General features: G+C 33.5%; 26 protein-coding genes and 1 non-coding gene across 65 annotated transcripts; 13 read left to right on the forward strand and 14 right to left on the reverse strand.

Annotated features, from left to right (window-relative positions):
- Positions 1-8074: 8074 nt before the first annotated feature.
- On the forward strand, positions 8075-12162 carry LOC105213004 (T-box protein 2). The gene is made up of 5 exons (XM_011185477.3): positions 8075-8406; positions 8522-8678; positions 10258-10525; positions 10591-10728; positions 11211-12162. Exons 1-5 carry the CDS (start codon positions 8316-8318, stop codon positions 11940-11942), a joined length of 1386 nt encoding a protein of 461 aa, XP_011183779.1. The 5' UTR covers positions 8075-8315; the 3' UTR covers positions 11943-12162.
- Positions 12163-13628: 1466 nt separating this feature from the next.
- Positions 13629-15397, reverse strand: LOC105213005 (ankyrin repeat and MYND domain-containing protein 2). Its single transcript, XM_011185479.3, has 4 exons — positions 15242-15397; positions 14941-15168; positions 14115-14882; positions 13629-14044 (listed from the first exon to the last, which is right to left on the reverse strand). The coding sequence occupies exons 2-4, from the start codon at positions 15145-15147 to the stop codon at positions 13808-13810; spliced, it is 1212 nt and encodes a 403-aa protein (XP_011183781.1). The 5' UTR covers positions 15148-15168; positions 15242-15397; the 3' UTR covers positions 13629-13807.
- A 192-nt stretch (positions 15398-15589) lies between these two features.
- Positions 15590-20270, forward strand: LOC105213006 (CYFIP-related Rac1 interactor B). Of its 8 annotated transcripts, none has more exons than XM_011185480.3 (5): positions 15590-15697; positions 16970-17306; positions 18734-18997; positions 19421-19683; positions 19756-20270. In XM_011185480.3, exons 2-5 carry the CDS (start codon positions 17124-17126, stop codon positions 20018-20020), a joined length of 975 nt encoding a protein of 324 aa, XP_011183782.1. In that variant the 5' UTR covers positions 15590-15697; positions 16970-17123; the 3' UTR covers positions 20021-20270. The 8 variants fall into 8 exon arrangements, with proteins under 8 accessions (XP_011183782.1, XP_011183784.1, XP_011183785.1 ...); XM_011185482.3 differs by having other exon boundaries at positions 15609-15724; XM_011185483.3 differs by having other exon boundaries at positions 15611-15706.
- A 1117-nt stretch (positions 20271-21387) lies between these two features.
- On the reverse strand, positions 21388-22520 carry LOC105213007 (nuclear envelope phosphatase-regulatory subunit 1 homolog). Of its 2 annotated transcripts, none has more exons than XM_054229722.1 (4): positions 22275-22520; positions 22056-22127; positions 21859-21990; positions 21388-21801 (listed from the first exon to the last, which is right to left on the reverse strand). In XM_054229722.1, the coding sequence occupies exons 1-4, from the start codon at positions 22294-22296 to the stop codon at positions 21638-21640; spliced, it is 390 nt and encodes a 129-aa protein (XP_054085697.1). In that variant the 5' UTR covers positions 22297-22520; the 3' UTR covers positions 21388-21637. The 2 variants fall into 2 exon arrangements, with proteins under 2 accessions (XP_054085697.1, XP_011183787.1); XM_011185485.3 differs by having other exon boundaries at positions 21859-21993; positions 22275-22517.
- A 99-nt stretch (positions 22521-22619) lies between these two features.
- Positions 22620-26280, forward strand: LOC105213010 (histone-lysine N-methyltransferase E(z)). Of its 2 annotated transcripts, XM_011185489.3 has the most exons (9): positions 22620-22881; positions 22943-23605; positions 23664-23824; positions 24076-24090; positions 24691-24791; positions 24844-25033; positions 25104-25240; positions 25312-25741; positions 25802-26280. In XM_011185489.3, the coding sequence occupies exons 1-9, from the start codon at positions 22766-22768 to the stop codon at positions 26209-26211; spliced, it is 2223 nt and encodes a 740-aa protein (XP_011183791.1). In that variant the 5' UTR covers positions 22620-22765; the 3' UTR covers positions 26212-26280. The 2 variants fall into 2 exon arrangements, with proteins under 2 accessions (XP_011183791.1, XP_011183792.1); XM_011185490.3 differs by lacking the exon at positions 24076-24090.
- LOC105213009 (chromosome transmission fidelity protein 8 homolog) lies at positions 26237-27078 on the reverse strand. Its single transcript, XM_011185488.3, has 3 exons — positions 26938-27078; positions 26669-26795; positions 26237-26598 (listed from the first exon to the last, which is right to left on the reverse strand). Exons 1-3 carry the CDS (start codon positions 26955-26957, stop codon positions 26296-26298), a joined length of 450 nt encoding a protein of 149 aa, XP_011183790.1. The 5' UTR covers positions 26958-27078; the 3' UTR covers positions 26237-26295.
- Positions 27079-27097: 19 nt separating this feature from the next.
- LOC105213015 (ubiquinol-cytochrome-c reductase complex assembly factor 1) lies at positions 27098-28354 on the forward strand. The gene is made up of 4 exons (XM_011185512.3): positions 27098-27239; positions 27366-27548; positions 27612-27863; positions 27937-28354. Exons 1-4 carry the CDS (start codon positions 27183-27185, stop codon positions 28216-28218), a joined length of 774 nt encoding a protein of 257 aa, XP_011183814.1. The 5' UTR covers positions 27098-27182; the 3' UTR covers positions 28219-28354.
- On the reverse strand, positions 28202-29250 carry LOC105213014 (uncharacterized). Its single transcript, XM_054229721.1, has 3 exons — positions 28959-29250; positions 28400-28897; positions 28202-28334 (listed from the first exon to the last, which is right to left on the reverse strand). Exons 1-3 carry the CDS (start codon positions 29128-29130, stop codon positions 28309-28311), a joined length of 696 nt encoding a protein of 231 aa, XP_054085696.1. The 5' UTR covers positions 29131-29250; the 3' UTR covers positions 28202-28308.
- Positions 29251-31895: 2645 nt separating this feature from the next.
- LOC105213012 (ice-structuring glycoprotein) lies at positions 31896-104901 on the reverse strand (the record flags this gene model as incomplete). Its single annotated transcript, XM_054229940.1, has 17 exons — positions 31896-35786; positions 35865-35931; positions 36872-37026; positions 37898-37969; positions 40235-40288; positions 40452-40515; positions 41755-42241; positions 47630-47650; positions 49082-49123; positions 50009-50063; positions 54749-54841; positions 56004-56057; positions 56248-57036; positions 61676-62086; positions 64119-64346; positions 87088-87113; positions 104763-104901. Coding segments are annotated over 17 exons (2802 nt in total), but the record flags the coding sequence as incomplete, so codon positions are not given.
- A 5159-nt stretch (positions 104902-110060) lies between these two features.
- LOC105213016 (uncharacterized) lies at positions 110061-115977 on the reverse strand. The gene is made up of 4 exons (XM_011185514.3): positions 115605-115977; positions 115381-115548; positions 113653-115319; positions 110061-110252 (listed from the first exon to the last, which is right to left on the reverse strand). Exons 1-3 carry the CDS (start codon positions 115833-115835, stop codon positions 115167-115169), a joined length of 552 nt encoding a protein of 183 aa, XP_011183816.1. The 5' UTR covers positions 115836-115977; the 3' UTR covers positions 110061-110252; positions 113653-115166.
- Positions 115978-116310: 333 nt separating this feature from the next.
- On the reverse strand, positions 116311-117211 carry LOC105213018 (protein OPI10 homolog). The gene is made up of 3 exons (XM_011185515.3): positions 117050-117211; positions 116615-116974; positions 116311-116536 (listed from the first exon to the last, which is right to left on the reverse strand). The coding sequence occupies exons 1-3, from the start codon at positions 117080-117082 to the stop codon at positions 116339-116341; spliced, it is 591 nt and encodes a 196-aa protein (XP_011183817.1). The 5' UTR covers positions 117083-117211; the 3' UTR covers positions 116311-116338.
- A 1079-nt stretch (positions 117212-118290) lies between these two features.
- On the reverse strand, positions 118291-149852 carry LOC105213019 (2-oxoglutarate dehydrogenase complex component E1). 7 transcript variants are annotated; one of them, XM_011185516.3, is made up of 14 exons: positions 149696-149852; positions 143764-143880; positions 143566-143706; positions 143332-143508; positions 141755-141884; positions 140116-140194; positions 139876-140052; positions 139568-139802; positions 138198-138911; positions 137951-138105; positions 136984-137878; positions 136765-136919; positions 135125-135370; positions 132401-133367 (listed from the first exon to the last, which is right to left on the reverse strand). In XM_011185516.3, exons 2-14 carry the CDS (start codon positions 143854-143856, stop codon positions 133268-133270), a joined length of 3297 nt encoding a protein of 1098 aa, XP_011183818.1. In that variant the 5' UTR covers positions 143857-143880; positions 149696-149852; the 3' UTR covers positions 132401-133267. The 7 variants fall into 7 exon arrangements, with proteins under 7 accessions (XP_028896605.1, XP_011183818.1, XP_011183823.1 ...); XM_011185521.3 differs by lacking the exon at positions 141755-141884 and adding an exon at positions 140877-140979 and having other exon boundaries at positions 149696-149851; XM_011185518.3 differs by lacking the exon at positions 149696-149852 and adding an exon at positions 149544-149664.
- LOC105213020 (uncharacterized) lies at positions 122547-125957 on the forward strand. Its single transcript, XM_011185524.3, has one exon. The coding sequence runs from the start codon at positions 122821-122823 to the stop codon at positions 125809-125811; it is 2991 nt and encodes a 996-aa protein (XP_011183826.2). The 5' UTR covers positions 122547-122820; the 3' UTR covers positions 125812-125957.
- Positions 149853-151768: 1916 nt separating the features above from the next.
- Positions 151769-153443, reverse strand: LOC105213021 (general odorant-binding protein 70). Of its 6 annotated transcripts, none has more exons than XM_011185527.3 (4): positions 153159-153443; positions 152965-153050; positions 152618-152913; positions 151769-152050 (listed from the first exon to the last, which is right to left on the reverse strand). In XM_011185527.3, exons 1-4 carry the CDS (start codon positions 153176-153178, stop codon positions 151769-151771), a joined length of 684 nt encoding a protein of 227 aa, XP_011183829.1. In that variant the 5' UTR covers positions 153179-153443. The 6 variants fall into 6 exon arrangements, with proteins under 6 accessions (XP_011183829.1, XP_011183828.1, XP_011183827.1 ...); XM_011185526.3 differs by having other exon boundaries at positions 152965-153055; positions 153159-153343; XM_011185525.3 differs by having other exon boundaries at positions 152965-153055; positions 153135-153343.
- LOC105213022 (uncharacterized) lies at positions 152044-161298 on the forward strand. 3 transcript variants are annotated; one of them, XM_029040786.2, is made up of 4 exons: positions 152044-152372; positions 159190-159327; positions 159778-159959; positions 160025-161298. In XM_029040786.2, exons 1-4 carry the CDS (start codon positions 152368-152370, stop codon positions 161197-161199), a joined length of 1500 nt encoding a protein of 499 aa, XP_028896619.1. In that variant the 5' UTR covers positions 152044-152367; the 3' UTR covers positions 161200-161298. The 3 variants fall into 3 exon arrangements, with proteins under 3 accessions (XP_028896619.1, XP_011183830.1, XP_054086283.1); XM_011185528.3 differs by lacking the exon at positions 152044-152372 and adding an exon at positions 157849-158539; XM_054230308.1 differs by lacking the exon at positions 152044-152372 and adding an exon at positions 158836-159025.
- A 3213-nt stretch (positions 161299-164511) lies between these two features.
- Positions 164512-172651, forward strand: LOC105213023 (uncharacterized). The gene is made up of 6 exons (XM_054229941.1): positions 164512-164782; positions 167275-167351; positions 167701-169464; positions 169974-170894; positions 171164-171825; positions 171906-172651. Exons 1-6 carry the CDS (start codon positions 164768-164770, stop codon positions 172409-172411), a joined length of 3945 nt encoding a protein of 1314 aa, XP_054085916.1. The 5' UTR covers positions 164512-164767; the 3' UTR covers positions 172412-172651.
- A 1393-nt stretch (positions 172652-174044) lies between these two features.
- On the forward strand, positions 174045-176747 carry LOC105213024 (hypothetical protein). 2 transcript variants are annotated; one of them, XM_011185532.3, is made up of 3 exons: positions 174045-174202; positions 175356-176190; positions 176413-176747. In XM_011185532.3, exons 2-3 carry the CDS (start codon positions 175356-175358, stop codon positions 176574-176576), a joined length of 999 nt encoding a protein of 332 aa, XP_011183834.1. In that variant the 5' UTR covers positions 174045-174202; the 3' UTR covers positions 176577-176747. The 2 variants fall into 2 exon arrangements, with proteins under 2 accessions (XP_011183834.1, XP_011183835.1); XM_011185533.2 differs by having other exon boundaries at positions 174046-174139.
- A 4594-nt stretch (positions 176748-181341) lies between these two features.
- Positions 181342-183400, forward strand: LOC105213026 (uncharacterized). Its single transcript, XM_029040764.2, has 2 exons — positions 181342-181503; positions 182376-183400. The coding sequence occupies exons 1-2, from the start codon at positions 181471-181473 to the stop codon at positions 183123-183125; spliced, it is 783 nt and encodes a 260-aa protein (XP_028896597.1). The 5' UTR covers positions 181342-181470; the 3' UTR covers positions 183126-183400.
- Positions 183401-184825: 1425 nt separating this feature from the next.
- Positions 184826-194063, reverse strand: LOC105213027 (uncharacterized). Of its 7 annotated transcripts, none has more exons than XM_054230316.1 (4): positions 193679-194063; positions 192353-192938; positions 192118-192287; positions 184826-189938 (listed from the first exon to the last, which is right to left on the reverse strand). In XM_054230316.1, exons 2-4 carry the CDS (start codon positions 192827-192829, stop codon positions 188864-188866), a joined length of 1722 nt encoding a protein of 573 aa, XP_054086291.1. In that variant the 5' UTR covers positions 192830-192938; positions 193679-194063; the 3' UTR covers positions 184826-188863. The 7 variants fall into 7 exon arrangements, with proteins under 7 accessions (XP_054086291.1, XP_054086290.1, XP_011183839.1 ...); XM_054230315.1 differs by having other exon boundaries at positions 192353-192971; XM_011185537.3 differs by having other exon boundaries at positions 193604-194063.
- A 2042-nt stretch (positions 194064-196105) lies between these two features.
- On the forward strand, positions 196106-207673 carry Cad96ca_2 (Tyrosine kinase receptor Cad96Ca). Of its 3 annotated transcripts, XM_054230310.1 has the most exons (7): positions 196467-196483; positions 196648-197238; positions 199757-200385; positions 200705-202984; positions 203256-203449; positions 203535-203955; positions 204029-207673. In XM_054230310.1, exons 3-7 carry the CDS (start codon positions 200022-200024, stop codon positions 204337-204339), a joined length of 3570 nt encoding a protein of 1189 aa, XP_054086285.1. In that variant the 5' UTR covers positions 196467-196483; positions 196648-197238; positions 199757-200021; the 3' UTR covers positions 204340-207673. The 3 variants fall into 3 exon arrangements, with proteins under 3 accessions (XP_054086286.1, XP_011183854.1, XP_054086285.1); XM_054230311.1 differs by lacking the exons at positions 196467-196483; positions 196648-197238 and adding an exon at positions 196106-196123; XM_011185552.3 differs by lacking the exon at positions 196648-197238 and having other exon boundaries at positions 196372-196483.
- Positions 196424-219695, forward strand: Spz_1 (Protein spaetzle). Of its 7 annotated transcripts, none has more exons than XM_054230313.1 (8): positions 196424-196647; positions 209434-209890; positions 209954-210927; positions 211232-211354; positions 211409-211555; positions 211629-214834; positions 214920-219269; positions 219463-219695. In XM_054230313.1, exons 2-6 carry the CDS (start codon positions 209465-209467, stop codon positions 213172-213174), a joined length of 3216 nt encoding a protein of 1071 aa, XP_054086288.1. In that variant the 5' UTR covers positions 196424-196647; positions 209434-209464; the 3' UTR covers positions 213175-214834; positions 214920-219269; positions 219463-219695. The 7 variants fall into 7 exon arrangements, with proteins under 7 accessions (XP_054086288.1, XP_011183848.1, XP_011183849.1 ...); XM_011185546.3 differs by lacking the exon at positions 196424-196647 and adding an exon at positions 207546-207687; XM_011185547.3 differs by lacking the exon at positions 196424-196647 and adding an exon at positions 207552-207693.
- An 8798-nt stretch (positions 219696-228493) lies between these two features.
- LOC105213044 (mucin-2) lies at positions 228494-232950 on the forward strand. Its single transcript, XM_029040760.2, has 2 exons — positions 228494-228757; positions 230607-232950. The coding sequence occupies exons 1-2, from the start codon at positions 228755-228757 to the stop codon at positions 232338-232340; spliced, it is 1737 nt and encodes a 578-aa protein (XP_028896593.1). The 5' UTR covers positions 228494-228754; the 3' UTR covers positions 232341-232950.
- A 4918-nt stretch (positions 232951-237868) lies between these two features.
- On the reverse strand, positions 237869-238714 carry LOC105213034 (uncharacterized). Its single transcript, XM_011185556.2, has 2 exons — positions 238572-238714; positions 237869-238455 (listed from the first exon to the last, which is right to left on the reverse strand). Exons 1-2 carry the CDS (start codon positions 238572-238574, stop codon positions 237937-237939), a joined length of 522 nt encoding a protein of 173 aa, XP_011183858.1. The 5' UTR covers positions 238575-238714; the 3' UTR covers positions 237869-237936.
- A 1862-nt stretch (positions 238715-240576) lies between these two features.
- Positions 240577-241810, reverse strand: LOC105213035 (uncharacterized). The gene is made up of 3 exons (XM_054229942.1): positions 241790-241810; positions 241341-241360; positions 240577-241161 (listed from the first exon to the last, which is right to left on the reverse strand). The coding sequence occupies exons 1-3, from the start codon at positions 241808-241810 to the stop codon at positions 240717-240719; spliced, it is 486 nt and encodes a 161-aa protein (XP_054085917.1). The 3' UTR covers positions 240577-240716.
- Positions 241811-244530: 2720 nt separating this feature from the next.
- On the reverse strand, positions 244531-247617 carry LOC105213037 (uncharacterized). Its single transcript, XR_008470975.1, has 2 exons — positions 247174-247617; positions 244531-247108 (listed from the first exon to the last, which is right to left on the reverse strand). It is a non-coding gene; the product is annotated as an uncharacterized LOC105213037 (transcript).
- A 6195-nt stretch (positions 247618-253812) lies between these two features.
- Positions 253813-255294, forward strand: LOC105213038 (uncharacterized). The gene is made up of 2 exons (XM_029040793.2): positions 253813-253968; positions 254066-255294. The coding sequence occupies exons 1-2, from the start codon at positions 253966-253968 to the stop codon at positions 255146-255148; spliced, it is 1086 nt and encodes a 361-aa protein (XP_028896626.2). The 5' UTR covers positions 253813-253965; the 3' UTR covers positions 255149-255294.
- A 6425-nt stretch (positions 255295-261719) lies between these two features.
- LOC105213039 (uncharacterized) lies at positions 261720-268622 on the reverse strand. 2 transcript variants are annotated; one of them, XM_054229707.1, is made up of 10 exons: positions 268414-268622; positions 265744-265858; positions 263745-264044; positions 263611-263679; positions 263339-263552; positions 263058-263275; positions 262867-263000; positions 262647-262801; positions 262327-262568; positions 261721-262258 (listed from the first exon to the last, which is right to left on the reverse strand). In XM_054229707.1, exons 2-10 carry the CDS (start codon positions 265813-265815, stop codon positions 261809-261811), a joined length of 1854 nt encoding a protein of 617 aa, XP_054085682.1. In that variant the 5' UTR covers positions 265816-265858; positions 268414-268622; the 3' UTR covers positions 261721-261808. The 2 variants fall into 2 exon arrangements, with proteins under 2 accessions (XP_054085683.1, XP_054085682.1); XM_054229708.1 differs by lacking the exons at positions 265744-265858; positions 268414-268622 and adding an exon at positions 264921-265724 and having other exon boundaries at positions 261720-262258.
- Positions 268623-288358: the final 19736 nt, after the last annotated feature.

Raw genomic sequence — 288358 nt, forward strand, 5'->3', positions numbered from 1 at the left:
TTTACAACTGACTCTTATACATGATAACTTGTCCCTACATACGCATACACATACACATACATACACACATATATATCTATATATTGTACATATGGATCTCATACTATATATTCAACTATTTTATAATAATGCTTCAAAAATTCAATTACAATAAGAAACTCTCCATATTTTTATACTTTCGCTAATTGCTAATAGAGTATTACAGTTTTGTTCACAAAACGGTTATATACAGTGGAACTTCCATAACTCAAACTTCTATAACTCGAAGTTCTCCATAACTCGAACTCTTGAAGAGGCAATAGAGTGCAACTTTCATACAAATTTCCTTCCATAAATCGAACTTTTTGGTCAGGGCATAATACAAAATTTAAAATTTTACTATCGATGTAGAATTATAGAAGAGTCCCTCTAAATCTTATGGAGGCGAACAAAAAGTATGATATTACACTTATGAATTGCATAAATCATGTAACAAAGTCATGGAATACAAATGTCAAGAGCCAAACAATTGCAAACTGCAACAAACAAAATTACAGAATCCATTTTTTAATGTATGTACATAAAACTTTTAGCGTAGTAAATAAATAAAACTGTATATAAATCTATATTTTACTGCTTTTTGAAAAAAATATATTTTTTAATGATACAGTATACTCTCGAAAAGTAAATTCTCAGAAAGTAAATAATCGCGGAAAAGTTAATCACCTTTAAGATTACACATGCACCTCGAAAAAGTAAATTTTTTAATTTTTTAATTTACTTTTCAGAGAGTGTGATAAAAAATTCGAAACGAAGCAAGCAGCGTTTTTTACGATGTTGCAAAAACACTTACTCTCTTGTTTATCGCGTCTTTTTAGTAAATCAACTCTCCTATTTGATCCACTGGTTTAAAAATGAAAACGATGCAAATCAGGTGTCAGACTTTTTGAATTGTCGTACAAAAATGGTCAGAAAATATATTGCAAAAGAAAAAAAACAAAAGAATATTCAAGATTTTTTCTCTTCATAGTAAATACATATGTATGTATGTAAATGTAAATATGTTTTTCATGTAAATCCATATGTTTTATTGAAGCAAATAAATGAATGAATTTTTTAAGTTTAAAAATGCTTTTAATATTATAAAAACAGATAATTTATGTATATATTTGGGAAAGTAAATTATTCGAAAAAGTAAATTACCCAAAATACCAATCGATTTACTTTTCGAGAGTATACTGTAATTCTATAACTCGAAGTCTCTCTAACTCGAATTTTTTTTTGTGGATTATGATGATTCGAGTTAGAGAAGTTCAACTGTATATCAAAATTATCAGGATGACGAGACCAGTTGAAATTCGGATGTCTGTCTGCCCGTGCAACGGATAACTTGAGTAAAAATTAAGATATCTTGACGAATATATGCATATATTCCTTGGCACCCTGAGGAGATTGTTATTGAAAATGGGTGAAATCGGACCATTGCCACACAAAATGGTGAAAATCGAAAAAATTTAAAGTGTCACAACTAAGTCATAAATAACGATATAAAAGTAAAATTTGGTATGAAGGATCGCCCTAAAAAGGGACATATCTGGATGTAAGGCTTTTGGAAAAGTGGGCGTATCACCGCCCCAAATAAGATTTTATAGATATCACGCAAACCAATAAACCAAACTATCTGCAGTAGTTTCTCTTACTTACCCCATCACACACCATATTGATATAATCGGATAATAACCACACCCACCTCTGAAAGTGTGTTAGCTCACTAACGGAAAACGCCAGACACAATAATGGCATAGGAGAGCTGCACTCAATTTTTTTAATGGAAAAAAACTACTCGTCCGATTTCAATGAAATTCGGTTTATAATACTTTCTAAACACCACGATGACAAAATAAAATGGGCGAAATCGGTTCACAACCACGACTACTTCCCATATAACTTAATTTTGAATTCCATCTGATTCCTTTACTTTATAATATATACATAAGGAACAAATGAAGATAGCGGTATAAAACTTTGCACAAATACTGTATATGATCTGTTGCATCACTTGTGAATGAATTGTCTATACTATATACTTTTCAATGCCCCGGATATTATGTCTCTGTTCCAAAAAATATTAAAAAGTCTTGGATATAGTATACCTTGTTCGGGAAAATGAGTGAAATCGGTTCAAGAATTACCTCAGAGTTCATATACCATATATGATGATTTACGTTATTCTATTGGATTTTATGCCGACTATATGGGTGAAATTGTATGTTATCTTAATAAAACTATATCAGTAAATTGCGAGAGTATAAAATGTTCGGTTGCACCCGAACTTAGCCCTTCCTTGTTTTGTTTGTTTTTCCAATTTTACCAAGACCAAGTATCCTCAGGGTAGCAAACAGACAACCCTTTTTTATGTGAGTACGCTCCGAGGTCCTACTATCAACTCTCACCACTATCTTGTAGCAGCCAATATTCGCTCCTGTCTCTGTGCAGCAAAGCGCGCACGTCAACAAACATTTGTTAACTAAAGTGATATTTACGTGACCTTAAACCAGAAAACTCTTATGAAAACACATTTGTATAATATTTAAATAAATATTTTTAACTTTTCGTCAACCTAAAAATAAAAAAAAAATAGTGTTTGCGATATTTCATTAAAAGTTTCTTTTATTGCGAAAATGATTATTTCTTTTATTGTACATTAACATTAATTAAGCAATAACCTTGACTTCAACTCTTTGTTTTGGCTTTATTGTTTTGTACCACCGTGCAATTTGACAGTTTTTCTTTCATTGTTTGTTTTGCTCGCGTGTTTGGGGGCTTTATTGCGTCATTTAACAGGAAATTAAAACCCAAAAAAGCTAACTGTAAACGAATGGCGTAATCATGTATTCTATCATTCTTGGTTACAATCGACCAGAACAGGAGCGGGATGGGATAGATACCGAGAGATTCCACAATCTGCGGCAATTACCGTGGGATAAGCCTCCTCAATATCGCCTATAAGGCTCTATCAAGCGTACTGACTGAAACACTAAAGCCCACCGTCAACAAACTGATTCCTTATCAGTGTGGCTTTAGACATGGATAATCAACAACTGACCAGATATTCACCATGCGCAAAATCTTGGAGAAGACTGGTGAAAAGTGGATCGACAAAAACCACCTTTTCGTCGATTTTAAAGCTGCTTTTGTCACCAAAAAAAAGTAGTTGACTTTTTGCCGCTATGACTGGATTAGTATCCGCACAAAACTAAAACGGCAGTGTAAACGGACGTTGAGCAACACCAAAAGCTCCGTCAGGATCGGAGAGGAGCTCTACGGGCCCTTCGATACCAAACGATGTTTCAGACAAGACACTATCGTGTCACTTCTTTAATCTGATGCTGAAAAAAATAATACGAGCAACTAATGGAAGAGGAAGACCTCCACTCCGTTGGAAAGCCCAGGTGGGGAAGGACTTGGTATTTCCAATTGGCGTCAAATTGCCAAAAGGAGGAGCAAATGGCGAATTATTGTAAACTCCGCTATAACCTCGTAAGCGGTTCCTATGTCAATTAAGAAGAAGAACAATGGCTTTATGAGTAAATACGAGTTTTGCTACTGCCAATACATGCCAAGGATTTCGTTTCAGTCCATGTAGAGGTACTACACTACTTAGACTTAACATATGTATGTTAATAATTTCGCCGTATGTCTATCAGGTAACCACATTGACAGTCAAGCAACAGTAACAATTCTCAATGAAGACATGAAAAATGATATAACCCACGTCAATTCTTAACATGAATATTCAAGCTTCCGAAAATATTCTCCACAACACTCCATACACCTAAATTAACCTGCTTAGCATACATGCATACATATGTAAATGCAAGCACACTTCTCTTCAGCGTCCGAAAATCATCGATCATTTTAACCATCAGCCATAGGTATTTAAAAAAAATTATATATATGTATGTATCAGCTAAGCAATGCGTCGCCAGTTTAATTTCAACTGTGTCAGTGTGAAGCTCATCATAAACTTCGTCAACCTCTCATTTTGGTATATGACGGTTTTACTGTACTAAATGAACTTCTTCACACACTGTTCCACCAACTAAACCGACAGAAGCAGTCATGCAACTGATGCTGCGTCCATTCGTTTGCCTCTAGAATCTAGATCTTTATCAATAAATTTAGTCAGAGGCGCCTGCAATTTAACTTATCTCTGTAAATCTTTAAATCTATATAAAAGCCGTTACTTATGTGTCTACATATGAATACAAATTAAAACATTAGAGAAGCTACCCACTAGAGAAAATATTCGGAACTTATTTAGAACTTCTGAGGTAAGTAGATACAGGAAACATCGAATTTGCCCTCACATTGTATTGCCCTTTCTAATGACTGAACTATACCTAATAAAAATCAAATCTACTACTTGTATCTTCAAAGCAATTGTTGTAATTCCTTTTGGGTAGGTACCGGCGTTGCCCTAAGCTATTATATACATACTAAATATATGTTACTTTAGACTTAATTGATCACTCCTTATTATACATATATTCTGAAAGTAAAAGGGGAGCATACTGTTGGCATAGAGTAACTAAATTTGATACGTTATTATGATCTCGTGACATACGTACTGCATGTTGGATATTTGTTATCGAAGAGAAAATACTATTGCATATAAGATAAATATGCTAGTAGTTCATATACATATGTACATATGTACATATTTTCATGACATATATTCATTTCGAAAATTTTTATAAGTTTATTTATTTATTTATAAAAAGGTGGTACTTTAGAAATAAAAACTCATCAAAAGGTAGGAATTGTACAGTAGACAAACACTATATGATGCTGTTAATTCAAAGTAATCTTTATAATGTTTTTTTTTTGTATATTCGTATATATGTATATCGTATCGTATATATGTATATCGTATCGTATAAACATATATACGAAAAACTGGTTTGGTAAATTGATTCCAGAAGGAGTAGCTCATGTTGACTGCTAAGAACTTGCGATTCGTTGCCTTCATTTATCTTATTTGTACTTAAAGTGACCAGTTATGTTATATTTTAATTTCAGGCTTGAGCTCATTTTCAATGATCTGTAAAGCCTCAATAACCAGTGGTTTGGTGAACAAATTATTTTGACGTAAGATTGGGCTTAGGTGGCGTGACATGTGCTCCTTGGCGCCTCTGTTTCAAATTTTAATGTTCTGATTACGTTGTCGTTGAGCATCCGAGAGGATGTTAGGGTAAGTACTTCTTTGAAACTCTACATTTGAATTGTGACGCGTCGTATCGGTTCTTTAGTCCAATTGCCCAATAAAGGGGTGGACGTAATCTGCGAAAACTAAAAAATTATAACAATTATGTCGCCGTCTGGAGAATTAGACGCTGGGCACCACAATTCACACAAAACATCTATAAGTGCATACCTACCTCCATGTATATACTGGTATAACAATAAGAAAATTGCATCATAAAATGGGAACAAGCAAATAGCAGGCTTTAGTTATCCTTAGACATTGGAGAAATATTGAACACACGACAAGTGTCCTTTTGTCCTCATTTGACCCTTTAGTGTTTTTCTCATTTCACTTAGACTCTGAATTGGTGCCTTTGTGTGGCTTATTGCGGTAATGTATTTAAGTGTGAATTTTGTGAAGGCGGTGTCTTTTAATATTTACTTAGCCCATAGCATTAGCAGTGGTCTACCTGTTACAAAGATCCGCACGTACCTATAAGAATGTACATATGAACATGCATTAGAGGTTTGTGTGTGTAAGAGCAAGTGTGTGTCGCCACTAGTAATAAAATTAAGAGAATAAAATCAGGCTGCTCACAGACATCCGCCGATACAAGTGCAAGGCTAACTCGCCTGTACAATGTGTCGTCAAGTGGCATGGATGTTAACCATAGATCTGCCCACAGTCGGCTCGCTATTGTTTGTCGTCGTCTAACCAACTGATATGTTGTACTCGTACGTCAGTGGCGCCACAGCCATGTGTAGCACTATTGCGCAGTCAGAACAAACCCGCAGTACTCGTAAAATACTTCAACCTATGTACATACATGTGTCGAATGTGGCCGACTTATGGCTTGTTTGTCTCTTATATCTGGAATCGGATCTTTCTTTTATGTGGTAAAGTCACTATTGTCGCCTGAGATCCAATGCACAGTAGCTGTGACATGTGTTTTTACGATAAGAATATACCTACACTCAATGTAAAGTAATTTGTTAAGCAGCTTCCGTTTGATCACTTTTTGCACGAGGAGCTACAGGAATTTTTGGGAGTTTCGCATCGTTAATATGAAGAAGCTGGTTTCAGTTGCTTAAACTTTGCTAAAGCTTTGCTGTAACCAAAATTGTTTCTTTTTAATAAAACCACTTTTGGCAAATATATTTTTCTTCATAGTTCTTTCAATTTATGTACACATGTATGTATGTTTGCATATATTTAATATTAAATACTTTAAGGGGTATTCCGTAAAATTTTTATTAAGAACAAACTAAACTGGTACCCAATCCCCCTTGACGTCTAAAAAAAAAAGATATTACTTTTCGAGAAATCGTGCCCACCGGCTTAAATTATTCAATTTTGAGATAAACGCGTTTAAAGTTTCAAATTAAAATCAACGGGGCCTGACGGTCGGAACTTCAAAGAATCTATCTCTTAGAATGTTACAAAATGCAATGGACTCTACTAATGATTTCCAACTTTATGGTTGACGTAGATATAAGTTTGTGAAGAAGAAATCCTATTAGAATTTGATGGGCACTTAAGAATTATTTTTTTTTTTTTTTTTTGTAAAAAAAATTGTTGTCTGTTTACTATTTCCCCTATCCCTCATATGAACATTATAATGAATTTCTTCCCTTTGTTTGGCTTTAAACCGCATATATCGGTGCGTGCGGACTATATATTAATTAAAAAATCATATTCCGCTAAGCATTATTTGAATCAGTACTAAAAATCAGTGATATCGGTATAAATCCTTGTTCAACACTATTGTGATGAATATAGTGATTTCCGATAGTTTATTTATCGTCAACGAAATATTGAACTCAACCCATCTTGTGTGGCTTGTAAGTATCTCAGCTAATAAATTAATTAAATACATATATACATAAGGTCATGTGTAACTTTTAGTTACACATAAAGTCGTATGGCAAATAACCGTGACAACTTATTATTATTGCAACGAACCATATTATACTTTTCAACTACTGTAATACTTAATAACTAATATATTTTTAATGAGTTTATTAAACTATATGATCACCTACCGTCGCACATAGTAAGTACTGTGTATAATTCTGAGTGCTATTCGAAAAAGTGGAACAAACACCCTTCACCTCGAAATACCTATTTAAGGGAATTCTTCATATTTTTTAACAGAAGTACACATGTACATATGTACAAAAACCAATGCGAAATTCGATTATATTCTTGTTAGCACTCGTGTGCACCTATACACGTGTAAAACATATGTCCTATAGGCGAGGAATGATAGAATAGTATCTATCTAACTTTCCAATAACCAATTGCAATAGGCGCTAACATGTTCTATATACATATGTAGGTACGTAGAATATTTTGCATTTTTACCGATGGTAGGCACTGAACGAAGATGCGGATAAAGCCTGCTAAAAGTTGAACCAATAATTTCCGTTACAGCTCTCTAAAATCTCCTAATTACAAAGTCACAACAACTAGCTATTGAAAACCTCACCTCAGATCAATTGGCCTGAATTGTCTACTTATTTACATGTATATACGCAGTATCAAATATAGAAACAAATGAGGTGTTAACACGACAACAACAACAATCTAAAAGGAGGAGTCAAGAAGCGCAAGAGCACAATCCAATTGAGTAAATAAAAGGCAAATACAATTATTATTTCTCACAATTTCCAAAATGGAGAACAGCGCTCGAGTCCAGTGGCCAATCAGGCGTCGTTTTATATTACTTGTATCCAAAAATGCTAGAGAAAGAAGTAAAACAAATGAGAGATCGAAAACGCCGAGCAGCATAGAGAGAAGATCGACAGTCACCAGTTCCTACAAAAGCAGGTTGTAGGCTGCGTGAAATGAGCATGTGTGAATTTTTGTTTCGCAGATCTGAGCCGATGAAGGCAGACTTGATATTAGCAGAAGTTAGTTTCCAAATGAACGTGGTCGCGTTAGCAACAATACGCTTAAACTAAACAGTTGAATTGAAATATATACTTTAAAATATAAACAGTGACTGTGGTGAGTGGCAAGATAACAAAAATAATAAAGCAAAAGTTAAAGTGATAATTAAGAAAATTAAAAAAATAAATCAGTGAACATGCTAAGCATGAATGAGTTCGTTGATATGAGAATGCAGCAACAGATCGCGCATGAATTATATAGGCAGCAAATTATGCAACGTATCCCGGGTAAGTTTTTGATAATTTTCCTCTAATATTTTGCCGTCGGTATTTGTGACATTTTGTGGTAATTCATTGTGATAGCAAAAACTAATTACGGATTTAACTATTTTAAAATTTACAGACCCTTTTCCACCTATGCTCCCTTTCCATATGTCCCATCACATATTAGTTCCCCAACGCCCGTCATTGCCTGGTGTAAAAGCTAAATTGGAGAACAACGAACTATGGAAGCAGTTTCATAGAATCGGTACGGAGATGATCATTACAAAGAGCGGAAGGTAAATTTACACAAATTCATAATCACAAATTGAGAAATGACATATCCTATGTATATACATATATACATTTATGTACATAAATACGAATATAACTGTATTTCATTTAATTGTAAATTTAACGGTCCAAAGTGTATTAATTTCTGCATACGACATATGTATATGGTTTATAATACATACATACATACTACATTAATTCTTAAAATTCTCTATTTTAAAATAGGGTGTTCTTTTTAAGAGTTTTGATTTGTAAAATCCTTTTATTTACAAATTATCTACTTCCCAACTGATTAACACGCGTACAGATCACAACGGGATGTAATGTTTCAAAGCAGAAATCAAACATATCAAATTTTGTTTGGTTTATGAAGGCCACATATTTAACAAAAGTTCCTACATATCATATCAACATACATATGTATGTACATATTAGAAGAAAGAGAGTAGGAGAGCCACCAGTATGGCGCCAGTGCGATCATAAAACTGCATACAACTGTCAGATTTGTCGGCAACTGAATCGGCAGAATCGACGCAAAACTTTTGCTCTTTCGATTGTTTCATGATTATGCGTACCCTTTGTTCGCCCGAATTACACTTGCTCTTAACTTAATTTTTCTTTTGCCTGTGTTTAAAAGACAAAATACGTACCTACATATGTATGTATGTATACCTACAACATAAATTGACAAGATTCTTTATACTGGGATGGATTAGATTACCGATTAATGCTGGGACATACATACATATGTATATTTAGATGGATATATAGTAATTTATATATGTACATATCGATATCGGGTGCTAATTACAGAATGGCGAAGATGACCGTCAAATTCTAAACCAATGTTGATACTCTATACCACGTCATTAATTCAGCGATAAAATATCGAGCACAACACGTTAAAATCAATTAATCATGTTCCGTTTGTTTTGGTAACAAATCATTATGAGTATACTTATACATATGTACATTTTTACATACATACATACCGGGTATCTATGGGTAAACATGTGCTTTCTTGCACATACTCGTACATACATACATATAGTAAATATGTTCATATGGATATGGGATGTGTTAATGTTGTGCTTGTTCTCTACGTCGCCGTTGCTGTTCTTAAAATTGAAATCAATTTTCACGGCGCCAATTCGTTATACCCCCTGTTGTTCTACTTTATGACGGAAGGGCCTTTGCCATCGCTGGATTTAATTTTGATCTTTTATTTTTAATTTCATAGAAGGTTTGTTTTTGTTGTCATGCAGCCTGTCTTCTGCTTTGCCATAATTACACACTTGTTAACCGGCCCGAAACAATCATCTATATTTAGTGCAGTTGTGAGACGTTTGGATATAAAACCACAAATCACATAAGCTACGCCTACATTTTGTGGCCTATTCGAGTGATGATAGTTTCATTTGATATATTGATTTGCCACCTTTTTGAGTACGATATTAACAATGTTTATATATGTAGATAGTATCTACTAGATACATATGTATATTATATAATTTGTTATTGTGTTCTCTTTATTCTATAATTCTAAAAATCTTGAATTTTTTTTAATACTATAATATATTTCAGACGAATGTTTCCATCAATGCGTGTTTCAGTCTCCGGTCTCGAAAAGGAGGCAAATTATTGTGTTTTGCTGGAAATGGTTCCCGTAGGAGATTGTCGGTTTAAGTTTTCTGGTTCCCATTGGATACCAGCTGGCGGAGCCGAGCCTCAGAGCCCCCAACGAATGTTTCTGCATCCGGATAGCCCAGCTACTGGTGCTCATTGGCAATCCCAAGCGATCATTTTCAACAAAGTTAAACTCACCAATAATACATTGGACAACAATGGACACGTAAGCTTTTTGGGATTTATTTCACTTATCAAAAATTCGTGACATTCTTTCATTAACCTCTACAGATTGTACTCGCCAGTATGCACAAATATCAACCTCGTTTGCACATCATCCGTACTTCAGATCTAACCCAGCTACCTTGGTCGCCACAGCAGGCCTTCGTTTTTCCCGAAACAGAATTCGTTGCAGTCACTGCTTATCAGGTTCGTATCTTTGATATTTTAATTCAAGTGTCTAGATACATACATATGTATGTGTTTGTCTATAGATATGTATGATTTAAATAATATGGACTTGCAAAATGTCTGTAAAATCCGTAAGTTCTATTTCCATCCTTAAGAGTTCTTCGAATTTTATGCAAGTAAATCATTGCATTTACAAAAGTAAACCAACCGAAATCGAGCCTTGTCCCAATGTATGAATTGCATTGAAAATAAAACCAATTACTGAGTAAACTATTTACATACCTATACATGTTTGGCTTCTTAAAACCAGTGCACTTAAATAAGTATTAAATTTACATATGTTTATGCTGTCATTGCAATTACTATAATACATATAATTAAAATAATAAGAAATGACTCGATATTTATTATCGTACAGCAGTAGATGTGAACTTACATATGAAGTGCTTATTCGCAAATTTTAATCAATTCACATGTTTTCAATTAATTTACACTTTTAGAATGATCGAATTACGAAGTTAAAGATCGATAACAATCCCTTTGCGAAAGGATTTCGTGAAACGGGCCAGTCACGTTGCAAGCGCAAACTAAACAACTTGAATACCGATGAAGATGATGTAGAAGGAAATCCATCCAGTCTCAGTAAAAATCCGTTGGCGTCCAGCGAAGATGATCGTATCAGCGTTAGCAGTGGTCCAATGGACTCGCCCCCCATAAAACGCTGCCGTTCGCTCGACTCCTACGATGATGATACTTACACAAACTCTATCAGTTCACGTAGCCGTGATAGTATATCACCATATTACGATGAAGCTTTTTACCCGACAATGACAATGTACCATAGGGAACCTCTACAGCACCAAACCTTAAATCCACCAATTGATATTGCTGCTGCTACATATTTAGCAGCTGCAGCCAACATCAATTCACCAATGTCCTCAGCACTGAATGTAATGGAGCCGTTGTTAATGGATCTACCACAAAATTTAAAAACCCAGACACACTTGCCACATTCACATTTGCCAAATCTACATTTTCAATCCGCTAGCAATTTTATGCCGAAAGTTAACGTAATGACAAATCCTACTGCAGTGACGAATACAATTCAAGCACCAACTGCAGAGAACTCAGCAATATTATCCGAAACCACCAGCACCCATAGCGAAGACGAAGAAGAGCCGAAGCAAACGAAACGCAATAATTTTAGCATTTCAGCTATTTTGGCATTTTAAAATTTCATAAATTCTATTCAATTATGTTTTAAATTCATCTAGCATATCTTTAGAACATTTATATATTCATATTGTGTACTTACATACATATGTATTGACAAATTTGTAACACACACATAGGATGTAACTTGATCTAACTAACTATGTATATTTAATATTAAATTAGAATGTAAAAATCAAAATTTCTGTAAATTATCTGCTCATTATATATATATACATATGTATATAATAAATATAAATTATATATAAATATATGTATGCGATCCTCTGTATACAATTTTTTTTCGTTTGTATTTAGTGGGCGTGACAATTGTCTGATTTCAAATATCTCAATTTTTACTAATCGCTTGCACAAATATACGGACAGACAGTCAACCGGATTTAAACTCTACTCGTCACCGTGATCACTTTCATTTATATACATTAGTTTAGTTAGTTACAAACAGCCGTCAATTGTATAAACATATTTCAAATGAATTATTTATTCGACTATATTGTAAATGGCTGCTGTTGTTGTAACGGTTACTCCTCACCAATGTCCTCAATCTGTCTATGACCACTCTTAATATATCCGACTCGTGGAAAACCGGAAGAGAGTCCCACTACTCAGGGAAACCAGCCAACCAAGGGGAGTCCTATCGTCCGATAACTCTCCTTTCCCCCAGTAGTGAAGACACTTGAGGCCTTGTTACTCCCGACCTTCACCCACCACCTATCCAACACGGATTCCGTAAAGTGCATAAAGGTGGATGCAATAGAACCACTAAATCACGCTCACGGAAGTTCTATCAAGTGACCATCAACATGTGTGGCCTGGCGTTGTCCTAATTTAAAGGTAGGTGGGTATCTACCTGACCCAATATGTAATTTTGTTATGTGGGAAGTAGGTGTGGTTGTGAACAGATTTTGCCCATTCCCAAGCTATGATGTCAAGATATTGAAAACATACTATGTACCAATTTTTGTTTGAAATTGTTTGACTAGTTCCTAAGGTATGGTTTTTGATGTCGTTATTGAGTTAATGCACTTTTAATAGTTTATAAAATACTTTTATAAGGGCTATGTGTAGAAGAACACACAATTGAGGAAAGTTCCTGACTGCCATTCACCTGGGAGCGGCCCGGAATGATTATTTCCATATGGTTCAAGTAGCTCACGACTTCCGGTTTTAGACCAAGTATGCTCTAGAAAAAGTAAATTAAAATCAAATTCGCCTTGCTAGTCTTGGAGTTTTCGAGGATATTTTGCGAAAGGTTGTTGGAGTTTTGAACATTGTCATCGGAGATTACCGCACAAGTTGGAACGATGAGCTTTACGAGTTATACGACGTCAGCGGCTGCGCTGTCTAGGTCATGTTGTCCGAATGGATCAAAGAACTCCATCACTATCCGCCGTTGGAAACAGAGAAAGCGGAAGACCTCCACTCCGTTGGAAGAGTTACCTGGTATCAGGTAATATCCAACATGGTATTTTCAATTGGCGCCAAATTGTTAGAAAAAATAGATGAACCTTTATACACTTATACCCGTAATTTCATGTGACAAATTTCAGATTAAAGAACCTTTATATGTGATTTGTGATAACTAAACATCACAGCTAATTTTCAAACTTGATTTCTCCAATGTTTTCAATTTTGCACATTTATGTTTCTAGCAGTAAATATTTATTTTTGAAGCGTTATGGGAGTAAAAAGTTGCAATATTTATTTATTATTTATTTTGGTTTTTTATTTGTCTCTATAAACTGAACTCTTAATTCGTCTCAGAACGGTATGTATGCCAAAGGTATGTATACAGCTAGGGGTGGATACAAACGGGTAAAGGTACCAAACATTTAATAGTCGTACAGATGTATGTACGTCTCGTTTAGCTAGTAGTAATTTTAGAAAGTTCTTCATGTAGTTCAGTTACATCTATTGCCTCCTTAGCGGTTGAAGTGCTGGTCGAAGCCGTGACATTCGAGATAGGCCTAGCGCAAGTCTTTTTGTGCATAAACCAGTGCAAACGTTGACATTCACGATCACAATATTTTACTTGTTTACATTTTGAGCACTTTTTGTCTGGTTTTTCATTGCCACAAGAACTACAATATGATGTATCATCCTAGATGTTATACAATGGAAAATTGTATCATGAATATGCATTTTTATATATGAAAATAAATATACTTTACCGCAAAACCACGATGACCATTAATAGCATTACGAAAAACCATTAGTGCAGGTTGTGGGTCTTTAGCCGCTAGTTGGGAAACAACTTGACGAAACACTGTACAATCCCTGAACGGAAACTCACGCACGCAATCACGTAGAGTAAATTCTATGTAATCCAGCTGTCCAACTTTGTTTTCTTTTAAGACACGCTTTATAAATAACTCAACAAAATCGTGTTTTCCTGCATCCACTTCAGACAACTTCTCCTTACGTTGGGCTTTACACTGTTCCTCGCAGCGCATTAATTCTGACACAATCCAACCGAGGTAGTGGAACTTGAATGCCATGAGTTCATTAACATCATTGGTTTTCTTCATTTCCTTTTCACACATATACTCCAAACACTTCTTCAAACCTTCTAAATGTTTTAACAAACCCAAGGATTGTAAATTAAGGGCGATGCGCACGGGGTGCAAATTAATTTCTATAACAAATTGGTGAAACAAGTCCATCATTCCTGGAGGTATTAGTGGTTCTTTTTGCTGTCCCTGAGCCCGTGTATAGTACTCTAATGTCTTGCGGGGAACATAATTGTTAATCGTTTCCACGCAGGAGTGATTACCAACAAAAGCTGCCATTTGTGATGCTGTCCGTGAAACGCTATTCAAACTATTTGGATTTATGCCTGCATCTAGAATAAGCCGGCACACATCTGTGTTACCTGACAAAGCTGCGAAGTGCAACGGAGTATAGTCAGCGCCATGTTTATTGAAATTAATATCAGCACCCTGAACAAATGTAAATATAATATTAGCACGTGTTAAAATGTCGACCTTATGAGCTTACCATATCTAATAACATTTGTACTGCTTCTTTATTACCCTTGCAACAAGCATGTTGGAGCGGAGTCATCCCATCATCGTCTACGAAGTCGACACCCGCCTTCAGTTGAGTTATCAGCTGCTTGAAGCCATTTACATCGTTTTTGGCAATGCGCTCAAATATCTGTCTTTGCACTTCGTCCAATTGATTTTCACTTTTTGGTTCCATCATTTGCAAAGTTTGACACAAAACCTATTTTTTACAATTATATTACTTAAAAAGTAAGCCTATACAATCATTTATGTATATGTATATTTGAAAGGACCTTAAATAAATTGTACGATGTGAAAAAGGCTCCAGAGTTTATAAGTTGTGATATGTTTCCAGAAAACCGAATAAAAGAATTACAAATTTATCGATTTTTCGATTCTCGATATCTTAGAAAGAATAGTCCCCAATATATAAATGTTCAAAAAACACAGTCTTGTTCATTAATAAATTATTATAATTACTTAATATTTATGAAATGTGCACTACAACTATACTTAAATAAAAATTATTAATCAGTAACATTATAAAAATATTTATTATATTTTTATAGCAACGTAATTATTCGAACAATGAGCTTCAATGATTAACAACCCTGCGAACTCGTTAGTTTGGATTCGGTGAATTTTCATTAGTTAGTTTTTGACAGCGATTTGAGTGGATCGACTGAGTTGAGTTTATTTAATTTGCTTAAAATGTGCGGATCGACATTATTTAGAGAAAATATTTAATTGTAAATATTGTAAATAAAAAAGAGAAGGTTCAAGATATAAATATACATAATTTAAGTACAATTAACTATAGTTAAAAATGAATTTTATAAAGTGTTTGCGAAAGGGGAGAAGGCATTGACAATCTCTAAATGATAAGAGAACACGGAGGGAGTTGTTTACGACCGAGAAAATGCGAAATTTCTGTCACACAATAATGAAAGGTAGAAAGCTAAGTAGCATAATGAAACATTAATCATAATTCTTCGTATTGGTTGTGCATGCTCCCTTCGTCGCGGAAACGTTGAAAAATATGTAAGAAAACGGTGTTGGGGAATTAATACGATAAGTGTGCAAAAAGATAAAATGTGGAATTGATAAGTGGAAATCGAAAATTGCAAAGAAATAGTAACAATTATTTTTATATAATATTGAATGCAAAGCAATTCTACTTTTCTCATATATTATTCTGTGATATTAAAATCTCAGTACCATTCATTGACATATGGACCTTTATAGAGTATATAAATATGAAAGACACTTTACACTGAAGGCACCACTGAATAATTCCTGGTAATTCAATAGGATAAAGTTTACCCCACGCGTTTTTAGTTTTTACTTCATTTTATTCGGTACTCATTTTATAATTTCTTTACTTATCTACATATGTCGATAGATGAAAGGTATTGCCATATGTTCTATATTCTAAATATTTCAGTGTACTACTTACTGTTAAACATTAAATTACACACTACTGCATGTAAACATGTACATACCTACGTATTAGTAGAATCTTTTTTTATATATACCATTTAGGTATATTAATATCCAACTCGAAACAAAAAATTTACGCATTCATACCTGTGTATTCATCATAAATTGGCTCTTTATATTAAAACCAAATAAAGGTTTTTGCGGATAAAAATGCGGATTTAATATGCTTTGTTGAAAATGTTATTGATTGCCAAAAATTATAATACCATTACTGATATTTGGGTTGAATATGCATTTGGAGAATTTTAGAATATAAAATAATTATTTCTATTATAATTATCGAAAACGGTTTGATACTTTACAACAAAAGAAATTTACATTCATATTTGATTATTGTTCTGATGAAACATTAATTGGTAAAAAAAATTAATACAATAAACAGCAAAATATACTGAATAACTCTTTCTTGGTGTATTATGTGTATATGTATATCATGTTGCCATTGGAACAATTTAACATAAAAGCATATGTGAGTTTTATTTATTTTCTTTTTTTATAAAAAAAAAATCGTATGTATGTAGCTCTACGCAGTGCGACAATTATTAGCCATTTCATTAATCCTTTAATTGATGAATATCTAAGCATAAATAATATATGAAGTAAAAAGGAAAAAAATTAAACAGTGAAGCAGTGTCTTAAAAATAATAAATTAGAAGCAATAAATTAAACATAAAAATGGGAAAGCTGTTGAGTTTATTGTCGCGTGATGATTCAAACTGCTGTGCTGCAAAATCCTACGACGTGTTCTTAGATTTTGAGAATGCCGCACCAACAGACACAGAACGCGAGGTTTTCGAAGAAGTTGAACGTGTGCTAAAGGAATCAGAGATCGTGCTACAGGAAATTCATGTATATAAGGTAAGTTATATGTATTTTATACTTATTTGTAATTATTTCTCTCACATAAATATTAGCGAAACCAAACATAAAAACAAGTAAGGAAGTTTTAAATTCTAATGCGGTCGAACATTAGAAAATCAAGATATTTGTATGATTGTTGGGCCTGTGAAACATAAATATAGAAGAAAGTTCATCTAAAAATTCGCGGTGCTACGTCCAAGATATAATAATTATATAAATTAATATCTTTTGGTGGATTCCTTAAATAGTTATCTCATTTTTATATTTATAAACCTTATACAGTAGATTCGAATGTTTTTAAATTTTTTTTGTATTTTCACACATAACATAAAACACACTAACTTTGGCGTTTTGTGGGGGATTTCAATGATGCTATTTAAACTTCGAGATAAAAAATACTTTTAGATGCTATTAACAACTGACTTATTGCTGCAAAACACATTACGTCACTCGCTTATGACCAATTGAAAAAGAATTTTACATACTGATCTTAACAAGGTCGCGTTGAGGTGATTAATATGTGATGCACTATTCATATATCGATGGTATATATAGTTTCCATTGTTTTCTGTATATGATATCTCATAATAAACACTCTTGATTTGAGAAGAAATTAATTAAATAAATTTAAAACTTAAAGCTTACTGAAGACTATAAAATTTGTTAACTAAATACATGTATCCTTAACTTAAATGTAAAAATTAATGTTTTTTGTTATATATAATATTATTTTAGCATAATTTTTTGGAAATGAAAGTCAATAAGTAGTATTGGACCTTATTACAAGCTATTTACATTTTCTCTTATCGGGAACCCTTTCCTAATATGTTCGACAACATCCGCTCATTGTTCAACGTATTATACTTTAATGTATTCACATTACGCCTAACGCCTGACTATCCATAAAAGTAAAATATGCCCAATTAAGCTTCACTCATACTAATGGTTATTTGGAGTAGGGGGAACTACATATATAGGTTAAACGCAGTGGGTTATTTTTGGTTGGGTTTGATTCAAAGTGTTACGTTCCACTTTGTTTAAATATGAAGATAATATCGACTAAGTAAATGGACTTCTTAAAGAATGTACATCTATTGTAATATAACTGGCGCATTGAATAATAATGAACAATTTTTTTTGCAAATTTTGGATTTTTATTCAAAACAGTTAAAATCGATTAAATTAAGCTTTTTTTTTTTTTTGTAATGGAAAACTGACAGAATATTTGATTCCTGATGAAAAGGTATCCGTTAATGTAAAAAAATGTGTTACAGCAAAATGGTCCCAATGCACCAACACAAAAATGTTGGAAAGCCACTTGAGGTAGAAACGTCACAAAACATCCCGAAAATTCGAATATTCTTAAAAATGTGAGCAGGTGTTGTTTGTATTATAAATGATAAAATGTTATTAAATAATTTCAGGGGGCTGGGAAAGAAATACGTGAGGCTATTGCTGACCCTTCGCCCAAATGTCAGGAAAAAGCATGGGATGCTGTTTTGCCTTTGGTGAAGAAGTTGAGACGTTGCTACGAACATTCACTAGAGCTGGAAAAAATAGTTCCAAAATTATTGGGTCAATTGGTTGGGGGCAAACTGAATCCCACTCAACATCTGGAGACACAACAAGCGTTGGTGAAACAGCTTGCTGAAATTTTGGAATTCGTACTAAAATTCGATGAATACAAGGTAATATATGTATGTAAATGATATTAATTTCTTGATCGTACAATTTAAGGCTTATGCTTTAGAATACATGTTTTAAGAAGTTCTGCCGAAAGTGCTATAGTAAATGCTTTCTTTATCACAATAGCTTAAATAAAGTGGGTTTTGGCTTTTGGTGATTCGATCCAAATAAATTCCACAACATTTTAACACAAATTAATCGAAACTCGACTATATATTGTAGTTAAACCGTAATTTACAAATGTTTTACAACAATGCTCCACTTAACACATCAAGTACTACAAATAATTTCAAGTAGGAAGAAATAATTCGAAGGAGTTCAGTTATTTATGATATGATAGAGATAATAGTATATATTGAACTGTATATAAACTGTATTCAACAATAAGTAATATAAATATGTATATCTTTTTTTTACAATGTTAGATGAAGACACCCGCTATACAAAATGATTTCAGTTATTATAGACGCATTGTCACTCGGCAACGTATAGACCAGACGAATTATTCATTAGTGAGTACAGAATTGGCTAACCGTATGTCTTTGTTCTATGCTCACGCTACACCCATGCTGAAAGTGCTTAGTGAGGCAACATCGAAATTTGTTCACGATAACGCCAATGATGTCGAGAATACGACGGAGACTCTCGGAACTATGGCGAAAGTTTGTTTAAGAATGCTTGAAAACCCGTAAGTAAATTGTAATATAAACAAAATTTATGAAAAAGATTTGACGGAATCGTATTTGTTCACTGATTATAGCAAACTGCTGCAGCAAATAGAGCGAGAGGAAACGCATCTACTAGTGCTGCGAGTAATGGTTGGCCTTGTAATTTTGTATGATCATGTTCATCCTGTTGGAGCATTCGCAAGGGGCTCACATGTAGATGTTAAAGGTTGTGTACGACTACTGCAGGCCCAACCGGCCATAAAAGCAGAACCTTTGTTAAACGCTTTGCGTTACACGACAAAACATCTCAATGAGGAAAACACACCGAAGAATATACGTAATTTATTGGCAGCATAATAATAAAAGCAGAGAAGCGCATATGCGCAGCAGCCAACTGCCATACACCCTGCTACTCTTTTCAATCACAGTCACTATCATAACCGACATCCAAAATATTTACCACAAGAAACAATAATTATAATACCATGGCAAATGTTTTTATATATTAGTCTACAAAACAAAATTATAAAAGTATTCCATGCATCTACATACAGTTTTGTAAATTAAATTAAGTATAATCGAAGGATATATCTATAGTACATTTGTGGACTTCGAAGCGAGAGCATTTAATATTAAAAACAAAAACATTAGAAGTTATAATAGGCACATTTTCGCATATGTATGTACATACATTTCGGTTTTAGTCACTTATTGTATATGATTATAACAAGCTCATTCTTGAAGACGCATAGCTCAGTCAGTCCTATTGTTAAAGTTTTATAATTTATAATAAAATATCGAAATAGCGAGGAACACAAGCAACATATCTACTTAGAGAAGCAAACAGGAGATTAAAACGCATAATTGTGGCGTAATCCAAATTTTTACACATATTATGAACTAAATTAAAAAAGGAAACGGCGTCGGAGTTTAGTTAATGTATAAAAATATATTTAGAAAATAATTTAAATATTTAGCAAATAAGATCACGTTTATATATTAGGTAAAAATTTAAGATTCGCATGATTATAAAATATAAGAAGTCAGAAAACCAAACTCAAACGAGTATTTTATAAAGTACCAAAAAGTATATATTTTTAATCCATTTATTAGCCAGTTTATTTTATTTATAATAAATATATCCTACATATAAAGAGCAAACTTCAAATATAGATTTATATTTTGTTGGTGTTCTTTAGTAAAAATCGAAATTGATTTAGATTTACTTAAGTATGTGAACAAATGAATTGGATTTATAATACATTACTTGTACACACAACTATCTTGTAGTGCACGACTACACCTCAGTATGAGTCTATATGTCAGTATGTATATATATGTTGAAGTATAATATAAAATTCATATTTTTTTATAAAATGCATACAACACACAACTAAATTCCGAAGCTTAATAAACACAATTTATAAGAAAAACACATTTTTGTGATGTGTATGTAAGTATAGATAAGCATGAAAGTGAAATGAATGAAATAGATGCAAAATTAAACTTTAACTCTTGTTTTTTTCTTACTTCAATTGGTGTAAGTAGATTTGGCGTATTTTACACAAAGTATATTTATTTATAGTTAGTCAAATCGAAGCAAGTTCCATTTACTATCTTTATGTGGTAAAATAACAAACAATATATCGGGTTAATTCGTAAATGAGAATATGTTTATATCTTGACTATCATATAAATACACGTGTATCAATTCAAAAAGTTAATAAATAAATGCCTTAGCGTTCGCTCATTATATTTTATAATTGGATTACAATTTTAATTAAAACAAGTTACATAAATTCACTATTTTACCAAATTATTATTAAACAAAAAAATCAAAAACGGGAACACTTTGGTAAAGAAATTGTTCAATTTATAAAAGAGGCATAAGGTATCGTTCTTATAATTTTAATTTCATTTTGATATCATCACCGCCAATCTATACTAGATATCCAAAATGTGTATGTATTCCAACTAACGACCACTGCTGTCTAGGTTGTTGTTTGGTCGGGGTTTAAGAATAAGCTTTCCCGTATCATCGCAACTCATATTGAAATCACTAAGCACGGTCCGCATACGAGTCGTGATAATTTTAGGAGCAAATACTAATTTATGTATACCCATAACAAAAAGAATAACTAAAAAATATAGGAACATTAGGAAGATTTAAGTAATATTTAATGTTTTAGTATTACCCAGCATTAAAGTGGCAAATGTAAATATGGGATGCAACAGCAATGATTCTATTAGAGGCACAATTGAAGTGCGGGGATCCTTAAGCCAATAAAATGCTCCTATAGCTGTGCATATGGAAATTGTGGCAAGAACTACTGTAATTATATTAATCTTGACAAATTATTATAAGTCCATATTTCTAAAATTCTGCACATACCACGCCATCGCAATGTAGTCGGTCCATATGACGATACTACTTCTGTGAGTCTGCGCTCAAATGCTTTCAAATCTGTAAATAAACTCACAATTTACATCGAACAATTAACAAAAAAATATGTCAACATAAAAACGTAATAATTTTCATATATTTATATATGTGTGTATATATCATCATACACATTTCATAAAAACCCACTAACAGCAGCACAATAGATACCTTCACATGCCGATGGTTCCATAGTTCGATTTCTTTAGGACGATTTTGTAAAGTCTTCTTGATTTTTCTTATGTTTTAATTTATTTAAATCTACAATCAGTTCCACATTTTTTTGCGACTTGTTTAGACATTCAATTATATCAATTAATTTTCTTAAGTTAATTTTCACTTAAGTTTATTTATTAGCTCAGAGATATTTATTAGTGCCAAAATAATGGGTATGTTTGTTTCCTGACAATCCGTTTAATTGATGTCAATTTGAGAACCTAAATTAAACGTCAAGAAAGTAAAGGTATTCAGAGTTGCAATTTTGTTGACATTTGGCAGATGTCATTGTTGTGATTATAGTTGCATTCATCTTAATTTGCCGCCAGTAATTATTTTGTCATCTTTGATTTCACAAATGGCATTTTAGTGCATATCAACAATTATTTCGCAGCACATACTAAATTTCGTGTCAATAAAATTTCAGTGCTACACAATAAATAAATATGACAAAAGTTCCAATAGAATGGAAGAGACGTGTTAAAACTGAATACATGAAAATTAGACAACAAAAGCGGTATAAAAGAGCAGATGAAATCAAAGAAGCTTGGATCAAAAATTGGTTCGTAAAATAAAAAAAATATGTGTATATCTAAGTATTTAATTAATGTAACTTTGTGTAGGGAAGAACATAACTATAATGTTCAAGACTTGTATTGCGAGCCAAAAGTTTGGCATGCGCAACCATATGATCCTCCGCATTTGGATTGTATAAAAAGAGCAGAGGTATCTGCCTACAATGGTGCAGGACCACAAAGGGTACCTATTTGTATAATAAATGCTGTTACACCAATACCTACAATGTATACTTGGGCGCCAACACAGCAAAACTTCATGGTTGAAGATGAAACTGTGCTACACAACATCCCGTATATGGGGGACGAAGTACTAGATAAAGATGGTAAATTCATTGAGGAGTTGATAAAAAATTATGATGGTAAAGTGCATGGTGATAAAGATCCATCGTTTATGGATGACGCTATCTTCGTTGAATTGGTACATGCTTTAATGCGTAACTATAATAAAGAAGAAGAAATATCTGTTGGCTTTGGTGTTGGCATTACTAAATCGGAAACACCAAAAACTGAAACCCTTCCCAGGGATAACAAATCGAACTATAAAGTCATTGATGGCGGAAATATTCAATTGCTTGAAGAAAGCGAAAATACAAAAACGAGTGAAGAACAGATGCAAAAAGAAAAAATGCCCTTCCCAACTCCTATTATTTTTCAAGCCATCAGTTCAAATTTTCCAGATAAAGGAAATCCCCAAGAATTAAAAGAAAAGTATATTTACCGTGTTTATATGTAATATGTTGATTAAAAATACAATTGAAATAATCAGGTATATTGAACTGACCGAGCACCAGGACCCGGAGAGGCCGCAAGAATGCACTCCTAATATTGATGGTGAAAAAGCTGAAAGTGTGTCACGCGAGCGTACAATGCATTCATTTCACACCCTATTTTGCCGACGTTGTTTTAAATATGACTGTTTTCTACATCGTAAGTATATAATATAAGAGAACTTAATCAAAAGACCAACATTCATTTAGGCGATATAATGCCGATCAGTAGTGAATAGTACAAAGAATAAAACACCAAGCGGTCAAGCTGCATATAGCTCAATATTTTTCCTTCTTCTTTTTTCGTGCAATATACGTTTGCCAATAATTACCAAAATGAATGTTTAAATATGATAATGATACTTAAAAATGCAACCGAAATTTCGAATCTGCAAATGAACTGCAATTTAGGTCACCAAATAAACGGTGAGTTGTAGTTAATAATGCATATGTACTTTTAACTACCATTTTAACTTAATCGAAATCTTTCACATTATTCATATAACCAATCGACATCATTACCACTGCTGATAACTTCTGTTTCAGAAATATCAAATCATCTTATCTTTTGGACAGCTTAAATGTTTCCGTTTTTGAGGAGCACATAAAAACTATTAATAAAAAAGCACATACATATATAACTGAACTAGTTAGAAGAAAGATCATACACTTTTCACGTATTCATTTTTATATTAGCCTCTAAAAGTGCTAATGATCTATGTATATGTGGATATATTGAAAATAGAAGATCAATGTATAATTGTATTTAAGCAATTGATTTGAGTAGATGCGTTAAGTACATTTACGTTCTCATTCTAGTAAATACAATTATAAAAGAGCCTTAGCATCAAACTCATATGCCATTTTAAAGCACTATCCTTCTATTCATCGTTTTTTTATGTCCTTTCTTAATGTTAATATATAATACATTTAAATCGATGTTACTAAAAAAGCTGTTTACTTGATTGTCTTCTATATATTTCTATATATTATTGATTGACCTAAAAATTATATGATTTAAATTAGGCCTTCAGGTGGGACACGCAGGACCAAATTTACAAAAACGGCGTTTTCCTGAGTTGAAACCATTTACCGAACCATGCAGTAATGCATGTTATATGTTATTGGTGAGAAATACAATTTTTTTTCGTTTTGTTATAATTAAGTTTTTTTGGACAGGATGGTATGAAAGAAAAATTAGCTGCTGATAGTAAAACTCCTCCAATTGATTCTTGCAATGAAGCTAGCTCGGAAGACAGCAATGACAGCAACAGTCAATTTAGTAATAAGGACTTCAATGCAGATAATGGAAAAGAAAATAGTATCGCTGTTAACAGTGCTGTTTCTGCAGAAATCAACTCCATAATGGGTATATCTTAGAAATATACATAATTGTTTTGTTTAATGAATATTTTTTAACATGAAATTTAATAAATTAGCTGGAATGATGAATACAACAAACTCAAAATGTGACTGGACTGGCGCAGATCAATCTTTATTTCGAACCTTGCACAAAGTATTTTTGAAGAACTATTGTGCTATTGCCCAAACTATGCTTACAAAAACATGTCAACAGGTAAGAATTGTTTGTAAATCACGATTTAAATTATTAATGAATTGTTTTTGCATAACGAAACATTTGCTCAGGTGTATGAGTTTGCTCAAAAAGAGGAAGCAGAATTTAGCATTGAGGAATTACGTCAAGATTATACTCCACCACGTAAAAAGAAAAAGAAGCAACGTCTTTGGTCATTACATTGTAGAAAAATTCAATTAAAGAAAGATTCTTCCTCAAATCACGTGTATAACTATACACCTTGTGATCATGCTGGCCCTTGCGACATGAATTGCTCATGCATTCAAACTCAGAACTTCTGCGAGAAATTCTGCAACTGCAGTAGTGATTGTCAAAATCGTTTTCCAGGTTGTCGATGTAAAGCACAATGTAATACGAAGCAATGCCCATGTTACTTAGCGGTGCGTGAGTGTGATCCAGATTTATGTCAGGCTTGTGGTGCTGATCAATTCAAACTGACAAAAATAACTTGCAAGAATGTATGTGTGCAACGTGGACTACGTAAGATACATACGAAGATTTTCGACAATTGGACTCCTATAGATATTTCGTTATTTTCAGATAAACATTTATTGATGGCACCTTCTGATATAGCGGGTTGGGGAATATTTCTTAAGGAAGGCGCTCAAAAAAACGAGTTTATTTCAGAGTATTGTGGAGAAATCATATCGCAAGATGAAGCCGATCGAAGAGGCAAAGTTTACGATAAATATATGTGTTCGTTTTTATTCAATCTCAACAATGATTTCGTAGTTGATGCTACGAGAAAAGGAAATAAAATACGTTTTGCCAATCATTCAATTAATCCGAATTGCTATGCCAAGGTAATGATGGTAACGGGAGATCATAGAATTGGAATATTTGCTAAACGCGCAATTCAACCTGGAGAAGAGCTGTTCTTCGATTATAGATATGGTCCTACAGAACAGCTAAAGTTCGTAGGTATAGAAAGAGAAATGGAAATAGTATAATGAAAAAATAAGACATCAAACAATATTTGAATATCTTTTTGATTTATTATTAAAATAAACAAAACTTAATTAGTAGTTTTCATTTCATACAGAAGCAGAAACATTAGCAATAATAGGTTTTGGTCGCGATTTGAATGTGAGTTTTTTTGTGCATAATGCACGAACTATATATTCGGTGTACTGTCGCGATTTATTTTCTAGAACCACTGTGTTATCTAAAATTGTGCAATCGGCTATTTTATTTAGGGTAGCGTTTGGATCACTTGTCATATTTGTGTCGTTCAATGAAGACTTTCCATCTTTGTTTTTTAATTTTTCTAGTACAGCGAATGGTTTCTCCAATTTCTGCTCTCGTCCTTGTAGTATATGATGCCCAATTATAAGTATCTAAAATATATGAAAGAAAATTAATAAACCAAAATCTAACATTAAAAATATAATATTAATAATACTTTACTGGCTGTCCGTATTTATTATAATACAAGTCTCCTATGAATAGATTATGAATATTCTCTCCAGAACGAATTTCAAGATCTCCCTGAAGTTCAACAATTGCATATTCCTCCAGAGCAGTTGGTGAGGACCTGCAAAAAATAAATTATGCATAAAAAATGATATAACAGTAAATAATCAAACAATATGTATATGAATTCAAAAAAAAAACAATGTTTTTTCGAATCCGTATTTTACCTAAACTCAGAAAATCTATACTATTTGAGGTCTTACGTTTTTACTAAAATAGGCATCCTTCCATATAAAGTTAAAACAAAAAATAACTACTATAATAATCACATACACAAATCACAAATTTCGCGCTTTCTGTAATAGCAGCTGATTTTGACATTAGTTACTTCAGTTCCACTGTTGTACCAAAGATGATCTATTTGCTTGTACTGAACGTACCTAGTCAGAGTACCTGTGCAAGTGTGTTTACATTTTTTAATTAATTTACAAATCCTCAAACTTGGAACATGATACGCCTTCGCCAATTAACACGAATTTCTGTAAATAAATGCGTTTGCGCAGAGGTAAAATAAATAAAAATGATGAAGCAAAGTGGTACATTTAATTGTGAAATGTTTAAAATCTTACATAAACTACTCACTTGCCTTTTGAAATGTTGCCATATGTATGTGTATATATTGTTTTTACAGCGTAATATTTTGGTGGGCAACAATGGTACTAGCTCTAAGGATGGACTAAAGGTATGGACGCAAAACCTTAATAAATACAGTACATCTGGAGCAGATGTGGTTAATAACAATCATGAGAGAGCAGACACTAACATATTGAAACGGGTATTAAATAAAGTGGGCTTTGCGCCAAATACCAAAACGGTTAGTATTATATTTAACTAGAAAGATTTTTTTCAAAATAATAATAGAGGTTTTATTGCTTAGCGCTTAAGGGTGGCCAGTCACATGTTATACGAAAGTGTAGCTGATAAAATAAACTATATAAGTTTTTTTAAAGCTTTCGATATGCCCAATACATTCAATTCATGGTTTCTTGTGACCGAATTACATGTATGGATGCTACTTGTGCGTGCTATGGCTGAAGGTTCAGAATCTGGAGAAAACGGTCGTTTTATTCGAAACTGCATAGTGGAAGTTATGTGGGGCGATGTGAATACACGTGCTAAAAAGCTAGGCGCAAGTTTTCTATTACTATAAAACATATATATATATGTGTATGTATTCCGGTTTGAGCAATCTTTATTTGCAGGCACATAATCCATCTAAAACTCGACAACAAATAGAAATTCTCTCGGAACAATTTCAAGCAGCATTAATTGCTTACGACGAAGGCATAATGTCAGATGATCGAGTATTATCCGCTGCATTATGGCGTCGATTTTTCGCAATGAATTGTGATGATGTCGTAAAGATTGAACGTCTAGTAAAATATGTAAGAGAACAGATAGTTTCTCTAGACCAGCTATCACCTGATGAGTTTCTACAAAAACCAAAAATATCGTGGATAGATCTGGACAAAGTATCTGTTTAGCTGCCATTAACATAAGTTTATTTTTTCAAACCTTACTGCTACATAAACATGAATTATTCATTATAAATTTATTGTAATTCATTAATGTATTCAAATGTATTTGAGAATATAAATATCTGCAAGTAAATTAATTATACTAAGATTTTGTATTATTTAGATCAAATTCCTATGTCAGCAATACCTTCACTGGCTATTGCGCGCAGTTGACACTTACATAAGTAAGTCATAATACGTCGTTCGACATGTACTTTCAAATCGCTGGGAATTTTGTTAAATAACTTTGCCATTTGCTCATAGTTTAACATCCGTTCATGAATTATTTCATCTTCATTCTGCAAAGCAGCGCATTCCCTTTTCCCGAAACTCGAATTTGTAAGTTCTTCGTATTCGATATAGGCTTCATTATATGGGTAGTTGTTATATGATGAAGATCCCGATATAGTTTCCTCACTTGCTTCCAAGATCTTAGAATCCAAACGTTTTCTTTCACGTTTGTTATAACATAAACCTTTTATAGGTTTGTTGAAGCGGACAATTCTTTCAAGAAATCGCATACTTTCAAGGTAAGGCCAAGTAGATCCTCGAATTGTACCTTCTTTGGGACATAACTCGTGACAATGGCGCAGCTCTCGCTGGAAATGGTTTCGCAAATTATTCCAACGACTAAGACAGAAATCAGCTTTGAAAACCAAAAATAAAATAAATAATAATCATGCCTTAATAGTTAAAACATATCTTACAGCTTGTTCCCATTTCCGAAGCAATTGCATTCCATATGCGATTTTTCTCCTTCATGCATTCAAATGTTGAAAGGCCACCCCAGTGCCGGTGATATAGTACTGGATGTGGTTGTACCAGTGATATTAACTTAAAATCGAACGGACGGTTTTTCTTGTGGCTGGTTCTAGTCATTCTGCTACAAAATTTTTGTTTATCTCTTAATTTCTTAACATAATTAAAATAAATCGAATGTTAGTAAACACAAATATTGATGTTTCATGCAGTCATGTCAAAATGGATTTATTGATTGTGAATCTACGCAAACAATAATTGTTATCTCGATAATCCTATCCAATGGAGACTGCATATTGCTTGCGATTGTGAATAGTTATCACAATAATTATTCTAACCTTTGCTGGAAACTGTCATTGACCATAAAAAATAAAGGTCACCTCTTGAGGTAGAGTTTTCATCTCAACAAAAAGTGAAACAAACGCAAATACCAAAAACCATTGACATAAAATGAATATGTATGCCGTAAAAAAGCACAGTTGATTTGAATACAAATGTTCTTAAGTTGAAGCGCCATAGCTCAATGCAAATGCAAACGTTTGACAGTTGAGTTGAATATATTCTTAAGCAGAAACTACATAGCTCGAGAATGCGAACATTACGTTGCTTACCATCTTGTTCGTTTTCAATCTCGAATATATAAAGTGTCTATGTGTATTACCTTATATCACAGCTGCTAACGCATTCAAAACCACATTTATGCAGGTGCTCGAGATTTACGCAGTCAAGCGCCTTTCAACGGATTTGCATACGCGAGCTATGGAGGTTCAGCGTTAGTAAAGAGTTCTACTGGTATTTATTGTTGAAGTTTCTATGAGAATTTTCCTTCCAGTTCGGATCGTCAGCTACCGGTAAACACCCCTGGTGGTAACCAGTTTACACCGTTCACTAGTGATCACCTATGCTTCACTAGCTGTTTCACCACATATCACCGTCCATATTTCACTAGTTATCTCACTACTTACATTCTGTTATATTTCACTACTTTTTTCACTACCTACCTTCTAGTGTATATTATATTATTCATAATTAAAAAACAAACGTAATTTCTTTAAATATCAACTAATTTACATATTAATTTTTATTTCTTTACAATTTTAAACTACATGAAACACAGTCTCGGACAATACTGGTCCAAATTTTAATTCATTCCGACTGGTTTTCCAAGAGACTTCGTATACTTTATTTGAAAAAGGTAGAAACCCATTAAAAACAAACCAATAAATTAAAATTGTATAATAAATTACATACCTTATTTATCACTGCATTTACCTACAAAAGTATGTATATCTTCAAGTTGCTTTCTGTATTAGGATGATTCCACCGATCCACAACCACATTTATACGAGTAGGGGTACCACTGTGATTGTGATTATATAAATCACTATAAATATATGTACACTATTCCAGAATGTTATTTACAAGCAAATATTTGCAGACGTTTAAGCTCAAACATGTACATGTGTACATATGTATGTAGGTGCATGCAAATAATTTTAAACACAAAGTTTTAACTCTTACCTCTTTTCTTTGCAATACAATCCTTTTACTGCTTCGTTCTCCTTTTGTTCACTTATTTATTAACTATTTCACTATATTCATTATCTACACTTAAAACACAGATTTATTAAACAATATGTAATCTTAATTAAGACCGAATTGACCCAATTTTGATGAAAGTATTGGAATTTCGGTAGTGGTGACTTCCTGGAGGAATCCAACCTTTTACAATGTAATCATCATCTCGGGGGAAAAATGGTTGTTTGTTTTACATTTTTTTGATGGTTTTCCGCTTTTTCTTTTTTCACACTTAAGCCTAAAAAACATGAGAAATCACCCTTCCTATGGTAAATTTTTTCATATATTTTTCTAACGAGAGATTTCTCGAGGTCTAAGAACAGTCAAATGTTGCTGTTGGTCATATCCGGAAAATACGATGGATGCTAAAACGATGCAATTATCCCACCGTTTGGATTCATTAGTGATACGACCCATCATTTTACTTTTAGATTCGGTTGTTGTTGTTATACATACCTAGACCTTGCTTGCAGATAGAACGTAAGATTAATTGTCATCTAGGTCTACTTTGATTCCAAGCTCTAGACCGAATATAAATCAATTCCGGTGACGTAGGAAAGCTCTTCGTCGGTAAAAATCCCGGTTAATTTAGCTAACGTAAGACCGGCTGTCGTAGAGATTTCGATCAATGCGGATGGTCCACTGGAAGATTGCAGATTTAACTTCGGAATGAAATAATGGAGCCAATTCGCAAACTGGACACCTTTATACTTGTCCTTAACAAGACTCATATCCCTACTGATAAGGTTCTAAAGGAGAGCGCAGACTGAGATAACTCTACTATGTAATATTACGATTTCAAAATAATTCCAGTTGGCTGTACTTGTCGGCTTAAAAGTGTTGATATGATGAGCATAAATCGACTAAAAAGAGTGTACTAAAGCTTTTAATGACCGATATGTTGATTTCGTTATAGAGATTTAAAGCCATACTAAATAAAGTACACAATATATGGATTTTCGTCTTTTTCGATTTTGAATAGGTAGGTTAATTTTGATATAAATAATAAATATAATAAACGCTATTTTAGTCCGTGATCCATATTAATGATACCAAATATGATTGTTATCCACTTACTATTTCATTTAATATAAAACCCTACACCTCTACCTATCTACTATCTACTATAGTCGTTATCTCACCACCGTTATACCACAGACGGGGGACAAGGACATCATGAGTCTATTAATTTTCATTTTTATTTAGAGAAATATTTATTTTTTTACTTTATTTATTTATTTATTTATTCGTGTCTTTGTTTTGAAAATTTTCACAGTTCACAACCTTACAAATTGAAAATTGATGGATGATATAGGACCAATAGCAATTGGGAACAAAATTATTTATTGTGTCATTATACGCAAAAGTTATTTAAAATGTTGTTTAGGCTTTTTTCAGTTGTTCGCAAATTCATTTTGTGAATTCTGTGCCTTATCCTTATTAGCACATGATTACTTACAAAGTCTTCATTATTTTAAATTATTTATAATTTGTATGATTTATTTTAAGGAGTTTGATTCAAATAATTTATGTGTATGATTTTCATATGCTACATATACATATGTTGAAATAAGTTAAACAAGAGTAGATGTGAAAATATAAGGACTTAATTAAGAAAATGTAATACATTTTATAATGCATTTTTAATTGTTGAGTAATTGCAAAGGTAAAATAGCCGAAAAATATATCAGCGTTTTTGCCGATTCATACAGCTATGGGGACACAATAGATATGACGAAGTACAATATAACATTTTTTACAATTTGGCACATTTTACGCTCTAAATTTATTTATTATTCATAATCCATATTTTTAATATGTTTGCAATTGCAATCTACTATTTTAATAAAATGTTGAACAAACATTCTTAATTCAGCACATTTGTATTTTTTATCTAACATTTAAGTAATTTTCACAATTCTATGATACTTTCATTAATATGCTCGTTCACCCTGTTCTTTTAGATGTTTTTCTATTTATTAATTTTACTGCATGATTTTACACACTTTTACTACAAAATATTTCTCTGTGTAATTTAATTATATTCAATTTAAATCACTTGAAATCTACATTTTCTGAATTAACGTCTAATGCTATGTCTACATGAGTATTATATATCTTTTGGTTTGCATTAGTAGCAATTATTTTGAGCCTTTTTTTTAATTTTCACGATTTGTTCACTCATAACTTGAATTTTTTTATATTTTTTTTTTAAGAATATGCATTCCACGCAATACATGTTTAGATATTTCAAAATATTCTTAGAACTAGATACCGATTTCAATTTGCTTGAAGTCTAGAATACATATCTTTAAAATTGTGACGTGCAGCTTTTAACAGAGTTCAGAAATATTATTCACATTTGTTTGGTACTATTCATTCTTGATGAACACTGAATCGATTGCGATGGTGAAAAATCTTACACATATTGACGAGAATGCTCATTAATAAATATTCCAAGTTCCGTTTGAGTTTTAAGTTAAAAGTTTCCATATAAAAATTAATAGTCCAAATAACGAAACATTCAAATCTAAGCTTTCAAGATGTTGAACGGAGCAATAGTTTTTAAAGTCCATTGCGCAAATTTGATTTAACATATATCATTATTAAATTTAATTCTATTTGGGACTTTTTAGATTTATTTTTTTTTCTTTAATTCCTTATTTTCCTTTTTCAATTAAAAGCTATTTATTTGGCAATAAATGGATTTGATTTCACTTTTAATTAGGGTATATATATATATATGTACCAAGTTTTAATATAATTTTTGCCTTTAAATTGCTATTACTGCTTAAATAAAGCTCAAATAAATTCAAAGAATAATTTTTCGAATGCATTACATTCGATGATGTGATTTTGAAAATTCATTATGAAATTGTGAAACATTTAAAACTATAAACTAAAGTAATCATACTACAAACTAAATATTTAGATCGTTTAACTAAATGTTAGGCTTTGGCTTCAAGTAAAGTTATTTATAAAAACAAAATAAAATATTATTAGTAAAAAAATTCAATGAAATTTAGAGTTTTTGGATCTTAGCGTTTTTTTAATTGGCGTTACTTAACAAACGACATTGCAAACTAAGATCGGTTTAAGTAGTTTGTCAATAACATGTGTGTCGCCATTCATAATAATTCATAAACATCATCTTACACTAATAATTTGCGCGAATTTTTGCGTGATGCATAAATACTTTTTGATACTTCTAAATTTTGGTTTTGGTCGTTTAAATTGTTCAACTCTTAAAATGTACTTGTACAAATTGTATTATTATATTGATGTACGTATACTTTTACTTCACAATTAAAATAATTTGTAGAGAAGTTTTGTATGCGTATATTTTGATCCTACTTGTGCTAATCCGTTTGTTTTTGCGTTTTACTTGTATCTTTTAAAAACATTTTGTGTGTCAACAAATTCAATAGCAATCCTACAATATGCTCTTAGCTGAACGACGTCAACGAAAATATTTATAAAAATACCCTAGTTGGACATATAATTATCCCAACTCAGATTCAAGGATACAATATGGTATATCTCAATATTTTATGTATGACAATAATTTGAGCAAAATTTCATCCACTTTGAGTGTCCTTCAACGATGTATCGGAAGAGTTTGGATATTTGTTTAAATTGTGCGAAAGCAAAGCCCAAACACACTTATTAAGATACGTACAATAATTTTGGTTCGGTCTTTTCAGAAATTTACATTTATAAATTTAAAAACAAATTATTATTTGTTTAATTGATTTTTCAAAATTTGTTATATCATAGCTGCACTCGTAAACATTTAAATAACTCTATATAAACTTTTACTTATGTCGTTATTTCATGATCAAATACTTTTTCAAGTAACTCTATATATAGACCATTTCTAATTATTTCAGGAAGGTCTTTGATTGCATATCGGAGTACATACATTGAGTACAGTTGTTTGGAAAATTAAATCATAATGGAAGTGATTTTTCAGTTATTCACTTCTTTGTATTTTTATCACAAGTAAATACAACACTTTTTTGCAATAATATTCAAGTACTTTGAATATTTATATTTAATAGAGAAACTTTTATTTTTTTTTTTAAATATTCAAATCATTATTATTTTTTTAATTAGGATATGTCTAAGTGTCGATTTTTTATCGCATTGATTTTTGCTTCTTTACGAATTCAAATAAATAGATATTTGAATAAAGCCATTGTTGTAAACAAGCTGCCGATGGGAAATCAATAAGTGATGAAGTAAAATATATTCATATTTTAAATGACAATGTGTCATTACGATTTATATTTTTTAGATATTATAGGTCGTCTTGAAATGTTGTTTTTAAGAACTTATGAGGAGTATGGTATAAAAATTATTGAATCAGTAAATTCAAATAAGTAAGTTGAAATAATCTCATGTTTTATACTTCTTATAAGTATACGTGTGATATTAATGACATAATGTATATGCACAAACTAATGCACATCTATATTTTCCCCATAATAATTTGAATACACAAAACACTGTATACACTGCTTATGCACAAATTAAAGAAAGAGGAGACTTTGTTTTTTATGAATATTCTCTATAATATTCATATTTTAACAACTATCAAATTCATATAAATGGTAATCAGCTAAAATATTTAGCCAAACCTGGGCATTCTCTTATTATTTGGATTTGGAAATTAGTTTGTAATATTATTTTGGCTTATGTTTTCTCATTTACTAGTAGATATTTGTATGTACGTATTTATCATATTTTTAAATATTGGTTGGACGACATTCAATTTAACCACTACTCATTTCTTTTATTAAATTTTTAAATTGTTGATATTGTTTTAGCGCAATACCTTTTTCTTAAATATATGTATGTATATGTGATAATCTTTAACTGTTTTTGTTGTATACTTTGAATATTTGATTTAATCTCATTGTTTTTACGCTTAGCATGAGTATTTTTGGTTGCTAATTAAAAATTGCATTATTTCTTGAGCATTTCGACGATTTCATTTTCTTCCTAATATAACATAAAATCTTTTTCCTTATATAATATATTTTCATTTGGTTCCTTATGATGTGCAAAATATTGAGCGAATTTGTAAGAGTTGAGCATAGTTGCGATGACTTCCAGTCAGCAGACACTCGTAACATTGACAATTTCTCTCACTAATATGGTGCAAAACGATTGAATCCACCTCGATACATGGTTGCCTTTAATTAAATTTAAAACAATTAATAGTATTTGTTGACCATATAAGTATATATAGTATATATATATGTAAAACTTACACCATAGCCAGGCACTGGTCCGATTCCATGTCCTAAATAGGGATCCGGGTACTCCCTTGTTGCATATCTGGGTTTTTCAGAATATAAAGGAAACGACGTAAAGTTTGCATAATAAAATGATGATATTAAAAAAACAATTTCTCGAAAAATGTTATTACTTGGGAGGTTGATAGTAGATTTTAAATGGTAATGATTTCATGAACCGATTTCAAATTATTATTTCCTTGCTTATATATACACAGATATTGATTGACTGATTGATTGAGGTAACGATATTGGCATAAATAAGTAACTTAGGATGGCTGTTAGCAAAAATTATTCAGTTCTGTGAGTATTTTGCACGCATTAATTAAGGCAAATTCTAAATTAATCGAGTTTTCGGTTTTTCTTCTTTTCACTTTGCTATAAAAAGAAATAAAAAATGCAGTGTGTGAAACAAAAAGTTGCATGGTAGATTATACGTATATATAAATGAAATCAATATTGCAATAACTAAATTCCGATTAAAATCAATTGGCTTAATTAAGCGATTTGCTTTTTCACACTAAATATTTTTAAAATGCTGTATGTTCATTCACACAAGCCTAAAAGATATTACATAATTATTTTTAATTTTATAATTAGTATTCCAGTTCACAGGTATGAATGTGTTTTGAACTGATACCGTACTGATAAAAATGATATTCTCCCAGCTTCTGTTCATTTAATCATAGAATAAAGGCTTTTACCTTTTGTAGAATTTTTTCCCACTTTAATTAATCTATTCATCATATACATATGTATATATGTATATATATATATATATTCATTTTAGCAAGTTCAACAAGGAGGATAGAGCATTCCCTTAAAGAGGACACTGTTTTTGCAGATGCTAAGATAGATGACTCAATTGGAATTATAGAATCACATAAGATCGAACCAATATAAGTTGGATAGATATGGGTATGAGATTAGTGTAACATTTTGAAATTTTATTTGACAAATTTTTTTACCCAAAGGAGACTTACCCAGCAACAGTAGCGTAACCGGCTAATGCCGGCTGTGCGGCGGCAGCTGCAGCGCCATATGCCGCCCTAGCGGCCACCGCTGTGTAGGTGGTGGCGGCTGTTGCGTACGCCTGTTGTGCTTGTGACAGTGGTGTCTTTAGAAGCGGAGCTGTAGCCTGCAAATGGTCAGATACAAATAAAAATTAAAGTGTCTCATATAAAGAAAACACTCAGAAGGATGAAAAAATATGCGTGAAGGTGGCAAAGCATTTTGCACGTTACTAACGAACAACGAAATTGTAAGTAACTGGATATAATTGAAATAATTGTAGATATAATTAAATTGTTGGGATCGGAACTACTTGCATAAATATGTACATATGTCTATTTTTTTGTTAAAATATACAATTTTATAATGTGGGAAAGGTGATTATATAGGTTATAAAGAGGAAATAATCAAAGTATAGATTATTAAAAATACGTTCACAGATTAAACAGGCCATGCTTAATTCTAAATATAAAATAAAAAATGTGAATATGTGTAACCCAGTGTGGATTTGTTCCATACAGCAACATCTGGAAAATTAAGCCAAGCCAACCAATAACCAATATAAAAGTATGTTTAAAATCATAAATACACGAATATAAATGTACATAAGTAAGAGAATGAAATGTGGGAAACAACGTAATTATAAAAAGAAACAACCATTGTATAGACATGCCTTTGAATACCTATACACATAGATAACAATTTTGCCAAAGTACATACATAATCTCCATACAAATAAGGATTGCTTCAACAACAATTCGCAAACATTGGAACTAACAAAAACCAAACAATTATTAAATAAAAATAATGAATGAATCTATGTATGCAATGACATGGAACATATTTTTGGGTTATTACAAAATATTCAAACAAGCATTTTGAATTAAAAATTATATCAATTTACGCAATGGACTTAGTAGACAACAATAAAAGAGGAAATAAAACAAACAAGATACAACTTGTCACTGTTTTGAACAAATTTTGCTTATTTTGTTTACCAAAACGTTTTGTGGTACCGGAATGCGGTTGATCGTATGTGGGGAACTGTTTAGCGTTGTCACAGTGCGGCGCTGTAAGTTTTCAAGTAGATTATATGATAGAAATCGTTTTTGTTGTATTTATATAACTCAATATTACAGAATGTATTATATATGCATATTACCATCACAACAAATACAACATATGTATGTAAACACAAATACTATGTATGTTTATAACTTAAAATATATATGTATGTACATACAGAGATGCGAAAATGCTAGCAAAAATGTGTTAAAAATGTAGTTTCAAATATAGTTAGAATTGTAAGAAGTTAAAGAGCACTACAAACAAATTAAGTAAATTAAAGTTACAAAAAGAGGCATAGTTTTTCGTACATAAATTTTGGATTCCTTTGAAAGGCATTGTTGGTAAATTTAATACACGTACATGTAGTGAAATGGACTAGTAGCACTAATCATTTGGAAATAGCTTACGGTATTTTCAAAAAATAATATATACATACTAGGGTCCGGGCCACGCATTTCTGTGGATATTAGGATACCCAGATCAAATTATCTCTTGACCAAATGGCCGACCGGACAGACGGATGTTGAGCTGTGACTACGACCATTTACCTAAAATTGTGTAAACCCTAATGTCCTTCCGTGCTGTGAATATCTGTTGCAAACGTCTTATTTTTTTTTAAATTTCTTTTTTATTTTTTGCATTTGTCCGGTTTTGCCTATCTACAATACAATCTAACATTGCTAATTGTAACGTGTACGAAGTTTTATTTTAAGTTGGACCAAACAGCAGACGTGTGCAAAATTTCATTAAAATCGGTTCAATAGTTTAGGTGCCAATCCCGGACAAACAGCGTGACATGACATTTGTATATATGTATAAAGATATACCAAATGTGAACAGTGAAAATGACCGCTTCAATTAAAATAACGACATTTTATTATTATTTCAACACTTATAAAATAATCATTTAATATTAACCTCAATGAAAAAGTTTATTTCTTTAAAAGTGGTTTCTGTAGAAATTGGTGTGGGACATAGAATAAGCACCAATTAGAATCATAATAGCAGTGATTAATGCAAAATTAATGCGCCTTAAGAAATGTTAATGCGTATTGAAATTTTATAGTGACAGATGGCAAATTTGGTGCATTTAGACAGCTGATTGGGAAATCTGCCTATTTATTAATAAAAGTTAACAAATGTATAAGCACATTTTCGTCCCTGGCTGTCGTTGTTGTAGTTGAAACTGGTATTTTCACTAGCGCCATATAACGAAAAGTGCCATATAGCGAAAACCACCATGCGCTAAATACGGATTAAATTGGTCCATTCGTTTGCCTGATCCTCATATACCTCAAAATACGGTTTTATGCTTTTCTGGTCGATTATAATTGATTAACAATTTTACATAACAACGAAAGTTGAATTCCTATACATTAATTTGTATTAAAAGAAATGCGACACCCGGAAATATTTCTGCATAACATATTACTTTTGATTCTTACAAAATGCGATATTATTAATATTCGCCTGCAAAACGAAATTAATAATTCCCTACTTGTTTATAACTTATTTAATTGTTTTTAATTTTGTTGTTTTTGAAATCGATGTAATTGACTTTTTTGAGTTGTGACACTATTCAAGTAAATGACCGGTACGTATATTAGGGGTTTTGAAATAAACATTTGTTTTTTTGCTAACACATTGTAATTTGGTGACTTATGTACATCAAAAAACCAATCTACTCCAAAAAGAAAAATGTTCGTTTCAAATGAAGCAACCTTATGTATATGTGCACAAGTTTTAGGAAGGCCTTAGATGTTTTCGAAATACTAAAATAGTTGATGCTTGTTTGCTTTTTTCAACTAGTGAGATGATATTAATTTTTCTGAGAGAAACCTGCAAAGGGTATCTACGTAAAAAATACAAGTTGCTGGTATGGAAAATACAGTCGGCTGACTAGTTAACTTGTGCATCATACTAATTGTACAGTACTTGGTTTTAGTAGTTAGTTTTTGTATGTATGTATTTGTATATATATATACATATAGTAACTGAAATGTACATGATTGATAGCATCGCTTCTAAACGTACACTGTTCTGTGTGTAATTTATAGTATAAGTAAATGACTTTTGTGTACCGTTAGTAACACACTTACAAATAATAATATAAATAAATTACAAATTTGCAAATACTAAAGGATTATCGTTAGTAAATTAAAAAACTGAGTTGAGAATAAATGCAAACTAAATTTGTTAAAAGTATTGAAAGTCTTAAATGTGGGAAAAATTAATGAATGAGAAAAAATCGAGAAATCTAAAATTACATTTAATATGGCTGCTGGCTGAGCGGCTGGAACTTCTGCGACCGGTTTGGCTGCCTGTAAAATTCGTATTACGATGTCAAGTTGTTACACAGATATTTAACAATTTTCACATGTCGAATTAATTTTAAAATTACACTTGAACGGTAATTATTAGATAACTTATTAACTAATATAATAGTTTTTCTAATGGCATAATATTCTAAAATTTTTAATTTACCTGGAATCGCAGATTCGGATCAGCGGAAGCTGCAGCAGCAGCTAGGAAGGGATCGTAGTAAACTCTGTGGGAAATATATAAAAATATTACATGTAAATTAAAAAGTAGAATGACGTTATATGTAAAATTTGGCAGAATAGGTACTTAAAAGCAAAATTCTGATATTGTTATTCAAAATGATTTATCAATTTTGACCTTGAAACTTATGCAGTAGAACAATATAAATGCTTTGCAATGTATATTCAAGATTCAGACTAAATATATATAATATTTAGAGCTTATTTTCACCAACTTTTTGCTTTCTATAAATTATTGAAATAATTGATAGATGTTGACCTTCTTAAGATTTTCAGAAAGTTACCTATAGTCGACTACTAAATAGACGATGTTTTGATATGTTATATTTGATGTTTTCAAATTGTGTCAAACTCTGTGGCCTAATCGCTATGTCTGCTTAGAAATTTCTGAAGTAACTACATTGTAATATCTTACTTCTAACTCATACTATATGCGTATTAAAGGTTTATGACTTAACGGCGACTCATTAAATAAATGCAAAATGTATTAGAAAGCCATGCGTTTTACTTTCATAAGCTTGCATAAGTTTCATAAGTAGTATATTACTACTACAATTATGGATTCATGGTTATTTTTCAGTAGAACGGCAAGTCATGCAGTCCTCAATATTTTGAGTAATGTATATTTAAAAGAATATATAAATATTAAAACATTTATGAAATTAGTTATGCGTTTTTCACATTTCAATAAAGCTGCCAACTCTAGAAGTTCTAATCACTGAACGAAATAAACATTGCAACTTATTGCATAAATATGTTTGTACATACTTTAACCCTTAGAAGTTACTAATGCTTAATATGCCTACTGTATTCTTCAATATCTATGGATATGTGCATAATATACATAAATATTTATAACTCTGATATAAAGTGCATGCAATTGTATTATATACCAAATCAGACATAATAGTTTTGGGATACTTTGATGCGGTGAATGTATGAATATATGTTTCCAACATGATTTTTGCATACATTTCGAGATAAAACCATTTTCATAACTACATTAAACTATATGTATACTCGTATATAACTTACTGAGCCATTAAGATGTTAATAGCTGTAACTATGCTATTTATACAATAACGTGGAAAGTGTAACATTAAGCAACGAAAAATTATAATGAATCGATCAAATCGTAAAATACGGTTATTTTCATAAATGTACAAATATGAGTAATAAAATAAAAGAATACAAAAGTGTGAAAAAATACCATTACTGATACTTACGGTGTGAATCCGTGTAAAGCGGTGCCAGCCGCACTGGCTGCGGCTGCTGCATTTGCCGCGGCGGCTATGGATGCAGCAGCTGCAGCGGATGGCGATGGAGTAGCTGCGCCTGTGGCGCCTAAACGTGCGGCATAGGCAGCAGCTGCGGCGTTAGCTACCTGAGGCGTGTTGGCTGCAACGGCGGCTGCTGAATGGGCTATTGAGTGCAGTTGTTGTTGAGCGGCACTGGACTGAATCGCAGCAACGGCGTGAGCTTGGTTAGCGGCGCCTGCTGATTGCACCTGCAATGCCTGTTGCAATCCTAATTGGTGGTGTGCGGTTTGTTGTGCATGATGCGGATGATGGTGTGCCTGGTGATGGTGGTGTTGTTGCTGCTGTGCGGCTACAGCAACTGCGGCTAAGGTGGGGTTGAATGGTCCACCTACAACTCCCATATGTCCGCGATGGATTGCGACGCCACGCATGGCGGCAGCGGCTGCTACAGTGGCTATTGGATTGACGATGCCGACAGCGATTGATTAATTTCGGCAAAGTGAATGGCAATCCGTAGCGTGTTTCGTTTTAGTTTAGTTTGTTGTTGAATGTCCCGTGTTGGAGACAGGGATCAAATAACAATTAAATGCAACAATCAAACATTGTGTTAATAATCGTTTTTATCGTAACATTTATACATATATAGGTCAGTTTGTTATAAAAGACAATTTGTTGAGGATGTTGATTGAATGATACACAACACATAGAGTTTTGTTCATCATTAAAGCGGTAGACATTGTATTATACGGATTTTGCAAAAAAATGTTGTTTGTTTGTTTCGTGTGCGATTTACAAAAGAAGAAAAATGAAAAGAAAATAAAATAAATTTCTTATATTTCAACACGTATTCAAAATTTCTTATTTCAGAAAGAATTAGTTTTAAGATTATGTGAAGTGAAATTATTTATAAAAAAATCTCTAGCTAAATATATAGCTTTTATATAACATGTTCACACATTCATATGTATATATTTATACAACAATTATATATCAGTATATAATATCCGGCTTCTGACCCTAGGATACTGAGTGGTCAAATTTGCAATTGTGAAAACTTTCTACCAACATTTGCTTCACTTCGTAATTTGTTTGGTATGTACTGCACTATATATTATATGATTAAATTATACAATGAAATTTTAATAATTTCTCAGATCATCAAATTATTAATATCAATGAACTTGAGTGCATGTTTTCTAGAAATTATTTTAAATCTACTAAATCTTAAGGTTGTGCATTTCAGGTTTTTACAAATGAACTCAATATTTGGTAATAATTTATGCTATGGGTTAAATACTCAGTTTTATTACTACAATGTGATCATTTCCATTCAAAAAGATATTTAATTTTAGATGAGAGGAGTTACAAATTAGTGAGACTATTGTCCGTTTTATTCTGATATCTCCATTGGTGCTTAATATCTATATTATAAAGTGAGAAACTCAGATGGAATTTAAAATTGAGTTATATAGGTGGTAGATGTAGGCGCCCATTTTCATACTGAAACATCAGGAAATATTTTCAAAACTATTATACGACAAATTGACGACACTTTTTTCTACATTTACTGGTTAAAATTGATTCCCCATTTGTCAATACACACTCCACTAGCGGGAGGAGAAGGTTGGAAAAGCCGAAGTGTAAGTTCCCATCAAAAATAATATTTGTCTGTATTACATTCATTATAAATTTAGTCATGAAATACTGCATAAGTATGTACACATCTCCAAATTTTATTTGGAAGTTTTATTTAAAAAAAATTAACTTTTAATTTATAACCGTAAATTTACAGCGATGATGTATGTATGTATGTAATTGGCGTAGGAACCGCTTAGGCGATTATAGCCGAATCGATAATAGCGGACGATGATGAGCTGACTAAATTATGGAACATATGGAAACATTAAATTATGTAGTACATTCCTCGTATTTGTTACCAAAAATATATTACAACTTGTTTAGATAAACATACATATACGTATAGCATGCACAAATGGCCTTTTTACGAGATATACAATAACTCCGTATGCACATCAATTAATATCAAATCATTTACACGTTCATTTGATCAGGTGTAGCTATGCAAATGACACTAACGGGGACAAAAGCTGAAAGTATCGTTGTCGGATTGAACCCAAACACACACCATATTTTGTCAACCACTTCAACTTATGGGGAGTGATTGAGCCCTTTTAAATATATTTACACTTATTTGGGTGGAAAATTGCTGCCCATTATCATTCTAGCCCAATCATGAATGTATAATTCTAGTATTTTGGTACATTAAATAATCTAGAAAGACACATACAAATATATATACATAAATACAGTCTTTTAAGCAGTGAAATTTATCGCTTTGACTGTGTTTCTATTTTGCTTATGGGTATATTGCACTAAAAAAATTAAATTAAAACACGCAGTCTACCAAGTTCAGAAAAAGTGGTTCTAGTATGTTTTCCCAGGAGTCCTTCAATCTATTGAAAATATTGGGATGACAAAAATATCGGTCGAGCTTATCATTTAAATTTTGCTAAAATGCTTAATAAGATTTAAGTCAGAGGTTTGGGCAGACCATAGTAGGATCGTTGTCGATTTTGGATCGAAACATTCTTTCTAACCCAACTTGTATGTTTGGGCTCATTATCCTGCTGGTATATAAAATATCTGTCCGTCCAAGTCCGTTTATTGTGCTGCGGGCCCTAAATTTGTACTCAGCATCACTCCGTAGGACTCTCCCTTCATTGTGGTGTGGTGGATACTGTATATGTATGTTAAGTTAAGGGGTTAGGTAGGTTTCAGAGGTTACAATTTTTTTAAATATATACAATAATATATTTCACTAAAACAATTTAGCTTATCAAAGATACATATTTAAACAGTATTTTGTGAAAGTTTTATTTGGAAATTCTGAAACACCTCCTCACCCATGACGTGCCAAAAAAATGTCATATCTCATGATTGGTTCATTTTAAATCAATAAATCACGATAGTGCATGGATGAATCTAATTAATGGATGAAGGAAAAATTCAAATATTGAAATTGGAATTTTGACATAATTTTAACCAAAAAATTCACTTTTTTTGGTAAAATTTTGGCCATATATTGGCTCGAAAAAAAAAAAAGTTGAGCTTTGAGAAAAACGAGTTTAAAGTTTTATATTTATACTGACGGGTAGAACTTCCAAGGTGTATAGCACTAAGAATATTTCTCGGATTTAATTGATATTTTTGTATAATATTTTAAACATGTTAGTGGTACTCATTTAACGACGCAAACCAACATCGCAAAATTGCAATATCTTAAAAAGCTGTTAATTTTTACTTGCATTTTATTTTACGACAATCTTGCAAATATGTGAGACCATTTTCAGTGAATATTGCCAAAGAGCGCATTACGAAAATACGAAACACAAACAATAAACAATATTTTCATCGTCTACGTAACTTAAAAGTGCCATTTATGCCCCCAAATAACTCACAGCACACGATTTCTATTTACGCCAACTTTGTAGAAAAAATATCTACAAACAATATAATGAAGTTTAGTATGAAGAAGACTAATTACTAGTGAAAACAAACGGAGCAAGAAGCCAAGAGCCATAACAGCTAATATAAACCATTTATCGTTGATATATATGCAATTTTCGGTTATACATAAATAACACAAATAACTTAAGATATGTATGCTAAATCGCAAAACGTGGATCTTGTTTCATCCACTTTTTCGAGTAAGAACTTTAATATAAATTAGTTGAAATCTTGATATAGGTGTAACTTTTAAACACTAAAGTATGTGCTACCTATGCAAAGTAAATAATTAATGATTCAAAAACAAATAAACAAAAATTTATGACAAACATTATTAAAATTTCCAAACATCTAATTTCAAAAAACGATGTGATGACTAACGATCGCAAAGAGTGTCCTATATATAGGACATGTACATTATTTCAAATACTTATGTATATCATTAATAAGAGGGTATGGTGTTTCATTTGAATTCTGCTTTTAAGTACCGAAGTCAAACTTCACAATCACCAAAAAAACCATGTGTCATAAAAACCTTCTTCTTGATGTAGATTGTTGAGCTGCGAGTTCAAAAGGTAACAGTCCAGGGTTTAGAGATGTTGCTGCTGTCGCCACTCCAGGCGGGAAGGGTACTGTCGGAGACGCTCCAATTGGTACACCGGTAAATGGCCAAGTGACTGGCAAACAGTATCCTTTTAACACAATAATTAAATTTCGATTTTGTGTTGCGAATTTTAGATCATTGTCGGATTAAATTATCAATATATATAATTTATATATGTAAATTTCAAAACTATTAAACTTGTGTCTATAACTTTAAGGGGCTAATTCTCATCTAGAGAAAATGTTTTTTTTTATTTAATGACAGAATTACGTGAAACATGAAATGAACAAAATGAGTGACAAATCTACTAAACCTACTACTTTTAATCATAAAACCATGAAAGAATTTATTTGTGTATAAAATAACAAGAGAAACAATTTATTAATAACAACTCACTTATTAGTTTTCACAGTACTTGCTTCTTTAAATAGCTAACAATGTAACAATGTTGAAATATTATAAGCAAGATCTGTTTTTTAAACGTTTGAGACTGATAGCGTATTAGTTATAGCTATTGCGATGAATGCATATAAGACCTACTTGGGCCGTTGTAATATTTCAAGTTGAGTTGCTTCTCAAATCTTTAGATACTCGTGTTTTTCTCATTGCTTTTCATTCAAACGCAATACATACATACAATACAACAACTTAATAATCTTTCCTATAAGCCAACTCATTTGTAAAGGAACCTCTCGCACAAGAGTATTACAGTTATAAGAAATATTACATTGTGTTTATAATTACAATACTGTCATTCCATGTGCTTTTAATTTGGAAACATGTGCAATGCCAGGAATGGCAACAGTTGGAATATCGGATATCTGTCTGTCCTTCCGTGCAAGATAAATTTAATAAAAATTAAGTTATCCAGCTCCATCTGATTCGTTTACTTTGCAATAAATAAATTAAGCAGCACTGAAGATATCGCTACAAAACTTAGTACAAATAGCTAAATGTAATTATAGCATCAAAAAACCGTCAAAATTTAACTATAACTTTTCAAGGCTCCAGTTATAGATCATGAGGACCTTAGAGCTCGAGTCCAATTTTTTACCGAAAATATATAAATATTCTAAGGTAATTCAAAGATTATGTTTTTCTTATAATAGTGTGTCTATGTGCCAAAAATGGTCATAAAAGTGTCAATAGTTCCCATAACCCTTACCCCTTATCCCTTCCTTACTCCTTACTTGCTATAATAATTATAATTAACCTTACGAAAACAAAGCAAAATTAAAAGTTGTTAGTTTCCTTTTTTCAAGACCGTTGAGCGGCTTGAGGACCTCTTAACTGTGATAGTTTAAGAACTGTTGTTAAAAAATAGCAAGTCATTCAAATAGCAAATTAATCAACAATTTTAAACTTGTTTACGGATATCGGACGTTTAGACGTGTGGTTTTCAATGACACAATACTTTTTCGAAGTTGGTCTTTTGACAAGCTGTTTGTTGATTTATACTCAGTTAGGTTTGCCATTTCATAATGAACAGACTTACTCCGGAACAATGTTTGTTGTTGACATACGGCTCCAATTGCTGCAAAATTGGTCGAAAATTGCTAAATTCTTGGCCATATTATTATATTATATATGCGTTATTTCTTTGTGAAAATCACATGTCTAAAAAACACCCAGCAGATATCTGCACATACCATTTGAATTCGAATATAATATGGAATTGATACAACTAATATAAGGATTGAGTTTGCTTACCTTCTGGCCATTGAACACACACTATCGAAGGGAAATTCCGTTTATATTTTATAATTGATGTTGTTGATCGTAGTTTGGTTAGAAGTGAGTTGATGATTACAGCGAATATGGAAAAATATAAAAGGAAAGAAAAAAGACAATATTTAGTTGAAGTGTTTATAACAACCAAGCTACAACTTCAGCTTATATGAAAATGTCTAAAATAATATTTCGTTTATATAATCTAGAACATTCTCTATTTAGATACCTATGTATATAAATGCAAACATATTGTCATGAACGAGCATATGAGCATATCACAAACTACTAATATTTTTCCACTGAGTAAACAAATCATTTGCAAACTTTTACATGAAAGTAATTTGTAGGTTGTAACATGCGATAAGGAAGATGCAAGCACTGTAACGTTACCGCAATATGTGCAACTGGACCTTCACATGAAATTCGATTTCAAATATATGATGTAAAAATAATTTTACGGCATGCTATACCAAGTAAGTTTTTGTTTTGTTTCAGTTGCAACATATGGCATATACATTCATACATATTCTTCATGTAACATATAAGACGTAGAGGAAATTAAAATAGGGAATATAAAAGCGCAGAAAGTGTTTTATTGAGTTCTATAAGATTTTAAAAACATTAAACTATACCCATTATGTTATACATTGGTTGAATCATGCGACTGATAAACGTTCTGAAGTTCTCATTTTGTAAGCAGTTATTTATTTTAAAAACCTATTGAGATAAGTTTCGTTATCATTATTAAATTATCTAAATAAATATTAATCGTTTTTAAAAATTAAGAGTACAAGTAGATAAATACGATACTACGGAATTCTGGATAGTTTTGAATGATATCCTTTCAAAATATCTAAATACAAGTGTTTACTTTGGATTACAAATAGTTGATAATGTATTTAATATTTGTTCGCCAACTAATGAGAATTTACCACATGAAAATAGTTTGTTGAGAAGGTCAAGTTAGTTGTGCATTTGTTACAGTTTCCATGCGAAGTTGCATACTAAACTTTAAGCATTCCGTAATGAATAAGGGATATAACTGTTCCGTTTATTTAATACATTAATTTCAATATTACTCTACATCTGTGTCTTAATAATGAATCAACATTTCCTTAAACGACATTGAAATAAACCGTTTCAAACAAATTAATAACATTTTATTTGAACATGCTTCTTTTGTCAGTTTTATATCATACTAAATGGAAGAACTCTAAGGCAAGAAAACTTTACTAGAAGTGCAGACATATGTACCATACATGCATATGATTATTGTTGAAAATAAATTAGTTGTTTATACAAAACTAAATACAAACATTTTTATATTTTTATTTTTCTATGGTTTTTGCTTGTTATAGTGTTATTTACATTTTTTTTTAAGTAAAAGACAAGTGTTAGGTATTCAAGAAAACTCATAAAAATTCTGCTCACCTAGAGCTGGAGCCGGTACGGCACCGTCTTTTGTCAGTACAACTGCGTATGATTCAAAAACAAGAATATTTAATATAAATTCATTGCAGCATAAAAATGTAGGGTGTAAGTTAGTAAACAAGCGAAAACGTAAATTATCTTAAGACCCTTTTAAACTATATATATGTATATTTAACAATTCTTTAACTGAAGTATGCCTAAATTGTAATGAGCTTTATCGATAAATTAATAATTTACAAAAATAAAACATTAAAGAACAATAACGCAGAGCTTAAGAAATACTACCGAACTTTACGAACCATTGATGAATGTAACATTCACATAGTGCGATTTTACTTAATATTTTAACACATGAACTAATAAGCGGATGCGAGAAAGAGCATTACTGCATTAAACCTCTGGGATACACTATAGACTCAAATATTTTTATACTACTTTCTTTGATTTAGAAAAATAATTCTTACTATGTCTAATCTAAAAACGCTATTATCTCGCATTTAGTAAATAGGATATTTAATCAGACAAAATGAAACGAAATCTAGCGTTTTCGAAGATGTACTATATTTATTCAAACCAACTAACGGAATTATGTGCAGGTAGAAGTGTAAAATGTAGTCAGTTTCAAGAAATATCAATTTTTATATTCTAATTTATTGTGTCACATACAAGTCCTGTAGTCCTGAACTGGTTCAACCGCTTAGCAAAAACAACTTTACTACATCTAAGAGAAAAATCTTTAATTAATTAATTATATAGTAAAGGTTTTTTGACTGTAAAATGTGAGATTTGTTCCCCATTAATAATTTAAATCCTATACCAGGGCTCAATCTTAAGGCGCTCTACATTTTATTGTATACGTATTTCGATAACGGCGTGTTCATTTTTGATAACTGAAAATCAAGATTTTATTTCCTTCATCAAACTTACCATTTGGAACAGCAGTTACTTTTTTGGTTTGTACTCGAGCTGTAGCGTTATTCACCTTATTTGTTGAAGTTGGATGTGTAAGCGGACGATTTCCAAAAACGTTTAAATAAATTGAAATTAAAGAATTGTAGACAAAGTATTAGATTTAAACATATCAATTTATATCAGAAATAAAGGTTAAACATATACATATCTTATTTAATCTAGTGTTATTTTTATTTTTCATTAAGGCTACCTTAAATATAAATTTGCTTACTTTGAGGAACGCATCAATATTCAACAAAGTATACATCGCCCAGTTGGTGGCGTCCGATTTTCAATGATGTTTGCACTCAATAGCAATATTCCTGGTCATAGCTGAAATTTTGTATTATTCCTTTTTTTCAAATGTATACGTTTATAGCGACAGCTGTATAACGGACATGTGGAGCATCCACAGGCAAATATTCAGTTTATGAAAAACAGCAGCAGGACCACACACGCAAGCAAAAAATACGTTTTCACAGTGCATTTACATGTACATACAGATAACAGATATTCAAAAATTCAATTGATAAACGTTCAAATATTATATGTATTTATGTATGTATGTAGATACATTATTTCAGCAAACATGATTATCTATGCATGCACCCATATACATTTAAGTCTCTTACATATATATAAACACGTACATGGCACACATATGCACATTCATATGTATGTATGTATTCGCACGTGTGCACGAGTATTGGAAAGCTTTTTAAATTAATGAATACAATAATCGCGATATTGTGGAAATAAAAAAAGAAATGCCTACCGATATATTTTATTTACTAGATACATGTGGTGTTGCTTTAATATTTGAAATTTTTTGCCAAGAGATCAATCAAATATATCGAATTAATAATTAACAATTAATTCTAGACGTTTACAACTTTAACCGAAAACGCAGCAATGTGTGCTTTGAAATCGTTAGAGCACTTAGCCTAAAAATCTTGTTTGATATTTAAATAACGCTGTCAATAAAATAACTACAATTTTCCTAAACTATTTGGAACTAATCAAATAATAATATGTCATTAATTATCAACGAAAGATTACGAGTTCATATTATATCGTTCATAATTCAGTAAAGCTTTTCTTTACTATATTAATTTAGTCAAACTCGCTGTTTTATTATTGTATCCGATACTGTTGCTATTTTCATATTTATATTCATTGTTTTGATAGGAACACTTGCCCTCACTGACATTTTTACATAGTTGTTACATAGCGTTTTGTACGCTTAAAAGCATAAGTATGCTTCACAACAAAGTAGGTTATGCCGTTGTTGTAAATTGTGAGGCCAATGTATTGCATGTCTTGCGTCCTGTAAATCGTGCATATACCACATTGCCTACAGAAGTGAATTCTCAATTAACATTAACACTAGTTACAAAAATCTTCCTCATACAAGCCTACTCGTTTTTCAGTTCACCATGTGTTGAACTGCTTAAGCGATTGTTTGTGTTTATGGGCCAAAACTAAAAACATACTTTTATTACAAATTTAACATCACAAAAAGTGTAATTCCGAAAAATACAAGAATAATTTCGCAGGAAATATTAAAATGCATGTAAGCATATTATTTATTATTTACATACATATGTGCACATGCACTTGCATATGCGTTAATAGGCAAGATTGAGATAGTTCTGGGCTTGAACCTACATAGTTATATTACGAACAACGAAGGCATTCAAAAATGTGAAGGTTATCATTCGGCTAATAGTGTCAAATACGCATATTAAAAGAAAACTAAAATATTTACAGTTTTAGTTTAATGATTTATGGCTAAAAGTTTTAATTAGAGCATTTATTAGCGAAATTAATTAAATTGTTATAAAGTTAATTCGGTAGCAACAATATTGATAAGGCCAAAAACAAGTGGCAAATCGAATACTAGATTCATAAATAAATCCGATATAACTTTATGCAACTCCGTTAATTCGAAAAATGTAAGAAACCATAACATTCTTCTTTAATTAAAAACACTTCATTAATATATAACATCAAACTGGTGGCTTAAGAACTTAAATTATTGAAAATATATTTGATAATTACAACAAATAACTAGTTAGTAGACATCTAGTCGGTCGATATTCCAAGATCAAGTCTATGACACATTCTAGACAAATTTAAAAGTAAAATGATCTATTCTAAATTACTAAGTGGTACGCTAGAATTTAAGAAATTGTCGCTAGAATTAAAAAATCCAAAGGTCGGATACAATGTTTTCTTTAACTGAAGAATTCTTGAAATCGAATGTAAAACAAAAAAACAAGTAAGGCAAAGGAAAGTTCGTTTGGAACCGAACATTTTATACTTTCGCAATTTATTGATGCATTTTTATTAAATAACACAATTTGACCCATATATTCGGCATAAAGTCCAATAGAATAACGAAAATCATCATAAATAATATATGAGGGCTGAGGTAATTCATGAAACGATTTCACTCATTTTCACCACCAAGATACACTATATCCAAGACCATACACTTACTTAATTTTGTTAAGATATCACACATATTAATCGATATATGCGGAATAAAACCCACCGTATTTTTGAAAAACCTACAATTAGGTATATGGGAGCTAGGACAAGTTATGACCCGATTTTAATAATTTTTGGAACAGAAACACACTATTAGAAGACAAAAAATTCCTCTGAATTACATTAAAATATCTGAGAAATTTACCGATATTTACGGTGAAAAATTACCCTTAGGCACTGAGTTCTTCATGTTCGATTTCGACAATTTTTCCACAAGTGAAGCCACAGATCTTATACAGTATTTGTGTAAAGTTTTATTCAGCTATCATCGTCGGTTTCTTATGTATACATTATAAAGTGAAGGAATTAGATGGAATTCAAAATTGAGTTATATGGGAAGTAGTCGTGTTGTGAACCGATTTCGCCCATTTCCATCCGTGTCATCAGCGTGTCAAGAAAGTATTATGTGCCGTATTTCATTGAAATCGGTCGAGTAGTTTCTGAGATATGGTTTTTGACCCAAAAGTGGGCGACGCCACGCTTATTTTCCATTTTTAAAAAAAGTCCGAGTGGACTTTCTCTTCTGCCATTTCTTCTGAAAAATTAAGTGTTTCTGATGTTTTCCGTCAGTTAGTTAACGCACTTTTAGTAGTTTTCAACATAACTTTTGTATGGGAGGTGGGTGTGGTTTTTATCCGATTTCCTCCATTTTCAGACTGTAAAACGACTCTAGAGAGTTTGTTTTATGGTTTATATAGCTGTAGTAGTTAACGAGATACGTACAAAAGACTTTTTCAAAAAAATTACATTAAAATATGCTCCTTTTTATTTTACAACTTTGTTGCTAAGAAACTTTGTTGCGAGAGAGTGTATATATAAAGTACATAAACATGCATATTGCTTCCATGAACAATATTAATGAATGGCAGTAATGTGCAGGTATAAGCTCTTCATATGCCGGCCTTTCTTCTGAACACTCCAAGAATTTATAATTTCTTTGAGATGTATGGTGAAATGTGGATCCATATTATTTTTTATAAAGTGATAAACCAGATGTTTTAATTTTAAAGAAAGGGAAAGCTATGAAGTTTGGTAAAATTTAAAATAGTTATAATTGTCTTGTGGGCTATTGGTTGTTTATGACAGTCTTCATCAAATTATATTCATAAACTGAATTTAATCCTATGATTAATATATTTACATAACGAAGGACGTAAGGGGGATAAGTGAGATTATTTTTTTTAAATGGATATTCTCGATATGGTCTACTCCGAATATTTTACCTTTTTTAGCTTGATATAATACTTTTCTTGTGTCTAAATAATTTACATTACGCATTATAAGATATATTGCAGTAAGTACCTCAAAGTAAGCAAATGTTTGATTAATTAAATACTATATTAATTGTTAATATTATATTAATTGTTACACAGAATGTGATCAATAATATCCGCATACTGATAAAGTAGTTATATATAGTGAATACGTACAAAAATGCAATAAATTCATTTAAATGCAATACTAATAGTATACATACATACTTAGATATGTATATATATGTAAGTAGTTAGCTATTTATATTTCTGACTTTAGACACTTTTCATGTGCCATCGGATGATCAAAATAGAAAATGTGACATTCGTACATATCAATCTCTATTTATTTAATAGTTTCTATTTTCCTGTGATTTCGATTTGATATAACATGTTAAATTTTGTGTGCGTTTTAATTATTCGCTTACTAAAAACTATTGATTTTGAAAGTTGGAAAGATCGTTCTATCTATCGTTCTATATATCTTTGTGTAGTAAGGGGAATATCAAAAAGGTTTTGTACTATAACCTTATTAAAATGAAGTGTTCTTTACAAAAATGCGTTTATAAAATGTCTAAACAGAGGCTCACATCGATTGCAATGCTGCAAAAGAAGGTATTTACTAAATCCACTTCGTTATGTTTCCTTCAATAACAAATTATGTGGACGATGCAAGAAAAAGCAATATAAAAAAGTTTCGTTTCGACAATACTTCGAAAATTTATTAATCTACAAAACTGATTTCAACTGCACATCTTTCACTGTTCTATTGTTTGTCAAGAAATATAAATAGCAATCTTCGTATACATACATATATGTATATATAAGTTATAAAGGTAGATTAAAAATAAAATTTAAATTCAATCGACTGTTAATGTATCGTTAAATAAATCATACAGCATGCACCCACCTCGATTTTACGTCCCTCTACCACAGTGCCGTGAAGACGTTCGCGAGCCCGTTCAGCGTCGCTGCTATTTGCGAACGTTACAAAGCCAAAGCCCTATTAGATGACACGTGAAACACCATAAATACACATCATAGTGTGCCACATGCCACATAATAGTCGAAAGGCAACATTGTGCATTCAGTATATTGCAGCCATCGTATTATCAACACATCACCAGCAAATTGTAATCGCAATCGCATGCAATCGGACAAGAATTATAGTATATATCGTAAATAAAAAGAGAAATATAAATATATATATATATTTTAAATTACAGTCATTCAAAACGAATAAGGGCAATAAAATCAGATTCCAATAAAACCATATACATAGTATTTCTAAGCTATTTCTAATTCACTGGGGGAATGGATGTGGCATGCAATATACGAGTATGCTACTAAACTTTTTTACTTCACTCAGATATGTATGCATTTATAACATGTATTTTTTTGCGATACCACCTAAATGTTGACTAAATCATTTCCCAGCTCTTCTTGATTTTTCTAACTTAAGGAATAATCTATTTAAATAAAAATACTGAAAATACAACCTTTGCAATCCTTTATTTTTCAAATAATAATATTAATATGACAATAACAACTGAAATTGGGTCATTAATGATTCGGAAACTTTGAATTTAGCAGCGCGGTGATTTTGGTTAGAGTTCCTCTCTCTTTCCGAATATTGTTCCTCCACTCTTCCTATATGTATGTATATAAGTATCAGGCTTTATTAGTTACTGCTGACAAGCAAACAGTTATTTAATACATATGTACATATGTACTCGTAGAAATGGCAAACAGTTTAAAAATGCAAGGTTTTTAATTAACAAAACAGTTTTATTAAACATGTTCAGCCCTGTTATAAATTATTAAGGACAACTTATTCAAATATCGTTCATGTAACAAGACACCTTTAGATGATTCAGTTTAAATTTGTAACTTTATTTTATTATGGTTTAGTAACGCCAGTGTATTCATATCTGTACATCTGTTTTAAATTGAATTTGATACATACAAAAATATAAGTATGCAGGAATGTTAAAATAAAGGCTGTCCTCACATTTTATATCTGCAGACAATATGGTCATACTGAATTATGATTTTGAAACTAATATTCAGCATTTGATGATGAAGAAGAGATAGGCAAGAAGTTTAATCTAATTTATTATGATTACATAATGAATTATATAAGATAATCCAAATCATTTACTCACCTTACTGCCACGTTCATTGAAAATTATTTCCACATCCAATATAGTTCCAAATTGCTGTATTGGAATGCAAGAAGAGGTAGGGATGTAGATTACATTTAAATTGTGGCAATGTTCAGTAGAAGTCCACATTAGAAATAGAAGAAATGGGTATATTAAATAGTGTAAAATAAATACAAATTTCTCCATTAGTTATGGAAGTATAAAAAAATACATTGAATTTAATATACAGGATGAGTTAACTCACCCCAAACATGGCGCGTAAGTCAGGATCTCGGAATCTGAAAGGTATATTCGAAACGTGTAAACGTTTCGGTTGATTTTTGGAATCAATGATAGTTTGCTGTTGCTGTTGTTGATTTAGTGGGACTAGGGCTGAAGTGAGACTGGTGGCAACGGGGGTCGATGGCACGGCAGAAGTCATGATTCCACCACTTGCACCAACACCGCCTGCGTTGAGGCAGGCAATGACTTGGGAAGTGTTCGCTCCGCTTACCAATGGCGATACAACCGAATCAGAGTCAATCGAACCGGGAACCAACTGTGAGGTGGACATGATAGTAGGTAACAAACCACTGTTGGCGACATTGGCAGCAGTGCTTGTTGAGACTAGTGCGCCGGAAGCAGCTGCTGTAGAGGTGGTGGAAGTTGTTGCGGTACCGACAACGACTTGACTGCCTCCCATACTACTCATGAGATGTTGTTGGTGGGTGTTTCCTAGCAATTCTTCTGAGTTTCCAGATGCGATGGTGGGCGAGGATGTGGGGGCGCCATTTGCGGCAGCAGAGATGTCTCCTGACGAGACTACTCCACTAGCTACACTGTTCCCGTTTGTAGGTTGGTTCTGATTACTTATGCAACTATTTGGACTGTTACTAATTGTGGCTGTTACTGTAGATCCCACAGTTCCAGAATTGTTGGCAATCGACGTCATGCTGCTCCCTCCACCACCGGACCCTCCACCAGAGCTGTTTGCACTGCACTGTTGTTGCTGGGTGGCATTGGACTCTGTGTCATTTTTGGTCAATACTGAAGACTGATGGGAAGGAAATATAAAAAATATACAGGTTATTAAAACTGTTATTGAATTATAACAAATTACGCCATCTATGAAGTACAAAATATGTGATAGTTTTTATTTGCATGCATTTTGATATAAAAAAAAAATCACGCTTTAATATGAATTATTAGTGAGTCATAACGTGTACATTAACATTGTAATAAATTTTATATTCTAAAAGTATTTGAAAGAATGGCAATTGAAACAAGCAAGGAAAGGCTAAGTTCGGATGCGACCGAACATTTTATACTATCGCAATTTATTGATGTAATTTTATTAAGACAACACACAATTTGACCCATATACATATTCGGCATAAAGTCAAATAGAATAATGAAAATCATCATATATAATTTTCCCCACCAAGCTACACTATACAAGACTATATGCTCACTTAATTTTGCTAAGATATCTCACATATTAACCGATATATGCGGGATAAAGCCCACACATTATTAGGTATATGGGAGCAAATGGAATTTCTGATCCGATTTAATTTTTAGAACTGAGACAAACAATTAGGAGAAAATAATTTCCTCTGAATTAAATTAAAATATCTGAAAGATTTGCCGATATTTTCGGTGAAAAATTACCCTTAGGCACTGAGTTCTTCATGTTGATATCCAGGGCCTTGAAAAGTTATAGTGTGATTTAAAAAATTTCAAAAGTGTCAAGAAAATATTATATACCGAATTTCATTGAAATCGGTCGAGTAGTTCCTGAGGTATGGTTTTTGACCCATAAGTGGGCGACGCCAGGCCCATTTTCCATTTTGTAAAAAATCTGAGTGCAGCTTCCATCTGGCATTTCTCATGTAATATTTAGTGTTTCTGACGGTTTTCGTTAGAGGGTAAACTCACTTTTAGTAATTTTTAACCTAACCCTTGTATGGGAGGTGGGCGTCGTTATTATCGATTTCTTTCATTTTTTGACTGTATAAGGAAATAGCTAAAAGAAACGACATAGAAAGTTTATATAGGTTAATTTGTTTGCAAGATATATACAAAAAACCTATTTGGGGGCGGGGCCACGTCCACTTGAAAAAAAATTACACCCAAATATGCCCCTCCCTAATGTGATCCTCTGTTCCAAATTTTACTTCCGTAACTTTATTTATGGCTTAGTTATGGCACTGTATGTGTTTTCGGCTTTCGCCATTTTGTGGGCGCGGCAGTGGACCGATTTTGCCCATCTTCGAAAGCAACCTCCTCAAGGAATATGTGTTCCAAGTTTCATTAAGATATCTCAATTTTTTACTTAAGTTATAGTTTGCACGAACAGACGGACGGACAGACAGACATTCGGAATTCAACTTCACTCGTCATCCTGAACATTTATATAAATATAACCCTATATCTAATTCTTTTATTTCTGGGTGATACAAACAACCGTTATGTGAACAAAACTATAATACTCTTGTGCAAGATGTTGCAAGAGTATAAAAAGTACTCATGCTTTTGAAGTTATATGATTTCAGCTGGGGAAGTTTCTTTAGAATCCTAAGCTTAAAAAACTTAAAATTTGTATGAAAAATAATATCTCGTTTTAATATATCCTTTACGTGGCTGAGAGAGGTAATTTAAAATGAAATATTATTTCCAAAAGACGGCAACAAAATCAAAATTTATTTTTGTATTTTTATGAGATAGCAAGACAAAAAATTACGACTCAAATAATATGGGTAATCAAATTAAAGTAAATTGTCTATCAATATATTTCTATTATTCACTTCAACAATCTGTGATTATGTATGAGTATCTCTCTCTTCCTAATATATGTATGTATATGTGCGTTTATATTATGTACTGTCATTACACAAATTCGATCCGTCAATTCAACTCCACTAGAATATATACTTTTACACAGTCTGACACAATTGATGAAAATAATAGTTACATAGTAATATGATAATTTCAACATATCTGTTCAAAAATAATTTAAGTTTTAACTTTTTACAAGCATATCCCCCACCCCATGAGGTTTCCGCTTAGATTCTTCAATGATTCTTTCTGGAAACAGCATTGGGAAACTTTCCTGGGTTTTCCACCGGATAGATCAACTTTTAGTAGCCCATCTCCCTAATAAGTAAAACATATAACGCTCTTTCAGTAATTTAATACAAACTTACTTTCTTTCTGTGCTCAAAGAAAAATGCAACAAAAAAAACTTGTTTCGAATATTTTTTATTGGGGAATAATAAGAAATTTAACTTATGTTGACAAAAGTGATGATGAAATGTTTAGTTATTTTTTTCATTGCGTTTCGAAATAGAAGACTAAAGGCAATTGCACAGTGGTCCCGCCCATAGGGCAAAAAAAAAACACATCTCACGATTTTTTGTCAAAATGTATACAAATGTCTTCTAAATTGTCCAAACTTCCTATTTGCAAACTAGGGTTTCCTAAAAATCTAACGGTACTTTCTCAAATTATTTTTAATGGATTTTGAAGTTAAATGTATTTATTTTAACTTGTGAAATTAATTAAGACTAATGTGATTTGTGTTTTTAGTGAAATAAATGTTTTATATCATCCGATGGGGCTAATTTTTTTAATATATATTTAAAATATTTTTCTAGATTTTTGGAGAAAATTTCATAGCGATATCTCAACGGGAAGTATTTATGACCGTGCCTTCATACAAGCCGAACCTCTGTGAATTGTGACAAAATTACCTTTAGTGGAATTATTTCTGCTTTAGAAAAGCTCGCGCTCGAGAAATTTCGCAGAATTAGCTCCCGGCGAGTTTTCTACTGTCGGAGCCCTTAGACTATAAAATATAGGCAAACTATCCAGGAAGGTTAGATTACTTCGTTTTGTTATGGTTTACCAAATATGAGATCTTATATACATATGTCCATATAATTTCCATTAACGAATAATATAAGAATTATTCTATAATATTGTTCTCACATATATAAATACTTTATTTTCTCAGAGATAATAGTGTCTTCTATGCATGCATACATTCGCATGAATGTATAATAATTCATAAACGAACAAAAATATTTGATGACCAAAACGGAGCACTAATGGCAAAACGATAAAAGTTCGATGAACATGGTGAGAACTATAAAATTTACTGGATACACCACAGAGAGAGGGGTAATGTAATGAACAAAACTCGCGTTATTTAATAAGGAAGAATCTGATATGTTTTTAATTACTTTAAGTTACAAATTACATGCATATCAAAAAGAAAAACTACAAGTATGTACATATACTTAGATGACCGTATGCAGATTCGATGGTTTGAAATAAGTCAGTGTGTGTGTATATGTATATTAGCAATAAAAACTGCATCTATAGCTTAAAGTTTGATTATGTACCAACGTATTCACATAAAAGATATAAAGTTTGAGGTCTAAAACTTGGCATATGCATATACATACATACATATGTAAAATAATAATGTTAATCATAAAGCAAATTTACAAACGATTTGGAGACAACCATGGAGATCAGCAACCCTTTATTTTTATATAACAAGCATTTATGTTTGTAAGTACAGTGGAACTTCTCTAACCCGAATCACCATAATCCACAGAAAAATTTCGAGTTAGAGAGACTTCAAGTTATAGAATCTTCCTTAAAACGTAAAATTTTTCAAACAGATGGAAAATATAGATTTAAATATAGTTTTATTTATTTACTTTGCAAAAAGTTTTATGAGCATGCGTTAAAACATGTATTCTGTAATTTCGTTTGTTGCAATTTGCTATTTTTGGCTCTTGACGTCTGTATCCCATGCCTTTGTTACATTATTTATGCAATCCATAAGTGCAATATTATATCTTTTGTTCCCCTCCGTACAATATAGAGGGACTCTTTTAAAATTCTGCCTCGATAGCAAAATTTTAAATTTCGTATTATGCCCTGGTTGAAAAGTTCGATTTATGGAAGGAGATTTGTATGAAATTTTATTTCTATTGCCAATTCAAGAGTTCGATCTATGGAGAACTTCGAGTTATAGAAGTTCGATTTATGGAAGTTCCACTGTATTTTAATTTTATGTACATTGCCGAGACTACCAATAATAGTAATGGTATTAAATACTCCCTTTTTTCGGAAACACTTTAAATCCTTTTCGAATTGAAAATTCAAATATCAATACAAAAAGGAAAGTAGCATGACAATCATCCTTAAGCTATGCTAAGCTTAATGCGGGTACAACTTGTTTGTGTTATATATAGTATAGTATATGTATATAATACAATCACAGTTATGAACATAAGTACTGGAAAAATTATGAGGGGATGCAATTGTTGTTGTTGCAGTGGCATAAATATTTATATAATCGCAGCGGTAATTTAGGCGCTAGCAAAACGGACACAACACGAATAATTCGATTTCATTCCATTTAATTCAATTTAACTGGATTTTGTATACATATGTATGTAGAGTAGTAGCTAAGTACGAGTACGAATAATTTACATGAGTACGAGCGAGGATGCAAAAAACATTTGCATAATATTTAGTACGTTGATATGTGAGAGGTGGCAGGTCTTGCATATATGGCATGTGGCAAGTGAGGGATCATCAAGTGGCAATCGCTTGACCAACGCACTACCACATCACCCTGTGCAAATTTTCTCTAATATGGCAACAACACTCACTAGAACAATACTTTGCGGTTGCGGCGGTGGTGATGTAATCGTCAATGTTGGTGTTGGCACCGGCGTCGACGTCGGAGTCGGTGTCGACGGTTGTGACTGCGTTAGCAACTTTGGTACTTGTTGCGATGGTTGCTGTAGCATTTGGTGTTTGTGGTGGATATTCGCTCGATGATGTTGTAGCAAATTCAATTGCTGTTGTTGCATCTGTTGATGATTGTGTTCTAAGCTATTAAGGGTGGGCGACAATCCATTGCTGAGCGCAATTCCAAGTCCGCCATTATGCTGTTGCGCCGGAATACCACTTAACAAAGGAGAATTCACAATTAGCTCTCTCGTCGTAGTTACAGCTGTAGGTGATGTGATGGAAACATTGCAGCCGTTGAACTGCGATGTCACCGTTGGCAGATTTGTCTGCGGGAGAATGGTGTTTGAATGTTTATTCACTTCAAGATTTCATCCATTAATTTAGTATTAATAATCTCTTGAGATTTATTCTACTTTTTAGTTTGCATGTTTATTGAAAATTATAACTAATTTGCAAAGTTTAGAATATTACCGAGCTAAACCAACACCAAAAATTCGTTATAAAATAGCTAAATACATAAATACAAAACAAAGTTATTTTTATTATATAAGTCCCATTTAATAATTGTACAATCATTAATAACATGCGTGTCATTTGCTTATCGCTAAACTGCACCCGCAGTAATGACAAACAGCAACGGTTGTAAAAAGAATAGAGATTGAGATTGAAAGCTGCTACCACATACACATCTTTTGAGAAATCGTCTATGCGAGAAATGAGTTGAGAGAAGAATGAATAATCTACTGAAAGCAATTCGAGAACTCTCAATACAGACTATTCCACAGGTTTTTAAATAATAATATCTACATTTCAACTCACCAATAAGAACCGTATACTAAATGTTGTTTAATGAACTTGGTGAACACCAAAAAAAAAATAAAACTACAACTGATGAGAACATTCGAAATCTGATAAATGTTTTTGGATGACCGTAAATTAAGGTTAGTCGAGATAACTGACAATCCTAAGATATCAAATGATCGTGTCGACATATTTTTGCAAATGAAGACTATGTTAAAATTACATGAATCGAATCGGTGTGTACATTGATGTATTACTTTGCGACTTACACTTAATGGATTTATTGAAAAGCGGTTTTATCTCAGAAATTCAAACGTAGCTTTGGAACTTTGGACAAAATTTTTCAAGTATAAACACTTTAATAGTTGGTGTAATTAACAAGTTTTACATTTCAACAACATTGTCGAAATTCTTATGAAATTATGATAAGTGAGAGTGACTAACTATAGAGGTGAATATTGTTTTTGAACTTTAAATTCCAATACGCGCTTTTAAGTGGCTCAACTCTTGATGACGTACGTACATTTATTTACACTTAAGATGTATTTTGCTCTAACCTACACTACAATTATACAGTTCAATCAATATTCAATCTCTACATTATGAAGAGTTAGTCAATGAATTTCTTTTGTTTTTCCATTACATCTAGGATCAATACAGGTTATGACATGTGATAGGGACTTTAAATATTAAGTTTGTATATAATACTTCTATGCACAATGACATATTTGACATTTTTTGTTTTATTTGAAACAATTATTGTTTGACTACTTGTGTTGATTTTAGAGAATCCAAATAAATAAATTAAGGACAGAGCTGAGAAACGAAAAATAGATAATTCACAAAATAATAATAGTAAAATCTGTGAATTACTTTTACTTAAGTTAGACAAAATGTTATCGCATGCATTGTCACAAATTGAATATGTAACTATAAGTAAAGGCTTTAGTGTATTGTGTGATATATTTTCGGTGCATTTACGTAACTCAACACACATTTGTGCATAACTACCTTGCTTATATTAGAGATTAGTATTAGAATTATGTTGATACATACATATATAATGTTTAATTCTTAAAACTGTGAACAATTTTGCTCTCAAAGAGTCCCATCCTATAAGTGTCGAAATAAATAAACGATATCATGCGCATAACAAATTTATAACATACAATTTATTTATTTCTGTTGGCATATCAGTTTACATTGACTTCTTTAAATTAATAGAAACAAGCAAGTTCATGTTTTCATAAAGCTCAAACCTAAACTTTGTTTCCAAGTTATTTTTCTTCCCATTCATAGTGTTGGTTTGTAAATAGACACACACACTTTTACTCACATTAAGTTCACTTGTTTCTGTGCACGGTGAATAGAAATAGTTTACATTAAATGGTTAAATATGCATGCAAACTATCTTAAAAACAAACTTGAATAAAAACGAGTGCATATTTACAGGCGCACAGTAGATTAGCTCTCTGACATCGATTCGCAACCACACATTCAAGCAAACTTTCAGCGCATATATCACATATGTGCAAAAATGAGTTTTTATGCACTTACCTTCTTCTGTTGCATATAAAGCTGCACACCAGCGACCGATGTGGCTACATTTGTACTTCCCGAGACCTGCGTTCCACTCTCAGACTTTATTTGCGAGACCGGATCAGTTTTGATGGCCGCTACTCCCATGGATAGGCTGTCAGGATTGGCAGCGCCTACCTGCGCACCGGTGGACGGATAGCCAGTCGGAGCGCCTGGAAATGGCGCAACACCGGCCTGCACCACGTGCTGTGAAGACAGAGCAAGAAACAAGTCGTTAGACAATATTTAAATTTGTCTGGTAAAGAATAAACAAAGGGAATAAGTAAATTCATTGAATTTCTCTCAAGGAAACAATTTTTCACAAAAAATTACTCCCCGCTGTGCTTACTTCATCCGTCCGTGAAAAAAATTAAGATATCTTGACGAAACTTTGAACTCTGGGAGGGTTGCTATTAAAAATTAGCGAAAACCAATAAAGTGTCATAATTAAGAGGGTCATCTCGAGTGATGGGCTCAAAAAACAATATTTTTATATTCTGGCAACAAAGTTGCTAGAGAGTATTATAGTTTTGTTCACATAACGGTTGTTTGTAACACCCAAAACTTGGCACAAATATTCCTAGGCAACATAAGAAGGTTAAGTTCGAAAATGGGCGGAATCGGACCATTGCCACGCCCACAAAATGGCGAAAACCAAAAACACATAAAGTGTCATAACTAAGCCATAAATGAAGTTATAAAAGTCAAATTTGGAATAAAGGATCGCACTAGGAGGGGGCATATTTGGATGTAATTTTTTTGGGGAAGTGGGCGTGGCCCCGCCCACAAATCGGTTTTTTGTATTTAACTCGCAAACCAATAAAGCTATATAAACCAAACTTTCTGCAGTCGGTTCTCTTACGTACCCCACCACACACCATGAAAATAGTTGAAATCGGATAATAGCCCCGCCCATCTCCCATACAAAGGTTAGGATGAAAATTACTAAAAGTGGGTTAACTAACTAACGAAAAACGTCAGAAACACTAAATTTTGCAGAAGAAATAGCAGAAGGGAGCTGTACTCAGATTTTTTTACAAAATGGAAAATGGGCGTGGCATCGCCCACTTATGGGTCAAAAACCATATCTCAGGATCTACTCGACAGATTTCAATGAAATTCGGTATATAATATTTTCTTGACTCCCTGATAACACAACACAAATGGGCGAAATCGGTTCACAACCACGACTCTTCTTATAACTAAATTTTTAATTCCATCTTATTCCTTCACTTTATAATGTAAACATAAAGTACCAATGAAGATAGCGGAATAAAACTTTACACAAATAGTGCATATCATCTCTGGATTCACTTGCGAAAAAATTGTCGAAAACGGATCATAACTTTTCAATGCCCCAGATATCGAACATGTCGAACATGTTGAAATATGGGTAAATCTCTTAGATAATTTAATGTAATTCAAAAGATCACACTAGGGACTTACTTACTCGGTAAAAGTAGAAGAAAATAGAAATGGCAGAAGAAAGCTGCACCCAGATTATTCTTTTTCGGTATATTGAGTCATAAGTAAAAAAAGTATATCTTCCTTTTTTAAAAGCTTGAATGACAGATGCTATAAGGGGGTCAAAGTTGGATGTTCGAAAAAAATTCGAAAATTACTACACCATTTTTTTTTTTTTTAATTTGGTATTCGTGGTTAAGCGACCTTCCTCTTGTTTATCGTATTTGTCGTAAGAGCGTCTCTTCAGCATTCCTATTTATTTTTAAATTCTTTACATGGTTGCACTTGCGCATATTTTCAATTGAATATTATATGTATATTTGAATTTCAAATTTGAATTTTATAATATATTTTTTGTATTTTATATAATATGTAAATACGTATGTATATAAATATACATAATATAATTAAAAGATTTTTTTTAATGGAGAATAATGATGAAAGATTTGATGTAGTAAAAGGGGTGAAATTGTTTAAAATCTTTCTCTATCTTTTGTGTAGCCATTATAATGATTTTCGTTTCTTTGATTGGTTTTATAATGCAATGATTCTATACTGAAAGCTATAGTGTCAATAAATTACACAGATTGAATTGAAAATACAGTAATCACCGCTTAAGTGCCACTGCTAAAGATGGAACACTTTTGAGGCACCAAAGCGGGATGGCACTTAAATTAATTCCGCTTAAGCGCCTCGAGGTAATTGCCAAGTTTTTCCTCAAATACTTTCAACTACTTTTTTTCTTTTAGAGAATGAAAATCACATTTGTTTTTTATTAATTAATAATACAAAAAATAAATATGTGTATGTTTCCCTGTTGACAATGCTCAGCGCATTCAATGCAAAAAATATTAAAAGGCACTTAAAACAGGAAAATTGCAAACATTTTTTTATTTGTGGCTTAAATGTTACAGGCAAGTGGGAAAGACTCTTAAGGAAAAAGGTTCTATGTAAATTTAGAGAAAAAACAACGATGCCGCAAAATATAATCACATAAGCTGGAAAGGCACTTAAACGGCGATCACTGTACATAAACTGGTATGCGCTTATGGCTAGTCAACCAAAACAATAACGCATATGTAAATCATGTAATCAAACTTAATATAATGCTTTCAGTTATAGCATAAGGTTACGTAATTTTGTGCATTTTTGATATCGCTTTCATTATCAATGAAATAATAACTTTGGTAATCCAGTTTGCCAAACATACAAGTGTCACCTCAATTCGTAATAGCCGAACCATGTCTGTATGCAGAGAGTCTCAATATGTATCAGCCATTTTTAATTAAATATGAACGCACATCGAAATTCAATTGATTAAATCAGTTGTGATTGTGAACGGAATTACAACAATCCGTATTGGCCTAGTAACTCTGAAACAACAAGACTAACCGTAGTATCACCACGCCACGCCGCCTAACTGGAGTCAACTGCAGATATTATTATGCTATAAGCATACCAAAGTGGGTGATGAGTAAACCACGAAATTCAATTCGAAGGAATATTTCCACAAGCTCAATTCACTTTCGATTTGCGTAGGTTACTCGTAGGTTATTAGGCGCATCACGAGCACGTTTAATTATTTATGTATTATTTTTGTTAAGCGTTTCTGCTTGTCAATATAAATAGAGCCATGTTAAGTAATTTTATAATTTTTGGATACTATTTTGTTGCAATTTTATTATTTATTTGTTATTTTTGTTGAGCGTTTCTACTTAACTAAAAAATCAATAGACAAGGCCATAAAAGTCCAGTATTATGCTTATAACAGTTATACGGGTGCACCATCTTTAACATTTATTAACAGAGTTAGTGTATGACATGTTTTGTAATCCTATTCGGTATAGTTCTCAACGTTTCGTTGTCAATAAAACCAGATTGGACCAGTTGAATGGCTGATACTGAACCTAATCATCAGAAGTCATATTCATACTGTGTTATATAAGAAATATAAGTAATAATAAGAAAATTTTTGTATAAGAGAATATAAAACACATTCGAAGACAGGCCTTGGCCATGATTTTTGTGGATTAGATTGTGGAAAAGAAAATAATATCTTCAATATATACAAGTTTTTAATTACATACCGACATTAAAGCGCGGTCTTTGGAAAACATAACGGATATATATCACTATCTCAAGTCCATTGTTTTAGCCCATTTAGTCATAATACAGTTGAACTTCCCTAACACGAATCACCATCATCCACAAAAAACGTTGAGTTATAGAAGTTTTCATTAAAACATAAAATCCTTCAAAAAGATGTAAAATATATTTAGATTTATACACAGCTTTATTTATTTATTTCGAATAAAGTTTTTTTGCTTAAGTACATAAGATAAACATAATTTCTGGATTAGTTAACCCATCTACATAACGGGTCATACTAACTTATGTCGGTAAACTTGTAGAAGATTGGCATGATTTGAATTAAGTGCCACTGCTAAAGATGTAAGGCTTTTGAGACACTAAAGCGGGCAAGGCACTTAAATTAATTCGGCTTAAGTGCCTCGAGGGCGCAAGCACCAAGCTTTTTCTCAAATCGATCTACTATTTTTTTCTTTTAGAATGAAAGTCACATTTATTTCTTATTAATAACAAAATTACTTATTAATAACAATAAATATGAAAAAAAACATTACAAAAATATGTGTATGTTTTTCTTTTGACAATACTCAGCACTTTCAATGCAAAAAATATAAAAGACACTTAAAAGTGGCAAATTGCAAACATTTTTTTATTTGCGGCTTTACACTCATTTAAGCGGGAAAGGCACTTAAACGGAGGCTTTAAGTGGGGAATGCAAATTTAGAGAAAAAACAACGACCGGGGATGCACTTAAGCGGGGATCACTGTAATACTATATGTAAGTTCTTTAAATACTTGACGACATACACATCTACCTAATAACAATTTTCAGTTACGATTAGTTTGTATATATGCAATACTGTGTAATAAAGAACAAGTGTATATGACAGCTGGCATTTAATAATTTTTCAACTTTACCGTTCATCACTTATGATCACAACTTGCCACTTGGCAAGCGTTGCAGGCGTGGCAAATTTTGCCGCCTGGTTAATCGCAATCCTCAGTTCGCTGCCAAAAACCAAAAAACATGAAAGCCATTACCACCTCTGCTACCCAGCAATAAATTTGAATTAGAAAGGCGCATCGTTGCCATTGAGCTCATGATTTGACTGGTGGGGAGGAGAGGCTCATTTATATGAGTTCCACCAAGTACTTTTAAATACGGCAGCAACACAAATCCGAAGCAATTAGCAGCCGCATTTGGGTACCGCAGCGTGAATATTTGCGCCCAAAGTATCTACCCCATGGCGATCGCTCAGGGCTAGCAACTTGGCACCAAATGGAAATTTATTGTGAACGTGTGAATCGATAAAGATGAAATGTTGTATATACTGCAGATGCAGTTTCTGTTGCCAAATAAGACGGTAATATAATTAATAAGTTTCATATATTTTTCCTTCTCATCACTCAGTTATCTATAGTTTAAACTATCTAATGGACGATTGCGATGCAATTCGTTAGTAGACAATTGCCAACTGTTTGGATTGCTGATATTTATGTTTATTTTATAACTCACGTTTAGCTTCAGCATTGATACATACATACATATAGTTATTACGTTCTATTACGTTTACGCATTAATAATTCTAAAGTTTGATAACACTTGCATGTTATGCTGAATTCACCACTATGACCAGAAGTTAAGTGAAACATAGTGATATATCCAATCCTGGTTGTGATAAATAAAAATGTGTTGAATGTAGCGAATTAACACCCCAATTGTGTAAGGCTACTGAAGATTAGTCGCCAGTGTAGTTGATCTGGCTACTGAAGGTAGATTTCAGATTACGATAGGCTATCAGGTTCAGTATCCTAGAATACATTTTTGACAATTATTTTGAAAATACATGGCAGCATTGTTCAAATGCGAGTGACAATTTGTGAAGTAAACAAAAATAAATTCTTTTAATTAAAATGTGAAAAAGAACTACATATATTGAGTGTTATGAATTATTTTTCGTGAGTCGGGAGGAAAGTTTGAATGTCGCATTAATTCAGATTTAACAGATATTTTCATACTTGTTGGCCGCATTTTAAATCCATCAACCGATCAACTACTGTCCATCCAATTCTGAAGATTTGCGCAGCGGTACAATTCTTTGCTGAAGATAGCTATCAGAAATGCCAAGGGAATTTCACAACTAAATACAATGTCAGTGATTCTTACAGATGTGACCACATGCAATAGAAAATATGCCCAAGACATATAAAATTTAACATAAGTGTAGAAGAGCAAAATACTACTAAAATAATAAATAATAACCTGGAAATTCTTGGTGTAATCCGATTACAATTCAACTATATGTATATATATTGCTTTACTCAAAATAAACTTTACTTGAAGAAACTGGTCTTGATCAGTAGCCTATTTTTGACATATTTAGATACTATAATGAGGGGTGATAATAATAGATAATATGCAAAAAATGGCGACTGGCGATATACAAGTAAAAATTAAATTAAATATACAAGTAAAAAAATATATATAAGTATAACATAATTAATTTTTTTATTTTATTTTCATTATTTGTACGTAACAATGACATGAGAAAGTTATTGCGTTTATATTATAAGATCAGATGGAATAATTCTTGTTGATTCACTTGAACTGGGAAAACACATCGATATATGTACATAAATATATAGCGTTGGATAAATGGGACCATTAAAAAAAAAAACAAATAAAGCATGAGTCATTCTTTGGATTTAGCCTACACCAAATTTTTCCTGTCCTCACGCTTCAAGACAATTCCCACTGAAATAATATTATATATAGTCGACGCTTCGCCCCACATTACTCTTATTTTAATGTTATACATATTGAATGTTATGTATTTTTTTAAACGATTTGAACTTTTAAGCCTATTTTCATAAAAATATTCAACAACTGTTACTGTAAGTTGATTTCAAAAGAATTCATAAAAAAAAAATAAAAATTATTTGATAACACGAAATATTATTTTTATACTCTTGCCATTAAGTTGCTAACAGAGTATTATAGTTTTGTTCACATGGCTTACAATGTAAAACCAAACGAGATAGATATAGGGTTATATATGTATATTAAAATGATCAGGATGACGAGACGAGTGGAAATCCGGATGTTTATCTGACCGTCCGTCTGTCCGTGCAACAGATAACGTGAGTGAAAATTAAGATATCTTGACTTTGTACACAAGGTCCTTGGTCCATGGTAGGGTAGCTATTGAAAATGAGAAAATCGGACTAGTGACACTAGTGACTGAAGGTTAAATTAGGGGTGCTATAACATAACGCCATATCCATAACTATTGGCATAACCGTAATATTATTTACTATACTCGATTATTGGTTTTATAGTCATACACAGCATTTGTAGTTTTAAATCGGTCCATTGCCACGCCAACAAACTAGCAAAAACTGAAAACACATAGTGTCATAACTAAGCCATAAATAAAGTTATGAAAGTAAAATTTGGTATCAAGGATCGCACTAGGAAGTGGCATATTTGGATGCATATATTTGGAAAGTGGGCGTGTCGCCGCCCCCTAATACGTTTTTGTGCATATTTCCATAAACCATAAAAATAGGTGAAATCGGATAATAACCACATATAACTTAATTTAGAATACCAGATGATTCCTTCGATAGCGGAATAAAACTTTACACAAATACGGTATTTGAAGTGAGGCATCACTTCTGGACAAATTTTCTAAATCGAACTATAACTTTTCAAGGCTTCAGATATCGAACGTGAAAAACTCAGTCCTTAAGTCCTTAATTCAGAGGGAAACTTTATCTTTTTATAAGTGTGCGTCTGTGCCAAAAATTGTTAAACTCGGGTTATAACTTCCCCTAGCTCTCCTATACCTGATTATAGGTTTTTCAAAAATAAGGTGGGCTTTATAGCTTATAAATCATGTGTGAAAACCTAATATAGGTATATGTAAGCTAGGGGTAGTTATGACCCGCTTTTAACCATTTTTGACACAGAGGCATAATATTAAAAGGAAAGTTCATATAAAATATCTGAGAGATTTACCGATGATTTCGGTAACAAATTAGCTAAAGAGACTGAGGTTTTCATGTTCGATGTCTGAGGTCTTGAATTACTTGAGTTTGAATTATTTTCATTTAATATATTCGTGTATTAAAGTTCGAAAAACGCACAAATTACAACAAATATATGTTTCAAAATAAGTATTAATTATTGTTACGTAACAAAACAAAAGCTACTTCAACTGTTTGCGATTTGCAAACCGATGGAGAGTAGCAAATATTTTGACAAGGTAAACTCACCCTTTGATAAGCACTGGTGACATGTACCCAATATATTTGATTGAGTCATATATTACAATCCGCTTCTGTAAAAAACTGTATTCAATGTAGGAGCTTGTGGACTGTAAGTATATGCCAGCTCAATGATGAATAGTTTGTACAGAGAAATCGAATCGTTAACTGACTTCATGGTCTACCAACTGATACAGTGGAACTTCTATAACTCGAACTGCTATAACTCGAAGATCTCCATGACTTGAACTTTTTAGTTGGCAATAGCGTTTAGAAGACAAATTTCATACAAATTTCCTTCCATAACTCGAACTTCAATAACTCAAAGTTCTCCATAACTCGAACTCTTAAGTGGCAATATAAGGCAAATTTCTTTCCACAAATCGAACTTTTCGACCAGGGCATAATACAAAATTTTAAATTTTACTATTGAGACTGAATTTCAAAAGAGTCTCTCTGTATCGCATGGAGGCGATCGAAAAATTTGATCTAAAACTTATGAGTTGCATAAATCATGTCACAAAGACATGGGATACAGACGTCAAGGGTCAAACAATAGCGAACTGCAACAAAAAAAAATACAGAATACATATTTTAACGCATGGACATAAAACATTATGCCAGTAAATAAATAAAACTGTGTATAAATCTATATTTTACAGCTTTTTTTAATTAAAATTCTATAACTCGAAGTCTCTCTAACTCTACGAAGTTTTCACTTATATTTCTGCATTTAAGAAATATAGGCTTTGGCATGCTGTGAAACTGACAATAACTTAAATCAAATAATACATATGTACATAATAATCTTTTTACAATTGCTCTGAAACCACTTACTTCCTTCAATTATTTTAAGACGACGTATTACCAAATATTTTCATATATACATAGCTACACATGTAAGCAGTTATGTAAATGTGTGATCATACAGTTAATTGATGGGTTCCTATTGGTGGTGGCCTGTTTGTTGGCAAACTTGTATTTTCTCATTTGTTACGCAGTGAATGCAATGAAGCTAAACGTATTGAATCACTTCACCAAAGCCAGTCGAATAGATATGATAAATCCCGGCGACGAAACGCATGATTCGTCACATTACCTCACATAAACTGGACTGGTGGCCCTTTCATTGCTGAATAGCAATTGTATTTTAAAATTTTTTTCTAAATCATTGATCATTAATAGCAAAACAGTTGTTACCTAATGAATAATCACGAATGTAATAACTACGACGAATTGAAAAGAGTAGATGTGAATTTTTTCTAAAAGAAATTGAACGTTCATATAAATTAGAGAGGAGAACACAAACAGACTCGAAAAACAACAATAATATGGTCAGTATGATATGCTAGGGAAGTGTATTGCATGAAGCAAAAGCTTTACCCACTGATTACGCAAATTCAAAGTTGCTAAGAGAAGTGTAATCGTTGTTTCTGTGCGAGGGCTGCCGACGTCAATGGTTCCTATGAGTGTTTTAGTACTCAGAAAGAATGACATTTGTCAAAATGACAAAATACGTTGGCATGGTTTTCTTTACGTCTGTTAACTCATTCAAACATTCTCATTGTCTAATTCTTCTGCATAGAACTTTATGGATGGCTAAAACACACCGTAATACCTCATTCAAAGAAGTATATGTGCATTTCTGCTTTTTTACATATTGGAATTGCTTTTCGGAATTGGGTATTGCATAGTAAATATGTATGTATATGTGCAAAATCAGTCTAGCTGATCTTTCTTACTGAAAGTGTCTCTTTTTAGTTACAATTTGTTCGCAAAATTAATGTAGGTGTATTAACTTAATGAAATATTAAATATTTGATTATATTTATTTAACTTTAAGCCTAAAATACCTCTTAGTACTAGTTTATTAACCGAGGAACAAGGAATAATCATAAGAATGCATGACAGAGGTTCCAAAATGCTTCTAGACCAAAGCGACATCAAAACCGTATATCAAAATTTCTTAAAAACCCCATTAATTATGGGACAGTGCAACGCAGCTGACGAAAAACAAAATTGATGAGCGGTGCAAAAGGATGATTCGACGGCTAGCAGTTGCGGACTCGATAAGTAGCCGCCAAATATGGACCAAGTTAAGATTGCAAATAACAAGAAATATAATTTTTCCAATTATTTCCAAATAATTTTTCTAATTATATTTATTGTTAAATAGCAGCCCAAATGGGCTGCATTTTGCTGCAGTGGAAAGACATCTACATACATGTTTTATATCTATTGAAATGAATGCTAATATTTATTTAGATATTTTAGACAGCGAGTTAATAAAATTTGCTGCAAATATTTATGGAATATAACTGGACATATCAATCCACACGAAAAACGTCTTAAGCGGTCGGAAAATTCCCTTATTACAATGTGCAGCATTGAGTTCGAACCTAAATCCTATTGAGGATCTCTGGGGGATCCATTCTGCTCCTGTTTTTCAAAACGGAAAGCAGTTTGAGACACTGCGTCACCTTCAATTAGCCATAAAGCAAGAATTGGCCAATATTTACATAACTATTCTTCGATAAATAGATAATTCTATGATTAAGTGGCTTAATTTATATATAAGAACAATGAACAAAGAACAATGCTACGCACTATTAAAATAAACATTTCTTTCAGTTAAACTCCAATGTATAGGATTTACTGGTAAAAATAGTAAAATGCACATATAAATATTTACTATTAGCCTGAACTTAAATTCTGTTTTATAGTTTAAAAACATTTTAAATTTATTAATTTTTTGGTTTTTTTATATCGTATATACCCAGAAATATTTTGCATATCACTTTATGTAGTTATCCACGCATATCTAATTTAGTTGACTTAACAGTAATGGCACGCTTTATAGCCTAGACAGACGGAAGAGTTAACCCCGGTTAACTGCGCTTTTGACAGACAGACGGCATCAAAACGAGTTACAAGCTTTGTATATTTACTGCTGGCAGCTACTGGCTTTTTGGGAGAGGAAAATTTCAAAAAATGCAAGTTACTCTCACAGCTAGTAAAAGTTAAGAAACGGAAAAAAATTAGCAGATGGACATCCGAGTGCTGTTTTTGGCAATTACGTCGTATTACATCTTAAAGATTAATCAATATAATATTGAATAAATTGTTATTCAAGATCTTTTAAACTGAAGTAAATGAATGACAGTAAAAATGCAATTGACTAGTATAACAAAAAACAATCAATTAATTAATATATGCACATATGACCGTATATTATCGTTTATATCAAATTATAATTAGTTTAAACATTTACAATTTGTGTTTTCATCGTTATTTATTGAATATTTAATTTAATTTTAATAAACAAAAATCATTCAAAAGAACTAAATCATAGCAAATACTCAAAGCAGCCCTGATTTACACATTCATTCAACAGCTGTTTCTACATCTGATGGCTGCTAGCGAAAATACCACCAGCAGAAACTAGCAGCTCTCATGCGATCAGCTGACGCTCTCTTCTGCTAATTTATAAGTAAAGAAACGCTTTTCCAGCAGAAACTTGACTAATTATCACTTGCCAGCACTTAGTATACAGACATATAAACTCTCATAAACAGCTGATTGGCAATATTTAATTTTAGTAAAATAAAATTGGATAGAAAGCAAATATTGCGGTTATTAGCCGCACAATTAGTACAAAATCAGTCATTATTAAAAAATTAAAAAAAAATTTTGCTATTTCAATGCATGCGTATGCTTTTGTTTACATTTAATTGAAAAACAGCTGTCAGTATTGCATATTTTCATTCACAATAGGTTAAAAGCGGCCATGTTTAACAATGTTGCCAACGAAAATGCTACGAACTCCCACTAACTCTCTAAAATTTTGAGGATTAAATGGGAGTTAGCAAACGGAGTTAACTGAGATAACTCTCGAATTAACCCCGATTAAAGCAGTTAACCCGAATTAACGACGCCGTCTGTCAGGGGTATTAAGCGAGAGTTATATATTATTTATTATTATTAAAACAACATACAATTTCACTAGATTTGACCCGATTTAGCCCAATTTTGGCACAGTACTACACTATTATAAGGAAAACCTATTCTCTGAATTTCTATATTTTCGAAAAAAATTTTGCCTCGAGTCATGAGGTCCATATGTTCGGTATCTGGAGCTTTGAAAAGTTATAGCCCAATTTCGGTGATTTTAAGATGGGTGAACACAATATATGTGCACAGTTTTGTTCCGATATCTTCACTGGTTAATAATTAATTTAATTTATAGATTGCTAAGTGAACGAAGATGGGCTTTAAAATTGCATCCAGATATGCCCCTTCCTAGTGTGTTTGAACCAAGTTTCATCAAGATATCTAAATTTTTAGTCAAGTTGAAGCTTGCACAGACGGATGGACGGACAGACAGACATCCGTATTTGAACTTCACTCGTCATCCTGATCACTTAAGTATATTTTAGAGCTCTTGGTATTCGACTAATCGACTAACCGAATTAACCGGATAGCGCATTATTCGAATCGTAAGTTGTCGACTATTCGATTAACCGCTCATTTCCGACTATCTGGATAAATTTCTATTTTTATTGAAAAAAGTGAAACTCTCGAAAAATTATGACAATTGACATTTTCACAAATAAAAACAATCAAAAATCAAAGGCTGCTTGGATATCAAACAATTTTCATTTATTCAAATACTCGCAGCAGAGCAGCTATTCGAAATCGCAAATTTCGACTAATCGAATAGTATAAATCGGTTAATTTTCATATTAACGGTTACAAACCGGGTATTCGAATAATCGGTTTTCAGGTTATTCGAATAATTGTAAGAGCCCTAGTAAATATAACCTTAAATCTAAATCTTTTAATTTTAGGTGTTACATACAACCGTTATGTGAACCAAACAATTATACTCTCTTTACAACTTGTTGCGAGAGTATAAAAAGACGAACGTGCGATATTAAAAAGTCATCGAAAACGTATGACGTTTAAATTGCCCGTATATAATTTATATATATATATATGTATATATGTATGTATATACAATAAGAGGCATCCAGCCCAAAAGTGCATTTTTCAACAAAGGAATTTCTTTTATAAATGCTCATAGCCGTAAATAGTTGCTCAGTATATTATATAATTTTAAATTTCAATTATTTACCACACATATACTATACTAATATGAGGCACAATGTTGGCACGGACTCTGTGGTGCCATAAGGACCTCTGGCACGGTTAAAAACAACAAACGAAAGTAGAACGGTGGCCTTTGCCAAAAATTTAATGCAAATTATTTTCATGCAGCGAAACAACAACGAAACGTCAAAAGAACCATTTCTGCATTATCCATCAACGACATCTGTGTATTTCGAGAAAACAAAAAAAATAATAATAATCATATTGTTAATTGAAATGTTTCAGCTATTACCGCAAAATGTAGAGCTACATTTATAAAATTTAAATTAATTCTGACTTTTTCGTTGGCTTTCCATATACACATGTATGCATATATGTATGTACGCGGTGTTACGCTTATTGAAAAATATTTGAAGCTATTCTATTTGTACAATTATTTAGGAATTCCGAATATTACCATTACAAGGAGGATAAGGGTGGTTATAACTAGATTTCCTGTATCACTCTGTAGTATACACAAACAAAACGAAACATTTTCACTAAGCCATCACCTCGTCTTTATTCGTTTCTTTGCTTTTTACTATGTTCGCTTATTTCGTGTAAATTTTTCATTTAAGCCACGTTCTGCGAAGCAGTAGTATATTGACATTGAGAGTAACGGACACAAGTCCCGCCTTAATGCGATGAAACCATAAAAGCGTGAGAAATGCACGCAAAGCAAGGAAGATATAACGTTTTTAATGGGTGTTAAATGTTTTCATGGCTTTTAACATTTCATAATGTTTTGCAATACATTCAACAACGTTTGTTAATAGTGTAGCTCATAGAGTACACCAGTTTCGGTATTTCTAAGAATATTATGGTGAAGAGTATTTCATATTTTAGCTACGATTTAATTGATTTAAAGTTTAATCACAAAGCGGAGTCTGCTTATTTTCGGAAAGATTCTGTGACACCATCGAAAATCTATACTATAGTTTGCCACTTTGATAACTAAGCATATCTGACGTAGATTCCACCGTAACCCCTAATATGCCCATGTTAAACTACAATCCATATTAAGTCAAATATGAGTATAGTAAATGAAAAATTAAGCAGATGTTCATCGAAATACACTTCTGCTCAAGAGCAAATTCGAACACAAAACAGCAAAATTATGTACACACTACACAGTTGTGTATACTCGTGTATGCATTTGTATGTTGTTTTAAACTGTTGGTCAAGAGCACTACAGTGCATATACACTGCCTAATTATCTAATAATACAGTGATCCTCTCTTAAGGGCCCCACCGTTTAAGTGCTTTTCCCGCTTAAGTGACGATATTTTGCTCAAATTTCCATATATAAATCCCCGCTTAAGAGCTTCCGCATATGTGCCTTTCCCGCTGAAATTATTATTATTATGCTCTTTTAAGTGCCTTTTAATATTTTTGACATTAAATGCGCTGAGTATTGTCAAAAGGAAAACATACACATATTTTTGTAATGTTTTTTTTCATATTTATTGTTATTAATAAGTATTTTTGTTATTAAAAAGAAATAAATATGATTTTCATTCTATAATATTACTTCCAAGTATTTAAGCGGGATTTATTTAAGTGCCTTTCCCACTTAAGTGTCTCAAAAGTCTTGCAGGTTAAGAAGGTGCACCTAAGCGGGGATTACTGGGGATATTTAAATTTTTTTAAACTAAGTATGCAGTCTTTTTCTTAGTGCTAATAAACACAATTTAGTCACTTGGATTATGATCTGAATGAGATAAATTCCAAGTAAAAAAGCTTTAAATATGAGCGTTCGTTTCAAAACGGGATACATATTTTCATCCATAAAAATAGTGCTTTGTTCATTTCGTAACATAAAATGATATGTACAAATTAATTGTTAATAGTGTGTATTAGACTTTTCAAAACACGATATTTACTTTTACTCAGTTTTTTATTTTATTATTCCTTAAAACTTATTTGTTTCGGATATCGGCTTAAAATGCATTTTTTATTTTGCTGCACCTAATTTCGAGTGGATTTTAACGACTTTGTTTGATTTTACCACATCATGGATGAGAAAATCGTAGAAGATCTAAATAGTGGCGAAAGAAAGGATATAACTACAAAACAAGTAAGGAAAGGTTAAGTTCGGGTGCAACCGAACATTTTATACTCTCGCAATTTATTTAGAGACTAGCTGACCGCTCCGGCTTCGCACGGGTTTAAATAAACATTTCAAAAGTTATAAGTTTTTACATTCTTATGTGTATACGTTTCCCGTTTTTTGTGAGGGTTTATTTAAAAAAAAAAAAGTAAAATTAGTAAAAATCGAACATGAAATTATATTTTATTTGCAATGAGCTAATACCTGATTACGACCTCTAGTCTTTTGTGCCCGTTGTCTTTCTCTCTGATTATGAAGGCGTTGGGAACGCTCAGAGTTCGACGGCCTAGTGCGAGCTTGTATATTTCTAATATTTTGTTCTTCAAGACACAGCATACGCTCCGTACTCGACTCTCAAGCGCATACTTGGCAGGTTTTGAAATTTTGTTCAGCAAGTAGCTGCGAACGTTCGTTACTCGACTTTCTGGCACGCGATTGCGATTCGAAGAGAATGATATGCAAGATGATTTTCAGTTTCAGATTAAGATTCTCCATCACGGAGTCTTTTTGATACCCTCACCTGGGAACTATTTCCTGAAAGTTAAGAATCTAGCAATAAGTATAGCCTATGTTACTCAGGGTGAATAAAGCTTTCCAATAATGAAAGAATTTTTTAAATCAGCACAGTAGTTTTCGAGTTTATTCAATACAAACATACATACAAATATTTCCTCTTTATAATAGTAGTATAGATTAAAAAGTCTCTGAATAAGAAGAACAAAAACTTTGTCTTAAATATAATCTGTTGAATTTCCGTCTTAGTTGTATTCTCAATATAGACCAAAACATCGAGGCAAGAGATAAGTATTTGGTCTCATACTACTCGCATTTACTTTATTATTTATTTAACATTTCCCATTATTTTTCTCCTAAACCATTTCTTCGACCTCCTTTTGAGTTTTATATGAGTTTACATATCAAAAAAAACACGAAGAATATTCAACATATTCCGAACATATGTATGTCTATATGTCTAACTATATATGCACACAAAAACACATTCAAATATTCATAATTAAAACAAATATCCCTTTTATTTTACTATTACGATGATAATATATCGCAAAAACAAATTTGCGCTCGTAGAGCTACACCCCCTCCGGCTCCGCTTTCGCAGCGCAAGGAACGGAAGCCCTCAAAGATAAATAATGTCCCCCGTTTTTTACACATTTACCACTGTTTCTTCGCTTTGGTCGCAGCGTGATGCCTATAGCCTTCCTCGTTAAATGAACTATCCAACACAAAAATAATTATTCAATTCGAACCGGTAGTTTCGGAGATTAGCTCGTTCAAACAAACAAACAAACAAACTCTTCAGCTTTATAATATTAGTATAGATTTACCTACATTTTCGGTGAAAAATTACCCTTAGGCACTGAGTTCTTGATGTTTGATATTAGGGGCCTTGAAAAGTCATGGTTCGATTTTGACAATTTTTCCACAAGTGATGTCACAGCTCAAATACAGTATTTGTGTAAAGTTTTATTTCGCTATCTTTTTTATCGGTTCCTTATGTATACATTATAAAGTGAACGAATCAGAAGGATTCAAAATTGAGTTATATGGGAAGTAGACGTAGTTGTGAACCGATGAGTGGGCGGGGTCACGCCCATTTTTCCAAAAAAATTACATTCAAATGTGCCCCTCCCTAATGTGATCCTACGTTCCAAATTTGATTTTCATAACTTTATTTATGGCTTAGTTATAGCTCTTTATGTGTTTTTGGTTATCGCCATTTTGTGGGCGTGCCAGTGGTCCGATTCCGCCCATCTTCGAACTTAACCTTCTTATGGTGCCAAGGAACACGTGTTCCAAGTTTCATAAAGATATCTCAATTTTTACTCAAGTTAGAGCTTGCACGGACGGACAGACAGACATCCGGATTTGAACTTTACTCGTCACCCTGATCACTTTGGTATATATAACCCTATATCTAACTCGTTTAGTTTTAGGACTTACAAACAACCGTTATGTGGACAAAACTATAATACTCTCTTAGCAACTTTTGTTGCGAGAGTATGAAAACACGACAATATTGTGTATTATGTATATTGCAAAAGGGGATATTTACAACGTAGTACAAAACTAAAGGGGATATTTACTAAAAAGTACACAACAAATGGGGATATTGTGTAGCTATAAATGGCAAGGTTCTATTTTAATCAAATTGTGTAGTTAGAGCAATATAACATAGTTCCTAAACACAAAAACTATTTTTCAGTAGGTATGTAAATATTTTCATTAAAAAAAAAAGAAAAAAGTTAAAGTCTTTTGAAAAGTCACTACGCAATTGTGAGTGAGGAATTCGTAAGTAATGTATTATTGGGTTTAATGAATTACGGTGTAAACTTTATATACATATATACGCTTTAAAATGAAAATTGCTGTAAAAAAGAAAGGGAGATTTGGTGATAGATGTCCATGCATACCTAAATAAAAGAGTCTATAATAGGGTGATCCTAGAATCTGCGTACATTACTGAGTAGTAATTTATTTATTCATTCGTCTCAATTAATGTTGTCGCATTTAAAATAGTCCCCATTCAATATTATGCACACTTCTTAAACTCGATTTTTGGGATAACCTTTAGCTCTTTCAGCTATGCGCTTTTAATATCATCTATGCTTGTATAACGTCTACTTTAAGGTTATCTTTTGTAAGACTCATTTATAATGAAAAAGTTTCGGTGACGTATTTTTTGTCAAATACGGACCAGTGAAGAATGTAGCGAAAATGTCGTTATTTCTATTTGTATTATCCTCAGAAAGTACATAATTTCTTACTTTTTGCATTTCTAAGGTACATATTTATTTCGTCTTCCCTGACGTCAGTTTCTTTAGCGGCCAAGTAACTACCAAATATTTTTAATATGGCTCTAAATTGATGCATATTTATAAAAATACATATGTTTAAATATATTTTTGTATATACATACATACATATGTGAGAAAATAAAACCCGTACAAAAAAATATGTTAATTGGCAAGCTTGAAAGAAAATATTTTTAAACGTATAACGCCAATGACGACTTCTTAGATCCAGTTCCAAAACAAAACATCTATGCAAATAAAAAAACAAAACTAATGTTATTAGCAGAGCTAATACAATTCATATAATTGGATTTACAATTCTGGTTGGCGCCATAATAGCACCGTTACACTCATCGGCAAAGTCGAAAAGCACTAAACAATTGTTTTCCTAGCTCTCGTTTGCGCTATTATCGCATTTGCATGGAATGCATTTGAACAAAAAATTATTTACTTTTTTATTTTAGATAGTTATTTAAGCGTTAAACCTGAATGAAATTTAAAATTGTAAAAATTATACCTGATGAAATGAAGTGAAGTTATCGAGAGCAAGGCCTATCCAATATATACTCGGATTTTCTTTTACTTTATACATACAAAATATTGTACTACCTTCAGTTGCGTTACTTAGTCTTATTGAATATAAAAAAAAACTTGTATATTCCTCAATGCAGTTGTAAATATTTGTCCGATACTGGAATTAAGTGAAATTAAAATAACTATTGAAGACAGTCAAAATCAATTATGTTCGCTATATACAAGTTCAAAATCTGATATGATATTCTAATATACATATGTACATATAATAAATACAGTGGATAACTCGAGCTTCTATAAGTCGAAGATCGCCATAACTCGAACCTTTAAATTGGCAATAGAATTTCATACAAATTTCCTTCCATAGGTCGAACTTCTATAACTCGAAGTTCTCCATAACTCAAAATCTTAAACTGACAATAGAAATAAAATTTCATACAAATTTCCTTCATTAAATCGAACTTTTCGACCAAGACATAATACAAATATTAAAATTCTACTATCAAGGAACAATTTTAAAAGAGTCCCTATATTCGTATGGAGGCGAACAAAAAAATATGATTTTACACTAAAAAATATGATATAGACGTCAAGAGCCAAACAATAGCAAACTGCAACAAACAAAGCTATAGAATACATGTTTTAATGTATCTACATAAGACTTTATGCGAAGTAAATAAATTAAACTGTGTATAAATCTATATTTTACAGTTTTTTGAAAAATTTATGTTCCACTGTATATAGATATGAAATAATAATTTTACAATGTCTCGTATAAGTGTTAGGTCCGCCGAACGAACTTTATAAAGATGTAAAATATTTATGCCTTTCAATGTTTCAGTCCATTCAAATGTAGATACATATACCAACGCACACTTTTTTCGAGATAGCCAAACAATGATGGGCAGGCAACCCATAAATGAAAGAATGTGTTACTCGTAGTAGTAAATACAAAGAAGTATTATATTTAACTCTACAGCTGCGCCACACGTGTTGGCCTTTTTCCTTCTTGTTCATTGAAACATAATTATGGAACATTCATAAATGTTTAAAACTAAAGTGACTAAAAAATTTTGTAACGTTTCGGCGTGTCAAATTTCCCAACATTTAGGGGCCGTCATGGCGGTTGACTTATGTATTATATATCGGATATATCTTCTCTACCTCTTGTCACACACAATTAAAAATTATAGATGTACATACATATGTACAGAAATGGCTCCTTTTTGAAAAATTATGATTTAGCAATGACTTCCCTTTTTGAATATGGAAAACATTTAGGCAAAATGCAAATGTTGAAAAAGTACAAACGGATTTTGTGACCTTCCAATATAAGTAGTTAACAATATTAGTTATAGCTATAAATATTTATTAAATTCATTAATAAATATATTAAACGTAAAATCAACAACAAAGTTATTCAATCGAATTCATAAAAATTACACAAAGAAAAAATTATTATGAACGTAAATAAATCGTTTATTGCGCAGATTCTCTCCAATGCTCGGCGAATCGAAGGCAACTAATATGTATATAATATAATTGAGAACAAGAAAAAATTACGGTAAATATTTTTTTTTAATTTTTTGTACTTTAAAATGCAGTACTATTCCATCCCCATAATCAAAATTAATTAGCGAATTCAGTCTCTGTAAATTTTTATTCGTTAAATAAGAAGTTTGCGATTGAAATTAGTGCACCTCATATTAATGTTTTTAGTTTTAGTTTATTCTTCTTTAATCGAAATGGTCACACAGATGCAAAAAACGGGAGAAAATGTGGATTGTACCCACATATACATATGTACATTTGACTGTAATGTGGTATGAAGAACAAAATAAAAACTCAATTAATTTGACCTCGAGTGTCAATTTAAACTGATTAAGAAAAATGGAACTGAATGAAGGTTCAGTTTTTGTGTTTGTGAAATGAGCGGAAATGAGAGAACTGAACCATTACTTTACACTCTCGTTCAATGAGAAATTCTAAAGTTTCATTATGAAGAAGCGCTGCCATTCAAGCAACATGAAACGTGAGTCTCTGAATAAAGAAGATTTTAGAACAGTTGAACTTTCGCTATCGAAGCTCTTTGAGCAATGTTTAAAACTATTAAAAGTGCTCTTGGGATGCACAAGGTCTTTGTATGGAAGGTGGGCTTGGTTATTACCCGATTTCCACTACTTTCGTGGTGTATGATGGGGTACGTAAGGGAAACGAGTGCAGAAAGTTGTATAGCTTTATTGGTTTGCGAGATATATACACAAAACCTATTAGTGGGGGGCCACGCCTCTTTCCCCAAAAAAATTACATCCAAATATGCTTCACTTTTTTTGCTTTTTACTCAAGTTATCGCTTGCACGGACAGACGGACGGACAGACATCCGTATTTCAAGTCCACTCGCCATCCTGATCATTTATATACATATATAACCCCATATCTAACTCTTTTATTTCTTGGTGACACAAACAACCGTTATGTGAACAAAACTATAATACTCTGTTTAGCAACTTTGTTGCGAAAATATAAAAATTGCGTTTCCTGCAGGGTAAGCAGGAGGTATACTTTAAATACTTTATATTTAAACTAAAAATGCCTGCCTGAAATCAAACTAAGTACAACGACTTTTAACAACGAGTTATTTTATGGGATAACCTTGTAGGTTGTCATTTTCGATTTTTGCAGTGATCTTGCGATATGTGTGCGGGCGATAGCATTAATATTTAGTAAAATTCTGCTAAGAAAAAACTATAACGTTCTTTAAATATTGTATAATTGATTAGTTTCAGATTTTCCAGTATTTTTTTGCTGGCTCATAAAACATAAGCCTTATGAAAATAGGCATACAATAATGGAACATCTGTAAACGAATAAATTAGTATTTTACGCCAGTCACCAGCGCAGCGAACCCCTGGGCTGTCCACATACCTCACTTGACACGAACGCGTACGACCGCGTACGGCCGCACCGACGTAATTCATTGCTTGCTGAAAATAAATTAGTATGAGTTGGAGCAATGTGTATGTATACTTGTGTAAATGTGTCTACGTGTATATAAATACCTTATTATACAGACGTAAGAACAAAAATGTATGCTCACATGGTATGGTTGAGCCTAAAGTGGAAACGAAGCGAACACCTTAAATAGGAACGGAATAGAAAGACAAAAGCAAAATTATCAACAACAGCGAAATTTTACTTTATAGCCAACGCCAGGATGTGCGTGACACGCATCGTAACCAGACAATTCAGACAATTTCTCACTGTCAAATTATGGCACCCGTGCGCTTTCATTTCGTCTCTTACTGTTCGCCTACACAAGGCACCTCTATAATATATATTTTTATATAAGCGAATTTTGGATTTGAACATTTTTAGGAACCTGAGTTCCTGAGGTATGGTTTTTGACCCATAAGTAGGCGGCGCCACGCCCATCATCTATTTGTTATACCATTTTGAGTGCAGCACTGCTGTACCATCTTTGCCATGAAATTTATGGTTTCTGTTGCTTTTCCTTACTGAATTAAAGCACTTTTAGTAGTTTCAGCATAACCTTTATATGGCAGGTGTGGTAGGTGTGGTTATAATCCGATTTCCTTCATTTTTAGACCACAAAATGAGGTAAGAGGAAATGGCTCTAGAAAGTTTGATTAATATAGCTATAGTAGTTTACCAGATATGTACAAAAAACTTAGTAGAACACGCCCACTTTCCCAAAATAATGTCATCCATATATGCCCCTCCCTAGTGTGATCCTTTATACCAAATTGGCTTAGTTATAGCACTTTATAGCTTTACAGTTACAGTTGCTCTTGGGATACACAACTGGCGAGATTTCACAAAGTTGTTTGTTCTCGGCCCAGACCGACACGGTTGTAGTGTCAAAGAACAAGAAATGCATTTCTCGCAAACATCGTATATAACTTCAAAATTATATTTGAACTTTTCATTAATTCCGATTCACCATGCGATGCTTGCATTTAAACTCATTCGTGTGGTATTTCATACGCAATACTCCGATCAAAATCCCACAATTATGTTAAAATAGTTTGCCTGATATAATAAGACCATACAAATTAATATTCATTGTACATGGCTGTTTTCACATTTGTTAGTACAAAACGTTTCAACCGAGCCGCAGCTTCTGCCTCTGCATCGACCTATGTCCTATGTATGTTCGGCGAGGCCTTTGCGTGCTCAGACTGCATTAACTTGTAATATAGTTTTGATGATTGCTGCGTAAAAACAAAGATACAACCTGAGTGCTAAAATTTGTTTTCTGAAAACAAAAATAAAAAAAGTCACCACTGTCAGTCCTACCGACTTCGGTGCCTACGTTAATGCATTTTATAAAACAGGAAAAGGTATTGCAAATTTTAAAATTGGTTTAGTCATCATCTCATATATAAAATTATTTCATACGTACAAGTCCGCAGGCAGGTGAAAACACTGCTAAAAAAGTGAACGTAAAATATATGGAAATAATGTATTCACTGAATATATATGTAATATACAAAATTTACTTACGTCCAACAAAATAACTATATACGTACCTGTAAAGAAACGAAATAAAGAAAATAATTAAATATAAAAATATGTATGCAGTGCTGGCAAAAAATTTTTGTCAGTATGAAAATTTCAATTATTTGGTTATGAAAAAATTCATCTAAGAAAAAAATTTGTAATAAGGATAAAATAAATTATTAGCAAAAAATATTAATGTTAAATTTTTCAGGAGCGAACTGTTTTCAAATTTGGTCAAATTCATAAAAAATAGGGGTTCAACAAAATTGATCAGAAAATCTATAAAAAAGGTAATATTAAATTGAGTATTTGTTTTTATTTTTTAATTTTAGCCTATCTATTGGGAAATATTCAATCGATGCTTTGATTGCCTTTTGCCTTAATGGCCCCCTAATCCCTACTGGTACGGACGAAATGAGCTTTTGGAGTAATCCGACCTCCATGTCATCATATCACCTATTTGAATGGACGGAATGCAGTTTTTTTGGCCTCGGCTTCTGTGCGGCTACCTATACCTTCATAATCGCCCACATATTTTTTTTAAATTTTTTTTTGCCCAGCTCTATGTATATTAAACCATGAATTATTATATGTTTATATGAAAATATGTCGTCCAAATATATAATTCATTAAGTATCAAATGAATTTTTGTTTAGTTAAAATTATCCGAATGTATAAAATACGTTTGTCAAAATACTGGCCAAGTCCTTTGTAAGATGAACGTTTTCTGAGTCCTTTATATACCTACAGTGCGAGGAGACATTAATACTAAGTATCGTCAAGATATTTCCGTTTTTATTCAAGGACAGTAACCAGTTCGACTAGTCGTTTTGTAGGATATGTATAACTGCATATTAATCACGATTACGGTTATTCGCGAAGTTACAACCAACGGTTACATGAACTAAATCATTTAACTCTATCCGTTCTGTTTTTTACTAGTAAACATAAAGATATATGCAGTTGAGCTTCCCTACCTCGAATCACTATTATCCATCAAAAAAAATCATAATATCATATTTTTGTTCGCCTTTAAGATATATTCTTTTAAAATTCTGCCTCGATAGTAAAATTTTGTATTATGCTCTGGTCGAAATGTTCGATTTGTGGAAGGAAATTTGTATGAAATTTGATTTCTAAACGCTATTGCGAATTCAAGAGTTCGAATTATGGTGATCTTCAAGTTATGAAAGTTCTACTGTATATGTATATATTTTTCTTTTTGTTATTCTTCGTATTTTTTCTAAACTTGGAAGGTGTCATTTTGCATTTTGTAAGGCATTAGCGTAAATCAAGTTTCTGTTAGTTTCTTTTATTGTATTTGCGTTCCTCCGCTGGTCGGATGAGTAAAATATGAATAATAGCTTGTTTTCCAAAGTAACATAGAAAATTATGCTAAGAAGCATAAATATAACGCATGCGCCGATTTAAGGCAGTCAATCATTGGAGACGGTGCGCTCTTGAAATGCGTTTCAGCAAAATTATGCATGGGGGATTCTCTGTTAAAAGTACATAAATTATAAATGAAATATTTTTTTGAATAATTAGAATTCGTAAAAAAATAACAACTTTTTGCCTTGCGAAAACTGAATTCATTAATTTAATTCGTAATTTACGATTTAATGATCATAATATTATTGTACATGTAAATATACATATATTAGAGCAAACAAACTTTGCGGATATGTAATAAACGCACTTTTACAAATAATTTCCATAACATTTACATATACTCTCCCGACGAGTAAAATCTTATTTTTAAGTACTACTTGAGGCCTGCTGTGATTGTTTCATAATGACATTGTTTGATTCTAAGCTAGCTAGTATTTGAAGAATGGAAACTGTGCACGTCTTTTTGTCAGAGATCTTGCAGCCAAACTCTTTGTGTACGGCCTAAACTACCTATGTAGACAGATGCTCTGTGGTCTCTAATTGCCCCTGCAGGGACAATATTTTTCCATATAGCAAATGACAAATGAGAACCCCACCTTCCAAAGCGCACAAGCAAACTAAATAGCTCGCCACTTATAGCGAACTTTCTTGTGCCACTTGACGTCGATTCCTCAGTTGTAGGCATACAATATGCTGTTGACTCTACTCAAACGGAAGTGGAAGTAGCCAAAATGTAAGTGTTCAAATTACTTGTTGGTTGTACACATACAATGTCCTTATGTGCCACAGTCTCAGAACTCTGCATTGTTCACTTTCATTTTAAAAGTCACAGACACATTTCTGAAGCCATGTCGGACAAACGGACATTGAGTAACAATGTAAAAGGTTAAGTAAAATTAGAAAACTTAATAAAAATTAAGAAAAGTAATGGAATTGTGATGCATTTTCCAGTATCCGTAATAATATTTACATATACAGAGGTAGTCAAAATTATTTACACATCGGACGTTTTTTTACATGTTTCACACAAAAAGCTTTCGGTTGTTGTTGTTGTGGCAGGGTAACAAAATGCTATGTTGTTGTAAACTAACTCAGCCTAAAAAAAGGTAAATAAAATGCAGAAAACAAAGGAATTATCGATTATAACTAGATCGGAGGCTGTTACTAAGTTTAAGACTGGGGTTTCGGTTCGGAGTTAGCAAAAATTTATAGAATTTAAAGGAATACTGTTTATAATGCTGTGGCACAGATATTGGAATTAACAGCATCAATGCCGGCATCATCGACTCTTTGCAACTTTCATTCTTAGCCAGTAGATTATTCCAATCTTCACAGTGCCATTCGGATCATAAAATATGTACCGCTGTGAACTATCAGAGTAAAAATATACACCCATATTATGTATCTATAATACCCTGAGATCAGTCGCCTTCAGGTAGTGTCCGACCGATACCAAATTTTTGGCCGAAGCCGATGCCGATGTCGGCCAGTTGTCAAAGAATCGGCCGATGCCGATTTTTTCATCAACTTTCATCATCATCAACAAAAGAAAAACAAAAACATCACAAACTAAGCAAAAAATCAGTTCATATGTAAATATGAAGTTGTTTATACATTTAGTTAATATTCAAAACTAAATAAAATATTATTATAAGATAAATGTTGATAGAAAAAATGAGTTATTCGCGTTTTCAAAGCGAATCAGCAATATAGCTTATTTCCTTTAAGAACAAATATTAGCATTAAGGCCAATATTCGAAAATAGTAGGTCTAGTAAAAAGAATCCGTTATTTTCAAAGTGATGACTTTTGGCATTTATGTTTCGCATTGTGAAAGACATCACATAGTGATAGTGAGTCGATAGAAACTTCGGAAGCTTGTTTGGGAGGCTCTTTTGCATGCACCTTATAGTCCAGGCCAGCACCAACTGATCCTGTCTATGGCGAACTTAAAAAAAAATAGACTCTCCTAGTTACGAATGCTTCTATAATAGTGGCTTTATGACTTTATTTCAAAATCTTAACAAGTTGTTAAACAAAACTGTGAATATTTGACAAAAAATCGAATCTTTCTAGCAGTGCTAAATAAAACTTAAATTTAATGCAAAATTATAAAATGTCTTTATACTAGACTCAAATTATCATCGTGATAAATTATTAGTTTAGGCAAATGTGAATCACTGTGTTTTATATAGTAAACAGAAGAATTAAATTTTTATGCTTTAAAGAAATCAAAAAAGTAAAAAAAAAAAATATTTTAGTGTAATCCGAAAGAAGTAGAAAGAATCGGCTAAGAATCAGCCAAATATGGCCGATGTCGATACCGATGCTGAATTTTGTGGCCGATACTGGCCGATGCCGATACCAGGGCCGATTAATCGATTGGTTTCTACCTTCAGGATACCGCAGCCAGAAAAATACATTAGGAGAGGTTACTGGCGAATATGACAGGCTACTGACAGGCTAGATCGCCAGTCTCCAATTTTTGCATATTGTTAATTACTATCAACTCTCATTATAGTCAAAAGCAGGATACTGATCAAGACCAGTTTCTTCATTATAGAATGTAGTTTTGAGTAAAGCAGTATATATATTGAGATAGCAAAGAAATTTTAAATACAAATGACAACTGAATTTACATTAATATATAATTGAAATAGTTACTTTTTAAATATTATTTAAAATAAATGCAAAACCAGTGAAATGGCTTTGCAGACGAAATAAATAGATTCAAGTCACCACATAGCACTAGAAAAAAACGGCAGAGGCTAATATTTTAATAATACTACATATATTTTTAGGCAATTTTTAAGCTTTGATTTACTTCTGTTGGTATAGATATTATTATACTTGCAGGTGCTGAAATGTGCATATGCGTTCCATTCATAAATAGGATTACACCAGGAAATTCTGTTTGATTGCTTATAATTTATTATTTTAGTAGTATTTTGCTCTTCTAGACTTATGTTAAATTTTATATGTTTTGGGCATATTTTCTGTTGTATAAATGTGGTCAATTCTGTAAGATTCGCTGACATTGTATTTAAATTGTGCAATTCCGAAGTCATTCGCTTGGCCTTTCTGATAGCTATTATTAGCAAAGAATAGTAGCGCTGCGTAATTCTTCAAAATTGAAAGAACAGCAGTTGATCGGTTTATGGGTTTAAAATATAGCTAGCAAATATGAATATGCTTTGTTTTATATACTCAAATGTCTTTCAAAACTATTTTAAAATATACAAAATATAGTAAACATAACAAATCACAAAATATTAATTTTGCGTACTTCACAAGTGGAAGATCCAAATATTTTAATTCGAATTAATTATTTTATTATTATTATAAATTATTTTTATATATGCGTATTCTAGGCTACTGAGCCTGATAGCTTATCGTAATATGAAATCTAATCTGAGTACCCAAAGCAACTACACTGGCGACTATTCGCCAGTAGCCTTACACAATTTGGGTGATAAAGCATTTTTCTTAAGTGCTAGTAGCTGCTAACTATCAGGAAGAGGAATAGTGTCAAAATTGATAAGTTACTCTCACAAAGAGCAAAAGTAAAGAAACGGAAAGCTAGCAGAAATTAGCAAGGAAACCTTTGAGTCCTGTTTTGTTTGAATCTTAAAAATTAATCAATATAATATTGAATACATTGCTAGTCAAGAACTTTTAAACTAAAGCAAATGAATTACTATAAAAAAATACATTGAAATATACGGGGATAACAATTCATAGATAAAGCATTTCAGAATGAAATAATCTAGTGTTTAGTCTGATTTCCATATTTGGCATTCACGCTTTTTTTAATTAATGAAAAGCGTATTCAATTATTTGGACATTGTATTGGTCGAAAAGCTGGTGAGCAACGAGATCATGAAAGTGTTTGATCCCTGATATTTAGTTGGAGTAATCTTTGTTCAAATAATATTCTCTATGGAAACTGTACAGTACGTTTACGTGCTAGTAAATATTAACAACTCGTATAAAAACTTAGCTAATTGTATTAAAAATGAAGACTCAGTAATGCCTGTTCAATGCAATTGTTTCCGCTATTAAATTAGTCGCAAGCTGTACGAAAGAGTTTACTTTTGTTGCAACTCAGTGCTATCCTTATAACCAATTATGAGAGTGTGTTATGCACAGTTTGCTTTTCTATTGACTTTCATAATTAAGTTAATATCTTCTATTGATAGCAACAACTGTGTTAGTGCTGTATAATTTGAACAGGACCGACGCACATACATAGTTAAAGGAGTACTATCGAATATTATTTTGAAAGATAATTGCTTTACTCAGTTTGCTGTTTGCTATTATTGTTCAACCCATCTTGAATATCATTCGCTTTACCTATACACAGTGCGTTTAGTATTACAACTATGCAACTACAAATTGAATAGCTAATAATCACATCACAAAACCTTTTTATTGTACGTAACGGTCACACTTGAACATATGAAATAATAAATGACTTATACTAATTAAGTTTAAGGAATATAACTATATTATATTTGGCTGAGTATGGAATGATGACAGAGGTTTCATTGAACGAATACTGTATGTGAATAATAAATAACTCTGAAAATATATTTGTACGTGTAACTTATACATTATCATAGCATTTATCACTTTCATTAATAGTTACGAGGGTCATTGCTTTAACCCTCGAAAATATCATCATATACTCCGTAAATTTTTATCAGAGATATTACTTAATAATATCTAACTGCTAAAGGATTCTAAATGAAATCTATTATTTATTTCGAAGAGTTAATATCCGTATGTAAATGTTTCTGGAGCACATTAATCGTTAATCGTTTTTTAGTTGCTTCGCGACCAGATAACGAAATGTATTTAAGAAGAAAGCTAGGAAATAATTGTATATGTATGTATGTGCATAAATAAACAAAGTAGAAAGTAATGGAACTAACTGAAATTTTTTCAAAATTCATTTACAGTAGCACAGATTCTTCTTTTGTTCTGAAATACGGATGTGTGGAATGGAAATCTAGATATCTTAATAAAACTTCCTATACGTTGCAATTAACAATATGAGATCGTATTGTGGTTAGGCAAAACCGGACAAATGCAAAAACTAAAAAAAGAAGTTGAGAAAAAAATAAGACCTTTGCAATAGATATTCACAGCACGGAAGAACATTCGGATTTACACATTTTTTCGTAAGTGGACGTGGTCACAGCTCAACATCCATCTGTCCGGTAGCCCATTACTTTATCAATTATTTAAAAATTTTAATATATTTATACATGTTTCAAAAATATAAGTGAAATTAAAAAAAAAAAACAAGTAAGGAAGGGCTAAGTTCGGGTGTAACCGAACATTTTATACTCTCGCAATTTATTTATTTAACTTTATTTATATTGTGTATTAATTTGATCCACATATTCATCATATATATTGTATAAAGTCCATTGAAAGTTGGAAACCATAATATTAGGTTAGAAGCACCGAGGTCCTCGTGTTCGATATATGGGGCCTTAAAAACCTATGGTCCGATTTCGGCGATTTTTAGAATGGAAATACTATTAACATAGTATTTGTGCAAAGTTCTGCACCGATATCTTCACTAGTGCTTACTTTATATATTGTAAAGTAAACGATTCAGATTGTCTTCAAAGTTCTGGTATATAGGAAGTAGGCGTTGTTGTGAAGCGATTTGGCCTATTTTCACAACATATCATTGATGGAAAGGAAACTATTACAAACCGAGTTTCATTGAAATCGGTCTAGTAGTTCCTGAGATAGTTTTTGACCCATAAGTGGGCGACGCCACTCGCATTTTCCATTTTGTAAAAAAACTGAGTGCAGCTTCCATCTGCCATTTCTTATGTAAAATTTTGTGTTTCGGACGTTTTTCGTTATTGAGTTAACCCACTTTTAGTAATTTTCAACCTAACTTTTGTATGGGATGTGGGCGTGGTTATGATCCGATTTCTTACATTTTTGGACTGTATTAGGAAGTGGCTAAAAAACGACTGCAGAAAAATTGGTTTATATAGCTCTATTGGTTTGCGAGATATGTACAAAAAACTTAGTAGGGGCGGGGCCACGCCCACTTCCCCAAAAAAATTACATCCAAATATGCCACTTCATAGTGCGATCCTTCATACCAAATTTTATTTCCATAGCTTTATTTATGGCTTAGTTATGGCACTTTATGTGTTTTCGGTTTTTGCCATTTTGTGGGCGTGGTAGTGGTCCGATTTTGCTCATTTTCGAAAGCAACCTTCCTATGGTGCCAAGAAATAAGTGTGCCAAGTTTCATCAAGATATCTTAATTTTTACTCAAGTTACAGCTTGCACAGACGGACGGACGGACGGACAGACAGACATTCGGATTTGAACTCCACTCTCCACCCTGATCACTTTGGTATATATAACCCTATATCTAACTGGTTTAGTTTTGGGTGTTACAAACAACCGTTACTCTCTTTAGCAACTTTTGTTACGAGAGTATAAAAAAATTAAATATTTTTTAAGTTATAGTCGATCTCCAACGGCTCGTAAAAAAAAGGTCCTTCACTTCTGCAGTGATTCCGGCCTTCTCCGTGGATGAAATCTAAAAAAAAAATCTCCTTAAACTAGATAATATTGTCTGTACAATGACCTACGATAAAAAAAAAATCAAAAATTGACAATATGGCGGCTTTTTAAAAAAAATAGGTGAATTTTATCCAAAATTTTGGTCGGTTTTGGCCTGCCAAAATTCGATTTTTTGATCAGATCAAAAATCGATAGGTAATTGTACGGAGAACTATATAAAGAACATGTAAAAAAAAACTCGATAGTGATCGGATCATTTGTTTTTGAGAATCACTGCAGCAAATTCGGAAAATGATGTTTCGAGAAAAACGCGTTTAAAGATAAAATGATCGTATTCACTGTTACCGAGCGGCTGCTCTTTAAATTGCTATAACTCAAAAACTATTTGAGATATCGATTTGAAATATGTTATTTTTATAGGTGTAATCTACCGAAATATGAACAAAAAAAAATTGATTTTGTTTTAAATTTCACACTAGGTGTGCCTCTTAAACATTGATACTATGAGAAGACTGGTATTCTTGATGGCCAAAATCGGAATTCTGCAACTACTAAAAAATAGTAGTTAAACAAAAATGGATATAACAAAGCTACAATTTAAGTTATTAAATTCGGAACACATGGTCTAGGTACGGAAGGGTATATGTGACGGAAAACTTGGAAAGTTGTTAAATAATTAGTTACTCCCTAAATAATTTCACTTTATCAAAAAGTTAACCAGAATAGAATTAATATCGAGTAGTGTATAGAATAATATATCATATGAACTACCTGAACTAACGCTTAAAAATTCCCTTGCGTGTCTGTAAACGTTTTACCGCCCAACCCTTCTCAACATCTGCGATTCGCCTTATCGACTATAAACGGTTCTGTACTAAGAAAGTATTTCTCTGTTTTATTTTTCTGATATTGCTGATCCACTTCGCTTCTCCATTCCATCTTCGTATACAAACATGATTTCTCCTACCTTTTATTCACGTTGTCCGGCTAAGCTAATTTATTGCCAATTATCCATGTGCAGCCTGATTCCCTCGGCAAATTACCGATAGCGAAAAGAAAACATTAAAAAAAAACCAAAGATCGCAATTAGAGACACATACATATGCAGGCAACAGGTTGTTTTTGGCAGTTTTGCATTCGGAATTTTCATCGATTCTATAACATATTTTCCCAAGGCACCATTTTTCCCTGCCACGGAATTAGCAGATTGATTTATGACTAAAAGGAGTAATTACTGTACAACAATAAATCGGTTTACGATTTTACCCAAGGAGAAACTTGCGTGCTGAATGGTCGCTAAGGTCAGCGCAAAACCGTTGTAACTGCGTGTAAACGTTGGCATGCCAAGGTGTGAACATCTATTGCTTGTTAAATTATTTAAAGAAGTGCACCATAATAGCAGACAGTATTAGGAAAAACGCTTGTACAAACACATGGGGTTCATATGAACACATAGCTTCGATTGATTAACTAATCGGACGAACGAATACGGTGTCTTACTCTTGGCAATTTTCATCGCAGGCCCCACTGTTTGACTCTTGTAATCGAACTTGCTTTGTATGTGTAAGTGCCATCTGATTTCTTCGATTCTCTGCCAGTTTATTTATTTTTATGCTAAAACTCACGCGCAAAACAATTCGCCACCTTCACCATCACCTACTTTCACAACACGCCCGCTCACCCGCCTCTTATAACATGTGGTCATGGCGTGTACGTATGGCTTTGAAACTGTCAAGGTCATCTACATATGTGCCAGGGAATCACTGATAAATCATTTGTGCCTTGTTTTATTGCAACGAGTAAATTTAGCCGTGCAGGGTTCATTTAGTTTTACTCCCGCCCACAGCTTTACAAACTGCATAAGACGAATTGCAGAAGAGGTCGTGTTTGGCAGAAGTACTTAAAAAGCTTTTATAAATTTGCTATGTCGAATTCGCATTGATTTTACTATTAGATACCAATATTACTCAGCGCTGAAAAAAAAATATTGAATATTCAATATACATTCATAAGTATATCGCAACAAATTTGGAATTAGTAAGAGATTTGAATTCATATTGCCTTTTAAAACTTTTGAAACTTTTAATGATTTGAATACTTTCTTGAAAAAATTTAAAACACTTGAAAATGTAATTCGTTAAAAAAGCACAATGCGACATAAAAAGATATTGACGACCCAAATGTACGTTTTGTGCTAAATTATTACTCATGTAAATTGCGTGTCTAATATACTTCGATTTATTTGGTGTAATGGCAAATAGTTCTATTCGCACTTCTTAAATATGTATCCATACTGTATAATCCGATAGCGTGGCGGCATTCCTCTTTATTTGTTATTAATATTGTTGAATGTTTTTATTGGTTGAATTAGCAAATAGTTAAGTAGGGACGACAATAAACATTATTAGTTCCTTCTGTCTGGATAAATCATAGAAAGACTTCTTATAAATGAATCGCATGCTAGCTTTTCATTGTGACACTTTTATCGTAAAAAAGACAATGTTAAGAAAATATTGTCATTTAGTTAGTAGTCGCGGTAGTATATTGAAATACTTTACATACTATTCACGCCCTTTAAGCTATTAAAATACCCTACTTCGCTTTAAGTCTCAAATATTAATTAAACAAGAAAAACAGAAAAGTGTCAAAATAAATAATTAAAAACCCAATAGCGGCAGAGGAACATAAATCTAAAATACTATCAGTACAAGGGGGTGAAGTACAAATTGGTAAAGTTTTATATTTTAGCTTGGACACAATTAAAAAATAAAGAAATGCCAATGACGGACTGACTTTCAAAAATAAAATACATCCCTTACTTAAGATTTGTCACTGTTCGATGAGAGGTCTTCGTAAATAAAGGGGTTAGTAACATAATAGGGTTTAATGAAGAAACTAACTTCAATAATCTTCATTAATCTTCATTAGAGATGTAACATATATTAATATTTAAAGCACTTGGTAATAGCTGTACCATATACATATGTGTGTACATACTTGTTGCATATAAGTACTTGTGAATAACGTCATATGACGAAAATTATATACATACATATAGAGAGGTAGTCAAAATTATTTATACATCGAACGTTTTTTACAAGAAAAAGCTTTTACTTGTTGTTGTTGTTGTCGCAGGGTAACAAAATGCTATGTTGCTGTAAACCTTAATCTATTCCTGTGCGAATGAAGTCAGTTTCGATAGCATAGCTAGAAATATGGCGGAGAAATACGCAAATGAACCCTTTAAAAAATTACGGGATACATACAGGATGGCTAGAAGTTTTTAAGTGTAATAATTCCACTTATTTAATTTTTTATTAGCCACTGTTATTATTTCGAACACAGTTGTATAACCCTATATCTCACACATTTAGTTTTATGACTTACAAGCAACCGTTATGTGAACAAAACTACAATTCTCTCTTAGTAACTTTATTGCGAGAGTATAAAAATAGGATTCATTGTGTAGATGCATATTAAATGTTGATTGCAATTGTATCGCATAAAATTACAGCAATCTCCCTTATGAGCCAAACCTTTGACACACATTTGTTTTAGGATTTTCGGTCAGTAAAAGTTAAGTTAGTCTACACGAATGCTTTACATAAATACCTTCCACGGCCCAGTAAGGAACGTATCTGGAATTAAATGCAAATTCTATATAATACTAATTACTGAATGCAACTTCCGCAGATAGATCCGTGTGTTTGAGCGTACAACAATGGATTTATATAAGTAAAGTTTATAGCATTAAAAGACACTTTAATCCGCAGCCTTTTTCTCTCGAAAAGTGATCAAAGCTATGAATTCTTTTGGAAATAAATTAAAATATAATTGTTGATGTTTTAGCAACAGAATTTAATAATCTGAATCAAATGCAAGAACAGTTAGCGTTTTGTATAATAATTCTAAAATAATAAAAGCATCTGTCCATCCTACAATAGAGCGTGTACTGAATTTGTTTGCAAAGCCTTCTCAAGGCCAGAGCATTAAGCGTGAAGCAAATGCTAAGAAAAATTGAAAGTTTGAGAAACACAATAACTCAGGTAAGCGAACGACGGTAATGACTGCAATGACTGAGTTCTAGTATTTAATTATATGACGAATTAAGATATAATAAGTTTCAAATGTATTCCACAATACTGGCCTATCATTTGAATTAATATAGACTTCGGATTTATTTTACAAATATTTAAGTATATATATTCTCCATTTTCTGTTAATGCGCACATTTTGTATTTGCTTCTTTGACAACATATTGTAAAATGGCAAACATAAGTTTTGTTTTCGAATCTCATTATTCCGACAATCAAATTAAGTCGGATGGTTCAAAATTCTTCGCGTATACATGAAGCAAAATATTACAAGTAAAATATATATTGCCACGATAGAATGTAGTATGTGCACTAAATGTACAGGTAAGAAATAGTGTTAAGTTATCAACATTTTTCGGCTATACAACTCACTTAACATAATGTAGGTATGTGATTTTACACACACGCACTATATACAGGTGTATCTACCTTATCAGTGCCCTGTAATTGGCTGCTCAGTGGCATTATTTGAACCTATCTTATCTCTAGTTTGTGACTTCCAGCAGCACACCACGCCTTCCTCTTCATTTATGTAAATAAATCAATTATATATATATGTATAAATATATGTTTGTGTGTAATCAGCATTGATAAAACATATACATATGTATATGTACAATTTGAATTTGATCGTTCTATAAATATGTATAATGGGAACATTTGTTGTTCAATACCTCTACGACGAATACTAATTGATACTGTACACAGCGCTTTTTTAGCTTTTGTAACAAGAGGACTATAGAAAATATAAATAAATCTGAATTATTATTATATAATGATACATTTGAATGGTCCATTGGTCTAAAGAATATATAACTATTTTGAATAAATCGTCAAAGAAAAAGGCGTAAATAGCATTGTTTATTTATTGAAAAGTGATGTTTTTTTTTATTGAAAATAAATTTGTTATTAAATGTAAAATGTATACATTTTGTTCTGAATGTTGTGAAACAAATAATCGAAACGGTTTTTGCTTTTAAAATGTTTATTATTTTTACTAGTATAAATATGTATCAAAAGATGGGTTGAAACTTCCACGTTCCATCAATTAGAAAAAGAAGAGTTTTGTAGTTACATACAATATATAAGGTAGCAAAAACAACAGCTGTACAAAATCATTACATCAGTAGCCAACCAGCGACCATCATTTTATACTTTAACGTTGAAAGATATATCAATATAATACTATTCAGATGAATTAGCTTCACGTTTGGTTGATAATTCATTTCAACCGATTGCCGAGCAGGAGGATTGAGTAAATTAGACGAGAGTATTGCTTTCTTATTTCAAGTTAATTATTAACAGAAACTGTTTTTTGGCAAGTATTTAAAAATCTGTTGCAGCTGTAAATATGTTAGTAAAGCACGCACGCAACCAGCATCAACAACACGAACAATGTCAGCCTCGAAATCCAGCGCAGAATAACTCTTGCCAACAGGTGCTACTTTGGACTGAGTAGGCAATTGAACAGTAAAGTCCTCTCTCGACGAACCAAAATCAAGCTCTACAAGTAGCTTATCATTCCCGTCCTGCTCTACGGTGTTTTCGAGAGGAAAATTTTGCGCAAGATTTATGGTCCTCAGAACATTGGCAACGGCGAATACCGCAGACGATGGAACGATGAGCTGTACGAGTTATACGACGACATTGACATAGTTCAGCGAATAAAAAGACAGCGGCTACGCTGGCTAGGTCATGTTGTCCGAATGGACGAAAACACTCCAGCACTGAAAGTGTTCGATGCAGTACCCGCCGGAGGAAGCCGAGGAAGGGGAAGGCCTCCACTCCGTTGGAGGGACCAGGTGGAGAGCGACCTGGTTAAACTTGGGATCTCCAACTGGCGCCGAACTGCGAAGGAGAGAGAGAGGTGGCGCACTATCGTCGATTCGGCTATAACCGGCTGAACGGTTGCAACGCCAATCACATACATACATACAAAGCACGCAACTAATGCGACGACAAAATATTTTCGCTTCATTAGATACAAAAATCATTTTGATGTTAATTGGGCGAAATGCGCTTAAAAAGAAATTTAACATATCATGGTAAAGCATTCCAATAGAGATATTCCAAGAACTAGTGACAGCGCTTAATATTTCAATTACATACTACATAAATAATTATACAATTATTAAATTGAACTTTTTTTGAACAATTTTCCATTCAATCAAAATCTATTAAGTATGTACACAACAAAAAAATATAACCTCAGTCGAATCTGTTTGAAACAATAAAACCTACTTATAAGCTCTTTATAGGTTTTAAACCATCGAGTTTCAAATAAAATTTATTAAATTTATTTAATAGTAATATAGTGTTAGGAAGAATACAGTAAATAAATGTGTATGAAATAATTGTTTCATTTGCTTAGCATGTGGAGTTATATGTAAATTATTATTCCACACGTACGTCCATCTGCTAAAAACGAAAACAATAAACCAAAAACAATCCAAATCGATTATTACTGGTTTTTATTTTTTTAAAGGAAATAAAATTTCATGCAAATCAACTCAAAATTCTTTGCTATTAAAATTCTGTATGAGTTTATTGGACTCAACCGATGTACTCGCAGATGTTCAAATTATTGTTGTGATTTGCGGTGCATAGATTCGCCGATGCCGCTGTCATAGCGGCAAAGCGATCCCATATAAAAATACCGTACCAGTAATCGGCGCGATACAAAATATATTTATATATAGTTGAGGGAGTGTAGATGCCTCCGACAGCGGTAGCGTAGCCTGTAGCCGGTAGTAAAACAGGTCTGTACAGAAAATAACAAATAATTTAAATTACATTTTAGGTATATGACGTGTTCTACGAGTCACAACGGAATGCAAATGACAAACAACTCCAGACAATTGTAATGTCAATGTTACTTATTTACTTATATTTACGGTTAGTGATTTAATACATAAACGTACCTCCTATTACATTTCTCTTTCTTTTTGAGTATATTTATTTGAACTTCTATAACTCGAAGATCTCCTTAACTCGAACTTTTGCACTGGCAATCGAGTTTAGAAATCGAATTTCATACAAATTTCCTTCCATAACTCAAACTTCTCTAACTCGAAGTTCTCTATACCTCGAACTCTTGAGTTGGCAAAAGAAGTCAAATATCATACAAATCCATAAATCCAACTTTTCAACCAGGGCATAATGCAAAATTTTAAATTTTAGTATTGAGGCAAAATTTTAAAAGAGTCCCTATGAGAAGAATATTATATTACACTAATGGATTTCATAAATCTTGTAACAAAGGCAAGTGATACAGACGTCAAGAGCTAAACAATAGCAAAGTACAACGAACAAAATTACAGAATACATGTTTTAACATATTTAAATAAAACTTTATGCGAAGTAAATAACTAAAACTGTATATAAACCTACACTTTAAAGCTTTTTAAAAATTGTGTGTTTTAATGTAAATTATATAACTCGAAGTCTCTCTAACTCGAAGTATTTTTGTGGATTATGGTGATTCGAGTTAAAGGAGTTCCACAGTTCAATTTCAATGCTTGTCGATCGAAGTTGGAAGGAAACATTTACGCATGCTCTGTTGCATATGTTGACGAATACATATGCAACATACATGTGAGATATAAATATATATGAATGTATCGACGTAACCACATATGCCATTGGTAAAGGCTATTGCTGAGCCATGGATTTGCAGTCATTAGACTAACGAAGCGTGATATCATCATTTGGTTTTATAGAAAATAAGTTGAAAACTACGATGATTGAGTGAATAACTGACAGCGTTTAGAATCTTACATTATTTTATCTCCATACAAATAAATATGCATAGTTAGCAGATATCGGTATTCTTATAGACATTCCTATTCAATCGCTTCAACTTGATAATTGAACGGCCTTGCGCATGCGCTGAACACAAAATCAATAAAAAATAATATGATGGAGGTAGTGTTTTGATAGCTGTTTAAGCTGCAGATGTGTATCTAATTATAAACCTCAGCGCCAGAGTTTGCGCACCTGACAACATGTACTACAACAGTCTGATGTTTGTAGCGAACAACAAAAATAGTTAAGCACTATATGAACGCTGATAATAGTTATATTATGAATAAAGTATTTACGATGATGTCACTAATATCTAAACTTCATGTTGCGAAGCACATAATAAAATTATTCTGTCCAAATGAGAAAAATATTTCTGAAAATATTATCATACAGTTGAGCTTCTCTAACTCGAATCATAATTCACAAACAAACTTCGAGTTAGAGAGACTTCAAGTTGTAGATAGAAGTTTTCATTAAAACATACAATACACAAATTATAGCTGTAAAATATAGATTATACATAGTTTTATTTATTTACTTTGAATAATGTTTTATGCACATAAGTTAATACATATATTCTGTAATTTTGTTTGTTGCAGTTTTCTATTGGTTATGTAATATATGATTTAAAATTATGTCTCGATAGTAATACATCACGCAATATGTCCTTCTATTATAATTGCATTGTTTTGTGTTCTATGAATGATCTGTCCAAATACCAATCAATAATTATGGAATTTATTAACTTAAATATTGCAGGATTTTGCAAATATAGGATTCTGTCGTTATACATATGTATGTACATATAGCTATTTTGACAGATGAACGCTTACTTATCTTACATCCTTATACACATTATTACAAATATTAACAAGATATTATTATTATTACTATTTATGTATCGCCATATTTTTCCTCTCTATTCCGGTACAAATGCGATGCGCGCATCACTCGACTTTCCGAATACAACTCACTCCGTCGCTCATTGCTGGATCGTCATTTTAAATGAATTGTAATTGAAATAAAATTTCGTTTTATTACGTTTTGTTCATACATATTTGGAGGGCAAAGGAAGTTACATACTGACAGTTGAGTCTATATAACGAAAGTAGGGAAAAATTCAAATTCTGTTCAACGGCAAGAACCGAACGCGAAGTATGAAAAATAGAAATATAAAAAGAATTGGTGCAATTACGGGGCAACCGATGATAATATGGTTTTCAACAATTGCTGTAAGTAGAGGATATATTGTAGTAATTCAAATAAATTAAGAGTGATAGAAAAGTGGGGCAATTTCATTTAATAATAAGCATTACAGAAGCTACCCAATAGTGTAGTTGTTTGACAGCTAAAGAGGACTAAATCACGAAAATATAACCGAGAACCAATAGGAGAAATGTTAATATTAAAATTAAACATATTTTAAGTATTTATGCAAACACAGTTAGGTATACATATGCATCTAAATAATTTATCCCTGATCATAGAAAATACGTACATATGTATGCTACTTCTTAGTTTTATGCTTCATGTTTTGTCATCTTTATAACAAGTTTCTTTTGAAAACTATTGATCGTATCCGGCAAAAGTAAGCATAGTTTAGAAGTTAATAGTTTTATCTTAAATTATCGCACTTTAATTAGTTCGAAGATATACCATAAATTTAACTTGCACTAGTAATTGTTATTTAGCTTGCACTACTATGTGGTTATGTATGTATGTATTTGCTGAATCGATCTTGAGAATATCGAAATCTCAGAGATATTTGTTATGATTACTTAATTCAAAAAAAAATTTCATTTGTAATTGTTTTTGAACTTACCGGATAATACATTCCTTGAGGAGGAAGAAAAAAAGCTCCTGAGCCCCACAGTTTGACTGTTTATGATTTGCTGGGGTGCGTCTAGCGTATTCCTTTTAACTGCTTTTAACTTCAACCGTCTTAGTTGAATTAATCGTATATTTCACCACGAAATTAACAGAATAACAACAACAATAAAATTAATGTGTTTATGGAAAACTATACTTGCTATTGTAATTATTTTTAGTTTGAATAGATGTATTGGAGTACTCTTAATCGTGCTTTAATTTTATTATTGCAGACTATACTTAATTAAGAGTATTTTTGGCACATTTATATTTGGATTCTTATAAATTTTTCACTTATGCACATTACTAACGCTTTGATTTAAATGTTGGAGCACAATTCGTTCATTTATTCATTACTTTGCATAATTCACACAAATTGAGGAACTAAGAAATTCAGAAACATTCAAATTTATATATGTATGTATACGCATACACAAAATTCTTAGAATGTGTTTTATAACGGCATTTAAGAGTATCGATTACTAACGATCCTGAAGTTCAAAATACATTAAACTTATTATAAATATAAAAACATAAATTGAAAATTGGAAATCTTATAAGGATTCGAAGCTGTTTTACTTTTTCTTATTCAAATTAGTATATGATTGTCGTTAAGAAATTTTCCTTTGCTGATTGTAGTATTTTCATATACTAACAAATGGCTGTTTTGTTATTCGGATCTCATTTTTTCGATTTTTTTATTTCTAATTGACGTGCGAAATATAAAAGATACACAAAATTCACAACTTCATTTACATCCAGAATTGACAAATCCACTCAGCAATATATAACATTGTATAGCACCTCTGAACTGGTCTGAATCAAAAAGAGGATCTCGTGTAAAAGTGTTGAACAAATGTATAAGTAGATGCTTTGAACGCCACGGCAATGACTGCGGAATTGTCAGTACTGTGCATCGCACATATTTTTTTGCTAAATTTAGTTTTCTCGCACAGAACACTCTTCTCATTGAGGGTTGTTGCCTTTTCTTTGGGGTGCTTCGAATGTGTGGCCGGCTAGCAATTCAACTGCTATGCTGGTGGGAAAAATCGAATTGATGAAACGCAACGACAGCATCACAAAGCACTGCTACATATGAACATTTAGGATGAAAGTACATAGTAAAGAAGGATAAAACATCTGAGAAATCAGAAAACACCGATAAATATTGTATATAACAAAGCAAAACACTGTGCGTGAATCCGTTGAAAAAGTGAAACGAGATAAATGATGCTACAACGAAAGTGAAATATTTGGTGGATGAAAACAGACGTCTGGCAGAAAAAGTATGCCTAAAAGGAGTCCTATTAAATACCTTTGTATGTATAATATGGTATCTAAATAGCATATATGTACATATTTTGCAAAGCACTAACATGTAGTGAACTGAGGTATTTAAAATGGACTTCTGTCCATATATTATATACAAGTAAACGAAACTCACGGAAAAGAATATAGGAAACTAGCAGGCGTATCTGGGATTCTGAAAAGCTTAATGTAAGTTATGTAGAATCTATTTTTAGGATTTTTCCGACCAATAGTTTGTTGATGGTAACGTTAATATTTTTCAATTCGATTTATTGCTGCTTCAATATAAATGCTAAGTATTATAAAGCACATTTTTTCCTCATTAAAAGCATCATTTATAGTACATATATATAGGTATATTTGTACTTGTTTTTAGTTTTGATTTACGCAATAATGGTGTCTATGAAAACATTTCGTTTTGGTTTATTTTCCCAATAATTATTTAAAGTCGGTATGCATTTGAAAGTACTTTGAAATTGTTTTTCGCCGATTTATTATATTTATCCAATTAAATATTAATCACTTTCATTTTATTGTTGGTACTATGATTTATTTTTTTCACAGGTAAATATTTTAATTATCATAAATAAAAGCAGAATTAACGATCACTAGAACTTCATCACTTCTGGCCAGTGCCAATAATTATATTGTAGAGGATATAAGAGTATGGCACTATTCAAAAATACACTGACTGCGACGGCGGTTGTAACATACATGCGAACAATACAACAGATAGGAAGAAATTTTATACAATATACTTTAAATGTTGCGGCACTGCGACAAAAATACAACTAACTTCAATCATACCTAGCCATTGCTCAGCTGCCCAGTTCGCCTTGTACGCTTTTTTCATTTCCTCCGCTCTACGAATATTCGTAATTACTCTCTTCTCTTTATGACTGCCTGCTGACTGCCGCTTTTTATTCATTCCCTATTATGTGATTTAACGTGCTCTGGCTCTTGGTCGACGTTCTCTGCTTCGAATTTATTTTGATTTCACTTTCGGTTAGTTTTAAGTTGTGTACATCAGCTCTCTCGCTTCAACAGCAAAGGAAGCCAATTGAACAACAGAAATTAATGAGAACACACCACTGATACATTTCAACCGATGGAAGCAAAACATAATTAATCCAATTGGATTGGGATACTGATGCAGAATTTTCTTACTTTATTACGAATTAAATCGAAACTATAACAAATATTTAAATGGCGGCAATAAAAGCATGATATGTATCAAAAGTAAAATGTCAACCATAACGATATGTTGTTAGGGGTCTCCAGTAATCTCTTTTCGTTAACAGGCTTCTGCGCATGTCCGGGTATTATTCCTATTTACAAATGGATATTTTCTACATCTATCCATCGGTACTATTTAGAATTATATGAACATTCATAGCATTTTTAAATCGTTAAGCAATTGCAGGAAGATCAACTAGATTTAGCTAAAACTCGATCTGTTTTATTAAAACTGTGTACGACGATTTTGACAGAAAACAAAATATTAAAAAGTAAGATCACCAACATAAAGTGTTATGGTGTTTATGAACAAAATATCAAAAATAAATTAGAAATGATTGTTCATAGTTAATGCAGTGATTTTCGAACTGTTAAGGTAGTAACTGCGTATTAAAATATTTTAACATGCAAATGATCATAGTACATATTATGTACATATTTCGCAATTGTAACATTTTAAGATAATAGATCCTAAATTGTAATTAGTGTTTATTTATATTTAAGTAACTATTGACTATTCTTTTGTCGAGAGGTGTTCAAGTGAAAAACCAAGTACCTTTAAGAGAAACTCCATTTCTATTTAATATTCCGATTTGGACCAAAATGTGGCAAAAGTACTTTTCTGTGAGGTCATTTACTTTTGTCTTAACACACTACATTTAATTGGTCATGTGTTATGTGGTCAATAATAATGGATAAAACCCGAATATACGAGTAGACATAGATTAAAAATTGTAAATGAAAACCATTAAAGTAAGGTTATCTCTGAAAAATTGGCACGACAAAATAACTGATTAAGCTAGAAAACTCTAACACAAGCCGCTATATGTACTTTACAATTATCGTGTGTAAATAATGAAAGCACAGTACGAAACGGTCAACACATCAACACAAATTAAAATTAAAATTAATATAAAAAAATGAATTTAATAAAAAAACAATATTAAATATCTACTGTTTCCTGAAGCTAATCAAATACTAATACTATTTCTTATAGCCATAGTGAAATTCTAAGAGAAGTATAAGCAACGGTACACACATACATAAATACATACCTATGTATGTTCGCAAGTCATATAACTATCCAACAGTTTTGTGGAAATCAGAAATGAAAGTTTGCGACAGTGTCTCTAAAACTTTTTGTTCTAATTGTTCACATATATATATACATTGCATTAGTATGTATATTTCGGAGATATTCCCGCTACTACTGCAAAGTAACGTTGAAATTCGCGGCAAGGTTAAGTGTGACAAAGTAGTTGGGTTTCATTAGACATATTTATGTATATATACATATGTATGCACAAATTTATATTAATGAAATTTCAATAGAAATCTGAATGAAAACTAACTATGTTTTCTCAATTATAACAGAATACACACCCAAATTTCCTGATTTAGCTCCTCCCATTCCTCGTTCAGTTGCTGATTAAGGAGAAAGAGTTGGTAAAAAGGACCAAGTTCGGCCAGTACGTTGCTAATATCAGCCATTTTGCCAAATATTTAAAATAGGAACAAATTTATAAATAATTTCAAACAAAATCTAAATTAGGATGTTAATGAGAATTTTTCAACACATCAAAATCAAAACTCAATGAACATATAAAATAATACAGAACAGAAATTTAACTTTAAGAAACCCCGTCCATTAGAAGCTAGAGCTTAGTTACGACTAAAGAATTTGGTAGAAATTAATAACGAAAGCGGAAAGGAGCCGCGGAAGGCACTGAAGTGCCAATGAAAAGGAAAAGGAACCACAAACAAAACGTATTCAAAAGCTCTTGATGGTAGCGACAATTAATTGTATGGCGGTAGCCTGTTGCACATTGTTATTTATTGTTTTTGTTCGTCAATTTGTAAATTTACCATAATTTTCAACAACGTGACTAATTCTTTTGGTTTATAAAAGGCACGTTTAGTATTTGGTTCATAATTAAAACGGAATCATTTAATATATTCATATTACCATATAACGTACATACCGGCTGGTTGCAACATTTTGCCGCTATTGGGCAAAATGGCGCTATTCTAGAACAAAGCTTTCATTGTAGTGTCAGCAGAAAACGCCTAATAGCAAATAATATATTATATATATAATTATAAGTTTTTTGGTTTGATTACTGATATTTTCTAACAGAGATTTATTTAATTTGAGAATCAGGTGTTAGTGCTATAGTACTAATTGAGCTATGCAATACTATTATATGATATTGTGTATTATTAAATGAAGATTTGTGTATTTTACCACGTTCAATCGCTTTTAAACGCCATCGGACGAAAACTGTTAATACACGAGTTTCTACTATGGATAGAGTGCGCAGAATATTAATAATTATAACCAAATATACAAAAATGCATATATATAAATACAACAATAATACAATACAATATAAGGTAATAAAATATGTAACGCACCTGAAGTTGTCGAAAATCCATAATGGATACAGAACCATTTAATTCCACTGACGACATTAGTGATTGTGGTGACTTATATTGATGAGTGCTAAATGTTTGTTAAAAGTTTACCAATTTACTATTAAAAAATGTATAACTGTCAATGCTGATTTATAATCATAATAAAGTTGCTTTGTAAACGTTGCTTAGTCGCAATGTAATTTCCATGGACTCCAAACTGCTTCATTTCATTCAATATTGTTATAGTTAATTTGGACGGTTTTTATTAGTTATTGGTTTATTTCATTTCAGAAATAATCTTCAAGATCTTTATTTTTCAAAAAGGCAAGTACTTCCTTCAGCATTGGATGGTTTTTACGGTGGTTTCAAATCAGTAAATGATTGTTTGGTCGATATTCATCTCAGTAATATTTAATAATAATAATTTGTTAATCCTCTTGGAAGCATTATTGTTAATTCTTCGGTTGTGTCCAATTTTTTGCAACTAAAAGAAATTAAAACAAAAAACATCTAAAATATTTCAATGTATGAAATAATTTTACTGAAATTAACATGTGATTACTAATTAAATACCGAGCATACTTATGCTCATAAGTATGTATGAGGGCGGTCCGATAAGTCCGGCGTACAAAAACTGGCGAAAATTGAACCCATCTTGAAAATACTTTCACCGGTTGGTAGTGCCATGTGACCATCTGGTTCTTCTCCAGGCAGTAGATGTAACTCATACCTCGACAAAAAAATTTCTCAAAAAATGTCTTCGGAACATGGACATGGTTTTCTATCCAAAACCCATCTAATATGATGCATTTCGCCTATTAACCAACCTTTTCTTATGTATCCCATATTATGTTTTCTCTCTTTGATTGATTTTAAATCGTATATATTATATATGAATACAAAATATCGGAATATGGTGTAATATGCTTAATAATTATAATATTCGTGTAAGTATTATTTTGATATACACATCTCGGGTATAGAGCGAAATGTAGTAATGAAACTAAGTAAATAAAGCTTTGTGAATTATCAATAATATAAGATAATAATATAGTAAATGTGAATGTAATATATAGATGGTTTCGCCAAAAAACGAATATTAAATTTATGTGCAACTATACAAGACATTTTTTAATTATACTCTCGCAACAAAGTTGCTAAGAGAGTATTATAGTTTTGTTCACATAACACCCAAAACTAAACGAGTTAAATGTAGAGTCAAAAAAAGTTCTAAAAATCGAAGAAATTGCGCGCCTCGGTGCTTCTAACCTAATATTAGGGTTTATACATATATGACGAATACATATGTGGGTCAAATGGTGTATTATATAATATTAAATAAATAAATTGCGATAGTATAAAATGTTCGGTTACAACCGAAGTTAGTTTTACTCGTTATCTATTATCTATCCTCTGATAAATGTCATAAAAAATGTTTGAATTACCATGTCGATATTTTATATAACGCTATTTTGAGTGTCATCAGCTTACATGACTCTGTAATAAATAAATCAAGCATACTAAGCAACTAAGATAACGAAGAAAACTTCAAACATATTTTACTTCTAATATAAACAAAAATTTTATAAGCTTTGTCGTAATTGTGAAACGATTAAAATAAGGGTGTTCGTGTGTACTCGCTCAAGTCTGTTAAAAAATTTGAAACTATACTACAGTGGCGGGTTTAGATGAAATGGCGTAAATGAAATGGAGCGATAATATTTTTTGTTATCCTTTGTTTTTTTAAGATGATTAATCTAATGCAAAAGTAATAAACATTTCTAGATTTTTTAAATTTTTTATGTAATTCTAAGCATTCAAAGACCAAAACCTAAATACAAGCGTGAACACCCCATATCTTTCATGAAGGTCATATGGTGTAACACAATTTGCAAAAGCAGTAACTGTTAAATGTAAATGCAAGAGAATAATTAAGAGAATAAAATATAACAGTTTCGTCTCATTTATTTTGGAGTTGGAGTTTGGAAGTACGCGCAGTGAGTGTTTATATGTATATTTTATGTATATTTAAGAAATTTCTAACGTAATACATAAGCATTATAACAAACAAAGCAACGGCGTCTTTAGCTGGTAGTGCATAAATGATTTTGCATAGGTACAAATATCTTTTATTTATATTAAACACAATTACATTTTTCTTTACTTTAATGTGTTCAATATGCACTTTTCTAGGGCACTTCGCTAATAGTAATCAGGATATTAATTACTTAAAATTTTCCTACGTTGTACATTTCAAGGACGAGGTGTTCAGCTTTCTATTTATGTATTATACTACATTCTGAGCTAGCCAAAAAGAATAAATATAACAAATAAGGAAAGGCTAAATTCGGGTGTAACCGAAGATTTTATGCTCTCGTTGTATATTTATTTAATTTTATTAAGCTAACAAATTATATTAATGACTATACATTCACTTAATTTTACCAACATACATTTATCGTATATTAGCCGATATATACAGTATAAAATCCCCCAGAAGTTTTAAACTGGGCAGCCCTCATGCTCATACAAATATGTCGCTTCCTAGTGATCCTCTGTATCAAATTATATTTCTATATCTTTATATAAGGCTTAGGCACAGCACTTTATAGCTGTGTGCATGGCAATGGTCCTATTTCGGACATATACATACAATACCAACGTCATAGTACCAATTTTTGCTCCAGTTTTCGCTTGCACGGATCGACGGAATGACAAACATACATCCGGATCTCAACTGGTCTCGTCAACCTCTGCAGTTTGGCATACATATATCATACTATACTTAACTCGTTTAGTTTTAGGTGTTACAAACAAATGTCATGTGAACAAAACGATTATACTCTGTGCAACATGTGCTATAGTATAAAAATCTAGGAATAATATAATATCCGTTAGTATGCAACATGTAAAGGAAACTTCACTATACTTTGATCATATCTTATTTAACGAACTCTCCGTTACAACAACATCAAAAACGTATAATTTGGAGAAGGGACTGTAGGTTAATCTAAATTAATAATTTTTTTTTTTCTCTCAGCATATGGCAAAATAGGATCTACAACAAAAAGTATCTAACACAGCATCTGGACATTTGCAGATTTTAACTTACATGTTAATGAAACGCCAACACCCTCTTTACAGAATGCCTAATCATTGACATCTACTTGTCGTTAGTCACCAGCTGTCAAGGTGTGAAAAAGGATACTATTTGAAGCAAAGACTCGTCATCGGCAACTTTTAAGCACATAATGTGCTATTCAATTTATACAAAAATCAGCGGAAACCTCTATCATCATTTTACTGAATATATGTATAGAAAAACGGTCAAAAGTAACTTGTCGGAAGAAAATTGCTTTTTGACAAAAAATACGCGATATTTCATAAGTTAATACTTTTTAACAAATAAGCTCAATTCGTGCTTTATTAAGCCTTTTCAGAGTACAGAGAAAGGAATTCCACCATATAATATATGTATGTATATTTACCCGGGATTTTTGTAAATAGTATTGAATCTGTTTAATAAAGGTTGTTTGCATTTTGTATTCACATTTTATATACATATACATATGTACTCAAGTTAAAATACATACAAAAATATCGCTAGGAATGAGCTGCGAAACGATAATTTTCCTCCGTGAACTTTTGGGGCAGCATTCTGTGTTATTGAAATTATGTACATGTGAATAAATTTCAATAATGCTGTTAGCATAAAAATTACATTTTCTATTTTGAATTTCACTGAATAAATAGCCACTAACTTTAAACTTGTCCCATATATTTCTGAATCGATTGTTTTAAAGCCGAGATGTGTACGCAAACGAATTATGTACGTATGCACATATGATTACATATACCGGAGAGAACACGGTTTGCTTTGTTACCTCAAAACGTCACACTGACCGACTTTCACTTTCTTAAACAACAAGTAAGATGGATATTGTTGTTTATGTTTTAATATCATTAAATCTTTCACAATTTCAATTATTTGTTGTTCAGTTCACAATTTTACTATGAGAAAAGTGTTTAGAACCGTTAAAAGGAATATTACTACTGATTTCACACAGCGCGCCTTAAATTATGTTATAGCAGCCAACTTGTGTTCGTGAGTATAACACTTTTCCAGCATCTTCTCCTACTCTTAAGGGCGCTCTCTACCTCTCTCGAAAAATACTACTAGATTTGCATTACATGGCATCAATATTATTCACTCAACTTAAAAAATGTTGTTATGCAGCGGTGAACATAAAATGATTTTAAGGGTTACAGCAAAGACCGTAAAATAATTAATTATAATGTATTAATATACGTTCTTTGATAAAATGATTTTAAGGGGTACAGTACATTATTTGAGTATTTTGTTAATAAAAATACATATGTATATCCAAAAAGATTATTCTTCTTCTTGACTGGCGTAGACACCGTTTACGCGGTTATAGCCGAGTCCACAACAGCGCGAAAGCATCTCTCCTTTGGCAGATTGGCGCCAATTGGTAATACCAAGTGAAGACAGGTCCTTCTCCACCTGGTCCTTCTATCGGAGTGGAGGCCTCCCTTCTCTTCGGCTTCCACAAGCGGGTACTGCATCGAACACTTTCAGAGCTGGATCACTTTCGTCCATTCGAACAACATGACCTAGCCAGAGTAGCCGCTGTCTCTTTATTCGCTGGTCTATGCCATACGCTTCGCTTCATCCAGTCTGGAAAAAGCAGAACTAACTGCGCGGGTGTTGTTTCCAATGATATCGATATCATCGGCGTACGCCAGCAGCTGTACCCTCTTATAGAAAATTGTACTTTCTCTATTTAGCTCTGCAGCTCAAAGCCGTATTAATTTTGCAGGGATACCAAATTCAGACATAGCGGCATTGAGGCAACTCCTTTTCGTGCTGTCGAAGGCAGCTTTAAAATCGACAAAGAGATGGTGCGTGTTGATCTTTTCCAAGATTTGGCGCATGGTGAATATCTGGTCAGATGTAGATTTTCCAGGTCTAAAGCCAAATAGATTAGGTACAGTAAAAGCTGTCCAAGCTGGACACCTACGGCACAGCACTTTTTGTCCAAGTTACGTGACTCTCCATGGTATAAAGAAATTATTTTTTCTTATTTTTACTTTATTTTACCCAGTTAAAAAATGTATATTGAATTCAATAATTATTAAAAACCACATAAAAATTAACACCAATCAAATACGCATAATTGTATCATATTTGATGAAAAATTTCATTCAATAATATTATTGTCCAAGATAGAAACGGATTTTAATGCTTTCTGTTTCTTGTTGTTGTTGTTTATTGAATATATTATCCTTTGTACATACATATGTATATATATATTGGGTTTTCGGTATTCCGGTAATTATCAATTCAGCATATATTACTTTAAATAATTTGTTCAATTTACTCAACTTCAAAGTAAAGATAGGTTACAACGTCAATAACTACATTAAATGAAGTTATAAAATCAATGCGATATTCTCCGGCAGGAAATTTGAATGGCAGATGAAAGCCCCTGTCCTTATCTATTGAAGCGTTAAGATAAATATAAGCTTCCTATTAAGTAAACAAATAATTTAGTCAATAACAATATAAGCATGCTCACACAAATCCTTACTTTAATCGGGCATTTCGTGTGCATATTTGAGTATTTTTCAACTAAACCAAATAAACGTTTCAGAATCACATTGCTGCGATTAATGAGAAATTCACACCAATCCACAGTTATATCAATGACAAAAGGCACGTATCCCATGGAACGTTTCACATAAGATTTCATACGCAACTGCAAAATATTAATATATTCATCTGAAAACTTGAACATTTAATTCCATTGAATACATTCACTTGATTAATCGGGTTCTCCTTAAAGTAACATAACGTCTGTACTCTACTTTCATTAACCTTGTCTAATATTTGACATTCCTCCAGAGAAACATGTTCTGGATTCGAAGTTTTGCAGTGAATTTTTTTAAGTTTAACAAAGCTTTGCACTTGACTACTATTGATACTTCCATTAAACATTGTTAAAACAACAAAAATTAATCCTAAGGCTCTAAGTATTCCCATCATTGTAAAATATTCGACTGAAACCCAATTTCAACTGACAATGGTTAAAATAAGAATGATTTATAATCATTTTAACTGCTAATCAAATTAATTTATGAAGCGATTTCAGATTCTAAATACCCATAATTACGATAGATTTCGTTGAGCAAACATGTTATGTATTCAAAATATGTGCATATACACAAATATGTTAAAACCGTAATATATAAAATTATCATTTTATTGGTAAAATTATGATTTTATTAGTAAAATTCTTTAAATGTTTTTGACATTACAAATTAATTATAGATAATTAAATTTCGCCAATTTCTCATTATTATTATTTCGATACTAATGTAAAAACCCCACATTTATCAGTATATGCAAATTAAAAAAGACCAGCTTATACAAATTAGTTCACTTTGAATATTTTTTGCTTTCACCCATTCTTGAGCATACCTCAGGACTGAACGTATATAACGATGTTGCAGAGATGATGGAAATGTTTATTGGCGGGGACTTGGAAGTCAATACTTCCAGAAATTTGGATTTTGAGCCATCCGTCTCTGAAAATTTGTGTACCAATTCTGCAAAGTTGATAGGGGCACAAGCGTTTCGCTACTCATTGCCGGAATTTGCTGTGGAGTCACCGTAAAACTGGACGCATAGTTGAAAAAATTTTCTAACATTTTTTGACTGAACTGCAGATTTGCATTAGCATTTTGCTGCGAACATTGTAAACAAAAATTTCTATTACCCATGTTTATTTACTTTAAAATTCTTAACAATTATTCTTAACTTACCACCGCAGGAGTCAACTGAGAAATTGTAAGTTCAGGTTCCACGGATATACCTATTTGCGCTGTGTGGGAAATCTCTTGCGCACCAAAACTCATACCATGCTCCGCTGCTTCCAGTTCATGGCTTTTCTTTAACTGCGATATTTTGAAAATCGCTGATGGTTTAGCGTTTGAAATGTGACCAAGGTATTGCCATGTAGGAGCTGAATTTGCATCAGGCCAGCTAAAGTAAACCGCAGCTGCTGTTCCTTCAGGAAGCGCTGTCAATCCAGTTAAAAACACAACAATATAGTTAACATGATCTATGTCTGGCACATTTATTACGACTTTATTTTCATCTACCGGCGTGAAGTCAGTTTGCGGCTATATCAGAAAATAAATATGTATGTATTTACATAAGTACGTAGATATGTTTAAAATATAATGCACATTGCTTACCAAACGTCCTGAGATAATTAATCCAAACATCATTAATTGGAATACAAATTAAAATTATTTCAATATTTTCTAGAACAATTGGAAAATTAATGTGTCTACAGCGTTTCTTTTTAGACCACTTTAAACGCGTAAATAATAAATAGTCAGCTGTTTTCATGCCACATTTTCGCCGCAACGTTGCCGTAGCATACATAAGAAAATATTGCGCCATAATATCTAAATATTGCACATGAGAACAGGGTGTATACCTCGACCTAAAATTATTCGGTACACTACCGAGTACATTATTTAAGGGGGGGTTAGGTTTGTTCGTCGTAAAAAGACCTTTTTTCATGAATTTTTTTAGAAAAAATTATTGCTGTAGGTTTATTTTACTTATTATTATATGAAAGTACAACATTTGAAGGGTACTTAAAAAAAGTTTTATCGAAAAATAGCGAGGAATAACGGATTTATCGTCGATCTCTGCAGGCACTTCGAAAAAAAGTTGTTGTGCGGTGACCAGCCTACAGCATCACTGGACATCCGAAACCAAAAAATCAAAATGCTTTCTTTAGTTTATTAGTTTATCTTTCAATTGACGTCGAGTTTTTTTTTTTAATTTTTAAATTTGTCAATTTTTGGTACCATTTTCAAGCCAAAATGACGATTTTTGACGAAAAAATCGACCTATTTGTTATTGTAAAATTGTTATTAATTAAAATTTTTGGAAAAACTCGACGTCATTCGAGAGCTTTATATATGTAGAATATTTGTTCAAAATTTTTTTCTGTAGGCTGGTCACCGACTTTAAAAATGACATATTTGGGAAAATCAATTCAAAGTTTTGTACACTCAGCGCAGATAGCTGGAGGTACCGTTATTCAACCTGCTGTAACTTCGTTAATTTTTCTCCGAATGACCTAAAACACAAACTTTAACACAATATTCTTGAGATGTTGATGGTTCAGAAAAAAAATTAAAAGAAACAAAATTTGTCAAACCTTAAATCCTCCCCCCCCCTTAAATGTTTCCCAATTCCTTGCAATATATTAGGGGTATTCAACCGAACCTGTTAATCTGGTAATTCATGTTAACTGTGAACATACTTTCAGTCATTCTCAGTATTTCTCAGTTGTGTGGTGAATTTTGAAATTTAAAACAAAAATGAAATCAACTTTTTAGGCAACGATGAAAAACAGATAGAAAATTTTAATTTTAAATGATTAAAAATTATGCGACATGACAAGTTAAAGAAAGCATTCTTATTTCGACTGTTTATTTTCCTACGAATCATTATAAAATTTTGCGCACATTTCTTCGTAATCAGCTCAAAAATCGTGTTTTTTAGTTATGATACTATTCATGTAAATTAGCGATATGTACATACATACGTGCTATTTAATATGAATGAAATATATTTGTATAGACTATAACGTCATAATTCACAGACTCGGTTGTGTATGATTGTTATTATTAATACGAAACGAAATCATTAATTAGCAATAATTTTGTAAACTTGTTTTATCAATTAAAAAATAAATGTGCATAATATTATTTCTTTCCATCAGTAGGTTTGGAACTCGTCGGTGTCTTTTCTTTGCTTGTTTGTTGTTTTATTTGAGGCAAATTTTCTGTTGACGTTCCCTGGACTGGGTCGGCTTTTGCTATGGGCGGCATATTTGTTGTGTCTGCTTTGACCACACTATTTGAAACTTTTGCCGGGAATAGTTCCTTCACTAGTTCAGGCAATTCACCAAATATTTCCGTTAGAAATTGTAAAATCTCTTTATTATGAGCGGTTTTGTTTCCCACACTGGGAGCCGCGAGTGCACATCTTCCATCATATTGTATACATCGGCTGTTATTAAAATACAAACTTTTTAGACGAATTTTAAAAAATTAATTTAAACTAATATTATAAAGAGGAAAGATTTGTATGTACGTTTGTAATGAATAAACTCAAAAACTACTGTGTCGATTTATAAAATTCTTTCAACATTGGAAAGCTACATTCACTTGTGAGTAACATAGGCTATATTAATTGCTAAAATATATTAGGCATCCTTATTAAAAATTAACTAACGTAATCTAAGGTGTGAAAAAAGTGCCCTAAAACGTCTTTCGTCGCATGCGCTGCGGAAACCATTCATGATAGAACAAATGTATGTTCTACAATATTAAATAACATATCAATATCTACAAAAAATATCGCTACAACATATATCTAACTATTATAGTTATGTCATAATAAGTGTTTTTACATAACATTTGCCGCTATACCACCACCACTATAAAAGCTTCCTTATTATACCTTGGTATTAATTCTTATCAAAATAAATGACATCTTATATAAGACTGCTTTAATTCCTGTATTATTCAATTTGGATATTCCATTCAAAAGATATAATGAGTTTAAAAATTTAACTTATTTGAAACTAGTCGCGTGGTCGCCACTCACGCCGATCGATTAGACGGCATCATAACGGGACAACTCGACAAGCGAAAGTTTATAGCATACCAAATTCTTTAAATGGACATTTGATATCTTGATATTTCTGTTGCTTCTGAAGCGCATTTTGTATTGAACCATTTAAAAATTTTAAAAACATGAAAAAAGTGTAGTATTATTGTTATTTATTCGAACTGAATTTTTAATACAGCAATCTCTTATCATTTTATATGATTATTACAGATTTCAATAATTTTTCCAGAATGATCATTGATTTAACTTAAATAAAAATATATACACGGATGTACATATGATACCAATTTGCATTAAAAAATACCTATAAACATTCGTTCGGAATTTGCACGAAAAGGACTTTCATTGGTTCAAAAGGTTAACGAATTGAAGGACAATTTAATTGTGGCAACCTTTATCACCGGCCCAGCAGCTGGTCAACTAGCTCATATACCGAGGATTCCGATGATCCCAAGTGATCTGCCAATCCTATTTAAACGGCTTAAATTCCCAGTGAAAACAAAAATTAAACTAAAAATAATAATACAAAAAAATAATTTCATGTTCGAATTATCTTCATTTTACCTTTTCTTAACGACTGTGTATGGATACGAAAATTGTAATACTTACAACACATGTATCTATCTATGTTCATTAATAAGCTAAAAAATTATTACTTCAGACTTCTATATATGCCTTTGTTGAAGTTCTACACGTGTTGAGTAAAATATTAATAAATGCCCTCCGAGAACAGGATAACAGCTGCCCTTACATAGCTATCATTCGCAAATATAATTTATCAAGAACCGCAGTCCCCATTCAACAATGTCTATACTTACAAATTGGACTTTTTCGCCTTATTTCGGCTTCGTTTACACCTTACAATACTACTTAAACACTCTTCAACTAACATTCCAACCATTGTGTATCTAAGTATCAAAATTATTTTTTTTAGCTTTAAGCCTTAGTTATGTAAATTTGTAGCTTCTCGGTTAACCATCTTTTATAACATCTCGGGCCGTCTGTTATACCAAAAGAAGTTCCACTGTATCTAATTTTTTACTACAGTTATCGCTGGCACAAACAGACGGACGAATGGACATGTAGACATCCGGATTTCAACTCATCTCGATATATATACACTATTTGAACTATATATTTGGTATAAAGTTTACTAGAATAACGAAAATCATTATAAATAGTAAATGAGGATGCACAACAAAAGTATATTCAGGATTATGCGTTCACTTCATTTTGCTAAGACATCTTACATATTGATCGATATATACATTATAAAACCAATATAAGTTTCAAGGTCTTTATGTTTTTATATCAGAGCTCATTACTGTCCCAAAAATATCCCCTCTGAATTACATTTACATATATTAGAGATTTACTGATATTTTCAATAAAGAGTCAATTAGGCACTGGAATTCTAATTTTCCGTGCCTGGGACGTTATATCTAACTCATTTACTTTTGTGTACTACAACAACCATTAGGTGAACAAAATTATTATACTCTGTGCAAGATATAAACACAGCTTTAATTACAAAAATATATATAAATGTTGACCTTTCTGCTATCATTTTATTTTTAATTAATATTTGTATGCATATAGTTATATTATCTGAACGCCTATTAAAACCCTTATCATACATTGTGTCATATGTAATATTTTGTTTATATTAAAATAAACTTGGGAAGACTACCATATTCCGCAAAAAGTAAAATCTTTTTTAACCCTCGATTCACTTGATTCCAACCATATTGAATATTTTTTATTTCATTGCTTTGTTTTTCTTTAGTCAACACTGAGTATCCCATGTCTTTGGTTAAACAATAAAGAGAGTCTACCTTGGTAGTCACAAATCATCTAATTATTGGGAAATAGACAAAATTATCATCATCATAGCACAGAATATGTTACAGACCGTCATTAAAAATATATTTCAGAAAGAACATTTCCACCCAGATATCATTGCGTCTGAACAGCGATACCAAGAAAAACTGAAGTAGAACACTTAAAGGAATGTGAACAGGAAGAGACGTGATTGAAATATTCAGTATATACAGTATTAGAGAATGTATTTGACTATCACTTCAAAATATTGAATGTTAACGTTGAAACCAATGGTTTGAAATTATTCAAAGCGTGGAAAAGTTCATCATCTGCCAAAAGCTCTATTTTTTTCTCAACCTTTCAAACGATATACATATGTATGTACCTTTACTGAAGCTAGTATATTGAAATGTTTCCATATCAAAAATTATCTATAGATTTTTATACTATTAAAATCCATAACGTAAAAATTGTGACAAATGGATTGATAGCAACTGAAGAAATCTATATTTTATATTCTCTTAAAGTTCCTAGGTGGAACACAGGGCCTCCTACAATAGAGAAGCAAATAATATTTTAGCATCAATAATGACGCAATTGGAAGTTTTCGTTGCAGAATTTAGTGGACCATATTCTTTTAATGGTGGAAGAAAAAATATCAAAACATTGAGTATGTATGGACGTATAACAGCTACAACAAAAAAATTACACAACCAACTAACATATCCACATAAGCTCGATGACGATGTATTGGCAATAGAAGTGGCTAAAAATATCATCCACTCGGGGCAGTCAAAAAATGGCGACGAACCACAACCACATTACGACATACAAATTCAAAATTCAAGATCAACATTGAGAACGCAGTATTCTCACAAAATATGAATAATTTGCGAATCAAAACAAAAACACGAGAAAAGTAAAAATAATAGAAATATTTCTAGGGAATATGCTTTTGTTAAAGAGAACGATGGGTGGAAAAAAGGAAATAGTGCAAACATTTGATGTCGTATTCATTAATGAAATAAACAAATTTAATAAGCTCTCGGTTACTAATTTCGAACATAAGCAAGAGCGTTGGCCGAAACATTTTACTCACTCAGAAGTGCGCGATCTGTCTTTGAAAGAAGATCTTATTGTAAATGGCTGCGTCGCGAGCGAACCGAACAATACGCGTTTTAACCTCAAATCAGCTGTACTTTCCGTCTAAGAACCATACATTTCAAATGTAGGTACATCGGCGTCCATATCTAGCAAATATTTGTCGACTGAATCGGCTTGCTCGACTGTCACGAACAAATACCCTCATCTAACCACGGGGCAGTGCATGTTCATAATGGATGCAAATATTTAATAACTGACAACGTTTTCGTGAATATACATATATAGTGACGTTTGTGATATCCTCTCAATAAAGAGTGCAGTACGAAAAGCACTGACTGAACCACAACATTTCATTAATTATTATTTCGTCAGAGATGCGACTATGACCCTAACAAAAGTTGATGAACAAACAAAGGAATATAGTAATAGTGTGTTATATCAGTTGGATAGAAATTCAAACACATTTCTCAATGAAATGAAATTCGAAATGACTTGCAACAATAAGACGAATGGTATGACAGGATTGTTAGACGGTAAAAATAAGGATGGAAATGAGCTAAAATCGGCGGCCGTACCGATTGGCAGTAGTGTTTTATCGGCCGCGGTAGATATATCAAAGTTGGCTAATTTTGGCAAGACACGTCGGGAAAGTAGTTCGTTAAGCCATTCTCGGTCTTTGGTATATCTTGATACAAGTAGTTCAGTGTTACCATCTCGTACGTTGCTTCGGCGGCAGAGGCGTATACAATCCCAGGATGCAGACGACAAGCAGGAGGATTCAATTGAGAGGTTGAATCGCTTGCGAGCCCGAATATCGGGAGCATTAAGTGAAGTGAAGGGCGTATTAAAGCATTATAGCACCGATGATAGTGCTGAACCCGAGCAATCAAAAATTAAAACTGACGATGAATTAGAAAAATCCGAAACACAGCCGCCTGTAACCGCAATATTAAATATAACAAATAATGGTCCAGTGAGTTTTCGTTTCGTTAAAAAAATAAGACGGCGCAGCACCTTTAGTGAAGATGACGCCGGTGAAGTGGAAAAAGAAACAGAGAAAGGATTTCTAGAATATACGAATCATAATGAAACTGCTAGTTGTACAATTTCTGAAAAAGGTGAAGTAATAGAAATAGATGCCATAAGTGGTATCAAAGTTAATAACTCCACGGAACTTGCTTATTTGAAAACATCAGTTATTAATGAATATCCTATGGACAATAAGTTAAAAAAAATATCTACAGAAGAAACTGAAAATCAGGAAAAGACTTTTGGAAAATCGAAATCCATTATTCGCCGAACTGAAATTGCCGCTGTTGAAAGTTCACTTAATGATCCACCCTTTCAGCAAACCAATTTAGAATCCTTTACACATGTAAATAATGTGAAACTATGTCCTTCCAAAAATATTGACGATGATATAGATGAAAAATATAAAGGTCAAGTCGAATCTAGTCGTATTGGCATCAAGGTTAATAATACTGCGGAACCTGCTTATTTGAAAACATCGGTTATTAATGAATATCCTATGGACAATAAGTTAACAAAAATATCTGTAGAAGAAACTGAAAATCAGGAAAAGACTTTTGGAAAATCGAAATCCATTATTCGCCGAGCTTCAATTGCCGCTGTTGAAAGTTCACTTATTGATCCACCCTTTCAGCAAACCATTCCTATTGCAGTGAAGATAGAAAGGCGACCTTCTGATTCTGAAACGGTGATAAAGAGAAAATCAAAAACTTCTGCCAACTTTGCATCAAATACAAAGGAAAAGGTCAAGGTCACCATAGTGAAACGCTTGCCTGTTAAAAATAAAACCGATGCAATAGTGAGGAATGGAAAGGCTCTAAAAAAAAAACAGTACAATAATAATGCTGAAGGAGCTTCTTCAAACACCACAGAAGAAACTTCTGCTGTGAAAGCGACATCTAATGTAGCTATGCCAAGCACCTCAGATACATTGTCAACGCAATTAGCGATAACAGTCGCAATAGATGATGCATCATTAAGAAGTGCCGAAAGGCCAGACGACATGAAAAGCGAGGCAATGCAGCCACTATCAATGACAACAAACAACTCGTGGTCGCCAACACATTCCGTCAATGGGGACGGTGTAATGGTGGCCGCGTTAGTAAATTCATTGCAGACTGTCGAAGCAAGTAGTCATACAAAACACGTAGAGACGCAACCGTCAAATGCTTTAATTAATAGTGAAAAAGTGATTAAACCCGTGATAGAAAAAGTGGAGAAGCACACCATAGTTGATATTCAAAGCGATATAAAGGCAACACCAACCCGCTGTTTAGATACTCAACCAGAGTTCAACCTTGAATCCAATTTACAGGTCGTCAATAATTTAAATCTCTTGGAATCCTCAGATAAATTTAAGAATACTGCACAATTAGTAGTTAAAAATAAGGACACAGATTACGTTTCCAGTTGTATCAAAAAAACTCAAAATCCAGAACGACAGATTACTCCAAACGCCACAAATCAGCTTTTATTGTCGCCACCTATCGATATCCGAATTAGCGATAAAATGCCAGAGTTGCAAGTAACTCCTACACCAGTAAAACCTCTGCATGTTTTTGCAGAAAACAAGGCTGATAAGATAAATAATCCAACAATGAACACAACAGTTAATCAAATTATAAGTAAAACTCCCGTAGATGAATCCCCTGAAATAACGAAATTAGATGATAGTTCATGCACAAAAATTGAAGAACCTGAAGAAGACGAAATAACTGAAAATCAGCTTTCAGGCGGCATTTCATTTGAGATTCCCCCAAGTGCAAGTGAAGAAAATATTTTAAGTAACGAAATTTCGATTACAGCAGAAAATGCCATTGAGGCGCTTGTTGCTCCACTACAACTCAAAAAGAACCGAAAAGTTAAAAAGAAGGTAATAATAAAAAGACAGCACCGCAAATTGTCGGTAGGAGAGAATACATTCTTCAAAGATACCGATCAACCAGATTGTTTACCAGCTGCTTCTGAGACTCTAGAAAAAGCAATAGCCTACGTAACAGATGATGAAGACGACATCGTAGGTAATGATGTAAACCCCGCTATGCCCATAAAGTCTTGTATGAAGGCACGAGAATTTCAAGTAGGTGATTGGGTGATGTATGGAGAACGCTTTCGGAAGACTCAAATACGTTGGAAAAAAGGCCAAATTTCTGAGCGCATTACAAGCATTTCTTATAAAATCAATATTGACGACAAAGAAGTTTCGGCACATATTAACTACATAAAAAAATTTACTGGTCGACGGGTGAATTTCGGTGGCAAAGAGTATCTGGAAATCGATTATGAACAGATAGCAGAAGAAGAGCGTAGGGCGCATACTTATAGTATTTGGAACATGGTTTAAAGGTCAGGAATCGGAAGTAATTTATACATATAATCAAACTATTACATAATCGTTGAGAAAATAATATCGGTGTGAACGGATATGTATATACAGTAGACAAAATCTTGTACATATCATTGCAGAAGAGAAATAGTATCACCTCCCTTTTTTAACTTTGTATCTCTAACGCATTCATTTTACGTTAGTGCTTCTTGCCAAATCGTTTTGTAAATATAATTGTTTTTATTTTGCATACATTTTTTGTAGAACATATTTTGTTTGTTCATTTGACATTATAATGATATTAGCCATCCATTAATGTAAATATGTATTAGTCTTTACAAGTTATGGATATGCAGTGTACATATGATCGTACATTAAAAATTTTATTGTATGATAAATGTAGAATAATAAAAAAAGAAATGTACATATATTTATTTCAGTTAAAAAAAAAAACAGAAAATAATTCTTGTAAATATTAAAACTAGAATTTATGTAAATAAAATAAATAAAAAAACGTTTTGATTATTTGCTTTTGTATTTTTCTGTCAAGCATTTTTTTACACACATATGCACACTTGTAAGATCATTGCATTTTAAAATGTACTAGTAGTTATCATAATTCGGATCAATGCGATCTTCGAGAATGCTAAACATCATAAGCTGATAAAGTTAAATTTTCTGTAACTCATGAAATCATTTGTGAAGACACGTGCAAAGTTGCGAATCAAAAGAGAAAAAAAATTTTGAGATGAATGAAATAAAATGAATATGTATTTACACATTTTTTATTTAGTATTTATGTATTTATTTAGTATTTATGCATGTGGTCATCATACCACTGACCATGGCCCCAAATCAGAACTATATTTGGCGGCCATTGTCTTGTGTGGCAGGCGTCGGATGCGAGCAGTAAAACGGCAAAATTGAACTAGCTGTGCAAACCGGCGCTAGTGGTCAAGTTCGAAATTACTTTTAGACTAAAAATATATACTCACTCTTACAATGAGAGGCGCAAAACCTTGTAAATATAAAAGCGTACATGTATGTGCAGTTAAATATATGGATAATATTATATGTAAATAACCTTACAATTGTTTTGATTCACGACAGTTCTTATTAATATTTTTGTTTAATACCATCATAGACATATTCATACACATCTTTGATATACATATGTTTAGCATAAGTAAGTAGCAGATGTATCTACAATAGAGAGAATATTAGAAAATATTTTTGATGTTAATCGGAGTTGGGGCCTAGTAGTATTGATAATTGGCTACTGAGCCAAAATCTCATATTTTCGAATAGTGGTATATATATGAAAAAGTAACAGAAAATAGAAAAGAATGTATGTACTTACTGATATTTTTCACGTGTTGAGCAGAAGCTATTTAGAAAGGTAAATAGAAAAACAAAACAATTTATGAAAAACAAAGCAAACCGAGAAGCAGAAAGTTCGTATATTTCCCCCACGCACGCGCTTATCTCAGCAACCACAAAATCATATATGTATGTATGCTGGACCTTTAGGAATACGCCGAAAATAATTCACAAAGTGTTGTTGTAAGCAGGAAATTTTTTCTTTGCATTTGCGAAAATTATGTTTTCTTCATTTCTGCTAAGATGTACCAATATGTATAGTATATGTATATTGATGTTCCCTCCCTCATGGCAAGTTTTGCTTTTGTATTAAAATTTGTAATGGCACAAATATTCCCACAATGCGCCTAATTATTTTGTTTTGTTATTGCGAGCACATATTTGAGTAATTAATACAAATTTTTTAAAGTAATAAATAGTTAGCTCTACATTTAACCTCCTTTGTGGATAAATACTACTGCTATGATAATCCGTATACCCAAGGTACATATATATACATATATGTAAATATTTGTGTTTGTATATGTATATCAACACACTGTACACATATTTTTATATACATACAACTAATGTATTTTTAGTAGTACGCATACTCTTGTATACTAAGTGTATATACATATGTACATATACTATAACTGTGAATATGAACACATTCTCTTTTCATATGTACATACATATACATATATATTGTTATAAAACAAGTCTAAAGCATACCCTCGGGTCCTCTGTCGTTTACCTTTTCAAGAATGTTTTGTTGGATGAGGTACAAATATTTGGGAATCTTTTGAAAAAAAAGAAATAAATGATTTACAAAAAGTGGTGCCAAGATTTGCGAAAGAAATTATGTGGTTCAAGTTATCGCCAACCACTGAAAATTGGCACTTTCGTGCATACAATACTGATAAGAGCATTTAGGAGCTAATTTAGGAGAAAGCTACAAAAAGAAGCCGACTCGAAGCAGATCATATATGTAAAACATGTGTCCATATACTTGGTGTCTTCCGCATACATTGTTTCTTTACTCCTATCTACTTTATATTTCTATACATGTCTCGATTATCTGTGATGAATCATGAGCATTACTTTGAAGTCTGATAAATACTTTGATCTCGATGTCGTTCTTATCGTCGTTTCTTTCCAAAATTCGTATTCTTGAAGTATATCGTAACGCCAAAGAAACGTTATCGAAATTTGTATACATATTTTATATAGTATACTTTAAGGCGCTCTTTTTTCAATAAAAACTTCTTTCTTATGTAACGAGACACATCCTTAAAGCAGTCCTAAGTTGATTTTATGCTATTCCTAATTAACTCTAAAAAATGGTATCACTGTACTTGTTGCACTGACGTTTATCTGCCCAACAATTTTGGTCTTCGATCTTTATTTGATTCATATCATTCATACCTTATATATAGATATAAAAATATATTATATATATTATATAATAATATATTAGATATAAAAATGCAATTTTATTAATGCCAACCATTTCGGACGCGAGATGGCGGTGCGAATGAATTTAGTTTTTTGGAAATATCCCTAAAAAAACATCGAAATTTAAAGGTTTTATCCCATTTCTAAAATCAAATTGAGGAACCTCAATTTATTTTCAATAAATGTCGATAACGCCAAAGAAATGCCAAATAGGCTTTCTTATTTCGTTTTAAAACGATAACGACCGCGGGAATAGGGGCGAATATTTAATTAAGACATTCTAACAATGTTATCTCTCCACATTACTTAAGGCCCTTGGAGACGATCAAATAAACTCATCAAATTCTTAAGTGTATTGGTTTCGTCGGATTTTGTAGGTTACACGTACGCTACACAGATTTTTTGTCGGCTCTGCTTGATGTCGGCTCTCCACTAATGCTTGACGAATGAAGCTCATTTGCCTTCTGACGTTTAACATGGACGGATGCACAGACAAAATAAATTGCGGTTTATTGAACGCGGTAAAGGTAATATAGGATGGAGTAATTTTTAAAAGTTCACGTAAGTAAGGAAAATTTCTGACTGTCATTCACTTTGGAGTGGCATGGAATGATTCTTTTGCATATGGCTCAAGCAGGTCACGACTTCCGGTCTTAGACCAAGTATCCTCTGGGTAGCCAACAAACAGACGTTTGGAGACGAGCTAAAGTGAGAAGCCGTTTCTGCGGTTGTGCGTAGGGTTTGGGACCCACCACATAAAAACGAAGTACCAATGAAAAATCGACGAAAGCTTCGGATGAGAAACCCCCCTTTGGATGACGACTCCTGCAAACGTTTTAAGGATTATGATTTGAGGGGATGTACCTGAAATGTCTCTGTCCAGCTGGTTGATATCCTCGTAAGAGTAAAGGCTGATATCACCATCATCCAAAAAATGGGACGCAAGAAGGTGGGTCCTGGTGACGTCTACTACAGCGGCCATATAAAGAAGCGCAAATTCGGTGTGGGATTCGTGGTGGTAGAGAGACTCCGTCGGCATTCACCCCGGTGGATGAACTTTTAGACACAATCCGCATCAAAGTGAGGTTTTTCCACACCAGGAGATGGTGAACCCGATTCCCCAACCGACGACGGTGGAACAGATGTTCCATTGACCGACCGTCAAGAAATTAGAATAGCAATTACCCGCTTGAAGAACAACAAGGCGGCGGAGGCTGATGGATTGCCGGCCGAGCTATTCAAATATGGCAGCGAAGAGCTGATAGGGTGCATGCATCAGCTTCTTTGCGGAATATGGTCGGAAGATAGCATGCCCGACGATGGGAATTACCGTAGGATAAGCCTCCTTAACATCGCTTATAACATTCTATCGAGCGTACTGTGTGAAAGACTAAAGCCCACCGTGGCTTTGGACCCGTGAAAAGAGGAGCGACACACACACACATGTGTATGAGGAAAAGTAGAATGTTAGAATGTACTGCTCATGAATGTGTAAACTCGTACCCTGGATCTAGCAATAAATAATAAATAACCAATCCTAAACGAAAAATATCTTATAAATTATGCACAATTTATATCACAAGGTGGTTTATATGTATGTATATACTATACAAGATTAACTGTAAGAAAACCATTTACATATTGCTAATATTTCTCAATTTTTTTTTTGAATATTTTTTTGGAGTTGGTCTTTTTGACACCTGTTACTTTATTTATACTCAGTTTGGTTTGCCATTTCATAATGAACAGACTTACTCCCGAACAATGTTTGTTGCTGACATACGGCCGCAATTTCTGCAAAAGAGGTCGAAAAGTAGACCTCTCGGCTGGCTGCCCGAAATAATTTTTAAAACATCAAGGTAAACCCTTATCGTTATAATAAAGTTAATTCTTGGTCATAACATCAAATTATATGCGTTTTTTTCGTTTTGAAAACCATTTGTCTAAAAAAAAGTATCAGGATGACGACACGAGTTCAATTCCGGATGTATGTATGTGATTGGCGGGGAAACCGTTTAGCCGGTTATAGCCGAATCCATAATAGCGCGCCACTCTCTTTCCCTCGCAGTTCAGCGCCAGTTGAAGATCCTAAGAGTAATCAGGACGTTTTCCGCCTGGTCCCTCCAACGGAGCCCCTTCCGTGGCTGACTCCGGCGGGTACTGCATCGAACACTTTCAGAGCTGGAGTGTTTTCGTCCATTCGGACAACATGACCTAGCCAGTGTAGCCGCTGTCTTTTTATTCGCTGAACTATGTCAATGTCGTTATATAATTCGTACAGCTCATCGTTCCATCGTTTGCGGTATGCAAAATTTTCCTCGAAAATACCAAGAGTCGTCTCATCGGATGTTGTCATCGTGCACGCTTCTGCACCATAAATCAGGACGGGAATGATAAGATACTTGTAGAGTTTGATTTAGGTTCGTCGAGAGAGGATTTTACTTTACAATTGCCTACTCAGTCCTAAGTAGCACCTGTTGGCAAGAGTTATTCTGTGCTGGATTTCGCAGCTGACATTGTTGGTGTAGTTGATGCTGATTCCCAGGTATATGAAATTATCTACGACTTCGAAGTAATGACTGTCAACAGTGACGTGGGAGCCAAGCCACGAATGCGCTGACATCCTCATCATCATCCACCGGGGTGAATGCCAGGACTCGGCGACGGAGTCTCCCTCCCACTACAAATCCAACACCAAATTTACGCTCCTTTATATGGCCGCTGTAGTAGATGTCAGAAGGACCCACCTTCTTCCATCCTTGTCCCGTCCATCGCACTTCTTGGATGGCAATGATGTCAGCCTTTTGTCGTATAAGGACATCAACCAGCTGGGCAGAGGCACCTTCCCAATTAAGGGTCCGGACATTCTAGGTGGATGCCCTCAAATCATAATCCTTAAAACGCAGGGGCCGTCATCAAAAGGGGGGTTTCTCATCCGAAGTTTTCGTAGATTTTTCATTGGTACTTCGTTTTTATGTGGTGGGTCCCAAACCCAAAGTGGCTTCGTATTCTCACTTTAGCTTACCTCCAAACGTCTGTTTGTTGGTTACCCAGAGGATACTTGGTCTAAAACCGGAAGTCATGAACTGCTTGAACCATGTGGAGAAGAATCGTTTCTGGCCACTCCCAAGTGAATGACAATCAAAAACTTTCCTCACTTACGTGAACTTCTACACATGATCCCCAATTCCGGATGTACTATGAGAAAATTGGTATTGCAGATGTTCGAATTTGGTTTTTCTTTATTCTCCACAGTATGAAGGAGCATCGGTCTAAAAATTGTTGGAAGGTGCCTCTGCCCCTTCCCTAGAAAAACTACATCACCAACATTTTACTGACATTTGAAGTGTGACACCGCACATTTAAAAATTATTGTAATCACATGATAACTATTCAAAACCTCATTCGACGAATATGAAGACTTCAATGTGTATGATGTTCGCTAAAATATCAGCAAATTTCCGAGAAATTTTAATGATATTTAATGGACATCTTTTCGAATAATGAATTCCTTAACTTACATCTTTATTTTTTGTTAATTGGATAAGTTAGAAATTTACACCTGAAATTGTAAATTGCGTCGTCCTTAGTCCAATTTTCAATCTGCTTGGTTTTAAGAACCAGTGTTTAGTCCATTTTTTATTTTACAGTCACGTTACATAGTATCTTAATGCATATTCAGTTTATCAATGATTATAGTCTGTCCTTGAAAATCCCAATACCTACCCACTTTCATTAAAATATATATTCACTATATTTTGATGAGCAAGTATTCGGATAATCATGCATCTCTAAATATTTTCATATTGTTTATTTCATATCATTATGTAGACTTATTAATACAATGTAACATAAAGTGTGATAAAATAATAGAATAAATAAAGTCGAGAAATGAAAATTGAAGGAAGCTCTCCATTCATAGGCACCATATTTTTAAACTCCTGAACATAATGAAGCCATAGAACAATTTAAGAATAAGTATGTAAACTTAGGCTTTTAAATATGTATTAAGGCATAACATGTTTTGTATGCGTGTAAACAATTATTTTTACAAACTCGCAAGTTAATTTCACTGAGATAATAAATTCAATAGTAGCAAAAATATGAATTTTAAACGGCAATAATAATTTGTTTAGAAGTATCAATTTTAAAGAATAGTTATAAATATGAGGATATATATGTATATATATATGTGCAACAAAAAGTTTGAAATTTAAGCATAATTAATAAGTTAGTGATACACATATCCCTGATGGTTTGCTTCTTTAATATTCACCTTACGTTACACATTGTCGGTCTTGTTCTTCTTGTTTTTACCTCCCTGTGAAATATTTTCGTTTTCCTTTCACAAGTGTAATGATCTGTTTGCATTGTTTTCACTTACGTATTTCTAACATTTCTCAATCGAGACAATTCACAAGTTTACGACATTAACTAATGCACTTCTTTTAAATTAAAGGTTTATCTAATAAATTACAGGTCGACAGCATAAGTAAAATATTATTTTGGTGCAGTCTGGTAGTCGATGAAAAAAATATATATATTCATTTATTAATATTTAACTGTTGTAGCTAAAAACGCGTGCTGCAGATGAGTTTCTCACTGAAATATCTGTCTGGTTCTTCGCTTAGTCGTATATCAGGCTGAATTGGATCGCTTAGACAGTCGTGGCATCGTTGAGCAATGAATTCAGCTCACGAGTGTGTTGTACTTTAGATCCTGTAGCTGCTGAAGCACTGCATGGTCTTCCAATATAGCTGTAATAGCAAGAAACAAATGTTGGATATTTGCACAAACGTATTTTGTGCACAGAATAAATGGGATTAAGGGATTGGTAATGGAGATTAAGGAAATGGTAATGGGGATTAAGGAAATTGTAATTAGGATACAAAGGAAATGGAAAGAAGGAAAAATCACAATTAATGTCTGCTCTTCAAAATTACGACAAAATATGTATTAACAACATTGATTTATGGTGCGATGTTTTTATGTCGGTATGTGAGTATTGAATAACGTAAAAAACTTTGTATAAGATATTACAATAATGATTTGATTAAGCATGAATAGATCCGAATACCATTTGAGATTCGGTGAATATCCGTCGATGCAAATTCTAGATAAGTTATTTGGACTAAGAAGTACTAGTAGTTGTAACCCTATTCAAAATTTTAAGCTTTCAATTTCAATTGGTATTTGGCTGAAATGCGTTATTCAATGTTTACATATCGACGTAAATAGGTAAAAGGTACAAGTCATAGTACCTAGTAAAGACCTAAACTATAACAAGTAATTAAAATTTAAATGAAGTTATAAACCACAAACATGCAAACTTGATGCTATTAAATGAATATGATTAGTTTTGGAGTAACTGATTTTATATATTGTAATTGGGATAAAATGTTTAAGCTTATATATGATTGGAAAATATAATAAATAAAATCAAGGTATATAAAATAACCACGACATAAGTATGGAATATATGGAAATCATGTTAATGAATATTGGGCAAAATTGTAATTATGTATGTTTGTTCAATAATATATACAAAAATGATTAAATTGGCGAAACTGTAACGCGATTTCTGTTTGATGAAAATGTATTAATTTGTGAGTGAGATGACACCCCAATTGGTTGTTAATAGACACTATGATATGATGACACACATATGATGATAAATATAGAGTTCTAAAACGCTTTTTCACGATTGAATAATTCAGAGTTATTAAATATATGTACATCATATTTTAATTAATTTAAATGTCTGTTCAAATGTCATACGACAAAGATATTCATAATCATTGAATTGCAGCTCCTCATGTCCACGGTTCATATTGCTGGAGTGAGCATATCATTCGCCGCTCAGCAATATGGTGCGAATATGATACATTACATTTGGAAATAACAGTATGCTTATTATTTATTAGAATGGTGATGAATATACACAAATTTTACAAATACAATGTTTAAGCATTAAAATAAAAAATAAACATACAGTCATATCACTAATAACAGGCATACAAAGCAATAATGGGGGACATTCATAAAAGAGAAACACGAAAACGAAACAGCATTTGGAATGTTTAATGGTTGGTTACTTGAATGCGAGGAGTACATTTTATATTAATATATACGGGATGGTTATATCACAATATTATAACAGTGACAATATAATATACACACTCAAGATAAGTACTAAGCAACTTTTCGTTATATAAACTTCAATTTCAAAGCAAAACTTGGAAATTGAATAGGCAATTTTCGCCAAAATAATATAAAAACTTTACACATTTTTACTAATTTCAAGTCGAAAAGAAAATTTCGTCAAAGTCGAAAGATAAAATATTTTCACAAGAGAAAGTGAAATTATGCCATAAAATATTTGTATTCTAAACAGAAATTAATAAATTATTTTATGTAAATTTAGATAGGACGCAAAAGAATGCAGCACATATACCCAAATGATCCCAACATACACATTGTGCACATCTTGATAGGTATTGCGCCCTTTGCTCACCTAATTTTACGTCCAAAGTTGTATTTTGGCGAAATGTCACGGCTCCCAGCGGGCTTATTGAAATTGCCTTGCATGTCACGAACTTCGCGCATATCGAAATAGTCGACAGGTTTCTGATCGCCTTCGGTGGCCGCAGCCTTTTCATTGGCGAATACGCGACTCAACCACGGTTTCGATTTCGAATCCGATTCGGAATCGGAAACGGAAGAAGAGTCGGCACTGTGCCTTGTTGTCTGGTTAGAAGAGCTGTAACAATAATATACACACACAAAGGATGGAATTTGTTGCATTCATTTTCGATATCTCGATTATAAAATTATTCCCCTGAATTTCGCAGTGATCATATTTAAGTCGCAAGTAAAGTATTTACATAACCTTTTATATTTACATACGACCCTCCTCCGATTGAAGAAATTTTATACAGATAAAGTTTTAGTAGGAAAATTAAACATATTAGTTGGGGAATAAAGTCCATTGAAAAAAACAGCGAAAAAAATATTTATTTACAAAACCACATCTTGAACTAAACATAAAAAACGAACAATGTTTTAGAACTGCGCTATAACGATTAAATGTAAGAGGAACACGAATTCGGGAATCCACGAAAACAATCGTATCATTTTCGACGAATTGTGGCAAGAGATTAAACTTTATTCGAAATTGCAATTTACAATTAATTTAAATTTTAAAGGAAAATTTGGACTAATAATTAAATATATACTATGTTATTTGTCTCTAAATTTACAATAGCTGAATGGATCATTGACTTTTTACTGGTTTTATTGAACACAATCTGACTGACATATATGAATGCAATTACAAAATTTTGGGCTGAAAATGTGTGAATTTCAATGTCAAGTGGACGATCAATGGAACTTCTCCAAAACGAAAAACATTATTAAATCTTATTTTAGAATTGAATGATTAAAAAATTAGAATGTCACACCTAATACGCATTACACACACCTGTTCCATGATTCAATAATTAAAATTTTTGCAGTAAATAATGACAGCTGAAGTCGAATGAAATGAAATTGATAGTCAAATGAGAAACATTCCGCCAAAGTTATCAGAACGGCATCAGAAGACATTTCAAGATCAGATTCGGTGTTAGATTAGATTATATAGTGAGGATTGCACCGCGACCTAAGGTCTATTGTGCCCTTCGGTGTTAAAAACAAATGTCGAATTAAGCGGTAAACATGACAAAAAAGTTTTGTCCTCGTACGTCTATGACTTGACTGTCTAATAATTGATCGGTTATATAAGTTTATTGTAATATACCAATGTAGACAGGAGATATATACATATATTACTGAATATACCGAATATTTGTTTTCTCAAAAAAGTTTATTACTTAAGAGGCCGATTTGGAATAAGGAGGGATTTGATTGCTTCATAAAAAGCCGTTAATAATCGAATCATGGGCCTGTTCTATATTTCTATTCGAATGTTTGAAACTCGAAATCTGAATCAATACTATAAAATCAATGAAATTCAGACCATTTATCATATATTTTTATAATTTCTGTTTGTGAATTTCTCAATACTTTTTCAAACATATGGTACAAATAAAAAATAATAATAGTTCATGTTTAATGGTTGAAAAAAAAAGTTCGAAATTTATAACAAAAACTTACCCAACATCTTTATCATGGTTAAGTGCGGTTAAGAATCGTGGTTGCACGTATGTCCAAGCTCCTTGGTTCTTGTGCTCTTCTTGTACCCAGAATAAATCTGCATTCTTATATATATTGCTTTGTTCCTTAACCAAATCGAATGGGAAGGGAGATATCTAAAATAAAAATAAAAATTCTTGTAATACCTAAAATATATAAACTAAGCGTCTTATTCTCAACCTGCTCAACACGAACTATAGCGATTTCTTTCTCCAACTTCTTGTCCTCTCGTGCTTTCAACAAGTCATAGTAAACACGTCCAGTACAGAAAAGAACTTTCTTCACATTATCTCCGTTATCTGCGGCAGGTCCTTCGTCAGGAATTACACGTCTGAATTCGCTGCTTTCTGACATTTCCCTAAAAGGGCTTCTCGCCAAAGGATGGCGTAACAAAGATTTGGGAGTCATTATAATCAAAGGCTTGCGGAAAGGCATGGCGATCTGACGACGTAAAATATGGAAATAATTTGCAGGAGTCGAACAATTCGCTACGATCATATTTATGTCATGTAATTGGCGAATAGCGAATTCATCCGACTCGGGTGGGAAATAATCAGGGTCATCAGCACACAAGCTCAAGAAACGCTCTAGACGGCCCGAAGAGTGTTCTGGTCCCATACCTTCCATACCATGAGGCAAAAGACATACCAACCCAGATTGACGAACCCATTTGGCTTGACCACTTGCGATAAATTGATCAATAATACACTGGGCTGTATTACAAAAATCACCAAACTGAGCTTCCCACAACACCAAAGCGTTGGGATTTGTCATGGAATAACCATGTTCAAAACCCAAAACTGCGAATTCTGAGAGAGAACTATTTGAAACTGAATAAGGAGCTTGATCGGGATATAGGTGCTGCAGAGGATTATAGACAGCTTTGTCCACTAATTGATGATGTAAAACATGATGCCGATGTGAGAAAGTACCACGCTCTACATCCTGACCAGACAATCTCACGTGAATACCTTCTTTAAGCAAAGATCCAAAAGCCATTGCTTCCGCTAAAGCCCAGTCAGCAATACCCTCATCAACCATTGCTTTGCGCGCGGCCAATACACGTAATAAACCTCTATAATTATAATAAAAAAAAAATATTTATGAAATGCTTACATATAATAAATTTTAAGTTAAAGCTACGTACTTGTGGATGACAAATTCTGCAGCATTTGGCGGTGGCAAAGAAAACCGATTACCAATATGAATAAGTGTTTCCTCCTTAACACCGGTTGGGGATACTTTTAAAGGATCTTTCCCTTCGAAGAAACCAGACCATGGAGAATCTAGCCAATCTTTGTACTATGCAATAAAATTTAAAGTGTAATTAAAAATTAATTAATTTCAAATCTCTATATAAACATGTCACTGATAGTATGCTGTCTTTCTCGTACCTTGATGTGAGTTTCTTGTTTCGCTAGTTCCAAAGATTCCTCGCAAATTTTATCGTACTTGTCTGCCACAGCTTTCACTTCTTCAGGAGTAACAGTTCCCTCAGCAATTAGCTTGTTTGCATACAATTCTAAACAAGTTTTATGATTTCTAATTTTTTGATACATAAGAGGTTGTGTGAACATAGGCTCGTCCACCTCATTGTGTCCATTGCGACGATAACTGACTAAATCGATAACGACATCCTTATGGAAAGTAGCACGCCATTCAGCAGCCACTCGACTAACATGTACAACAGCTTCTGGATCATCAGCATTTACATGGAAAATTGGTGCATTAACAACGCGTGCAACATCTGTGCAGTAAGGTGAGGAGCGTGAAAAACGGGGATCGGTTGTAAAGCCGATTTGGTTATTTACTACAACATGGATGGTACCATGCGTGGTGTAGTCGGGTAGATCAGATAAGTGCATTGTTTCATAGACAACGCCTTGGCCACAGAATGCTGCGTCTCCGTGCAAGAGTATAGACATAGCCTTCTTGCCTTCTTGATCACCACGGTAGAATTGTTCAGCACGAGTCTTACCCTGAACCACTGGACATGATGCTTCCAAGTGAGAAGGATTAGCGACAACAGCTAGTCTTATGTTTTTATTTGTAACACGGTTTAAACGTTCAATATAAGTTCCCAAATGATATTTAACATCGCCAGAACCCTATAATAATGTTATTATATAGTAACATCTATATATACATATATAATGCATGGATTGAAAAATCCTTGATCCAACCTAAAATAAACAATCCTTATCCTTGCCTTAAAGTACTAATCTTAACTATAATATTGTCAAAGTTACAATTACTTTATCTAATTATCCTCAATTCATTGATCTCTGCGATTTTGCGTACAATAGAAAAGTGAATCTCAGGTTATGTAAAATATTGCTTCATGATAAAAAAATCCCGTTAATACAATGCAAAGAAATTATAAATATTAATGGAGATGAACTCCATCATAGCCATACCAGCTCAAATGATGCACTATGACGTTGGTCCACGTAACCTGAACGGCCACGAATTTTCATCAGACCAAGGGCTGTAAACTTGGGTGCATTTCTCAAAATTATTTGGGATATATTCCTACTATAAGAAAAATACTGCACACCTTTGGGAACACTATAAGATACAATTTTGGTGTTATTGCAAAATATTGTTAGGTTACCGTAAAATGAAATTGAGCTAGTATTATTAAAGCTTTACACTATCGAACTAGTATCGAAATGTTGGATGGACTAGGTTTTTTTATACTAAAGGCTTTTCAGCTCATATATGTATATATATAGTACATATGCATTTATATAACGTCACTCACGTCGTCGGCTGCCTCTAAACCAGCGAATTGGGTAAATATTTGGGGTAAAGGTTTACGGCATACGTTAGCCAGGACATTAAGGCGACCTCGATGTGGCATACCCATAATCACTGATTCGACACCTAGTTCCGTTGAAACATCAATCACTTCTTTCATAGCCGGTATTAGCATCTCTCCACCTTCGAGGCCGAAACGTTTTTCAGATGAATATTTCTTGGCCAAAAAAGCTTCAAAACTATATTTAATACAAAAGTCCTTATATAAATATACCCAGTTTGTCTCAAATTAAATATCATTGCATATATTACCCTGTTGCACGAGTCAACCGCGCTAGGATTAGACGCTTCTGTTCTGGGGAAAAATTCATTACTCCTGGAGTTTCAAAACGTTTCCTAATCCAATTGCACTGTTCCAATGAGTTAATAAACATGTATTCTACACCCACTTTATTGCAGTATACATTTTCCAAACGGTTAAGAATCTCACTAAATAATTAAAAAGACAAAAGTTAAAGCTGCGAAAAGAGATTGTGATATGATAATTCTTACCGCAAAGGCAAGGTAGTTTCATCTCCACCTATAAACGTAGTACTGGGAAGTTTGAAAGGCCGATCCATATCTTGCTCGCCTACGATTTAATTGTCATTCAGTTATTTTTCAAATACAAATTTCTACACCAACACATCAAACATTTATGTATTATTGGTAATTGCTTTGAAATCCGGAGGTCAATTTTCTTATAGCATGCTCTACAGCAACATTCATTTCAGAAACAATTGGTATGTTTTGATGGTAAATTAGACAAAATTCACGACCTGCCGAACAATACTCTTACCCCAAATGAATAATACAAGTTAGTAAATGGGTGTGTATACTTAGCATTTTTAGGCAGTGTAAGTGTTTATTATGAATTCCAAAAACTACCAATATTTTATTTATTACGAGCATCAAAAGTTAATGTAGTTTATCATACATGATTTACACGTGTGTTGTGAATACTTAATAACTATAACTTTGTTTCAAATAAAAATATGTCTGTAAATGTAACCAACACTTAATTATGTATAAATGTTTCACTCACGCCTCACACGCATTAATCAATTATTTGAAGTCACTCTTCTTGACACTCAATATTATATGTATATTCACAAAGGCATATACGAAGTTATTACTGCTAATACTTAAAAGAAAGAACTATACATACAGACACGCACATACATATATTTTAAAATGAGAGATAATCAACAGTTGTGATATTAAACGACATTATATTCATATTGCTTCGTATTCGTTTTGCGTATCCTACTTACCAAAACTGAAATTCGCGTATATTGCTTTTGTTGAGCAGTTGTCGGGCAATTCTGCGACATTAATTTCTAGAGGGTCGAGGTGAGCAATATTATGTCCTCGAATCTATTTAAAAGGTTGAAAAGTGTGCGTGGTTTCATTGACGAACAAACACATAGAAAAAAATTGGTAGCCGTTTTTACATATTTTAATTTAGATAAGAAATGTATGTGAGTGTATTATATAATGACTGGGAGAAATATAACAAATAATCACTTAGAGGAATTATGTATAAAAAAGTATAAAATTACAATATAACAACTGATTCAAATTTAATAAATATAAAAGAAATTAAAAATAAATCTCCTCAAAATGTGGATAAGAATGTATATTAGGTACATAAGCAGTACATGACCTTGAACTCGTGCAAATGGAATTGTGTGACACGATACGATCAAATTTTCAACCTAAGAGATTATTTATACAAATGTACATTTACAGACTAAATTAGATACTTCTGCGTGTAAGAGAATTATATATGAATGAACGTGTGAAAATCGATGAACTTAAAATTCAAAACAAGTATTCGCAAAGTATTTATGCAATATATTAATACTTTAATAGAAGAAAAATTTCCTAGTTAAAAATAAATTACTCTTCTACTCTTCATATGAAATTGTTTTTGAAAAAGCTAGCAATAAAAAGCGTTGTAGTTAAAAAATTGTGTCAGACAGGTCGGTTGTCAATACTAAATTGGGAATAAAGATCTGAAAAAACTTAACTCCGAATTTCATTGCGACGGCATTGAATCATTGATTCATTAAATATATATACTGTCCCAAATTTTACTTTTTAACTTCAAGATTAAACTTAAAGAAATTAAATCAGTTTAAACAATTACCAACGAAAAAAGACGAATGCTGACGTAGCACAGCTTCGTTTGCTCGTCGGGTTTGACCATCTTTGCTGACGGTAGTATCCTGCCTCAAGATGCCGAGAGGATCCAGATCTGCTGCCAAATGACCGCGGGACTTAAGCGTAATAACGCATTCATTTAAATTGTTCATGTATTGATTTTATTATAAATGTATTATTTCATTTATATGTATTGGATGTTGATGAAGGATTTCATTGTTGTCGCATTGATAGAGTACATTTAATCGGTAATTTTAATGATTTATGATTGTAAATAAAACAAAATAAGGAAAAAATGTGCAAATAAGTGGTAAAATTGAAATTATTATAGTGGTAATGTTACAACTTATTTCCCATACATACTTAAAATAATTTAATACTTATAAAATAGAAACATATTAATTTTGTTCCTAATAAGTTTTGAATCAATTATATTATAAAATAATTTAATGTATGATTAAAAATATTAATATATGCAAATACTGGCTGTATATTAGTTAGTAGCAATCTAAAATAAAATTTGTTTATCTTTAGTATATGATAGAAGGGACAATCGGCCAGAAAACATGAAATTAAAAATTAAATGATATGATTGATACAACTAAGAACTGAGCATGATAATACATTTTAAATTGTATATTGAAATTAACATGTTTAGAAATTTAATATTCAATTCAAAAGATAGTATCAAGTGAATTTATATTAAAATAATTATTATAATAAAACAGGAAAATTTAAACAAATTTTACTATAAGTATAGTATAGTAGCAGTTTTGTCGTAAGTAAAATTTGTGTATAATTAAAATATACTCTAGCTTATTTAATGGCGACTTTGTGTTATTTAACTACGACTTCGGGCCATTAATTAGTAAATTTAAAAATATAATGATAAATTAATATGTATGTATAACTCGCACTTCTATAACTCGAAGATCTCCATAATTCGAACTTTTGAACTGGCAATAGCGTTTAGAAATCAAAATTCATACAAATTTCCTTCCATAACTAAAATCTCTAACTCGAAGTTCTCCATTACTCGAACTCTTGAATTGGCAATAGAAATCAAATTTCATACAAATTTCCTTTCATAAATCAAACTTTTCGACAAGGGCGAAATAAAAAAATTAAAATTTTACTACCGTGGCAGAATTTTAAAAGAGTCCCTCTATATCGTATGGAGATTAACAAAATATATGGCATTACACTTATTGATTGCATAAATCAAGTAACAAAGGCATGGGATACAGACGTCAAGAGCCGGACAATTGCAAACTGCAACAAACAAAACTACCGAATACATGTTTTAATGTATGTACATAAAACTTTATGCGAAATATTTAAATAAATATGCCTTTTTGAAAAATTTTATGTTTTAATGAAAATTCTATAACTCGAAGTTTTTTTGTGGATTACGGTGATTCGAGTTACAGAAGTTCCACTGTATATGATATTATTAACCTAACATCATAAATATCAATAATAATTCCTAAACTTGTTTAATAATAACACATATATAGGATGCAACCATCATTATTCGTTGGATAGAAATGCCTAATAACTTACTTGATAACTTCTGATTATAGCTTGGACAGCTAAGTGGTCCTCAATGGTTTTTGAATCAATTGCTCCCCCCGAGGAAAGCGCGCTAACGCCACTTGAAAGAGGTATCAAATTCCGTTGAACAGGTTGAAAGTCCGGTGGAGCATTATAAGAGTTACTCCGAAAATATGCATCCCATGACTAAATGAGTATGTGTACTTACAAAGCCAAAATATTTTAAACATATCGGATATTTACCGTATGTACTGACGTTGGATCTCGCAGCCATGAGTTATACATCTCCTCCACATAAGTAGCGGATGTTCCGGAAGCAAACTGTTCAGCGGGTGCTGAACTGTAAGCACGGATTGTAGCCAAAATTGTAGAATTTTTCCATACCTGAAAGAACTCGAACCAGATTATAATAAGTGTACAGTGTTATCGGTAATTGACTACCTTAGTATTGCCTTCCTTTAGCAACCATGTGGCAAAATTTCTTTGAGCTATAGGTGATAACACCAAGTTGAAAGCTGTATGCGCCCTATGCATATTGTTATCGCCTTCTAAAATTCACTGCAATAAAATTATTATATAAATGAGGAATTGTAATTATTCTGTTAGACGTAACTAAACAATTTTGTATATGCAAATTCTAATATTAAAATTAACATATATATTGGCAATATTACTCCGATGAGATTATCGATTTAACATCTATTGAAATTATAAGTAATTGAATTACGATATCGTCAATTATTTTAAAAATCAATCAAAAGTAACCATATTTTATATTTCAACGTTGTTAACTTTCTCTGAACTACTTCACTTATGACATATTGACTAAGAAATTGTGAAAGTGTGAATACAACTTTGCTTCCGCCATTTTCCAATAGATGTCTCTAGGATCAAGCACTGGTCGATTAAATCGTTTTATATCGATCTTGGACATTTGTGTCAACATTAACCCAACAAAATATTTGTAGAGATCTATTTGCATCCCAAACTTATTCTCAACTGAAAATGTCACTTTTTGAGCCGAATTCTCGACATTTGCGGGAAATTTTGCTTTTCTTTTTTAATTCCAAGAAAAGTGCGGCTGACGCGGCTGTCAACAGTTTAATCCATTAAGCTATTATTAAGATCTTTAAAATTGTATTTTTTGCGTTTAATCTGATTTAGGATAGAACTTTTAACAACCCTTTTTTATATTAATCATATTATTATTTATATTATTGTACTCTCGCAACAAAGCCGCTAAAGAGAGTATTATAGTTTTGTTCACATAATGGTTATTTGTGTCACCAAGAAATAAAAGAGTTAGATAGGGTTATATATATAAATGATCAGGATGACGAGTGGAGTTGAAATCCGTCTGTCTGTCCGTGCAAGCGATAACTTGAGTATAAATAGAGATATCTTAATGAAACTTGGAACACTTGACTACTTTCCTTCTAACTCAATTTTGAATTCCATCTTATTCCTTCACTTTATAATACATACACAAGGAACCAATGAAGATAGCGAAATAAAACTTTACACAAATAGTGTATATCATTTCTGGCTTCATTTGTGAAAAAATTGTCGAAAACGGACTATAACTTTTCAAGGCCCCAGATATCGAACATGTTGAACTCAGTGCCTAAGGGTAAATTTTAACCAAAAATATGGCTAAATCTCTCAGATAATTTAATGTAATTCAGAGGAAATTGTTTTCTTCTAATAGTTTTCTGTTCCAAAAATTATTAAAATCGGGTCATAACATCTCCTAGCTCCCATATACCTAATTATTGGTTTTTCAAAAATATGGTGGGCTTTATTCCGCATATATGTATTGGTTAATATGTGAGATGTCTTAGCAAAATTAAGTGAGCGTATAGGTTTGGATATACTGGTGAAAATGAATGAAATCGAAACTATATATGACGATTTTCGTTATTCTATTAAACTTTATGCCGAATTTATGGGTAAATTTGTGTGTTATGTAAATAAAATGTCTTCAATAAATTGCGAGAGTATAAAATGTTCGGTTACATCCGAACTTAGCCCTTCCTTTTTTTCTTAATCAGACCAATTTTATTTTCTGCATTAATAAGGAAATGGGGGAAAAGTATATATAGAAGATATGATATATATTTTTGGATTGTGAAAAAAGGGATAAGTCGACCTTGACATTCGATTGATCAATTCACGTACATGAACTATGCCGAAAATATTTTAGGAAAAAACTTAAGGTTGTGCATGAAGACACAACGCTTGTGAAATCTACATAGAGTGGCTCACAGCCAAAGTGATGCCACCGTACAAGAAATACTAAAGAAAGTATTACTTGAAAACTAAATACATTTTCCAAAAGATGTAAATTACACTTTGCAGCGGCAGACATACACATTAAATTTATGCTTTAAAAAATTAGATTTTGTGGTTATTTTATTTATCTACAACAAAAACAAACTACAGTATAATATTGCACCTCACAGCGAAAATTATGCAGTAACAAAAAAGTCGGCTTTATTTCTAATTTGGCATTTTCGCTTGTATCGTTTCTAAACTGACCACAGATTCTCAATTGCATTCAAATCTGAAGTTTGCGGTGGTGTTTATACTATGTTTTACGGTACTACGTAGATTTTGTGGTTGTAGCTCAGCAATTCAGCAACACCATACATATCTATTTCTATCCGATATAAACAGGTTGAAATTACTCTCATCTGTAAAAATTACGATATTTCAGAAGCTTTCAGGCTTATATAACTGTTCGTTTGCAACCTTCAACTTTGCACTTCGAGTTTTAGTATTGATGTATGGTTTATTTCGGGCTGTGCGGTCATTTAAACCAGGCTTGTTTTACAGCTCTAAACAATTTGTTTTTGTCTCCATTCACATCAACTCTCTGTCTATCCTTATATTTATCATCTCCCAGAGATTCTCAATAGGATTGGGATCGGCGATTGAGCTGACCACTTTAGGACATTAATATTTTGTGCTACGACCCACTTTTCCACTAGTTTAGAGATTTTCTCTGTGTCGTGGTTGTGTTAAAAGGACCACAAACGTGACATATTTGACTTGGTATGCTCAAGCACCACATTCTCAAGGATATCCTTGTATATCAATCGATTGATAATGCAATTGACTCGATGCAGTGGTCCAACACCAACCCCGGAAAACATCCCCATACCACAAAGCCACCTAAACATGCTTAACCGTACCTTGGCAGTATCGATTTGTGCAGTATGTTTTATTTTTTGTTCGGCGAACACTTCTCATTCCGTCTGAGTATTTTAAATAAAATGTTAAACTATCAGAGAAAAGTTTGTTTTTCATCGTTTCACTGACCAGTTACTTGTTACAAACGTCTTTTTGTGATAAATTATTCTTGTAGTCTTTAATACTTATTATTTTTTACTTGAACTGAATGTTTATTTGCAACCATGACCACTTTATATTATTAACCAATATATTTTGTCGCGGTGAATATCGGATACTTGTAATTTCGTTCGTATTAAATTTAAAATATTAAAAAATATAAGTTTTATTGTTGTTTCACTAAATAAACAATTTATCTTTATATTGAAGTACTTTTCATACTCTCGCAACAAAGTTGCTAAAGAGAGTATATAGTTTTGTTCACATAAAGGTTGTTTGTAACACCCCAAACTAAACGAGTTAGATATAGGGTTATATATACCAAAGTGATCCGGGTGAAGAGTGGAGTTCAAATCCGGATGTATGTCCGGATGTAAGCTGTAACTTGAGTAAAAATTAAGATATCTTGATGAAACTTGGAACACTTGTTTCTTGGCATCTTAGGAAGGTTGCTTTCGAAGATTAGCAAAATCGGACCACTGCCACGCCCACAAAATAACGAAAACCGAAAACAAATAAATAAATAAAGCTATGGAATTAAAATTTGGTCCAAAGTATAGTTCTAGGAAGGGGCATATTTGGATGTAATTTTTTTTTGGGAAAGTGGGCATGGCCCCGCCCCTAATAAGTTTTTTGTACATATCTCTCCCATACAAAGGTTATGTTAAAAACGACTAAAAATGCTTTAATTCAGTAAGGGAAAACACCAGAAACCTTAAATTTCATTATAAAGAAGGTACAAAAGGGCTCCACCCAAATTGGTATACAAAATTTTAAGTGGGTGTGGCTCTGCCCACTTATGGGTAAAAACCATATCTCCGAAACTATTTGACCAATATCAATGAAATTTGGTTTGTAATATTTTTATTGCATCCCAATGATATGTTGTGAAAATAGACCAAATCGGTTCACAACCAAGCCTACTTCCTATATACCAGAACTTTGAAGTCGACCTGAATAGTTTACTTTACAATATGTAAAGTAAGCACTAGTGAAGATATCGGAACAGAACTTTGCGAAAATACTGCATTTATGGTGTGGCAGCCAATTTCTAAAAATCTCCGAAATTGGACCATAGGTTTTCAATGCCCCATATATCGAACATGAGGACCTCGGTGCTTCTAACCTAATGTTACGGTTTCCAACTTCCAATGGACTTTACACCATATATATGACGAGTATGTGGGTCAAATTGCCTATTATATAATATTAAATAAATAAATTGCCAGAAATGTTCGGTCACAATCGAACTTAGCCCTTCCTTACCTGTTTTTATACCGAAAATGACAATTTGGCAATTTACGAGATGTTTTTAGCATGCATAGCTATCAGTCCAAGATGTTTTGTCCGACACTGTATGTACCTAATCAATAAATTAGTAAACATTTTTCATTTCGAAATATAAATATGATTTTTTACTAAGCAATTTTTCATTTCGTTGCTGCATCATTTTGGCTGTGAGCCACTGTATGTACATATATGAATGTTAGAAAAAAATTATCACATGACTTGACGATGATCAGTAGAATATTATACTATAGACTTTAAAAACTAAGAAAAAGAAAGTTACTTTCACATAAAAAGAAGAAAAAAAAAAACATAATACAGTGATCCCCGCTTAAGTGCCCTCTTGTTTGTCAAATTTCCTCTTTTAACTGCCTTTTAATATTTTTGAAATTGAAAACGCCGAGTATTGTCAATAGGAAAACATATACATACATAGTTTTGTAATGTTTTTTTTTCATATTTATTGTTATTAATAAGTACAAAAAATGTGACTTTCATTCTAAAAGAAAAATTTTGAGATCGAAGTATTTGAGAAAAAGCTTGGTAAGTACTTCGAGGCACTTAAGCGGGATTTATTTAAGTGCCTTTCCCGCTGAAGTGTCTCAAAAGTCTTGCATGTTAAGAAGGGGCACTTAAGCGGAGATTACTGTACATTAGATTGCATAATACAAAACGTTTGTTATTGGAAATACAGGTACTATAAAATTTGCTGACTGGAATAGCAAATATCAAAACTGATAAGATTATTTTTTGTGTACAAATTAATTTTCATAATTTTTCATTTTCCACTGTATGTTACAAATTAAGGTTTTACTGTCAATATCTGACGTTTTTTATGTTTGAGAAATATTGATCACATACTGCATTTTCAATACCTTTGAAATTGTACTTTCATGCCAAATATATTCAAAATGTAATTGTTACGATATTACTTGTTGGCGAACCAGCACATACACTGATCAAATTCACATTAATACTACACGAAATGTCACGAAGTACACAAATTAATTCAATATATATTGAAAAATGCGACCTAATTTATGAAATGAAACCCTTATTTTTTAGAAAACTGTTTTGTTTACAATGTGTACCATATATATATTTATATATAATTCGTAGTATATTTACGATGTTTTTGTTAGTTGAACTTTATTTTTTCTATTTATATTGAAATATAACAAAAAAGTTTTAAATTGTTTTATGTAAGACCACAGAAAATTACCGTGTAAGTATTTTTTAATTATATGATCGGAATTTAATTATATTAAAGTCAAATGACTAACTTTCGTCTACATGTGCATATGTATGTACTTCAGATTGTGTCCGAGGTTACGTAGACGTGCCTCCTAAATTCACACCAATACTATAATATTCGTATTATGTAACAGCACATTATGAAAACATTTACTTCAGCAACTTTAAAATACATAAAATGGTACACAATACCATTAGTATAATATAAAAGATTATTCGAGTATTATTTTTCTTACTATCTCGTTCAAAATGACTGGAACACATACATAGTTTTATCTCAAACTTGTTACCCCAATTTGACTTTTATTATATCAATTCTTTGCACTCACCCAAAGTTTTTTAGAGACTTTACTGGCTTTAATTTAATATTTTCAATACCTCACAAGTCACACAAATTTATTTATAGTCAAAGTACTGTAATTTCTTTTTGTGGCACTTATATGTCTTAAAAATATAAAATCACTTATTTTATTACATTTACCTGAAAATAACCCGACTGCAAACCAACCTGCACGAATGAAAACCGAATTGGATTTGACAAATGGTACTGTCGGTGTTGCCGATTGCAATTAAAAATTGTGAAATCGAAAGTATACAATCACAATTACAAATATTAAATATAGTATCTGATATATTAGTTTCAGTAAGACTTCAAAATTTTCTTTTTTATATATTATATTTTTTCTTCAATATTGGCGTAGCAAGTCAATATATAAATGTATTGTTTGTTGTTGGCATGCAATGGAAACAATATTATTTAGTGCTGCCATTTATAGGCAGTCACACAGTGGTGGCTAAAGTAGTATCTTTGTATTGTAACGAAAATGTCACCAGAACAAACTAGAATTGACAATCGAAATCGATAACTTGCCAGATGTATCTAGACATCGATATTCGTAGTTGCCAGAATGTTCGAGTGGCGATGTATCGCTTACAATCGACTATATAAGGGGTGCCGGACTGGCATTAAGACACAGTTCTAATAAGAGAGTTGTCGAGTAAACTCAGTTCTGATTAGAGAGTTGATTTTTGCCATCGATGTTTCGAATCTAAAAACAACGATGCATCGATGTTACTTCCAGCGACGTTTTTAACCCGAATCCATATATTTTGAAACACACTGGCATTGGTTTTTTGTACAATAAGGAGAATTTGTTAGTGGGTTGTGCGCTTATAAAATACTGTGGTTAAATTTATGATCTGTCATGACAATTCAATTCTGCGTTAGATCCAAGACTCAAAGACTTTTAAAGTTAAAATAGCTATAGAACAACATTGTTTTTTAAACTGTTTCATGAAATATGCATCAGCGTTATGATACAATGGAGTTGGATGTGGGTTGACATAAAATGTGTTTCTGGAGTTGTATAGAGGCGTCTTAGTGTTTACACATTCTGGCCACTTTAGTCCCGAATGAACGTTTATTTTCTAATGCCAGAGTACCTTTCACGCAGAAGAAAATTTAATAATAATTTTAATAATACAAAATTTAAAATTTTACTAACGAAGAACAATAAATATGATATTACACTTATAGATTTCATAAATCATGTCACAAAGGCATGAGATACAGACATTACAGAACGGGGCACTTAATATACGGGTCGAATTGTGTGTTCTCATAGTAAAACTGCATAAATATGTACATTTTCTTTACTTGTTTTGATTCCGAATTGGTCGAGTAATTGCTTTTTTGAGATTTTTCCTAAAATTGGGTCCATTGTCCAATTGAATTTCATTATTTTCGCAATGCGAATATTTAAATATTTTACAAATTTGGTTTATATAGTTATTATGAACTAGTCAGTTTGTGAAATGTATTCATATGTACAGTGACTGACGAATCGGACGAACGGTATCAATAGGTACCCAATTGCTGATAAAAAGCTAATAAAAGTTTCGATATTTTATTTTCTGTTGTTATAAATATATAATAATGAAGAATTAAACAAAAGTAATATTTCTTCAAACAACAATAAGTAAAAGCAATAACTAAAGTTAATGTAAAATATGTCAACGTAATTCATTTTGTGACTTAATATAAACAGGGATAAAAATTAATATTGGTACTTCGTAGGTATAACCACGTTTAGAGTCTATAACGGCTTTGATTCTTCTTGGCATTCTACTACACAGGTTTGCGGATATTTCTGATCAAATGAAATCCCACACCTGCTGCACCTTACGCCATAATTCGCTCAATGGGCCGATTGCGCCTGCGACCGATTCTTATACTCTCACAACAAAGTTACTAATCCGAATGCAGCTTCCTTCTGCCATTTATTCTGTAAGATTTAGTGTTTCTGACATTTGACGTTAGTGAGTCAACGCACTTTTAGTCATTTTCAAAATAAGCTTTGTATAGGAGGTGGGCGTGGTTAAATCCAATTAATCTCCAATTTTCGCGACAAAACAGAAGCGTTCTCACTGTGAATTTTCACTGATTACATGGCTTTCAGAATGTCAGGTTTACTTGCTTAAAGAGAAAAGGTAATTTTTTTAGAAATTTTGTAGTAAGAATTGTGGTATTGCTATATTTATTCAATAAGAAAAGTTATTCGTATTGATTTAAGCAATAACCCGTTATTTGGTCTGATATACAATCGAAAACGTCGAATGCCAAGTCGCAGCTTTCGCCACGTTTTGGTAGTTTGCGTCGATTAATATTATACTTTATTGAAATTGCATGCAGGCAGAGATTTGCGGATCGAAGAGTGGCCATAAAAAAACTGTGTTCATTCACTCCTTCTGAATAAAAGTTTACTAAGCCATCAAGAGTAGGCCATCCGAATTTGTCGATAGCGTTATTTTTCGCATAAACGCAGTGTAGAAGGCACTGAAAGAAAACAGAAATTATTACAAATATATATTCCTAAATGCATTTAGAAACGACTAAACTGCAAATGAAGATAGTGATCACTGATCGGGGACTAATGTATTTTTCCTATTTCTTTTTTATGTGCATAAACTTGAAGCAAACAAATCGGGGCGAGCTATAAAAAACGTGTGAAATTATTACTATTGTTTGGATTGGCAAAACAACTTGCTTCAAACGAACCATGACTTTTGTTAAAATGAATATGCGAATATACTTTCCTACTCAGCCGTTTGTTAAAAGTCAATGGCAACAACTGGTTCTTCGAAAAGGGTGGAATGAGGTAAATATTAGTATGCATTTACAAAAATACATTTAAGTAAAGTTCATTTAACTATCATTGAATATAATTGCACGAAAGGGCATGTGTTTTGTAATTAAAAAAGATTGCAAGTTTTTAATTGTCATTTTAGAAAAATTACGATTTCATATAGGCATATATGTACATACTTATGTATATACATATGCATGTATATCCATATGTATTTACATATGTACGTATGAATGCTAGAATAATTGCATACTTACGCCAGCTAAGCGTTTTTCCTCAGCCGGCACCAACGTGGGATGGTAAATACCACTACGCGGATCATACGATATGCGCCGAAAGTGCTGCGCCAAATGCGTCACATGTCGCTTATCTGGTTCAAATTGATATAGTACATCATGTCGAGATTCTAAATTTGAGTTGTCTTCGATGGTATGGATAACCGATGGAGCTGAAGATGTTGTGGGGGGCGATTTGGTTCCCGAGATATTCTCTTCATTAATGTCCAGTGCTGAATAATCTTCATTAACTTCATTTTTAAGTATGTAGTAAGCCTCTGCGGAAAATATGTTCTTAATTTTATTGATCGTTGGGAATGACATTTTACCGCTAATTAGTTTATTTTTGACATCCTCTTGACACTCCTGTATGAAAGATTCAACTCGGCGAGCAGTACGAGGGGGATTCAAGCATCTATTCTTTGGAAATCAAAAGACGCAATAATAAAAGGATTACAACAAACATTATTATAAAATGATATATAAAGTTTCACACAACTTGTGAGCCTATAAAATGCAACACCTTCGTGAAAAAATTTCCATGTGCGTCAGTTACAAGAATACTAGCGATGTCCAAAATTATAAACCCAATATATGCTCGATAAACAACGTTAGATATCATTTCTATGAATTATAATTGATTGCTTATATACAACACAACCGATATTTTTTAGTTGCAAGATAGCGAGTACGGCACAACCACTTCGGGCGAATAACTTCACTTAAATGAAAACGAAACCACTTTCGATGCCACCCCTAGTAGTAGCGATGATGTTACTATAATAATTCACTTTCTATTGCAGATAACACGATTAAAAGCTGCAACAACCGGCATTGGCAATGATTATACTTGTTTCAATGTCAACATTACATCTTACACTTTTATTCACATTCAATCACAGCTGGAATGATACTTCAACATTGCCACTAATTGATGTTTATGCAGTGTATAGTTAGCTGTGGAACGAAATACTAATGTAAATCCTTCTCCTATCGAAATTTAAAATAAGTAAGGAAGGGCTAGGTGTGGGTGGGACCGAAAATTGTATACTCTCGTAATTTGAAAGGCTCAACTGCATATAAATATTTTCAGGTATGTATGTATTGCACTGATATTTAGTATCATATGAACTTATACCATTGAACGTATACTCACTTACTGCCTTCCCTAAATAAAAGCGGCAGCGGCCAATAACTGTTAAAAAATCCTCATGCCCATACAATTTGTATGGCGCATACCGAAATAATGCGACGGCGACGCTGATCGGTTGAAATATTAATTTTGACAGTGCGTTCCGAAGTGAAGTAGGCTGCGAAAAACGAAGTTTCTCTGTATAAAACCAGAGCGCGCCATTAATTTCTTCTTCTTGCTTTCTGGCGCCACCTGGAAACACCAAGTGAAGCCACTTTCCACTTTTCTCTCCAACGGAGTGGAGATCGTCGAACACTTTCAGAGCTGGCGTGTTTTCATCCATTCGAACAACATGACCAAGCCGCTGTCTTTTTATTAGCTGAACTAAGTCAATGTCGTCGTACAAATCGTACAGCTCATCATTCCATCGTGGCAGCCAAGACGCGAGTGCGCTAACTGTTTGTTTAATGACAGGAGATATTTCCTCTTGTCCTCATTCGCCACCAGACCCATACGAAAGACCAATAAAAATTAACCAACACAAATCAATATATTAAATATATTAGTGCAGTGTTAAAGTACATACTAATAGTTATAGTTTTATTATCAAATGGAATACGAGTAATCCTAAGATATTCTCACTTAATTATATTGCAACATATTCTATTCAGATAGAATAGATATAAACTCAGTAAAGGGACAAAATGTAGTACCCTATTAGGGAAATGTCAACCAAACGGAGTAAACCATTATACCTATAATAGTAGTATGGGAATTAGACTACGGCCTAGACCGATTATAACTCTTATTGGGTTCATTGTGGAGTCGAGAACATGTTTTTTTGTTTTTTTTTTTAGAAAACACTTAAATTGACGCTTATATTCGGCATGAAATCTAATAGAATTGGGGATTGAACTCATGCCTAATCGATTTTACCCATTTTCGTCATAAAGCGACATTACACCCAAGATTATACGTTCACTTAATCAAGTGGAACTTAGAACTAGGGAAAGTAATGACCCTATTTTAATCAGAGGCACATTATTACAAGGAAAATATTCCTTCTTAATATCTATAGAATATCTGAGAGATATACCGAGGGGTTTTGACCATTTTTTTACCAATTTGAATACAGCTTCTCTACTTTCATGACCATCAAATTTAGTGCTACCGGTATTTTTAGTTTTCGATTTAAAACAGGTTTAGTATTTTTACATGAGAGGTTGTCGTTGTTTATAATTCACTAATTTCACTTTTTTATGATTATGTCTTCACTATGCGTGGTTGACATAGCGTTTGTAGTTTGCGAGATATATACAAAAACCTAATTAGGAACCATGACCACTCTCCTAAAAAATGTATCCGTAAATGTCCACCTTTATAGTGATCGTATGCACCAAATTTTAGCTTAATTTGTTACTTATATATAGCACTTTGTAATTTTTCATTTAACGACGTTTTGGGGGCGTGGGTTTTCGTCCATCTGAACATGTTTAATCAAGATATCATAATTTTTACTTAAGTTATCGCTCGCACGACATCCTTATAATTTCAATATATGTCCATAACTCTATATTTAATTCGTTTACTTTCAGGTGTTACAAACAAACGTTATGTAGACAAAATTATTATTCTCTGTGCTACATGTTGCGAGAGTATACAAATTATTATTTTCTATTTCTGATTTCGTTTAATAAGATGGTTTGAAAGTTGCTATAGCAGTTCGTACTAGTGGTAGTTAGTGTTTAACTGGTAGATTGCAATGCAGTCTTATGATTGTATGTGTATGATAATAACAATTTACTATGATCAAACCTGTTGGTTAAACCCAATATTGCAATCATGGGTATATCTGACAATGGTTGTTTATATGAAGAGAGAAGCAGAAGTGCCCTATAATATTTACCTTACATTATTGGAAACAAGTTTGCGGACGACTTACCAAATTAATATATTTTTTATCGCTATGATTACCAATTTCAATCTAGCACATCACAAATGGATTTACATATAATTGATTAGTAAATCAAGTAAATGAGCGATATATTTATGGCTTTGAAATTGAAAACTTTCTGTTACTATTTTTACGAGAGTCAGGAAGTAAAATAATCTTTATCTACATATATATTGATTAATTGATTAGAATAATTATAACACATTTTGGATATTGTTAATAATTAATTAATAGATACGAAAATGTAAGAAATTAAAAAAAAACGCTCCAAATACCCATAAATTAGTTTTTTTTTGTTGCGATCCCAATAGTATTGCTAAAATCACAGTGATTCGAAAAGCAATATCGGTCATCCCTAATTTGAACTCCTTTCAACTTTTCGAACGATCAGTGTGGCAATCTAAAGAATCATCATAGAAAAGACATAAAACATTTAAGTTGATGTGATTTATTTGTATTACGTATTAAAGTCGGAGTTAGTGAAAATATATTTTCCAAATAAATACAGTGAAACTTCTCTAACTCGAATCACCAACTTCGAGTTAGATAGACTTCGAGTCATAGAATTTTCATTAAAACATATAATTTTTCAAACAGCTATAAAATACGGATTTATACTCAGTTCAATTTATTTACTTCGCATGAAGTTTTATGTCCATACGTTTAAAACATGTATTCTGTAATTTTGTTTGTTGCAGTTTGATTGTCTGGCCCTTCACGCCTTTGTTACATGATCTATGTAATCCATAAGTGTTATATCATAATATTAATAATCCCCTAATATTGTATAATCCCCTTGTCGAAAAGTTCGATTTATGGAAGGAAATTTGTATGAAATTTGACTTCTATTGCCGATTCAAGAGTTCGAGTTACGGTGAACTTCGAGTTAAGGAAATTTGAGTTAAGGAAGGGAATTTGTTTGAAATATGATTTCTAAACGCTATTGCTAATGCAAAAGATCTAGTTATGGAGATCTTCGAGTTATGAAAGTTCCACTGTATTTAAATACATATTTTTTACAATATAAAATATTTTCCTTATATTATGTTTTGTACGTATGTTGATCTCATTGGGCTGTAGATATTTCTAATAGCAGAATTGCATACTTCTGCGATAAATTAATTTTCCAACAAAAGCACTGCGTTTACTAAAGAGTACGATGCATATGTATATGTATGTACATATGTATGTTAAGAATAGAATATAAGTATAAACAAATGCATATGTATGTGTGAAAGAGAATACACAAATGTGTACGCAAAGTAGTGCATCCACATCACCTTTGCGTATGGAGCTTTGATTTGACCTGACTTTGTGATTCCATGCTCTAGTGAAACACTAACCCGATTCCAATTGCATTCCACGATGTTGAAGGTAGAAAATAAAGCTACGTAACTGTGTTTTAAATTGATTAGAGTGGTAAGAGCTTTGTTTGAGGCTTTTTAAGATTTAATATGATCTCGTTTGAAGTAGAACTCATTATGTAAAGAACAAAAGAATATTGAACTGAACATACATATATAGATGCATACTTATGCATGTATGTATATGTGCATATGTATATGAGTGTCCACCTTTTACCAACTCTAATGGAAATGACCGGAGAATATATACATAGATATGTATTTAAGAAAATATCTGTTGCAACCACAGCTTCGGATGTCAGAAAGGGCCATGAAAATCTATTGCATGTTGACTTAATTTACAGGGCTAAAAGAAAAGTGCTGCATACAACGAGTGAAGATGTGTTACCGGTAACTAATAATTGCATTTAATTGCCCTCACAGGTAAATTATTATTCCGGTCACTGAAAATTAACAACTAGCAAATTGAAAAATGTTTTTACAGGTTTATTAGTGTAGAATTTTTATTTGGTATCGTCAAGATTAGCGAGTTCGCCCATAAAATAGCAATTATTTTACTGAAGTTGTAATACAGAGGTAAATGACAATATAGTTATGGAATACAGAAATACTCTGCATAAAATTTAATAATTATAATAAATTAAAAAAATAGAAAATAGCAGTAGAGGATGTTGATGCTATTAACAGCATTTGTAACAAAATCCTCTGTCCAATGCAATTCTAGTAATTCAAAGGCATCACAGGACAAGATGAAATCATATTGCTAGAAATACGAAAATGTTAATATTTCTAACCATGAATTTATTAGTGGAGAGTAGCAGAAAAATCAGCAAGTCCACGAATGCGTGTAGCAATCAACACCAGTTGCGTGCCGATTGAAGCAACAAAATAAGTTCTCTCAACAATCAACCCAGCCGACCGATCGAAAAGTGTTGTTGCCGTGCTTCTGTTTTAATGCTGCTGCGGTGTTTAATATAATACATACATTTGTATGAGTTTATATTTACTCAGCCAGGGGTATAGGAGACGTTCCAGTGGTTGCTGCTAAACATATTCATGGTTATTGTATATTTGTCTGTTTATGTGGGTGGCCAGGTGAAATATTTGCTGCCACCACCCGTCCTCCATAGTCTGTTAAGCAATGAGCAAATGCGTTTAAATACGGAGATGCTAACACACAGAGCACTCAGTTCTCGATCTGTTCTTAACGCTATCGGTTCTTCTGGCATACATTCTACTACACACAGAAGTCACATTTAAAAAAGGACGTACAGTTTTAGTCACAGAACTGATTTAAACATTACAACATTTATACGATATTCATATAATAAATATCTTAGAGGAATGGTGCAATACATGCTTATATTATTCTCTGTGCTCTCTCTTAATGGTAAAGTGACTGAAGCTGAAATTGAGGAAAATACCATCAATAATGACGGATCATATTCGTTTCGGTAATTCGAACGTTTTAATTGATAAGGATGTTTTTTAATGAAAAATAATGTACAGATGGAAAACTAAAACTAAAGTAACAAACTTGCAGTAAAATCAATGTTTTTTCATTGAAGATCAAAATTGAGTTTATTATAGTTAAAAATAATATTACGAACAAATAAAAAATAAAATAGTCTAAATTGTGCACATTTTAACATTTTTAAAGGACGTCTTCTTATATAAGTGATTCAATTGCTTACATCGTTATTTCGCTTTATTTTTATTTTTCTCAAATAAACGCATGACATTGCTTTGTGTCGAAAAGCATGCCTTTGAGGTTTTTAATGTATTAAGATTTCTCAATTTCATAAAAGGAAAATTGAATATCAATACGCTATTTTGATATAAAAGCTTAATTCTTTACGATAATAAATGGCTTATAATTGTGATAATTTAATAATTCCATCATTTTGAGAAGCTGACCTTTACGAATTGGTAGCTAAAAGGTAGCATATTATTAAAATTTGGAAGATATCTTCAAAATAAAAAGGGGCCGACAAACAGGTTTACAAAGAAGTATACCAAGCTTTAACCGAAGTTGTATATGGAGTGTACAACATTTGTAAATATTTTATATTTACCAACAAAAGTATGTTTACTTTATTTATAGGCATTCCAACGACGACATTGGGAGCTTTTATCACAGTTCCTCATCAAGTCCAGACAACATAGTACAAGGACGTTATGGTTCCCGAAATCCGGCCACAGGACAAGTGGAGGAAGTGGTCTACACTGCCGGACCACTTGGGTAAGTACAAGTTAATTAATTTAATTGTTGCAATATTTTTAACTATAAGGTACTGAACAAAAAAGTTCAATTGCTTCAAAATTTAACATGCCAGTTAAGAACAGATTTTAAGTCTACATAAATTCATATTTATGTACGGTAAACGTATGTTTTATGGTAGTCATATAGTCATGTAAAAGCTTCAGTTACTTTCATACATAATATACATACATACAATACGAGGAAGTGCACTGGAGCGAAAATTTCGCATTTTCTGCACAATGCTTTGTTGTCTCGCCAAATTTTCCATCTTTGAATGTAAAATTGTATGCTTTTGGTTAGTTGGTGGAAGATGGCATACTTCATTTGGCTCAACGTTCACAAAAACTAATACTCATATACATAAAGATATACAAATTAAGTAGGGTATTTCACTAGTGTTCTTTAACTATTATGGTATTTGTTTTTTAGGTTTAGGGTCAACGGTCCAAAAATTCACCGTAAAATGAATTTAGCACAATATCCTGTCCGTAAGCTAGGATCTGTGAATGATCCATTGGCTGATCCGTACGATGACCCTTCCTATAGTTTCAGTTTCCGATCAGGAGATCAATCACGTACGGAAAGTAGTGATTCCTCTGGTCGAATAAGAGGTAAACCGTTTCTGGTAGGAATATGAAAAATTTAATATTCATCAATGTTAAGTGTTGTTTTTTAGGTCTGTATTCATACTTGGATGATGTCGGTGAACGGCATAATGTGCGATATGCAGCAGGTGCAGGAATAGGGTACGAAGTTTTGAATTCAGTACCTGATAATCCAGTTAGTGTGGCATATGATGCTCCTCTCTTCAAGGCCCATCCGAAGACGCGCGGCAAAATGACAACTCAACGTGGGCCTAATGGTACTTATAAATTAATTGCTGCTGGGCCCGACCATCGCCGCGCAGAAAGTCGAAGTGCAGATGGATTTGTGAAAGGTACTTATTCATATCTTGATGATGCCGGCATTCAACGCACCGTTGAATATATTGCTGGGCCTGGTATTGGATACAGAATTATAAAAAATCGCATGGGTCCTGGATCACATATAAACCCATCGATAACTGAGTTCAGATTAAGAGACACTGACTTTAATCTCTCAAATAATTTTGGTGTAGGAGCTGGAAGTGGTAGTAGTAGAGACGGTTTGGGAGCAGAAAGTCTATCAACAACAGTTGCAAACAAGATGGATAGTAATAGAAGGCTTGAAGATAATAAATCAGATAATGAAAGGTCTGTACTTAAAGATGGTTTACGAAATCAGATGAAAAGTGATCGTTTGGGAGCAGCTAGCAACAATCGCGGAATAACTCGATATGAGATGACTAATGGTGGAAACATAAAAGGAGGTTATGTTCGAAAACAAAATGTCAATCGGAATAACAATCGTAACAACATTAGTTCCGAAAATCGCGCAAGCCATCGTAATTCTGAAGCAAATATTTCCTCATCGGGTAGTGCCAAAGACAACAGTCGTGATCATGGTGATGTTAATATCGGTAAAGGCTATAACTACGTTTCACCACCTTCTTCATCAGACTTATTAGGCTTTAGTGATGATGATCTGGGCTCACTACCTCCCTTAATAACTAGTAGCCACAAAATCCTACAGTTGGAACGAGAAAAAGACTGGGCCGATCGACATCGAGACTCCACAGTAATACAAAATGTAGGAAAATGGTATATCGGTCTACCACCAGGACACAGTGTACGAGCCCATGTTCAGAATATAGATTTAGTGCCACTTGGTGGAAGAAGAATACCGTCACCATCCGAAGCATTACGACAAGATGAAATTGCTGATATTATGACCTCGATGGAGAGTGGAATTTCATACGGTGGTCAAGTTTAGAAAATAAACTAATAATAAACTAATAATAGTAAAGGAATACAATTTAGAAAGTTTAAGATAATGAAATTTAAAAATAAAATACATAAATGTGTATACCAATCTTGAACGTATATTTGTATTCACGGTTTCGTAATATTTCACAACTTATGGTAATTTGCAAGTGTGGAATCACATTCAGGTATTGGAAAACTTTCTACAATATTAAAGAGTGATCAACGAATTCCTGCTTCCATGAAATTTTATTATGATATGACACAATATTCGGTATAAAATCATTATATTAGGTATACGAGACCTAGAGAACTTAATACCCAATTTTACCATTTTTGGCACAGAGGACACTATTATAAGGAAACGATACGCTCTGATTTTATATAGAATATCTGAAAGACTTACTGAAATTTTCGGTAAAAAGAAAGAAAGCCATAGACACTTACGTCTTTATGTTCGGTAAATGGGACCTGGCGCTTGATTGTACCATATTAAAAAAATAGCGCTTCTGTTGTTTTTCCTTCTTATGATGCCAAGGACCTCGTTTACAAAATTTTATTAAGATATCCCAATTTTTACTGAAGTTATCGCTTGCACTACCTTTTTCCCGCCTGGATAAGGAAGCGAAGCGAATGGGTCTGGTGGTGAACGAGGACAAGACGAAATATCTCCTGTCATCAAACAAACAGTCAGCGCATTCGCGTCTTGGCTCCCACGTCATTGTTGACAGTCATAACTTAACAACAAAACATAACAAAAACTAAACTCTACAAGTCCCTCATCATTCCCGTCCTACTTTGTGGTGCAGAAGCGTGGACGGTGTCAACATCCGATGAGACGGCACTAGGAGTTTTCGAGAGAAAGGTTTTGCGGAAGATTTATGGTCCCTTAAACATTGGCAACGGCGAATACCGCAGAAGATGGAATGACGAGCTGTATGTCAAGAAGAAGCCAAGAAAAAGAAGTTTTCCGAAATAACGAACACATTAATTGCCAAGCATTTCACATTGCTTTTGAATTCTTTCAAGTTCTTTTTTTTTAACTGTTTTTACCACGATTTTATTTGATTTTTAACTCTTTCTACATATGTCTTCTTCATGTTGTCCGTTAAATCGAGTACTTACAAATCCCCGATGTTCGTTATTTAAGGTACTCAATATAAACAATTTGCTTGTTCGTTATAAGCGGTTTTCGTTAAAACGAATATTCGTTATTTCGGAAAACTACTGTATATAGTTTAGTTTTAGATGTTACCAACAACATTGACAATGCCGCTGCTGGTACGAAAACGCACATGTATATTTGACACAAACTAAAATATTTGTATATTTACGTTTTGCAAATTTTTATGCTAGGCATGCAACTCAGTATAGTCAGCGAACACATATAAAACAGTATAAACTACTAATATTAACATGTTTTACCCACTGAACCGCTTTTAAATTTTGGGTATGATTATCAAGTGTACATATTTCTTTTTAATACCGTTGTCTTCCCTTTATACATATCTTATAACATAGTATATAGGCATTGTACATTTTTATAATATTATTTGCGAAATTTGTTGACAAGAAAATTTTTATGCATATCATGTACTCGAATATTATATTTTTAGGACGTTTTCAGTTTTATTAACCTTGACTCGGCTGATAGCAGCCTGAGTTTAATAAGTTATTTATTGAAGTAGTCTAGTTATTAAAATATATCACCTATATTGCGTAAAATAAAATGTATACATTTATTTATCTTCTGCTAAGAATCTCCCCCTCTTAATAAATACTGCAAATGTATGTTTATAAATGTGAATATATACTAATTATAGCTTTCATTTTACCTAAAACAGAAATTGTTTTAGTTTCACATTTAGCATTAAGTTTAATTGGTAAGTAAGGGATAAATTCAATTTTTAAGAGCTAAAAGCGTGAAATATAATTATATATGTTTTCAGGTATACATATATTTCCCTTCTACAATTTATAATTGCAGAAATACACATTCAAACAAACAAAGAGCTATTATAAAAGTGCTCAACATATCCATCTCATGATTTACTTATTTACATGTAATTTCTCATTGCCACTTAATAAACTTACATACATACATGTATGTAAATATACCATACAAATATAAGTATGTATGTACATATATTACGGAAAATGAAACGGTGGACAACAATACCTCTAAAAGCACAATCTTAATTCAAATCACGTATCAAACGGAGAAATGTTTAAAATACAACGCACTATTTAGTGTTAGTGTCAATGCTGCAGCTTTAATTGAAATTTTGAAAGTTTTTAAGCTCAGTGGAATCTTGTTAAACTAGGTATTTGTACAATTGATTTCAACGCCGTGCAAGATTATGAATTCCCTACCCAACCTATGAGAACCATAAATGAGAGAAAATCTTATAATGTTAAAAAACTTCAGATCTTCATTTACCTTAACCTGTATTATGCCAATCTTAGCATCCTGCATTTCTTCTCTTACTCGTATATATAACATGCACATTTATTATTAACTTGAGCAATGCTCTAGTGGAAATAAACGAATTCCAATCAAATTACTTCTGCCAAAACCAATTCTCCAATACATTTGCACATGAAGGTCATATTTAATGATAGCCCGCAACGGACGCAAGTGCAAAGACAGGTGCTGCAGTACGTGTGTGTTTTGTATTAACAGTATTTGGCATGTCCAGAGAAGCACTCCGATATTTGTATACACGTATTGCGTACTGATATATCATATGCATACAGACATATGTACATGTTCGCATTAACAACGTTAATAAAAATAGCACTGCACCAACGATATAAATTTAATCACAAGCTTATGCAACAAAGTTGATTTCAAGGTCTCTATATCCTCATAGTACAAGTGTCAACTCCGGCTGAGAGCCATTAGCGAAGTTGCAATAACCCAGGTAAATTTCAATAACCAACAGGACAATTTTGGATTTTTACTGGCATTGCTTTTATCTACAGTTATCATACAATTGTATGTACATATATAAATGAATATAATGATGCACAAATTTAATCATAATAACATATGGTATTTCTAAGACATGTAATGAACCTTGCTAAGCAGCTAAGCAGCTCTTGCATTTAAATTACTTAAAAACAGTAGGTCAAACAAACTTTCTCTTAAATTCTCTCTTTCTTTTCATTAACAACGCTCTTCTGTATATACATAACAATATTTATCAGAACTGAATGTTGAAAAATAAAGAACAGGTAAAGTAAAAGCTGCAGCGGTTTCGTTGAACTCAAAGCACTCCGGAACATATCGAAGTAAGCAACTAATCAGGCAGTAAAATGGTATAAACATGCTTGGGCACTTGCGCAGAAGCGCAGTTCGCGTTGGGACACGATTGAATTTAGTTGTAGTATATTCTACACTTCGGTAGTGTAACTAGCTTTATTATTTACTTCCTTCAACTTCTGTGTTTTAGTGTAGCGACTTTTAACAATAGCTCTACAATTTAAGCCATTCAACATATTGAAATTGTGGATTTTTTCTGTGACAAGTGATCTTAGTTACTACGAAGGAATATATTGGCGATAAACAGTAAATCATGATGCTGCATATTGTAAGTTAATTGTTTTCTCATTTTTATGTTATGTATGTGTGGTGTTGTGGTATAATATTACAACACTAAAGAGAGTTTGATGTGGGAAAGTTAAAAACATTTACAACATCGTTCGGGGTAGCTAGCTTTTGTTTAAGCTCATAAAATGTCGTTTAGAAATAAATGTGTTTGGCCTATAACAAGTTTAGTTTTAATGTCCCAGATAAAAAGCGAACGAACCAACACACTTGACCTATTTAGAGAAAAATAAGATATTCTAATTGACTTTCACTCATCATTAAATACCAGATTACCAGTAGTCAAATTTTCGTTGAATGACGTTGTGAAAAAAAATATATATAAGATACTAAATTGAGTATCAGTAATCAGTATCTTAAATTCTGAAAACTTAGTTTGTTTAAAAGCATGTATAGTAAAGTAGGCAAATATGGACCACCAATCTTTTTTGGGTATATTGTTCACCAAATATAAAAATATATTATAAATTGAAAAAAAAAACACAAAAATTTGGGTTCTTCTTTAAAAACAAACCCATCCAATGTGTGCATAATATTATTTTTTTAAGATAGTACTTAATAATCCACTAGTCCATATTAGCCTCTACCGTGGTAGTCCATATTACACTCAACATGTACTGAGTTTAATTCCAATCTGAACTATATTTGTTAAACTCTAACTCAATAACTGAGGATTTAACAACTGCAATTCAAGATAACTGGGGAGTCTATATTACCTTACTCTACATTAATAAGAATGTATACATCTTTTTATAAGTCGTCTTATAAGTTTTATTTATCATCGTTGGATATAATGATCCACGAAGTTAAAAAAAATATGTATGTATAAATATTGTTGACTTTAGTGAAATAGATGAATGTATTAACATTGAATAACTCATTGTAGTTTACACATGCAAAATATTTGCCGATGTAAATTTCTTATCTCATACATTAATTATTTAGAAATAATATTATTATATTGTGTCGATTGCATTAATAATGAAAATAATCTAAAAATACATATATATTTAAACATAAAATGATGGCTAAATTATACATACTTTCATATATGAAATATCTCATTACCAATTTTAAAGTCATACTTACTGGTTCTTTAATAAGGGAAGTGATAGTAAATGCTATGTAAGTTGAATATTATTTTTTTTGTTATACATAGGTCTTAATTGATTATATTGTGACCTATTAAAAAGTTCCCGCAAGCATTTTACAATAATTGTTTAAGGCGAAATCGCAAATGAATAACCGTAAATGTTTTTTCACTACATAATCGGTACCGTCATAACTCATTTTCCATGCTTATAATAAAAATTCAATAACATATATTCAACACATAATTGTATTTAATGCAGTGGACAACCAAGATCGGAATCAAAAAGAGTATAGCCAGAAGCGTTATATCAGCTATTTGGCTTATACTTCTTTTTATCTTACTTACTATTTTGCTAAGCTATTTACAAGAAAAGTTCGAAGAACAGAAAGCGATGAAAAAATTGAAAATATATCACTATGGCATACATACATGCATATGTTTATGTGATGAATAATATATGATTTCGCAAACTTGAACACATATGTACACATATCTTCGACAAAATTTTGGTATTTTTTTTAATATTGTCAGCGTCAATAACCTCTTGTGGTCTTACACACAGTCAGTACAAACAAACCACACCATTAATGCGGACGTGGAATCTTGGCAACTTTCATTGGATTATAAGTATATTTTGTATGCTAATTTCTAAAGATTGAAAGTCAAGTGGCACACCGGTTCTTGACCGCATTTCATGCAGAATACTTAATCAACACACTGTATAAGCACCTCTTCTTCTTCTTGACTGGCGTAGACACCGCTTACGCGGTTATAGCCGAGTCCAAAACAGCGCGCCACGCATCTCTCCTTCTGGCAGTTTGGCGCCAATTGGTTATTCCAAGCGAAGCCAGGTCCCTCTCCACCTGGTCCTTCATCGGAGTGGAGGTCTCCCTCTTCCTCTGCTTCCACCAGCGGGTACTGCATCGAATACTTTCCTCCTTACCTCCGTTAGTAAAATATAAAGTGCTATTACTAATTTATATTTATATACATATATGGAATAGGATAATAATATCTGCCCTCTTCGCCGTATTTCTCCTAAACTACCATATGTCAACTTCTTTGTCTGTTTCTGTTTCTGTTTCGAATACAGACAATGTTTTCATTCATTATATTGGTTGATAAACGTATTATCATTGGTATTATTTTTGTTGGACCATTGACGATAGACCAATACAAAGTTTTTGTAGACATGAAAGCGTAGATGTCAAAATACGAATATTACAGTTCAGGATAATTAATATGATAAAATATGCCTGGAGAGACATTATATAAAGATTCCTTCATGCATGTGGCGGTGAATATATAATTTATATTTAACCTATATTAACTGCACTTTCAATCTTTTTAGTCAACGTGTATACTGTTTTTTTTCTTTTCAGTTTTTTCTAGCGATATTTATTGTCAAACTTGATCCCGCTCATTTTCATCCGGTGGAAGTCAGTGACACAGCTATCGAGTGAGTATAACTTTAGAAATTCCAATTAGCATTAAGCTTGCTTCTATGTTATCGAAAGTAACACCTACTTAAACGATCTTTACATAATGTTACCTGGTTGGATTTTTCCATTTTCAAAACATTGCCAGAATAACTTCATTAATATCATTGAATCATGCAAGTGACTAAAACATTTAAATTTTTATTGACAAAACATTAGTCATAACAACAAATCTTTTATCATCCATCACACCTTTGTTGTAATCATTAATATTTATATACCGCCCTAATACTAAATAAGAAGTTAGAATCCATCTCAGGTCTTTAGTATTCATGTGACCCCTGCATTACTTGCAATTCTCATTCGCAGAATCGAAAAACAAAGGCTAGTCAAATTTCCAGATGAAATTGAACTTCGACAAGATTCCACAGCCAACGGTACATATTCAAAAAATGCAAAGCTTGATGAAGCTCAGCGCATCCTACAGGAAATTGACAAAATTAATCATGCATTGGGATACGTCCGCAAACAATCAGAGTCATCTAAACTTCCACCTATTTTAGATTCAAGTCAGTACTTATTCCCAAAACCAGCTTTGCAACCCTTTCATCAGCAAAATCATCAAACTTCGGGCATGAAGGGAGGTACCATTTTAATTCCTTCTATTAGGTCAGTAGCACTGCAGCGTCAATATATAACACCTCATTCAATCTCCAAAGGTGTAGAAAATAATGAACGTATACATCAATTACAAACTGCTAAAGACGATTTAACAAAAAATAATAATAAATATATTTTTCAACCAAATGAAGTTATATTACCAGCCCCTCAAAGTGCGGATGAGCAACGGCTACTGCCGACACACTTTGCAATACCAGTGCGCCTTTACAAACTTAATAAGGAAGAATATATTAGTAAGAACGCACCACAAACATTTCGTGTTAAAGGTTATAAAATAGTTGGCGATGTCGATAATTTTTATGGCAAAGCTAAACAAAAAATTACAGAAACAAATGAAGCAAAATCTGAAATCTCGACAAAATATCATTTATTTTTCTTTCCACGTGAGGTGGCTTTGGCACAGAATTCAGTCGAAGATATTTACAAAATCTCGCGGATGAGATTGGAAGGAAAACAAAACGTGCAAGATAATAATTCTAGAGAAGAGAAAGGGGTCGCTATTCCAAGGCCCTATAAAATACAAACAACAGCAGCAAGTAGTAGCAGTGATATTAGCTCAAATGCAAATGTTACAACACAAATTATTCGCAAACGTGTTATACCGAAACCGTTAAGAGAAAACGAGTCCATCATTAGTGAAGCAACTAACTCTTTCAATAACAATAACAATGAGAACACTAATAATAATATGAATGTAAATAGTAATACAGCAATACATAACAACCCAAGTCAAAACACTAATATATTCAATGCAAGACCCGGTATTCTGAAATTCCCCAACATTGGGAACATCGCTCGGCCAAATGATCAAAAAAACAGCACACCTGGAAATTCCATTAAAAACGCTTTTCAAAATATTTTTAAACTGCCATTTCTTCAGGATAACAAAACCAATATGACGACGGGCGAGTTAGGGCAAATTCTACAAATGTCGCCAAACCCCTTTTTTACAACACAAGCCAACCAAAATACGCAAACGTTTTACGATGTTATTGGTACAAAACAACCCCAGAAAGGAAGTGATTACCAATGGGAGGATGAAGTGAATAGTAGTGCCTCAGAGGATGAAGAAATTAATTCAGCTGAACATGAGGAAAAACACATATTCGGTAATCAACAGAATGGGGATCAAAAAACTCAAATGGAAGCCGTTAAGCAAGGTGGCATAATAATTCAACGTCTCAAAGTACGAAAAGGTGGTATCGCCATCGCAGGTCCTGGTGGTGTAGCGACTGCGGGGAGCGGCGGTACGGCTATTGTTGGTCCCGGAGGTTATGCCCTTACACATCCTCGCAGTTTAACAATTGCTGGGCCGGGTGCCAAGGTGATTGCAATTCCTTCCAACGTAGATTTAAAAGATGCATTGCAAAGAACTAATCTGCACAATCATATGATTCCTCTTGAAGGCAAAGTTGTTGCTACTGGTCCAACTGTGTATTATTCTCCATCAACGTGAAACTTTTATTCACACAAGATCTAAGAATTATTAGAATGATTATAACTCATTAACTTAAAAAAACTAAAGATTAATTATAACACTAGCAATAATGTTAGATATACATATAGGTATTATAAATAAAATTCAATTGTTAAAACAATTTTGTTTATAATATTTAAGACAGTTCATATAAATTATAATAATTCACATTATAATAAACTAAAGTAAATATCAATAAATAGAAATGTTATATACTTTTTTTTATAAATACCATAGATATGCCTCTAAAACTTCATCTTAATTCATGTTCAAGCCTTCACAATTACGACTAGCGTCATAAAAAAGTATTGCATGCTAATCATAGTGAATAAATTAGTTCTTAAATGGATTGTACATAATTTTCACAAAATTCATATTTCGTTTTTAATGTACTTTTCTCTCTTTTCCTACACTTCAACTGCAAAACTTTATTAAATGTTTATCTATTGTTGTGGCATTTCTACCAATTACTTTAAATCAACAGCGATCTTTGGAAAATATCTAGAACTCAAATGTGGCCTTGGACCACACAGACATCTGCATTTTTTGTAAACCCTACATCATTCTTGTTTAATTTTGATACAACACCAATAAACAATCACTATAGAGTCGATAATCTGTTTTCCCAACCGCGGTTGATTGAAACAGTACAGGTTCCAAATACAAATGGATATATTGAACCGAAGGAAATACCAAAATTCACATCACAAATACAACAATTGACACCTATTGCTATCACAAATCTTAAACAGAATGATAAAACTATGGAAGCCATTGCAAATAAAAAGGATTTTAAAAGTGATGCACGGCTTTTAGAAGCAGTTAAACAAATAAATCCGGAATTTGTGATTGAGGAAATAATATCCGTACCTGGCCGACATACACATACCGCAGTAACATTAGAAAAAAAAACAATCCCAATTAAACTTTTACTGTCTTCTACGAGGTCTCCGCAATTCGTATCACAAAGCTCAATGTTCGCTTCAAAGTCCACTTTAACCGATTCAGATGTTTCTCATTCAAAACTAAAATACAAGCGGAAGTTAAGTAAACAAAAAAATGAATCAACGGAGCAAAGAATTTATGATAGTGAAGTGAAAGTGGAAGCGACAGGCCACACTGCCACTTCAGGAACCATACCGCAAATACCATTCAGTAGCTATTTTCTTCCATATTTATCAAACGATAAACGAGATGTCAGTAAAACAGCTGCATTAATTTTGGAACCGCATTCAAAAGCTATAGTGGGAAATGGTGGCATAGCTATATCAGCACCCATTTCAAAGGCTTTTTTGAAGCGTGGGACTCCCACCAATGTCTACTTTAATCCAGAATCCGTAGCAATAGCCGGAGTAGGTGGAAAAGCACATGCTCAGGCCGATTTGGAACTTGATTTGATAGATTAACCATTTAGTAATACTATTTAAATAAAGTACAGTTGAATTGTCTTGTAAATAATTGTATATAAAATTTATGTACGTGATGTATTATAAACATGAAAATCATATAAAATTGGTACACATTGATGAAATTATTAGTAAACTCTTTCATTAGGTTTTCAGTTTAAGCCCTCAGAACTTTCTTCTAGAATTCTTTTCCGCTTGTGGCTTTGTAGTTTAAAGTATTATTTCGTAGTATTTTATGATAATTGTATGATTCCTCAACTGAATGTAGCCAGCACGCCAACAATATTTCAATTCTCAAAGAATACTCATACCCTTACTATGGCGGGCTACGTGGTCAAATCTTACAAGTGGTTAGAACAAAAGATGGACAGGACAATATGTTTATCATAAGTCCCACAGCTATCCCTCCTGCCGACGTAAAAGCTACTTACACCAAGAAAACTAGTGTTCCTGCATCGGATGACGATATTCAACTTAACATTCACCCATCTACGTCCATTGCATTTGAACAGGATTTCAACCGAATACAGATAGCAGCGGCCCGTCTCGTCGCCATTCAAGAAGTTGCAAAGCGTAAGGGTTCCTTCAGTGCGGAAGATAATCGTATTTATGCAGAGAGTTTATTGGAATTGGGTCATGCCGCACAGAAATTAGCGAATTTGCACCATACGGGACAAATTAAAGATTTTAGTCTACTCCTACAACCCGATTTTCAAGTTCCGCATAAGAAACCTTTATTTCCATCGGAATCAATCTCTGTAAGTGAAACTTCCGGTGGCGAACAAAAAGTTGACGAAGTAACCGAACAACAGTTCAACGAAGAAGATCTCCTTCCTCCAAATACAGAGGATCCTTACGAGGACGTCAGTGATTCAGTAGCCGTGACTGCGCCGAAAAAAGATGCTTCCGTTGCTGAAGCCAAACCAATAGGTTAGTCCAATAATGCATAATAATCAGATTGAATATTGTAGACTTTGTTTAAATATTCTTTTTTATGGAATTCTATATAGGACTTTCAATTGCCGGTGAAGGTGGTGTTGCCTCATCTAAGCCCAATGCAATAGCGCTCTCTGGACGTAATGGCTTAGCAGTCTCAGCGCCTAAAGCTACTGCTATTGCAGGTGTATCAGCAGAAGAGGCAGCTGCTTTTAGTGTATCAATACCTAATAGAAATAATCTGGTCATTAAAACTGTGAATCACGTACCGCAACGACCGGTGTATGATGACTACAACGAAGACTACAGTGATGTTTTGCCAGCTCGTTCGAAATTTACTCGTGACACGACGATAACACATGGCTCATCTCTTCCTGTTGTCAGTAAAAAAACAAAGGGAGCGAGTGCAACAGAAGGTGGTAGTGGTGCTGTATTCGCCGATTCTTTAGTTCAACAATGGAAAACTATAGTAGCCGCGGACTATTCCGCATCAGCACGAAGTGCTCCTCAATTGATACCAGCAAAATTTGTAAAAGAGTCCGTCAAATTTCAACAAAGTTCAATTGATAAAAAGGACTAATATTTATATTCGTGCATAAGTTAACATTTATCAAATTTATGTTCAAATGCACTCTTACACTTATTTATATTTTTTACATATAATGAATTACGGTGTCATTTCGTTGCTCTAATAAAATAACTCTCATATTGTTCTCTGGCATTAAAAACTGAACTTCGAATTATAAAAACTGGTTTAAAGTAAGCTTTTTGCACTGTTTTTTATTATTATTTACTAGCTGACTCGGCGGCGAAGTTTCTTCCGCCTTAGACGCAATAAAAAAAGAGATTTTTGATTTTATTGGGTTTATTATTTTATTATAATAATATAAAATATGAAGTATTTTAATTATTCTTTAGTAGGTATGTATTCTGGTGCATGGCTTGCACTCTTCAGTCAAACACCTTGTGATAGTCGACATTTTTTATACTCTCGCAACAAAGTTGCTAAGAGAGTATAATAGTTTTATTATCGAAGTCGATCTGAACGATCCTTATTTGTTTATACCACAGTTGATTCATGAATAGAATAAAAAGTATCCTATGTACATTCTGCTTCCGGTCCTAAGGTACCAATACTTTACAAATATATAAAGTAAGTAATTTTATTCCAAATCGGTTCAGCCGTTCCTCATTATAAAGATATAGATGTACATGGGTATAGATATAGTTTTTGAATATAGAAGAAAGATCGAAAAAAGTAACCAAAGTTTTGTGAGTACTATGCCCAGTTTCGTTGACTTCAACAATTGCAGACTTGGAATCAACGACAATGAAGTGTTTTATTTCCTTCTCAAAAACATATCTCTCACATTGTGTTCCTTAGAAAAAGCTTTCGACGACATACATGTTGAAAATTTCCTTAGCTTCTAATATATTGTTAAGCACTTTTTAACGAAAAAGCATATGAAACAAAGTTCGAGAACTACACGTAGTCAACAAATTAAGAAATTCTGACAACACTGTTTAATAAATAACTCACCACACTGAATTAATAAGCTCATATCAAAGCTGTACTTTAAAGCTCAGTATAGACAGTGGAAAACTATGTGCTGTGCTTTAAAGCTTGAATTTTTTTTTTTAATGTAACTCGTTATTTAAAAGAAAAGGCGTTATTTAGATTTCTTAAACAATTTACAATTTATCTGGGAGTGAATCGCGAGCATTCATTTAACATTTTAGAGACTGAGCAATATACTAAGTTATTTCTTTATCTTAAAGTGTATATTTAAACCGTTCATACTATAAGTAATATACTATAGATATGTATATGTGTGACCTAAGAGTCGCATTTTCGCTGTGCACACCGTCCTACCCAAATATAATAGTTTGTATTACATGTGATACTCATAGTATGTATGTATGTATATTCAATGCTCTTTGGTTAACCGGTTAGTTAGGTTATACATCCAGGATAAACCCTTCGTCCGTCGTCTGTGCTTCTAGAAGCCCAAAATAGAAGAGTCTTAATACAAGTTGTCTTCCTTTGTAGACTTGCTATTTTTAAACGCTTCCTATGAAGCTAAACACCACTAAGGCTTAAAATACATTGCATATAGCAAATAGAATACATTTAAGTGTGTATGTGTGCTAATACAGTCCTATGTTTAAATGTATCTGCCACGGTAAAATGCGTCAAGGAAATGTTATAAAAGATTCTCCGCATCTGCAAATGTCATCAGTTCCATATTGTCTGCATTAAGCAACCATTTCACAATTTATAGTATAACATTTTCTGGATTATACTCAAGTAAGAATTTGTAATAAATATATTGTGGGGTTAACAAACAACATCCAACATAAAGTAACAAAAGTAAGTTATAATACTAAATATTTTAAAACATCTTCAACTTAGCATCAGTGATATGTGAAAGAAAATATTTTAAGTTCGTTAATAAAAAATCAAACTTAATCATTTATAACTAAATAGTTAAACTAACAAAGAATTTATTTATATATAATAAGTTCATTTAACATATTTTTATAGTAGATATTAAAAATATTTTCAAAATCTCTGAAAGTTCTCAAATTATCTATATACATATGTACAATTCTTCTGTACGTGTGTTTGTCACTGAAACGGCCGGACCGATTTGAATTAAATTTTTTGTGTGTCTTCAGGTGGATTCGAGTATAGTTCGGACTCACCATTCAGTCCAATTTAAATATTGCACATATTTATAATATATGTATACATTTTTTGATGTTTTATATTTGACAAAAAATAGAAGGCGCCATTGATGCTGTATGGAAACCGCTTACCGGAGGTTAGGTTGTTTTGGGAAATGTTTTATAATTGGACGTATATTTATATTTATACTTTGTTTAATATCCTAATAGCTTGAAATATCATGCAGAACAACGTCTGTCGGCTGGTATAATATATATTATTTTAGACAAAATACGTCTATAAGTTCTCAAAATAGTATGTATAGTAGCAGGTAGTAGCGTAACTCAATTCTCTTATAATAAATAACTTAGAAAGGAAAATCTAAATTAATCATAAATAGCCTTAATGTTTAGTGTATTTTAATTTATATTGCAAATATTTTATCATTTAATGCGAATCATAGTTGGTACAATGTACTTATTTACAATAACCGGTTAACAAACGTACGCCGTACATACATATGTATGTATTTTTGAATTGATCCTGTCAGAACTCACCTAAGGCACACATCGACTACGCATTGAACTATGTCTAAAAATAAATTCTGGATTGGCCAGCAGAGCTGCCTTGACCAGAACTTGTAGCTTCGATTTCGAAACCAGAAAATTAATTCTGCATACTTGTGTATTTAGTAAAGAGCAAAGTTAATATGGGTATATACATATGCATATATGTGTACATACATATGTCTGTACACGTATTTATTTTAGTAGCTAATAGTGCTATAAGTATTAACAAATGTACATATGTATAGTAATGGTATCATGTGTATTATTGAAAAATATATTTTTTTTAGATGCTGAATTACTTTCTGTTGTGCTCTTGTATTGTTCCTACTTTGTTGGGTGCACCAATTCCAGTGGCGCAAAACGATGTTATTTCCCACATTGTTATTGTTACACCCCAAGCTCAAGTTCATCTGGAACCGGCCATTAAATACGATACTTCCGCATTTATTCATCATCTCTCTCCATTAGCACGTATCTTATCTCCACATGATGATACTATTCTCTACGTTCCAGCTAATCCTGCTGCTCCAATTATTCCCGTCGAAAACATAAGCGTGGGCCGTGCGAACATCAAAGAGCAACTACAGAAACTAGAAACTAAACAATGGGATCAGATTTCGCAGCAAATTCAACAGGCTGTTCAGACTGGTTCATCCCAATTAGGGCCGCAATTAAGCGAAGCAGCCACTGCAGCCTCCAGCGCTGCTGCAGCTGCCGGACAAGGTCTATTTCCCGCTTTGTTTCCACCAGGCGGTAGTTCATCGTCCAATACTGCAAGTAAGGAAGATAAGCAAACAATCGAGTCCTTATTAACCAGCAATGCTCGTGTCTATGCACTTACTCCGGCTGTGTCCCATGTTGTCGATTTCGTTCAATCACCCCTATTCATCGGGCCAATTTCGGCTATACGAACACGCAGTATAAAAGAAAGTGAAATTACTCAATCATCCGCTGCTTCAGAGCTAGAAGCTAAAAAAATAGATGAAATACATTTTAAGGATAATGTAAAGACTTTTGATGATGCTGTAAAAACGCAGCCACAGCAGGAACGTCAACGCAATTTAAAAGTAGACCCGTTGGAAAAAAACAAAGAACTTACTGAAAATGATAATAATGAACAAAGTGAGTAGGCCTGGAGTACTGTATTGCGAAAAAACCTTCCATATAAAAAATAATTAATAATAAAAAATTTTAAAGGGTGTCTAAATAGTCAAATGTGTGAAAGGTGATTGCATTACTTTTCGTTATAAATGCTATTTTTCTTAATATGTAATTATGTCACTAATAATTAAAAAGTTGATTCTTGAAAACCTAAACACAAACATGTATCTTCCAAATTTTCAGTGGAAAAACGTAATGGGAATAAATTACAACAGCCAATAAAGGAAGAACATAATCAAGAAGTCATATTACATCAATCTACTCAACTTAAAAATTCAGAAATTTTTGATGGCAATGGAGCTTTTCGTGAAAATATGTCGGAATCAATAATCTCTAAAATTGCTTAAAATATCTGACTATCTGGTATGGCATACGTGTATAAATACACACATATATAAAAAAATTGATTAAGACCTATGTATATCTTCGAACCATTACTAACACAATAATTTACTATACTACCGCATTAAAATACACTTGATAATGAAAAATTTAAATAAACATTTTTACAGTAAAAATGTATACTTTTATACATATGTATGTATATGAATGACAATAAATGCTATCATTGCATCCGTAAGTATATTATCATTATCATAATAATAATTGTACAGTCAATACAACTTTAAAAATACACAAAATTTTGTTCAAGTTAATTTTTATGTAATACCTAACTGAGTACATATACTTGTATATGTATACACATTTGTTATTTAAATTGCGGTACCTACCAATGTTCATGTAAGTATATTATTGCGCAATATTAAGTAGTCAAAAGTGTGGACCTCAGTCACGATCTTTCACGCTGTAATCTTCATTAATTCGTGGCAAGTATAAGCTTAAATATCTATAAAGTATATTGGGTATACAAATTACACGCATACGCTTCAGATGTACATAATTGACTATATTTGAATCCAACTCTCAGTATTGTATGTATGTACATAAATATACATGTATAACATACTAGGTAACTTTTATTAATCGTGTTTACCAAAGTCATATGAAGTTTTAACAAATATAGTCGGTATCACTAATAATTGAATCAGTATTTTCCAAATTAATTTTATGTTATAAATCTAGTACATATATAAATATAATATATCATTAATATTCAGTCTTTGGCCTCAACTTTGTAATCGTCATCGTATTCGCCTATTCCGATAAACTCTATCAACTCAGAATTGTTTTCATGCACCGTTGGTTCCCCCTCTAATATATTAAGAGGTTGTGCCAAATTGCTGTTCCCATCTCCCACCAATTTAGTATCCAAAGTGGTGAAGTTTGCTTTCGATCCGACATTGTCTTCAACTAAGCTGTCTACAGGAATTGTGGGACTTTCGAGAGTACTAGTGTCAGTGTATTTATAAATTGAAAAATAAGTTTGTATGCGTTGAATTATGCGCTCCAGAAAGGGCGGAAATTTATGCTCGATACCTTCGCCATATATTTTGATGTCCCATTTATTATTGCTGGTATCCTGTTGTAGATTTAGTCTTATAGCGTCAAGAACAGGCTTATGCAGTAAGAGGTTTTGCAGATTAGTACTATTCTGTAGGCTTCGCAGGATCAAAGTTCCATTCGGTATAGATTGTATGTAACCAAATTGTTTTACACTCCCTCTGCCTCCAATACCATGAATAAAATCATCCTGTTTCTCGGGTTTATAAGGTGCAGTCCATAAATAAGGTAGCACCCGAGCATGTGTAATGCTCTTACCAAATATAATAACATAACAAATAAAAATTGAAAACAGAAGACTCGAAAGTTTTTCGGCACTAACGTCAAATGTGATCATATTGAAATAAATGTTTGTACAAGAATTTCTCCTTCACTTATTTCACTTGTCTAATTTGTACCGTCCTCGTTAGCTTCAATAAATTAACTGTTAGCTTATCGGCTTGCGTAGCTACATCGCATGATGTCGCTTTAAGTTACCACAAAATGCACGAGACCAGCATTTGTAATTGGTATCGTTTGCAATTCGGCCTTCAACTCTGTACAACCCATTTGAATCTGCGACACTGTTAACTGCAGCATTGATTAGTGCTCTCCAAATATCGTTCCTTCAAAGAGCAGTTATTTTTGCCACTGGTTGCATACATGTAAGTAATGTAAAAGAGATTATATTTTCACTATTTGTAAGGTTTTTGATAGTGTACTCAGATGATATAACGTATATGTAAATATGTATATCTCATTTATGATGTACTCGATGTAGAGTCAAACGAAGTGGCGAAAGTGCAAAACTCAAATAATGGTATACATCTGTATATAAAACTGGTTAAAAAGGCAATTTAAAAAAATTACTCATATGTATTTACGTATGTATACATTTTATTGAAGGTCTACAACTTTGCTTCCGCCGTTTTTTTGTAAATTTAAGTTTTTTTGTATAAAAACGGTTACAAACGTCGATGAGCCGTATTTATCGAAAATTCCCGTAAATATCGAAAATTCGGCTCAAAAAGTGACATTTTCAGTTGATAATAAGTTTGGGATGCAAACAGATCTCTACAAATATTTTGTTGGGTTAATGTTGCACAAATGTCCAAGATCGCTATAAAAAAATCGATTTAATCAATCAGTGCTTGACACTAGAGACATCTATTGGAAAACGGTAGAAGCAAAGTTGTAGACCTAATTTTTAATTTTAACCTAGACGTCTTTGAAAACTAGGAGGTGGACGAGAGACATAACAAACGATGCTACATATGTACATATATCGCATACCCAAACAGGTATTAAACATTTTATGAAACACGGTTCAAATGTTAAGTCATTTAGATGAATTGAAGAAAACTTCGAAATAGTGTCTCTACAAAATAAAATAACCACGCTGTGGTATCCGAGTAAACTATATCGTACAGTCAGTTTGTTTCTTAAAAAGGGGATACAAATTCTAAAGTAACTGTTCCAAAATTAGTTGAACACAAAAAAGTAACCATTTAAGAACCGTCTGTTCAAAGCATGGTTCAAATGTTTATAAAAATAAATAGAATCTTTAGTTGAAATATTGATCTACACTGCACTACAAAGCTGAAATTAATTCATACTTTTTTCTAGAACTGAATTATTCGTAAGAACTCATATATTCATATTCGGTTAGGAGTACGTTACCCATACGTTTCAAATGAGAATGATATCTATTTATGAATTAATTTCAAAAACTATATGATTCCATATGTTAATCTACATAATATTCCAATTCAAAAAGTTCAAAGAATTTTATAAAAAAGTTGTCTTTGCAATTTCTGCAAGAAATTTCAAATATGTATATAATTGGGGTACTCTCAAATTCATTTAAAGTAAATATTATAATTTTAATTAGCGATTTTTTCTTTTCTGGAAACCACAAAACCTTCTTATAACATAACATTTTCGATGATGATAAAAGTCAAAAAAGGAAAGCACTTACTCCTTTTTGCATATTTTTAACGACTTCCGGGATTTTTTATTAGTGTATTAAAGATGTAAAATTGTGCAGAAAACTTTTAATTAACAGTCAATTCATAAGTCAATTGCCACAAACAGAATTTTTTATTTTCATCTTTTAACATTTTCATGCTCTTCGTTTTTTCTGTTCTTATTTTGATAATCAAAAACAATAAAACAAAAGTCATGTCAAGCTTTTGTTGTTGTTTTACAAATATCAAATGCTATTTAAGACCACAAAAATTAGTTATGGAAGAAAACGCAATCCGACTTTCGAACATTTTCTCCATCAGATTATTCAATATATGAAATTTATCTTCATACATATATTATTACTTTCATACTTTATATCATATGCAATTATGTAAATACATTAGTCATGAAAACAAAAATCGACTTTTCGAATTTATTCCGGATAAGAATGCGTTTTAAATCATTCCATTGTACACAAATGAATGTAAACAGTTAGTCACAATGTTCGTCTTGTTAAAATATTTTGACGTCTTTATATAATTCCGTCAATAAATATTGTATAGATTAGTTAGAAGTTTTTCGGTTGCTGACTCACTTCAGAAATAATTCATTAACAGCATTGTTCGAAACCTTAGCAGCGTTTACTTAAAATTCAAATCGTTTTATTCACGATCAGACATTTTTTGTCTGAAATGTCATCCATTATACGAGTATTTCACGAGTTGGAAATTACTTTGATACATTTAACAGTTACAACATTGAATAAATTGAAATAAGTTTTTTGAATACAACTATGTATTATAAATAGACAAATTTGAATTGAACTGAAGAAGTTGCTTTAGTTTCGAACAATACTGTAATGCAAATCTATGAATTCTAAGTCGACAAAACTTGTTTGGACTAAATTCAAAGAGATGAACGTATATTATTAATAGCAATGAGGTTGTTCCTATTTGTTCAGTGTAACATATGTATGCGTGTATGTATTAACAAAATATGAATCTAGTAACTAAAAATTAAAATTCTGGTTTTGGCGCGAATTCTCAATTTGTAATGAATGATAGGGGAATTCCTTTAAAGCTCTATAAATTTCATATTTTTTGATATAAATATATTTCATTATGTTTGTATAAATGGTTATTTGAATTTAGATTCAAACACAATTTCACTCATAATTAGTTTCAACTTCCGTCTACACAGGAGACAATTTATTAATCAAGAAAACCCCTCAAAAGTTGCAAGATAGTTATAATAATATTAAATAATATAGTAAACATGTGAAGAATTAAGTGTATGTAATAGAAGGTAAATAATAACTATTTTGTATTGTTTGAATGAAACATAGTGTTATATAGTATGTAATTTATGTAAACGATGGAAATGCCTTGATAGGTATATGGAAGTTCAATAGCAATAGCTTTGGCGACTGGATGCGATATGTATATATAAATATCTGTACATATTCATCGAGTGAGAGAAACGTATATTGACGTAAACTTAGTATATCTGGCAGAGTAAGAAACCGGCATTATTCTCTCGAAATTTAAACACTGGTCGGCAAATGAGACGGATGCTGATGATGTCTGATTAACTGGGAGAATCTTCGTTTAAAACAAGTTATTTTGCATATTCGCATTTTGTGAGTTTTTTTTAGAATTTGTAAAATGTTTTTACGTTTTATCTCAATTTGCCTATCTTCAATATAAGAAGCGATTAATTTTGAGATCTAACACTATTCTCGAATTAACTACAGTTGTGTAAAGTAATAAATACGTTATAATACGATACGTCTTCTCTTATATAGTCAAATATATTCCCGCAGGAAAAAACGAGATGAAATTAATAATCTTTACTGGTTTTTTGTTGGTAAGTATGATTGATAATGACTACGTTCCCATTTTAAGTTTTTAAAATAATCAACATTAAACATCAATTTAATAAAGTCATATTGCACATTTCATATATAGTGTAATTATAAGAGCGCACAATTGAAACAATTTTGACAACAGCATATTGCGGTAATGAGGTAAAGAATGTGACGCGAATATTTTGACGATAATCCGAACATATATCGCTCATTTACTTGAACAGTGTCATAAATCAAAAAACACGATTTTTGAGTTGAGTATGCAGAAATGTGCGCAATTTCATCGTTCATATTGTATAAAAATTTCATTTCGATGCGTAGGAAAATAAACCATGATATAAGAATGTGCCGTTCTTAAACTTGTTATGCTGCATTAATCACAATAACGACACATCTCAGTTTTGCCAGAATTAGTTTTTTTACGAAATAACGACATATTTTGTGTTCCAACACATATTGAGAAAAGGTGAATTTGATTTTCTTTTCAAAAATATTATATTTTTCACAAATAACGACATAATTCAAAGTGGGTCACATTTATGCCCAAGAAAAAGCATTAGTACACTCTATTTGGTCCATTTATGTTCAACATTGTATTTAATATATTACAGGCCACTAGATTTGTCAATAATCTGATGGTATTTTTTATATTTGCTAAATAAGAGACAATTGAAAACTTTAAATCTCTCTCCTGAAAAATCGACTTTTTTGAAATGTGACACTATTCAAGTAAATGAGCGATATGTATGCATGCGTATATACACATGTACATTTTGTGTACATGATGTAATTCTCTCACAAACGTAATAATTTCAAATATTTATAAATATATATTAACTTTCTCAACTCTGGTATCTATTTTTTGTTCAAGACTCTAGCAAGTCCACTTCTTGCTGAAAATATCTTCAAGATTAATATTTCGCCAGAGGAGGCCCAACAATTTTTGAGCAGTTCAAATCTTAAAGGTCTAGACAATATTGACTATGCACCTAAGACGGGTGAAAATGAGTTGCCAGAATCTCGCAATGAAAAAGGTGAGTTCGTATACATGGGTCGTGTGATAGATCATCCTGAGGAATACGTGGAAGAGCATTATGATGCTCATCAATACCATGGACAGGATGGATTAGGTCAATATGTATATGGCTATCGCGATTGGAATCAGGGCAAAAATGAAAAGAAGGACGAATCCGGAACAGTGAGTGGTTCATATAAGTATGTTCAACCTACTGGTCGAGACTTTGTGGCCAAATACTACGCGGATCGAACAGGTTTTCATGTCGAAGATAATCGACCAGCACATTTAAAGGAGCCTGCCACCAAAACACCAGCAGTTCGTAAAGCTGAGGAAGAGCATTTTAAACTGTGGGGCGAACTGGCAGCTGCCAACGGTAATAACCCTGATCCATTTGCTCCTGAATATCAGCAGCAACGCAATGAGCCTGCTGAATCAGAATACAAAGAATATGTTCACCAGGAACCACCTTATGTTCCTGGACCTGAAGAAACTGGCCCTCCTCGTGGTTTCTTTTACGCATTCGACTATAATGTTCCCTTATTGCGCAACAAGAAGGAACGAGAGGAGTTGGAGCAGCTTCGAACTGAATATAAGAATGAATGAATGCTGAATAAGTAAAATATAACAATGTTTTGTAAATACGATAGATGTACAAACAACAATTTCGTTTTATATTATTCAAACATAGTTGGTTCTTAAATATTTCCAGTGAAAACAAAATAATACACACAAATGAAAATATTGTTATTAAAATATAATTGTGAATTTCAGTTTTATTTTAAACGCATTAATTAAACGAAAAAAACTATAATATCATCTTAATAATTTGTCCTATAAGTGCTCCCAAATAAATGTGAAAACTATTATTTTTGCACGCACTGAGTAGATTATATTTTTTAAATCGAATTGCATACAATATTCACGTCAAAGTATGAAAGTAATCAAAACAGAAAAGTTAGTATCAACATACACTATACCAGTGTAACCCAAAAAAAATTAGGCGATTTTCGTTGATTTTTTTAAAGAAAGTACTCGATCGAATGCTCTTTTGAACGCTGCCATTCCAAAACTATTCAAGAAACGACCTTACCGCTTTCACAGGATATTTTTAATGTATAAACTTAGGAAAATTTGACTACACACATTTATAGATTAGATTACATATTAAGGATTGCACAGCGACCTAAGGTCTATTGTTCCCTCTCCAGTTATCACAGTAATCCTTCTATCCCCGTCACGTTAAGAAACCTTAACAGTGTTCCAGTGGGCTGATGGTTGCGATACTACCTCTTTGGGGATACAGAGAAAACCAGATCAAGGTTATGCTGTTGTTGTTACAAATTCTGTTTAGTTTGCCGATTCAGTCCATAACCAGTCCCGACTCTACTTCATCTAAAAGATGATATTGTCACACATTTATAGCTGAATAATGAAATTATAACCCTTTATCGGGGCGTGTGACAGTTGTGTTACAAATTCGGATCCGAAATTACAATTCGTACGATTTTGTTTTAGGTGTTCTGCAAATCGTACGATTTCATTTGATTTCGAATTTCAATTTGAAACAGCTGATTTCTTTGTGACAGTTTCACAAAACAAATAAAAGAGAATTTGTTAGTTCAAAATTTTAAATATTTTGATATTAAACAGTTTTTATTAAAGAAACAATATGGCCATTAATTTGTTGTGAACGATATTATCAAGGTAGAATCGAAAGACGGCATTTGAGAAGTCATTCTAATCCGCTGCCGGCACCGGATTCCACGTGAGTTTTGCTAAAACGTTTCTACTTGTCCACTTGCAATGACTTCTTTTTGTTTCAGGTTTGTTTCCAGATGTCGGTTAAGTAGGCATGCGTTTTCATAAAAAACATTTTTATTAAAATAAAAACGGAACGATTTACAGAACATGTAAAATGATTTGAAAACAGAAAATGCGAAAATATTGCTCGAAAACAATTTACAGAACATGCCTTATAGATTTAATTTCTGTATTACGGTTAAAATAATTTCATTTGTATATTTTAACATATGTAACAGGAACTGTGCGTCAAATAATGCATATGCGTTAGAGAGAAAACCTATTATTCCACAAGTTTGTATTACAAAATTTGGTGAAAACTTTTCAAATTTACTTATTGAAAAAGGTTTAAATATCGCTATAATCGAATATGTTTTTCTTTTATAACAGTGCGTTAGTTTACAATTATGTTAGAAACCGTATAGACTCAATCTCTGTATTACGGTTAAAATAATTCCATTTGGATATCTTAACATATGTAACAGGAACTGTGCGTCAAATAATGCGCATTTTAGTGAAAACTTTTAAAATTGCCCTGGTCGATAGAGGTATAATATGTCAGATAAATAATTTTCTGTCAATGACCTGAGCTTTCACGTCCTGGTAAGTAAGAAAAACGATTCACCCACAAGTGATTAATAACGATCGATTGAATAGTACTAATTTCTACACCAGCTCCTATTTCGATTGAGGAAAAGTAGTAGGCATAAATAAAGTAGTAGACTTCAAATCTAAAGTTTTTGTTGGACATTCTTTGAATCAACTTTCCTTATCTGAATAAAAAAGTAAAGATTATTTGACATACTCCAACAATACTTGGTTAACTAAAATAATTACACATGTTGGCAATACTTTATATTAATGCTGAAAATGAAATCAATACTCGTTATTTGACGAAGCCGTAAAAGGATTCGATTATTATTATTATCGTTTCATTACATTTTGCTGAGATATCTTACATGTTGGACGAGATTTCGGTTGTCACGCGTCTCCGCAATGTCACTAACTTCACTTTAAGCTATTGGTGTGTTTTCTCAGATATGGTTTTCAGACTCAAATTCATTTCTAAACACCACTTAAATATGTTGGTTAAAATGATCAAAGAAATATTATTTAAGCGCGCTTTAAGTTCATCGCAAGTTCATGCGCTTAGTCTTAAATATTACACAAATTGATTTTATTTGTCCTAACTAAACTGAAGTTTTGTGATATCCATTTCAAACAGGATTTTGTAAGATACGTAAATACACAAGGAATACAGTAATGGTTATTTACGCAAATAAATAAGTTGCATTTACGTAGGAAAGATCATTTAAAAGTCGAATTGTCGTCATTGCAATTATTATTATTTAGACTTAAAAAATAAAAGTCCAGTTTCATTATTATTTATATGGATGTATATATCAATTTTTATATAAACTTACAAACTTACAAAATTATATATTGCTGATTAACATTGTATATCGTATCGTTTGTATTGTTGCTTATTTACATTCTTAAAACATTATAACATAGTACATATTATAAATTTTTGTAATGTTATAACTATTTTAATTCACATTCACATTTTTATTGAGTAAAATAACTTACCTTACTTTAGTACTTTAATTTAACTATTTACTAATTTTACATTATTATAATTATACACATTTTTCTTATATACTTAAATACATTGTATTAACCAAATGGGAAATTTTAAGACATACATATGAGAATATACATAAAATTTATTTAACACTAGATTTACGGAACCCGTCAATTTGACGGATTTACGATTTAATGCTTACAAATTCTTAACATAGAAATAGTATTTTTTAATTATTAGGGTGCAGTCAAGGTAGAGTTTAACATACAAATAAAATGTATTGAAGATAATAGAGAATAAAAATCTATAGGTTTTTATAAATAATTTACAACAAAATCGCATTTTAACATACACGTCAAGATAACGGATTTCGTGTCCGTAAATCTAGTGTTAAATTCAAAGAAAATATGTTATACAAAACATATATAATTGAATATAACTGTAATAACCAAATAAGTCATCTGGGTATCTGTTCTGTACTTGGCAGTAATAAATAATACGTCTTCGAAACCCTAGTGTAATCATATCTCTATTATATATATATATACAAACAAATTATTTTCTAAATTTTACAAATATTTATTTCGGTTTCGCTATTGTTTACCTGCAACTTAGGAGTATTACTAAGTAGTTGGATTTAAGGCATAGTATCCAATAATTTATTGAAATAATAGTGATTCTTTTCCAGTATAAAAATTTGTATTCAGCATTCTTCCGCTTTATTACACGATTATAATTTTTTTACTGTAAAAGACGTTATGAAATTCACAAAACATGATATTTCTGAAGTCATGAATAAAAATACCCATTTTCGCGAAAAACGGACATATGAGTTTGAAAAACACGTATCCATTTAATTTGTTCTGAGGTATCTTTAATCGTCTTAGTAGGCGTTTTAATAAATATAATCACCATTTTATATGAGTCTTACTGCTCTCATTTAATATTTAGATCCTAAAATAAGTTCATATTTTACAAAAAGTTGTACGAGATAGTAAAACACTTATGTGTTCAGTAAAGCCGCAATCGACATCTTCAATTTCAATGATGATTTTACAAATTTAATTAAATATAAAACAAGTAAGGAAGGGCTAAGTTCGGGAGCAACCGAACATTTTATACTCTCGCAATTTATTGATATAGTTTTTTTAAGATAACACACAATTTGACCCATATATTCGGCATAAAGTCCAATAGAATAACGAATATCGTCATATATACATAGTTTATGAGGGCTGAGGTAATTCCTGAACCGATTTCACTATCAAGCCCATCTGAATTAAATTAAGATATCTGAGAGATTTACCGATATTTTCGGTGAAAAATTACCCTAAGGGATTGAATTCTTCATATTCGATATTCGGGCATCGAAAAGTTATAGTCCGATTTCTAAATTTTTTCACAAGTTATGATCTGATACTGATCACATACAGTAGTTGTGTAAAGTTTTATTACACTATCTTCATTGGTTCGTTACGTATATATTATAAAGTGCTATATACCGAATTTCATTGAAATCGTTCGAGTAGTTCCTGAGGTTTGGTTTTTGACCCATAAGTGGACGACGCCACGCGCTCCTCCATTTTGTAAAAAAATCTGAGTACAGCTTCCTTCTTCCATTTCTTCTGCAAAATTTAGGGTTTCTGATGTTATTCGTTAGTGAGTTAACGCACTTTTAGTAATTTTCAACATAACATTTGTATGGGAGGTGGGCGTGGTTATTATCCGATTACCACTATTTTCGTGGTGTATGATGGGGTACGTAAGGGAAACGACTGCAGAAAGTTTGGTTTGTATAGCTTTATTGGCTTGCGAGATATATAAAAAGAACATATTTGTGGGCGTGACCCCGCCCCCTTCCCCAAAAAAATTACATACAAATATGCCCCTTCCTAGTGCGATCCTTTGTACCAAATTTTACTTTTATAACTTTATTTATATTTATAGTTTAGTTATGACACTTTATGTGTTTTCGATTTTCGCCCATTTTCGAAAGCAACCCTCTCACGGTCCCAAGGAATATTTGAGCCAAGTTTCGTCAAGATATCTTAATTTTTACTAAGTTACAGTGTGCACAGACGGACAGACAGACGGACGGACAGACATCCGGATTTCAAATCTACTCGTTACCCTGATCACTTCGGTATATATGACTCTATATCTAACTATTTTAGTTTTAGGTTTTACAAACAACCTTTATGTGAATAAAACTATAATACTCTTTTAACTTTTGTTGCGATTATTAATATTAATCCCAATAAAATATAAATATGTAACAGTTTTTGTATCTATGGCAGTTGTGGTTTTTATGTATTTTGTAAAAAGTATTGAAACATAATGCAAATAATATTATTAATTCTTTTAATAAATTTATAAATCGATAAATTGAAATAATTATTTTTGAAAAAAAAAAACAATGTGTACACGTTTACAAAAATTATTAAAAACAACATCAAATTAAGAATGTTTCAATAAGACTAGTTACCTAACAGTTTTCAAAATTTAAACAAAAAAGTTAAAATTTTGACACTCCGGTGCTTGCAATATATATAAGTATATGCATGTTTAAATTACATCTAAAAGTAATTTCATAATACCTTGGAAATCAATAAATGTTTACTTATGTCCGATTTTATAACATCAATAAAAATTGTACATATGTTTAAAAACTTAATTGAATTCATACAAAATCGTATGAATGCTTATAAGTGTTAGTTACGTTTAGGGAAATAATTTTATTATATAGAAAAATTAATACAGGAAACAGCTTTTGTAAATAAATTATTTGATTTTATAATCATATCGTATAAAAAAATTATCAAAATAAATTGATAATATCGAATTCAAGCAATACTTGTATTAAGAGCTGATATCTCCGTTAGAAATTAGAGTCCCCTACAATGAAGGCGGACTATTCTTATTGCTAATAGAAAAATAAAACAAGGGAGTAAACTATCTATTTTGCTGACGCTGAAGAAGCAGTAATTTTCAACTTAGCAAACATGTTGTCACCACTTGTGGCTGTTTCGATTTTATTTAGATCCAAATTTTGTATTTCAGTTTCTAAACTAATACAGTTTTTTTCGTAATTTATCTTTGGATCACAGTCCACAGATGGTTTTTCACAATTTTCAACACTAGCGGTTTTTTTATCTTTGCTTTTTTTCAAAGCATTGAGTAAAGTTTTATCTTTTGTTTTGGTTTCTTTATCTTTATCCTTTTCTTTGTTTTTATAATTCTTGAATCGAGGGAATATGCATCCATTAGGTAAAAACCCAACTAGTTTATCTTTTTTCGTAATGGTTGGAGTTGATACTGCGGCGGAAGCCACTGTGCTTATTTTTATGTGATTGGGTGTTTGAAGTGTTGATATTCCCCCTATGCTATTTATTGAGGAGGTTTCTGTTGTAACTACTGTGCTAGACGACGAAATATTGTCAATATATTCGACACATTTACTTTTATTAGTTTCTTCTCCGTTTAGAAGTTGTGGCCTGGAAAAAGTTTTTATAGATGCTTCTCTATTTTCGGAAGTGTCGGGTTTCATAGACAATTTAATAGTGGCATCAGTTTGATCATTTCCATCACCTAAAGCAGTATACACATCATTAACGCCACTTGCAGTATTAGCAAATGTTTCATAAGTTTCTGGAGGCTGCTTTGAATTTAAAGTGTCATTTATATGTATGGCGAATTCTCCCGTAGTACTTTGTACATTTGTACTATCTGACGGTGCTGAAAGATCTCTATTATATGTGGATTTCGCGGCTAAGCTCCCCAACGGAACTTTATCCGATTTTTCTGCACTTATTAAATTGATTTGTTTCTGTTCGGATATTCGTACAGCTTCGGTAGACTTTGGAAACATCTGTTGAGTGGTGATGCTGTGAAAGTGATGCTGATGTCGTTGTTGTATAATTTGTTCTTCTCTTTCTCGATCTCTTTGAGCTTGCACCGCACTCCAGACATCTTTTAACTCTCCAGATATATCCCTATCTTTTAGAATAATGGCGTTTCTAAAATATAATAAACTGAAATTATTTTCTATTTGTTCCTGACATAAATAATTCATCAATTATTCTATAATATAAAAATGTGTTGCTAAGCGCATATCTCGAGAACAGCTGAACTGATTACGCCAAGTCTTTTTTGAGAATATTCCTTGAAGTACAAGGATGGTTCTTACGGAGAGATTAATTAAAAAAAATTGTCTTAAAAAGTCTAAAATCCACACTTTTCTAATCTCCCATTCAAACTATTTGTAATCTATAGATATAAAAATGAATTGCGGTTCGTTAGGTCCGCAAAAAGTCGAGAACGGCCAAACCGATCATTTTAGTCTTGAAATAAGGTCAGGAAAGGATTAGAAAGTAAGTAAATAAGGATAAATTGCGAGAAAGATAATAATAAGAGAATTTTATTGAGTTGACAACAAAAATTAAAAAAAAAAGAAAATAAAAAATAATAATTATTTGAACTTTGTCATTGTTCAATTGTATAAGGTTGTGTCGATAATCCAAAATAATTTGTAACAAGTATGAAAAGGCTTAGTTCGGGTGCAACCGAACATTTTATACTCTCGCAATTTATTGATGTAATTTTATTCATATAATCCACTAGAATAATGAAAATCATCATATATAGTATATGAGGCCTGATTCATGAACTGATTTCACTAATTTTCATCACCAAGGTATAACGGGAATAGGGACAACTTGGCTCCTGTTGGTAGGCAGAAAAACGACACATTCGGTCTTGAATGTACTTCTAAATTGCAAATCAACGAAACACCAGTCGGCAAAATTGCCAAAAAATAGCACTAAAGCGAAGATTTCCCAGATATTCAATAAGTCGCTGGAGGAACTGCACAGGACTTTAAGCGATTTAAGCGACAACCAAAACATTTTTGGTGGAGCCATGATTCTGTTGGCAGGTGTTTTGCGCCAGACTCTTCCAGTTATTCCTGGACCAAGTGTTGCTGACGAACTAATCGCACGCCTAAAATCAAATAATTTGTGGCGGCACATAAAGAATCGCCAATCGCCACAACGAATATACGAGGGTTTTTGGAACAAAATTAAACTGAGATTGTAGAAGCAGTTGCTAGATATTTGAAATGGTAGACGGAAGATTAATATTTCTAACAGATTTCTGTCACTTCATGGACTCGAAAGAGGAGATTAATCTTCGTATTTTTGACATGAAACCACAGTATAATAACCATAAATGGCTGATTGACTTACCTACATATATTGGTGGTAAAAAACAAAGGAAAGTTGACACAGCAACAAACCTGAATGACGTAGTCAATTATCCCATAGTCTATTTAAAATTGCCTGGACTATCACCACTCACTTTACTATTAAAAGTAGTGTGAGTTGTCATCATGGTGCGTAACATAAATCAATCTCGACTTCAATAGAACAAGAGTGACTGTGAAGAAGGTAAGAATGAGCCAACTTTGAAATTTGCTCATTTATTATATTCTTCAATTAATTCAAAGTTTAACAAATTATGATGATTTACGCATTTTCAAATTTACCGGCTATAACGTTTTCGTCTTTATGCGTAAGAATTTTTTCACAATATTGAAAATTTAAAAAATTTAATGTATACCATACCACAAAAACGTGTGGCCGGGTCTGCTAGTTGTTAAATAAAAATAATACGTCTTAGCAAATTAGGATGGGTTGTCTAATACATCAATATGACAGCATTTATAAACAGGGGCAAAAAAAATTGAATTAAATTTTGAAATGCATTTTTGAAAAGTTTTTGATCATAGAGTTTAGCCTTTATAGTTCACAGATAAAAAGTTATTGCTAAAATTTTTTGAAAAACTATCAGTGATTGCAAAAATGAATGAAACTTTGGATAATTTTTAATTAATTTGTGCATTTATGAATTTTTTCACTGTTAGCTTTAAAATTGCACAATTCTTTCAAATTGCGAAAAAAAGTATTAATTTGGTAGATTATATATAATATGTATATTTTCGCTGTTAGATCTATAATTGCACATTTCAATCAAATTGCAAAAAAATTACGTCTTACAGTCCGCCCAATGGTCTATATACAATTTTAAACTAAAACACACTAAATTATTTGTCGTACGATTTCTGCGGCTACTCCACAATTTCAATTATAGTAATGTGAGTATAACTGCATAATTTTCCTCATATGTTACTTTATATATATTTGTATATCATACCTTACTAATTTTAAACCAGGATTCATTGCTTCTACAAAGTCACACATTAATTCTACCATAGCTCTGCGTTCCTCTGGATCTTTGCTATGACGTCCAGAGTCTTTTAGGACATCCGGATTCGCCATAACTGCAAAAACAATAGGCGGGCTTCGTGGAGTTCCTGGAGGAACCTAAAAATTAAACATACGTAATATAAATAAAAGTTTCATATTAATATATTATTTTATTATCGTACCCTCATTCCTCCATATAATGGTATAGGGTCAGTAGGCTCTTGTGGTATTACTATTCTCGTCCAACTTAGTACATTAATAAATAATTCTTCACCTGATTCTGATGTTGTGCGAATACACATATGTGGCTGCGGTGGATTTTTAAAATGTCGATAGGCACGCGAATGACGATAACTATGGGGTGGTGGAGATGTTTGCATCAATGACACATTTACATTGCCTCTGGTATCGCTAAATCGATTATCTTCATCAAACGTAGAATTTTTACTAACCGTCTCGTCAGGACAGCTAATTGCAGATGTTTCAGAATTTTCTCGTTGCATAATTGGGTTCGTAGAGCTCATTTGATTTGAGTTGCCGACAAAAGCCGTTGCGGCCACCGCTGCAGCCGAAGTTGCAGAAACTACAGCCACTACCCTGCTACTAAGTTGTAGTTCAGCAGAAGTTCCACTTTCGCTCATAAAACTAGACATAATCATCAAATTTTCTACTACTAAATCCGCAAGTTTTTTACTGTATTGTTGCGGGCATCAAAAAACACGAGAGATCCTCTTACTTTCTGTTTACCTTAGATTGACGTCTATATTGCTTCAAAATTACAATTCTCAAAATATAGATCCACTATAATTATATTCGATTGCAAGTTATGCTATTGCAACATCCATACAAGTATGTACTAAGCCAGGAGGAAAAATAGGTCTACCATTGCAACATGCTAGTTTTCTTCCTCACTCTTATACCCCCACGTAAATCCTTAGCTTGCTATTTGTATGGAGAACGCAATAATGTTTGTATATTCGAATACATATCTTCTTTATTTTGAATTATGATTGGAATATAAATTTTTAGAACGTTTGGTAAACTTTGAAGAAATAAATAGTATTTTCTTTTCAAGCACATTTCCAAATTGGTTTACAAAATATTAAGCACTCTAACTTTCTGAATATATATTTCTTGTTTATGCCATTCCACATATGTATGTAAGTAGACACACGTTATGTATACCAAATCTCCCATTGTTTGCTTCAAATACAATATTTTGTATGCATACACGTATGTATATATGTATTTGCGGCTATGAAAGCAATAGCCTTAGATTGTTTACACTAATTTCAGCATTGGCCATTTTATAAACACGTATGTATATATTTTTACAGCTTCCACAATGCTTTAGATCCCGACGCACAAATAATAGACTAATTATGTATATTAATTAATTTAAATTATAGATGAACGTATATATATATTCATACTTTTTTGAAATCGTTTTAAAGCGTAACTTCATGTTGAAGTTGCTGAACCCCCTCTGTATTTAAAATGTTTCGCACCGAATTATTCACTTAAGATGGTGCAAGGATGATGCACATATCCTCCTCCATTTAAATTCGAATTACTTCAAAATCCACTTTTGATTAAAACCCATAAACAATTAAAAGGTTTCCAAAATATATGATAAGTTATAATCAATTCTTCATTAAACAATAACCCCCATTACTCGCTGTTCTCTTCGTAGACGTTTCCTGATTTTATACATATTTTTGTGTACACTTTACCAGAGAATGTTAACGCGACATTTTCTGTTAATACCAATATTGCCAGACTGTTTACTTACAACGGATGTATTCTACCTTCACAAAATATTGTCTGCCTTTTCTTTATTTTGCTCAAATACAAGAGAGTTTTCATTTTTAAACAAGCCATATGAATATGTATATTTAGTATTTGGCAAAGTGTAGTCAACAAAGTGAACTAAGTATATGATATTCAATTTTCCTTTACCCTTATTTGACATGTACGCAGAGAACATATAATATTGTATCGTAAATTATACCAGAACAAACTAGAATCAACAATCGAAATCGATAACTGGTCTTATTTATTGATAATCGTAGTTGCCAGAATGTTCGAGTGGCGATGTATTGCCAACAATCGACTATATAAGGGCTGCCGGACTGGCAGCAACACACAGTTCTAATAAGAGAGTTGTCGAATAATGCCGAAAATACATGTAGATCTGCACAATTTTTTTGATCCAAAATACATGTGCAGTAAATTTTGACAAGCAGATCTTCGGTTTGTATAAGATTGTTTCTTTACTGCTAATATCTGCTGGTTTTCGGAAAGAGGATAAGTGCCATTGACGAGTTAATTTTACAAAGGAGAGTAAAGAAACGGAAAAATAGTAGCAAATTGGAAAGAAATATCTGAGATCTATTTTGCCCTACTAAATCATATTGCATCTTAAAAATTAATAACTAAAATATTTGGTTAAAAAAGCAGAAACTTGCCTAATTGTCACAAGCTAGCAGTAGATAAACAGAAATTTTGTTTATTTTCAATGAACAGCTGAGCACAATTCAGAATGCTGCCAGAGATTGCTCAACAATTAAATATTTTAATGTTGTCAGCACTGCCTCTGCGAGGTGCAGAATCTGTCAAATCAGAACTATTTCGTTCCTGCATGCAGATTTTTTTACACATGCATCTTCGGCATAAGGGCAATTCTAAGGAGAGAGTTGTCGAGCAAAGTGTAAACAAGTTATAAGTTAGAGTTGTAAAGTAGAGTAATAAGTAACAAAGTGTTAAGTTATAAGTTTGTATGAAATGTGGCTTCTAAACGCTATTGCCAATTCAAGTGTTCGAGTTATGGAAGTTCCACTGTATTTATATATAATATATTTATATAAAATAAATAATATATGATACCATTATTGATTACTTGATTTGCTGTCGACAATGTTTACAAAATGTTTATGTTCATATATTTTTATAAATAATTAGAGAATAGGACTAACTTTTTTAACCAGATATGTTTAAAAGTTACCATAAAAACTTGTATTGAAAATAATGATTTACCATATTAATATAGATTAAAAACTAGCAAAAAATTATTAAAAATTAAATGAACAATAAATAGAAAATGTAAAAATATTTAAGAATATGTACATACATAAATACATTTAATAACACGATTTTCAAAATTGCCTACCATGCATACATTCACACATACATATTTTCCTACTTTGCATATCCATCGAATTCCCCAGGTTCGACGCTTATCATAAAAATAATTTTTTATTAATTTTATTAATAATTGGGTCAAAATATATTTTTAATTAGTAATTATATTCATTTAAAAATTTGTACAAAATAACTTAAAATATAAAATAAATAGCAAATCTAAATCTAAATAAGCAAGCACATGGGGAATTGACGTGAGAACACCCCCCCTTTGCGTCTAAAGCTGAAACTACATAGCTCGCGTATGCGAATGCGGAAGCGAAAAAATGCGCTTGACTGTGTATATATCGAGCAGCTTCATAAATGCGCTTTTGATTGCGTTGACAGCTGTGTACAAGGTGATACACATACACACTTTTTATTTGCGTGTTTGAAAACGACCTAAATAATATGGACGTCGATTTTAAATTTTTATTTATGATACAGCTCCGAAGTAAAGTTGGCTGCGAAAAACGAAGTTTATATGTACAATAAAATTTCACAACAACAATTCAAGTTAACATTTTGATACGTTAACGCTGAGTGGTAAAAAACGTTCCGCCAACGCTTTTATTTAGGAAAGGCAGTTATTATTATACGTTCTGTGGTTAAACTGTGGTGAAATTCCCTAAAAGATTTCTGTGGTGAAACTCTAAATTATACGTTCTCTGATGCAACTTTGCTGAAGAAACTATTAGTCGTTAGATGGCTTCATAGTTCGAAGAACTCAAAAAAAACTTTGTCGGAGATTTGTTTTTATATAATATATTTAGGTAAACAATCCAGTCTGAAAATTTAATCCAGTCTTAAAAGTGTTTATGAAAGCTTTTGATTACATTTTTGATTAAGAATTTACAAGCCAATTGTTTAAGCATAAACGATATTTTGTATTGTTTTAGAGCAGGTTATACTGTATTCCAAGTTAGTCTATGAATGTATAGGCAAACATTTTTACATCTGTTATACTAGGTATTAAAAGCAAAAGCTTAAACGAAATATACCCTAAAACCGCCATTTTGTTACGACTTTGTTTTTCGTTTCCCAGCTAAACTAAGCTTTAATTTTTAATTCAGTTAATGCGAAGCAACTCCAGGTTGAAGACAGACAAAACGGATAAATTATATATAAAAATGGTGATTTTGCCAATTGGTTTGCAGTGTACCAATAAAGTGATAAAAAAATAATAACATTAAGCAAAAGGAAGAAATATGTGTGCCTGTGAAAATATCATTTAAATATAAAATAATTTCCTTAAACAGACGAGTGAAAAATGTAATTTTGTCTTGTTATTCAACAGGTGGGAGCCAGCACAAGTTCAATTTAAATGAATTAATTTGTTTGCATACGCATTTATCTATGTATATTCATATAAAGATATACGTTTTTGAGTGTGTTAGTGTTTGTGAATTTCATTTTTCATCTCGGACTGTGTATTTCAAGTTAAGCTTTTACTTATTGTGCACCAACATATGAGAGCTTAAAAGTACCTCGGCGAATGATCTAACAAAATGAAAGCTAAATAACTAAATGCATTCAAATATACATATGTATTTATAATGTAAATTGTGCTAAACCCCGACTGTGAAATAGAAATGTTACAAACCTAGTATAACCACACGTATATATGTACATTAATATATTGTCAAATATATTTCCATTACATACATACATGTTTGGGTGTGAATTAAATAATATCATGAAAAAGAAACTAAAATGCAAAATAATTGTGTATGTACTCTTACGTGCATATGTGTGTATATGCTACCTACTCTCATGAAGTATATGAGTTCGCGTTTAGATACAAATCAAACAAGTTGGGCTGCAGCTCTCATAATACATTCCTATCAACGCGGGGTACAACTTCGGTTTAAGCAATAATTATAATTTGGTCAGTATTAAATTCGAATAATGATTAAAAGCTACCAACTTGTGTATGTGTTTGTAGTTATTTGCGCTTGTTGCGCAATATTTTTTATTGTTAAAACAAACTAAAGGTTGATATTTTGCATTCTGTAATTTTATTAAATACTATTAATTATATTGTTACTCTCCAGAACCAGTAACGAAGGTTGTAAACTAATAGTTTATGCTTTCGCAATTTGCGATGCTCAATAGTTTGGAAACATTTTCAGGTATTGGTGACACTTTATATAATAGGGGTAAGGGGACTAGACTGATGCATTGGAAATATTGTGTTTAGGGGAAGGTTTATATTTAAGAACCAGTTTTCACAACATTTTATCAAGATAACTCACAATTCGATTGATATGTTCGGTGTAAAGTCCATTAGAATAAGGAAAATAATATAAATAGCATATGGAGGTTGGGGTATTTCGAGGAGATATGGTTTCCGACAAAGTTTGATAATATGATATTTACTATGATTCTAAGTACTGTTAGTTTTAAGTGTTAGAAACAATCGTAAGAATATATATGCGTTTAGGCATGGCATCTCTTTACAAACCACGATCCATGATTTTGTTTTAACAGACCGCCATGAAGGTGTGCGAGATAGCTGACTCTATTTGTAAAAAAGTTGAGATTTTTTTTGCAGAATCCCAAAAGCGGAATTTACAACAAGTATGTGTTATGGACAATACTAATAGTAATGCTTTGAAATATTTTTCTAAAAATATTTATGTAAACATATTTTTTTGCTGTAAACATTTCATTCCAGAATAAATGATGCAATTATGAATTTTAAAGCTAATGTAAAACTAAACAATCTTCGTTATGTTTTGTCAACTTTATTTCAAGGTAGGCGAAACGACAACTTGTATCGCAACAAAAGTTGCTAAGAGAGTATTATAGTTTTGCTCATATAACGGTTGTTTGTAAGTCATAAAACTAAACGAGTTAGATATAGGATTATATATGAAATATATATATCAAAATGATCAGGATGACGAGACGAGTTGAAATCCGGATGTCTGTTTGTCCGTGCAACGGATAACTTGAGTAATAATTGAGATATCTTAACGAAATTTGGAACGCGTATCCCTTGGAACCGTGAGGAGGTTGGTACTGAAAATGGGCGAGATCGGACCATTGCCTCGCCCACGAAATGGCGAAAACCAAAAACGTATAAAGTGTCATAACTAAGCCACAAATAAAGTTATAAAAGTGAAATTTGGTATAAAGGATCGCACTAGGAAGGGTCAAAAATATATCTACTCAACCGATTCGAATGAAATTCGGTATATACTATTTTCTTGACACCCTGATAACACGGATAAAAAATGGACGAAATCGGTTCACAACCACGACTACTTTCCATATAACTCAATTTTGAATTCCATCTGATTTCTCCCTTTTATAGTGTATAAATAAGGAACCAATGAAGATAGCGGAATAAAACTTTACACAAATACTGCATATCATCTCTGTCTTCACTTGTGGAAAAATTGTTGAAATCGGCCCATAACTTTTCAAGGCCCCAGATATCGAACATGATGAACTCAACGCCTAAGGGTAAATTTTAAAATATGGGTAAATCTCTCAGATAATTTAATGTAATTCGGAGGAAATTTGTTTCTTCTAATAGTGTGTCTCTGTTCCAGAAATTAATAAAATCGTTTCATAACATCCCCTAGCTCCCATATACCTAATTATAGGTGTTTCAAAAATACGGTGGGTTTTACTCCGCATATATCGGTTAATTTGTGAGAAATCTTAGCAAAATTAAATGAGTATATAGTCTTGGATATAGTGTACCTTACTGATGAAAATGAGTGAAATAGGTTCAGGAATTACCTCGGCCCTCATATAATATATATGGCGATTTTCATTATTCTATTAAACTTTATGCCGAATTTATGAGTAAATATGTGTGTTATCTTAATAAAACCATATCAATAAATTGCGAGAGTTTAAAATGTTCGGTTGCACGCGAACTTAGACTTTCCTTACTTGTTTTGGTTTGAGTTTTTAAAATCCACTTTTAAATGACTGATGTATAGTCGAACTTTTACTAATATACATATAATGAAACTCTGATTTTGGATAGCAGTTATTATTTCGTGACCTTAATGCTGGAGAAATGCCAATAACAATAATCTTCATTTTCCAGAGTGATTACATAAGTGTTTTATACAACCTTAATAATGCCCCATAGTCTCCTGTATTGAAATCAATTGCATAACTTTGTTTTCACATGAAACCAAAATTATATACATAAATATACTTTTCTACCCGTATATTCCTATTATTTTTTATACCCTCTTCTATGAATCCATAAATATTTACTTGTGAAATTTATAAATTCTTGCTCTTGTTGGTCGTACTTTAAGTAAAATTGTTTGTGATTAACACAATTGCCAGTCATTTTTTATATTCAGTATTATTATGTTTTTGTTATATTATTATCCTTTAATTTATATAACACATTTTTATTAACATATTTTCAGATTCCGATATATGAAAAACTTTCCATAACCACCATTAAAAGCAAAGTCTAGTTTTAACTAATTAACTTTGAAGGATAATCATTCTTGTTCGATCAGCTCAAAATGTGAAAGCTTCAATGTTATAGGTGCTCGAACCATCTTATTTTTAATTCAAAAAGGATTGGAGTGAATAAATTGGTATCGATTTAATTATTGCTACAGTTAATTTAAATCCAATACCAAAAACTGAAATATAATAAATGAACGTCTTTGATAAATTGTGATAATGTACAATCAGAATCGCGAATATGCAATTGAGTTGATAGTAGCAGCGCTTTTGTTCACATTATTTAGCATTAGCAATGGCAGAAACTTATTTATTTCTCAGCGAAATAAAAGCGGTATATTTGGTGATGAATATGAACTTGCACAACAAAAATCGATACATATGGAAATTATTACTGTTCCTGATGCTGACATCGATAGCAGGGATCATCAACGGTTACAACCGCGCAGTGTTAAACATAGATCTTTGACATTGGAAAACGGGGCAGAAATATCGATATCATCAACAATAAAACCATATAAAAATTCTAGTGAACTTAGCAACGAGAAAAAAAATTCGAGAGATATATTAAGCATTGATGGAGGTACGTTCTGAGGGTAAACACATTTTATTATTTGCATTTCTGTTCTTATTTTCTGCATCTTAGCTAGTTAATACATAATTTAGAATTTCTTCCAATGAATTTAGGTCTGCCTTTTCAAAACATTTTGATGTTTAATTTTGTAAAAATTTTCCTATTGGTTGTATTTGATTTTGAATTAGAAAATTTATCATTTCCAAATAATGCCCGAGTATAAGCTATTCTCTTACATTTCGGATTATTTCAAATGTTGTAAAACTGATTTCAAACTTCAAATTAAATTAAACTTTATCAATATACTCATATAATTCTGTGTCAATAGGGGACATTTCGAGTATCGGCGCAACAACATATAGACCATCACGACTGTCTGTTTCATCAAATATATCGGCACAAGAGAGGGAGCGTAGGTTGATGATGGTTCTGGCCGCCCGTCGAAATGCGTTACCTCGTGGAAGTGTCCGAACACGCCTTGGTACCACCGGACGATATGTAACCTCGGTGCCCCCATCTAAAGCTCCAAGTGATGTTCAATCGGATTGTTTAAAAAATTGTACAAAGAACTTTACGCGTCGGACAACTGCTAGTTGCATGCGAAAGTGCTCTAACTTTACCCGTACAAGTAATGACACAATTATCATTCACCAATCATCTCTAACCGGTTCAACTACGCAGACCTCTGATCGAGACAACAACGAAATACTCTTTACGGACGAATCTTCACACGGATTATTTATTGTTGCAAAGGGACAAAATGACACTTCAAATCATATACAAGATATGATGAAAACTATGAAAGTGCGGCCTATAAATAAGGATTTATCGTCCGTAATTGTAACCTCCAGTTCTGTTGAGGATGATGATATCCAACCATACTTATACTTCGGGGAAAAACTTCCACCTATTAAACCCGGCACATTGACTATTACTTCCGTTAGCGAAGAACTTCCAAAGCTTTTGGAGATTTCTGCTAATAAGTTAGGACCTACTACGCCTTTATCAGTCGTTTCCTCCTCAACATTAACGGCAGTTGAGCGGAGTCGATCACGATATAAATATAGAGATCGAGGATATAACAATTCCAGACGTTCCCCTACACTTGTCAGTACACTAACATCTATGGAAGCTAAAAGGGGACCTTTTCCAAACACCACATCTGTAGAATCTTTCATCAAGGAAAATAATGAACAGAAAGTGGATCAAAAAGTTTTCTTACAATTAACAAAAATACCATCAGTTTCTTCTTCTCCATTATTAATAACAGTTTCGGATGAGAACGATGAAATGACTAGGCCAGTTCAAACTACCACAGAGCTCGATAAAAATGTTGTATCTGATTCCACGACTATTTTGTATCCTACAACGTTTCGCGCCCATTTAACCACACATATAAACAACACTACAATGAAAACATTTCTCACAAATAATCCGGTACCAGATGAATCAGTCTTAAAAATCAATTCCATGACATCTAGGAAATTATCAACAGTTTCATCTACTGTTCGACCGAGAATAGGTGTTGAAGCAGGCATAAAAAAACCAAATTATCAGAAAGTAAGAGTAACACAAGAAATAAGTAGTCACGAAAAAATAGAAGCAACTACAAATACTGCAATTTCAAGAGTTATTGTTGAAGAGGACATTGAAAAGCTTAGAGCTCTTGGGCCGAGTCTCACACAAGAAATAAAAAATGATGAAAATATTGTTATTTTTCTTAATCAGTCGTCTCGAGATCGATTAAATGAGGATATTGAGATCACCGACAAACCAAGCCCGATATTAAAAACAACGTTGTTGGAATTAGATCACTCCTATGAGAATCCCGTCACCGAAACTCCTTCCGTGGCAGTAGAATCATCTTCCTCTTTTTTAAATGAAGATATTCAACCATCTCTTGCAGGTGTTATAGAAACCACACCAATAGAAAAACAGACTCAACTTGAGCAATCGAATATAAATAGAGGAGATATTAAGTATACTTTCGTCGCTAATGATAGCGAGGTTTCATTAGATATGCGTCGTGTTAATATTGCCACCATGGTACTGGCCGGAATTGGAATAATACCTCTTTGTGCTCTTACCCTTTATCTTGTGCGATCATATCTATTTCGCCGTATTGTTAAAAATGAGGAGGATTTTGATGTATGCATTGGTGACCAACAGCCTATTAGCCCTGTAAAGCAACTTGATTCAAAGTTCCAAATCAATAGTGAAAAGGAAGACTATGATAACGAACATCGCAACGTTCATACTCTACATCATAATTCTACCCATAATATGCCAATGACCCTTACTAAAGTTACTTCTCGGGGAAAAAATGAAGACATCCGTTATGATGAACAATGCTCAGTGACTAGTGAGCAAGAATTCGATCGTAGCAATATTCGCCTGAAGAGTCTACTAGGTGAAGGCAATTTTGGTCAAGTGTGGAAAGCTGAAGCAGATAATCTTAGCGGCCACTTTGGCGCTACCCGTATTGTTGCCGTTAAAACAATTCGGAAATACAGTCACCAGTCCAGTTTGAAAGAGGAAGCAGGTATTATGCGAAAATTGGGTTCGCATCAAAATGTTGTGACTCTGCTTGGCGTCTGCTTAGAAATTGGTTTGTGCACTTCTTAAACTTAGAATAAGGTCACCTTTTTTATATACCCATATATTCGTATATATTCAGGTGAGCCACGAATTTATGATAAGGATATTGAGAATAAAGTACAGGAGTAATTTAAGATTAATTTGGTATATGATACAAGAAAAAATTAGCACGTGGCTCACACGAATTCATATGATATATAGAAGATATAGGTATATGAAAGACTTATGAGTATTTTTCGCTCATTGCTGATTGGACAGAGTTAATTAACTTTTTATTCTAGAGCCACACATGCTAATTATGGAGTATGCGATGCGGGGCCGATTGTTGTCATTGCTGCGTGCAGCGCGCAGTGCTGTAAACCTTTTACCAGCGTCTGTGCCTGGTGGTCGCAGTTCGACACCACTGTCACCACGAACGCTAGGTGGCTTTGCATTGGACATTGCTTGTGGAATGGAATACATTGCCGAAAAAAATGTAAATAACGTCCAATGTGCTTTCATATGATGATTGTACAGGCTCCCATATACATATATGATTTGCTCTTTAACGTCGATTATAGATTATACATCGTGATCTTGCCGCACGCAACGTTCTTCTTGATCATAATGGTGTTTGCAAAATTTGTGATTTCGGAATGTCAATTGATTTGGACGACGAATGTAAGCAGAAAGATGCGGACCGAAGCAGTGTTAATAAAATTATAAATAGTAATACTAAGAATAAATTAGATTTCGGCAGTCGCTTCATAATACACCATTGGAACAATAACTTCAATACATGCCGAATCTCACCGAAAGATTCTATTGAAAAAAAGTCCCATGTTAATGATCATAGTCATGGACATGTTCATGACTCAATAAGTCGTAGGCCTGCATTGCCGATACGTTGGATGGCCCCAGAAGCATTGCAATATCATATTTTTACGCATGAGACTGATGTATGGGCCTTTGGTATAGTGCTGTGGGAAATTTCTACTTTGGGTAAGTCATTTATAAAAACGGTTATTAGTACTACTACATTATTTATAATGACAATATTTACACAACCTTTCAGGTTCTACGCCATATGCCAATCTATCAGGTCGCGAAGTTATACGACGAGTTCCAAATGGCCTTAGGCCCGAGCTACCAAAGGAGGCGCGACTTGAATTTTATAACTTAATGACTCGTTGTTGGCATAAGGATTCTCATTTAAGACCTTCATTCTCTTACGCGAGACAAGAAATATCTCGTTCTCTCCACAAATGGGTTGAGGACGACTCAGCCGAATCGGAATATATGGATGTTAGTGGATTTAGTGAAGATCTAGAACATGGCATGGTTTATTTCAATCAACGAATATCCGAGTTTGAATGCGAAATATGACCATGACTAAAATTTACCCCTTTCAACATATCTTTCAATAATTTTCCTATACGTATATGTTTATTATAAATTTTAAATGAAAGACCAAGTGCCTATGACATTATTTATTATGTTCATAATTTTATCGTAAATTTATCAAAATTATTACCTGATATCTACAAGTGCTAGCAACAGTATTATTTAAATATAATATCCATTTACATGCAATTAAAGGCCAAAGTCTAAAGTGGTTAAATTGCTATATGCATATCTTCGATATATATATGTAAATACATAGTATAACATAGTTTAATTTTATCAATGTACTTAAAAACATAACAAATCAGCACAATGTACATATATTATAAAGTTTTTATATTCTCATTGACGTATAAACGATACTCGTAGTCTCGACCACATTTAATTGTATATAAACATGCACATGCATATGTATCAATATAAGATCATTCAATTAGATTCCCTTCTAGTCTATTTCAAATTATGAATTGGGATATCAAAACTAATTATAAAGGAAAATATACCGCAGAAATATCTATAGTAGTTTCTATTCTATGTATAAAATCTATCTTATTACACAAAATGTTTTTAACATCTAAGAACATAAACCTTGCTAACAAATTGAAATATTAATAAACAAAATAAAAAATAAATAAAAAATTGCTGTTTTCATATATGTATGTATGTATGTATATAAATTCTTAAAAAACAACTTTAAATTTATATTACCTTATGGTAATTATTTAAACATTTGAAATCTACGTACATAGTTATATAACAAGTAAGGAAAGGTTAGGTTCGGGTGCAACCGAACATTTTATACTCTCGCAATTTATTGATGCAATTTTATAAAGATAACACAATTTGACACATATATTCGGCATAACGCTCCAATAGAATAACGAAAATCATCAAACGTAATTCCTGAACCGATTTTACTCATTTTCACCAACAAGATAAAATATATTGAAGACTATACACTCACTTAATTTTGCTAAGATATATGGCATATTAAACGATTTATAAGCCCATCGTATTCTTGGAAAACCTATAATTAGGAATATGGGATCTAGGAAAAGTTATGACCCGATTTTTACCATTTTTGGTACAAAGACAAACTATTATAAGAAAAAGATTATCTCAAAATTACATTAAAATATCTTAGAGATTTACTTAAATCTTTAGTGAAAAATTACCCTATTTACTGAGTTCTTCATGTTTGCTGAGCGCAGCTTCATTCTGCCATTTCTTCTTTTAAAAATTTTAAATCACTTTTAGTAATTTTCAACCTAACCTTTGTATGGGAGGTGGGCGTGGTTATTATCCGATTTCATTACAATACAGTTCATTTTTGGACTGTATTAAGAAGTAGCTAAAAGAAACAAATACAAAAACCGTATTTGGGGGCGGGGTTACGCCCATTTCCCCAGAAAAATTACACCCAAATATGCATCTCCCTAATGTTTACTTTCATAAATTTATTTTTGGCTTAGTTATGACGCTTTATAGGTTTTCGGTTTTCGACGTTTTGTGGGCGTGGCAATGGTCCGATTTCGTCCATTTTCAATACCAACCTCCTCAGGGTACCAAGGAATATGTGTTCCAAGTTTCATTAAGATATCTCAATTTTTACTCAAATTATCGCTTGCACGGACTAACGGACAGACAGACGGACGGACAGACATCCGGATTGCAACTTCACTCGTCATCCTGATGATGAGTTGGTGTTCGTTAGTCTCGCTAAAATTCGGGAAAAGCTGAACAGATTTTTCTTATCTTGGTCTTGAAATGATCTTGGGAATCTAGAGAAAGTTTTAAAGGTGAGGATAATTGCCGGAAAAACCCTAAAAACAGCCTCTTTCTTTCCCCATACAAACGTTTTCTAAATAATATGTATGTACCTACATATAAATGATTTGTTGTTCGTTAGTCTCGCTAAAAGACGAGAATAGCAGAACAGTAAGCAAATATGGAAATATTGCTAGAAAGATAAGAAAATTGTATTAACATAATAACAATATTTTGAATTTTGTCATTGCTGCTTTGTTAAGAAATTTTTTGTATTATTGAAATATTTTGATAATTGTAATTGATTTGAATCATGATTCAATTATATAAGGGGTGTCGATAACCGAAAAAAAAAAACAATGTGAAAAGTATTTCAATTCATAATGTAAAAATCGGTAATTTTGGTTGGATTATTTTATATGTATTTACATATCGATGGCTTATGCCCGGTTTCACAGTCAGTGCTTAGGTTGTGCTTAAGATAAAACAGAAATATTGCGTTTTACAGTTCATACTTAAGTTCTGCTTAAGTACTGAAAATGGGAGACTTAAGCAGTGCTTAAGTAACAGCTGATTTTTGTTTTGAATATTGACTTATTTGTCAAAAAAATAAAATAAAAATTATTTGCTGAAAAAATTTTTGGAATTTCTTGCACTCAATGACGGTTATATGCTTTCCTGCGAGTTGCAATAGGTGCCCCCACTCGCTTGCGGTGAAATTCGGCGTCCTTTTATTGTTTCCATCCATTTCCCAGATTCTAAATTTATTCGTCGCAAAGTTATTTTTCATCAACAATAATTTAAATTTGTCAGATGGTATTTGTAAACAAATGTTTATCATTGTACTGCCATATGTCGTAATAGAATTTTATAGAAAATAAGCATCGCAAATGACTACTCAGTCAACAACAATGCTTAGCTAAGATTTTATTTGGGCACTACACTTTTCGTAGATACGCCTTTTCTATATTAAGCCAACGATATACATATATAAACGCAAAATGGAATTATATGAAACAAGAAAAAACTCTGGTGAAATTTATGTTCTCGAATATCGGCCATACCGGTATATTACACATTTTGATTGATATAATAAGGATGTATATTTCTTATTATAATTTCTAAACGTGTTGGCTAATAAATTAAAATTAATATGGACCATGGCATTGTAAAAGATTGTAAGTGAAATATCTCAATCCATAAACTCCACCTAAAAGCCAAACTTAACATACTATATTATTTTTATTTATATGTATGTATATATACGTATGTATATTAGATTGGCAAGACGAGTATACAGAATGTATTTTAATGAAGCGGCAGCAATAAGCACAATCACTGACATCTGGGAGTTGGAAGCCAAAATAGTAGTGAGCGTACATCAATATAGTCAGTTGCAAACATGACTTTAACGCGATATGACCGGTATTTGGAAAGCGCACAAGCAAACTTTTAGTGAAATATTAAACCGGTTTTTTTAGTATTAAGTGTAGAGTGTAAATAATTATATTTAATGAAATAAAAAGCAAGAAAATAATTTAACGAACTACTGAAATTTTACAAGTAAATGTAAATATAAGTGCATGATTAGTTGACACAAATTTTTTAGAAAGTCATAGAAAACCATCGATCATTTCTTCATACTAGTGGAAAATAAAAACTACATCACCCGAAAAAGGTATATAGTTAGATATACCTGTATAATAAAATTTACTATTTAAATTGCTGAATAAATTGATTGAAATTTTAGAAGGGAAAGTCTACAATTTAACTTTCTTTGATTCTTAGTTAAAAAAATTAATTTATGCATATGTGCTTGAAACTGTTGTGTTTAAATGTATTGCATTCCACTTTGCTACAACGGTAGTGCACCTTCATAATAGTATGAATTGGTTTGTATATGAATGTAGTTTTACACACGCATACATACAAATGTGTAAATACATACTTACCAAATAGAAAATTGTGTCAACTTTTTCTTGTTCGGCTGTAACTTATTTTTTGTACATGTTATTGTTGTTGGCGCACTGCGTTCGCATATATAGGTATTGTAGAATGTTTACTGGTAGTCGTTGTTTTTTAATTTTTTATAATATAATCGAATATTTTCGAGCTCTCTTCAACATGCGTTCTTCATTTAGAGAATATCACCGAATATATAAATATTCATTTGATATATTTCATCTGTATACATATGTGTTGAAAAATTGTTGTTTTATTTCGTTTTTTTCAGCGAATTGTCCGATTCGAAATCGAAATGAGAAAGTACAATAATTCTAAATTTGATAAAACAGTGTTTTGTTGACCCAATATGTATTTTATAAAGTATTATGTTGTTGACTTCAAACTTCGTGGTAAAAAACACAAAACACAATTTGTGGCTCTTTATCAGGTTAAAAATACTGATTTGGCAAAAATCGGGCAAGTAAAAAATAAATTAACAAAATAAGTGGAGTGTTGTTAATACATTTCATTGTAAAACTAACTTCGATATATGCAGTTATTGATGTATAAGCATGTGCATTTCTTTTTTCATATGAAACTCATTGTACTAAGAGTAAAGCAGAAAAAATAATTGAACGATCAGATAGGCGAACGAACTTTTGTATGTCGTGAAGGTAAACAATTGTTTTTCATGCAATACAACAATATAATTGCAATGTACAAATGGAAATAATGGTTACTATTTGTCTGCTGTGGGTTTCATTGCTGTGACCATTGTGCTTGTAATAATTTTCACTTTCCAATTTACCAAGGGTACTACAAAAAGTGGATATTACTTTTTTGTTGGTTCGGGGAAAAAATAATCATGGAGCTGCACTGCAACAAAACGCAATACTGAACAATATCAGGAAAAAAACAGACTATCAACCCTGATCTTCAATTTTCAACTCATTTGCCAAATTTTGTCCCAAATCGAACTGAACACTTTCAATGTTCAATAATAAATAAAAAAATATTATTTTTAATTACATAAATATATAATAAATGGTTTTGAAAATCAGCAATGATTTTTATGCTTACTTCCTCAATGTATGAACTTCTTCAATACAATATATACCAGTATCACTATTTGATTATAACGTCCGAGGATCTATTTAACATACCTTCCAATAAAAATATGATACACTTTGAATGACTGAATAATCGCATTGGGTGTTTTTTACTTTTATGCATAGAAATTTAAAATGCAAAGAGTATATATGCATGTGCTCATATAATATTATTTATATGTTCTTATAATTGGAATAACAATTTCTTAATGGTTCACCAAATTTTTTTTTATTTTACTTCAATTTGTATTTTTAGATTCACTTCTTAGTACAAAACCCTGATAAAGATGCAGACGAACCAAAAAACCCAAGCATTATGTTGGACCGTGCTTTTTTGTTTGTTATGTCAAGTTACGACATCGGATGATGATTTGGATGATTTTGATTTCAGTGACTTGAAGGAAATTGAATGGAATTACGACAGCGAACGAGTCCGAGATCAATTACATAAAGCTGCTGAGGATACCAATATTCAACCTTTTGTAACTATAGGCGACTTGGAAGAAGAAAACCAAATTCGCCCTTTTAATTTAAAAGAGCATGTCTTGAGAAATGCTCTTTCAAAAGCATTGACAAACGAACAGTTGCGTCAAAAATTTGTAGAAGTTATGCCAATACTACGTGTATTATCTCCTCAGCAGAGATTAGCTTTATCTGCACTAATTGCAGCACAAATTAATGTAAAGGGAGACCAAGGTCTAAAATTAGAACAGGTAAATAATACAATATAAATATAATAAATATTACTTCATCAACTAATTTGATTATCATGAAAGGTGCGCATGATGTTTGGAAATGACAAGAAACTGCTGTTGCCAATTGTATATGATATTGCAAATCTTGTACGTAACTCAGCTCGAAAATACTTAATTTTGGATCTCAATTTACCAAGACAGATTAACAAACAAGCAGATATAGAACGTCGTATGGAAGATGTATCTTCAGTTGAATTATTAGGCAAGGGAGATGTTAAAAGAACTGATGATTTCTCAATCGTTAGTGGGCAAAATAGTAATGGAGTATCATTAGATAATTTTTTTAGTGGAACTGGTGAAGAGATGTTAGATCCACAAAGTATAAATGAGGAATTGCAAGAAGTATTGAATACAACGTCCCACATAGTCGATAAATTTAGTACTTTTAATCCGATAGAAGATTCAACGAAGCGAATCAAACGAGCGGTTACATCAGAGTTTGTACATAAATTAATACGATCAGATTTACCATCAATTGAAGATGAAGATATTGGTCGTAAGGTTACTGAAAATATAATAAAGTTGAACACCACAGGATTTGTTAATGCAAAAGAATTAAGTAGTGATCCTTTAGCTAGCAGTAATCGATCGATTGGTATCGAATTTCAAGATAATGGAAATGAAACAGTTACTGAAAATCAACTTCAACATTCAACTTTACATCAAGAAGTTGAGAATCTTGCTTTTGCCAGTTTAAAAGGAATCAAAGTGAATCTCCAAAACAACAATGGATCCACTGTAAATGGGATTGCTGAACTTTTACCAATTCCAGAAGAGCTTATTGCAGGTCCACGATATCGCGTTACAAGCAATAAAAAACACCCCAGCCGATTTAAACAAACAACAACTAAGCGGAAACGAGGACAAGTTTCGCACATTCGTTCTAATATCGAAACGCAATATAATGGAGGCGGAACCGGTAACGATGTTTTGTCACACAAAAAATGTGAAAGGTTCACTTCTTCTATGTGCATTCGAACCGAGGACTATCCGCTGTAAGCGCCCCAAAACTCTAAAAAAGGAAACTATATATTATTTATAAGCTCCAATTTCACATACAACACCAGTAGATTATTAAACTTGTGATAAAAACGTTACTAATAATAATAATACTAATACATATGCACAGTTCATAGCGTTGCTGTAAATTTCAACCATGCCTACAAATATCTTAAGATCCAATACTATTAGTGGGTTTCTGGGTCATTTGGTTTTTCTTTTTGTAGTTTCAAATATAACATACAAATTTTAAATTATTATTTGTTCATAATTATATAATATGGCCGAATACAATGTCAGAGATCTAATAATGGGTAGCATTCGACGACATAAGAACGCTATGGTCGCTTTATGGGCCGATTACCATGACAAACATGCTCAGTTGGATGCAACTGATGATTTTGATGACTTTTCTATTCGTCGGTTAGTATTATTAATTAGATTATAAAGTTTCAACGTGAATGGAATTTATTTCAGTAAAGAAAACGAAGCCCCTGGAAGTGGAATGTGCCAGAGCATTGTACGCTATGCACGTCCTCAAAAGGCTCGTTCCGCATCTGGGGAATGGAAATACATAGTTAACACTGGTCAGCATACTCAAACCCTCAGGTTGGAAAAATGTGTGTAAGTACACGTACATCATCTCTTCTGATTTATGTAAGTGGTTAAAACCTTTCTTTTTAATTTTTCGAAATAGTGCACCTCAGGAGAGTTGCTCTTATTTGTCACACAACTATCGTTCTCGTTGCACTCAGGTCTATAATTATCATCGCTTACTTAGTTGGGATAAGTCCCGTGGCTTACATGTGGATATATTCAAAGTACCTACTTGCTGTTCTTGTCAGATTGATGGTTTTCGACAGCATTTTCCGTTCAAAGCAGATACTAAAACAAAAGATTTTACATCAACACTCAATTCAGATACTTATTCGACTATTAATGAAGAACTCGACTACGAGCAGGATGAGGATGATTTAAATTACCAACTCAATAATGGTCATAGAGGAAATCATAAAAAATATGATAACAATGAATTAATAGACAGTCGATCTAAATTTCAATCTCCGACTCCTACATTGGGGACATATCTAATACCACCAGGTGGTGAAGAAGAGTTTGACTTCATTGATTACAAGCCAGAACTTCAGCATAAACATCACAATTTTGGTTCTTCTTTGGGTGCATCGGCCGCTACGAAAAACATAATAAGGAATTCGCATCGTAGACGACCATATAAAACACTGACTCCAGCCAATATATTCAATGAAGAACGTGTAGATTTGGACATTGCCCCAAGTGAGCTACATCAGAAGCAAGAGGTAAACTTTTCTGCCAGCTCTTTGGCAAATCTTAATAAGCGAATTCCACAAAAACGGCAACGTATTCATTCTGTGCTCCATACAGCTCCAATTGGCACGTCATCCATTGCCCCAGCAGTCGCTGGCACGACCTCATCTACTGTCATCATTAACTCAACCATGGCAGGGAAAGACCGAACCTCTCCAACAACGACCGTTAAGCACGGAATTGTCGAAAATAGCAATAGCATTTCCACCAATGCCCACCAAACGTCAGGGCCGAAATCAATCTACACTGGTACTCAACAAAAACAAACCAATTACAGCAACAACATCAAGGTTAACAGACAGTACCTTGGGAATACAGAGCAGAACTCAATACTACGATTTCGCTCAGAAGCACGGCCAATTATTACAACAGACACTAAAACAAGACAGAGATACAAAACATCAACGGCGGGCTACCCAAATCAGTGGAGTTTTCCGCAACGTGAACAACCGACGTCCACACAGCCCCAACAAGTTCATCCATTCCGTGTAAACTCCTTGTATATTCCTGAAAATAGTTCCGTTGACTTTAGTGATTCAGCAGACCCTTCACGAATGACATCTGAGCCTGGTGTAAAAAGGATAAACTATAGTTATCATCCTATTATTGACTTTTTTGAAAATCAGAAGTATTCTACCGCCGTTGCAACAGTAAAAACAGTAGATGAAAGGAAGAAAATAGATGACAGTAGTGAAGGACAAATATATCCCCATACGATTATGAAACCACGTCCATCACTTGTTTTAAAAGACTTAGGCGCCAAATCAGGAAATGGCGGAGGCGGTATGAGTTTGCATGATAGAACTGGAAGTACTGTAGATAATGTAGATAGTTTTCATATGGATGACAATACCTGGCAACCGGTTCTAAAAAAAATTAAAGATCATTCTTATTAGAAAAATATTTCCTATTTATAGATATTTCCCGAATATATACTCTAATGTATTAATTCGAAATATATTATTTATTATTTAATTTATTCAACTTATTTAACTATTTATTTAACTATTTATTTATTTTATTTAAGTTTAGGACTATTTTTTCCATATATGTATTTGTACATTTCTATTTCGTTAAGAAAACTAATGACAAATAGGAATAAAAATACATAAATCATAGATTTAATAAAAATATATTTGAAAAAAAAAAAAAATATGTATTGAGTTTGTTTAATTAGTGTCTATTTCATTCAAAATTCTTTCATGTAAAATATTATGAGTGAAATGATTTGAGCGATTAAGCTAAAAACGACAAAGAAATAAGATCGCATGAAAAACAAATAAGGACGGGCTAAGTTCGGTTGTAACCGAACATTTTATACTCTCGCTAATTATTTATTTAATTTTATTGTCATAACTAACAAATTGGCTAATAAATTACATATATAATATATGGGTTGGGGTAATTTCTGGACCGATTTCACATAGTTCTTCCACCAAGTTACATTGTATCCAAGACCCTACATTCCCTTTATTTTAATAATATATCTTATATATTAACCGATATATCGGTATAAACCCTTCAGATGTTTGATATCTTAATATTAGATACATTATTAGAATTTGTATTTATTTTTCCTTCAAATATATTCAGGATGTCTGCAATGTCTCTGTGTTTGACTATCATATTACGCTTCTAATTGTTGATATCAGTGAACAGAGCTTTTTAATTTGATTTGGTAATCACAAATTTCACATCAAGTCAGCGGTGTTCGGTTTGAAACAGATCGACATGTAATTATGTTTAAGAGATATTAAATAAATAATTATCTTTCGGATCTAATTGATTCGAATAACGAAAGCTCGTATGTGTATGGTATTTGTTTCTTTAGTTAGTATACGGAAGTGGTATTGAATTTAAGCAAATGCAGGTGCCATATCTTCAAGCGAGACTCCAAACATAGAAAATTAATATTTTTAAGTATGGTTTTTAGTTTTAGATTTTCCGATAATAAATAAAATATTTCAAGGCCCCTTTTTTGAACATTGGCAAATAAGGTAGATTGAATGTTTAGATTAGTATTCGGTATATCACTTGTTGCTATATATTGGTCCACTGGTTAAAAATATATATCAAGCTAAATATCTTAAAGACTACATAGTCCGCATAGTCCCTCTACGTTATCTGTAATTGTATTTGCTGTATAATTTTTATAAAAGAAATTATTTGCGGTAGGAAATCATTTCCGCTTTATTATAGTTGGGGGCAGTGATGGAAAGAAATCATTTCTCTTTCTTTTTCACGATTTTAGTTACTCTGGCTGTACACCAACTTGTTATTGGATACTGCTTTGTCGAGTTGGTAAATAGACAATATGTATGAAATTTTGTTTATAAATTCCTTGTGAAGGTAAAACCGTGGACAGTTTAAGTGCAACCAATGTGCAGTGCGGTTGATATTTCATATTTTAAGTGAATAAAACCATACGGACAGTCATGAAATATTGGAATAAAATAATCGCGCTAAGCATTTTGGGTTTTCCATTGTGCTTCGCTCTTAATTTAAAAGATTTGTCATTTGAAATTTTATCGGACAAAGTAGCACGGCATTTACAAGGTATTAAATATGTCCCAAATATGTAATGTCTATAATCCCGTCCTCAAAATATTTTCAATTGTTAATAAAAATGTTTATCGAACAGGCGTTCAACAAGTACGAATCATTCAACCAGAGTCAATGAACCCAGAGTTAATGAAAGTTTCCTCTGTGAAATCACTTGACAACAAATGGCCAAAGAAATTGAACGAAGTAAAATTGCCATTCGTAGAAATGAAACAAAACCAATCGAAAATACAAATGCAAAAACAACTTGTAAGTGATTCAAACAAGTCGAGTGTATTATTACTGATTACTCGGCTCCAATATGTGCCAATTTTAATGGCATCCACTTCACTGCCGCGCGAAATCTTAGCGTCAGTTCGTAAAAACGAGAAACTACTTAATCAGCAAAAACAACGGATAACACATCGTCACAAAAAGTTCACAACTCATACCGTGGTCCTGAAGGTGGCTAACAAGCAAGATAAGTTTCGTCAAGGCAACAATCATAAAAGTTTGTCCCAGAAATGGCGAAGAAATCGCGTTCGTCGTGAGTTAAAGAATGCATCTAATTCAAAGGTCGAAGAAGAAATTAAAAAGCAGCAATTTTCTTCGGATTTAGTCGATAATGCACAACTAATTATTCAAAAAGGAAAATTGTTGTTATGGCACTTGGATGAATTATTTAAGGATGCTAATTTTTATTTGCCTAAAGAAGGAGAAGTGATAAACAGGTTCAGTACAAATTCCAGTATGAATAGAGTAAGAAATCGTAAATTAGTAACAAAGAGATTAGCGCCTCAAAAGTATCCGGAGTACAAAATAAATGATACGATTGATTCAACAATTTTAATCCTCAAAACTCATGAAGAGAATAAAATAAAGAGAGATTCGTATATTTTAAAACACACTTGTTCTAAGCAACCTGATCGGAAAGCGGCTGAAATACTTCTCTATAAAGATGTCATAGCAAATATACGAAATATGCAACATACACAAAATATATATCCAATTAAAGGAGAACGAGCAGAAAAAAAAATTACGAAACAACATATAATATTGAAATAGAACAAAGTTAGGTGATTCAAATGCAATTTGTTATTTCCACCATATTTCAGTAGAAAAAAGTGTTTCCTGATTTGACAAACTTAATATTGTGCGTGTTAAGAGACAAATGATCAGTATAAATAAGTTAATATGTATTGACGAGCGGTTAAAACACAAAAAATTGATTACAATTTAAGAAAAGGTACAGTCGGGTCAAATACTACTAACAAGTTAGCTATTTGTGGAATTTGTTTGCTAATATCATATCATTGCGAAGTCAGGAAGATACAGAATTTCAATAAAATTGGTCTAGTAGTTTCGGAGATATAATTTTTGACCCAAAAGTGGGCGGAATCACGCCCATTTAAAATTGTGTATACTATTTTGAGTGCAGCTCTTCTGTACCATCTCTGTAATTAAATTTAAGGTTTCTGTTGGTTTTCATTGCTGAGTTAAAGCATTTTCAGTAGTTTTCAACATAATCTTTGTGTGGGAGGTATGCGTGGTTAAAATCAGATTTCCCACATTTTTGGATTGTATAAGGAAGTAGAAAAAGAAACGAATCTAGAAAGTGTCCTTGATATAGCTTGAGTAGTTTACGAGATATGAATAAAAAACTTATTAGGGGACGGGGCCACGCCTACTTCCCCAAAAAAAATTACATCAAAATATGTCCCTTCATAGTGCGATTCTTCATACCGAATTTCACTTTCATAAGTTAATTTATGCCTAAGTTATAGGTCTTTATATGTTATCGGTTATCGCCATTTTGTGGGTGTTTCAGTGGTCCGATTTCGCCCATCTTCGAACTTCCTTTAACCTTCTTATGGTTCCAAGAAATACGTGTACCAAGTTTCATCATGATATCTACATTTTTACTCAAGTTATTGCTTGCACGGACGGACGGACAGAAATCCGGATTAGAACTTTACTCGGCACCCTGATCATTTTGATATATGTATATAATCCTATATCTAACTCGTTTAGTTTTAGGACTTACAACCAACCGGTATGTAAACAAAACTATAATACTATCTTTAGCAACTTTGTTTCGAGAGTATAAAAATCTAATAAAAATGTGAAAATTGTAAGCCGCCAATATAAAATGCATTAAACCTTTAAATGATTAAATTTCACTACTTTTTATACTCTCGCAACATGTTGCACAAGAGTAATATAGTTTTGTTCACATAACGGTTGTTTGTATCACCCAGAAATAAAAAAGTTAGATATGAGGTTATATATATATATATATATGATCAGGATGACGAGTGAAGTTGAAATCCGGATGTCTGTCCGTCCGTCTGTCTGTCCGTCTGTAACTTGAGTAAAAATTGAGATATCTTAATGAAACTTGGAACACATATTCCTTGGCATCCTGAGGAGGTTGCTTTCGAAGATGGTCCACCGCCACGCCTACAAAATGGCGAAAACCGAAAACATATTAAGTGTCATAAATAAAGTTATGAAAGTAATATTTAGTACAAAAGATCGTATTAGGGAGGGGTACATTTGGATGTAATTTTTTAGTGGGCGTAGCCCCGCCCCAAAAAGGTTTTTTGTATATATCTTGCAAACCAATTAAGCTATGTTAACCAAACTTTCAGAAGCCGTTTCTTTCAGCCATTTCCTTATACAGTCCAAAAATGAAATAAATTGGATATATACAAATAACCTATTTTGGGGGCGGGGCCACGCCCCCTTAAAAAGATACATCCAAATGTGCCCCTCCCTAATGCGATCCTTTGTACCAAATTTTACTTTCATAACTTTATTTATGTGTATTTATTAGTTATGATACTTTATGTGTTTTCGGTTTTCGCCATTTTGTGGGCGTGGCGGTGGACCATCTTCGAAAGCAACCTCCACAGGGTGCCAAGGAATATGTGTTCTAAGTTTCATTAAGATATCTCAATTTTTAAATACAATTTAGAATACGTCTTAAGTAACTAATTATATGCATGTGTATGTCTATATGTATATTTTATATGTTGCACGATAAGGGGTTATTTCAAAAGCACACAAGCAATTGCCCAAATGTATTTTTATAGCCAATAGGTTATCTTGTGCATACATATAAATATGTTTGTATTTGTATGTATATATTAGTTGAGTGCATGCGTGCCACATATACATAAATGTATTTGTGCTGCATGCATGCGTGCCACACATAAATGTATGCTTGTTGCATGTAAATGCATATATGTTTATGTGTTTATTTATGTATACAAATTTATATTTTATAGTAGTGCTGAGACTAAAAAGTAAGCATGTTCAATGATATTTGAACACTATATATAATGATTTTCATTATTATATTGGACGTTATGCCGAATATATAGCACAAATTGTGTTATCGTAATAAAACTTTATCAATAATTTCCGAGAGTATAAAATGTTCGGTTGCATCCGAACTTAGCCTTTCCTTTCTTGTTATTTAAATAAATTCAGTGAAAAATAATTCGCACATGGAACTAAAATTAAGTATAATTAATGATCGTTCATGCAAGAAGGAAATTTACTTTGACTATTTATTATTAACAATTGCATTAGTATATATACAACGTACATACATATATAATACAACGTAGTAAGCTGTCACACACTTGGCACGCACAATTTTCATCAACATCGGCGCGGCAATAATGGTAAGAAATTCATACATACAAATGGGTAATTATCAAGAATCACAAGGTTTTGTTGACATGCAAGTACTTAGTTCAGCCGTGGAAATCACTTAAATTTGCAGTCCGGGCCACATTTTAGTACGAAAGATAAAACTAGAAAATGTTGTGTGCTTAAGCTATTGTCAAAAAGCGATGAAGAAAAACTTTATCCGCGGAAACCTTGATGGGGTTTTGAATTAAAACTAAAGAGACTTCGCTGTTTAGTACTTAACATTTCCATTGTTTAAAAATATACATGCTTTGTTGTTGTGTTTTATTTGTTGTACATAGTCAGCAAATCGAATTTATGGGGGTGAGTGCTTATAAAAGCTTTAATAGTCATTTTGTAGTTATCAGTTGTGATTGTTATACGGTAACTTAATAAACAGCAGAAAATTCGCAATTTTATTTTATTTTTTATTTGCTCAAACGGTTAAAGGATTTTTGTCGAAAATATAAACCATAATAAATTATTATGAATTTGCTAAAGTGTTGTCAGATGATATCTATGGCTTTGTTATGCTCAATAATAATAATGGCTAATGCAATTCATGCGGCGCCTAATACAAAGCAAATTATAGAATCAAGTCACACACACGACTTAGATAGTGACGTCGATAGTGAAAAAGATGATTTGCAATCCTCCTCTTCAATTGGTTATGGGTACTACTCGTACCCTTACCTGAATGGTGGAATCTATGGAGGATACTATCCATACTATGGCGGTATATATGGCTTAGGTGAGTTTTTTTTCAATAGTTGGAGTGAAAATATTATTTATTCACAAATTAATTGTTTATGTTAAATTCAGTAAAGAACTTTAGAGCCTATTCGTTATTCTAGAATCTTTGTATTTTACTATTACGTAAATATACACATACGTATATATTATATATAATTTAAAAAAATATACTAAGGTATTTTTATATATAGGTTACCCTTATTACGGTGGCTACTATGGCGGTCATCACGGTTTTCATGGCCATTACTGGTAAATGAAGATGGAATATATGCAATCAACGTCTATAAGAAAATTTATAAAAAATTTCAAAAAAAATGTATCGTGTTGATCAATAAATAATAAAATTAACTAAATAATTTTTTTGATTAAAGTATTTTATTTATTTAACAAAAAATTAATAATATATATTTGGCATAACCGCAGTGTGAAAAATATAATTTAAACAGCTTGTTACAAGATTGTAATAATGAAGCAAGGAACTAACGTATAAAAGATAAAGCAGAAACTACATAGCTCGCGAATGCGAATGTTTGACAGTTGATTTGAATACACATGTTCTTATGAGATGAGCTTGATAGCTTTCGCATGTTTTCGCAACCAACGCTCCGAACTTCGAACTCGTATTCGAAGATGCACAGAAGTTGAAAATTTTCAACTTTCATGCGCTAACACAGCAACCTTCACATTCTTAAGAGTATCAACCAACATTATGTCACTTACAATCTTTTATGTAAAGTTTTATTAAGATAACCACATATTCGGCATAACGTCCAATAGAATAATGAAAATCATTATATATAGTGTTCAAATGTCATTGAACATGCTTACTTTTTAGTCTCAGCAAAGCCGAGGTACTATAAAACATAATTTTTTATACATAAATAAACATATACACAAACATATATGCATTTAGATGCAACAAGCATACATTTATATGAGGCACGCATGCATCTATATGCTCACGCATGCACTCAACTAATATATACATACAAATACAAGCATATTGATATGTATGCACAAGATAACCTATTGGTTATAAAAATACATTTGGGCAATTGCTTGTGTGCTTTTGAAATAACCCCTTATCGCGCAACATATAAAATATACTTATAGACATACACATATAATTAGTTACTTAAGAAGAAATGAAAATAAAATTAGAATGAAATAAATTCGCACCAAGACTCGACTATCAATTATTTTCCCCTACCAGCGGTAAGAAATATTTGACACAGCTAGTCTTATACTCATAGAGGAGTTCCTGAGTTATGGTTTTTGACCCATATGTAGGAGGTGCTGAGTGCAGTTTCCTTCTGACATTACTTTTGTAAAATTTAGTATTTCTGATGTTTTCCGTTAGTGAGTTAACCCACTTTTATTAATTTTCAACACAACTTTGTATGGGAGATCGGCGCGGTTATTACCCTATTTCAACTTTTTTTATGGTGTGTGATGGGGTACGTAAGGGAAACGACGGCAGAAAGTTTGGTTTATATAGCTTTATTGGCCCCTAATATTAGGTTTTATACTCTCACAATTTATTGCTATATTTTATTAAGGTAACATACAAATTGACTCACATATTCGGCTAACACATATATAGTATAAAGGCCGTTGAAAGTTTGAAACCCCTAATATTAGGTATATGGGAACTAGGGGAAGTTATGACCCGATTTTAACAATTTCTGGTACAGAAACACACTATTAGAAGAAAAAGATTTCCTCTGAATTAAATTAAGATATCTGAGAGATTTACCGACATTTTCGGTGAAAATTACCATAAGGCACAGAGTTCTTCATATTCGATATCCGGTGCATTGAAAAGTTATAGTCCGATTTCGAAAATTTTTTCACAAGTGATGCCACAGATCATATACTCTTTGGGCGCTAGAGTATTTGTGCAAAATTTTATTTTGTATTTATTATTGTCAATAAAATATTATATACCGAATTTCATTGAAATCTGTCGAGTAGTTCCTGAGATATGGTTTTTGACCCATAAATGGGCGATGCCATGCCCATTTTCCATTTTGTAAAAAACTCTGAGTGCAGCTTCTTTCTGCTATCTCTTCTGTAAAATTTTGTGTTTCTGACATTTTTCGTTAATGAATTAACTCACATTTAGTAATTTTCAATCTAACCTTTGTATGGAGGTGGGCATGGTTATTATCCGATGGTGCATGGTGGGGTACATAAGGGAACCGACTGCAGAAAATTTGGTTTATATAGCTTTATTGGTTTGCTAGATACATACAAAAAACCTATTTGGGGCGGGGCCACGCCCACTTCCGCAAAAAAATTACATTCAGGTGAGGTGGGCGTGGTTATAATCCGATTTCGTCTATTTTTGGTCTGTATACTTCCTTAAAAAGAACTCTAGAAAGTTTGGTTAATATACCTTTAGTAGTTTACGAGATAAAAAATTGTCTTCCAGTTAAAATTGGCCATATTATAGCAACTACAAAAACTTCGTTCTGACTTGTAAAGACACAAACGTCTTACATGGCTGTGAAATCAGCTTAAAAAAAATTTCGTTCAAAATAATAATACTATTAATACGGATCATTTAATATTTGCAGAAAATAGCTTTCAACTAATAATTGCATGTATGTATTTGGATTCCAATTAACTGCAATAAATTTTGTTTCGCAAAATTACTTTTCATTATTATATACATATATTTATTTGTACAAATATTTATATGCATGCAAATAAGAGTGAGGCTCATTTGCTGATTTGTCTTTAGTTCTTACTCTTTAGACCACTCACCTGAAATTCGATTAAAAATGTTAACTCAAGCTTTAAGATATTTTTCAATATTATGTATTACCTCTTCGTCATATTGATGTTCATATAAAAGCACATTCTCTTCACAACAGCTTTCCTATGTACTTTTTCCACTTATACGCCGCCTAACAATTTTACTAAGCAAATTTAATAAACAAATAACAACACCCGGTTACAATGTCCATTTACTTTCGAAAGAAACCACTTTTAATTACCGATATAAACAAGAAATTACAATACAATACTTATAGGCAAATTTTAAATAAATTAAAAAATGTTCACAAATTGTTGCAAATCTAGCAGAAAACTTTTTACACGCGCGAACGGAAATTGGCGGCGTCATTTGGAAAGAAGTGGAATGAAGTGGATGCAAAGTTGCATTTAAGGTTGATAAATGTTATTGCACCAAGTGCATAAATAATAATTTTTTAAATTAATAATTTATTATTTATTTATATTATTATTATATTATGGTTTATTATTTAATATAATTATTTACAATATTATTGAAATATTTGTATCATAAAGTATTTTATTGGTAGTGCGTTCAGCTGATACCTGCCTCAATAAAACTTAGGAGGTTGCATAATAATTTGCATTGTTAATATAAATTTAAATACATGGAATTTATAAAATTAATTATAATTTATTAGCTGTAATCGATGTGAAAGCAAGAAAGTTATTCAGTTGAATTCGTGCAAGAGAGTATGCGGATACCTCATTAAAATTTCTATCGCCCCTTGCTGAGTGATGCCTAATTTTAATGTACAGTGGAACTTCTCTAACTAGAATCACCATAATCCACCAAGTTAGAGAGACTTCGAGTTATAGAATTTTCATTAAAACATACAATTTTACAAAAAGCTGTAAAATATAGATTTACACCCAGCTTTATTTATTTACTTCGCATAAAGTTTCATGTAAATACGTTAAAACCTGTATTTTGTAATTTTGTTTGTTGCAATTTGCTATTTTTTGGCTCTTGCCGTCCGTATCCCATGCCTTTGTTACATGATTTATGCAATCCATAAGTGCAATATCATATTTTTTGTTCGACTCCATACTCACTTTTAAAATTCTGCCTCGATAGTAAAATTTTAAATTTTGTATTATGCCCTGGGCGAAAAGTTCGATTTATGGAAGGGATTTTGTATGAGATTTGACTTCTATTGCCCATTCATGAGTTCGAGTTATGGAGAACTTCGAGTTAAGGAAGTTTGAGTTATGGAAGGAAATTTGTATGAAATTTGATTTCTAGACGCTATTACCAATTCCAAAGTTCGAGTTATGGAGATCTTGGAGTTATAGAAATTCGAGTTATGCAAGTTCCACTGTATTAATATATATTTTTTATATTTTGAAATCAATATAAATTATAATTTATTAAATAAAACTGCTACAAACGAAGTGACAAAAATATTTTTTTTTTGCGCAGATTAAATTCTTTTCCAACCAAAGAAAATGGAACAACACTATTTTATATTTTAGCGCAGGGTTGCACCACAAGTGCTGCCTGTTTGTTTGAATTACTGGATATTTTGTTCTTTTTGCTTATTTATAACGCTTAGCCAATTGATGACAGCTATTATCAATACCATCACCTTGTAGCAACACTACTAATGACCAATTATCACAACAGTGGCAACACTCTCTCTTATGTCAAACTTCCGCCGCCATTTGAATAGTTCCAATTGAGTTTCCGGGTCGGGAGTGAAAAATTTGTTGAAAAGTTTAATTTCTTTATTAAATAAATCCTGTAAATTTAGTATCTTATTTAGTTTAATTAGCATATATTAACTTAGGTTCCTCGTCGAGAGAATATCCGAGCTTCGCTTAATTAAGCAGGCGTAGTTCGTTTCGGAAAATGCGTAAAAAATCTCATCTACACATTGGCGTTGCTGTTTAATTACTGCAGGTCTTTGTTAATCTATTAATTGTTACTTTAACCACAATTTACTCTTCGCTATTGCAGGTAGGCCATTTACACTTTTCTAATTGTTAAAGGCTATATGCGGAGCCCTGATTTTCATCGCTATTGTACGAAGTGCACACATAACGGCGCCACCTACTCGAGGGTAGTTGTAATTTTAATCAAACTATCGGTTATTACTTCTGTATACTTGTAATCAGCTGGTATATGGGAGCCTCTGAATTTCTTCAAAATATTTGAGACTTACCTATATTTTCGTTAAAGAATTTATTAGACGTACTCAGGTCCTCATGTTGGATATATGGGGCCTTGAAAACTTATGGTCCGATTTCGACAATTTTTAAAAGGGCGATGCCACACTATAAATGCAGTATTTGTGCAAAGTTCTGTTCCGATATTTTCACTAGACCTTACTTTGTACAGTTGATCTCCTTTTTGCAAATTGTGTGTTATCTTAATAAAAATATAGCAATAAATTGCGAGAGTATAAAATGTTCGGTTGCACCCGAACTTAGCTATTCTTTACTTGTTTATAGTTTAACTTGTTACAAACAACAGTTAGGTGGATAAAATTATTATATTATGTGCAATATATTGCGAGAGTACAAACAAATAAAATTTCTAGTTGCAAATATCTAAACACTATTATGCCATAACAAACATCAGTCTCGAAAGAATTAGTTAGATGTACACCTATAACTGACTAATAAGAGAAATCAATTCATCGTATGCAGTTAATCGGTCTTAAAAGATTAATCTCTTCCATCTTAGGTTATGTTTTTATATATATAACTTAACAAGTTACCTTCTGGATATCTTTCTAATTTCCTTCATTGCTCTCTTCAAAATACACTATTGATTTTTGATTGATTGTTATTATTATTACAGTCTCGAAAGAATTAGTTAGATGTACACCTATAACTGACTAATAAGAGAAATCAATTCATCGTATGCAGTTAATCGGTCTTAAAAGATTAATCTCTTCCATCTTAGGTTATGTTTTTATATATATAACTTAACAAGTTACCTTCTGGATATCTTTCTAATTTCCTTCATTGCTCTCTTCAAAATACACTATTGATTTTTGATTGATTGTTATTATTTATTTCAAAATTATTTGCTTTAACGAAAAAAGAGTTAATCGACTTACTTTCACTTGTTGATCTTCTTAAAGCACACTCACCTTGAATTCCCATTTAATGTCAATTTGTACAGGAACAATCGTAGCTTATATACATATATGTGTATACGTATATTTTTGCGTGTGTAAAATATATGTATGTATTTAGCCGCTTAAACGAGTTCGCTGCTTAAGTCTTTGGAATTAATCGTTATATACATACATATATGCATGTACTACACATGTATGAAATGCATACATAGATAATATGTACAAGCGAAACATTTTTTAACGTTAAGAAGCAAGGAAATGTTGTCTTACATGCTCGAAGGCACTGACCTTGTAAACTAGTTTGACGAAACAAATAAATGGGATACGTACATACATATGTGCATATTCGTTTTTTTAATGTTATTCAACAAAAATGTAGTATATAAACAATTTACTGAAACTCTGGATATAAAATTGCTAGGGACAGAGAGATTCAAATGGAGATATTGATATTTCAGATTTATTCGCCTCATCATTCCATCATATATATTTGGTATAACCACAAAAAGTAACTAAAGGATAACCCTTGTGGCAATAGTTCATTCGTAACAATATTGTCATTTCAAATGGTATGAGTATAACATATTATTGTTGCTAATATATGCAAATATAAAACAAACGTTCTACGGTCCCCGGTCATTGACTTGACTGGCAAGATTATCATTTATTTTTATGGGAATATACATCTCACTAATTTATATAAACGGCATAAAGTAATCAAAGTTATTAGAGATGGGATTTTTCTTTTGTATAGGGAATAGATCGAAAATATTTTATTAATTTTTCACATCAAACGATATTATATTAAGCGTAAAGGATGCATCTGATTGTATTGAGATATTTACCCAGGATATAGATATCTTGGGTGGTACCTAAACTATTTGAAAAAGAAAATTAGTCGCGTTATTTTTATTTCTTAAAAGTGTCTAAAAGATATTTTATTGTAGGAATATTATTAGCCACCTTTTTTTAAAATTTTTTAGTTTTAGTTTTGCGGGGATACCAAATTCAGATATAGTGGCATAGAAGCAGCTCCTTTTCGTGCTGTCGAAAAAAGATTTAAAGATAAAAAGTGTTGGTGTGCGTCGATGCTCTTTTCACGGATCTTTTCTAAGATTTGGCGCATGGTAAATATCTGAAAAGGTTCAATCAGTTTGTCGACGGTCGTGCTTTAGTCTTTCACATAGTACGCTCGATAGAACCTTCTATGCGATATTGAGGAGGCTTATCCCACGGTAATTGCCGCAGATTGTAGGGTCCTCCTTTTTGTGGATTGGGCAGAGTACACATAAGTTCCAATCTTCGGGCATGGTTTCGTACGATCATATTCTACAAAGAAGCTGATGCATCCACCTAATCAGTTTTTCGTCGCCGTATATGAATAGCTTGGGCAACGATCCATCGGCACCCGCTGTTGTTCCTCAAACGGGTAATTGCTATTCGGGCTTCTTCATGGTCGGGCAATGGAACATCTGTTCTGTCGTCATCGATTGGGGTATCGGGTATAAGATATTTTTTTAAAGAGATAAAAATTTTCTATATATATTCTGATACTTTAAATATTTATATATATTTTGTCTTTCAGTGGATTAATTAATTAACAACATTAATCTGTTAAGTAAGATTTTTATTGTATTTTGAGAAGTATAATTGTATTAATATAATAATAAGATAAAACATTTGGATGTTTGATATTAGCGAGTACACTACATTATGTGGGAATTAAATAAATTTAACAATGCGATATTCAAATGTGATTTAATAAAGAATTAAACAATTAAGAATACTTACATATATAACTCAATGAAAAATTAAAATAAACAAAAACAAGCTACAGCCGTCAGCATTATTATTATAGTGAAAGGCAGATTCAGTTCAGATTCCAAATTTAGATTGTTGTTTATTCCTCATGAGTAGCATTTTTATTTTCTGAAGCTTTTTCTAAATTGAGTGGGCTAGTTATTCGCTTTACATCAGGTTTATTGTATTCTAACAACATCTAATAAGACGTTGCTTTTATTGTGTTTGGTTGGCAAAACAATAAGAAATACCAACGAAAAATAAATACATATAAATTTAAATTGATATCGAAATTCTCAACAATATGGGAGAATTCATACTCTTTAGGTTGATCATAAGTAATCTGTGTGTAAACAAAAAATAACTTTTCATAACAAAAATGAAAACTCGATTTAGTACTAGCAATTAAGCAAATAAAAACGCCAAGAAAGTTTAAAACCGAAATAAAATGTTTCAGCTTACTCAAAGGTTATTTAACCACATTTTATCATCCCTTGGTTTTATATCTTGGGAAAAGTATTGTGTTACGTGTGTAGAAATTGTGAGTTGTTAGATAAACTTTAATTCTAATCTGCAAATTCTAATTGTTTGATAACACTTTGCTTTAGTTAAACTCTTCAGCTAAGAGAGTATTGCTGTTATGGTGATACAAATTCCATGAAAATTTTATTCAAAACCAAGTTCAATAAACCATTCGTAAAATAAAGCAAATTGATTATGATAATCTTTCAATTACATAAATGAAAATTAACATTTAATTTCAATAATAGCATAATACAACTTAATATTGTCAAACTTGGCGTTACTAAATGTACCCTATTTTTGGATACCTTTGTAATAATCTGACAGTTATTTAATATAAAACACTTCTAAAGATTTAGCTTTGAAAAGTGATTGTTATTAAGATTTTCAGAATTTAGTAGCTTCAATTCGAAAACATTATGTACTCTTACGTATAGGAATAGAATAAAATCCATTTCAATATCTTATGCATTATATCACCGTTAGACTTACTTACGTATTAACTTTACATGCATAAAGGAACCGATTTTTATATTTTGTGATAGTCTCATTATTGGTCACTGGTCATTGCATCTTTAAATCATAATTAATTTGACAACAATATATTAATTATTGAAGATCATAAAAAATGAGAATTTATTAATTAAGTGAATTAAACGACACTGTGTTATAAGTTAATTTACAATCAAGGATAATGGATGAGTAAAAAGTTGCACATAATTACATGGTACACCCAATAATATTTTTTGTAATCCTGTCGAAATAAACTTTTTCTTATATCAAATTACAATTTTGCCTTAAGTATTAAAATAAGTATGTAGGTTTTATGTATATCACACCGCAATCTCATATGGTCAACGAGTCAATGAACAGTTTATTGGCAGTAACCATAAAGCCGTTTTTGCTTTTGTTTTACGTATATGTATCAACGATGCTGTCATTCTAGACCGTATTCTGCACGCATCACTGAAAAATGCTTCTCAAAAAACATAAATACAACAAGCACACTCGTAATACTCGTATTTGATTTAAAAATCTGCTCGAGTTCACCTCGCTTGCACTAAAGAGCAAAGAAACGAATTGAAACTGTGTTTAATATATAATTTACATATACATTCAATATAATAGCATTTAAGTAACTTCAAGTGGATATAAGTGTAAAACTGTATAATCCAAATAAACTATATCCATATATTATATATCAGAGAAGAAGAATTTGGATAATTCTCAAAACGTGATTCATATCTGAAATACATAACAAAATATTGGGAATATGGTGAGTTTCATTGTGAAAAACCCAAAATTTAAAGTGAATATAAAAATATTATAATATAACTTTCCTTTGTTTGAACTCTAAAATTCACCCGCCAGAGTTCTAAAAAATGCTGTATCTGTAAATGATGTATCTTTTGAGTGCGAGTTAAGTTATGATTTGAAAAGAACTAGAGCCCCACTAAAATTGCTTCATTGTTTTGAATACATTAATGTAATATAATTTTCTATTATTATTAGCCAAAAACTATAATGAAAATATAGGAGTATAATTACATGTCTACATCTTATGAAGATATGAATGTAAAATAGACTTTAGAAAATTTAATAATGATAAAAATTGTATAAACTAGTTACAAAGTCAAAAGTTACTATACGTAATATTTCAAATTCAAATACACAAGTTTTGAACAAATATACTGTGAGTTGCAAGAAATTATGGGCTAACGACCAGGTAATCCGGCCGGAAACACATTATGAGCATTAAATAATGCTATGCTATGACCATCACAACTACTGACTGGTCAGACTTTCAACCGTGAAGGAGAATTTTTTACACTCCATGAACGGTAATGGATGTGTATACCCAAACCAGACACTAAATATATTATTAATGCCGTGAAATTCCAAAAATAAATATTCTGTAAAACTTAAGCATTTTATGACAGCGCAATTTGTGGCTACCATTATAGCAGAGTACGGAGTACCCTATATTAGTTCAATAAGCACAGGTATTATAATATTGCATACCAATCTTCAACTTATAGTTTCACTTTGCTGACTTTACTCAATATATTCATCTATAATACTATTATAAAGAGGATGTATGTTTGTAATGAATAAACAAAAACTATTGAGCCGAATTAAAAAATTCTTTCACCATTAGAAAGCTATATTCACCCCGAGTAACATAGGCTATTTTTATTGCTAGAATCTCAAGTTTCTGGAAATTGGTTTCAGGTGAGGGTATCAAAAAGACTCCATGATGGAAAATCTTAATCTGAAACTGAAAATCGCCTTGCAAGTCATTTTGTTCGCATCGCAACCGCAATATACAAGCTCGCACTAGGGCGTCGAACTCTGAGCGTTCCCAACGCCTTCATAATCAAAGAGAAAGACAACGGACACAAAAGACTAGAGGTCGTAGAAATTTTAGCTCATTACAAATAAAATATAATTTCATGTTCGAATTATCCTCATTTTACTTTTTTAAAATGAACCCACGCAAGAAACGGGGAAAGACATACTTATGTATGGGAGAGTGTGTAAAAACTGAAAATTTTAAAATGTTTGTTTAAACCCGTTCGAAGCCGGAGCGATCTGCTAGTTATTACATATGTACTTATATATGTATGGGTACTTTCGATGAGAAAAAATTCAACTCTAATTTTTTTCATCTCATTAGCATACGATTTATTGGAATTTGGTTTCGAAATTGTTATAAATATCATTTGCGTCAAGTTCAACGCCTTTTTATTGAAAAGTGTATTTATGAACGTACATGTATACTAAAATGTCAATCACCTCCTCCCAGATAGGTATTTTACGGAATCCAGATACACAATGCTACCCACTGATATAAATGCACATCGCTTAAAATTAAATTGAAAATATAATACTTATTATTTTTGGATCATGTGCAAATATCACCTTAAACAAGTTGTTATATACACACAAAAAATAAAAGCTATGGTCAGATTTAAACATTTGAACGAGTTATAGATTTGCAAAACAGCGTAGACAATTTTTCTACAAGTATATTTTATTATTTGTGGTATTATTTATAATTCAAATAAAATTTTTCATTAGCTATAACTTAATATAAAAATTACATACATATTTCTCTTTTTCAGATGTTCTTCTTATGTATCTTCATGTTGACAGCATTGATGTCAAATACCGTAGCACAGTATAACTATGAAAAGCCATTAAAAGACGGAGGCTACATTTATTCAGCACCAGAATTGCCTTTCAACGATGCGCCACCGTTTAAATCTTTTTCAGCTTCTCAGGCATCTACATCTGCACCAAAACTGGTGGACAAAACTCCAGCTCAGGGATATATATATTTAAAACCAAATGTGTCATTCACTTTGCCCACACAAATCCAAAGCAGTACACCATCGAAACCACCATCAATAAAAGAGGCTCCTACTTCAGTTTCATCGAAATTACTAAAACCAAATGGTTATTCTTACCCAAAACCTTCATCATTGGGACTAAAAGAAACAGTAACAAAACCACATATCTCTCTTCCGAAGCCCTCGGGATATACATACACAAGTCCTCTTATACCATTTATAATTCCGACAATAGAGGAGTTACATTCCACGACAGTACCCACCCCGCAATCAACAAAAAGTTATTCATATACCACTCCTAAGCCTTCGACGGATTCTACTTTGGCTTCAAGCATTTCACCAATATCACCAACAACCGGATACACATACACGCGTCCTGCTGTTCCATTTACAATTCCACCAAGAGTTGCAACACAACTACCGAAATTGAAAGGATATTCCTATCCAGTACCCAAAGTGCCACTAATACTGTCAAACATACCCCCGAAGTCCAAAGACAATCTTACCACTAAAAAAGGAATTGTCCTTAAAACTCAACCCAAGGTATTCACTGAGGTATCTACTGATCGTACGGTTAGTAAAATATTACCGACACCATCAACTGGCTACTCGTATTCCGCGCCGGCAGTGCCATTTACAATTCCACCAAAAAATACGCCTACTAGACCATCTAATGTGCAAATAACTCAACCCCCCAGCTACTTCTCTAAGCCAATTACACTTCCTGAAACATACACGGCAGTACCTCTGAAACAAGTTAATGGATACACATACACGCGTCCTGCTGTTCCATTTACAATTCCACCAAGAGTTGCAAAAGATAAACCAACACAACTTCCGAAATTGAAAGGATATTCCTATCCTGTACCCAAAATGCCATTAATACTGTCAAACATACCCCCGAAGTCCAAAGACAATCTTAACACTAAACAAGGAATTGTTCTTAAAAATCAAACCAAGGTATTCACTGAATTATCTACTGATCGTACGGTTAGTAAAATATCACCGACACCATCAACTGGCTACTCGTATTCACCGACGGCTGTGCCTTTTACAATTCCACTACAAAATACGCCTACTATACCATCTAATGTGCAAATAACTCAACCCCCCAGTTCCTTCTCTAAGCCAATTACACTTCCTGAAACTAACACGGCAGTACCTCTGAAACAAGTTAATGGATATGTTTACTCTCGACCTGATATACCTTTCAAGACTCCAAAAACCACAGTAATCACCATTTCATCTTCCTCGGTTATACAACCTGCAGCACCGACAAAATCACTGCCAAAGTCCAATGGATACTCTTATACACCACCAAATGTTACTTTTACTATTCCTTCAAGTACTCCAGCTGCTAATCATTTACCAAAAAAGACATTAGGATATTCGTACACTCCACCTAAAGTTACATTCCAAACACCACAAAAAGTTAATTCAAATTATCTCGGATCCCCAGAGAAGGGGTACTTGTACCCTAAACCGGGCATACCTTTTGCATTCTGAACGCCTTCATTGATTTAGCTTTTTTGCATTTTCTCTATCGTTTACATATATGTAAATATAGCATGTACAGAAAATAAAATGATCAGACAGTTAAAATAAAATACTTCTTGTATTAAAAGTAAAACTAAAAGTTACAATTTAATGCTATTGTGAAATATATTTTAGACAAGACCTGATGGTCTTTTAACAACTGTTTATACATACATACATAAACGAAAACTGGCAAAAAGTTTCACAATTTTCAATGCTCAGCAGATACTTATCTGTTAATAGCTCCTAAAATTGTAACCAGTATTTTGAAGAAATCTCATCTTAACTTGTTTATTTAAGAAAGTATATACAATGCGTATGTAATATACATATACATATATTTGAAATGTAGCTTTAACTTCAATGGGGCATTGGCGACGTTTATGAAGTTACTTGTGAGACTAACTTTTAGTCGTTATTTGGATGAGAGGTAAGGCGTGGGCGTGGTATCTCCATTTTTCAAATTTATTTTATTAAAGACAAGAAAAGAAATGGTTTAGATTTACAATTTGGTCAAATTCAAATTGTTTACTTACATATGTAATTTTAAATTAATAATAAACTGTTGTTGATTTTGTAATTTTATTCTTTTTAGAAAAATATTTAGAAACTTCATGTCGTTGCTAAAAAATATTTTTTATGCAGTGAAATATTTTTTTTTTAAGTTCTGCAAACTTACCACCTAATTTCTTTTGAACACTCCCGAACGAATCCCGAAGCAATAAATGACATAAATAAGGCATTGAGCAATTAAGGCATGACTAATGTATGAAGAAAACACAAAATTATTCTCTGAGTTGTATGTACTTATAATAGCCCACAATCATTCACTTGAAGCTTTTGATTGAAAGATATCAAAGATAATACAAGGCTTATCTATTGGAGCTCTTTTGCTGCTGTCGGGAGGTTGACATAGTGGATAAATAGCATACATTTAGGATGACTTAGACCGATTATCTACTATAATAGATACAGAAGAAATATCAGGAAGAACCTTTACTCAGATTTTTTTACAAAATGGAAAATGGGCGTGTCATGGCTCACTTAGGGTCAAAAAACCATATCTCCGGAACTACTCGACAGATTTCAATGAAATTCGGTATATAATATTTTCTTGACACCCTGATAACACGGATGAAAAAATCGGTTCACAACCACGCCTACTTCCCATGAAACTCAATTTTGAATTCCATCTTATTCCTTTACTTTATAATATATACATAAGGAACCAATGAAGATAGCGAAATAAAACTTTACACAAATGCTGTATATGATTTGTGGCATCACTTGTGAAAAAATTATCGCAATCGGACTATAACTTTTCAATGCCCCCGATATCGAATATGAAGAACTCAGAACGGTAATTTTTCACCGAAAATAAAAAACTCAATTTAATTCAGAGGATATCTTTTTCTTCTAATAGTGTATCTCTGTACCAGAAATGGTTAAAATCGGGTCATAATTTCCCTCTCATATAGCTAATATAGCTAATTATAGGATTTTCAAAATTCCACGTGGAACAATTTTTGTGCCTAACATGATTTTAACGAGTCTGACTCGTGGTGTGTAGAAGTGTACATTTGATGAAAAGAGAATTGAAATTTTCCCGTTATTTCCGTGCACAACATCTAATCTAAAATAAATAGTTTTATTACATGCATTCACATTTCGTTTCGTTTGGCGACTGTTCGTAAGCATCAAAACTGGTGTGTTTAGTGCAAGTTGTGCGCGATCAGTTGGAAGTGAATTTCGTTGCGCTAATTGATACGTCAAGGGGTTATTATGTGAAAATAGCCAAATTAAGTGAGCATATATTCTTAGATATAATGTATGTTGGTGATGAAAATGAGTGAAATCGGTTTTTCTATTGTGTTATCTTAATAAAAATATAGCAATAAATTGAGAGAGTATAAAATGTTCGGTTGCATCCGAACTAAGCCTTTATTTACTTGTTTATACTACAGTTTATTCACGTTCTCGTATCCTGTATCCTGCTCCAGGTCTTAAGCTACCCCCAAACCAAATTTAAGTCAAATTGGTTCAGCCGTTCTTGAGTTATAAATAGTGCAACTAACACGATTTTTTTTTATATATATGTATATATAGATGGATATGTATGCATGTATATGTATAAATAAATATTCGTATATTTTAGGCAAATGTTGATATCTCAAGAGCCACTGTATAAATTTCAACGGAAACTGGCGTTGACATATTTTTAGGCATTTTTGTATACTAGTTGTACATATGTACATATGTATATGCGAATTAATAAAAATTATAAAATGTAACAATACTCGACATTGGCATACATTTAGGCTTTTGAATGTTGCCTTACTTGTTTTGTGCATAGATTTGGATTAAACCGGTGGATAATATAAAATATATACAATAATACATATATATATATATGAGAACATATGTATGTCAATTCTGTGGAAATTGTAAATCTGTGGAAAAGTTTTGCCATTATTTAATATTAATATGCTTTATAGCCACAAATTATCGCCATTGAATATAATTACAACAATCAACAAACTTAAGATCAGCTGAAAGGAAATAATTTTAATGGAATAATTTAATGCTTAAGAAATATGAGTTCACATATATAATATATAAAGTCAATCAGAAGAACATAATGTGCAACCGAACATTTTATACTCTCGCAATTTATTAATATAGTTTTATTAAGATAACACACATTTTGACCCATATATTCGACATAAAGTCCAATCACTATTTGTGTAGTATATGAGGTCTGAGGTAATTCCTGAACCGATTTCACTCATTTTCTCCATCAAGGTATACTACTATTATAAAGAGGAAAATTCTTTCACCATTGGAAAGCTACATTCACACCGAGTAACATGCGGTATATTTATTGCTAGAATCTCAAACTTCTGGAAATAGTTTCCAGGTGAGGTTAAAGACTCCGTGATAGAGAGTGTTAATCTGAAACTGAAAGTCGTCTTGAATGTCATACTCTTCGCATCGAATTCGCGTGCTAGAGAATGGAATAACGAGTGCTCGCAGCTGCTTGCTGAACAAAATTTCAAAACCAGCAAAGTGCGCGCTTGAGAGTCGAGTACGGAGCGTGTGCAGCGGCTTGAAGAAGAAAATATTAGAAATATACAAGCTCGCACTAGGGCATCGAACTCTGAGCGTTCCCAACGCCTTCATAATCAGAGAGAAAGACAGGGTGTTAAGAAAATATTATATACCAAATTTCATTGAAATCGGTCGAGTAGTTCCTGAGATATGGTTTTTGGCCCATAAGTGGGCAATGCCACGCTCATTTTCCAGTTTGTAAAAAAATCTGAGTGCAGCTTCTTTCTGCTATTTCTTCTGTAAAATTTGTGTTTCTGACGTTTTTCGTCATAACCTTTGTATGGGAGGTGGGCGTGGTTATTATCCGATTATATCAATTTTTATGGTGTCTGATGGAGAACGTAAGGAAAACGAGTGTAGGAAGTTTGGTTTATGCAGCTTTATTGGTTTGTAAGATACATATATAAAAAATTCTTTAGGGAGGGACCACGCCCACTTTTCCAAAAAAAATGCATTCAGATATGACCCTTCATAGCGCGATTCTTTATGCCAAAATTTAGTATTATAGCTTTATTAATGGCTTAGTTATGACACTTTATAGGTTTTCGGCTTTCGCCATTTTGTGGGCGTGGCTGTGGTCCGAGGAATATATGTACCAAGTTTCATCAAGATATCTTCATTTTTACTCAAGTTATCGCTTGCACGGACAGACAGACGGTTTTCAACTCTACTCGTCACCCTGATCATTTTGATATATGTATAACCAGATATAGGGTCTCTTTTATTTCAGGGTTATGTGAACAAAACTAGGCGATATGGGAGTTGGACTAAGGTCTAGTACGCTTCCATCATTATATTTTGAGATAGGGAAAGAATTGAACCAATTTTATTTATTTTTTGCACCAGAGCGCATTATTATTAGGAAACAAGTAAGGAAAGGCTAAGTTCAGGTGCAGCCGAACAATTTATACTTTCGCAAATTATTGATATAGTTTTATTAAGATAACACACAATTTGACCCATATATTCGACATAAAGTCCAAACGAAAATCATTATACATATTATATGAGGGCCAAATTCACTCATTTTCGCCACCAAGGTACACTATATATTATAAAGTGATGGAATCAGATGAAATACAAAATTGAGTTATATGGGAAGTAGGCATTAGTTATGAACAAAATTATAATACTCTCTTTAGCAACTTTGTTGCGAGAGTATAAAAATGCATTAAGATATACCGGAGATTTACCGATAATTTCGATTAAAAGTCCCCCATTGGCACTGACAAGCTTATATTCGGTATCTGGGGCTTTGACAATTTAGGATCCAATTACAATGATTTTTAAATGAGCGGTGTTACACCTTAAATGTCCTTTTTTCGCAAAGTGTTATTGCGATAACTTCGTTGGTTATTGATTTATATATAGTTAAGAGAAATAATCAGAATTTAAGCTTGAATGGCATGGATTGTTCCTGAGACCACCCCATTGGTAAATTTTTTTATACCGCAACAGTCAACCACATTTGCTAAAATCAAGTTCAAATTGGTGGATTATTTGTTGATATATGAAATTTCATCTAAAAGTGGTGGTAACACACCCATTGTCTAATATTAATGCCGATGCACACATCTTTACGAGTAAATATAATGCTTTTAACATTTCTCTTAGGATAATTATCAAACTTTTAGTATTTTTGAACATATTCGACTACCTTCGTTGGCCTTCTAAAACAAAAATTTAGTTTAGTTCTTAATTTGTAGGTAGGGAATAAGTTTTATCACGATATTTACATTTTTACTAAAGTTATCGTCTCATCTCATCATCTCGATTTACAATTAGCGGTTTAAAATCGGAAATACAGTGGAACTTCTCTAACTCGAATCACCATGTTCCACAAAAAAACTTCGAGTTTGAGAGACATCCAGTTATAAAAAATTTCATTGAAACATAAATTTTTCAAAAAGCTGTAAAATATCGATTTATTACAGTTTTAGTTATTTACTTTAAAGTTTAATTTGAATACGTAAAACATGTAATCTGTAGTTTTGTTCGTTGCACTTTGCTATTGTTTGGCTCTTGACGTCTGTTACCCATGGCTTTGTTACATGATTTATGAAATCCATTAGTGCAATGTCATATTTTTTGTTCGCTTCCATACGAAAATAGGGACTCTTTTAAAATTTTGCCTCGTTACTAAAATTTTGAATTTGGTATTATGCCCTGGTCGAAAAGTTCGATTTATGGAATGAAATTTGCCTTCCAATGCCAATTCAAGGGTTCGGGTTATAGAGAACGTCGAGTTAAGGAGGTTTGAGTTATGGAAGGAAATTTGATTTTTAAACGCTATTGCTAATTCAAAAGTTCGAGTTATGGAGATCTCCGAGTTATAGAAGTTCCACAGTATTATCATGATCCATACAAGTCCCAGTTAAAAGAATTTAAAATATTTTTGATCATAATAATTATTATTTGTTATTTTCATATATGTCAATGAGTTTTAAACATTTCTGGTTTAGTATCGGCGACGACGGTATACACGACGACGAGCAGTTTTGTAACGGTAACCATCATTAGAAGAAAATATGTGAGCAGGAGCAGTTTCAGAAGGTTCGGCGTATGATTCTGATTGATAAGATGGAGCTGGTGCATATGCTTCAGATTGATAGGATGGGGCGGCAGAATAAGAAGATGCAGCTGGAGGTAAGTATTCAGATGAAAGTGAAGTAGCTTGTGGAGGCAAATAATCGCTTGAAGGAGCACCACGACGTTGACGATGACGATATACTACACGTCTTTGAGTCTTATAGCGGTAACCATCTGAAGAAGAGAAGCTATGCGAAGGTTCCGAGGCTGCATATTCTAGTCCGGAAGCTGCAACATTATAGCTTTGCTCTGGAGCGCTATAAGATGGATCTGATACTGGAGCACTCTCTACTAGAGAAGAGGCAGCACCATAATTTGGTGGCAGATATTCATTGCTAACATCAGCGGTCACAGAGGCCACCAAAACACAAATCAAAAAGTAAATTTTCTAGAAGAAACATAAATTAATTTTAAAATTCTTCTTCAGCAAATATATTGAATAAAAATCAATTCAGGATAATATTCTTTGTCAATATATCTTTGTCCTTGTATTAATTATCTTACCATTTTGAATAGTTTATCTCCTAATCGGTGAAGAAACCAATTGAAAGTGATACTTTGTCAGAAAATTTACCTTGTTTTATACTCTTCTTAGAGTGATGCGCAAAGCAGTCGCAACAGCATTTATTCGAATAAGAAAAGAAAGGTGACACAAGCGTACAGGTGCAGATTATGCAAGCAATAAAGAATTATCTTTAGTTTGTAAACCAGTTCTAATATGATTAAAACTAAATTTGCGTAGTGACAAATTATAATAACGATTTCAGATTCTACATACCTCATATTTTTTAGATCAAATTATTGAAATCTTGCAAAACGTATCCTGGAATTTCGACCTGCCTTTAGACGTACTCGTTTATTTTGCATTAGAATTTAAGTTTATTTTTATAAATATATTCTAAAATAAGACCCAATAAATGAATGCTCCGAATTTTTTCATTGCCTTCAAAGAGTGTGTTTTAATCCTTCATCAATTCACTATTCCGTCTTAAAATGGATATTGAATTCATATGAAACATTTTTATCTCCCTGCCTATTATTTATAACCTTCAAAACTAATATATCATAACTGCTTATCACGGCGAGACAAGTTAAATTCCGGAATATTTGTCCGTCCTTTGAAACAATATCTTGAGTAAAAATTTTGATATTTTGATGATTTTAGTACTCGTATTCCTTGGGACTATGGGAGGATTGGTAGTGCAGTTGGGACCATCAAAATTGCCAAGCCTGCAAATGTCGTTAAGCGAAACGCTATAAAGTGTTACATCTAAACCACAAATTAAGATATAAAAGTAATATTATTCACAAGGAATAATAATAGAAAGAGGTATTTGTGGTTGTGAAATATGTTTGGAAAGTAGGTATGGCCTTGAGTTATAATAGAATGTTTTACTTATATCCCAAATTACTAAAGTATATAGCTTAGCTATATATATATATCCACATTTGATTTGGAAATATTTCCCTTTATTACTTCATCTTTCAGTATGTAAATGGGTGAAATCGGATAAGATCCCGCTCACATCCCATATTAAGGTAATATTGAAAGCAACCCACGCAAGAAACGGGAAAGTACAACATATGTATGGGAGAGTGTGTATAAGTGTGTAAAAACTTATAACTTATGAAATGTTTGTTTAAATCCGTGCTAAGCCGGAACGGTTTGCTAGTTATTTATATTTTATTTTAATATTTAACCACTTTGTCTTCATAAAAACATGTCCTCTCAATTTCTTTAAATTATCACACATATACAATATAAAGTTAACAGAAATGTCTAAAATCACTATATTGGCGAAGGCTTATTCTGATTTCATTGATTTTTGACATCAAACTGAAATTTTCTTGAGAAAATATACTCACTCAATTTTATTGGTTATTGATCCATATATACGATATAAAACAACTGGAAGCTTGGAAAATCTTTAAAATTTATCTGGTTCAGAAAAGCTAAGTTCAGGTTAAACCAAAAATTGTATACTCTCGCAATTTATTTATTTAATTTTATTAAGACTGCACACAATTTGATCCATACATACAGCATAAAGTCCATCGGATATTTTAAGAGACTTTGAATAGAAATTTGAATAATTGAGGTATATGGGAGCTAGAAGAAATAATTGCCCGATTTTACCCATTTATCCACAGAGGCACATTATTAGAAGGCAAATATTCCTTTTAATTTCATTAAAATATCTGAACAATAACAATCTCATGGTACCTGACAACATTTGTACCAATTTTAATTAAGATGTCTCAATATTTACTGAAATTGCCGCTTGAACAGACAGATGGACGGAGAGACAGACTAATTTACAATTAGTAGTTCATAATCGCATATATTCAATTATTTTTTGTCCTGAAGCACTGTTATTTAAAGTATATACATATATATAATAATATATAATTCAATTTATATTCTAAAGAAGAATTTTAATTTAAATTTTGTTCTCTACTAATTCGATGTGTAGGTTACATTCTATACTCCAATACAAACAATTTCATGTTAATAATAACGTACATAATTCCACTGTCTCAAGAACTCAGAATTCCCCCAGTTTAAATGAAATATTATATTTTTGATCGTAATAATTATTATTTGTTTTTTTTTTTCATGTTTATCAATGAGTTTAATACATTTCTGGTTTAGAATAGGCGATGACGGTATGCACGACGACGACCAGGTTTGTAACGGTAACCATAGTTGGAAGAAAAGATGTGAGCAGGAGCAGTTTCAGAAGGTTCGGCGTATGATTCTGACTGATAAGATGGAGCTGGTGCATATGCTTCAGATTGATAGGATGGGGCGGCAGAATAAGAAGATGCAGCTGGAGGTAAGTATTCAGATGAAAGTGAAGTAGCTTGTGGAGGCAAATAATCGCTTGAAAGAGCACCACGATGTTGACGATAACGATATACTACACGTCTTTGAGTCTTATAGCGGTAACCATCTGAAGAAGTGAAGCTATGCGAAGGTTCGGAAGCTGCAACATTATAGCTTTGCTCTGGAGCGATATAAGATGGAGCTGATACTGGAGCACTCTCTACTAGAGAAGAGGCAGCACCATAATTTGGTGGCAGATATTCATTGCTAACGTCAGCGGTCACAGAGGCCATTAAAAAACAAACCAAAAAGAAAATTAATAAACTAAACATAAATAAACATAAATAAACTATAAAAATCCGTCTTCAGCAAATATATTGAATAAAGACCAATGCAGGATATTATTCTATGTCAATATCTATTTGTCTTTAACTTTATAATCTTACCATTTTGAATAGCTGATCTCCTAATCGGTGAAGAGACCAATTGAAAGTGATAACTTTTTAAATTTAGAATGCTTTATATCGGCTGAATCAGTAAGTTCAACATAATAGAAGAAACCAGTTCTGTTCCTATTAAATTGCTTATAAATAAATATGTATGAGAAATAGTTAATGCCTTAAGTATTTTTTCTAACAGTTTAGTTTATGCTATAGCTAATATTCTAAATTAGTTTCTTTATTAACGTTTCACAGTTTCACAATAACTCAATCACTTGGTCTTGGTCTTGTTTAGTTTTAGATAGATTTAAGATTTTATAACTTATTGTTAGCATTCAAAGAGCAGATTCAAAAAAAAAATGTATATATTAGTGCTGGTGGAACTTAACAAAGGCAAAAAGCCTACTAAAAGGTCGGAAATAAAATTAAAGGGAATAGAAAATATGTTCACCAACATTATATGTTTTTGGTACCATTTATAGGAAACATATTCATATCATCAAGATACATTATACATGTAATGTGGTAAAAGCATTAAACATTGTATAAATAAGGTGTAAAGTGTAACCATTTGACTCCAAACATTATTATATTTATGATGTAATTTCGTTAAGTTATTTTATATATATATTTTAAGGTATAATATTAATAAAAATGATTTCAATTGATATATTGGTAGAAGACCAGTCGAAAGTACGGATATTATTTATACTTTGGAACATGGTCATAAATCATTATTTAAGGTTTTTATTCTGTATAACTTATTTGAAAACAATTAGTACTAATTTAGGCACGCTTCCATGTGCATAAATTTTTGCGACGCGCGTGCACAAGTCAACTTTAACAATGCTTTTCAAAAACATTATTTCAATCCTGATTTCTCAAATAGACCATTCCCCTCGGAATGGAAAGGATGAAGAACCTGATTGACTTAATTTATAACTCTTTGATACATATAAAATCTGAAATTGGCACTCACGAGCGGTCGTAGATTCGTAAAGTGAACAAAAATGGTATTAATGCGGTTATATATATGGGGTATAAAATATACAGAGGAGGTGATAGCCAAACAGTTGCAAAAAATAAGCGAATTAGAATTTTATTTACATAAATTTAAACAAAACAAAAAGGAATATCGAACTTAGAGGGAGAAAAAGTGTTATTAAATATAAAAATTAAATCATATGCAGACATAGAGACGCGTTTGTGGGATTATGCAAACGACAAGTACTAATGATCTTCTCAATTCTCGCCAAAATGGTTCTTAAAGGGTAGTGGAGGGGAGGGGATTGATAGAATTGTAGATGAAGATGAAGAATAATATGAGAGAATCAATTGTATACATATGTCTATCGGTTAGTTAATTCTTTAGCCGATGGTCGAGTGGCAAACGATCACCTTAATTAGCTATTTCGATAGTACGTATAGTGGTTAATTTATTGGGACTTCGTGTGGATTTTTTTAATATTTATGACTAGCGCAGCTTTTAAAAGACGTTCACTAATTTGCATAAGCGTTTTTAGCACATTTGGAAGTATGTATGCATATATATGTATATATCCCATTAGAAGACAAAAAAGTTCACAAAAGGAAAAAACATGTATTGATATCTTGTTGTCTTCTACCAAACTGTTCTAGTATATTCATGTAAGTTCATCGTTGTTTTTGAAAGTGAGAGACTTGTTAAGATAACTGTATCTTAAAATTTAATGAAAAAATATATGTCTGATTAAACAAAATATATGGAATTTTCTAGAAATATTGTATGCTGACACTAAAAATAATAAGAGTGTAAGCGGCGTACTTTCAACTTTCAAACATGTTACCCTTTCAAGATTTAAAAAGAAAACAAAAAAAATTGCAAAATTACTAGACTTTGTCCTATGTTTTAGTTTTGAGCCCATCAGTTTATATATTTGTTTGAAAAAAAAAATTGAAAGCAGCACTGGAAAGCCTAAAGACCAACAAGCTGGAAGGATATTATTGATATATTTTATATGTGAATGATAATGTATATTTCTTATACGTATGGCAAGCATCAGCTCAAATCGTCCCAGATATGATTTTGATGCTGTTTTTTTTTTAAATCCATTAGTACATTAAAGACGATTTAACAATTTGGTTCGTACTAAAAAACATGTTGCGAGCCTATGAAAACTCGTGCGATGGGTTATAATAAAATTACAATTTTGAAGTACTCATATTATTTTGACACGATTTTCTGCAAATGATATTGTACTTATGTACAATCTTAATATAATAGAAATAGTGAAGTCTAGTAGTTTTAATTTGCCATCAAACGGTTTTTGGGGATTTCAGAAGGTGATTTTAAGGGAAAAATATACATTCTGGTTGAATTGTGTTACCTTATTCTGAAGTTAAATAGATTAAATAATTAAAATCTTAAATAACTAAATATAAGTACAGAAGAGCTAGAAGACTAAAATTTTAATGGTTACTATATATCTCTTAACGTCTAATGTAAGGCCATTGCCAGTTTTTTTCACGTAGATATTCCAATAACTCGACAACGATTTTAAAGTTGGTTAGCTTTGATATTTACTTGTGTTCATTATGTAGTCATACAATTTACATAAATAAATGAGAATGACATTTATATATGAGACTTTCTATATGAGTATGTATGATTGTTTGTATTATGAAAAGGTTTTGTTGGTGCGTGTAACTTATGCGTAAAATCTTAAGTGTGTTTATAAAGAATATGAAGATGAAAGAAATAAGTGCTAAGAGAAAAATATTCGGCGAAAAATAAAGTAAAGGGAGACGATAGAGATGGTTCTAACCAGTGCAAATTTACATGCAGAGGGGACTAATATCATGTAATACAATCGTTTTATATATAAATAACTTAAAATCTTATTTGCTGTTCATTCGAGTTTTGGATTCACTGCTGTACAGTTGCTAACATTCTAAGAAGATGGTAAGAGTGTTTGACTTTTGGTTATAAATTGTTTGAAAGACTTGTTAAATATACAACTAATTTGGATTGAAACATTTTCTATTTTCTAGAATCTTTTAGTTGTGTTCGCTTTCATCGCTGTAGTGACTGCAGATATCAGCAATTTGCCGTCTAATGAATACCTACCACCAATTCAAGATGTTGCACCAGTTGAAGCTCCAGTATCCAATTTCATCCCAGAGGTTGCACCTGAAGCTGTCCCAGCTCATGTTTTAGCTGATGATGGTTACCGTTATAAGACACACCGTCGAGTTGTATATCGTCGCAACCGTCGTGATGTGAGCCATTTACCCTCTAACGAATACTTGCCACCAGTTCAGGAAGCACCAATTGCTGCACCATCAAATGACTACTTGCCACCTGTTCAACAGGCTGCTCCAGCACCAGCTCCCGTGGAAGTTTCTGCATCTCATGTTTTGGCTGATGACGGTTACCGTTATAAGACACACCGTCGAGTTGTATATCGCCGCAACCGTCGTGATGTGAGCCATTTGCCCTCTAACGAATACTTGCCACCAGTTCAGGAAGCACCAGTAGCTGCACCATCAAACGATTACTTGCCACCTGTTCAGCAGTCGGCTCCAGCACCATCTCCCGTGGAAGTTTCTGCATCTCATGTTTTGGCTGATGACGGTTACCGTTATAAGACACACCGTCGAGTTGTATATCGTCGCAACCGTCGTGATGTGAGCCATTTACCCTCTAACGAATACTTGCCACCAGTTCAGGAAGCACCAGTAGCTGCACCATCAAACGATTATTTGCCACCTGTTCAGCAGTCGGCTCCAGCACCATCTCCCGTTGAAGCTTCTGCATCTCATGTTTTGGCTGATGACGGTTACCGTTATAAGACACACCGTCGAGTTGTATATCGTCGCAACCGTCGTGATGTGAGCCATTTGCCCTCTAACGAATACTTACCACCAGTTGCTGCACCATCAAATGACTATTTGCCACCTGTTCAACAGGCAGCTCCAGCACCAGCTCCCGTGGAAGCTGCTGCAACTCATGTATTAGCTGACGACGGCTATCGTTATAAGACACACCGTAGAGTTGTATATCGCCGCAACCGTCGTGATGTGAGCCATTTACCCTCCAACGAATACTTGCCACCAGTTCAGGAAGCACCAGTAGCTGCACCATCAAATGACTACTTGCCACCTGTTCAACAGGCTGTACCTGTTGAAGCTGCCCCGGGACATGTTTTATCAGATGATGGTTACCGTTATAAAACCCATCGCCGCACTATTTACCGTCGTCACTAATGATTTTCTCTGACACTTCTTTAAATAGAGTAAGCGAGTTATTGAGTCCTATCTGGTATATTAAATATATAAGTATGTACATTAATTTGTATTGTTTGATTGGACAATTTTATGCCGCATTACAAAGCAATAAATTCATTCACACAAAATACTTTAACATAATTAAGCTTTAAACAAAAAAAATTAATGATCGTTTTGTTCACGTAACGGTTGTTTGTTACACCTTAAACTAAACGGGTTAAATATAGAGATAAAAGCGAAAATATAAAATGTAAATGTTTTTAATGTAAAGCGTTGCCAACACCGGCAAATTTGAAACATTTCACCTCCATGGAAACTTGCGGGAGTATAAATATGACACTCATCTGTTTAAGTATATATACATATATATATATATGTTTAACATTTTGCCTTTGCAGGCGGTTATGTATGAGTTTAAAAGTACTCAGAAAATTAAAAGCTCACACAAATGGAAGTTGAGTATTATAAGTGCGTATATTTTGAATACAAAACAATCGGAAACAGAAGTGACTCTTTTCAGCCTAAAAGTATGTTTATTACTAATCTGTATCATTGAAATTAATTCGTTGAAATATGAATATGTATGCAAATGTTGAGTGTAATTTTACTAATGACAATCAGCACAAAAAAAAATATCAATAAAAGAAATTCATCCTCGGTCGATCATAATGGTAACCGTCGTCTTGTAAATTGGATAAGAGATGTACTTGGGTCGTGTTAGGAGTGCGAATAACTTCAACCGAATATATTCCTTCATCAGTTTTCTGCATTGTTTCATCCATTACAGGCACCAATATTTGGTCATTGACTTCAGTGCTTATATCATTTAGAAGAGGAAAGTTGTTAGCCACATTTAGCTTAGCCTCTGGAGAATTCACATTAACTTGAGTATGAAAAATAGATTCCGGTGCATTTGAATAATAATTAAATCGTTTTTCTGGTATATTAGTTATATATGACTTATATTCGACTATAGGGGTAGAAGAAAACAATGCTGATTTAAAATCCCCGGATTCTAATATATTCCTTGCCTCGTGTTGGTAATTACGAAGTTGAGAATTAAAAATAGCTATAGGTTTTGAAGCAACATAAAACACATTCTGATTTCCATCACGTTGATTGAATATTTGAAGATCGCGAGAATTGTATGGATTATAATCCCTGTGCTCATTTCGTTTATAGTTATGGTTGTAATTATAAATATTATGATCATAAATAAAATTCATATGATCAAATGTGCTGGCATAATTACGTAAATATTCCCCGGATTCCTTGTCATCTTTTTGGCTTATTTTACTGTGTTCATCATAATATCTGTTAGAAAGATTATAATTGTTGAGGTGGAATGGAATGTTGATATGTATTTTTTCATTCTTAATCCGATTTTTTTCCTGTTTTATTTCGTTTGGAATCAAATAGGTATGCTCATTAACGGATTCTTCCAAAGAAACGAGATCACCAAAAACAAGTATATAACAAGATATCAAACTTAGTAGAATAAAACATACCTATTTTGAAGAACGTATAATATTATATGATATTTTAACACATTTGGAGATTATTATATACGTACCATATTGCACAATACACGTTGTATGAATGAATGCAGTGCACGAATAATCTTCGACTAAAGTGGTACAGTTTATATAAGGCAATATAAAAACAACAAAACAAACTCTGAAATAAATATCCAAATAAACATGCTTCTTTTTATCATACAATTGCTGGCGCTAATTAATTATGTATATTGTTTTCCTTAAAGCAGTGTCACAATAAAACTGTACTAATAAATAAAATATTCCCCCATTTTAGATTGTTTTAAAACCCGTTAAGACAATTGCAATAACTCGCATTGGCTCGCATCGTAATTAGTTGCATTCAAAGCATTTAGCAAACTGATTGATCTTCTTTCTTAGACGAAATTGATTAGAAAATTGTGTATTTGTAACTGCATAAAAACTGGATGATATTATGGATATTTACGAATGTATACATTTTTTATATACACATTGTACATTATTACCCCAGTCAAATAATTATATGTGCATTTCGGCTTTTGTTTATATTTCTTATTCACTGTTGTTTCATACTTTTCTCGTTCGTTGTACAGTTAGATTAAGAATGTGCTTGTGAATTGGGATCTTTCATACTGATAGTGTCGCAGCAAAAACTTTTTTTGCTAAAATTTGTTTTCAAAATTATTGTAGGTGCATTAACTTAATGAATTATTAAAAATTTGATTACATTTATTTAACTTTAAGCCTAAAATGCCTCGTGGTACTAGTTTATTAGCCGAGGAACAAGTAATAATCATAGCAATGCATGAAAGCGGTTCCAAAATGGCTCTAGACCAAAGCGACATCGGAACTGTATCTCAAAATTTCTTAAAAACCCCTCTAATTATGATATAGTGCGACGCAGCGGACGAAAAACAACATTGATGAGTGGTGCGAAAGGATGATTCGACGGCTAGTAGTTACGGACTTGATAAGCAGCGATCAAATATGGACCTAGTTAAGACAGAAAATCACAATAAATATAATTTTTCCAATTATACATAAAAATCAGTTTCTGTAACACACCTCCATGGCACCTAAACCAACACTAAAGAAAGACACAATAAAGCACATTTGAGGTTTGCAAATAAATACTAATTCTGTGCCGATGAGTGATAGAATACAGTCTTTAGTGACAAAAAAAAAATTAAATTTGGTCGGACCAGGTCATTGCAAGAAATATTGGAGAGATTCGCACCAGGAACGACGGTCCTACTACAAGCGATGTTTTGGAAGCGGTATCTTGATTTCATGTGGCATTTTGCAGCTGTGGAAAGCTATCTACATGTTTTATATTCACTCAATGAATGCTAATATCAATGTAGATCTTTTGGACAGCGAGTTAATAAAATTTGCTGGCAATATTTATGGCATATAACTCGACATATCGAAAGGATAACGCTTCAATTCACACGAAGAACATCTTTAACGACCGGAAAATTCCGGTGCAGCATTGAGTTCGAACCTAAATCCTAGTGAGGATCTCTGGGGGAACCTCTCTGCTCCTGTTTTCCACAACGGAAAGCAGTTTGCGACAGTACGTCACCTTAAATTAGCCATAAAGCAAGAATTTGCCAATATTTACATAACTATTCTACAGTCAGTAGTTAATTCTCTGATTAGGCGGCTTAATTTAGTTTTAAATTATAAGGAAAATTTTTTGTTTGTTTTTTATATCGTATACATTAATAATAACAAACCTGCATACTCAGAAATATTTTGCAATTTTGTAATCTTTAATTTTTTTTGCAAAAAGTTCATGCACATATAATTATTTGACTGAGGTACTAGTTTTGCCAAATTAGAAAATCTCTTAGCTAACATTTTACTTGCCCAATGGCAATATACGTTCTGCAGAAAACATTTGTGTATCACCGGCGATCCGAATTTTTTTCGAAAGCAAATGGTGTTCTGTTCTAAAATACGGTGTAGGTTTCTACAATGAATACGGTGCTGGAAACCATTGAAATTATGTGGTGTTGTGAAATGTACTACAATGAAATGCATTGAACACACAGAAAGCATTAAGCTCTTCTGCCACAATCATATGTTTTCTGACATTTTACAACTAGAAGAAAACAAGTAAGGAAAGGCAAAGTTCGGGTGCACCCGAACATTTTATACTCTCGCAATTTATTGATATATTCTTATTAAGATAACACAGAATTTGACCCAATTTGATAATCCTATAATTAGGTATGAGAGAGAAAGGGGAAGTTATGACTCGATTTTAACCATTTATGGTACAGAGACACACTATTAGAAGAAAAATATTTCCTCTGAATTAAATTAAGATACCTGAGAGATTTACCGAAATTTTCGGTGAAAAATTACCATGGGGCACTGAATTCTTCATATTCGATATTCGGGGCTTTGAAAAGTTATAGTCCGATTTCAACAATTTTTTCACAAGTGTTGCCACAGATCATTTACAGTATATGTGTAAAGTTTTATTTCACTATCTTCATTGGTTCCTTATGTATGTATATATATTATAAAGTTAAGGAATAAGATGTAGTTAAAAATTGAGTTACATGGGAAGTTGTCGTTTTCCACACGTGCCATCAGGTTGTCAAGAAAATAGTATATACCGAATTTCATTCAAATCGGTCGAGTAGTTCCTGAGGTATGGTTTTTGACCCATACGTGAGTGATGCCAAGCCCATTTTCCATTTTGCAAAAAAATCTGAGTGCTGCTTCCTTCTGCAATTTCTTCTGTACAATTTTGTGTTTCTGACGTGTTTCGTTAGTGAGTTAGCTCACTTTTAGTAATTTTCAATCTAACCTTTGTATGGAAGTGGGCATGGTTATTATCCGATGGTGCATGGTGGGGTACATAAGGGAACCGACTGCAGAAAATTTGATTTATATAGCTTTATTGGTTTGCTAGATACATACAAAAAACCTATTTGGGGCGGGGCCACGCCCACTTCCCCAAAAAAATTACATCCAAATATGTCCCTTCCTAGTGCGATCCTTTGTTCCAAATTTTGATTCGTCTCGTCACCCTGATCATTATGATCATATATACATATAACCATATATCTAACTCGTTTAGTTTTATGACTTACAAACCACCGTTATATGAACAAAACTACAATACTCTCTTAGCAACTTTTGTTGGGAGAGTATAAAAAATAAAAATCAAAAGAAACAGAAATCAAAAAACAAATTTTTTAAATACAATAGTTTTCCGAAATAACGAATATTCATTTTAACGTAAACTGCTTATAACGAAAAAGCAAACTTGTTCCATTGAGTAATAACGAACATCGGGGATGTGAAGCAGACTTATGTATATATACTCAAATAAAACTGTGGTGAAAACAAAGTTGTAAATATGACATGAAAAAATTCAAAAGAAATGTGCTAATTGGAAAAAGGAGTACAAGAAAAATATTGAATTTGATTCTATAAGCTTAAACTTATTGATTAGCAGCAAATCGAAGTTTAAGTGTCGAAATTGTGTAAAAAAAATAATTTAAAAGTATCCACCGTTTCGACTATATTAAAAAATAAGGTAACCCTTTCGACAAATATGCGCTGCCACCACAAAAAGGAATTTTCTGAATTGGTCCATTTTGGATGAATTTACCTCATAAGACTCCTAAAACTCTGCAGAGCTCGAGGGAGAAAAATATTCAAGGAAGAAATGACTGTTCTTTTATGCAGCAAAAAGGCTAAGATCGGCAAAGAAGAACAATATCAATTTGACAAAACTTATTGAACTTCAGGAAGGATCCCTCAAATATAGTGTGTGTATTCCAACTAAGCGAACGACGACCAATCAATTTGTTAAATAGCTATAGAAATTTACGAGTATTACAAAAGAAAAAAATATTTTGATCTCGTATAGCCTGAAGTTGCTTTTACTTACTTTACTTTATATTACTTCTTTTAACACAACATTTGTTTTGTTATGTTTTGATTTTTCTTGTATTAACAAATAATTTAATAAAACAATTTATTAAACTTTAATTTACGGATATTTAACCAATTTTTTTAAACAAACCGTATTAACGAAAAATTGGAAGCAACGAACAGGCCTGGCAATTAATGTGTTCGTTATTTCGGAAAACTATTATACTATGAAAAAAATATGTTAAAACCTAATAATTGCAATGGAAAATAAGCATTTAAGATTGCTTGTTCCGTTTTCCTTCCTTTTATTTATAAATAAATTGTGTTTCAATTCATTTGCATCAGTTGATGAATGCCAACTTCGTACAATACTATATGTGTGTCACTGTGCTGGTACATGGTTTATTGAGATTTTATTGTGATACACATTGCAGTCGGAAACCATATGTCTGTCACTGGTATAAATTCGGGTGCAACTGAACATTTTATACTATCGAAATTTATAAAGCTCAAAGGTGTGGAACTATTTTCAGGTATTAGAAGAATTTTACATTAGGTGATTTTGAAAGTTTCAAAATTGAATTGTTTGTCTTATTAAATAGTACAATATGTTTAAACTATTCTGCTAAAAATTTCAAATCGATCCGAGAAAAATTCGAAGAGCTAAACTCTTAGGAAGTTCCGCTCTTCAGGCCACGTCAGTTTCAATTTAAATATTTAAACGCGTTGATCTCAAAATTCCACATTTTAAGGAGGTAGGAACGATTACTGGAAAAGATAAGAAGCGATTTTGTTCGAATTCAGCAAATATTTTTGAAATAACATATCTACTGAACGATAGATTTTTAATTACAACAAATTTTTCGAGCCAATACATGGAAAATTTTGACCAATTTTTTTTTTAGTTTTAGTACGAATTATTCGACCATTCAAAAGATTATCAGCAATTCCGAAAACCTGGCAGATTTTCTGAGGCTGAGGAATAAGTTAATTTATTTATTAAATAATTATTCAATACATAGAAATTATTCTTTACAATTAAAGTTATACCTTTTATATAAATTCACGGAATAGAGATTTGCCTTAAGCTCAAACAAAACATTTAATTCAGTTATAACGTTTAATTCAGTTATTAAAATTTAATATTCAATTTCATACATCCCATATAATTTTGGGTCCGTTTTTATTATGGTTCCGATAACTAACATACACCCAAAGCTTTTACATATATTGATAATTATATATAGTACATTATCTCATAAGTTAGTTAATTTTTCCTTTTTCCTAGTTGACGCCAATTCGAAATATCAGGTGAAGCTAAGCCTTTTTCCAATTAGTTTTCCAAAGTTATGCAAATTTAAATTAACACTTTCAACTATAACATGAGAGCCATTGCATGAGGACGCTCAAACCTTCAATTTTTTATTTCTAGTATTAATTGCAATATTTCTAGATAATTGAAGCCAAATTGCCTATTTAAAATAACTTTAATAAACGGCGTACTAAAGTTTAAAGAATAGATTACTAAATAGTCGTAAGTTGTCAAACATGTTTATTAATAAATCTAATAGTGGTATTATATTTCGATTACAACAATATATAAATTTATGATACTATGTGGATCTCACAACTTTCAATAAACTCGTTTAGGCAGCTTTAAATAACATGTTTGCACTCATATGTATAAAGTTTAAACTAATTTCAGTGTATGATTCAATGCGATTTTCGGAAATTTAACCACAACTCTACTAATGCAATCAAGAATTTCACGTCTAACTACTGAATCTTAAATTATGTTCGAAAATAAGAATCCCATAAAAAACCTGTCCCCTTGTTGTTGTCATCAAAAGCATATCAGCACATGACAAAATATTACATATAACATTTGACTTCTTAAAATTGAAAGGGACAATTTACTACAAGTTCTCTTCTTCAAATTGGATAATTTATGCATGGATTTCTTTTATGAAAAGAATCAATTTCCATAACTCTTCTGAATATTTACTATTTTTAATAGTAAATGCTAATGCTTATGTACATCCAAACAAACTACAATGCATGTACAATACATAAGTATGTATCTCATCTTTTCTGGCCTTTTCCTAAGTATTTTTAGAGTTTTGTACTATTTCGCGTGTCTTCTGAGTATGTTCTTACACTTCTGATCGTCATCCAAAAATCTTCTACGTACAAAGAATTTTGCATTTTAATATTTATTTTACTTTTATTTATAAACAGGTGTACATTACTGTGCAAAACAAAAGAAGCAAAATGTTCATATGCCTTCAATTCTGATCGTCATTCAAAAATCTTCTATATACAAAAAATGTTACAGTTTAATATTAATTTTACTTTTATTTATAAACAGGTATACAGTACTGTGCAAAACAAAGTAAAGGAGTAATATATTCATAACTTTTACAAACAAAATATACACAAATATATTTTGTTGCTTTTGTGTTGCACATATCTATATATTAAATCATAAGTTTCAATCTAAGCAAAATGGTAATGAAATAACGTCACACAACTATAACATAGCTTGACCAACAGTCGCATTAAATTTTAATTAAAATCAGAACGAAGATGGTTCATAAAAAGAAAACCAAAATCACAAAACGAATATGGTTAACTTAATCATGCCAAAATATATCATTTAAGAATTTTGTTATGGGTGTCGGCTGCGAAGCCGGTTGGATTGGTTCTTTTCAAATCCTCTCTCTTTATAACTGGCTTAGCATGTTGCTCATCGATGACATTTCCATAATAAAAATTAATATTAGTATATACGGTGACGGTGAGGCCAAGGGAATTCCGCCTGCCATCAAACCGTCCCAGTCCTTACCATAGTAGTCAGTTTGCTCTGATATAAATAATTTCCACATCTGAATGTTTAACACAGTCAGTCGTCTACATTCATCGTGTGGATTAGAATTAGACAAGAAATAATGGTAAGTATTGTTTAACAATTATAATATAATAATAATAGCAAACGAAGTTTTACTTGTGTAAATTATATTCATATAAATTAAATGTTTATCTTTCCAGAGGTTACTTTTAGTTTTTACTTTGGTGGTTGCTGTCACAGCAGATGTGTCCCACCTTTTCTCGAGTAGTGATAATCTTCAGGATGATGGCTATCACTACAATAAACCAAGTGGTGGAGCAATTGTAGATATCCCGGCTTCGCATAGACACTCAGCTTCAGCTCCAATCTCAAGCGCCTCAGGCTATCAAGCAACATCTTACCATTCTAGCTCATCTTATAGCGCTGGAGCAGCTCCTGCCACATCATATGGATCGGTTGGACCTGGTGGCTCTTCTTACCAAGCTGCTTCAGCTCCGGCTGGTGTTTACTCAAGTGTCTCATCTTACCAATCCTCATCAGCTCCTGCGGCATCTGGATCATATTCGGGTAGTTCATCTTACCACGGTTCTTCAGGTTCAGCAGGTTCAGCAGGTTCAGCAGGTTCAGCATATGGTTCTAACTATCAAGCTGCCTCAGCCCCAGTAGCTTCCGCTCACCGGGCAGTCCCAGCTGCTTCCGCTCCTGTCGCTTCTTCTTATTCAAGCAGTTCATCCAACCGGGCTGCTTCAAACTTTGGAAGTGCTGGTTCTTTCGGCAGCGCATCATCTACTTCAGCTTCAGCCCGTCTAGGTGCTGGTGCAAAAGATGAAAGTGGATACCATTATGAGCCTCCCAAAACACCTTTTGAAAGCCGACCGGAACCTGTGAAAGAGTATTTACCACCACCACCACCACCACCAGCACCAAAACGTCCTCCACCACCACCTCCGCCAGCACCTAAACGTCCACCACCTCCACCACCACCACCACCGCCACCATCTCCACCAAAAGAATATCTTCCTCCCGCACCAACCAATAAACCAGCTCCTCCCGCGCGGCCTCCACCACCTCCTCCGCCAGCACCAAAGCGTCCACCACCTCCTCCACCACCACCACCACCATCTCCTCCAAAAGAGTATCTCCCTCCACCACCAACGAACAAACCAGCACCACCAGCGCGTCCTCCACCACCGCCATCACCACCAAAAGAATATCTTCCACCATCTTCCGGACCAAAGGGATACAACTATCCTAATGACCCACAGCCACCATTCACTTCCTAAGTGAAATCGATACGGATAGCTAACGAGACTCTATTTAGTATTAGTCAACAGTAAATATGTTTTGAATTATCATTAGAATAGATTTCCTTCTATATCTAAGAAACCGATTACATTGGAAATCAATAAAGTTTCTAAATTGAAAAGTATTGAGAATGTTTCAAGTATAAAGGTTAAAGCAAACAATAATGAGATCAATTAGAAATTTGTATTTTAGTTACACTATGTATATGCACATGTACATTCGCTCTATGGAACCTTATATGCACTTGCATACATATACATACATATATGTACTATATTCAATATATCCACTTAACGAGGGAATCATTTGAATTCATTTGACAAAAACTAAACACCAAGTAACAAAAACGACAACATGTATTTCAACAGTTCACCTCACTGTAGGCGTCACTCAAAATTTCTTCGCGACGATGACAAAAATAAGTTTAATGTTAAGACTCAAAGAGACATGAGGCAATATGGCGCGAGACTTCCATAAAAGGGTCAATATTTATATTACAAATAACCTTTATCTATAGATAAATTAAAAACACAAACGTGAAAACCATTTAGAATTCGATGCCGATTACTAATCGTGGCTAATGCCAACTGCCAGCTGCGCTATATTAGATGATGTAAGAAGGAAATTGTGTTTTCTTTATTATCATTTGGTCATCCACAGAAGAATAAGTAATAAAAAATCAATGTCAATGAAATTTAGATTTTCAGAAATTGCCACGTTCCACCGAAAATATGTATTTCATATTCTTAATTAACAAATTAAGAAAGAAATCGATTGAGTTAAACGATAAGCAACATAACTTAATTCCACAAGTGTAATGTATGTAATGTACTCAAAAGGAAATTTTTATCCCAAAAATATATCCAATTGTAATATTTTATTGACCGCTTTAGTATGATGCCCATATTATAGTGTTTATTCACACGATTGGCAACCACTCTCAAAATATCTCTAACATATTTCTTCCATAAACCTATATACCAACTTGTAATAAAACAAGTAAGGAAAGGGTAAGTTCGGGTGCAACCGAACATTTTATACTCTAGCAATTTATTGATATAGTTTTAATAAGATAACAAATTTGCTCAATATAATCGGCCTAAAGTCCAATAGAATAATGAAAATCATTATATTAGCATATGAGGGCTGAGGCAATTGCAGAACCGATTTCACTAATTTTCACCACAAAGTACAATATATTCAAGACTATATGCTCACTTAATTTTGCCAATATATGTGGTATAAAGCCCACCGGAAGTTTAATAATCCGAATATTAGATACATATATGAGAGCTAGGGGAAGTTATGACCCGATTTTAACCATTTTTGGCACAGAATCATAACATTAGAAGAAAAAGATTCCATCTTAATTAAATTAAAATATCAGATAGATTTGCCAGTGATTTCGGTGAAAAATTTCCCCCTAAGAACTGTGTTCTTCATGTTTGATACCCAGGGCATTGAAAAGTTGTAGTCCGATTTCGACAAGTTTTCCACAAGTGATGCCACTGCTCAAATACAGTACTTGGGTAAAGTTTTTTACAAAAAACCTATTTGGGGCGGGGCCATGCTTACTTCCCCAAAAATTTTACATCAAAATATGCCCCTTCCTAGTGCGATCCTTTATGACACTTTATGCGTTTTCGGTTTTCGCCAATTTGAGGTCGCGTTCCATTTTCAATAGAAACCCTCTCACAGTCCCAAAAAACACGTTTCGCCAAGATATATAATTTTGTAACATGTCGAAGGGTTACTGCTATTAAAACAACTTTCAAGTAAGGAAAGGCTAAGTTCGGGTGCAACCGAACATTTTATACTCTCGCAATTTATTGCTATATTTTTATTAATATAACACACAATTTGACCCATATATTCGGTATAAAGTCCAATCTAACTCGTTTAGTTTTGGGTGTTACAAACAACCGTTATGTGAACAAAACTATAATACTACCAACTTTGTTGCGAGAGTATAAAAAAATATTTTTTAAATGAATAAAAGAAAATGCCGAATACTTTCTGCTTATGCAAAACAACACATGGAAGCAATTTACTAATGTTTTGTGCTCCAACTGACAAATTGCAAACAATTTTATCAATATATATTATATTGTTCAAGATAAAAAAGACGGGTTAATGTAAACAAATACATGAATTGTTTACTATTTTGTTGTCAAAAACGGGTATGTCAAATACTTAGTTCACTTTGGTTGCACCCAAACTTAGCATTTTCTTACTTGTTACAAATTGTTTTGGGCTATCGACACAACCTTATACAATTGAACAATGACAAAAATATTTTAACAAAGCAACAATGCCTACCTTCAAAATATTATTATTTTTATACTCTCGTAACAAAAGTTGCTAAGAGAATATTATAGTTTTGTTCACGTAACGGTTGTTTGTAACACCTAAAACTAAAAGAGTGAGATATAGAGTCATATATACTAAAGTGATCAGGGTGACGAGTAGATTTGAAATCCGGATGTCTGTCCGTCCGTCCGTCTGTCCGTCTGTGCAAGCTGTAACTTGAGTAAAAATTAAGATATCTTCACGAAACTTTGTACAAATATTTCTTGGCACCATAAGCAGGTTAAGTTCGAAAATGGGCGAAATCGGACCATTGCCACGACCACAAAATGCGAAAACCAAAAACACATAAAGTGTCATAACTAAGCCATAAATAAAGTTATAAAAGTAAAATTTGGAATAAAGGATCGCACTAGGAGGGGGCATATTTGGAAGTAATTTTTTTGGGGAAGTGGGCGTGGCTCCGCCCACAAATCATTTATTTGTATTTAACTCGCAAACCAATAAACCTATATAAACCAAACTTTCTGCAGTCGGTTCTCTTACGTAACCCACCACACACCATGAAAATAGTTGAAATCGGATAATAACCACGCCCACCTGCCATACAAAGGTTAGGTTGAAAATTACTAAAAGTGGGTTAACTAACTAACGAAAAACGTCAGAAACACTAAATTTTGCATAAGAAATAGCAGAAGGGAGCTGTACTCAGATTTTTTTCTACAAAATGGAAAATGGGCGTGGCATCGCCTACTTATGGGTCAAAAACCATGTCTCAGGAACTAGACGACCGATCCGAATGAAATTCGGTATATAACATTTTCTTGACACCCTGATAACACGGATAAAAAATGGGCGAAATAGGTTCACAACCACGACTACTTTCCTTATAACTCAATTTTGAATTCCATCTTATTCCATCTTCACTTTATAATATATACATAAGGAACCAATGAAGATAGCGGAATAAAACTGTGCACAAATAATGCATATCATCTCTGGCTTCACTAGTGAAAAAATTGTCGAAAACGGACCATAACTTTTCCAGGCCCCAGATATCGATCATGTTGAACTCAGCGCCTAAGGATAAATTTATTTAAATTTTAATATATGGGTAAATCTCTCAGATAATTTAATGTAATTCAGAGGAAATTGTTTTCTTCTAATAGTGTGTCTCTGTCCAAAAATTATTAAAATCGGGTCATAACATCTCCATATACCTCATTGTAGGTTTTTCAAAACTATCTTCTCCTAGCTCCCATATACCTAATTATAGGTTTTTCAAAAATACGGTGAGCTTTATTCCTCATATATGTATTGGTTAATATGTGAGCTATCTTAGGAAAATTAAGTGAGCGTATAGTCTTGGATATAGTGTACCTTGCTGATGAAAATGAATGAAATCGGTTCAGGAATTACCTCAGCCCTCATAAACTATATATGACGATTTTCGTTATTCTATTAAACTTTATGCCGAATTTATGGGTTAATTTGTATGTTATTTTAATAAAATTTCTTCAATAAATTGCGAGAGTATAAAATGTGCGGTTGCACCCGAACTTAGCCTTTCCTTACTTGTTTATTTTCAATTTTTTTTTTTTTTGGTGTCAACTTATATAAAGTTCTGTTATTGCAATCTTCCGCGCAATTTTTCTATATTTACTTACTTGCTAAACCTTTCTTGGCCATGCCCGAATACTTCAAGACTTAAATTAGCCAGATCGGTGGGGCAGTTCTCGACTTTTTGCGAGACTAACGAACAGCAATTCGTTTTTATATCTATAGAATACAAATTGTTTGTATGGGAAATTAGAAAAATATGAATTTTAGACTTTTTCAGGCAATTTTTTTTAATTTTTGTCTCCGTAAGAACCATCCTCAATCTGGAATACACACAAAAAAGAATTAGTGAAATCGGTCCAGCTGTTTAGGAGGAGTTCAAAGAATAACACACGTACAGAAGATTTATATATATAAAGATATGTACATATGTAGTATATAATTACATTTTATAGAATAATTCATGCATTTTTACATATGTACGTATGTATTTTGATATCAAATATAAACGAAATCATATACAGAGTCGTTTGCGCATTGTATTAGGCGAAACTGTAAGCGTACAGTTATTAACATTGAAATTAACATAATTTTTCTCATTTAACACAGAAAATGCTGATTTCTGCTATTTTGAGCGGGCCGATGTTAAATTTGTGGTGAAACTGGCTCATACATTTCTGTGGTGAGACTGGCTTATAGCGACGAGTACCTTTCGAAAAACGGGCCACCATGAACCTTCTCTATATTACACGTTCTCTGACATATGTATGTAAGTTTGTGTACACATTACTTGTTCGCCAATGACATAAAAACAGAGTAAAGCGTGCAAATGTCATTCCCTGATAAGTGATAATGAGACAATTCGAATATATACGTAAGTGCTTTTATTATTCGATTACCTGAAAACCGATTATTCGAATATCCGGTTTGTAACCGTTCGTACGAATATTAAGCGGTTAGTACTATTCGATTAGTCGCAATGTTACGACTATTCGAATAGTCGTTCTACTGCGATTATTCGAATAGTTATACTGTCACTATTCGAATAAATGATAATTGTTTGAAATCCAAGCAGCCTTTGATTTTTGTTTGTTTTTACTTGTGAAAATGTCAGTTGTGCGTATTTTTCCTGTATTTCACTTTTTTCAATAAAAATGGAAATTGAATGAACTTACACTATTCGAATAGTCGACAACGAACGGTTAACCGGATAGTCGGAAATGTGCGGTTAATCGAATAGTCGATGACTGACGACTATCCGAATAGTGCAAACCGAATATTATTATTCGAATAATGCCCTATTCGGTTAATTCGGTTAGTCGATTAGTCGAATACCAAGAGCTCTAATACAAATGTATGTATATGCAACTGTGAAGTTATGAAATATGAAGTTAATTTTAGTATGTGAGAAATATATTTAGTATAAAAATATTTTGTATAAAAATGCAAAGGAACTTCCATAACTCGAACTTCTATAAGTCGAATATCTCCATAACTGGAACTTTTGAATTGGCAATAGCGTTTAGAAATCAAATTTCATACAAATTTGCTTCCATAACTCAAACTTCTATAACTCGAAGTTCTGCAATAGCTCGAAGTATTGGCAATAGAATTCAAATTTGATACAAATTTCCTTCCATAAATCGAACTTTTCGACCAGGAATTAAAACAAAATTTAAAATTTTACTATCAAGGAGCAATTTTAAAGGAGCCCCTATATTCGTATGGAGGCGAACAAAAAATATGATATTACACTTATAGATTTCATAAATCTTGTAACAAAGGCATGAGATACAGACGTCAAGAGCCAAACAATAGCAAACTGCAACAAAAAAAATACAGAATACATGTTTTAAAATATTTAACTTTTTGCGAAGTAAATAACTAAAACTGTGGGAAAATCTATATTTTACAGCTTTTTCAAAGAATTTATGTTTTAATGAAAATTTCTATAACTCGAAGTAAAATTTTAAATTTTGTATTATGACCTGGTATTATTTCATTCATATCTCAATTTTTACTCAAGTTATCGCTTGCACGGACAGACGGACGGATTTCAACTTCATTCGTCATCTTGATCATTTATATATATGTACATAACCCCATATCTAACTCTTTTAATTCTGGGTGACACAAACAACCGTTATGTGAACAAAATTATAATAGTACTCTGTGCAACATGTTGCGACAGTATAAAAATTATTCAACTAGTAAATAAGGACTAAATTCGGGTGTAATTGATCATTTTATACTCTCGAAACTTTAAGGTTCAAAACGGGACACTATTTTCATTTGCTATTTGGTAACTAAGTAACTTAAACCACTTATATACATACATTTGTAGGTCATTTACTCACCTCGGCGGAGGAACATGTCTACCAACTTTCATTAAGATATCTTAATTTTCACTCAAGTTATCACTTTGCACGGATATATGGCCGGGCAGACAGACATCGGGATTTCAACTGGTATCGTCAACTTCAACAGTTTGACATATATAATTATATATCTAACTCTTTTAGTTAACGGTATTGCAAACAACCGTTACGTGAACAAAACTATTATACACATCTGAAACAAAGGGATTCGAACGCATGAAAGACAATTTCTTGAAAATACACCTATTGCTTTTCCCCATTAATACTGAAAATAATTTAGAGATTAGGAGTCATTAGTCCATGTTTTGTTCCATTTAATTATCATAGATCGTGTTAAAGAAAATCTTCGTATTTACATATTTACTTAACATTATTTTGTGAATTAAATGATCATTAATCAATTTGCCCTTTGTGAGTAATGTATGTTTCATATAAAGATGCATCTTTACTACGTCTCTTTAGCCGAGAACAAGTTACAACTAATGTTCCCGAGAGTATGCACATAACTACAGAAAAGATTATTGTTAGCGCTGAAAACGTAGTCGTTTTCATACATGTTTGATTTATTAGAGGTTCCAACCGACGAGAATGTGAGTAAACACCATCTCCATCGGACTCACCCTCTTGTAGTACTCGCAATGATTGAAACAGATTCAAATTCTCCGATAACGAAGCATGTTGTTTATCTGCGTTCGAGACAGCCATTACATAATCTTCTAATTTATTTCTAGGATTTTGTGATGAATGCATTCGTTCTACTTCAGAAGCGGTGTTGAGCGTTGTTGAATTCGTTATATCACGTTTAGATACAGTTTTCAAATTACGCCAGTGACATGGTTGGCTCTAAAATTAATTATATATGTATGTCGTATATTTTTCATGGTATAATATATATAAAATAATTTGTTTACTGGGCATCGGCCATGACACATTCGTACATCACATTCTATATATAGTGCTGGTGAGCCTGTAAAACGAAAGGTCTTCATATATGCATACACTTGTGTCTCGAAAATTCCCGAATCAGACCAAGAGCCTCGAAATCTGGAAATAAGCTTATCATCCACAGGGCAACCGTATTCATCAATAAGCTGAATCTTTTTGTTAGCTCCGTTATGAGCATAACAATCGTTGACAACAATATCAAAACCATCTGTCAAAATATTATTATTATTATTTCTATGTTTAATTCCATGCTCTAATAAATAATATAAAAATTAATCATTCCAACCGTATTTGCTGCGCATGTAAATTATCAATGTAAGCGGATCACCAACCCGAACAGGCCCAGTGACACGTGGTCCTCCAATTCCGTACCCATTTTGTATTTCCATATAACACTCTGGTGGGCTTAGAGTAAAGACCACGGGGTTGCCAGTAGCTACTCTATTTGAGTTAAAATTCAAATATCTAATAACGCTATATACACACTAATTTTCTTTAGAACTTACTCTACATCTAAAAATGGAAATGTCACTGTTTTCCAAAAATCATAGCCATATTCGCAGGTGACTTTAAAATGTTCATCATATTCTTCTTCGATAAGGGGATTGTATTGTACTGTTACAGTATTCCACATAAAGTTCTGTGAGAAAACTAAATTTGAGTATAAAAATAATATATATTTGTTTGATGTCATTACGGTAGGATTTTTCCTTTTTTCTTCATGAAGTGCATTTTTTCCTAAAGTCCCACAACGGTTCAACTGAATAAAAAATTCATAGTAATCTCGACCTGAACCATTTATATACATGCAATCGGGATCATAAGCATAGCCAGCTGAATATATTAGTCCATTAAATGTAGCATTGAATCCAATCCGAATTTTCATGTAGTCATCCTGACACTCAGCCTCAATATCTGTCAAATAGAACTAAACATATACCATACTTATGCACATATCAATTGCTAGGGAAATATTACGGTGTACTCGAGTATTATTATATAGGAACTGTTTATTGTAGTCTCGTTCCCAGTAATCACTTGGCCGCTTATCGGACTCATAGGACAAATTGTGGTAGTCGTCACTGCCATCATTTGAACTTTGGCTCACTGCAGTGGATTCGTATCCCGACAGTCCAAGATGCGGGCGGCTTATCCGGTATGGAATATGTCCTGATGAGTCGGGAATGTGGTCCTATATTAAAGAGAGCAGTTATAAAAAAATCATAAATTTAGATTTATAGTAAACTCACCACTTCTTGACGGAGTTTTCCACGTGTTGCAACAACTCCCGTTCGATTTAAATTATCTTTACCTATTTTCTTAATTTGTAAAAAAAACGTCAAATAAGAAGTTGTGAAACTTTTTTAGAAATTAACTTACATACTTTATGTTTTATATCAGCAGCAGAGCCAGCACGTTTTGTAAGTTTAACCGGTGTAGGAGTTGTTGAGTTTGGCTTACTAATATATGATTTGGAAGACAATGCCACAAGTAATTGCTTTGAAAGTTCTGCATTTTTCCCGCCGCCTCTGTTGCTTTGATTATCAACTCTCAACGCAGATTTCGGTACTGTTGGATTCTTTAAAATTTTATTGCCTCGGTTTATAATGGGCATTGATATACTTGTACTGCTAACTGTACTTTCCGTAGATGACTCAATTGTCACTGCTGTTAGGAGTACCGCCTACGTAAATATAATATTAAGAACATTTATTAATATTAAGAATACTCTTTGGTTACATGGTATCAATAGAGCGTATTATAATCTAATGTTATCTCTATTTGCTTATAACGTATACCAGAGAATATATAATATAGAGGAGGTTCACGGTTGGCTAATGTCCACTCTGGTCCACTTTTCGAAGGGGTACTCGTTTCTATAAGCGAGTTTCACCACAGTTTAACATCAGCGGGCCCTAAAATAGGAGAATTGAGCGTTTTCAGTGTTAAATGAAAAAAATTGTGTTCATTTCTATGTTAGCAAATTTCGTTTATATTTGATATAAAATAATGCGCATACGAGTATACATATGTATGTATATGCAAAGTCGTTTACGCATTGTATATAAGCGAATCAGTAAGCGTACATTTGCTAACATAGAAATGAACACCATTTTTCTCATTTAACACTTTAAACTGTGGTGAAACTCGCTTATAGAAACGAGTACTCCTTGGAAAAGCGGACCACTTCTTTATCGGCTGCATTTTTATAATTTTACGTAACTTAAAGATGCCACTACGATAGATGGTACTCGCTTATTTATATTAAATATATTATTATATTAAACTTAGTATTAAAATGAACATAACAAGTGTATGTATGTGCATGTGTATATTTAAATCATACAATATATTCACATAAATTTACAGGCTTTATTGCTAAATATAATGCAATTCATATTGATTCAAAATGGCCTGTAAAAAATTTGAATTCGTAACAACCACCAAATCTTAAGTAGTACCATGTCATATACGTGTATACTAGATATACATATGTATATATGTATGTATCTTTCATTAAACATTAAAACCGTCTGTCACGAAAAATACCAATTTGTACCTAGAATTTGGCTAGATCGAACATGTCAGACAAGTAACAAATGTATAACAGTTCTTCGGAAAGTCTGCTCAGTAATAGAAGAGAGTTGCGATGGCATATCAATATTTGTTTAATACTAGTATATTCATTGCAGAGTATACTTCTGGTGTATACTGGCATGTATGCACATACATATGTATGAACATAGGATGATTATGTGCGTACAGTTTCGCCAAGTTAAGTTCAACACTGAAATATATAATGACAGTTCTAAAAAATCAAAATATAAAATTTATACAAAAATACTCTAAATCGTTTGAAATTTAAATGGTAACGCGTATCTCTTAGCACTTCAGAACGTGCATTTATAGCAATCTGTGTTATTTAAGCTGGTTTGACTGTGGCGCCTTTACGGCGCGTATAGCTACGCAAGTACATACTACAAGACCTCACTCAATGCTTCGCGTCAACGATTCAACATGTACATAGAAAATGCATTCTTGGTATGTAAAGAAGTGCAATCGATATGGTATGCGCAATATTACTTCCGTTAATTGGAGATTGGCTAACCTCATATACAGTTAGAGAAAATGCCTAGCTGGACTACCGTAGCCACGTTTGTAGCTATACTTGTTTAAGCCAATCATGAATGTATGAACTCGACTTGAAACAACTAAAAAGTTAAATAAGGAAGTAATAAATAATTACTTGCTAGATTGACAATAACTGAATTACACATGAACTAACATGGAAATTTGAATGTAAATGGTCACGGAACAGTAAAAAAGTCTCTTGATTTAAATCAATATTTATGTAATAAGAGTAAACAAGGCACTCATCTTACGTTCATCATGGATATTAGAACGGCGGCCATATAAATGCATTTTAATCTTTGACATGTTATAAAATATGACATTCTCCGTCAGGTATGTATGTATACTGTCTCTTCGTTGATAAAACTGCAAAGAAATAAGAAATATATGTTGATATTAATTTATTGTAAATGTATTGCAATTAAAATTATTATTTCTATGTATTTCTCCTGTTTTCAATACTTGCGCGCAATTCAACACAATAAAAGAAAAAAACATCGAAGAACAAATTAGTTACCTACATATCTTATATACCTATAACAAGTTGAATAAATATTTCGAAGTAATAGTATAATTGAAGACATATGCTATAGGCCTACAGGACTAAAATGGCAAACAGCAAATAACAAGTGGTACATAGCAGTTAATGAATATTTAAGAACTTGACATAGCGAAAGGAAGTACAGGAATCTATGGTACAAGCATATATGCACATAAAAATGTTTGCATACATACATATACACGTATACATACATATAAAAGTACATATAATCAAATTTATTTTGCGTAAAAAAACAACTTAGACAATACTGACACTAATCTTGTGAAACTTAATTTCGTTTACATTTTTCCTTTTGAAACAAGAGCAATTTTTTTTTTAAATTATCATAGTAAATTGGTTTAAATATGCATAAGGTCAGTTTCTTCAAGAAGACTAAGGACTAGTTATAATTTAAGTTAGCTGAAATATTAAGGAATGGGCCTGACTTTGCCCTTACTCTTTTATCTATTTATTCCAAATTTTGTGAAAATTATTATTTTGAATTCCTTACAGGTTAACCAATATTATATTGATATATTCTTACAACCTTAATTACAATATCAACTCTACGTAATTTTTACCAATAATTTCCATGGCTTCAAGTAAAAGTTTAAACCGACCGCAGCGTTTTTGTCTATATTCTTAAATTATTTAGTGATTGATACTATTTTTGCACAATTTTCTAAAGAATGAAAACACTTGTTAATTACCGATAATGTTGTATTTATATTGCAATAATAAAATCATATGTACCTCGACATCATAGAAGCTTGTACTTATACTACGGTTTGGTTAAGATGCACGAACTTGCGGTTATATATACATACATGGCCAATTTCTCTGTTCAATTTTATTTAAACTCGAGAAAAACTATATTCATATATGCACATGTATTTACAGTAAGCATTACGTCTGTGCCGCAAATATGGTAGTTAATATGAATGGCAACAAAGAAACTTACTATTAAAACTAACTAGCTTTCAAGTTTCCTAACCTTGAGTTAAGTAACATTTCTTCATGGTCTACTGGCCTTTAGACTTGTAGTGCTTCACAACCGCAGAAAATAAGCCGTTAACGTCACTGTAGCGTGTTTCAATATATTTGGTGATGAACTATTTACAGTTTAAAAATATTTTTAGTTTGCTGCTTTTATTATGAGCATTTATTCAGCTAACGTTATTTGATGAATTTAGAAAATTGTTTCGGTATACACCTGCTCATAATATAAAAAGATAATATAATGTTTTTTATTCACTCTGCGAAACACTGCGACTACTGGAGTACTCGCATGCAAATAAATAATATTGACCTTTTAATAATTTTGTCTTAAATAATTCAGAAATAATGTATATAATAACAGTAAAATATGTAGCTAGGAACATTCGTTTGAGTTGTATCCGGTTTGAGTAACCATCGAACTTCTATAACTCGAAGATCTCCATAACTCGAACATTTGAAGTGGCAATAGCGTTTAGAAATCAAATTTCATACAAATTTCCTTCCACAACTCGAACTTCTAAAATTTTACTATCGAGACAGATTTTTAAAAGAGTCTCTCTATATTGTATGGATGCGAACAAAAAATATAATATTACACTTATGGATTGCAAAAATCATGTAAGAAAGGTATGGGATACAGAAGTCAAGAGTCAAACAATAGCAAACTGCAACAAACAAAGTTAATGTATTTAAATATAACTTTTTGCGAATTAAATAACTAAAACTGTGGGTAAATCTATATTTTACAGCTTTTTGAACAATTTTATATTTTAATGGAAATTCTTTAACTCGAAGTCTCTCTAATTCGAAGTTTTTTTTTTGGATTATATTGACTCGAGTTAGAGAAGTTCCATTGTAATTCTATAATTGATGACACATTTTTAGTAATGGTTTGATTATCCTTTGCGATCACTACAGAAACACTTTGTTAGACAAACTTTCACTTTTTCTGATAGTGTACAGAAGTATATCCTGTAGTTTATTGAACAATAGGCAAGTTAGCCGCTAAGTTTAGCACTATTGCACTACTCAAATTATTCTTAATACGATATGTTCGAAATATTCTTGAGAGTTTATTTATTCTTAATTTTGATACAATCTCACTGTTGGCTAGTGGTTACGCTTTCCTGTTTTTCCATTCATTTGCCTATATTCACATTATTTAACTTTTTAACTCCACTTATATGAAGTTTTCTACGCTATTTGTACAACGTTTAAGCAGAAAATCACTCAAATGGAATAAAAAAGGAAAATAATAAAATATTGGACACTTCAACACAAAATAATAACTAAACGAGGATATGTTTTTTATAACACAAGAAATTTATATTACATAATACACAGCAATATATATGCACATTCACTACTATCGAAGAACTACCTTTCAACTGCCGCCTTAAGAGCAAGTATAAAATTAGTATGCTTTTATTCCGTTTAAGTGCTGCAAAAGTGTGAAGCGAAGCGAAAACCGCGCAGATTTTTATAAGATCTTGTACTGGAGCTACAAAAATAGTGGAAATGTTGGAAGAGGCAAATTGGAAGTTACATATAAAAAGAGTACTATCTAAATGCAACGAAGTCATAAATATAATTGGAGTAAACTGACAAATTCAAAAGAAACTCGAAGAGAATAAATCTATACCTATACTGGAAATGTAACATCGGCAATGCTATAAATGAATTTATGGGTCTAAATTAGTACATTAATATTGTGTAACTTTTGGAATCCAAATTCAAGTGAATTTAGAATAAGAGCACTTATGTATGTACATATTGAAAATGCGAACTTAGTAAAACCTATCTACCTATCTTATTTGATAACCAACACTACTTTGTATAAAAACGACCCCTTTACAAAGAACGTATAATAATAAGAAGATGCAAATGTTAGCTGTGTTAAACCGGTCTTTGACATTACGGAACATCTAAAACGAACACTATAAAGGAACACAAAGAACGTATAATTAATTGCATATGAGCAATTGCTTTCTAGAAATATTTTAATTATTATAATAAAGAAAATATCCTATTAAAATTACTATATCAACGTAGATCTGCCAAAATTCCTTTAACAAAAAAGATTATTAAAAAGTTTCAGCATTACAGGATTCGAACGTAAATGCTCGGGACCACATTTCGTTAACTCCTTCGTGCTTACCATCTGCGCCATATCGAAAGGGGCAAACCGCGCGCCTTTGTCAGTGTTTTGTTCAGATCACTTTCGTCTGTTTGTATCATTGTTTCCAATGCATTATTATTATACGTTCTTTGGTTTGTGTCTTTGCTATCTGCGTCCCCCCCTATATGTCAACATTGTAACTAATCCTATCTCACTACCACAGAGTTTTAAACCAAATTATCTACAAGTAAAAGAAAATATATGAAATAGGAAATAACTATTCATCGAACCATCGATATCCCACATTACATAATAATATTGTTATACGTTCTTTGACATTACATTCTTTTCTACGTTCTTTACCATTGACTGCCGGCACATTTAAATATCTCCCAAGACAGTGTCTTTGCTATCTGCGTTTCCCCCTATATGTCAAAATTGTAACGCATCCCACTTTAGCAGAGGTTTAAACCAAATCATCCACAAGTTAAAGAAAATATATGAAGTGTAACATATTAAAGAGTTTCCAAACCGCTGCCACCATTACCTGGATTCGCTCAGACGATAGGACATAGTACTGATAGGTTAAAGGTAGCGAGTTCGAATCCAGGATTAGGCAGTCTTAGAAAATTGGTTTTAAGGCACGGACGAACAGGTAAGTAAACAACTATAATACTAACAAACAAAAATAAACATTAACAATAAAAATAACTCTACAGTAGGTGGGTGGGGGTAAAGGGGAGGTTTTTACTGCAGAAAAGTAATAGTAATGAAGAACTGCAGTAGAGAACCTAGGTGGTGGCTCAAACGCTTTGGGTAGCCAATGGAACCTACTAGGTGCCCCAAAGCGTTTGAGCCACCACCCGGACGCACCCGCTCCTCAGGAGCGTGTCAAAGTGAAAAGATCGGTTTTATGGTACTCATATGATTGTCACGCTCCTGGTGAAGCTAGGTTCGCCACAAATGGCTCTAATGGTAGCCAATGGAACCTACTAGGTGGCCCAAAGCGTTTGAGCCACCACCCGGACGCACCCGCTCCTCAGGAGCGTGTCAAAGTGAAAAATTTGGTTTTTATGGTACTCATATGATTGTCACGCTCCTGGTGAAGCTAGGTTCGCCACAAATGGCTCTAATGGTAGCCAATGGAACCTACTAGGTGCCCCAAAGCGTTTGAGCCACCACCCGGACGCACCCGCTCCTCAGGAGCGTGTCCAAGCGTGTCAAAGTGAAAAGATCGGTTTTATGGTACTCATATGATTGTCACGCTCCTGGTGAAGCTAGGTTCGCCACAAATGGCTCTAATGGTAGCCAATGGAACCTACTAGGTGGCCCAAAGCGTTTGAGCCACCACCCGGACGCACCCGCTCCTCAGGAGCGTGTCAAAGTGAAAAATTTGGTTTTTATGGTACTCATATGATTGTCACGCTCCTGGTGAAGCTAGGTTCGCCACAAATGGCTCTAATGGTAGCCAATGGAACCTACTAGGTGCCCCAAAGCGTTTGAGCCACCACCCGGACGCACCCGCTCCTCAGGAGCGTGTCCAAGCGTGTCAAAGTGAAAAGATCGGTTTTATGGTACTCATATGATTGTCACGCTCCTGGTGAAGCTAGGTTCGCCACAAATGGCTCTAATGGTAGCCAATGGAACCTACTAGGTGGCCCAAAGCGTTTGAGCCACCACCCGGACGCACCCGCTCCTCAGGAGCGTGTCAAAGTGAAAAATTTGGTTTTTATGGTACTCATATGATTGTCACGCTCCTGGTGAAGCTAGGTTCGCCACAAATGGCTCTAATGGTAGCCAATGGAACCTACTAGGTGCCCCAAAGCGTTTGAGCCACCACCCGGACGCACCCGCTCCTCAGGAGCGTGTCCAAGCGTGTCAAAGTGAAAAGATCGGTTTTATGGTACTCATATGATTGTCACGCTCCTGGTGAAGCTAGGTTCGCCACAAATGGCTCTAATGGTAGCCAATGGAACCTACTAGGTGGCCCAAAGCGTTTGAGCCACCACCCGGACGCACCCGCTCCTCAGGAGCGTGTCAAAGTGAAAAATTTGGTTTTTATGGTACTCATATGATTGTCACGCTCCTGGTGAAGCTAGGTTCGCCACAAATGGCTCTAATGGTAGCCAATGGAACCTACTAGGTGCCCCAAAGCGTTTGAGCCACCACCCGGACGCACCCGCTCCTCAGGAGCGTGTCCAAGCGTGTCAAAGTGAAAAGATCGGTTTTATGGTACTCATATGATTGTCACGCTCCTGGTGAAGCTAGGTTCGCCACAAATGGCTCTAATGGTAGCCAATGGAACCTACTAGGTGGCCCAAAGCGTTTGAGCCACCACCCGGACGCACCCGCTCCTCAGGAGCGTGTCAAAGTGAAAAATTTGGTTTTTATGGTACTCATATGATTGTCACGCTCCTGGTGAAGCTAGGTTCGCCACAAATGGCTCTAATGGTAGCCAATGGAACCTACTAGGTGCCCCAAAGCGTTTGAGCCACCACCCGGACGCACCCGCTCCTCAGGAGCGTGTCCAAGCGTGTCAAAGTGAAAAGATCGGTTTTATGGTACTCATATGATTGTCACGCTCCTGGTGAAGCTAGGTTCGCCACAAATGGCTCTAATGGTAGCCAATGGAACCTACTAGGTGGCCCAAAGCGTTTGAGCCACCACCCGGACGCACCCGCTCCTCAGGAGCGTGTCAAAGTGAAAAATTTGGTTTTTATGGTACTCATATGATTGTCACGCTCCTGGTGAAGCTAGGTTCGCCACAAATGGCTCTAATGGTAGCCAATGGAACCTACTAGGTGCCCCAAAGCGTTTGAGCCACCACCCGGACGCACCCGCTCCTCAGGAGCGTGTCCAAGCGTGTCAAAGTGAAAAGATCGGTTTTATGGTACTCATATGATTGTCACGCTCCTGGTGAAGCTAGGTTCGCCACAAATGGCTCTAATGGTAGCCAATGGAACCTACTAGGTGGCCCAAAGCGTTTGAGCCACCACCCGGACGCACCCGCTCCTCAGGAGCGTGTCAAAGTGAAAAATTTGGTTTTTATGGTACTCATATGATTGTCACGCTCCTGGTGAAGCTAGGTTCGCCACAAATGGCTCTAATGGTAGCCAATGGAACCTACTAGGTGCCCCAAAGCGTTTGAGCCACCACCCGGACGCACCCGCTCCTCAGGAGCGTGTCCAAGCGTGTCAAAGTGAAAAGATCGGTTTTATGGTACTCATATGATTGTCACGCTCCTGGTGAAGCTAGGTTCGCCACAAATGGCTCTAATGGTAGCCAATGGAACCTACTAGGTGGCCCAAAGCGTTTGAGCCACCACCCGGACGCACCCGCTCCTCAGGAGCGTGTCAAAGTGAAAAATTTGGTTTTTATGGTACTCATATGATTGTCACGCTCCTGGTGAAGCTAGGTTCGCCACAAATGGCTCTAATGGTAGCCAATGGAACCTACTAGGTGCCCCAAAGCGTTTGAGCCACCACCCGGACGCACCCGCTCCTCAGGAGCGTGTCCAAGCGTGTCAAAGTGAAAAGATCGGTTTTATGGTACTCATATGATTGTCACGCTCCTGGTGAAGCTAGGTTCGCCACAAATGGCTCTAATGGTAGCCAATGGAACCTACTAGGTGGCCCAAAGCGTTTGAGCCACCACCCGGACGCACCCGCTCCTCAGGAGCGTGTCAAAGTGAAAAATTTGGTTTTTATGGTACTCATATGATTGTCACGCTCCTGGTGAAGCTAGGTTCGCCACAAATGGCTCTAATGGTAGCCAATGGAACCTACTAGGTGCCCCAAAGCGTTTGAGCCACCACCCGGACGCACCCGCTCCTCAGGAGCGTGTCCAAGCGTGTCAAAGTGAAAAGATCGGTTTTATGGTACTCATATGATTGTCACGCTCCTGGTGAAGCTAGGTTCGCCACAAATGGCTCTAATGGTAGCCAATGGAACCTACTAGGTGGCCCAAAGCGTTTGAGCCACCACCCGGACGCACCCGCTCCTCAGGAGCGTGTCAAAGTGAAAAATTTGGTTTTTATGGTACTCATATGATTGTCACGCTCCTGGTGAAGCTAGGTTCGCCACAAATGGCTCTAATGGTAGCCAATGGAACCTACTAGGTGCCCCAAAGCGTTTGAGCCACCACCCGGACGCACCCGCTCCTCAGGAGCGTGTCCAAGCGTGTCAAAGTGAAAAGATCGGTTTTATGGTACTCATATGATTGTCACGCTCCTGGTGAAGCTAGGTTCGCCACAAATGGCTCTAATGGTAGCCAATGGAACCTACTAGGTGGCCCAAAGCGTTTGAGCCACCACCCGGACGCACCCGCTCCTCAGGAGCGTGTCAAAGTGAAAAATTTGGTTTTTATGGTACTCATATGATTGTCACGCTCCTGGTGAAGCTAGGTTCGCCACAAATGGCTCTAATGGTAGCCAATGGAACCTACTAGGTGCCCCAAAGCGTTTGAGCCACCACCCGGACGCACCCGCTCCTCAGGAGCGTGTCCAAGCGTGTCAAAGTGAAAAGATCGGTTTTATGGTACTCATATGATTGTCACGCTCCTGGTGAAGCTAGGTTCGCCACAAATGGCTCTAATGGTAGCCAATGGAACCTACTAGGTGGCCCAAAGCGTTTGAGCCACCACCCGGACGCACCCGCTCCTCAGGAGCGTGTCAAAGTGAAAAATTTGGTTTTTATGGTACTCATATGATTGTCACGCTCCTGGTGAAGCTAGGTTCGCCACAAATGGCTCTAATGGTAGCCAATGGAACCTACTAGGTGCCCCAAAGCGTTTGAGCCACCACCCGGACGCACCCGCTCCTCAGGAGCGTGTCCAAGCGTGTCAAAGTGAAAAGATCGGTTTTATGGTACTCATATGATTGTCACGCTCCTGGTGAAGCTAGGTTCGCCACAAATGGCTCTAATGGTAGCCAATGGAACCTACTAGGTGGCCCAAAGCGTTTGAGCCACCACCCGGACGCACCCGCTCCTCAGGAGCGTGTCAAAGTGAAAAATTTGGTTTTTATGGTACTCATATGATTGTCACGCTCCTGGTGAAGCTAGGTTCGCCACAAATGGCTCTAATGGTAGCCAATGGAACCTACTAGGTGCCCCAAAGCGTTTGAGCCACCACCCGGACGCACCCGCTCCTCAGGAGCGTGTCCAAGCGTGTCAAAGTGAAAAGATCGGTTTTATGGTACTCATATGATTGTCACGCTCCTGGTGAAGCTAGGTTCGCCACAAATGGCTCTAATGGTAGCCAATGGAACCTACTAGGTGGCCCAAAGCGTTTGAGCCACCACCCGGACGCACCCGCTCCTCAGGAGCGTGTCAAAGTGAAAAATTTGGTTTTTATGGTACTCATATGATTGTCACGCTCCTGGTGAAGCTAGGTTCGCCACAAATGGCTCTAATGGTAGCCAATGGAACCTACTAGGTGCCCCAAAGCGTTTGAGCCACCACCCGGACGCACCCGCTCCTCAGGAGCGTGTCCAAGCGTGTCAAAGTGAAAAGATCGGTTTTATGGTACTCATATGATTGTCACGCTCCTGGTGAAGCTAGGTTCGCCACAAATGGCTCTAATGGTAGCCAATGGAACCTACTAGGTGGCCCAAAGCGTTTGAGCCACCACCCGGACGCACCCGCTCCTCAGGAGCGTGTCAAAGTGAAAAATTTGGTTTTTATGGTACTCATATGATTGTCACGCTCCTGGTGAAGCTAGGTTCGCCACAAATGGCTCTAATGGTAGCCAATGGAACCTACTAGGTGCCCCAAAGCGTTTGAGCCACCACCCGGACGCACCCGCTCCTCAGGAGCGTGTCCAAGCGTGTCAAAGTGAAAAGATCGGTTTTATGGTACTCATATGATTGTCACGCTCCTGGTGAAGCTAGGTTCGCCACAAATGGCTCTAATGGTAGCCAATGGAACCTACTAGGTGGCCCAAAGCGTTTGAGCCACCACCCGGACGCACCCGCTCCTCAGGAGCGTGTCAAAGTGAAAAATTTGGTTTTTATGGTACTCATATGATTGTCACGCTCCTGGTGAAGCTAGGTTCGCCACAAATGGCTCTAATGGTAGCCAATGGAACCTACTAGGTGCCCCAAAGCGTTTGAGCCACCACCCGGACGCACCCGCTCCTCAGGAGCGTGTCCAAGCGTGTCAAAGTGAAAAGATCGGTTTTATGGTACTCATATGATTGTCACGCTCCTGGTGAAGCTAGGTTCGCCACAAATGGCTCTAATGGTAGCCAATGGAACCTACTAGGTGGCCCAAAGCGTTTGAGCCACCACCCGGACGCACCCGCTCCTCAGGAGCGTGTCAAAGTGAAAAATTTGGTTTTTATGGTACTCATATGATTGTCACGCTCCTGGTGAAGCTAGGTTCGCCACAAATGGCTCTAATGGTAGCCAATGGAACCTACTAGGTGCCCCAAAGCGTTTGAGCCACCACCCGGACGCACCCGCTCCTCAGGAGCGTGTCCAAGCGTGTCAAAGTGAAAAGATCGGTTTTATGGTACTCATATGATTGTCACGCTCCTGGTGAAGCTAGGTTCGCCACAAATGGCTCTAATGGTAGCCAATGGAACCTACTAGGTGGCCCAAAGCGTTTGAGCCACCACCCGGACGCACCCGCTCCTCAGGAGCGTGTCAAAGTGAAAAATTTGGTTTTTATGGTACTCATATGATTGTCACGCTCCTGGTGAAGCTAGGTTCGCCACAAATGGCTCTAATGGTAGCCAATGGAACCTACTAGGTGCCCCAAAGCGTTTGAGCCACCACCCGGACGCACCCGCTCCTCAGGAGCGTGTCCAAGCGTGTCAAAGTGAAAAGATCGGTTTTATGGTACTCATATGATTGTCACGCTCCTGGTGAAGCTAGGTTCGCCACAAATGGCTCTAATGGTAGCCAATGGAACCTACTAGGTGGCCCAAAGCGTTTGAGCCACCACCCGGACGCACCCGCTCCTCAGGAGCGTGTCAAAGTGAAAAATTTGGTTTTTATGGTACTCATATGATTGTCACGCTCCTGGTGAAGCTAGGTTCGCCAAAAATGGCTCTAATGGTAGCCAATGGAACCTACTAGGTGGCCCAAAGCGTTTGAGCCACCACCCGGACGCACCCGCTCCTCAGGAGCGTGTCAAAGTGAAAAATTTGGTTTTTATGGTACTCATATGATTGTCACGCTCCTGGTGAAGCTAGGTTCGCCACAAATGGCTCTAATGGTAGCCAATGGAACCTACTAGGTGGCCCAAAGCGTTTGAGCCACCACCCGGACGCACCCGCTCCTCAGGAGCGTGTCCAAGCGTGTCAAAGTGAAAAGATCGGTTTTATGGTACTCATATGATTGTCACGCTCCTGGTGAAGCTAGGTTCGCCAAAAATGGCTCTAATGGTAGCCAATGGAACCTACTAGGTGGCCCAAAGCGTTTGAGCCACCACCCGGACGCACCCGCTCCTCAGGAGCGTGTCAAAGTGAAAAATTTGGTTTTTATGGTACTCATATGATTGTCACGCTCCTGGTGAAGCTAGGTTCGCCACAAATGGCTCTAATGGTAGCCAATGGAACCTACTAGGTGGCCCAAAGCGTTTGAGCCACCAGCCGGGTGCAGCCGGGACGCACCCGATAGCATGTATAAGTGTACACACACTTTTCTACCCCTATCATATCATATATGTGTTCAAGTGTACACACTATTCTGTTCTGTTCTACAATACACACATATGATCATGAATTTGTTATAAATTTGTCAACATATGGTAGAATTTGTTATAAATTTCTTTGTTTTTCACATATAGATGGATACCCGTACAATAACAGCTGATGTGGCACACATGTGTTTCTACTACGCAGTACATGAGAGTATGTATGTATATGATAGTATTACACACGCATAAATCTCCGATTATATATACTATATATATATGCGATGCGATCACCATATATGTATGTACACATGTGTATGTCAGTAAAAACATTATTATATATAGATATTAAAGTTGAATGGGTTGGGATTCGAACCTCGGACTTTCGAGCTAGTACCATAACCAGATATATGCCCGTATTTTCCAGATATATACAGTGAGCGGTATAAATCGGTCGAGAAGTGATCGGGTGGATCGGCACGAGCTAAACGGACCACTGACCGACCCCAAAAAACCGGGTCTTCCCCGAGAACCGGCTACCAACTCGTCCAAGTTTTGCCCCAAAACGCCCCCCGGCCACACCCACCACACCGCCACACCGCCACGAGTGTGCCCCACCAAAAAAAACCCGGGTCCAAAACCGGGTCCGGCTGCAGTACTAGGCAAAAGCCGCAAAAAATGCCGAAAAAATCGGCGGCAATTGGGTAGGGGTATATATAGATATTAAAGTTGAATGGGTTGGGATTCGAACCTCGGACTTTCGAGCTAGTACCATAACCAGATATATGCCCGTATTTTCCAGATATATATAGTGAGCGGTATAAATCGGTCGAGAAGTGATCGGGTGGATCGGCACGAGCTAAACGGACCACTGACCGACCCCAAAAAACCGGGTCTTCCCCGAGAACCGGCTACCAACTCGTCCAAGTTTTGCCCCAAAACGCCCCCCGACCCCACCCACCACACCGCCACACCGCCACGAGTGTGCCCCACCAAAAAAAACCCGGGTCCAAAACCGGGTCCGGCTGCAGTACTAGGCAAAAGCCGCAAAAAATGCCGAAAAAATCGGCGGCAATTGGGTTTCTTTGTTTTTCACATATAGATGGATACCCGTACAATAACAGCTGATGTGGCACACATGTGTTTCTACTACGCAGTACATGAGAGTATGTATGTATATGATAGTATTACAAAGCCGCAAAAAATGCCGAAAAAATCGGCGGCAATTGGGTAGGGGTATTTTCGCCCCACGCCCACCCACCCTCGAACAACAGCAACACAGCAACACAGCAGCAGCAGCAGCAGCAGCAGCATAATCCTGTCAAAGAAAAGAAAAAAATATATATGTATGGGCATATGGTAGCCAATGGAACCTACTAGGTGGCCCAAAGCGTTTGAGCCACCACCCGGACGCACCCGCTCCTCAGGAGCGTGTCAAAGTGAAAAATTTGGTTTTTATGGTACTCATATGATTGTCACGCTCCTGGTGAAGCTAGGTTCGCCACAAATGGCTCTAATGGTAGCCAATGGAACCTACTAGGTGCCCCAAAGCGTTTGAGCCACCACCCGGACGCACCCGCTCCTCAGGAGCGTGTCCAAGCGTGTCAAAGTGAAAAGATCGGTTTTATGGTACTCATATGATTGTCACGCTCCTGGTGAAGCTAGGTTCGCCACAAATGGCTCTAATGGTAGCCAATGGAACCTACTAGGTGGCCCAAAGCGTTTGAGCCACCACCCGGACGCACCCGCTCCTCAGGAGCGTGTCAAAGTGAAAAATTTGGTTTTTATGGTACTCATATGATTGTCACGCTCCTGGTGAAGCTAGGTTCGCCACAAATGGCTCTAATGGTAGCCAATGGAACCTACTAGGTGCCCCAAAGCGTTTGAGCCACCACCCGGACGCACCCGCTCCTCAGGAGCGTGTCCAAGCGTGTCAAAGTGAAAAGATCGGTTTTATGGTACTCATATGATTGTCACGCTCCTGGTGAAGCTAGGTTCGCCACAAATGGCTCTAATGGTAGCCAATGGAACCTACTAGGTGGCCCAAAGCGTTTGAGCCACCACCCGGACGCACCCGCTCCTCAGGAGCGTGTCAAAGTGAAAAATTTGGTTTTTATGGTACTCATATGATTGTCACGCTCCTGGTGAAGCTAGGTTCGCCACAAATGGCTCTAATGGTAGCCAATGGAACCTACTAGGTGCCCCAAAGCGTTTGAGCCACCACCCGGACGCACCCGCTCCTCAGGAGCGTGTCCAAGCGTGTCAAAGTGAAAAGATCGGTTTTATGGTACTCATATGATTGTCACGCTCCTGGTGAAGCTAGGTTCGCCACAAATGGCTCTAATGGTAGCCAATGGAACCTACTAGGTGGCCCAAAGCGTTTGAGCCACCACCCGGACGCACCCGCTCCTCAGGAGCGTGTCAAAGTGAAAAATTTGGTTTTTATGGTACTCATATGATTGTCACGCTCCTGGTGAAGCTAGGTTCGCCACAAATGGCTCTAATGGTAGCCAATGGAACCTACTAGGTGGCCCAAAGCGTTTGAGCCACCACCCGGACGCACCCGCTCCTCAGGAGCGTGTCAAAGTGAAAAATTTGGTTTTTATGGTACTCATATGATTGTCACGCTCCTGGTGAAGCTAGGTTCGCCACAAATGGCTCTAATGGTAGCCAATGGAACCTACTAGGTGCCCCAAAGCGTTTGAGCCACCACCCGGACGCACCCGCTCCTCAGGAGCGTGTCCAAGCGTGTCAAAGTGAAAAGATCGGTTTTATGGTACTCATATGATTGTCACGCTCCTGGTGAAGCTAGGTTCGCCACAAATGGCTCTAATGGTAGCCAATGGAACCTACTAGGTGGCCCAAAGCGTTTGAGCCACCAGCCGGGTGCAGCCGGGACGCACCCGATAGCATGTATAAGTGTACACACACTTTTCTACCCCTATCATATCATATATGTGTTCAAGTGTACACACTATTCTGTTCTGTTCTACAATACACACATATGATCATGAATTTGTTATAAATTTGTCAACATATGGTAGAATTTGTTATAAATTTCTTTGTTTTTCACATATAGATGGATACCCGTACAATAACAGCTGATGTGGCACACATGTGTTTCTACTACGCAGTACATGAGAGTATGTATGTATATGATAGTATTACACACGCATAAATCTCCGATTATATATACTATATATATATGCGATGCGATCACCATATATGTATGTACACATGTGTATGTCAGTAAAAACATTATTATATATAGATATTAAAGTTGAATGGGTTGGGATTCGAACCTCGGACTTTCGAGCTAGTACCATAACCAGATATATGCCCGTATTTTCCAGATATATACAGTGAGCGGTATAAATCGGTCGAGAAGTGATCGGGTGGATCGGCACGAGCTAAACGGACCACTGACCGACCCCAAAAAACCGGGTCTTCCCCGAGAACCGGCTACCAACTCGTCCAAGTTTTGCCCCAAAACGCCCCCCGGCCACACCCACCACACCGCCACACCGCCACGAGTGTGCCCCACCAAAAAAAACCCGGGTCCAAAACCGGGTCCGGCTGCAGTACTAGGCAAAAGCCGCAAAAAATGCCGAAAAAATCGGCGGCAATTGGGTAGGGGTATTTTCGCCCCACGCCCACCCACCCTCGAACAACAGCAACACAGCAACACAGCAGCAGCAGCAGCAGCAGCAGCATAATCCTGTCAAAGAAAAGAAAAAAATATATATGTATGGGCATATGGTAGCCAATGGAACCTACTAGGTGGCCCAAAGCGTTTGAGCCACCACCCGGACGCACCCGCTCCTCAGGAGCGTGTCAAAGTGAAAAATTTGGTTTTTATGGTACTCATATGATTGTCACGCTCCTGGTGAAGCTAGGTTCGCCACAAATGGCTCTAATGGTAGCCAATGGAACCTACTAGGTGCCCCAAAGCGTTTGAGCCACCACCCGGACGCACCCGCTCCTCAGGAGCGTGTCCAAGCGTGTCAAAGTGAAAAGATCGGTTTTATGGTACTCATATGATTGTCACGCTCCTGGTGAAGCTAGGTTCGCCACAAATGGCTCTAATGGTAGCCAATGGAACCTACTAGGTGGCCCAAAGCGTTTGAGCCACCACCCGGACGCACCCGCTCCTCAGGAGCGTGTCAAAGTGAAAAATTTGGTTTTTATGGTACTCATATGATTGTCACGCTCCTGGTGAAGCTAGGTTCGCCACAAATGGCTCTAATGGTAGCCAATGGAACCTACTAGGTGCCCCAAAGCGTTTGAGCCACCACCCGGACGCACCCGCTCCTCAGGAGCGTGTCCAAGCGTGTCAAAGTGAAAAGATCGGTTTTATGGTACTCATATGATTGTCACGCTCCTGGTGAAGCTAGGTTCGCCACAAATGGCTCTAATGGTAGCCAATGGAACCTACTAGGTGGCCCAAAGCGTTTGAGCCACCACCCGGACGCACCCGCTCCTCAGGAGCGTGTCAAAGTGAAAAATTTGGTTTTTATGGTACTCATATGATTGTCACGCTCCTGGTGAAGCTAGGTTCGCCACAAATGGCTCTAATGGTAGCCAATGGAACCTACTAGGTGCCCCAAAGCGTTTGAGCCACCACCCGGACGCACCCGCTCCTCAGGAGCGTGTCCAAGCGTGTCAAAGTGAAAAGATCGGTTTTATGGTACTCATATGATTGTCACGCTCCTGGTGAAGCTAGGTTCGCCACAAATGGCTCTAATGGTAGCCAATGGAACCTACTAGGTGGCCCAAAGCGTTTGAGCCACCACCCGGACGCACCCGCTCCTCAGGAGCGTGTCAAAGTGAAAAATTTGGTTTTTATGGTACTCATATGATTGTCACGCTCCTGGTGAAGCTAGGTTCGCCACAAATGGCTCTAATGGTAGCCAATGGAACCTACTAGGTGGCCCAAAGCGTTTGAGCCACCACCCGGACGCACCCGCTCCTCAGGAGCGTGTCAAAGTGAAAAATTTGGTTTTTATGGTACTCATATGATTGTCACGCTCCTGGTGAAGCTAGGTTCGCCACAAATGGCTCTAATGGTAGCCAATGGAACCTACTAGGTGCCCCAAAGCGTTTGAGCCACCACCCGGACGCACCCGCTCCTCAGGAGCGTGTCCAAGCGTGTCAAAGTGAAAAGATCGGTTTTATGGTACTCATATGATTGTCACGCTCCTGGTGAAGCTAGGTTCGCCACAAATGGCTCTAATGGTAGCCAATGGAACCTACTAGGTGGCCCAAAGCGTTTGAGCCACCAGCCGGGTGCAGCCGGGACGCACCCGATAGCATGTATAAGTGTACACACACTTTTCTACCCCTATCATATCATATATGTGTTCAAGTGTACACACTATTCTGTTCTGTTCTACAATACACACATATGATCATGAATTTGTTATAAATTTGTCAACATATGGTAGAATTTGTTATAAATTTCTTTGTTTTTCACATATAGATGGATACCCGTACAATAACAGCTGATGTGGCACACATGTGTTTCTACTACGCAGTACATGAGAGTATGTATGTATATGATAGTATTACACACGCATAAATCTCCGATTATATATACTATATATATATGCGATGCGATCACCATATATGTATGTACACATGTGTATGTCAGTAAAAACATTATTATATATAGATATTAAAGTTGAATGGGTTGGGATTCGAACCTCGGACTTTCGAGCTAGTACCATAACCAGATATATGCCCGTATTTTCCAGATATATACAGTGAGCGGTATAAATCGGTCGAGAAGTGATCGGGTGGATCGGCACGAGCTAAACGGACCACTGACCGACCCCAAAAAACCGGGTCTTCCCCGAGAACCGGCTACCAACTCGTCCAAGTTTTGCCCCAAAACGCCCCCCGGCCACACCCACCACACCGCCACACCGCCACGAGTGTGCCCCACCAAAAAAAACCCGGGTCCAAAACCGGGTCCGGCTGCAGTACTAGGCAAAAGCCGCAAAAAATGCCGAAAAAATCGGCGGCAATTGGGTAGGGGTATTTTCGCCCCACGCCCACCCACCCTCGAACAACAGCAACACAGCAACACAGCAGCAGCAGCAGCAGCAGCAGCATAATCCTGTCAAAGAAAAGAAAAAAATATATATGTATGGGCATATGGTAGCCAATGGAACCTACTAGGTGGCCCAAAGCGTTTGAGCCACCACCCGGACGCACCCGCTCCTCAGGAGCGTGTCAAAGTGAAAAATTTGGTTTTTATGGTACTCATATGATTGTCACGCTCCTGGTGAAGCTAGGTTCGCCACAAATGGCTCTAATGGTAGCCAATGGAACCTACTAGGTGCCCCAAAGCGTTTGAGCCACCACCCGGACGCACCCGCTCCTCAGGAGCGTGTCCAAGCGTGTCAAAGTGAAAAGATCGGTTTTATGGTACTCATATGATTGTCACGCTCCTGGTGAAGCTAGGTTCGCCACAAATGGCTCTAATGGTAGCCAATGGAACCTACTAGGTGGCCCAAAGCGTTTGAGCCACCACCCGGACGCACCCGCTCCTCAGGAGCGTGTCAAAGTGAAAAATTTGGTTTTTATGGTACTCATATGATTGTCACGCTCCTGGTGAAGCTAGGTTCGCCACAAATGGCTCTAATGGTAGCCAATGGAACCTACTAGGTGCCCCAAAGCGTTTGAGCCACCACCCGGACGCACCCGCTCCTCAGGAGCGTGTCCAAGCGTGTCAAAGTGAAAAGATCGGTTTTATGGTACTCATATGATTGTCACGCTCCTGGTGAAGCTAGGTTCGCCACAAATGGCTCTAATGGTAGCCAATGGAACCTACTAGGTGGCCCAAAGCGTTTGAGCCACCACCCGGACGCACCCGCTCCTCAGGAGCGTGTCAAAGTGAAAAATTTGGTTTTTATGGTACTCATATGATTGTCACGCTCCTGGTGAAGCTAGGTTCGCCACAAATGGCTCTAATGGTAGCCAATGGAACCTACTAGGTGCCCCAAAGCGTTTGAGCCACCACCCGGACGCACCCGCTCCTCAGGAGCGTGTCCAAGCGTGTCAAAGTGAAAAGATCGGTTTTATGGTACTCATATGATTGTCACGCTCCTGGTGAAGCTAGGTTCGCCACAAATGGCTCTAATGGTAGCCAATGGAACCTACTAGGTGGCCCAAAGCGTTTGAGCCACCACCCGGACGCACCCGCTCCTCAGGAGCGTGTCAAAGTGAAAAATTTGGTTTTTATGGTACTCATATGATTGTCACGCTCCTGGTGAAGCTAGGTTCGCCACAAATGGCTCTAATGGTAGCCAATGGAACCTACTAGGTGGCCCAAAGCGTTTGAGCCACCACCCGGACGCACCCGCTCCTCAGGAGCGTGTCAAAGTGAAAAATTTGGTTTTTATGGTACTCATATGATTGTCACGCTCCTGGTGAAGCTAGGTTCGCCACAAATGGCTCTAATGGTAGCCAATGGAACCTACTAGGTGCCCCAAAGCGTTTGAGCCACCACCCGGACGCACCCGCTCCTCAGGAGCGTGTCCAAGCGTGTCAAAGTGAAAAGATCGGTTTTATGGTACTCATATGATTGTCACGCTCCTGGTGAAGCTAGGTTCGCCACAAATGGCTCTAATGGTAGCCAATGGAACCTACTAGGTGGCCCAAAGCGTTTGAGCCACCAGCCGGGTGCAGCCGGGACGCACCCGATAGCATGTATAAGTGTACACACACTTTTCTACCCCTATCATATCATATATGTGTTCAAGTGTACACACTATTCTGTTCTGTTCTACAATACACACATATGATCATGAATTTGTTATAAATTTGTCAACATATGGTAGAATTTGTTATAAATTTCTTTGTTTTTCACATATAGATGGATACCCGTACAATAACAGCTGATGTGGCACACATGTGTTTCTACTACGCAGTACATGAGAGTATGTATGTATATGATAGTATTACACACGCATAAATCTCCGATTATATATACTATATATATATGCGATGCGATCACCATATATGTATGTACACATGTGTATGTCAGTAAAAACATTATTATATATAGATATTAAAGTTGAATGGGTTGGGATTCGAACCTCGGACTTTCGAGCTAGTACCATAACCAGATATATGCCCGTATTTTCCAGATATATACAGTGAGCGGTATAAATCGGTCGAGAAGTGATCGGGTGGATCGGCACGAGCTAAACGGACCACTGACCGACCCCAAAAAACCGGGTCTTCCCCGAGAACCGGCTACCAACTCGTCCAAGTTTTGCCCCAAAACGCCCCCCGGCCACACCCACCACACCGCCACACCGCCACGAGTGTGCCCCACCAAAAAAAACCCGGGTCCAAAACCGGGTCCGGCTGCAGTACTAGGCAAAAGCCGCAAAAAATGCCGAAAAAATCGGCGGCAATTGGGTAGGGGTATACTAGGTGGCCCAAAGCGTTTGAGCCACCAGCCGGGTGCAGCCGGGACGCACCCGATAGCATGTATAAGTGTACACACACTTTTCTACCCCTATCATATCATATATGTGTTCAAGTGTACACACTATTCTGTTCTGTTCTACAATACACACATATGATCATGAATTTGTTATAAATTTGTCAACATATGGTAGAATTTGTTATAAATTTCTTTGTTTTTCACATATAGATGGATACCCGTACAATAACAGCTGATGTGGCACACATGTGTTTCTACTACGCAGTACATGAGAGTATGTATGTATATGATAGTATTACACACGCATAAATCTCCGATTATATATACTATATATATATGCGATGCGATCACCATATATGTATGTACACATGTGTATGTCAGTAAAAACATTATTATATATAGATATTAAAGTTGAATGGGTTGGGATTCGAACCTCGGACTTTCGAGCTAGTACCATAACCAGATATATGCCCGTATTTTCCAGATATATACAGTGAGCGGTATAAATCGGTCGAGAAGTGATCGGGTGGATCGGCACGAGCTAAACGGACCACTGACCGACCCCAAAAAACCGGGTCTTCCCCGAGAACCGGCTACCAACTCGTCCAAGTTTTGCCCCAAAACGCCCCCCGGCCACACCCACCACACCGCCACACCGCCACGAGTGTGCCCCACCAAAAAAAACCCGGGTCCAAAACCGGGTCCGGCTGCAGTACTAGGCAAAAGCCGCAAAAAATGCCGAAAAAATCGGCGGCAATTGGGTAGGGGTATAATGGCTCTAATGGTAGCCAATGGAACCTACTAGGTGGCCCAAAGCGTTTGAGCCACCACCCGGACGCACCCGCTCCTCAGGAGCGTGTCAAAGTGAAAAATTTGGTTTTTATGGTACTCATATGATTGTCACGCTCCTGGTGAAGCTAGGTTCGCCACAAATGGCTCTAATGGTAGCCAATGGAACCTACTAGGTGCCCCAAAGCGTTTGAGCCACCACCCGGACGCACCCGCTCCTCAGGAGCGTGTCCAAGCGTGTCAAAGTGAAAAGATCGGTTTTATGGTACTCATATGATTGTCACGCTCCTGGTGAAGCTAGGTTCGCCACAAATGGCTCTAATGGTAGCCAATGGAACCTACTAGGTGGCCCAAAGCGTTTGAGCCACCACCCGGACGCACCCGCTCCTCAGGAGCGTGTCAAAGTGAAAAATTTGGTTTTTATGGTACTCATATGATTGTCACGCTCCTGGTGAAGCTAGGTTCGCCACAAATGGCTCTAATGGTAGCCAATGGAACCTACTAGGTGGCCCAAAGCGTTTGAGCCACCACCCGGACGCACCCGCTCCTCAGGAGCGTGTCAAAGTGAAAAATTTGGTTTTTATGGTACTCATATGATTGTCACGCTCCTGGTGAAGCTAGGTTCGCCACAAATGGCTCTAATGGTAGCCAATGGAACCTACTAGGTGCCCCAAAGCGTTTGAGCCACCACCCGGACGCACCCGCTCCTCAGGAGCGTGTCCAAGCGTGTCAAAGTGAAAAGATCGGTTTTATGGTACTCATATGATTGTCACGCTCCTGGTGAAGCTAGGTTCGCCACAAATGGCTCTAATGGTAGCCAATGGAACCTACTAGGTGGCCCAAAGCGTTTGAGCCACCAGCCGGGTGCAGCCGGGACGCACCCGATAGCATGTATAAGTGTACACACACTTTTCTACCCCTATCATATCATATATGTGTTCAAGTGTACACACTATTCTGTTCTGTTCTACAATACACACATATGATCATGAATTTGTTATAAATTTGTCAACATATGGTAGAATTTGTTATAAATTTCTTTGTTTTTCACATATAGATGGATACCCGTACAATAACAGCTGATGTGGCACACATGTGTTTCTACTACGCAGTACATGAGAGTATGTATGTATATGATAGTATTACACACGCATAAATCTCCGATTATATATACTATATATATATGCGATGCGATCACCATATATGTATGTACACATGTGTATGTCAGTAAAAACATTATTATATATAGATATTAAAGTTGAATGGGTTGGGATTCGAACCTCGGACTTTCGAGCTAGTACCATAACCAGATATATGCCCGTATTTTCCAGATATATACAGTGAGCGGTATAAATCGGTCGAGAAGTGATCGGGTGGATCGGCACGAGCTAAACGGACCACTGACCGACCCCAAAAAACCGGGTCTTCCCCGAGAACCGGCTACCAACTCGTCCAAGTTTTGCCCCAAAACGCCCCCCGGCCACACCCACCACACCGCCACACCGCCACGAGTGTGCCCCACCAAAAAAAACCCGGGTCCAAAACCGGGTCCGGCTGCAGTACTAGGCAAAAGCCGCAAAAAATGCCGAAAAAATCGGCGGCAATTGGGTAGGGGTATTTTCGCCCCACGCCCACCCACCCTCGAACAACAGCAACACAGCAACACAGCAGCAGCAGCAGCAGCAGCAGCATAATCCTGTCAAAGAAAAGAAAAAAATATATATGTATGGGCATATGGTAGCCAATGGAACCTACTAGGTGGCCCAAAGCGTTTGAGCCACCACCCGGACGCACCCGCTCCTCAGGAGCGTGTCAAAGTGAAAAATTTGGTTTTTATGGTACTCATATGATTGTCACGCTCCTGGTGAAGCTAGGTTCGCCACAAATGGCTCTAATGGTAGCCAATGGAACCTACTAGGTGCCCCAAAGCGTTTGAGCCACCACCCGGACGCACCCGCTCCTCAGGAGCGTGTCCAAGCGTGTCAAAGTGAAAAGATCGGTTTTATGGTACTCATATGATTGTCACGCTCCTGGTGAAGCTAGGTTCGCCACAAATGGCTCTAATGGTAGCCAATGGAACCTACTAGGTGGCCCAAAGCGTTTGAGCCACCACCCGGACGCACCCGCTCCTCAGGAGCGTGTCAAAGTGAAAAATTTGGTTTTTATGGTACTCATATGATTGTCACGCTCCTGGTGAAGCTAGGTTCGCCACAAATGGCTCTAATGGTAGCCAATGGAACCTACTAGGTGCCCCAAAGCGTTTGAGCCACCACCCGGACGCACCCGCTCCTCAGGAGCGTGTCCAAGCGTGTCAAAGTGAAAA

This window comes from Zeugodacus cucurbitae, chromosome 4, assembly GCF_028554725.1.
Source record: "Zeugodacus cucurbitae isolate PBARC_wt_2022May chromosome 4, idZeuCucr1.2, whole genome shotgun sequence".
Taxonomy (NCBI): Eukaryota; Metazoa; Arthropoda; class Insecta; order Diptera; family Tephritidae; genus Zeugodacus; species Zeugodacus cucurbitae.

Coding starts and splice junctions, on each gene's coding strand:
- LOC105213004 (XM_011185477.3), top strand. CDS start 8,316: ATGCTAAGCATGAATGAGTTCGTTGATATGAGAATGCAGCAACAGATC. Junction 8,679..10,257: donor ATCATTACAAAGAGCGGAAG/GTAAATTTACAC, acceptor AATATATTTCAG/ACGAATGTTTCCATCAATGC. Junction 10,729..11,210: donor TTGCAGTCACTGCTTATCAG/GTTCGTATCTTT, acceptor TTACACTTTTAG/AATGATCGAATTACGAAGTT.
- LOC105213035 (XM_054229942.1), bottom strand. CDS start 241,810: ATGGTACCAAAAACATATAAT. Junction 241,361..241,789: donor TGGTACCAAAAACATATAAT/GTTGGTGAACAT, acceptor TTCACCGATTAG/GAGATCAGCTATTCAAAATG. Junction 241,162..241,340: donor GAGATCAGCTATTCAAAATG/GTAAGATTATAA, acceptor CGCTGACGTTAG/CAATGAATATCTGCCACCAA.
- LOC105213010 (XM_011185489.3), top strand. CDS start 22,766: ATGACAAAAGTTCCAATAGAATGGAAGAGACGTGTTAAAACTGAATAC. Junction 24,792..24,843: donor ATGCATGTTATATGTTATTG/GTGAGAAATACA, acceptor TTTTTTGGACAG/GATGGTATGAAAGAAAAATT. Junction 25,034..25,103: donor AGAAATCAACTCCATAATGG/GTATATCTTAGA, acceptor TTAATAAATTAG/CTGGAATGATGAATACAACA.
- LOC105213016 (XM_011185514.3), bottom strand. CDS start 115,835: ATGATGGGAATACTTAGAGCCTTAGGATTAATTTTTGTTGTTTTAACA. Junction 115,549..115,604: donor ACCCGATTAATCAAGTGAAT/GTATTCAATGGA, acceptor AATATTTTGCAG/TTGCGTATGAAATCTTATGT. Junction 115,320..115,380: donor ACACGAAATGCCCGATTAAA/GTAAGGATTTGT, acceptor TTTACTTAATAG/GAAGCTTATATTTATCTTAA.
- LOC105213039 (XM_054229707.1), bottom strand. CDS start 265,815: ATGTCATATTTTATAACATGTCAAAGATTAAAATGCATTTATATGGCC. Junction 263,680..263,744: donor CTGCTGATATAAAACATAAA/GTATGTAAGTTA, acceptor TTACAAATTAAG/AAAATAGGTAAAGATAATTT. Junction 262,802..262,866: donor TTTCCATTTTTAGATGTAGA/GTAAGTTCTAAA, acceptor TAACTCAAATAG/AGTAGCTACTGGCAACCCCG.
- LOC105213023 (XM_054229941.1), top strand. Junction 167,352..167,700: donor GTCAGTGACACAGCTATCGA/GTGAGTATAACT, acceptor TCTCATTCGCAG/AATCGAAAAACAAAGGCTAG. Junction 170,895..171,163: donor GAACTTGATTTGATAGATTA/ACCATTTAGTAA, acceptor AACTGAATGTAG/CCAGCACGCCAACAATATTT.
- LOC105213020 (XM_011185524.3), top strand. CDS start 122,821: ATGACCCTAACAAAAGTTGATGAACAAACAAAGGAATATAGTAATAGT.
- LOC105213022 (XM_011185528.3), top strand. CDS start 158,430: ATGGTGCAATACATGCTTATATTATTCTCTGTGCTCTCTCTTAATGGT. Junction 158,540..159,189: donor GACGGATCATATTCGTTTCG/GTAATTCGAACG, acceptor CTTTATTTATAG/GCATTCCAACGACGACATTG. Junction 159,328..159,777: donor TACACTGCCGGACCACTTGG/GTAAGTACAAGT, acceptor TTTGTTTTTTAG/GTTTAGGGTCAACGGTCCAA.
- Cad96ca_2 (XM_054230311.1), top strand. CDS start 200,022: ATGTACAATCAGAATCGCGAATATGCAATTGAGTTGATAGTAGCAGCG. Junction 200,386..200,704: donor TATATTAAGCATTGATGGAG/GTACGTTCTGAG, acceptor CTGTGTCAATAG/GGGACATTTCGAGTATCGGC. Junction 203,956..204,028: donor GTGGGAAATTTCTACTTTGG/GTAAGTCATTTA, acceptor ACAACCTTTCAG/GTTCTACGCCATATGCCAAT.
- LOC105213018 (XM_011185515.3), bottom strand. CDS start 117,082: ATGATGTTTGGATTAATTATCTCAGGACGTTTG. Junction 116,975..117,049: donor TAATTATCTCAGGACGTTTG/GTAAGCAATGTG, acceptor TTTCTGATATAG/CCGCAAACTGACTTCACGCC. Junction 116,537..116,614: donor CTCAGTTGACTCCTGCGGTG/GTAAGTTAAGAA, acceptor CAATGTTCGCAG/CAAAATGCTAATGCAAATCT.
- LOC105213007 (XM_011185485.3), bottom strand. CDS start 22,296: ATGGAACCATCGGCATGTGAAG. Junction 22,128..22,274: donor GGAACCATCGGCATGTGAAG/GTATCTATTGTG, acceptor GTTTATTTACAG/ATTTGAAAGCATTTGAGCGC. Junction 21,994..22,055: donor GACTACATTGCGATGGCGTG/GTATGTGCAGAA, acceptor ATATAATTACAG/TAGTTCTTGCCACAATTTCC.
- LOC105213019 (XM_011185516.3), bottom strand. CDS start 143,856: ATGCATAGGGCGCATACAGCTTTCAACTTGGTGTTATCACCTATAGCT. Junction 139,803..139,875: donor CGGTTGACTCGTGCAACAGG/GTAATATATGCA, acceptor TATTAAATATAG/TTTTGAAGCTTTTTTGGCCA. Junction 133,368..135,124: donor AACTTTGGACGTAAAATTAG/GTGAGCAAAGGG, acceptor TTGCTATTACAG/CTATATTGGAAGACCATGCA.
- Spz_1 (XM_054230313.1), top strand. CDS start 209,465: ATGCAGACGAACCAAAAAACCCAAGCATTATGTTGGACCGTGCTTTTT. Junction 209,891..209,953: donor AAGGTCTAAAATTAGAACAG/GTAAATAATACA, acceptor TTATCATGAAAG/GTGCGCATGATGTTTGGAAA. Junction 211,355..211,408: donor GATGACTTTTCTATTCGTCG/GTTAGTATTATT, acceptor AATTTATTTCAG/TAAAGAAAACGAAGCCCCTG.
- LOC105213021 (XM_029040787.2), bottom strand. CDS start 153,257: ATGATATCTAACGTTGTTTATCGAGCATATATTGGGTTTATAATTTTG. Junction 153,056..153,134: donor TGCATTTTATAGGCTCACAA/GTTGTGTGAAAC, acceptor TGATTTCCAAAG/AATAGATGCTTGAATCCCCC. Junction 152,051..152,617: donor AGGAAAAACGCTTAGCTGGC/GTAAGTATGCAA, acceptor GTTTTCTTTCAG/TGCCTTCTACACTGCGTTTA.
- LOC105213015 (XM_011185512.3), top strand. CDS start 27,183: ATGATACGCCTTCGCCAATTAACACGAATTTCTGTAAATAAATGCGTT. Junction 27,549..27,611: donor TTGCGCCAAATACCAAAACG/GTTAGTATTATA, acceptor TTTATTGCTTAG/CGCTTAAGGGTGGCCAGTCA. Junction 27,864..27,936: donor CACGTGCTAAAAAGCTAGGC/GCAAGTTTTCTA, acceptor CTTTATTTGCAG/GCACATAATCCATCTAAAAC.
- LOC105213024 (XM_011185532.3), top strand. CDS start 175,356: ATGCTGAATTACTTTCTGTTGTGCTCTTGTATTGTTCCTACTTTGTTG. Junction 176,191..176,412: donor AAATGATAATAATGAACAAA/GTGAGTAGGCCT, acceptor CCAAATTTTCAG/TGGAAAAACGTAATGGGAAT.
- LOC105213027 (XM_054230316.1), bottom strand. CDS start 192,829: ATGATTATGTCTAGTTTTATGAGCGAAAGTGGAACTTCTGCTGAACTA. Junction 192,288..192,352: donor CATTATATGGAGGAATGAGG/GTACGATAATAA, acceptor TTTAATTTTTAG/GTTCCTCCAGGAACTCCACG. Junction 189,939..192,117: donor CCTGGTTTAAAATTAGTAAG/GTATGATATACA, acceptor AAATAATTTCAG/TTTATTATATTTTAGAAACG.
- LOC105213005 (XM_011185479.3), bottom strand. CDS start 15,147: ATGATGGAACCAAAAAGTGAAAATCAATTGGACGAAGTGCAAAGACAG. Junction 14,883..14,940: donor TACAAATGTTATTAGATATG/GTAAGCTCATAA, acceptor ACATTTGTTCAG/GGTGCTGATATTAATTTCAA. Junction 14,045..14,114: donor ATGGTCATCGTGGTTTTGCG/GTAAAGTATATT, acceptor TATAACATCTAG/GATGATACATCATATTGTAG.
- LOC105213009 (XM_011185488.3), bottom strand. CDS start 26,957: ATGCCTATTTTAGTAAAAAC. Junction 26,796..26,937: donor ATGCCTATTTTAGTAAAAAC/GTAAGACCTCAA, acceptor TATTTTTTGCAG/GTCCTCACCAACTGCTCTGG. Junction 26,599..26,668: donor ATAATAAATACGGACAGCCA/GTAAAGTATTAT, acceptor CATATATTTTAG/ATACTTATAATTGGGCATCA.
- LOC105213006 (XM_011185480.3), top strand. CDS start 17,124: ATGGGAAAGCTGTTGAGTTTATTGTCGCGTGATGATTCAAACTGCTGT. Junction 18,998..19,420: donor TAAAATTCGATGAATACAAG/GTAATATATGTA, acceptor TTACAATGTTAG/ATGAAGACACCCGCTATACA. Junction 19,684..19,755: donor TTAAGAATGCTTGAAAACCC/GTAAGTAAATTG, acceptor CACTGATTATAG/CAAACTGCTGCAGCAAATAG.
- LOC105213014 (XM_054229721.1), bottom strand. CDS start 29,130: ATGACTAGAACCAGCCACAAGAAAAACCGTCCGTTCGATTTTAAGTTA. Junction 28,898..28,958: donor TTCGGAAATGGGAACAAGCT/GTAAGATATGTT, acceptor TGGTTTTCAAAG/CTGATTTCTGTCTTAGTCGT. Junction 28,335..28,399: donor GCGCGCAATAGCCAGTGAAG/GTATTGCTGACA, acceptor ATTTACTTGCAG/ATATTTATATTCTCAAATAC.
- LOC105213026 (XM_029040764.2), top strand. CDS start 181,471: ATGAAATTAATAATCTTTACTGGTTTTTTGTTG. Junction 181,504..182,375: donor TCTTTACTGGTTTTTTGTTG/GTAAGTATGATT, acceptor TTTTTGTTCAAG/ACTCTAGCAAGTCCACTTCT.